Genomic DNA, 247,526 nt, shown 5'->3' with positions numbered 1-247,526 from the left:
GTGCTTTACTGGACTCGCCTGCAGCAGAAAAGAAAAAGGAGGCTCTCATGCGGATCAATGCAATGTGCCTTTTGACTTTGGAGACCTAATCCCAGTGTGATTCTTGGTTCAAGCACAGTGAATACGGTCCTTTGGCTCTGGCAGCTTGGCTAGCAGCACAGCTGTTGGATGTAACTCCTGGCACAGCAGGAGTTACGCTGACAGCGCAGTGCGAGTCCTGCCCACGCAGGACCTGGGGGAACCGGGGTAACTTATTCTGTCTGACACCTTCCTGAACGGAAAACCTAATTCAGCCAACGCTGTGCCGAGAGACCGTGACAGGAAATTTCCTCCTGAATCTTTCAGGGACCGCAGAATTCTGCCTTGCTCCCAGAAATCACACTCGATATTTCTGCAAAGCCCTCTGCAACCCTTACCCCCCCAGAAAAGGATCTGTGCCAACCTCGTGGGCTTTCCCCCGCATCTTTCTAGTGAAAAATTTTGGTCTTTCTCTCTGATCCTGCAGAAGCAAATGGAAGGCCTCCCATCCCAGTTTTCATCTGTAGCGTTCGTGTTTCTATACGAAGTAGGTGTTGTTAACATTCCTATGCAAACAGAGGAACTGGACAGAGGGTCAGTGTCGCCAGTCTGCCCAGGGCAGCAACACGGGCTGGCTCCTTAAACCCTGCACAGAGCTGGCTCTGGGTCTGCGCTGCTCTGGCCTGAAGACTCTGAACAAGAGCATAATGCAAGTCTGGCAGTTCTCTCAAGGATTTGAGTGGTGGCTGCCTTAAGTGGTGAGATTTCTAGTTTGATTTGAGAACCCTACCAGTAAGCCAAGTTCAGAACAACAGGAAACTCGTCCACCCTCCCTCCCCCGCCTCCTTTTTTTCTGTTCCTCTGCTGCAGAAACTTTCTGATGTTCAGATCACAGGCTCTCCGGGGTTAAATGCACCATTAGTCACTGGAAAAAAAAAAAAAAAAGAAGACCCTTTAAAAGCAGATGGTGGGTGATAGGGAACCTGTTTGAGAGTAAATATCTACAACAGCATGTCTGCTTCATCAGATATTAGCATCAAAAGCTGTCTGACAATTTAGCAACAAACAGCAATATTGATTTTCTTCCAAACTGCAGACACAGAAAGCACAGAAAGACAAAGACGGAGAGATGGCTCTTTCATAGGATCCCCATCACGCCTGGGCAAATAACAAGGCAGGACTGCCAGGCAGTGAAGCGCCTGCAACGCCCAGGTCAGCGTGGTACCAGCAGCCTGCAGGTTAGAGGTGACTCAAGGACGCAGGGCATGGTCCAGCTCCTGGCCCCGAGGGTGTGCAGCATGCAGTGATACCTTCCCAGGGATGAAGAAGTGAGGATGCAGCCGGGCTGTTCCCACCACAGCAAGTGGGTGGCAAGTGGATCTTGTAGATGGAGCATGAAGCAGTGAGGTACAGCTTGCTTCCCTTGCTGTTTTCAGAGGATACAAGAATTAATCACTACAAAGCAGTCGAACAGTAATAGCTACCTCTCCACCTGGGCTGCCTGCAGCCCCAGCAGCCATCCTGACTTTTCAGGGCACTTGCAAAGTAGCCATTTTTCCATCCTGGCAATCTGGAAGAATTCTACCAGAGAACTACGATGCAACTCTTTTTTTTTCCTTTGTTCTCTGTCCCATTAACTTCATTTTCCCATGTTGGTAGAAAAGTCTTCTCATGGCCAGCAGTCAGACCTCGGAACCACTTCTTTTATCACAAGTGTTTGGTATATCCAGTCCTCTGGAGAACAGCTTTCTTTTTTTCTGATTTAAATTCACCACAACTATTGGTCTCACATCAATTATGTACACTTCTCCCTTGCCTGTCAGTCTGAAATGCCAGTGAATCTGGTAATTTTTGCTCACAGAAGTGGGAAACTAACAGGGATCTGATCTTTGGCACAGCCTGCAGTGATTGCAAGTACCAAGGCATTAGCAAAACAGCAAGGAAACAGAAACAGGCACTGAAACTCACTGAAGTACAATCTCCTGCTCACAAACAAGTATTCAGAGAGTAACTCGTAACGTAGCGCTTCAGAAAGGGCTGGGGTACATCAGGACAGTGCCCAGGAAGGGCTTCACAAAGCAATATCCAGTCCTGGTCATGGGGACATCCAGAAAGCTCACGATAGGACAAGAAATAAGGAATAACTTGTGCCTAAACTTCCTGGAATAAATGGACACAACTCCATCAACTTCTAGCTCTGCGCACCAGAAGGAGCTAAGCTGGATATCGGCTCTGACCTAGCTAGAGTTTTTTACAGCAACATTACCATATTGTTAAAACACTGTTTTAAGAGCCAGTTTTTGGTTGTTGCCTTCATTTTTTTCACCCTAGAGAAAGCTGGTGGGGTAAACTTCTATTAAATGAATGTGAAAAATTGATGCCTGGGTCTAAGTGCACATTTATAAATATAACATCAAATTCAGTGGCTTACAACAGCGTGTCTCCCAAAGAGCTCTGCCCTCCAAGCACTGCCTACCCTGCTGTAGTAATGGTCTTTCTCTTACCAGCCTCCTGAAATGCTCGAGCAGTCTTCCAAAGGCAGCCTTATGCTGGTGAGATTTAGCTCTGTCATTGTAGCTTGTCTGCAGCATTTACTTCTCCATATCCTGGTGCTGAGCTGATTTGCTCATTATCAGATTGCTTTTTATTAATCACAGCAGTAACAATGGGACAGAGAAGCTGGAATACAGCATAGACAGTGCTTCATTTGTTCCAATTGATTTTCCTATCACATTTTATTACTACTATTTACTTTGTGCGCCTCAGAAAGATTGAACTGCACTGTGCAGTAGGGGTACATATTTGAATTTCTCCTCCTTTTAGCTCTTGCTATTTCTATTATGATAGTCAGAACAGTGGGTTCTTCCAGCAACTAAGCCATGACCTTCTCTGCTATAAAACAGCATATAGAGGTTTTGTGATAATTAGACTCCACCAGCGTGTGAAGTCCTGCATGTGGAGTCCTAGGGAAATCCATGCGAATCATGGATACCGAGCACGTCTGAAAATTAGATTGCCAAGATGGTATTTTACAAATTCTCAGCATTGACCAGAACCACAGCTATAGCTAAAACAGCCACAAGGTATAATTTGAGAGTATGCAGAATATGTGTATGCATTCTACACTTGGGATAGGATGTTCTGGTGGTTTCAGGGTGAGGTTTTGTCTTGCAGTAAAAATAATGGAGATGATGGTGATGATGATGCTTTTTTTTTTTCCTGCTTCTTCCTAGCTATTTTCTAATATCTTAGATCACTTCTCAAGCTGGATCTGGCAAACTTCAGCCAGCATATCTAAAACATCAGAGAAGACCAAAGGATTACTGTCAGAAGGTATTTGGTGGTTTATGGAAGATGATGCTTGAGTCAACAAGAAGACAAAGGATGGCAGGTGCAGTAAGATTCATTCGTTGTTTCCTTTCCATAAATGAGGCTCACAGAGAACCAAAACCAACTTAAAACTTTGCCAGAAAAAAACTATCAAATTCTGTGGTAAAGCTCCTATTTTCAGCACAGCTAGGATTTCACGCTAGAGATTTATAAGCGTTTGAACTATATTTATTCTGAAATTGCCCTATTCAATGAGTACAACAGGAAATCCATGGTTGGCTGCATCTGTAGGTGTGAGATACAGTTGTGTGGGGAGGTGATGAGAATATGTAAGAAAAAAAAATAGCTTTGTTTTGTACAAATTGTTTTACAATTAGCCTAGTTTAGGAGGGAGGAGGAAGCTAGCAGGTGGTAGCATGTGTCATTAATAAAGTTTAAAACAGAAACCACGAATAGTCAGCTGAGCTGAAAGTTTCCGTGGGCTCTTCACTCTTACTGGAAATGTGAGAGTCCCTCAGACAGGAATTTCTTTCTTATCATGTGCTTTATCTTGCTGAGGTGCTGTTTTATAACTTAAGCAGAATGTGTGAGTGTTTGTGTGTGTGTGCGTGCAAGAACGTCTGTGTACACGTGTACCACAGAACAGCACATGTCTATACAGATGTGCAACATTATGCTCTTTGGGAACATGCCACACACCATCAAGTAGGTGTTTTTTCCTCCTAGCTCAACTAGCAGAATGGCTTCTTTTGTTCTACCAGCAGAAGCTTTTGGTTCTTAGAGCAGAAGATGCTGAGCTAGAGTGCCCTGGCCCCCTCCCTGAAGTACACACATACACTTGTCATTTGTCCAACAGCATCTGAGCTGTGTGACTTTGAGCTTGTATGATGGTTTACTATCCTCCTACAGTTGGTGACCTTGAGCTGCATCAAATAATTATTTTCTTTCTTATTTTTCTTTTTTTTTTTTTTTGAGCAGTAGTGGGGGTAATTGAATGATTGTAAAATGGGCCACTAGGCAACTAGAGGTTAAATGAAAACTAAAATAATGTCATCTACTGGAACATTTTTGGTCACATTTAAGGTCACAGTCAGATAAAGGGTTAGGAAATATCAGCCTGAGACTTTAGCATTGCAAATGGGTTTCTGCAAGCACAGCTTGTGAGTGATGGGAGGGGAGAGGAAGAAGGGAGGCGAATATACAGACACTGGTGGTGGATTTAACCTGGACTAAGTTCAGGCACCTCAATAAGATTCACTTGAGCAGTATTGATCAGAGAGGAAACACTAAGTATGTTTGTTAATCTGGCACTATTTCCTTCATGCTGTATTTTTATTGTTATTAGAATCTGTGATTTACTGTGTCCAGCCTGGATCAAATTCAGCAGCTGTATTTCTCAAGATTATTTTTTCACCCTTTCTTACTGAAGTGCATTTATGGAAGAAGTTTTACAGCTTTTCAAAAGAAGCGTGTCTCCCTCCAGTGGTGAAGTGATACAGCTTGGGTTTCCAAAATCAGTTAGGCCATGTGACTGTGCATGAGTGTGCATGAGAATACACTTTTACATGAAATAATCCTGTGACGCACATGAGGAGAACATGAACACTCATCAGTAGCCACCTATTTTATAACGGTTCTTCCAGTAGAACACACAGTTTCTTTGAACAACCCCTGTGGTACACCACATCTCATTTTAATACTCTTTGTTTTAACAAAATAGTTTAATATTGCAAATTCTCACTCAATTTGCATGTTTTGCTGCTTGAATATTAGTAGTTTCTGACTGCTGATTCCACAGTTGTACAATAAAATACTGGGTTGAGCCCCGTCACCCTGCGGCATGAGGTAAAACAATGTTTTAGACGTCGTGTAGAAAAATCTCTTTGGATCAAGCTGTTTTCAGTTCAGAAGAGACATATTCAAGCCCTGGTCACCCCATAACAGAAAGCCATACGATACAAGTGCATTGGGGTGAGGAGATATTGATTTACCTTCTGTAAAATAAATGTAAAGTCAAAGCCTGAGCATTTTTCAGCACCTCTCCAATACTCTGCCTGATCTGTGTGCAAGCCCCAAATCTCATACCTTCCACCATACATCCCACATCTTTTGAACCATCCCTGAATTGCAGATTCATATTATGAGCTGCAAAACTTGTTCGGCCTGTGTAGTGAGCCACAAGTGCTCCCTTACTCATCTAGTTTGTGTTCCTTACTCAAGTTCTTCCTTTTTGACCTCATTCTTCACATTTCCAAATCTGAGATGAACTTCATAAAGCACTTTTCTTAACCTCCCTATGCCTTACTGTGTTCCCCGTTGAAACTGTGCAACATCAAAATAGATATTAAAATAGTGATACTTCAGTAAGGGAAACAGCAAGAAGCATTATATTTAAACCAGTATTTATTGTTAATTATGCTTTTCCTTCTAGTAGTGAATAAGCACTCAGTGCTGAAATTGGAAGACCTGCTCAGAAAGGGTTCTGTGTGATTATTTGATTATAATATGTTAGCAGTGCTTGTAGTTACTGTTCTGCTGATTTCATGCCAAAACAATGGGCTGTGATGGCTTCAGAATCAGCTAAACACTTCACCATCTTCTGAGCATCGTAAATGGATTGGAGAAAACATGTTTGTGCGTTTTCTTTCTGAGCTCTTTCATCATCTGAACTGTGACATAGAATAGTTTTCTTCAATGCTCACTGTATCACAACCGTTTGCTAAAATATGAATATATTTTTGAAGATAAAATATCTTGTCTCTTCAGGAGAATGCATTCTCCTCCTGTTTACTTTGGGTTTCAGGTTGTGCTTTTCCCTGTCACCCACAAATATTCAATTGTGTGTTCCCTCCTCCTTCTCTTCTAGCCAAGGTTATAAATTAAAATTCAATTTCATTAAAATCGTAAGTAATCATTCTCTGCCTCTCATTAGTAATGATTCGGTGCAGGGGGATCCCGGCTGCTCCCACAACTGTAATTCAATTGGACTCACCAGCTCTTGTTCACAAATCGCTTGAGCTGCACTTTCTTCACAAATTTATGGCATCAGCACTGTCCAGAGGTTGAATTACAGCTGCAGGTTTGATCAGGGACTGCATTATTCTGCATCTAATCCCTGCATTCTGACAGCAGCAGGGGGGAGCACTGTTGTTTTACAGGAACGGTGCATTGTTCTTCTGCTTTATGTCAGGGCCTGAATTGCCTTTGGAATCAGGGAACTGTCAGCCCAAAGCTACAAGCGAGCAACAAGATCAGAATGACATGGTATATAAATAACAAACATGGAGACAGTCGAAAGCCAGCGTTCCTTCTTCTGCACTCTCCTAAATTACTGGAATGGTGATTGACCACAGACTGTGCTCTTTCATCATCTGATGCTATCTGAATATGCGAGGCTAGCTGAGCATAATGTTGAAATATCACTCCCAGCTTTTACTCAAAACGAGGAATGTTGATATTCACTCAATGTTGATATCCACTGGTGGCACAAAGTCACCATTAACATTAATTAAATCTTTCAGCCAGAGGCCATGTTCATGCACCCGTTCACACATGAGCCCTTCCTCTCGGGCAGTGTTCTGCAGCCTACGGCATTCTTGGCAAAAAGGGTCCGTCAGCAGATCTGGAACGGCACGCAGCAGGACCTGTGTGTGCCGTTTACCCCGGAGGTAAGACGTCACCCATCAGCTGACAACTTGCCTGCTGCAAGGCGACATAGCCCCAAAGCCGCCTGTACCCGGGGTTTTAAACCTGGTGGAAAGCAGAAGCCCCTGCCTCTTGTAGAGAGGTGGTGCTGTCATGCAGCTCACCTGGCTCGTGACTCTCAGTTTGGAATTGATCTTCTCCAGGACTGCAGAGACACATTTAACATCAGTTTGGAACAAAAAAAAATATATAAAAAATAAAATAAAAATGGTGTATTGCCTTTGAGAGGTTTTCCTGCTTTAATTATCCATATGCAGGTGGTCCTACAACAAAGAACAAGTCCAAAGCTGCCATGTGCCAGTATGTCGTACTCATTTAATTGAGCTTTGCTGTTAAATCAGTAATGGAAATCACTGAGTGTAAGGCAATATGATAGCTTTGCCACTGTTCTGCTTCTTGTGGCTTCTACTAATTTTCTTGTTTGTTTTAATAACAAAATCTGTCATATCCTAGTTTTGCACAAACCCTAAGAGGCAAATTACAAGAGGTGTCAAGCAATTCTTGTTGACTTCAATGAGGGTTATGTTTTTTTAAAAACTACTTCCCGTGGAAACTGAAGGTCCTTTTATTTCTTTATGCAATCTTGCCATTTTTTACGCTTTGTTGTCAGAGAGACTCTGACATGAGACAGGATAAGGGAAACGTCTGCTTTCACATGACAATTCAGAGCAACAGCATTTGGCTCCTGGTTTGCAGCTTGCAGCTGAATCACCTGTTGTGTGCAGTCCCTTGTGGCTGCAGGCTCCCCCAGCAGGATTCTCAGGCACGGTTTCCCAAGTGTGTTCCAATATGTTCTCAGCGTATTTTAGATCCTTCGTTTGCTCATTTTTTATCCCTTTGCAAACTGAAATATATTTTTCCTTTCCTAATTAACTCCCTGCCACCCCACTTGTGGTAAAGCCTGATTTATTTCTCCGTCTCTGCACTGAGAGGACAGGATACTTAATCTCCTCTGGGTGGACGCTGAAACACTGTCTGAATAAAATGCTGATCACTCATCTGGTTAGCTCCTGCCAGCTCTTCTCCGCATTCCTGCCGCCCAGGTTTTGCATCATTTGCTATCACTTCTTTAACATGGCCGAGTCCCTTCCTTCTCCACTTCTGAAGACTAATAATTCCTCGGTTAGCCAACAGCCACATTCTGGTGTGCATGCGAGTGTTTGTCCTTTCATATTGTCTGAAGAACATGAATATTCACAGGCTAAAAAGGATTGTTTGGATAAAAACTTTGAATGAAATCAAGCCAATGGCTGTAATTTATTGCACTTGCTGTTCATTTGGGTCTTTTTTTTGGTTGTTGACAGGGACCTGCTTTTTGTGCTAATGTCTACCTGGTAGCTGCAGAGGAATAAAGAAGCTTTGGGATCCCCTCATTCGGGGAGCAATGAATAAACATGGTGTAGAGACAAACAAGAATAACAGCCCAATGAATTAACATTTTGAAAGCTTCTGTGTTTGATGCCCATCTGCAAAGTAAAGAAGGAATATCAGATATATGTGGATGCATGCATACATGTTTGCAGTGGCAATCTCTTTCAGATGGCAAACACTTAACTCTAAGTGCCAATGTTTTTGCACATCTTGAAAATATTTGTGTAAAAATGGAAAGAGAAAAGTCGCCAGCTGCACCGTGTAGTGGAAAATGATGTGGGCAGAATGCACAACATGTGTTAAGTGAAGGGAGCCAGGTGAATGAGGTGAAGAATCAAGATTTTTCTTCTTCACGCTGAAGCCCTGAGAGACTCATTTAGTGACGTCTCACAGCACACTTTTCAGATGTGCATCCATTCTGCCTTTCCTTTGAAGCTAACCTGGGCTGCGAAACGTAACAGTGAATTCAGCAAGAGGGCTTGGAAGCCTGGCCTGCCAGCCCATTAATGGTCTCAGGCAAATACTGTGGACTCCGTTCTATTTATTTTTCCTAAAGTGTAGGTGTTAAGAAATATGAGGCTGGTAAGCGGGTGACACGGCATCTGCAAGCATCACCTCGGCAATTCTGGTTAGCAGACAGCCTTGGAGTAGGATTGTAAAAATTGCATCATTTGTAACCTTTTCCGCACCAGCCTTTTTAAAAACAACTGTAACCAACAGCTTTCCTTTGGACATGAAGAGAATAACTAAAGCGAACATCTGTTTTCCCTTTAGATGTGGAGCTGCAATAGCAAGCCATGCATAAATTTTATTAAGGCTTGCTAATTTCCTACGAGTTTGGGGAGCTACATGTTACCCATGGAGATATTTGGCTCTGCATCTCCAGATGAAATATAATTTTAAAAACAATGCAGAAAAAAAAAAAAGTGTATATAATTTGGCAGCAAACATGTTAGGTTCTGTTCTCAGGGAGCTCCATTTTCTTTGGCTTTGCTTTTATACTTTTTGAAATTTTTACCTTTTCCTTCCTCTTAATGTTATTCTCTTTGTTTTCCAATGACTTTCTATAACATAGACATCTAAACGAAACAGGCATCTGAATTGGATATACTGCTTAACGTGAGTCTTTTGTACTCAAAATCAGAGCTCCAAACATATTTAGGACCTAAGGCTGGTTTTATGTTGTTTCTTAGATGCCAGACTTCTTGTGCATGCTAGGGATGTATGCTCTAGCCAGCATGTGCTTGTTCTGTCACTTGGGGCTCTAGGAATGTCTCCAGATTTAGAACTCAGAAGCGAGGACTGTTGAGACATAACCTCATGTGGATATAAACCCACTCACATCCCACAGGCCCAGTTTCTGTGCCCTCTGAGGTCACCTTTGAACAGAACCTCACTTTCTGATCTTTCTAAACTCTCAGAACCAAGGTACATCATCCCTGTGCATAACCAAGGGAACTTCACACTAAGAACTTAGAGTCTGCAGGATGCTTAGCACGACATGCCTGGAATTACACAGATCATGCCTTCTTATATGAAATAAGTAGAAAAGTCATGGCACGGGTTAAAAATATGCTTGTCTTCTCTTAATAATTAATTGTTCAGGGATTAATATGAGGTTTTGTGTTTTGAAAGTAAACTAATTCACTCGTTGGCTGGTGTGTAATGAAGGAGAACAGGCTACTGTCAAGCAGGCTGAAAACAGTGAAAATTAACTACAAGAAGTGCCACGACTCACATATTTTATGTATATGAGTAATGTATTCTCTGTGGGACAGAAGATGAAAATATCACACAGAAAAGAAAAACACTGTGGCTACAAATTTAATAAAAGAAGCAAGCATACTTTGCCTCACAGCGTATTTTGGCATTTTTACTGCCTGTTGGTATCTGGGCTGGGCAATTGCGAGAGAATCCATGTTTGCAAACCCACAAGAAGCAAGAATGAAGCCTTCTGCAGTCTGCCTGCCTGCAGAGCTAGCAAAGGGGAAAGAAAATATAATTAAAAATCAGAATACATTGATATCAAATGATTACAATTTGAAAACACTGTTTGGTTCTCCATTCTTCTTCCAGTCATACCATTACAAGGCTGTTCGTGGTTTTCTAGTTCTTTGTCTAGGCCTGTTTGTGATGTCTTGATGTTGATGCTTAGAAGCTCAAGAAGTTTAGGCAAATCTGGGTCAAAAAAACAAATGCATGTACAAAACAACTGTATATTAAAGCAATGTTAAAAGGGACAAGCAAATACTGAGAAACAAATTCCCTTTTAAATGTATTTTTTGAGAGATGCCAAATGACTTCAGTTTTCTTTGACTTGATGGGAGTTGAGACTGCAATCACTTCAAAGAACTGGGACTGCTGAAAAAGAGCAAATTACAATAGAGATCATAAAGACTTGCAGAAAACATCCAGCCAAGGTGTCAGTACCCATAGCAAAACACTACTGTATTAATCCTGGAAGGTTCCCATATACTTAATGAGGTTACTAGAAAATAGTTGATTTATTTGAACTATTTTTGTTTTATTCCTCCACAGGAGAACATTATTCAGTTTTTCTATTTTTTCATGCCGCTATGGGGAATGTGCAGAGAGGTGGCCATTGAAAAAGCCGCATAAAACCTCTGAGAATGCAGTAAGCAGAATATAGCTCTTTTAACATTACAAATCTACCAGCTTAGGTAAGGGCTTGAAGTGCATATAAACTCCTGCACCTCCTCAGATAGGCAGAGTCACGATCTCAACAATGGAGTAGAAGCAAAAGGAGCTTAGATCATAAATCTTTTTCAGATCTACAAGCTTTGCTGTCTGAATGCACAACGAGCAATTCAAGGGCCCCAACATCTTTTAACAAGTCAGGCTAAGCTGGGAGTACTTCTGCCCTGTGGTAACAACAGTTCAATATTTTGACTCAGTTCGCTCATCTAGCACAGTGGTCAGAAAGGACAAGGTGGGTGATTTATCAGCTCAGGTGATTCCATTAGCGCATACTTTATCTTGCTGTTGTCTAAAGATTGCCAGTTTCGTGCCTAAACTCTGAAGTTTAAATTGCATTAGAGCTAGCTCTAACATTGCTGCATGGTGCTGTACTGCAAGCTGGTAGGCATAGCCTCATTGTTGTTTTCTTTGCTTTCTGGTTTCACCGAGCAAAATATTTTTCCTGGCAGTGACCGTGTCTGGTAGTGCTCAGGAAGACAAGAGCCATGTCTCAGGTATGGGCTAACACTCAGTTTTGTAGCAGCACCTCCTTCATACTGTGTCTCCTCCGCTGATGTCGATGATACACTTTCAGAGCACAGAATGTAGTCTTTAAGGTACGGGTCACAGCGGACTGGGTAAAGAATGGGCCATCATCCAGGGGACTCAGGAAGAATTTGGTGTTGGTCAATTATGAGCTTCAAGACACTGGAAGGATAGCTCTGTGTGCTTTCAAGGGCTTAATCCACATATCCCCTCTGTGCTCAAGCCAAGTAGAAACAAGTGACACTTGAAACATAGAAAGAACCAAGCTCAAGCACCTCAGCCCTCCTCATTCCCTGTACTTTGTGCTGACATTCATCAGTGAGGCCATAGCCTCGTATGGACTTTCTGCAAAAATCACAGAAATCACAGGATTTACAACTGGTGTTCAGTATCAGGGCTACTTCCATAACTTCTTGCTCATCTGCCTGAGCTGACCAGATGTCATGCCCAGCTGCAATAAGGTCTGTATGTACAAGCAATCCAACAGCTTCTCCAAGTCCCATACAACTTTTCAGCCTTGATCTTCTTCCGTCTGTTTGCAGGCCCCCGGGGCACAGAATTTCATTCTCCAGTCCTTCCCCAAGAGCTCCCAATTTTCCTGATCATAATTCATATTCATTTTCCTGCTCATTATAAGTCTGTAGCCAACAAGGGAAATGGAAATCATGTTGCCCTCGCTGCCTCTTTCTAGCCTCCTCTCCTCTATTCCATCTTTCAGTCTCCTTTTTTCTCTCCTTACATCCATGGGAGTTGAAGGAGGGAGAAACAGAAGCAGGTGTACAAGTCTTTCTTCATCTCGGCAGAAAGAGAAGAGGAATTATAGGAAGTAACAGAGATGGCGAAAAGGAAAATAGAGTTGAAATAGGAAAAATATGTACCTGAAAAACTGAGAAAGTAAATGAAGAAATAGAAAGCTGAAACATTAGTATAAATTTATTCTGTTTTGTACCAAAAATAAATAAATAAATAAATCATTTCAGTACAAGCCCAAAAGAGGGAGATGAACTAGGAATTCTGAAACATGAAACTGGTAAATAATAAGGAAATGGAGAAAGGGAAGCTGTGGGGACTGAGTACAAACCTCTCTCTTATAAGCTTTTACATGGATGCTTACACCTACTGCTTATGCTCATAACAAAACATCCGCAGAAACATCAGCAGGGATCACCACATGCATTTGTGAGGTTCTGCCCAGTCCCTCAGCAGGGTAACAGAAAGCGTACTGCTGCAGCTCCGTGGTAGTAAACAAAATTGTTTTGTCCTGTTTTTAGAGCAGCTTCTGAATGATTAGATGAGCAACAACAGTGCTGCGGGGGAAAGAGGGAGGGGTGGACCTTTTCCTTTTGACAATTAGATGTGAGCTATTGAAAGCTGCTTTCATGGATGAATGCATAGAGAACTAAGGACATATGGTAACTGATTTGCCTGATGAGGTTATTGTATACCATAATTTCGCTCTCACTTACAGACGAGGCAGGCCTATCACGGGAGTTGCACTTCACAGTTGTTTGAATTCTCTGCCAAATACCTTCAGAAGCTCAGAAGTCTGAAGAGGACCTCAAGCAGGGCGCAGACAAAGCCAGTGGGGCAGGAGTAACGGAGCTAATCAGAAAATACCAGTCTGGGCACTTCACAGTTACATAGGGTCTGATTTTCAGGCAGCTTAGACTCTGTGGATTCCAGCGGGAGTGCTGAGTACTCAGCTGTTCTCAAAATCAGGCCTAAGACCATGGGGGATTTGAGGGCTGGTTTGTTTGCGTCGTCCTGCTCTGACTGGCTTCTTCTGGGGCAATGACGACCTCCAGCGGGGAATCTCGTGAATTACAGCAGTATTTTATACGCGGAATGAGCTGTGCTGTCTCGGACTGCAGTCAGAGAGTAAAATCCTGCGAGAGAAAAGAGCTTTTTTCAAGACATGTTCTGTGCTGTACTGAATGGCTCGTGACTTTGTGTTGTTCTCCTGATTACTGCAATGCCTAAAGGTGTTTTCCAGTTCCCTCTCTTGGTAAGGAGATTTGCTCTTTGGGGAAGTTGACAACAGCACCTCAGTGTGATTAACAGTCAACTGAGTGGTCACTTCCAGGAAGGACTTTGTTTATTTTTGTCTTGTTTTGTTCTAAATCTGTGAGTCCCTGATCTTTTTGGTCGTGTTAAGGCTTCCTGACAGCCTTGGCTTTCTATGAAATCCCTGCCACTTCAGGATTTTCCCTCAGCTGTATTTGTGTCGCGTGCCCCAGTACATGCTTGCATAGGCTTGCCCCAGTGCTTGGTACAGGCCTGGGGCAGGAAAAAACAGCTGAAGCTGGACTGATTAGGTATTTATCACATAAACTATCAGAAGCAGAAACAAAGGAATAAACACAGGAAAGGCCACATCGTCTCGTGGAGCTGGGGAAAGTGCCGGCCACTTATGATTTCGTTGTGTGGGCAGCAGGTACGGGCTGCCAGCTGCCGCTAGGTGACTGCACACTGCCCGCTTTATGAAGTAGTTTATTTCCGCGGGTACCTAACCGGGGGACAGAGGGGTCTTTAAAGTGTCGGGCGTGTGCTTAGGTACTTCAACCCCTGCCTCAGCACAGCGGGAGGAGCCGCGGCCCCGGGGCCTGGCAGCAGCAGAAGCCCCGCCTGAAGGAGGCCGAGGGGCCCCTCACGGCCCGGCCGCCAGTGCTGCAACGTGACGTCACGATTTGACGTCACATTCTGGCATCACGATCTGACGTCACACCCCGTCGCCACGCCCCCTTCGGCCGACCGGCCCTCTCCCCCCAGCCAGGCGCAGGCCACGCCCCCTCCTCCATCACCGCGCTCGGCCCCCCGCCCGTGATTGGCCCTCCCTCGCATTGGCCCGCCTCCCGCCTCGAGGCTCCTCCCCCTCCCCCGCCCTGCCCCTCCCTCCCCCGCCCTCTCCCCCTCGCACCCCCATTCCCTCGCGGCGCTTTTATCCAATCGGAACCGAGAACGCCTTGAGCGACACTTCCCCCGCCCAACGAGGCGCGGCGTTGGCGGGGCGGAGCCCCTCCCTCCGCCGGCCGCCTGAAGGCACCGGGGGCTCTCCGACACCCCCCCCCCTCCCGGCACCCCCTCACCCCTCAGCGGCCGCGGGGCTGAGGCCGGGCCGCGGCGCTCGGGGGGCGGCTGCCCGGGCCCCTGGGCGCCCCCACGGCTCGGAGCGGGCCGGCGGAGCCCCCTCCCCGAGCCTGCGGGCCGCGCCCCGCCGCCACCGCCCCCCTTCCTCCTCCTCCTCCTCCTCCTCGTCGTCGTCGTCGTCTCGGCGGCCTCCGCCCGATGCTGGCCGCGCAGCCGGGGCTCGGCGCGGCGCCGTGAGGCGGCTCCCTCCCCTCCTTCGTCCCCCGCCGCCACCGCCGCCGCCATGTCCGGCGTGGTGCGCACCCTCAGCCGCTGCCTGCTGCCCGCCGAGGCCCCGGGCCGAGGCCCGGAGCAGGCGCGGAGGGAGGGCAAGGAGCGGAGCCGCGACGCGGAGCGGGAGGCGAGGCGGCGGAGCCGGGAGATCGACGCGATGCTGGCCCGCGAGAGGCGGGCGGTGAGGCGCCTCGTCAAGATCCTGCTGCTGGGGGCCGGCGAGAGCGGCAAGTCCACCTTCCTCAAGCAGATGCGGATCATCCACGGCCGCGAGTTCGACCAGAAGGCGCTGCTCGAGTTCCGGGCCACCATCTACGAGAACATCCTCAAGGTGAGGGGCTCGGCGGGGAGCCGGGGCCCGCCGCGCGCCCGGGGGCAGGTGCCTGGCGAGGCGGTGCCCTTTGTGCGCCCGCGGGGAGCGGCTCCGGGCTCGCCCTCCCCGGGCCTCGCCGAAAAGGAGTCGGGGGAAAAGTTTGGCTGCGAACGGGGAGCGGGAGAAGCTTTGCGGGAACGCGGGGGAAAGAGGGGATAGGTGTGGCCTGCCTTCTGGAAAGCGCGTTAGGAGAGCATCCTCCAGGAGCCGGAGGGGCCTCAGGATTTGGAGGAGCGAGGAGGGGTTTGTGTGTTGTGCGCCCCGAGTCTGTGCACCCCGGGGTGAGACGAGAAACGGTCCCCGTGCGTGTGCTGCGGCCAAAAGTGGCTGTGGTTCGTCTTCAGGCCTTGGGGAACGTAGGTCATTAAAGCTGGGTGCTGCGGGATGCTATCGAGCGTAGCTCAGACGTTGAAATAACTTAGTTCTGGTGCCTTTGCAAAAAGGTCGTTGTTTGGCACTTGTGCGGGCTCCTAGTGCTGGCAGTACGTTTCTTTAGTGACTGGGGAACGTAAAGGCTACTGGTAGAGCTTGCAAGTTGAGCCCTTGGTCTTCAGACAGTGAAGGAAAATTATCCCTGACAACTACTGTTTCCTTCTGGGGAACAAGCTTTGATGCCCGGTTCAGGTAGAAGTGGTTGTGTTTCAGAATATCATTGAAGATGCGTGAGTACATTGCTTATGAATATCTCTCTCTTAATCGTCGTAATCTCTCTAAAAGATTAGAGACAGCTACTTTCCTGCTTATGTTTTTCTGTAGGACTGGCTCCATTCTTATATGGACAAGGATTTGTGAGGCTCTGTGATACCTCATAGAAAACTTGAGTGAAGGGAGCTGTGTAAATTAAGGATAACAAGAGTTACTTCTGAATTTTCAGATTTGTTTTGAATTGAAGCTTATATACCCTTAATAAGCACATGCACACACAGTGATTCTTGGTTTTTAAGAATTCCAGTATTCCGTCAAGAACCTTTAACTTCTGTTAGTGAACCAGGACATTGTTGGCTGATTTTCCTTTACTTTTTTAGTCCATTTTTGGAGCATGCTGTTTATTACATGAGCACGTTACATGTGTTACAGGCCCATTAACTGCAAGGAAGTTGAAGTTCAGAAGCTTTTCTTTCATTTAATTTAGGCCCAAAAAAAAGGGTCGTTACAAATTTTTAATTTGTATACCTAGAAGCAAGGATTCTTATCTTAGGGGACGATGCTTATTTTGGCACTGTCAGCGGTATATTTAGTGGTACTACTATTTTAAAGTAGTAACAGAAGCTTTTAAGGAAGAGATTTGTAGAAACAACACCTTGATGAGACTTTAGATTACAGAAGCAATACTAGTTATGGTTAAAATATTGTAATATTTTATGTTTAAAGAAAGTATAGAGCTTTCAGCAGTAGAACTTACTATGCGTAAGACAGGAAAGCGTCTCCGTCATCTTGGGGAAGCTGAGTTACACACTTGAAGCACTTGTCTGCTGGATGGCTTTGGGCAAATCTATGGAATCCGGGTCCTCGAGGTAGCTGGCTGGTGTTCTGATTTCAAGACCAGTAGTTACAGCACTTCATGGAGCGTTGTCAGCTGAGCACCTTTTTTAAGCCTCCCAATCATCAAAGTAAAACATGGAAGTATTATTGAAGGGAGATAACAGGGTTGAATGAACGCCCTTTTGGCCTTGCAGATTGTGATTTGGGAGTGTTAGGGTATGGTACCCTTGTAGGTACAGGTACAGTGTCCGTTGAACTTCTCCTTTTTTGTTTCTCTGGATGACAGATGGCTCTTGTGTAAGAATACAGTTTATATTTCACCCACAGTTTTGGGGAATGGCTCAGGAATAGCTGCTACGGAAAGAGCACGCAGAAGGAAAGAGCAAACAGAGGAAACGAAATGTTTTCTGATGGGAAGGTCTGAGACTGGAGCGGGGAGGAGGCAGTAGATGTTCTGTTTGCTTCTTGCCCATTGGAAAGAAACCTGATAACACCTTGAAATTCTGCTGTAATCATCGGGAAGAAGTCAAGTACCAAGACAGACTTAGGGGACTCTTAAAACAGTGATGTTGTCAGGGAAATTTAGTTTAGTGTAACACTTTCTTGTATTACAGTTCTGTGGAAAACCATAAAATGTTTCAAGTAAACTAATTTTGCTTCTCGGACAATGTAAATTGTCAAGTGAATCTGATTGCTGTTCTTTCTATAGAAGTGTTTAGACTACAAGTTATTTCCCGTGTTTCAGGAAGTTCAGACTCGAATGATCATCCATTAACACTAAGCGGAGCGGAGATCACTGTGTGGCTAACTTACAAGAAAGGGTTTAAGATCAATTTTTATAACGCGATGCGTGGACAACACAAAATGTAAATGATCGTGTAGAATAGCATATAAATCTGTTGGACGTTGTGGAGTACAGCTGCGGCAACCTTACCCCTTGTTCCATTCAGTTCTCAGCGTCGTCAAGTAATGGTTCTGTTAAGCTCCTACAACGCTGAGATCTGAGATAGAAATGCAGTGTAAATCTCTGGGATTAAATGGTCAATTTTCGTTTTCCAACCATGACTAAACTTCTGTCTGAAGGAGAGAGGATTACTAGTCTCTCAGCAGTACTTGATATTTCTAAAGTGCTTATTGCGGTAGTATTTCGGCAGGCTACACAGCTCTTGGAAACTGAAGGAACCGATTGAGCAAACAGAACCCGAAACCTCTCTGGAAATAATGGTGCTAAGTGTGAATTGACGTTAGCGTCAGCTTCGACTTTGAGTTTTCGGCTTTCCTTGCCCTGTTCTCTCTGTTTCTTTCTCTCCACCCGCCCCCCCCTCCACCTTGGGAAACCCTAGTTAGAAACAAACTGCTAAAACAGAGTAAATCCCTGGTACAGGATTTACTTTTCCGTTCAGTACAGGTGATAGTTCAGGGCCTCGCTAGCTTTTTCTGGCGTTTGTGGGGCAGTCTTCAAATACATTAGCTTTGCTTTGGTTTAAGGTAAATAGTCATCGGTTAACTAGGGTTTTGCTTGTTAATCGAGGCTAAGTTTCAAAGTAACTTTTTGGAACTTCTTGGTGATTGAAGTGAAAAGCAGCAGTGTTAATGTCCCGGTATGAGTACACAGGCTTCGCGGCTTCAGCACACCCACCTGGAAGAGGCAGGCGGGTAGGACAGGGCCGTGCTGCAGCGTCAGCTTCAGGACAGCTCTTGGGGGAACAGAGAAACCTGGAAAACCGTTGTGTACCTTAACTCCAAGTCTAAGCAACGTCTGGTGGCGTTACATGAGCGTTTTGACACCTTCTAGCTGTAACTGGAGGGGTGATCTCTTGATACCTTCCAAAATAGAAGGGGTGGCCTTGCTCTGCTCTATTTGCTTCCTTGGATAACAATTAGAGAGCTTAGGGACTTGATGAATCATGGCTCTGATGTTCCTTGTCTAAATGTTTTTTTTTGTTTCAAGTATGAGAATAGCATGCTGCTTGAAGAAACCCAGCTTAGCTGCGTAAGAAAATAATTAATCTACGAGCACCAGAGTGGTGCTTGCAGCAGCATGTTTGGGAGATCTCAATCTGAAGGGAGGAAAAAAAAAATCAGTTTTTAAAAGCCTCAAGTATGATCTGTTGATATTTTTGGTAGCAGTATTTTCTATGTTGAGATTGCAACGGCCAGCTCAAAGTTTCAGTACATCTACGAGCGCTTTCTTGGTGTCTGTGGCCTGAGTTGGGCCGGCCGACTGCAGAGCTGGGAGCCCGGCCTTGCAGAGGGAAGGACTGCTCAGGAAGTGATGTGTAACTGCTTGTGGGCTCTGACGGGGGGGAGGAACAACCAAAGGTCTCAAACATGCACGCTCCCTGAGGATATATCTTCGGGACTTTTGAATGTAGTTACAATACACGTGGGCATAACTGAGAGCATTTCTCCCCAATGGTTTGAGTGTCTGTAAGTAACAACAAAGCTGGCAAGACGCGTAGCCTGTGCTGAAGTCCATTTCAAGAACTTTGGACGTCTGAGCGGGTACCGAAACCCAGACTGCTGCTGCTCCGTTGTTTCAGGTACCCTCTGCCCTGAATGGGCTTCCGTTGTGTTCGTCGGGTCTAAGCAGAAGTAAACTTGTAATGAGTTACCACAAATAATAGCTGGCTGGCAACTTGCTGGTTTCAGTCAAGCACACGTTCTGTGAAGTGGGAAGAGTATTCCCAAATTTAGATGAGCTGCACTGTGGGTGACCAAATCACCTAGTCACTTACAGTGCAAACCTGGTTCTTCTAACAGCCTGCAGACGCAGGGGGACCGAGGTCTTTCCGTTACGTGAGTTCTTGCTACCCGCCGAATTGACTCCAAATTTTTCTGGGTTTCTATTGAAATGAATTTGGTAACCTGTTAGGTGCTAATGACACGCAGTCTGTTGGTTGGAGCCTGTCTACACTTTAGCCGTTTGTCACAGGTCGGCATCCGCCAAATTTCCCCTGGGACGGCTTCCTTTGGGAGGAATGTGAAGGAGAACGCTCGGGAGGAGCTGTGGCTAATCAGGAGCTTTTCTATTAAATCTAACGTACAAGTGCTAAAGCTCCGTGTTAGAACTGGTATTTAAATCTGATTATCTATGCTCTGTGCTTTGACTCTTTGGTGGTTATTTTAATACGAAAAACAATACTCACAAAAACATGAGGGAAGATAAACACGCCAAACTTCTGAGTCGTCTTGGTCTTTTTGTTCCAGTTTCATTTGATCAATGATACACTTGGTAATTTCCACTTGATGTGGATGTTGTCTTAAATCTAGGTTCCCTCGCATCTGGTGGTCTCTTCGTGTTTTAAGGGTGTCTCTTGGTTGGGCTAGGAGAGAGCAATCTCTTCCCCATGGTGCACAGTGGAAGAGGAATAATGGTCAGTAGTAAGTGATAAATATTAATTGTTGCTCCAAAACAGAGCCTACAGTGCTCTTGTGATGTAGTCATTAGTCTCGCAGAACATGAGTTAGTCCCTGGAGACTGGAGACACGTACTTTGATGTTTTCCAGACAAAACTTTAGTCACTTGAGTGACTAAATCTGGGAGCGTGCATTACATTCAGTTGTTTCGGTACAGATATATTTTTATAATCCGCTTGGAAAGAGTATTGGCAAAGAAATCACCAGATTCTGCTACTAGGAGTGTGTACAAGAAAATTTCAGAGCAAAAGCAAACTAGCAGACATTATTTTAAGAAGCTCAATGCAAATCACACAAAGAGGAAAAGCCAAGAGCATAAGCCACGGGCTGCAGGGTTGCCAAATGAGTTTCCTTCACTTGTGTGTGTCTTTGCCTCATTGTGGGGCTGGGGACAACGGATCCTGTCCTGGGGTGGAGACCCCTGGAGCTGCAGGTGCCACTTCAGCCCCACTGAAGGCATGAGCTAGGCACAAGGGTGATAGTCTCAGGAAAAGGAGCAACCCGGTAATGTAACTCTGGGAGCACTAACTTGGAACTTTTTTCAAGGTCCTGCATTAGTCATCACCTCCGAGGTAAATTGTCTCACTACTTGGTGCCTAGCTGCAAGTAAAGCTTGCATCAAGAGGACTTTTTTTTTTTTTCTTCTGCATTTATCGTCATTTTGCTGGATTTACTGGAAGACAAGGACTCTTTTCAGAGCTGCCAGACGAGCAGACATCGCTGCTGCTCCCAGGTCAGAGATTCAGTGGCTAATCCAAATGCTTCTTAATGTTTGCGTTCCCGTGGACTGAGTAAATGACTCCTTCCCTTTGTTCAGGTTTTTATTTGTGTGTTGGGCTGGAAGGTAGGTCACCTTCGCTGCCTACCCTGCTCTCACCTGGGTGGGATTGGGATATGGGAACGCTGATAAAGCACACGCAACTGCTGAGCCTTATGCTGGCCAACTGGTGCTGCTTCCTCCCCTGCCTTGTGTCTGTGATGAGGCTTTTGTTGGTGTTTTGGTTTGTGGGCTCCAAAAAATGACAAAGCCATCAGACAGGAGAGGAGGGTGGAGCCATGCTGCCAGGAGGGATGCCCCTCCTGGTGGTACCTAGTTGTTGGAGGGACTGCTCAGTGATACAGCGCCTCATCCTGAAGGGCGTTGGGTTTTTTGCTGCTGCTTGGATATCGAGTTCCAAGGGCATAGATCAAATAAACACACCGTTAATGCCTTCACGATAGCATGCTGTATGAATCTGATTGTCTTGCAGTTAACTTTGTTAGCAGTAGATCTCCTTCCTCCCAGTGTTCCAGGCGGCATTAAAAAAGTGCCTGTGAGTATATTTGGGAACGCTGACACTTGTGTTGTTCAAACTTGTATTTGAAAATGTCTTCTTTTAGACCGTAAAGAGTTATTTTCTAAAAACACATGCAGGCTACATTTTATCATCTCTGTTTGCCAGTAAGAGCTGCTGCTGCTGAAAAAGCCAGCCCCATCTAGGGCTGCGAGGTTGAGCCTTCTCCTCTCGTGCTGGCACCAGTGGTCCCGAAGCTGTTGCAGTTTTTCGGTCCTGCCTTCCAGTCCAGCTGGCCCCGGCTCACCCAGCCGCGTCGTGTCGTGCCGTTCCCCTGGCACCGGGGCACAGCAGAAATATCTTACCAAGGTGGGAGCGCTCCCTTCGGCGTTAGCTCAGCTCTATATTGGTCTCTGTGAGTTGTGATCCCCAAACATTGCCAGTTTCTTGTCAACAACAATGAGGAAAAACAGGCAGCAGGAAACACGTTTCAATCTCCCTGTTGCCTGCAGTGTTAAAGCCATAGGAAGACGGCACTGCCTGCTAGCTGTGATTTGGAGTCTCCTGATAAAGCACTGGGCGATGATCAGCGTTTCTCCTGTGACAACCATTTCTGTAAGTGACGTAGTTGCTGGGCATCTGGGGCTTTGGTGTGAGGTTGGACAGTGTGAAAAAAAAAAAAAAAGCTTGAAAACAAGCATCTGCTGCAGGATTTTGTGTGTGACAGTTCTGTGCTGTGTCAGCTCATACACAGCTGTAGTTCAATACGGGGATTTGGGGACAACTCCGTGTAGAAGGCTTTTCTGACTATTTTTGTATGTTATGTCTAGACCCTTGACTACAATAGCCAGTTCTCTTGAGTCACTTCACTGTCGCTTTGGGCACGGACCAACCTGCCCTTGCTTACGAGTGCCCTCAAGCCCACAGCTTGTGCTCGCTCAGCCTGTGTGTTGGCCCCTCTGGCAGCAGGTGGGGGGTTCCTAGGGAGCCTTCAAGTGCTGGAACAGGTGAATAACCTAAAACACAGCATTTGTGTTTTAAGAAGTAATAACTACTGAGATAAGATATTCTTAAATCCAGCTGCTTCTCAAATACTGCAATGCTTCTTTTCAAGCATTGGCAAGCATCACTGGCTTCAAGTGAAATTAGCCGGTGATAACTTTTCTAATAATTCCCCCAAAGTAGTTGAATTATTGTGTAAAAATGCAAACCAACCCTGATTTTTTTTCAAACCACTTTCAGAAGTGAAGGAGGCAAAATATATTTTAACCAGTCCTAATAACAAGCATTTGTGGAAATGCTCATAAAACCTTCGTGCTGGTGAGGAGCAAACGTTCTGCTGAGCGCCTGACAGCTGTGCTCCATCAGGCCAAGGATCCAGCGCTTTGTCTCTGTGAAAGGGGAAAAGAATGGGTATGAGAACGGGGCAATGTGATATTTTGGTGTACTCTTCCAGTTGCTGGCAGCCTTGGGTTTCGGAAACTTCCTGAGCCAGGAGTCGCATCTGGAATGTAACTGAGTAGTCCTTCTTGGAGCTCTCTTCTGTCAATTTGTCTTGGTTGCTTTCTGAGTCCATGTGTTCTTTTGGCCAGCATCCTCTGTAACTGTGTTAGTCTCACTCCGGGCTAGGTAGGAGAAAGCCCTTCTTTTAGCTGAACCTAGCAGTGCTGCTGTGCCAGGAGTACTTGTGTACTGGGGGGGGTGGAATAATCTTCTGTATTCCCTTTCTCTAAGTAGTTTGCAATTTCTGTAGATTTCTGATGTGTCATACCTTAGTTATCTTTTCTTTCAAAGCTGTAGGTTTCTATATCTGTTTAGTATCTCCTTCGATGTAAGATAATTCATGACAGATCACAGCACGCTTCTGTTGCACTTTCTTGGTTCCACCCTCTCCGTTCAGGTTATGCGTGTGCTGGGGTTTGTACAGTGACTTGTACATGTTAAAAATCACTAGGAGAGGCGTAGGACAGAGAACTTTGCTATTTCTTACCTGGTGTTTCTGGTGTGCTGCTGTTTTGCCTTTTTTAATGCTTGACAGTATCCTTATCTGTGAATTTGTGTTCTTTGCACCTGTGCTTAGTCTGTGTCCTGCTTTGCAGCACAAAAGCTTTAGATCAGCTGAGCTCTTCAGAAGTTTTTTTCAATATCAAAAGTTTGCCGTTTTTTTCTGTATGCCAGTTTAGAAAATATTACAGAAACAGGCAATATTCATTCTTCTGAATGAACAAGTGAGTTGTTAATTTCTTGAAGAGTAGAAAATGAGAAAAATGTTCGGTGTTGGGAAGCCTTACTGTGAAATGGTTACTGCAGTTAAAGGGTGTTACCTTTGTGACCAGAACTCCGGAGGAAGGGTTGCACATGCAATGAGACTTGGTATTTTTAATTTTTACTGATGAGTCCAAATTGAGTTTTGACAAACATACTTTAATAATGTATTATGCTATTTTAAGATAGATACAAAATCTAGGTATTTTAAGCAAATTCCGTTTTCTAAGCGAAATGTTTACTTCTAGGCATCACCAGCATGTATAAGCAGTCCAGCAGTTTTATCTAGAGAAGAGTGGCTGGCTGGCTGGCTCCCATGAGTGTGTTTTTTTTGAGGAAAGAGGTATGGAAATCTTTCCAGAAAGAGGGAGCCTGTCCTATGGCAGCTTGTGCTGTGGATTACTGGGGCAAGGATTACCCAGGGCTTGTTGTGGCAGCAAAAAAGCAGTGTTACTCTGAAATGAGAGAATAGCCGTATATGAGATCTAATTTTACAGACTTGTTTGTCCTTGTTTTTGTGACATCTGCTTGTAGCATTCCTCATTTTGTGAGGATGCAGAAACACTTGGTTTAGACTTGCTCTACTGGGGCACTTTGCTGAGTCACGTTTTTAACTGCTAAGAGTTGGGGGGAAGAAACCCTGGCCGTTCTTCTTACGTCAAGCTTCTGCTTGTGATGCATTTTAGGTATAAATGTCAAAGCTGGTGTGTTCTGTAAATTCTGATTTTGAGAGGTGCTTTCCTTTGGATATCCACAGCATTCCTCCTACCCCATTTCCTATTTTTGATGCTCTTCACTCAGTGTTTAAGATCATCCTTCTGTGTGTTTCTGTAGGTGTCTGTCAGTGCTGATGGCTCTGCCTCTGGCTGCCAGTTGGTCCCAGCTCTGTCCCTGTACATGACTCGGTGGCAATCGTTCCCCCCGCTAAAACAGTCGGAGGAAGATGCTGAATGCCACATGCACCCCGTTGGGTAACCATGTGGTTTATGCACAGCATAGGGTCTGTGGGATCCAGGTTTAGTTCCTTCTCCTGCCCCAGGGAGATTCAAACCTGCATTGCCAAAGAGCTGCAGCCAGCAGATAAGTGACTATTCTGGGACCAGTGCAGTCTCTACATCCTTGATTGAAATTCTGCTCTGTGGTTTTCTCCAAACAAATGATGAAACTTTCCTTAACAACAGCCTCTCGAGATCCTGCACATCCCCGGTGGGAGCAGTAAAATGCGAAGCGACAGTATGGGGAAAGGCATCGAGTCTCAAGTCCAAATGCTGCTTCATCGTAGTGGGAACTCAGCGATCCTGCCGTCTCTCACTTGAGATGCTTTTAGGGGACTGCGATAGCCGTGAGATGGTGAAGAGTTAAATCCATCTGGATGCTGGAAGATGGAAAAGCTGCGGCTGAGCCGGGCGGTGGCTGCGGGAGCTGGAGCCGGGGCAGGTGAAAGGTCGGAGCCGGCTGAGCCCTGCATGTGGACGGAGCCCCAGTTAACTGTTTCTGTCCGTGAACATGACTTCTGGCACAGAAACAAACGTGGCATTAAGCATCTAGAAATAGCAGTGTGCCATCAGCCCTGCTAACCACAAAGTTTTGGAAAAAATTCCTTGTGAAATTCTCATCTGAGGGCAGGGGGGACTTTGCACCCGGACGGAGCTCAGTGCAAGTGATTGGTTTGCAAAAGCATCTCAAGTCATGAGATGGAGTGCGGGCATCTGCAGTTCAGAGGGAACCTTGCAAGTGGTGCATTTTCCTTCTGGCTGGAGTTTGTTGACACTGTTCAAGTAAAGCAGATCTCAGGACTTGTGCTAATAAAATGATAAACTCTAACTAGGAATGACAGTGGGCTTTTGGTCTGTCCAGCAGAGTTACTAAGTAGTTACTTATGTCTGGAACTTAAACCAGCAGCTTGTAAATACATTCAATTTTAGTCTTTTCATGGTATTGTCAAGATCTGTTCTCTACTTTATAAAAAGAAAGTAACAATCACTAGAGAACCAAATATTTACATTTCTGGGAGACTGCACTTCAGGAACACTTGCACAGTGACAAGCAAGATGCTTCATTTTGTGTTCTTGTTCTGTGACACTCAAACTTAAGTTGCTTCTCACTTCTCTTTCCAATCTTAATTTCCATTGGAGAAGTTACTGTTCGTGTTGTGTGGGGCTGTTAAGGGACTGGAGACATGAAAGGTTCAAGTGTTGACAAAACATACTTGCCATCCTGGTAGCTTAAAGTATACAAAAAAGAAGCGGTCCCATGATGCAGAGGTTCGTGTGCATAGCTGTGGAAACAAAGCTTCAGTTTTAGTTTTTATTTTTGTTTTCATAAACTGTTAAACCAAAAGATCAGCACAGTAAGCAGTTGTTTAGTACAACACGCAGATCTTACTTGTGAATTAGGTAGTGCTTGAGATGCGAAGCCGCCATTAACAGATTTATCCAGTTTTAAAGCGATTCTTACTGTTGAGAAATAAGCATCGCCCATCTGAAGGCAATAAGCACAGGTGTGGTTAGATTCGAGGCCGAAGTTTCAAAGTTATTTAACCTCATGTGTTTGGCCCATTGCCATGAATAAGAAGTTAAGTTTCCGTAAAAATGGCAAAGCGTGCAATTGAGTGGTCTCAGTAATCCTGAGTTAAATTTGAGAACTGGGTCGCCTTCCTTCAATTTTATTATTTTTTTCCCCCCCTCAGAATTGGGATATCAAAATGTATCTGTCATGACTTATCAAATGTGTGGCAAGCTGGAAAAGTTAGCTGGTGCTGATGGAAAACTGCTGCTGCTTTACTCAGCCTGGCAGCTTGAAACCCCTCCAGAGTCTCCAGCTTCCTTGCCGCTAGGCTTTCCTACTGGAAGGAACTGCTTGGATGAAGGTCTCTCAACAGAAGATGCTTATTTACAGTAAATTTTCAATAAGTCTGTCAAGTTGGATAGACGTATTTTCTTGTGTTTTATAGCATCCAAGTAGATTGTGTCAAAACCATGCTTTACAGCAACGTGCTTCTAGGATCTTGCTAGCTTGGTATGGCGCTCTGTTTCTGTAAGTGTTTAAAACCATGTTAGTGAGGATCATAAGTTAGTTCCCAGGCACTTTTTTTGTGCATTCGGTGCTTGCTTTTATTTTTAATCTGTTGGTAATAGCCTTTGTTCTGCTGCTAATATTTTTTCCCACCTGAAGAAATACATTGTGGCTAGGCTGCTTATACCAGCAAGCTCTTTCTATCTTATTTCTGGTGGAGATGTTCCAATAAACAATGTTTGATTCCCTCCTGCGTTCAGGCTCACCAGAGTAAGGTCTTAAAAAAAAAAAAAAAAAAAAAAAAAAAAAAAAAAACACAGCCCTGAATTTCAAGCACCTCTGAGTCCTTGTTCTTTTATACACTTTAATCTCTTTCTCACTGACTTTATCTGACTCTTTCTTTAGGGCTGCAGGGTTCTGGTTGATGCACGGGACAAACTGGGGATCCCTTGGCAGTACACAGAGAATGAGAAGCATGGGATGTTTTTGATGGCTTTTGAAAACAAAGCTGGAATGCCCATAGAGCCTGCCACTTTCCAGCTGTACGTACCTGCACTGGGCGCCCTGTGGAGGGATTCAGGAATCAAGGAAGCCTTCAGCCGTCGGAGCGAGTATCAGCTGGTGAGTACCACAGTTTTTGTGGTGGGAGGGGGGGGAAAAATGTTCCCTGCTGTATAAATATCTCCTCAGTTGAAAGATCACTCGCTACGTGCAAGATTTAGCCATCATATGAGCCGTTTGTAGTTATGCTGTAAATGTGAACACTTCAGCAGAAGGAACAAGTGGTAATTGGAGCCAAACTTGAAAAACTACATGGCAGTAAGAGGGAGTGGAAAAGTGCACGACTGGATAAACTGGAAGAGCAAGAGGAACCAAAAAAGGCAGGAATTGGTTGAACTAAAAATATTTTAGCAGCTCAGTAGTTCTGTTCATAGTAGGTCACTGATGAAGGCACACTTAATTTGTAACTTTCCAGTCCTGCCAGCTTGCACTATATTGATACTGGCAAACTATTCCTGCATGCAGATCTTTTGAAGTGAATGCAACACCCATTCCGGCTGCTGCTATTTGGCTGTTTCTTTTCATCCTGACGTCTGCAAGTGAAATTTGGATAAGCAACTGGAAGATGACAGTGAGCTTTAAAAATGTGCTATCTTCCTTGCTTTCTTGTTACTAGATTTTCATGCTCTAGCACCAGACTAACTGCACTTCTGGTGTGGAATACGTTTCTAGCAGCTGTTCATAATGCACTCTTTTTTCTTTCTCCGTGCGAGTTGGAAATGTTTTTTCTTGTTTTCCACTTCCTTTTTCAGTGAAGCAAGGTACGGATCCATGCAACTTACTATCCCTGTAACTAGTTCTTAGAAGGTGACAGGGGATGATTTCCTAATTTTTCAAATAAATGATTTGTGATTCTAGAATATTGATTATGGTTTAATCTGCAGGTAGAATTCTTAGTTTCAGGTGTTTTGACCACAGACTGAATTTAGCTATGCTTAAAAACAGCTGAAGGTGAAATTCTTCATACCTGGATATGTTATGAATGTTTAATTAGAAGAGTTGGGTTAGAAACCTGAATTGTTATAGACTTAGACTTAAACTCTTACAAAGGAACTGGATATAACTATAGAAAAACCTAGAGAAACTCCCAGTGAAAGTCTGTTTTTTCATGCTACTACTTTACACGGATTTTGTGGTGTTTAATAGGGTAGTTAAACTCATGCTACAGGGCTTAGATAGTCATCTGTCTCTGCTACTAAGATGCCTGTTTGAGTCTTGCTGTTGCGTATCTTTGATATCTGTCTGAAGTATCTTGAGAATAGCTAAAGAATAAATAAAATGACTAGGTAAAATTGTCACAGGATGGTAGTAAAAACTTCATTTCCTTAGGCTAAAAATATTAACAAATTGCATGTTACAGCACTGGGAATGGGGGAAGGATAGATTGTTTCATAATTCCTAGCATCTGTAGAAATAGACTAAGCCTTTGCTGTTCTGCACTGTTCAAATGTGGAATAAAAAGATGGTTCATGCCACAGGGGACTTGCATTTAACATGAGACAACTACTAAGAGAATCCAGTATAATGAGCAGTAATTGCATCAGCAGCCTGTTAAAAATCGTACTTTTCCTGGGAAACGCTGTGATCAAGCAAGGGTTTCGTTTTTAAGGGGAAATGCAGATTGGGATCACGTGGGAGGTTCGTCCCTATGCCAGTTCAAAATAAAATTACATCAGACTGGGGGGGGGTGGAGGGGTGTCCAGTTTGCAGAATAAATAGCGTTCCCTGTCTAGTAGGCCTACCTTTGCATTCTCTTGCGTTGAGAGCAGGATTATCAGGGAATATCTAAAAATGAAAATGCCCCACAAAAACAAAGCATACAGGCATGGAAGTGATCATTTAACGTGCTGTCATCTTCAGCATCACGGTATAATTCTATCGTGTGTCTCTTTGGACAGCATTCAGGTAACCTGCTTAATGCTACTAGTGCGACTGAAACTGCTGCAGCACCCACGCTGCTAACTTGTCGATAATGCAGAGATAGTGTGCTACCAAAAATGCTGTTCATAACCCAGTCCTGTTGGGTTTAAAAAAAAAAAAAAAAAGATGCTTATTGCAGTAAAGTTTGGTAAATGTAATTGTTCTCAAGGGTACAAGTGCCAGTTTTAGATTGCTCCCTAAACAAACTCTTGAGACCTTAATAACTTGAACCTGTTTCTATTCCTTCTAGTTTCAGCAAAAGTCCAATTGCCCAAGTACACGAGGATTAGAAGCGGTACAGTTCCTTTAAAAAATAAATAAAAAGCTGAAAATTACCAAACTTTTTACAGAAAGCAGATAGTTTAAGGAGCTGCCATATTTATGATTGCATATAGTATGTATAAACCCATACCTTAATTTAGTTTAAGCCCTCCCTGGATACCGACTCATGTAAATAAATAGAAGCCAGATTTAGTCGACTCAGAGAAAATCATTCTATTCTGAACTGATTTTAACTAAGGCTAAAGAGAATCTCTGTATCAGCACTCCCTTTCTTATTTAGAGTAAGCTACTGAATGGAATATGCTTGGTTTGAACTGAATTTATTATCCTTATCCTAGTTTTAAAATAAACTCAAGTTTAAAGCTTTAAATTGCTGTAATTCTTCTGGATGTTTCTGGACGATGTTTGCAGTCACGACCTTGCTCAGAACCCGTGTTTTCTTCTCCCATGTCTTACAGTCAACTGAGCACCAGCCTGTTTTATTTTTGTTAATACTTTGCCTTGAGTAGTTCCTCCTCCAGTCAATGCTGCCCTGACTTCTAAGCCAGAGGATTACGTTGGTCTGCTTTTGAACTCTTTTTTCCAGGAAGTTGCGTAACTTTGCTTAAAAATAAAACATGGTTGGTTAACTACAGTTGAAAACTGCGGCGTACAGGTGTCCTCCTATGGTCTGTAACGCTGAGCGTAATGACTGACTCAGCAGGAGAAAACCTGTTGAAAGAAAATGGCTCTGACCAGAACGTCATACAATCTGAAAGCTTCTTCTCTGGGATTGCAGAAGCTGCCTCTGGGCATTTGAGTGTTTTCTGCTTCATATCCAGTGCCCAGAAGTGCTGGCTGTAAATCCCTGTCTGGGTCTTTGAGCTTTTCAGAAATGAGTGGGTGGATTCTACAATAGCAGGGTGCTTTTCTGCTTTTTTTTCCCCTTCACTGTCTTTCTTAAAGCAGACTAACCAATTTCACTTTCTTTTCACAAACACCAGCCTCTCATGCTTCCCCCCTGCCCCAGCCTGTCCCCACCGCCCCAAGTTCCTCTGTTCCTTGTATGCAAGCCAAGTAGTTTGGGGACAAAAGCTTCATTGTATGGTTGGTTACATTGTCATGTCTCTGTCCTCTGTTTTTAACTACTAGAATAGGAATTCCTTTGTAATCAGTATGTGATTCTTTTCTCCCTCGCCTTCATTATCCTACCCCATTTTCTGTCTGTATGTTAGAAAGGAATACATTTATCATGTGTCTGAAAATGTCCTGTAACATTTGTTCTTTTGAGGTTGCCGGTGGTGGTTTGGGCAACTGGGTGTCAGTTCTTCCTTGCCAGCAGGTGGAGACAAATTCTATTTTGAGTGGTTCCCTCATAGGAAGGGGCTTGAGATTACAATTATGTTTTAGCTGAAAGGGAGGGAGTTTCTTCACTTTGAGCCTAACAACAAGTATTTGGGTATACATAGGTGTCCAGGTGCGTGTATTAAAATAAACTGAAAGCTTTCTTACACCCCTAAACAATGCAAGTTCCTTCTAGCAGTAAAATGTGAAGACCGAGGCCAACGTAGGAATCTCTTTGGTCAGTCGGGTTTGGTTTTGTTTTGTTTTTCCCTTCCCAGGACTTCAGTGGGAGAACGTGAGAAGCCATTCACTTTTGTTTTAATGTGTCCAGAACAAGCATAAAAACTGACGGGAGGTCAGCTACTTTTAGGACTGCTTGTGACACTGCGTACTTTCTGTCAGTTTGGATAAAGATGGGCTAAATAGGACTTGTCGTGCAAGAAAGTGATACTTTCGTCATGGTCAAAAATAGCGGCGTGTTGTGTGCGAGCACTTACAGAGCTCATGACAACTATGAGCAGATTTGAAAAGACAATCATCTGCCCTTCTTTGGTTTGTTAAAGTAAAATTGACATTCTTTTAGCAGATTGGTGTTTTTTTAAACACGCATACTGTTTATGTACATCCCAAACACTGGAAGTCAAAGCGGTATCTTTATTTCAATTATTCTTGCTCTCTCCTTTCAAAATACTAATACTTTCTAGCCTGTTACTATATATTTGAAGAGTTCTTGAACTTCTCCTGTTGTACAATGTATCTCTTCAGGGTTGGTAGGACTATTTACTCTGAACTTCAAGGACCGTTTGCCCGTTAAGGTGACTGTGCCCATTTATTCACGTGTTGCCAGACTCATTTCTGACTGGAGTTTACAGATACCCGTCCTTCATGCAGAACAGAGCGCATGGCCTTGCTGTGAAAGACATCTGGTTTAATGCAGTTATCCTTAAAATGCAGGATATATAGATGATCCATCACTATAGTATCGATTTAAATTTAATAATTATTGATGTTCTCTACACTTGTGAAACAATTTCTAACGTTTAGTAGGTCCTTTTAAAAGTCAGCATAAATGGGAAGTAGTGGTTCCTGAGAGGGATGTAAGGGGCTTGCAAATATAGATGAAAACTTACTACTGTGTCCGTAGTTATTTTTAGATCTCTGCTCAGGGAATTGTATGGAACACTTCCAGTAAGACTTCAAATGCTAGGAGCCTCTGAAGCCTTGGATGTGGGAAGACTCTGGAAAATGCTTTAAAGACCCTTTCTTTATTGATTCTCCATTTTCCGGGTGTTTTGGGGTGTGGGTTTTTAGGGGGGGGGGAATATTTATAATGGGGTGTGAGTCACTCCCCTATGAGTTAACTGGGTTTTTTTTTTTCTTCAATCAGATCCTTGAAATAAATGGAGGTAGCTAAATTATGCCTGGCAGAACAGATAGTGTGTTGGAAATGTTGCACAGTGACCAGCCTGCCCCTTGGATTAGTATAGCTGTGTTCAAATTTTGTAAGGATCTGATTGCTTCAAAGCCTTGTAGGCAGCCAGCGGTGTGTTTTGGGCAGTATGGAGTTGATGAACTGGTCTCTCACATTAGTTCTTGATGCAAAGCAGACAAACTGCTCCCTAAATGGCCTACTTTTGGCACAGACATTCTGGGCATTGCAGTAATGCAAGGTGACCAGGAGTTGGGCTGTATACCAGCATACGGGGGTTGTGGGAGCCTTTGGCTGCTTCCATAAGCCAAGCGAACTGAAAGGTTGGGCAGTGAAACAGTACTTGCTTGACATGGGAATTAAGTGACTTCTAAGGTGACATGCTAAATGAAATCTGTGAGAGAGGTCTCTGGTGTGTTCAAATACTTCAGTGGAGATTGCTTGAATCCTTAATTTAAACATTTCCTACTGATCATCTATCTTTAAGATGCAAGGGAAGAGTTCAATGGGCTTTAAAAGTGTTTCTAAACATTTTGTTGTTCTTTCAACATGCATGCTGCAGCACTGAAATGCAGAACTTGCATCTGGTATTGACTTAATGCACTTACTAAGAACTCATTGGGAAATACCAAGCGTTAAATCAGCTTCAACTTGTACAATTGACCGTAATACAAACATAAGCTATTTGTTTTGCAAATCACTGTTACGCTGGCAGGAACCTCATGAAGATCACGTGCAGTTCTGCACCTGGGGAGGAACAACCCCATGCAAAAATATATGCTGAGGGCCACCCAGCTGGAAAGCAACTCTGCAAGGAAGTACCCTGTGGTCCTGGTGGACACCAAGTCGAACGTGAGCCAGAAGTGTGCCCTTGCAGCATTGAAGGCTAACGGTATCCCGGGTGGCATTGGGCAAAGCACTGCCAGCAGGTCAAGGGAAGTGGTTCTTCCCTGTATCCAGCACTGGCAAGGCCACACCTGGAGTGCTGGGTCCAGTTCAGTGCTCCCCAGTATGAAAGATGCTCGGGGCTACTGCAGAGAGTCTGATGAAGGGCTGTGAAGATGATGAAGAGTTTGGAGCACCTCTCCCGTGAGGAAAGAAGGAGAGGAGTGAAGGCTCAGGAGGAGTCTTACCCACGTACTTAAACACCCGAAGGGAGGATGCAGAGATGACAGCCAGGCAACAGTGGTCCTCAGCAACAGGACAAAATCCAGTGGGCACAAACTGAAGCACAGGCAGTTCCATCTGAACGTCTGGAAGCGTTTCTTTGCAGTGAGGGTGACTGAGCGCAGGTTTCCTGGGGAGGTTGTGAGTCTCCCTTCTTAGAGAGACTCGAAAGGCATCTGGGGGCATGGTCCTGGGCACCCTGCTCTAGGTGGCCCGGCTTGAGCAGGGGGATGGACCAGCTGGCCTCCAGAGGTCCCTTCTGACCTCAGTCATTCTGTGGTTCCTTGAGTATAAGCTTACACGGGAGGTTATGAATGTTCCTTATTGTGTAAGGATTTTTTGTTGTTTTTTTTTTCAGAGCCATGAAACTTGCATATTTCGTCAGTGAGACTTACTGGGGCTTGACCAATGTTGGTGAGATGTACAAAGGAAATAGTCGTGCTGTTCAAAGTGTCAGCGTGGGAAATCTTGTTACCCTTTAATGCATGTAATTAGGACTAAGCAATAACTCTTTGCAAGTTACTTGTGAACTTGCAGATATTTCTAGTTTGCAGAATTCCTGTGAAACTAAATTATTGCTGAGGAAGGTCTACAGATTTTTTTTCTACATCTACGTGGAACATAGTCACTCAGACCCAGAAACTCGTAAAATACCAATGGACTGACAGGAGCACAACAAACTAGAATCTCTTGCCGTTATTGAGCCTTGATATTTTTTTAATTCCAGTGTTAGTGCTCAAAGTCAATTACATCGGTATTTAACAATGTTAGGTTAAATTTTTTTTTTGACAAAGCTGATTGTGAAGCTGAGGTTGGTATAGAGGCCGGTTTCAATATAGCTATTGCTCTTAAGGAGTGATAGTGCTCTAAGTTTTCACTTAAATTAGCCACATTTTTGTTGTTATAAAAACAACAGTAAGTTTCTGTTATCTTAGTTATGTTAGAATTCTGAAACAGGTTTAATCTGACATAAGATGTCACAATGACTTAAAGGATCATTAAATCGCTGACTTTATCTCTGCAACTTGCATAATATCCTGTTCTGAATTCATAGCTGGGTCAATTATGGAGATGTTTCCCTTCAGTTAAATATCGAAGCAAGACTTTATGCCTGTAATGTGGTAATTAAATGCCAGAGGTCCAGATTTAAATTCTTGGTTCTAGTTCTGTCCTCTAATCCCAAGAACTCAATTGTTCATGGTTATGTTATGTAGTTTGACTCATCTTTGTACAGCAAAAGAAGTTAATTGCTTGTTTAAGCACAATACTGCAAAGCATTGTGGCTGGCCTCTGTAGTAGGAGGGATTAGCTGTTGGAGTCCCTGGCTTCTAATCCCGTCTCTAAAACCAAACAGGAAAAAAAAATCAGATCAAAGTCTTAAATAAGAACTGTCAAACAGAAGTGGCATTTTGTTAAAGGAGGTGAGAGCTAGTGAGTTGTTATAGCTTGGGCTTTATTAAAATTTGAGAGAACATAAAGCAAAATGCAGCTGGAAGCCTTTGCACAAGATTGTGTGGATATTGTCTAATACTGTATAGTTTGTCAATTTGCATCTACAGGGGTTAAATGCTCACTCTGCTATTATATTTGCACTAATCTAAAAATAAATGTTAAGATGAGATGCTAACAGGCCTGCTGCCACCAGCAGAGCTCCTTGAGCAGCGTGCTGTTGGGCTGTACCAGTGCTAGCGTGTCTGGACAGTCCTGGAGACTCAAATTAAGGACTAAGCTGGAGTAAGAGCCAGAGTTGAGGATGCCTTCATAACGTATTGTCTGTCACCTAAACCAAGGAAAGCTTCACTTGATAATGTCAATTTTGGCATAAGAGGCACTGAGCAAGAGGTGAGAAGAACTTGCATTTAAAGTAGGCTGGAAGGAAAGGTCATAAATAATTTTATACTTTGAATTCTAGGAAAGTCCACTTGTATGGTATCTGTTCTTAATGAGAGAAGCCTTTTTCACAAGTAGAACCACCCACAGGAAGCTGTATGATGGCTAAAGCAGTTATTAGCTGTTTTTTAATAATTTCTGCTATTGGAGAGAAATAACAAGAACCAGAAAGGTCATGAATTGTGACCTTTTCAAAGCAGTGCAAATGGAAAAGCGTTAGAAAATAGCAGTTTATTACATTACCTACCAGAAGTCTCAAGCAAGGATTAAAGCCCTCTGTACTGAATGCTCTGCGGAAAAATAAAAAGATTCCTGCCACTAATTGTCCCCAGCCTTAGGTTATGACAGCATGCAACAGCTGGATGAAATGTAGTTTGCAGGGAACTGGGAGGATAATTTGGAAAGTAACAAGCAGATGATACATAATAAATAAGAATGGATAACAAGAAATTGATACACCTACCATATGGGAACAGAGACAGATGCTGAATAAAATTTAATAGAGAAAGACCTGTGCTACTGACTGTTCGAGTACTCAGCCAATTCCTGGCACTCTACGATTCTTCCATCTTTTTTTTCCCCCTTTTAAAGGCTGAAAACTTAGAGCAAAATCACCTCTGAAGTCTGTAAAATGTGCAGTGTGTTCGTACACCTCATTACTGCACTGCTGTCTGGATACCAAACGGTTGAAATTTTACACTTCGTGTGGTCCTGCTTTTTACTTTTTTAGGTTCTTGGAGGTGGATTAAAAAGCCTTGTGTTTTTATGGCACTGTGTAAGCCTGTCTGTAGGAGCTTTTGCTTTTGGCCCATGGATGCTAGTTAAACTTGACTGTATTTTTGGTGTGGTTAAGGTGAATGAGAGAAACAACTTCATAGATACAGCTCCCTTGTTGAAAATGCTTTACTACAGTTTGTATCTTGCATGATCATTTGCTATTTTTGTGGTCAAAAAGTTTCTCTTTACTCATGTGTATTTGATTAAGGACAAACTTTTGTTTTTACCTCTTACTGCTTGAGCCGAGTTGGGAACTGCCTGGGTGTCCCAAAAGATTTACAGAATAAGTACTGTACTCATCCTTGCCTGTGTGTGGTAGTGGTTATAATTTGATGTCTTACCTTCAGCAATAGCACTGAAACACAAAATCTGATATTCTGAGAGTGGAAAAGTCCTTTTGGCTCCCAATTCTTGAGAGTAAATGCCACCCTGCTTTGGGAAAGAAGCTTTCATTTTATTATGCATAAAATAATTCTAAAAAATACTTCTGTCTGTCTTTGCAGAATTGTTGTTCTAAGTCCTAATTAGTGCTACTCTAAATCTTGTGGGACTGTATTGAATATAAGGATTTGTTCAGAGCAAGTACAGCTGTAATTAATCTTTGCATTCCCATCAAGAAATGCTGGCACATGCTGTGAGAAACAAGGAAGGAAATTTTCAGTTCAGGCTGTCTGAGCCAGTACCCAACTGCAGCTAAAAACCACGGGAGCAATCTTTTTATCCCTTTCTAGTGCCCAGGAAAGATCTGAGCAGAGAAATTCAGCTCAGGGAGCAGACTTGAGCTTTCAATTGTACCCTTTAGTTTCCACCTTCAGAAGGTTTCTAATGGAGCTCAGTAATTCAGGAGACTTCAAAATTGGCAACAAGTGGCTCCGTGGAGGTTCCCAGTAATGAGAATGTATTCCAGAAGTCTGAACGAGTTAGGGGTGTTTAAAGGTGTGCTCTTTATGTGACTAAAAGAGGCTAATAAACAGTTCCCACTGAAATTTGGTGGAAGCTAGAGAGGACTCACATCAAATACAGCAGGATAAAACCATGGCAGTGCATGAGGACAGTGACTTTTCTTCTAGTCACAACAAAATACAAGCATAATACAGCAGCGTATGTTAATATTTAATTGTTGACACTGGAGTCTAAAAACAATTACAGAATGCTGTTTCTGATGGAAGGGTTCCACTTGTCAGATGGGATTCAGTCCTTTAATCTTGAAAATCTAGCTGAAGTGGAGACTGAATTCATGTTCCCATGACACAGGTTTTCAGAGGTTTTGGTGTATTAAAGCTACATACAGTTCTTCAAGATCCAGCAAGAACCAGCGTAGCTCTGTAAAAGAAAAGAGGGAAAGAGGGCTCCTGCTGCTTCTTGTGTGCTCTATTAGTGCTTTTCTGCCCCTACAGCTGGTTTGGGGAGTTGGGGGGCACTGCAAAAGAAGTGGTGAATAGTTTTCTGTACACCCTTCTCCCTGGCTTGGCTCAGTGTGTGCTCAGAAGAGTGGTGATCTGCTTTTTCATACTAATTCTGGACCTCGTTCTCTGCCTAAATTCAGGGCTGAGAGCAAGGGTGACTTCAGTGCCTTTTCAAATGCTCTAAGGTATTCCATTGAGAGGAGAAAAAAAAAAAAGAGGTTAAGGCTTGGATTTTTTGAAGGGGGCACTGAATTTGGTAGAATAAGGGTTATTGAGTGCTTTAAAGCTTTCCTGGTTTCTTGATTCCACATAGCTCACAGTAACAAGTACCAAGCACAGATGAACAAATAAGTGAAACATTGAAAACTAGGAAGTCTCACTGTCATATTTCCTGGGTTCTTATATGTTTGTAAAAAGAAAACAGATTTGAAGTTGTTCTTAGTTCACTGTCAGTGTGACATGTTACGTTTAATAAGCCTATTTATTTTAAAAGATGGGACCTGCTAGAATGCTGAAAGGGAAAATGCAGGTAGGATAATCACGTAGCAATAACTCACCATTTTGTGTTTTCCAAACCTTGATCTTTTTGCAACAACTTCTTGTAAAGAGCAACTTTCTTCAATCTACTGTTCTTCTGTTATCTTCCCCTCTTCCTACTCCCTCCCTCCCAGGCCTGCTGTGCTTTATAACATGGAGTGTTGCGCTCAGCATGTCTGCAAGGCTTGAGCTTAACTTGGGCTGTAGTTCTGTGACAGAGCAGTCATGGTGAGTGATAGGAAATTGTGGCTTAGGGAGTTCTGCCCTGCACTGTGTTCTTGTTTCTGTTGGCATAACTTTTTTTTTTTTTGGAAGCTGTGCTGTAATCTGGGAGGCTGATCTGAGGTAGGGTGCAGCCGTAGGGTTGATTGTTAGAGCAGCTGAGGCAGTGACATGCTGGGGCACTGAGGATGGACCAAGTAGCTGGTGTCGCATGTGAGCACAAGTCACCTTAATGTCAGGCCTGCCAGGGAACGAGGGCAAGGTCTTTCTCTGCTGGCACTTCCTCCAGGCAATTGTTCCTTTCCTTCGTAAAACCTTCCTGATGCCAAAATAAGATGTCAGTTCCACAAGGATGCTGTTTACTTTTTTCAAATGTTTGTGCTCCAGGTTATCAGTGTATCACAAGTGTTTGTGTAACATTCAAAGACGAGGCTCAGTTTCACATGTATTGAACACAGAGAAGGAGGTAAGCAGGGGGAGGGAGGAGACGTAGTATTTGAGTTGTGATTTTTTTTTTTTTTGAGTCTGTGAAATTATAGTTGTGCAGCAGTGGAGGGTTTTCGTACCTTAAGTGACTTAAGGATGCCTCTGAATGTGATATGCTCCAGAAAATCTCTTGGGGTTCCACAGTGCCACAAACTGACCAGCTGCCAATTGAACACCTATGGAAGGAGCAGAGCTGTAGCCTTCTCAAAGCAGGAAGAATAAGTTTGGTTCAATACTCTTCCCCTTTTCTGAACCTGCAGTATCTGGGAAAGCTTTCTATTACAAAGGCAGAAGGCAGCCTGATTTCTTCTCACTAGTTTGCAGCTCTACTTAAAGCAGCTCTGTGGAGTAAACATAATTTGCCCTATTATTGACTTAGTATTTGAGGGAGGGGAAGAAAACTTCTTGGAAACATCATGCAAGATTTTCTGCTTGAGAAAGTGGAAAACATGTTGCTCTGAGAAGTAATTTATTGACACCTTTCAAATGTCTCCTCTGTATACAACACAGATTCCTGCAGTTCAGACTGTGGCAGACTTGTGCTTCACTTGGCTTTACTCCTGAACAAACTGTTGGTGTTTGTCCTTAGAAGGTCTGCTCTTCACCCCACCCCCAAAGCCTCTTAATTTGACTTGCTTTCCATGATACTCACTTAATTCTAGTTGGGGAAACTCAGTAAAATCTCTAGCTGAAACAAATGGTGGTTTATTGATGGAACTCTTTCACATTTAATTCTGTCTCTGATTTGTGTGAATTTAAGACTTTGATCCATCTATTTGCAGTTTGGTCAGAGTACAGTATTGGATTAATAATGATGTTATGTGTGGATTTATTGGGCAGGAGGCGAGAGACTAACTTACTGTGTCCTCTTTTTCTGTCATCATCCTCCTGGTCCAGCACATACGTTCTAGGTTGCAAGGAGTTCAGATGGCTATGCACGTGGCTGGGCAGCTTCCCCATCTGCGCTTCAGTAGGATGCGACCAGGGCTTTAGTCCGGATTTTTTTTCAATAGTCTAGTCTGCTCAGCAGCTTGTAGAAGTTTGTTAAACCTTTTTCAGTTCCCACTGTGGTTTCGTTAATTTGCACATGTAAATCAGGCCTTAAGGATGGAAGGTAAGTTACTTATTCCAAGTCACTTATTTCAATTATTAGTAATTTACTTTAGATTTGTTTTAATATGCTTATAGCACTTGATTTTTATAAGGCAAATGCATTTATACGCTTCAGGGTGAATAAGAATAGAGCTTTCCATTTGATACAGGTCTTCAGTATTACTTTCCATGGAGGAAAAAAGCCCTTAAGTGGTTTCTAAAAGCCTGAACTTCATGATAGTAGCTTTTAATGATTAAGGGCTATGTCAAAGAACTAAGATGTAAGTGCACATGAAAATTGGATGGATTTGTCAACAATACAGCTATTGTTCATGCAGTTACCAATCCCACATCATCTTGTGAGTGCTCACTCAAGGATGTTTGATCCTTTAGTGAGTCAGTACCTGAGTAGCTGTAGATTTCAGCTCAGGTAAGTTCATTCCAATTTTGGCTTAATAAGTGAAATTAATAATGTGAGTTTGTGCAGTTGGATGAAGTCAAAAATGCAGGAAAAGCAATCCTGAATATTTTGAAAGAGAACAAGTTCTGAAATTAAGTAATAAATTTAAGTTACTTGAAATCCTCTTACTAAAATATCAGTGGTGCTGAGGTTTAAGTGCATATTTAGAAGAACATCTCCCACCGTGAAAACCTTCATTTAGGAGGAATATATTTGTAAGAATGGATATATCATGACTGGATGTAAGTAAATACTATGGTGAGGTAACGACTGTAAATCAGATCACAGAGAAAACTTGAGATTGTGAATAGAAACTGAAGTCTGTTTCAGATCATCAGAGGCAGAGAAGTTCACCATCCCTCATCTTCAGGGATCAACATGCGCTGTCGTGACCGGCACTGGAGCAGGAGAGATGGGGTTATAGGGAAGGCAGTCACTTGCTGAATTCCCATCTCACTGTTAAGTGGATGAACTGAGATGCTGAGTGGCTTCTCGGTACTGAGAGAAATTCCACTGATTTGAGCAGTCACTAGCAAAGCAAGCAAGCAAAAAAGGTGAATTTTGTAGCTAGATGTTAGTCAGTCTCTTAGAATTAACAAAAGTCAAGCTGTTACTGAAAAAGGTGAGGTTATTTGTTTCCAGGGTAAATGAAAATTTTTCTGAAAATACAGAAACAGAAAGTGGTTAGAGAGGAATCCCCCGAAGACTTGTAAGTCCTGTGTTCTGTGTAGTTGAGCCTGCTGAGAGCTGAGGTAGTGGACGTGGTATAAAACTTGAAAATAATGTAAGCACAGTGGAGTGTGTTTTTTCTGCACTTTACTGTCTGCACAGTTGCTTTTAAGGGAAACTGTTAAATAGCACACTGAAGTGTAACTAAGACTTAACTTATATTTTACGTTTTTGGTGAAAATCAGACTGAAGTAACTTTCAGATAATGAGCAGCTTTCTCAGTCTTGCAAGATCATCGTTTGAATCTGCACTGTATCTAAAAATGTCCTAGTTGCATACATAAAAAATGAGAAAATATTTTTAAAGCTTTTTTTAAAATAAATGTGTGGGGTAAATGACTCCTTCCAATCCTTATAATTACCTTGACAACAAATTATAGAAAAAATCAGTAAAACATGTCTGAGGTGATGTTTTTACAGCAAGTGGAGCATTAGGGCACCTTGCGACAAATGCTTGGGTGTAGAAATGGTGTAGGAAAGCATCGTTCTGTGCGATACTCAAGGTTATGCCTGTTGTAAATGCATTCAAGTTGCTTAGCTTTCCAGCTGGCTGCCTGCCATGGAAAAGTCCAAGCTCAACATTCTCTCATGGCTGGTGTTAGCTGTTTTTTTCAGCCCACTAGATCTAAGATATTTATTTCCCATCCCTTTATCTGATAAGGTTTGAAAGGGAAACTCACTGGTAAACTTGTGATTTAGTCTTGATCAGATAGTCAGCACTGCTGACTAAATTAATTAGTAAGTTAAGGCTTTTCTGTCAGCGTTTTTTCTAGTTCTGCAGATGTCTTCTGTAAACAAAGCAGGTTCAAGTCTGCATACTGAGCTGCTGAAAACAAAGCATGGGACTAAGGTCACTTAATGGGATTGTGCGTCGCTCCTGGTGGTTTGTAGAAACACCCAGTTCCCTTTAAATTATGCATTTGTTGGAAATACACATTTTTGCATGGCAGCTGCCCACTGAGAATAAATGGGATAATTTGCCAGTGATTGACCAGGAATTTGGATCTATCTGTCCAGCTACAGCTCAGGATTTTCTTTCAGCTGCTTTCAGTTGCCTTCCCTTATGCGTTTCAGCCAACTGTGCTTGGAATGAAAAGTTGAGTTGGCGTGCATTAGTTCAACTTCACGGAGAACCTCCGGTGTTGGAGATGAAAGGGTTCTTGCAGCAAATCTAGACAATGTAGTCGCTTGGACAGTTGGCAGGGAAACAGGAAGGAATCCTTTCATGGGATGCTGGGGACTAGGTCTGTCGTCTGCTTGTGCCAGGGTGAGTGTGTGAGCTGGACACACAGCTGATGTTGGATACAGCAGTCGGGCTTTTATCGTTGTTTAAATATAACTGTGTTTATTCCACATGAATTAGGTATATGTCTCCTTATATCTGTTCCCTGAATCTTGCTAGCTGCTAGGCAGTGAAGGCTACAAAGTGCTAAATCACTAATGTCACAAGTCTGGATAAGGATTTCTCTAGAATTTAAAAAAAAAGAAAAGAAAAAAGCAATAACTTAACTCTATTGTTTTGCACCTGTGCGCCTTAGTTTGTGTCTTAGTTTTGTGGGTGGCCAGTACTATTTCTTTGCTGTCCACACCTGCTTTTCTTCCTGTCAATGCAAGTCTGTGAAGCAGGGATAGCGGTGAAGAGGAGGCGGTAGTAGAAATAAAATCAGAACGACAGGGATTTGTGCTAATGTCTCCTGAAGCTCAGGGTGTGGGATGAGCCTGTCTTAGTCTGAGAGAAAATTCCTTTCGTCCTTGAGGCACTTTTACTAGTGCGCATATTTGAGACAAATGGACATAATTGTTAACATACTATCAAGAGTAATTTATCTCCTCTACATCCTGCTGCGGCAGAAACACCTAGAGTTTTGGGGAAAAAAAGGTTATTTTTTTTCCTTGCCTTTCCAGAAAGAGGTGCTGTACTCAATTGCTGCTAAAAGCAAATGGATGTAGGAGTTGAGGAGTTCTTGTGGTGAAGGGCTCCTGTGAAGGGTGCTTCTAAAACTTCCCTCCCAGGGGCCCACAGTTCTTATCGATGATGTGGGAGCTCAGATTAACCTGGACTTTTGGGGAGGAATGAAGTAAATATTTGATCATGATTTTTTTTTTTCATGGGCTGTAAAGCATACAGCTTGGCCAGAGTGTCATATCTCAGAGCAGGATGAGTTTATAGAAAGCCATCCTGACTTGGACAGACGAGCAGATTTTTGCATTGCCTGTTTGTACTGAGCTGACAAATAAAGAATTTTAAAAATATTTTTAGACTTCTAATATCTGATACTCGCACTGTACGACTGCAGCAGAAAGAAGAGGTAGCTTTTTCTAAAAGCTTGGAACCAAACGGTGCTTTTTTGTAGCTGGTATGTTTGTAGGGTACAGATAGCAGCAACTTGGATAAGCTCTGGAGTCGCTGGATGGGAGCCAGTAGCTCAGGCTGTTGTTAAGGAGGAAGTTAAGCAATGTTAGAGAAACTCGATATTGCTGTTATGTATGGCTTAAATAGCGAGAAGTGGTTAGTCTCTGCCTTGGAATTGGGGATTGATTGAAATATTGCTGTTTGCCTTGCTTCAGTGAGGGTCAGTGCCCTTAAAGGATGTAGATACTATCTATAAAAGGGAATTACGGTAAGAACGGGCATAAACATTTCATCATTGCAGGGCAATTTAGGTTACTCCAACGTCCTTCTGAGTGAGTTCTGAACAAGCACAGGCATGCTTGTCGCCTTGGAAAATAACGCTTTAGAGTTCATCAACTGTTGTTGTAGAGAAGGGAACGGTTTAGGCTGTGGTCAGTCCATGCCCCGTTAATAGTGAGGCTGAACAGAAGGACAGGTTCAGAAGTAACCTGCTGAAAGCGCATGCAGGGCATTTGTTAATGAGCAGGGTTATTTGTTTGTAGTTGCCCCTCCTGAGAATTTTCAAAGGGTTTATAAAGGGTTTGTCTCTTTCCCTTGGACCAAACCAGGCTGTGTAAACTGGAGTTTCATCTGCATGTTCACTTGCAAAGGTTGTATGGGTTACGGTGACAGGATGTTAACCTGCTTGTTATGTCCAGCAGGTGTCTCTAAGGAAAGCACTTCCAGCATCTCTTTTTGCTGGTGAAGTTTTGGGTTTTAATCTCAGTACCAGAGAAGTGGCTGATCTAACAGTCTCTGACATTCTCAAATGCTAGTCTCCTGGTTCTTTTATTCTACCTCTGTGCTAGCAACCTCGGTGTTCCCTTGGGCATCTGCTTTGGATATATTGCTTTTACAGAACAGGCCCCTTACAATCAACAGGTGATTGAAATCCCAAGAAATGTGGAAAAATGAGGTTACAGCATCTGTCTGCGAAACAAAGATATTACCTGCAAATCAGCATTGCGTTTTCTGGGAGTATATGTCTTTGCCAGTACTTTATATAAAGGCCAAATTTGGATGAAATCATGTACCAGTGCTTCAAGACCATCCTATTCACAGCATCACAGAATATCCAGAGTTGGACGAGACCCACAAAGATCATCGACTCCAACTCCTGACTCCACACAAGGCAACCTAAGAGTTAAACCATATAGGCATGTCTTTGAGATCTCCAGGGTTAAAGGCTGGCAGATTTCCAGACTTGCTTCTGGGCTCTCCTGGATTTCCTCTGTGCTGCTGAAACATCTTACACTGTCTAAATGGAGAGCGTGATGCAAACAGCACCGTGCTTTTAGACAGATCCCCATTGCTTCCACCGCACAGGTTCAGATGCAGCTTGCAGTAGTTACTTCAGGATCTGTTTCTCTGTGTCTGTGTATTTGTGGGAGTCCTGTTAGATCTGTATTACATGTTCCTTGAAGTATAACATTTCCTTCCTGTGTGGTTTAATTCATCATCTGAAACAAGCAAAGACTGACAGGTCTACCTTAAATTGTCTGCTCTAAATTTAGCAGCTAGAGACAGAATGATCAGGAAGGGCTAAATTAATATTATGTCAAAAAGGCCTTGGGACAAGGAAAGGAAAAAAGCCAATTTGGAACAGAAGGTCTGCTTTCAAGTCTTTTAGGATTTAAAGGAACTGCTTTTCAGAAGGAGAAGTTTGAGACGAGCCTATATTTTAGGGAACTGGACAATGGGACGTTTCATTATTAATGATCTAACCAATGTTACTTTGAATAACTGGCTGAGGGTTAGCGACAAGTTGATAAATTCTGGCCTTGCAGAACATTTTTTCTTATTTCTGAGCTTCTGTGCGTATTTTAAAGTGATCTGCATATAATCTGTTGTGCATTTATTTTCATGAAATTAAAACTATTTGGGAACTCTGCCCAAGTGTTTTCTACTTGTTTCATGTAACACGACTCATGAGCAGCAAAGGAAGTGATGCCAGTTTTGTTCTAGTATTTCTTTGGGGAGATTTCCTGTGTTATGAATCTAGCCTGAAGGGACAGAGGAGTTGAATTCAATTAGTTATTTTCTATGGTAATTATTTGGAGTTAAGACGATATTCATATAATGCAAAATACATAGAAGTAAATGCAATAGATATTTCTTAATATTGCGACTTTTGTCCCTTAAGATTTTTACTTGCCATGTTCATAGTAATCTAGAATACAAAAAGAGCTTTAGAATGCTATTTCAGGAAGCAAAAATATTTTCATTTTTACCTTTCCCTTTCTCTTCCACCAGTCACTTTTTAAGCAAATTGTACTACTTTTGTAACTTTACCAAACTTGATACTGCAGATAAGGCAGTTTAAAAAAAAAAATAGAAATAAAAAATGAAGTCCAGTGGTGATGCTACATTGTGGAGCTTGTGGACTCGTTACAGGCCTTGTGTTTGTGTTTCTCGATTCCCCCAGTTCCCAGATGTGCAGTGACTCATCCTGCTGAACAATGGGAACGGAGCCTTATTCTTTCACTTGGTCCCAGTTGGCAGAACAGTTACTCAGAGGATATGTGTTGCAGAGGGAGAAGAGATTAGCAGTGGGAGAATGAATCATCCGAACATTTGTGGTAACTCTTGTGTGGTGACCAAGAAGTTAAGAAAGGCTTACAGTCTATGCTCTGGTGTACTAAAAAGGAGTATCTGAATTATGTACATCTCATAACGCAGAGCATACTCGTCCCAGACAGTACTGAGCAAAGATGGAAGACAGCATTTTGACATCTTGATTAATTATCAAGGGGGGGGGGGAAGCTAGCAGATGACCATTATTTATTTTGTTGTTGGTACACATCTCGGGATTTGTTGATAGAACTTTTGAAATGTGAAATGCTCTAATAGATCATAAGTTAAATAATATAAGTATAAATAAGTCTAATAGATCATAAGCACCGACATGCTTCACTAACACACACAATGCCACGTCAGCTGAAATGAAATAATGCCTTTCAGATTTCAAAAATATTGTGTATGAATATTCTTAAATTATTTCTTTTAAAGGTAGTAGTACTCCAACAGTGGAATAAAAGATTTGAGTCTTCCTTGGAAAGCCAGAGGCTAGAAAAACTTTAAACTTGTATGAAGGTGGTTGATCTTCAGGAAGTTTCTTGAGCTGCTACAGTTTTCCTTGACAAGTCAGCCTGTTAGAGCTGTCCTAGACCTAACTTGTGTGATTTTTGTAAAAGATACATCATGGGGTGTGTTTCCTTAGGAATTTAAATACAGTATAAATAGTATAAAGGTTATATTGCTTGATTTCTGTTTTGCTGCCTGCAAGCATAGTTGAAAATAGATTACAGTGCCTGGAAAACTATTCAGCTTCTTCAGTTGAACCATTAAAATAGGTTGAAATAGTCAATCTATATAAAGATGTCTTTAATGTCAGAGTTAATTGCAAGTATTAGCTGCTATATTTGCTGCTGCTTCTAAGGCAAGTTGTGCTGGTGAAGCAGAAATAACTGGCTGCGATGTGGTGGAAAAGGAGGTGCTGAGCCAGCTCTTGAGTGCAGTTGACTGGTTGGGTGACTTTGGAGAATCTCTAAGAACTTGTGCTGAGAAAGCCAGAACAGGTTGCTGTTCTTCAGTGGCCACAAGAGAAAAATAGTTCAACGTGTGAGGGGCTGCTGGTACTTTCTGGTTTCTGTATTAATTTGTACTGAATAGAAAACCTGCCCTGGTGACCTATTCTTAAACTATATGTGTAATTTATATATATACACACTTAACAAATGTATGTATGTAATACCCAAAGCATGTAAGCATACTCTGCATAATATTGATGGCACTCAAAGTTGCATTTACGTACAGCTCAATAGGAAGCTAAATAACTTTAACTTTTAGATCCAATTAACGTTGCTTTCTATTTCCTCTGGATGATGAAAAAAAATGAAAAGCTAAATGATTGTTCAGTTAATACAATTGTTACAATGAAAAATATTAATACAAAACAGTCATAAAACATGGAGTTTACTTATTTCCCTCATTTGAGTAATCTGTATTATTGCTCAAATAAGTTGGTGCTCTCTGCAGTTGTTCTGCTCTGCCAGGCTGATGAACTGAAGTGTCCCCCCATACCACAGCTCCTCAGAAGCAACCAGCTTTCTGTGAATCAGATAAAATGTGTTTAAAAAAAAAAAGTTACCCAAGAAGTCTTTGGAGCTGGAACTGACCCCATGCTGCTATGTTCCTGTGTTAGGGCTTTAATCGGGGAATCATCTTGAGAGTAGGGGGTTCTCAGTGTTTGTGTTTTGTTCAGCTTTTTTTTCTTCTTTTCAGGTTTGTGAGCTTTAATGTTCTGAGCTATTCTTAATTCTGAACCCTCTGGAGCTTTTGGGGGTTTTGTTGTTTTGACTGGAAACAGATATTTTGACTTAAGTACTGAGAATCTTTGAATTCTGTGCTGGAAGACAATATTCAGACTTCTTCGGAGCTGTCAGTCCCATCCTATGTTGAGCATACCTGTTCAACAATCTGACTTGGTTACCCAGCTATCCAAGTATTTTGCAATTACTGCTTAAAATTTCTCAGAATTAATTATTTGGCGTAATTACAACATTACAAAGAGCTTCATAGAAAAATAGCGAAGTCTAGTTTCCTTAAATCACTGAATAAAAAATGTGTCTTTTTCAATAACTAGATTTTCTCTTATAAATGTGCAAAACGTTAAATTGATCTGTGTGTGAGGCAGGAAGTAGGGGAGGCACAAGCCATAAATCAGGTAAATTTGCTTGTGTGTCGCAGCAGTTTACGTGCATACAGCTGTTTCCTGTTCTCAGCGTGGGAGGGTGTATGAGCAAGGCAAGGACTCTTAAAGTGACTGGATAGAAAAAAGGAACTAGTCACATCAGAGACAGCCTGCTTGCCATCTTGTTGCACATCTACAAGCATTGTGCAGGACAAAACACAATAGATAGAGAAGGATTTTTTTTAGCTTCAGTGACCTTTTCCGTTTGGGCTCTCCCATCTCTTAAATATGACTAATGCTGTACAGGAAGACCTTTTTCGTATTCATACAGTCTGTGATATCTCTTCTGATCCCAAAGAGTGCCAAAAAATACAGGAAATTACTTTCACCTTATGAAAATTCATGATTGTAAGGAAGCTCTTAGAGCAATTGTTCTTTACAAACTTGCCCCCGCCCCTGCAAAAGTCGTTTTTTTAATGCCTTAATATTGTATATCTTTTGTGATACATACAGCTTTTTGCAAATATATATGTTTTCCCTCCTTTATGAGAAGACGCTTCCAGTTTTAAATGTCAGGAAATAAGTTGCAGCTCCTTTTTGTCTTTGCCTGATGCTGAAAGTATGTCCTTGTGCAGTACACTGAATCCTCTGATCTCCAGTCTGATTCTTCAAAATAAACTGTTGTGTTGGCATCTGTTTGAAGTTGTACTGGAGGGGAATAATTTTGTTCCTCTGTCTCAGGCCTATGGTATGGAGGAGAATGTTCGGTTTAAGGATTTATATTGCTGTTGGAATCTGTGAGATGATATTTTGAGAATGTTCTTGTTCTAAATTAGTAACGTGGTGAAGGCACCTACTGTCAGTTGTCAGTGCAAAGTAGCACTTGATTCGAGTGTAATAAACAGGCAAGCTTTTTAAAAAAGATAAGAAGTTCACATAAAGATACATTTTCTTTATAAACATTGCGTATTCTTTTCAATATAACTGCCAAGGGGTCTTGTACAAGATCAGCAAATCTGTTATTAAAACCCTTGAGCCTAGAAGGGAAGCCGTCTGTAGAAGAGAATGTCTTTCATGGTTGTGAATTATCATGAATCTTAGGTGGCTTGAATCTTTCACTTTTACTAAAGATATGCCAACCGGTCTAGGATATGCTTTTGTTCACTGTTACGAATTTCAAGCAAAATACATTGGTTTCTAATGAAGGGGTTTATTTTTACTTCCACCCAGTGTCATTTAACTGCCTTGATTGTACAAGGGGAAAAAAACTACTTTAATCCAGAGCAAAGAACTGCCTTTAATAACACTTCCTTTTCATTGTAAAGACTTACTAGATAACTTTGAACACTTTTTCAAAATTCTACACAACTTTTTTTTTCTACTAGTAACAGAACTGTTTAGAATAAATACTAGCTCACCTACACATCAGTAGCAAATTATAGCAGCTCTGCTTCATTATCAGCAGTTTATGTGAGTTAAGCGATGGGGTACTTCTGTTGTTGCAGCTCCTTAAGCATATCAGGATGTAGTCCAAACTTCCATTTGTGATATAGCTATGTTAGACCTCAATGTTGGAAAGTGGAAGTGCAATAGTTCCATTGGATTTTCTATCCTAGAAGTACACTAAGTTTCCATCTCTTTTTTTTTTCCCTAGGGAGAATCAGTGAAATACTTCCTGGATAACCTGGATCGGATCGGCCAGCTGGTAAGACATAACTTCTCTTTCTGTACCAAAAGTGCTCAAGGATGAAAGCCTTGATATGTTATAATTAATGCCATAATAATAATAATAATAAAGCATTAAATAACTTTATCAAAGTCCTTTAGGAATAGTGACCTCTAGCTTTATGAAACTGAAGCTTAGTATTTAATCGATACTTTTTGACAGATGAATATTGTTTACGGAAGCTGTATTTATACACATTTTTTTTGTCAATCCTGTGTAGCCTCTGGATCTCATTGTCTTTTCATGATTATCTGATTGCTGGTACTACCAAAGGTAGAAGAATGAAACCCTACCAAGTAAAAATTTACTACTGTACGATTCAAAATGAGTAATGAAAATATCTGTCAGATTTGGAGAACAAAGAAAAGAGGTGATTTTTCCGAAATAGTAACTGTGATAAGCGTGTGAAGAACAAATTGCTCTACAGTGGTGGGCCGTGCCACATCCTGCAATAGAATGTGTTGCTTTACTCACCGGTCAGGGACTGTGAACCTGGGAGAATTATTTCCATTAAAACTTGCAAGATACCCTTTGTGAGAGCAAAGAACTGAAAAATTCAGTTTCAAAAAACAAAATCCTTGCAGTGGTGTTTTGGAGATCTGCTTTACAGAACGCTACCTAACTGATGATAACACTGTGGCTAAGAATTTCATAGTGGTGAAATAGTCTTCAGCTTGAAAATGTGATGCTTGAAGTACAAGAACAAGAGCGTTGGTCCTAAATTGTTGTTCTCGTACATCTCAGGATCTTCTGTTAGTTGTTTAACAATGTGTTGAGGTAAATGGTCAGCAGTCCATTATTTTAAGTTGAATATTCATTCTTCACTTGATAATTAAAAAATAAAGGGCTCTTGTTTTTTCTCCCATTCTATATTTTGACATTAACAGGCATTTTTGAAGGATTTTTTGACACTCTTCTCCTTTCTTTTACAGAATTATTTCCCCAGCAAACAAGATATTTTGCTGGCTAGAAAAGCCACCAAGGGGATAGTAGAGCATGATTTCATCATTAAAAAAATACCTTTCAAGATGGTGGATGTAGGTGGACAGAGATCTCAGCGTCAGAAGTGGTTCCAGTGCTTTGATGGAATAACTTCAATTTTGTTTATGGTCTCCTCCAGTGAATATGATCAGGTTCTCATGGAAGACAGGCGCACAAATAGACTTGTGGAGTCCATGAATATCTTTGAGACAATAGTCAATAACAAGCTTTTCTTTAACGTTTCTATTATCCTATTCCTCAACAAGATGGATCTTCTTGTAGAGAAGGTAAAGACTGTCAGCATTAAGAAGTATTTCTCGGACTTCAAGGGGGACCCTCACAGGCTAGAAGATGTTCAACGTTATCTGGTGCAGTGCTTTGACAGAAAGAGGAGAAACCGTAGTAAGCCGCTCTTCCATCACTTCACCACTGCCATAGACACTGAAAACATCCGCTTTGTGTTTCATGCTGTGAAGGACACGATCCTTCAAGAGAATCTGAAGGATATTATGTTGCAGTGAAGGAGAGCAGTCCATGTCTTGTTAAAATTTGCTGGAGGGTTAGATCAAAGTTTTTATCCTTTCTTTATGGCCCTTGCATGTGGTGTAGGACCCATGCTACTTACTTGGCTCAGGAATGCTGTAAACTAGCCAGTCCAAACAGAGGAGCTATAGGCCGAAGGAATCAAATGTTGATGATAGCTACTGAATCATTTGGACTAGAAACACTACTGAAACATGGCCCTTGTAGGTTCTGTACCTAGTTTGGAATGCTGAATAACACAACCACCTTCTGCCTTCCTAGAAAACAAAATCTCTGACAAACCATGTATGGAAGACACTATGTTTTAAATGAATATGCTTATTTTTCAGAGACACCAGTCATACAAACTGCCTTTTTTGTAGTTTGGAGGTGCTGAATCGATCAAACTAACCTAAACATAATGAGATTGGTAGCTGTCTTGGAGAATGTTAATGGAAGTTGCGTTCTTAACCCTAGGAATATAACCAGATCTTGTATGCATATTCAGTTTTGCCAAGGGCCTGGAATCCGCTAATTAAGGTGGATGCACAGCTCTTGTCTGAAGGTTTTGCATGAGTATCCTGAAGCAAAAGTCTGAAACTGTATAAGGAAACCCATGTTGGAGTAAATTGGATGGGAAGTTGAGGCCTCGCTGGAGAAGGGTTTATTTTGCACTATGTGTAAAGGGTATTACATCATGGGGAAACTGATTTCCTTGGTGAAGCAGCCTGTGCTAGAGCACCTGACCCTGTCTCTGAACAGTGGGTGCTCGAGTGAGATGTGCTTGGTGGAAATTCAGCACTGTGCTCACACCTGCAGTTTGGCAGTACTTGTGAAGGTTCGATATCTCACATGGCAGAGCTTTATCTATATTCAGAAGTTTGGAACTGATTAAACTCTTACGCAAAGGCTTTGGTAGTACAGCAGCTGCTTGATTAGTTCCCAACAGTTGACTGTATAGGAAGTCCAAACACCCTAGAGATCCCAGTTTTACAGCTGCACTGATGGATTTGGGCAGCAAAACCTTGCTGTAAAATTAGCCCCTAATCTGTGTCTTAATGGGATCTCTAGCCTATAGTAATGCACATGTAGTTCTGAATACAGTCAAGGTTGGAGTTGCCCCTTTTGGGCAACGGTTTGTGCGTAAAATTGCAAGAGGCTATGAATAGCGTTGATATGAACTGTTAATTTCCTAGCTCTCTCAATCTGTGTAACTAACTATCAGGTGCCTTTTTTGTGTACAGACATATCAGGTCTTTTCTATTACAGTGGGGTGCATGGACAAACTTACAACCTGCCTTTTATCTCAGCATTGTAGTGCTATTCTTTAGATAATTCTCAAACGTAGCTTACTGTTTAATTTTTGTCATGGTTTTTATCCAAGAATAAAACCTGAAGGGCTGTTTGTACCCGTACAAAGGCAGCAGATTCTCTGGAGTTCTTAATCCCCACTGAGACTGCAATGGCATGTCAAAACAAGCAACGTTTTACTTCAGCTGGTGATCCCATGGGAAATGTGGTCTAAAAAACATGAAAGGACAACGGAACAGGATTTTAATTTGGATAAAATCTGGAATCTTTCTTCCCCTCTGAAGCTTGCAGATGTTGTATCAGTATTTTTGTGTAGCTTCCTAATGCAGCAGTCTTTTTTTTTGTGCAAGCTTCAGAGTGGAAAAGACGTGGCTATGTCGGCGTTATATAACGCAGTGTTGAGGTAAGAAGCAGTGAAAAGTTACAGACAGGAAAATCCAATTTAAATTTAAGCAAACTTAAACAGGAATTAGCTTCCTTGTAACAAGTCTTATTTTTGCCAGGACCAAGTCTGTCTTTTAAATGTTTATTCATTTTTAGCCTTGAAGGGGAAAAATGTCACATGACTGGTAGTCAGATGGGAGGGCTCTTCAGTTTATTACATTTGAAAAGGTAAATGCTGTAACCTTGGTTGGTGCAAATAAGTTTACTCATCGTATAAGGTTTATTTGTCTAAGCTAGCCCATTTGTTTGACTGAAGATGAAGATTATTCCAACGCTTCTAATTTCTCTTGGAGTTCCTGATAGTGGTTTCCACTTCACACGAGACACTGGGAAAAGAAGAGGCAGTCGTGGGCTGACCCGACTTCTAGGTTGACTTGATTTTATTTCCTAGTTTGCTGTGAATTTTATTCTTTCACTAAATTTTCTAGATGGGCTAATATGATGCTTGTTTTCTCAAATGAGTTAAGCATTCCCTTTCAACTCTAATTTTCTTTCTCAAGAATTACCTCAGTTTTATGTCTGAATCTACTGTAGTTTTACCTGGGAGGCATAGTGTGGAATTTCCTGTTCTGTTTTTCTTTCCATGGCCATCCATGGTTTTGTATCCATAGTCACTGTATGGGTTTAAAACTCTAAACAGAGCTAATAATGCAACATATACTTTAAGTAGCTTGATCTGCACCTGGAAAAGAAACAGCATGAGTTATATCATATGGAGCTGTCAATCTTGCTAGTGATTTTCTGTACGAAGCAGCAGTTTTGCACAATAAATCAGAGTTCTAGGGAACCAGTTTGCTCACCTGTGGCCCATTATTGCCTTTCTTCTTTCTGTTGACAAAATGGGCCTAAGCATGATGCTCTAGACTGCAGATCAAAATCAGTGGTTTGGCTCTGTAGGCTCTTTTCTGTGTAACTTGGGTTTGATAGTGTTGGTTCATACCAGGAACCCAAGATCAGGAGACTCTTCATGCAAAAGTGAAGCCCTTCTCAAACTTGCAAAGGATTTGGACTGTGAGTGAAAAGGATTATTTTTCAGGTGGCAGGTAAACTTCTTTGCTAAATATAGACTCTAGTTCTTGCACAACTGAGGTATTTTGTTTTTGTTTTTCAAGCTAAGTTGTAGTATAATAAAGCCAGAAAATCATGTTATGGTAAATCAGTTAATTACTAAAGCAGAATGTAGGTAGCTTAAGTTGTACAAGCATCTCAGGACAGGCTTGATCAGTTGCGTAGTCCTTTCACAAGAAACAAATAATAAAAAAAAAACTTTATTTGAAGTGACATCCTGGAGAACTTTGCAGGTAAACACAGCTGGAGAGAACATCTTTTTTGTGTTAACTTTATAGGGTTATTGTTCATTTGGCTAGTCAGGAAATAGGTCACAAGCAGGATGATAATCAGATGGAGACCTTGAACAGCTACTTAAAAAAAAAAAAAAAAAATGCTGTCCATTCTCTGATGCTACAGGTCAGTGGCCAGTGACGGGGTGTTGCAAATGGGTTGTCTCTTGCAAGGACAAAGAGAGGAAGTGCTTGCAGCTTGTGCCTGCAGGAGAAACTTACGTAATTGTGCAGTTTAAGTAGAAAAACTAACTAAATGGGAGTATTTCATCAAGCAGTACTTTGTCTTTATTTTTAAGCTAACAAATTGCAGTGCTGTCATTTTCTGAACAATTCTGAGATGGCAATACCAGATGACAGTGAATTGGAACTTAACAGGAAGAGTAGGAATAATTTCTATAAATGACATATTTAATAGGCAGTTATCACTTTAAAGCAATTAAGTAGTTCCTGGTGTTGATTACAGAAATTACTGGCCACTCAGCTTCACACTACAACTCAAAGATGCTTTGAGTTTCATATGAAGAACTGAACTTACTCTGTTTGGTATGGCAGCACAGATTATTTGACGTGATAGTGTTTTTAAAAACTGAATATGTTGCTGCATCAAACCTAGAACTAGTCATGTTACAAGCACGAAGGAGCTCCTAAAGGCATACATTTTGACTTTCTGAGCTAACTAAAGCCTGAACCAAGCAGAGTGGAGAAACGTACACTAATTAAAAAAAAAAAAAAAACTAATGAAATGGTGTAGGAAGAGCTCATCTGTATGTGGCACTACAGACTAAAATTTCATTCCCCTGGGACACTTGAAATAGATTTTGGTATGAAAAACTTTCCATTTGAAATGCTACCCAGGTATTCAGTAGTCCTGGTTAGTGTAAAAAAAAAAAAAAAGAGAAATTAAAAGAATAGACATGGAACCACTGAAGAAACTGGCAGCCTTCCCCAGAAGATCACTTGAGAAAACGTGCCCTTTGCCTCCTTTAGGTGGCTGTATTCTGGATAATAACTTCATGTTTTGCAGCCTCTTCTGTGAATGTACCTTTTCAGTTCTGAAGAACCTATTGTGCAGGATAGAACTCAAGGAGTTCCGTACAAGCTCCCTTTGATTTTCAAGCAGTGTTTGAACACATGATTTTTCTTATCAAATTTTCAGGAGTACTTTTCGGGTTGATGGACAATTTGATGCATGCCGGCTTGAGGCAAAAATGAGATATGCAATAATACCTCCCTACAGTGCAGCTTGTCCTGCAAACCAGACCTCTCATCATGAGACCTCTCTTGGGTTCCTATGGGTTCAGTAGTAGCCTCTCTTCTATAACATTTTTCTAGAATAAAAACACATGGGGTAGTCAGGGATTTAATATAGCACTGCCAACGCTTTACCTCAGTACGCTCTTCATTACTTCTGTAACGCGGGAAGTGGTGGGTAGGGTGTTTCAGCAGCAGCCATAAAACATCTATGCCTACTTTTGTAAACGAGCCTATAGCAGTATTCAGGAATCGTGAAAACCGGCATCGCCTGGGCCACGTTTGGGCTGGATTAATACCGACTCCACGCACTTCTAGATGAGGACTGTCTAGCCTACTGAGGAAGTAATTGGCAAGACAATACAAAACGTAGTGCTTCTTAATATTACCTGTTTTGTAATTAGCAGGGGTGATCTCTGTGCTGTGAAGTGGGCACTTCTTTGTTTTAACACTAATTTATTTACATAGATGGAATTGACCAAAGCCAGGATGTTTGGAGCTGAAACTGCTGTTGTGCTAACCAGGTGATGCTCTCTCTTCGCTCATCTTGGTGCCTGGGCAATTTAGCTTGATTCTTAAAGGTTTTGTCTTCCTAACAGCGTTTGGAAAGCAGTATTGAAGTTTGTCTGTGTGTTGATATGCTTGTCGTCTTACTGGGTGGGGAGTGTGGAGGTATTAGGTCGTCAGTGCTAGCGGTTCTGTGCCTGGCTTGACAAACTGTATCGCAGCCTAGCTCTTGGCATATGCCCAAAGGTCACATCTTCTGTCCGACATGAAATTAATCATGGTCGGAGAGGGGAAAAAAAAAAAGAGCAGCACTGACTTCCAAGGTAGACATTCTGGTAAAAAGCCAAAGCATGTTGGAAGGGAGCAGGAGAGAGGAGCTATTTCCTAAGCAGATCCCAAAAGCTGATGGTGCTTGAAGACTGACTGTGTTGAACAGAAATGCCATCTGCATTGACCCCAAAAGGTTTGAGTGACTCCAGAGAGCTATTGGCTGTGAATTAACAGCAGCAGGCTGGCAAGGCTGGCCCTGCTGCAGCTGCACACCCTTCCACTGTAAATCTCTCTTCATCTGCTCATAACTGGGTGCTAAAACTCAGTTCCTGCTCAAATATGGGATACAGATCTCTGGCCAGGCGGTGCGTCTTACTCCTAACAGCTACTTAACCTTTCTTCAAGATACCAGAGCACGAGAAGCATTTCAGGGGAATGGCTAGATAAGATACTGTTTCCGTTATTGGAATAAAAACTACAGTTGATGGAGAGTAAACTTTTTGCATAAGTAGGACCTAAGGGAGAGATTCTTCTGAGGGAAGGAACAGATTTTTGAATGGCACTGCTGCTCTGCTTGTACCTCCCGTCAGTCTTTTGTGCTGAGCTTACGTGTGGGTGGTTGGGGGCAAAAGCTGGCAGAAGACAGCAGGGAGAAGGGGGACGTGGAAGAGGAATGATCTTTTTGGTAGTTCACAAGACTTGGAAAGCATGCTCGGTGATTATAGGTTTGAAAACGTGTTCAAACTCCCGCTCACACCGAAGCCATTAACAGTCTTTAGGATAATGAGCGTTTTTCTGATGTACAGGTTAAGTTATCTGGGATGTGTAATGAGCTTGAGTTGATGATCCATGTTAAGCAGTATTTCTGGAGACTCCACTTAACAAAATGGCTAGTATTTATTGCTCTTGTGATGAGTTGTCATGTTTATGGAATCAATATGTATGAAAGCAAACTGACAAAACACCAACTTATCTCGTGACACAATCATGTAGCTAGGAAGCCAATTAACGTTATCTTTTTATTCTGCAATTTACTTGCTCTGTGGTGCCTATGCATTGTAATACGCATACTATGCAATATCTTTTTTTTGTTTAAACCAGTTCACTGCATTGGGCAAGAAAGGCCTGAGTTTAGCCTTAATTTTCTAACAATCACAGGAAAGTACTTTAGAAACAGTGACAAATTAAAGAAGGTAAAAAAAAAAAAATGCATAAATTAAAAGCACAGTTCCAGACTGCTCACATAAGTGTCTTTCTAGCACCAAAACAGCATCCACAATAGAAGCAGCTACTTGCTGTAATAGTTTCAATTTATGAAAACTGTGTACTAGATAAAATTATATTGTGATGTGTAAAAAGTGTATTTTATAGCTTTGGTGACTTAGTTTACTGTTTTGTATATATGAATTTTATAAATCTATTAAAACTTGACTTGTTATACTGTTTTTCATGGCTTTTATCTTTCAACAGAGTCTAGAGAATGACTTCTGCTTTGAAAAATTTTCTGCAAAAAGCTGCTTTTTGAATAAATTACAGCACGGGCTGCATGAAACTACAGCTGTCATGCAATAAAACCTTGTTCTCTAATCTTTATGCATCTCCCACCTCTCCGGTTTTGGTCTGAATAATTCTTCCTGAATGTGTCCAGGAATTGAAGGCTGGTGAAACATTAACCTATAAAAAAACTTCCAACTCATTCATCTGTGACATTTCAGTAAATGTTTTAGACATTAGGACTGATGGGAAGGGGAAGGGGAGACACAGCTTGAGTTTGTGTTTATGTATTTTAAGCTCAGCAAGAGAAGACAATTAAGCTTGAGCTGGCAACACCTGCTAGACATTTCTTTTCTGCTGTGTACTATCTGATAATAGCCATAGGAACTATCCTTGCTTCTTTTTCTGGTGCCAGTCCCCTCTTGGACTTCCTTACTTGTGTGCTGTGGTATCTTTGTGCTACGGTGCAGAACCATTGACCTTTGAGGAGTTCTCAGCATCCCTGTTGTACAGGATTGCTGTCGTGGCATCAGCTAAGTCTGCCAGAATTTGAGCTCCAGTTCTTAGGAATGCTGTTAACCTTTCATGCTTGTACTCTGAAAGGTCACAGCTGACAAATTTTGTGGCAAATCTTAATTGTTTCTTGTGTGAACTGTTAATGCCCAATCAATTGCATTGGCAGGTGCACAATTTAAAAGAGTCTATGGAACAATGTTTGTCCTTCCACTAATCACTGGAAATGTTAGGTCCTCAGCTACATCAGGCTTCTGGGAATGGCTGCCTTTTTTCCCCTGGAGGTGCTGAGCACTTTCAGGTGACAATGTGTTTTGCCAGCAGTCAGCATCCCTGAAAATGAGGGCAAGTGAATGGCAGATTCGTTATGAGCTTGTAAGAGGTTCCCAGGTGTGATCTCATACTTCCTAGTTTGAGAGACCCTCAGCAGCAGCGCAGCTCCATGTGACCTCTTGTCGGCTCCATGAAAGCAAATTGTCCCTTTTCTGGGAAGAAATACTCCAGTGAATTACAGCCCTACAAGACAGATGAAGTTTGGGCTGGAAGGTTACCTGAAGGATCATCTAATTCCACGCCCCCGACGTGGTCAGGGACACCTCCCACCAGACCTGGTTGCCCAAAGCACTATCCAGCCTGGCCTTGAGCACTTCCAGGGGTGGGGTATCTACAATTTTTCTGGGCAGCCTGTGCCAGTGCCTCACCACCATCACAGTAAAGAATATCTTCTGAATAGCTCAACTATATCTACCCACTTTTAGCTTAAAACCATTACTTTGTCTCATCACTCGACTCCCCAGTAAGAGCACCTCTCCACCTTTCTTGTAGGCCCCCTTACGTACTTGGTGTTTGAGCATTCATTACAGCTTCTTGAAGGAGAGACTGAGGGAAGAAACTAAATTCCTGTGCTTTCCAGCTCCCATCTTGTGTCTGACTATCCTGTAGACTGGGGAAGAAGTTTTATATAATTACTAACAAAAATTAGCAGATTTCTTTCCATCTTCCTCAAGACTGACTGGCATCCTGTGAAACAGCACGTTGTTAAGGCAAGAAGTTATTAGGAAGAGTATTCAGGAATTTTTACAAGAAGTAGCTTTAAAGCCTTAATTTTGCACAGCAGAAATGAACTTCAGTTGAAAACACCATTACTAGGAGAGGAAGGTGGTCACATCTGCTGCTAAATCACAAAGGGCTGAGCATTACCGATGAGACATCTGCGGAAGGCACTGGCTTCTCCTCTCCCACCTTTGCAGTCTGTTACAAGCAATTTTGCCTGTAACCAGGAAAAAGCCTGGCTTTTTTTTTTACCCCATGGCAGATGCATTGTATCCCCGCTCCCTTCAGTTACAGCAACTTCTTAAGAACAGAATGTTTTGCCAATTTATTCTTGAGAAAAGATTTTTGTCTTTATGAGCTCATAAGGTTATTAAAAGGCTGTGCTTTCTACTCTGTCTGGGATTATGGACCTCAGAAGTTGCTTCAAAATAAGTTGGGCATTGCCTGATGGCAGCAGCAAGGTAACGTGCAGGGTTCATTTCTAGATCATCCCATCAGGCCAGCAAGATGCCCTCTGGTCAGGAGGCAGGGGCCGAAGGCGCTGCCATGCCGGGGCTGTGAGGGAGGCTGTTGCTGATCTTTCTGCTCCCAGTAACCTGCCTCCATTCCTGTCCTGGTGCTCTGCTCCTTTTTCTGCCCGTCTTCCTGCAGGAGGCTCAACAAACTGAGGGGCCGCTTAACATTACACCTAGGTTCTCCTGCCCACCACCTACCCTGTGGTGAAACTGTTCCTGGCCCACAAATCAGCAGCTTATTAGCTGCAAGTTTTGTTGCTGTTCCCACACGGCTCTGCGTAGAAGTATCTCCTCAGAAGCCTGCTTTATTTGATAGTATGAGTGCTGCTTAAAATGCAGGGTATGTAGTGCTGCTGGTTCTGGACAGTTGCTACAGCTCTGTGTGCCGGTGTTGCGAGCCTGACCAGAAGCTCCTGGGCACCCCAACCTCCGGATTCCCAGGGACCAGCAGCACCTGGACCCCTTCCTCGCTTCCACCTGCCGAAGGACGTGGACGTGTAACAGCCATTTCCTTTCAGCCTGGCACCGCGAGGCTGCGTCCGGCCTGCAGGCCCCGCAGAGCTGCCACGCAGGTAGGTGAGCGGCCCTGCTCGTTTCCTTCTTTCTTCTGGATGAGCTGAGGTGATAAGTGGTGATTCTATCACTGGCAGTATCAAAAAATATCTTTTAGTGGTAAGTGACAGCTCTTCAGGAGGCATTTGTGCTCTCACAACAGAGCTAACACAAGTCTATAAACTGAGTGTCACGTGGGGAGTTTCCCATCTGTGACTTCTGCGGCAGTGCAAGTTGGTTTTGTGCCTCCCCTGTTCTGTGTTGCCTTTGGACTTTATGACAGAAAGCCGTCTGTCTCTCTCCCTCAGGCCGTATTGTCATCCTGAGTTTATGGTATCTTTTGGGAAACTTTCGAAAGTTCAGCCTCATGATTCACTACGGAATCAAGTAACAGCAAACAAAAAAAGTAATCTCTTGCTTAAAATAGTAAATCTGTTACAGCAACGCATGAGCAAGCGTGGGGCGGTACGCGGATTTGTAATTCCGGTAGGATTTGGTCGGGGAATTTCTGCTGCAGGGCAGGATGCCGCGGCCGAGAGCCCCTCGGAGGCACCAGGAGGGGGCGGCAGCAGCGGCCCTGCTGCGCCGAGCCAGGGAGCGCGGCCTGGGAGGGAAGGGGAGCTGCCAGGAGCTGCCATCGCCGCTCCTGAAGTCAAACTCCCTTTTTCTCTCTGCCTAAATCACGCTCAAGTGGATTTGCTTGCGTCCTGAATCCGGCTGAATTCATGCAAAATCTTTTGTACTTTCACAAGTAAATCTCGAGCTTGCCTTGGACGTGTTCCTCTGATTCTCTCCCTACCTACCCCAAAAATGCGTTGCAGGGTTTGGGGTCCTGTTGCCTTCAAAGTGCACAGGGCAAGCACTGCGGAAAACCCAAACTATTATCTCCTCTGAGGGAAATATCCTCTCTCACCCCCCAGCTGAACTGGACTTACCTGCTTTCCTGTCCTTTGCAGTTGTTAATTCAAAGATATTTGTAGGTGGGGGAAATCTGAAGCATGGCCGTGGCCCTGTGAGCTGTAGGGAGCGTTATCAGTGCTGCGGGCTGAGTGAGCTGCGGGTGGAGAGGGCCAGCCTTCCCCATGCTGCTATTACAGGGCTCGAAAGCCATCAGCCTCTTGAGCTCCATCTATAAATAGCTGGAGGGGAACAGCGTGCCCCCAGCAGGGGAAGGCAGCTCCCGGGGCCAGCACAGCACCCGTTCCCCTCCGGTGGGTGACTTATGGAGCAGAGAAGAGCAAAAGGAATGGGGGTTTGCCTTCTTGAGGCAGGGAGAGGAATGCATGTGTACTTCCCCCTTTTAAGTTAATAATCAATGCGTGTGTGAATGCTTTCTTCCTGTTTTTTTCCCAAAGGTTTTGTCTCCAGTGCCAATCTGCAGAGGACGTGAGTAGTTCTAGCTCACAGCTCCAAGCCTGGCTTTGAAGTGAAGCAGCTCTGGAGATCCCCCGGAGTGTCCGCCAAAAGACAGCCGTCACACAAACGCTGTTCTTTAGGACGGACGAGCTGCCTGGCAGCTTTCTGCTTCGCTCACCGCCTCCGTGCCCGTCCGCCTCCATCTCTCCCCCCCACCCGCAGCCGTGGTCTGTCGGCAGCGTTTGTGCTCCCGTGCTGGGCTCAGCCTCCAGCCGATGGGGCAGTGAACGGAATAGAGATGAACGTCTGGCGGGGGGAGAGAGGGAGGAATAATAGCCGTGCGTCAGACAGAAATGCTAAGTAGGAGAGCTCTGTGTATGGGAAGAGAGCTGCCCTGGTTAATTTGCATCTGTTTGTTCAGATGGCCCAAGCTTCTGTGTGAATGTGTTTAGTGTTTAGCATAGACCTCTTCCCAGCTGACTTTGAACCAAATGAAATACAGCATGAAAATAAAGTGCCTACATAGGACTTGACAGGAATTTAGAGTCATGCTGGAGCTTAGACCAGCACAGGAAAAACCCTTACCAAAGAACCGATCACGTCAAAATGATATTAGCAATCTCAGAAAAAAGAAACACCTTTTATTCCTGGGGGGAGTTCCTGTTTCCCTCTGACAGCAACAACCCATGGTGAGACAGCTCAGAAGCAGGATAGTAACGCAACCAAAGCCTTGGGAGCAGAGCTGGCCCATCCCAAGGCAGACCCTCGCTAGTTCTCCTCCCACCGCCAGCGATGAGGGGACGATTCCCCTTTGGACAGTTTTCTGGAACTCAGTTTCCTCCGCAAGGAGGAAAATTTGTCTCCGAGAACTTTCCGCAGCCCGGTGCTGTCCCTAGCAAAGGGCAGGTCCTTCTTCATCGCGGGCAGCTGTCCTGTGAACATCTCCCACTTGGCCAGCGCGTCCACAGCCTTGTCCACCTGAGCCAGCTCCTCCTCGGAGACGTTTCTCTCCAGGGCGGCGATGCAGGTCTCCAGCCACAGCTCGTAATCCTTAACGATATCTGTGGCCTTGGCGGGCCCGGCGAGCTGGGGCTGGCTGTGTGCCTCAGCCAGCGAGCCCGACTGCTCGTCCTGCTCCAGCTCCTGCCCGATGGAGAGGGCCTGGCTACACGTGTCCGGCGTGAGCGGCTCCGACAAGGAGGTCACCGCCTCCGAGTCGTTCTCACAGCACATCCCGGAGTCCGAGCTGACCGCGGGGACGTCCTCCGAGGCTGACAGGTCCGCCGACTCTTGCCTCGGCCACGTGGACAGCACGGTCTGCGTCCAGGCGTAGAGCTTCTGTGACGAGAAGGGAAAAGGCGGCATTTTAGAGAACGAGAGAAAACAGGTATGCCTTTCTCAGCGTTTTGGGGTAAACCTAGCTGTCTTAGGATGCTGTGGTGCTCCCTGCCAGGAGCAGGGGCTTTATCTTGTCTTCCTGGAGTCAGTGGCCGTGGCAGAGCCAGCCCCATCAGATGTGGGCAGAATTTGCCCTGTTATTGAAGATAGTCGAGAAAAATAGCACAAATCCTCTCCCGCATTCTGCACATGATTTCCGCTAGAGCTAAACCAGCGCCTCCCTAGAGAAAGCTGTGTCACTACAAAAGCTCCTGAGATAGCGGGGAAGAATTTTGTTTCATCGTGTGGTTGACTCCTGTGGCAATGTGTGTTATATTTCTAAGAATATCTCCTCGTCTCTCGAGCTGAAGTGCACAAGTTGGAAGGCCGGGCTCCAGGAAAGAATTAATGAAAGGAAAATGTCTGAGACAATTTCCTTTTTAAATATTAAACGCTACAATGTGGCATATAGTGGGTTGCTTCTGGCACATTTATTTCTTGTGCTCTCGGGGGATGAATCACCACTCCAGTCATCACTGGATAAAAGGTGATCTCCCTGTCTGCCTTGTTGGCATTTTTTTGTTTGTTTTTCAGCTATTTCACACCCTTGAGGCCTATTTTCTCAGCTTTCCTCTCTGCAGCTCCCAGCTGGTACTTTTGCAAAGCACTGCACTTGCTTTGGAAAAGGCAGGGGTGACAGGTACAGAGCGTTAACTTGGGTTGTGGCCCCAGTGCACCGGTCGCTGTGCTGGGTCCATATACACAGCAGTGAGCCCGGTGCTGTCATGTTTGAGAAGTAAGCACGAAATTTGCAGTGCTACAGAGCTGCCGTCTGTAGGAGCATCCCCCTTCTCCCTTCCCCCTCTCCTCCTCTATTGCTCTCTCTTCAGGCAAGTGACAGAAAAGATAAAGAGCTCAAATTGAGTGGGTGGGAGAAATCGGCCCTGCTTCTCGTTTCAGTCTGCGCATGGAGCCTCAGGGAAGAATTTCATACGAGAATAAAATGGACTCTTTCAGCTAAGTTAGTCTGCCCTGCCCCCTCCCTCTGGGGCAAGTCAAAATGCAAAGGGACAACTTTTCTCCTGCCTCATCCCACCTCCAGCAGCCCTTCCCTCCCTCTGGGCTTAAAAAACAAAGAATGCACCAGAAGCTGCAACAGCAGCCAGACTGGGGAAGGGGATAGCAGAGCTGTTTGGAAGCTGCCAACAGCCCGTGATTTTGTGTCTCTTTCAACTTCCAAGACTCAAAACAGAGAATCTGTGAAAGAATCACAACTGCTACTTAGCACAATTCCCTAGAAGAGGAAAAGAAACTGCTGAGATGAGGACGTTAACAGAGAACATCTGGATTATTATTAATGGAAGGAATAATTGACTCAAAATCACTACCAAAACCCAAAAATCTTTCCTGTCTCTCATCCCTGGGTGACTTATTGCCTCAAAGATGTTCGCATCTTTGTGGGGTTTGTAAGACTGCAGCCTCTTTTTTTTTTTCTTTTTTAATGTTCTCATATATAACTGGAACAGGACACCTTCTTTACAGTCTTAGCTTACCTGCAGGCAGGTGCACGTGAAGTCACTAGGGATGAAATCTGTGCTCTGACACTTCAGGGGACTCCAGTGGTGGCAATGGAAGTTTTTCAAGCCCCCGTGCCATGGCAGTGCCACCATGCCCCATCAGCAGGGCGGTCGCACTGCACCTGCGAGCAGATCTAAGCCATGCTAATGCAGCCCATGGAGAACAAAAAACAGTACTCAAGGGCACGGGTCTCTGCAGTGTTAGCTAGACATAAAACATTATCCTTGCCTTTAGCCAAGCTTCAGTCCTCAAATATTCACGATTTAGCTTTGCTAAACCAGTAGTTGTACCCTAACTAGTGAACTTGCAAATGCTGCAGAAACTGTGGTTAACACCGGGGCGAGGATAAAGCTGTCCTGTGCTGCTAAGCCAGACCCTAAGGGCAGCTCGAGCACTGGTGAGCTGTGTTTTGGTTTGTTTTTCAGCGTGGCCGTTGCGATCACTGCGTTCTGATACAGGCCCTACGTGCAGAACAGCCCGGGATGCTGCAGAAGCAGCAGGTGGAAATGTTGGTTGCGCTGGGGAAGTGCAGTGAGAATTGGGTTGCTTTCAATTTTCAAGACAATTCATCGCGGAATGAGCAGCTGTGATGACAAAATGGAGTATGTTTCTGAGTGCAGCTCAGATAAATAAATTGAAGGGCTCATCCTCCTACATAAGGACTGGTTTCCTGTCCCACGTGCTCTTCTGCCTGTAATCGTGTCTTGGTCGCAGACGTTCGCAGCACTACCTGCTCCTGGGGAGGAATGGCTTTGTGTCTGGCATTTCCTGTATTTATTGTGAACGTCTGGGGCTGCTCTGCGGCAGGTGGGGATTCTTGCTCGTGCTCCAGAGGGAGATGTGACTTCAGACTTGTACTTGGCTGGCCACAACCTCCCAAAATATTCTTTGCAAGTAACTGTCATCTGATCTGATATTGTCTTCAAATGCTCTGTGCTCTCTTCGCAGAGAGTTGCTTAACTACTGGCTTCATCTCTGACGTTCCTATCTCCTCTCTCAAGGCAGCAGCAAAGCCTCTTGCAGAGATTATCACAAGTGTCTCCTACAGGCGTGTGCTGTATCTCGCTGAGCTTCCACTCTCAGGGAAGCAGATGTGATGGTTGGCAAGTGAGGCCTTTCTTCAGCTTTGTGTTTGCTGCTGCCAGGGGATGTTGAGCCAATTACAGTATTTACTGCAGGTGTAAAGGAAAAAGCATTTCTAGGAGAGCTTAATGCAGACAGCAGTTCTCTTCTAGAAAGCAATAGCTGGATGGTGACAGGTCAGGCATTTAAATAAACCAGAGTATGTTCCCCTGGTGTTCTGGGCAATTTGGGCACCTCTCAGGCAGAAGCAAGCACCAGACGGGTCTAACACTGCACAGACACAGGCGAGCAGCAAAACCACGCAAGCGTATTTTCCCCCGCATGCTTTGACATGCTTCTGTGCATCTGATTGCGAGCTGAATGAAACTAGAGGCGTCCCCGTTCTCATTCTGCACGCATCTCGTTACAAATATAACCCACAGACTTTAAAACAGGCAGCCGTGGAAAATCCTGTCTCTGAACATGATGCTTGTCAGACAGGAATAATAAGCAAGGAGAAGATAGGGTACAGAATGAGAATGGCGAGATTATTTATATTCCGCTAGCTGTTTGGCTACCGAATCCAGCTTTTTAGACAACACAGGCAGAAAACCCTTTCTAGAGCCATAGAAGTGTTAGCACTGTTCTTGGTGGTGTCCATATGTGGTGTTGGCAGATCTATGGGCTCAGAAACTCGCCCTGAGAGCAGCGTCTGCATTTAACATGCTGCTATAGTGCATTTAGCACCGTGGTTTGGGGTCAGCAGCCTGGCAGCTGTGCCCCTTACTCCAGGAAGGGCCGGGGGCTCTGCCACTCACCCTGTAGCGCTCGACCAGCTTGAAGCCCACGACGTACTGCAGCTTGCGGAGGCAGATGGGGCAGGGCTCCAGCGGCCGCAGCAGGGCCTCGTCCAGGCTCAGCGCGCCCTGCATGATGCACTGCAGCCAGCGGCACGTCCCCAGGCCCATCAGGTGGCAGATCTCGTGGCAAGTCACCTGTCAGGAAGCCAAAAATCATAGCAGCACACGGTCATTCCTGCTTCCTCGGCTCCCTCCTCTCCCGTCACCGCTCCGGCAGTCTAACCGGCTCGGCGTGGTCATCCTCCAGCCTTGGCTTTTCCAAGGGGAACACAGCTCCCTGCTTCCCAGGTACCCAGCATCCTGATCTGGGGGGGAGGACAAAGGGGGAGATGTGTGTTTTGGAAGCAGCTGTGGGAAGACCCCATAGGTGGTGTTTCAGAGCTGTGCAGCAGTGCTGCTTGAGCTCTCTTCCCCAAGAGCACAGTGGTGGTTTGTGTTTTTGGTTTGTTTTTTTGTTTGTTTTTTTTTTGTTTGTTTTTTTGTTTGTTTTTAAAGGAGAAAATCAGTCCCAGTGGGGTTGGAAAAGAGCAGCACAGTCCATGTGAGAAATCTGTAAGAAATTATTGGCAATAACAGATCCGGGTCCTTCCAAAGCACAAAGTCTGTGCCAAAGCAAAAGCTAAGCTGGAGTCAGCCGGCCAAGCGGGACTGCCTGGGGAACTGGCAGCTGCGGGACGGCCAAGGATGGAAGGTTCTCCCCCTCCCATTGCCACCTCATTCCCTTTGAAATTACTTCAGCAAGAGACCCCAGACTAGAATGTCCTGAGCAAACACAAGGTGAGGCAGAGAGAAATGGCACTGAAGGCGTTGGTGCAGATGCTCGGCGTGGGCCAGCACTGCGAGAAACGCTAGCAGCAGCTCTGGGCACAGGGTGAGGGGTGAGCACTCACGACGATGACGTGCTAGAGACGGATGGGACTTAAGGCATATAACTATATGTGCAAACTTGTCTAATATATTTTTCTCATCTGTCCATGTAAGCAGGTTGGACAAGTGTTAGTGCCTGGTCCTCTTCCCTGACGGATGCCTGTGTCTGAGAAAGATGCACCTGCCCAGCTAAGCACTGGCTGACACAAAACACCATTAGCTAACCAAATTAATCTAGCTAACCAAATTAATCTCCAAATACTTCATCAGCCAACAGGTCCTACTGCCTGCACATCTCCTGGCAAGCAGAAGACTCAGATGTCCCAAGCAGGAGGCTGGGAGCTGGGCAGTTGTGCCAGTGCTGCTGTGCCATAAGTCCTGTCGCCTTGCTACGCAGCTGATGCTGCAGTTTGCTCCAGTGGCAAGGGGAGTAAGAGAGATCTGCGCAGTGCACTGAGATACAAGCTGCTCAGAGCTGTGTAAATGCACGGACCGGTGCAGGAGCAGAGTCTCAGGCTTCACTGGGCTGACAGGTGGATTATGCCCAGGCCTGAAGTATTAAACCCCACACTGCAAGAAATACGGGGTGCAGGAATTTTCCAGTCCTACCTTACAGCACTGGACCATCTCTTGGGCACTGAACGGCAAGGTCCGGTCTCTGCTGTCCTTGCTGACTTGGCCTAACCGTTCCTTCTGCACGAGCGGATTCAAGCTGCTACAGCTACCGTGGGGGAAATCCCCAGAAAATCTGGCAAAGCTGCAGACTCCCACTTCTGCAAAGAGAGGCGCGTGTAAGCTTGTGACTGTCTCTCAGCTTAGGCAGCACGAAAAGAAAGCTGTGATAGCGCAGTCCAGTTTAGCAGTGTGGTAAGACACACTTCCAAGGTCTGCAGCACCTCGGTTACCTTTGCCTGAAATAGTAGCCCTGGATCAGGAGCCCTGAGATCCCAGTTTTAAACTGGGAAAAAACAGTTCCTATCATCAGGGAGTGGAAAAAAAAAAAAAAGGATAAAATTTGGGTATTTTAGTTTCCCAGGGAAGGCTTTTTGGTACAGTGCTGCCTTATTCATGCCCCGTGCTAGGAGATCATCGGACACCAACCCCACCTTGTCCTGGCAGGAATTTGCTGAACGTGAAGCTCCAGGTCTCACATGGGTAAAGGTCCAAGAGAGTGAGTCCAAGGACACACAGAGCATCCATGGGCTTGTTGTTCTTCAGGAAGTTCAGGATCCCATCTGGACAAACACAAGAGAGATGGTCGTTAAAATGAAGCATCCGTGGAAGGCACGCAAGAGCCAGAATTCCTCCTGCTAACGGGAAGGAGCACGTAATCCAAGCTGCAGCGAGGCAGAGCTGCTGGACCCAGTGTCTCGGACGGAGAATCGCAGCTGTGCAGCCCGTCTTCTCAAATCGGAGCACAAGCAGGCTTTTCAAGTGGTGCTGAGCAGAGCGTTAAGGCTAAGCAGACCTGAGGGCAGAGGTGTAGATGAATTCAGCACTGCCCCGTGGAAACAAGCACCTGGAACTACCAGAACTCCCCCAGGGGTGTTTCAGAGCTGTGCTGGAGAAGCCCTATGGCCACAGCACGGGGGCCAGGACAAGCACACGCTGCCCCTGCTACCTGCGAGCAGCTCGCTCCAGATGGGCGTTTGTGCAGCGCGAGTTTGGCAGCTGGCGGACTCGTTTCCCTGGGGAGCTGTGTGACACTTGAACCCCGATTTCCGAACATGAGAGGCTGCTGAATTCCCCACCTGCACCACCCAGGCCATGGATTTACTTTGGCTCTGGACAGGAGATGTGAGAATTCAGCCCATGTGAGATCTACAGTGCCTTCCCCCAGAGCTGATCCGAGCTGGATCTAAACAAAACAGTGCTGAAAAATACAAACAGCAGAGGAAAATGTGATGAAAGTCACTTTGTTTTTTATTCCTGTTTCCAGCCTCAGAGTTCTGGCTTTTCCATGGGAACAGGATTTCTCCCTTTTCACTCCCTTCCTCGTCCCCTCCCTGCGTTGGCAATGAAGGGATATTTCAGGCATTTCCTATTTTCCATGGTGCCAGCATGCCAGGCTGGTGCCAGGACGCTGCCGGGTCCTTACCTGCGTGAAGCTGCACTCTGTCCGAGTCCTGGCTGTGGCGGTAGCAGCAGTGGATGGAAGAGATGGGAATGGAGGGAAGGCACTTGACACGGAGCCCCAGGAAGAAGGACTCAACGCAGCTCTGCAGGGAATCCAGCAGCGACAGCCCGGCGGGCCCTTCGATCAGGTCTGAGAAGAGAAGCCGTGGTGTCAGTGCTCCGGCATCAGGGTGGACCACCAGGTCCGATGGGGTTTTGTGGGGCTGGCCACAGTGACTGGGCACAAGGCAGGCTCGTTGTGAAGTTAATTGCTTACTCTGGGATGTGGCAGCCACTGCCAGGTGGCTGGACACGTATGGAGGAGAGGGGCTCTTTCAGAGGTCACCCTGAGAACTTGTGTTGTCTATCATAGCAAAGCAGATGTGCTCAGGTTATCTTTGAGATAAGCAGCCCAGAGGGATTAGCCTGGGGACAGGGAGCTGTTTGTTTTTTTATTAACTGGCAGGGATGGAGTTCCAGAAATGCTCTTTTATCCAGTATTGTTTTACATATATGTGTATATATGCACGCATATATTCCTAGCAAATCTCACCCAAGGGCACACGCGGTGCTGTGTCTAGAGAAGGGCTAGCGAAGGGCCAGGAACACAAGTCCTGCGAGGAGCAGCTGAGGGAACTAGGATTATTTAGTCTGGAGAACAGGAGGCTCAGGGGAGGCCTTACTGCTCTCTACAGCTAGGGGAGGTTCAGGTTGGAAATGAGGAGACATTTCTTCTCAGGAAGAGCAGTCAGGCATTGGGATGGGTTGCCCAGGGAGGTGGTGGAGTCACTGTCCCTGGGGGTGTTCAAGGAGAGGTTGGACGTGGTGCTTAGGGACACGGGTTAATGGGTGACGTTGGTAGCAGGGTGATGGTTGGACCAGATGATCTTGGAGGGCTTTTCCCACCCTAATGATTTTATGATTCTATGGTATCTACCAGGGAGCCATACTGATGGGTGTCATCACGACTTGTGACTCTGGACTCGGGGCACGGCACAACCTTAGGTACTACCGACTGAACTTCCCATCCACAGGTTAGTCCTTGGAAGAGGCTGATGGGTTAGTAGCATTTGGCACCACCTCCCTCCCAATGTTTTCCAGGAGACACCCACATTACCTATAGGCTGCAGGTAAATGTGCTTCCGACAGAAGCTCTGCTTCCTCTGCAGCATGGCGTGATAGAAGGTTTCAAAGTCCTCGGGGGCATCGGGGTGGCTGAGGAGCCAGTCGAAAGCCGTCCGGATGAGCAGCGTGCAGAAGAGCGTTCTCTGCGGGTTGTAGGCTTCGGAGAGGAACAGCTTCTCCGCCCTGGAGAAAGCTTTGGCATAGAGCTCCTGCAGGGCTGGGTTGGTCGAGATCAGCGCATCCTTCAGAGCCCGGGGCCCGAAGCTGAATTCCTGAGCATGTTTGCACTGCAGCATTGCGGAGAGGCCCGCAGGCTGTGGCACTGCCTGCAGGAGCAGAGGCAACCATCAGCACCAGGGACCTGCGAGACTCCTCCAGCTTTGCTCTCAGAGCTGTTTGCCCCAGGATCCCAGCTGTAAGGCTTGGCTGGGAGCTTGTAAATGCTTAGTGCTGGCCAGGAGCCCTACGCGTTTACGTGAGCGCAGCTGTGACAGGGCGCTCTACATCTGCATGTGTGCCTCTGGTTTATGGACAGCGTACCAGTAGATGGTGCTCAAGAATGCATAGCCCCGTTATTACTACCACATGTCTGGATTAAATCAGATAGTTCGTGGGTTTTTTTTTATTTTTTGGTGCTCCTCATTGTTGAGGTGGTGCTCCTCTTTGCTTAGGGCTCTCAAAGGCCACGGTAGGAAAAGAGAAGAGGTAGGTCTTGGTCTTTTTTATCTATCAGAAGCCTGAACTCCTGACTTACCGGGCACCAATAACAGCAGCTGTTCCTGTTGACAATTTCCCCTAACAGCTTTCAGTCCTGGCTCCTAGGCACTGACCCGGGGCACCTGCCCAAGGAATTTCACTCAGCCCGATCCACAGGTGGGATGTGCTGCGTGAGACTTGTGCAGCTGCTTTGCCTCTCTAGAGAGATCTGTGTGGGCCCCCTGCCATCGAGTCGCCTCACGAACAACTCATGTCACACTGTGTGACATCAAGAATGCTAAACGAGGTAGCGATGTTGAAGTGGATAAATAAAGAGCAAATGAAAGCCTGCAGCAGAAGGAAATCAAGTCACAGCATCTGGGAAATATCCTTTCAAGGGTTTTTTCTAAGGCCAGCAGCAGGAGCCAGGCACCTATTTCCCATTGCAGTCTAGGCATCAATGGAAATTCCAGTGGACATCTCAAAGAGAAGAAAAAGAGGAAACAATGTAGTACCCCTGTGGCTGTTCTACGTCTGGATTTTAATGAAAATGTTTGTGTGCCCAGTAGAACTCAAGTATTTTGCAGCAGTGCTTTGGGCAAAGCTGACAGCTACAGGTAAGTGCTCCACCTGTGTAGAGCAGAATAAAAATACACAGGTATAAATGCACAAAAGCCCAAAGTTTCTAGGAAGAAGTATTATCTTCTATTAGGCAAGTTAATACCAGTTTAGAAGAAACCAGGAGAGCTTTCTGGGTGGATAAGCCCATGTATCAGCTGCTGACCATCACTGTTGTAACAGCATTATGCAATCACATGAGAGAGGAAAAAAGAAGGTGAAATATTTTTATGAGGAACTGGTTAAGTCTGTAATTTAAGTAGCTCTACAGCCCAGCTCTGTCAGGTAAGTGCCAGTCAGTGGCCCCTGAGGACAGCAACACGACAGCGAATTCAATATTTAACTAAGAGCACCAACATGAGCCAAATTCTTTCCTCAATTACGCAGAGATGGCTCTGGTCATTTCACCGTAAGAGAAAAGTGGCAAACCATTAAAATTAATATTGAATTTCTTTACATCTAACCCTTGGGAAGATATTTGTAAGTATAAGCAGTCCTTAAAAAAGACTCTTTTTGTAAGATCTCTTTTGGAGCTAAGGGTATATCGCATAGGCGAGGGCTCAGGTAAGCAGTTTGCTTTTATTTTTGCAAGCTTTGTGTCTCACTAGCATTAAAGCCTAACGGCAGACAGCACAGTGGGATTTGAAGTAGTACAAGGGCCCTAATCCAAGGGAAGTTTACAAATAAAGTCTGCAATGCTTTCTCAGCAACCTCCTCTTATTGCCCTCAAAATGTCCGTGTTGCTTCTGCTGGATTTTTATGAGTAGCAACAAGAATACACGTGAGGTTGTTTTGTACTTTGTCACCAAAATCTCTACACTTCTGATTTGCTTCCAAATTTGAGAGTGTGAAGGGAGATTCTAACTCCACTGAAGTCACCGGGAGTTGCCTGGGGCTTTAGTAGTGCCGAGATTTCACTTGTTCTGTGCAAGCTTTAAATACCAGCATCATTTTTCCGGTCATATGCAGAACTTACAGTAGGAAACTATTCACAATGTTAAAATCTCTGAGGATGTGTGAGCCACCTGGGAGCCTGTTGCTCCCAAGGAAATCAAGCAGAGGCTTTGTGCTTGGTCCAGGTTGCAAGTGGTCTTGTCAAAGATCACTGAGAAGCAGGAGCTGCTTTCATCAGCTCTTCCTGGTGAGCAAACGGGTATGCGGGAGGAGGAATTGCTTAGAGAATGAAGGGAATTTTTTTCTTCTTTTCTTTTCTAAATGGGAAGTAGCAAAGAGTGAATGTATGCAACAACGAATACAATGAGCACACAGTCTTTTAGCATGTGTTCCCTCGGGCTCTCTCATGAAATACAGCGTGTGCCCAAAGATATGGGACATACGTTGTTTCCCAAGGCTTCCTAAAAGGGGATATTCAGCCTGCATGAGACACTCCCGGCTATGAGCATGGGCATTTTGTGAGCACCCAACATGCCTAAGGATGTCCATGATTACGCTTTAATGGTTTGAAAGCTGAAGGGCAGGAATTTGCTAGCAATGTACAGTCTGGAGCAGCGTGTGCCTCCTCCCTCTGGGCACTCTGGTTTTGCTCCCAACAGAACAGCAGCAACACATTGTATTGGCCACATCCAACACCATTACTTCTATTTAACAAGGTTTTCCAAAATAATTCCCTGGAAAAAATCAGCGCTTCAGAAAAAAAATTATGGATATCTTTAGCAGCTTAAAAGAAAAGAAACTGTTTTACAACATTAACTGTAGTAGATAGTATTTGTGCTTGATGTAATGCATGGATATATTGTTTCATTCATTCAAGTAGTGTGAAAGGGCTTTGCAATTTTTAGCTCTTGTGTCAAGGACGCCTTGCATGACACCCTGATGCAGTGCTTCAGGAGGCAATGGCATTTTAGCTTAGGTGGGCATTTTTTCCCCTCAGTTTTTAGGATGCTAAGGTGGTGATGAAGGAGTGGAAGCACCAACACATCCATATGCACTTCAGGTATGGAGGAAGAAGACATTACATCTTTAAGCAAAAAGCAACTAATTTGACCTCTTAGCCAATGACAAACCGTAGGACTTGATTAGCAAGTCCTGAGGAGGAGAAAGCAATTCTTATTATTTAAAAGACCATTAACTTGTAGTTGCACTTGAAGAAATCCTTTAAGCAAAATTATAACAATTTAAAGATCTGCTGCAAGTGGAGGCACACACTGTGTCCACTCATGTATCATTCTCTACTTTTACCATCAGAAAAAAAAAGCATCCTACTGAATTTTATTATTCCTACTTGCAGCCATTTGCTATCATTACATTTTTTCCAGAATTAGGAGAACCCCATTATTGGGTCACAGGGAAGAGCGATGCACATCTACGTAGCAGGAAACATGAGACTACGCCCTGTTGGCACCCTGCAGGGTCCCTAACAGGGCAAGAAGGAGCCAACCTCTGCCAGGAATCCTAAACTAAACCTGGCGCAGTGGGACCACACAGACAGCACGCACAGGCACTGTGCTGCACCATGCCAGCCTTGGTGCAAGATAAAATCGATATCCAGCGATAAACCTGGAGGCTGGCTAGTCCTAGTCCCATCAGCTCACCAGTACATGTGGCTTTTGGTAGCTTGGGCAGGTTTCAGGTCAGATGGGCATATTCCACAAATCCTTTCACTGTGGAATGTGGAGGGTTTTTTTAATGGTGGGTGTTAGCACAAGAAATGCCCCCCAAATCCAGTCTTAACACAGCTGCGCAGTCAATATATTCCCTTTGTTACACTAACCTGTAAATGCTTTTTATGTGCAATTCAGGTTACTCATAAATTATTCCCTTTACAAATCAGGCACCTATAAATTATTCTCTGTAATTGAAAATTACCTATGAATTATTCTTTGTGTAATTCACATATATGTCACTTATTCTCTATTATATTGACATTGCTTTCTTGGATAGGTAAACGTGGGGCTGACAACAACAGCGTAATTCTCAAAAGCCAAGGCAGTACCATACAGTGCGAGTTCATGTGGGATAGTCCAACAAAGCAGAAATGGACTTGTGTGTGGAGAATCTGTGTTGCACAGTCCAGAAAAGGGCCTCCAGTACCAAATGGATTTTTTGGGTATTTTATGAAATTTCATCCTAACATTGTAAAGATTGTATTTTATATTTATTCATTTATAAAAAGAAATATAAATGTTATATATGGATAAAAATTGGTCATTCTAATGCCATTTATTTTCCAATAAATGTAAGTGTAAGTCATTTATATCTCTGCAGGCTGTGCTCATTCTGTTTTTTTCCCCTCTCGGCTCTTGAGTAGTATTTAGAGACAGACTCATTTAACTGGGCTCTTCGGATGTCAGAGGGACATTAGCAGAGTCTGTTAAAACTGATTAATTGCTTAAGTTAGGTGCTGTACTGTAAACAAGCAGTGGTAGTGCAGAAAATTCATAGCCAGTCAGCAGCAGTGTAAAGCCCAGAGCAAGCAGAACAAGCGTTAGCTAATTATCAACACATGCCCTAGTTGCTTAATAGCTCTTTTCTTGAGATTTGCAATTGGTATCTGCTACTGCTACTCTGCGAGCGTTCTCTCCTTCCCCTGTATAACACAGATGACAGCCTGAAAGCAATTTTATCAATTTGTTTGCTGATATGTAATAGAAAGAGATTTTTCTTGAACACTCAGTGGGTTACAAAGTCCAATGCAATGGGATACAGAGAAGACATGGAGGTATGCGAGCTTGTAACCCCGGTGCAAATAAAGTTCTTGGTATTCCAGCTCCTTCCTCAAGGACCTAAACACAGTCCCTTGCACAGAGCACGGCGTTGCATACTGAGTAAGCTCAGCTCCCGAGGTCAGAACAAATCTGTATTGTCGGGTTCAGACCTGAAAAGGGACTGGGGGGGAATTGCGGGATGCTCAGCACTTCTCAGGATCCATCTCCTCTGCTCACAGGGAAAATACACCCTGGGCCTGACTCAGCCCCATACTTGTACCCACAAGGAACTGCAGCATCTTCTGCTCCCTTTGCATTCAATGGCCACGAAACTTTTAATCAGATCTCTGTGTGTTCCCACCCATGAAGTTAGATAAAAACCTGCTGGCCTCGTGTGCTGCCAGCTCCCAGTAATATTTATGTGTCATGTCTCTAGAATATGCTTGTGACTCTGAAACAGATGCTTTGTGTGGTCTCTCTGAAAATGAGTCATTCCTGGAGCTGTGGAAACCTTTAGGGATTCACACGCGCATTTACTGGGAGGAGAGCCTACCTGACATGTAACTGGGATGGATGTGTTATTGCCGCAAGGCTCAGCCCTGGAAGTTCATCCTCACCTGAATCTTCCTCGTGAATTTACTTGGACTGCTGGGCAAGGCAGATGGACAGCCCATATGCGGAGAGGTTTGCAGTATTAAAGACTAGATTTGTAAGGGTCATCGAGTACCTAAGATGGAGACGGATGCTTGCAGAGTATTTACGAACATTTATACATCTGCTTTCCCCTTGATTTTGTTTTATGTTCAAGCCTGCTTTCTTCAGTACACTCTACTTCACATGAATATGTATTAAGGACATGCGTTATCCACAGTTTGTCTCCTATCCTAAGGATCTTATTTATTCTATGCTCATGCATAATGCTACATTTTTTTTAGTACTTTCTATTTAAGGATCTCTAAATGCCACACAAATATTAATGAACTTATCTGTGCTACCCTCCAGAAGGAAAGACAAAAGTACGCACCCTTCCCCCCCCGTCACCCATTTATTCATTTTTGGTGGTCTGTGATTTTCTCTGTTCACTTAATCCGGTTAAACTTTCTGTGATGTTTCTCCCATGCACATGTGTGATGGAGGGCTGGCTACATTCTTCTTCCCTTGCTCTTGCACACAACAAACCTGCATGGTCATCTGGTTACTCCTCGTGCATTTGATAACCAAAGACCCAAAGGCACCCAGAAGCAGAGCACACCACCGATCAGCGCTATACAACGAACCTAACATTGCCGAGATAGCCAGGCTCTAATCATTCACCGCTCTGGGCGCTTTGCTCTTCATCATACTTGTCTAGACAGACTAAATGGTTTCTGCAAGACAACCCCGGTGTTAGCCAGGGAAGAGGCTGCAGAGTTTCCATACAGATGAATGCCCAGACAGGTACGGCTCTGGTTAGATGTTCCCTCCGGCACAGGCGTTATGAAAGTGGTTCTTCACGCACTATAAATGACTGTAATGCCGTCTCTTTTTCCCCAAGAAACCGAGTGCTTTGGGAGGGCAGGAGAAGCTCCTTTTAGAGGGGCACCGAGGTGGTACCTCCTCCAAGGAGCCCCAGAGGTGTCGGGGCTGCGGTGGGCAGACCCCATCCCCGAGGTCTCGGTGTGCCCTAGGGGGGCGGGGGGGGGCAGCTCTGCCAGCCAGGAGGTCGGTGGCTGAGGGGCAGCTCCGGGAAGTGCTGCAGCACCCAGGTCCTGCTCTTGAGACGCCCGAGTCCCCCAAGCCCTGATGCTTTGGAAATGGGGTGGGGGACAGCCGCTGGGGGGGTGCCTGTAGCCGCTCCCCCAGCACCCTGGGAGGACTCCCCGAGCCCAGCCGGGTGGGGTGCACCCAGCTTAGCCCCAAACCCCCCAGGGGGCTGCTCCAAGGACAGCCCCGCACTCCGGGTGGTGCCTTTAGGGCGCCCCCCACCACCTCGGGGCGGGGAGGGGGATACCCTCCGCAGAACCCCCATCACCCGAGGAAGGGTGGGGGACACACACGAGGACCACCCCAAACACACCTCCCAGCCCAGGACATTCCCCAAGCCGGACCCCGACCCCCGGGGGGCGAAGCCCCGAGCCCGCACCCCCCCGGGGGGGGGGGGAGAGGGGGACAGGAGGGGACGAAGTGGGGGCGACGTGAGGGTCCCCGCGCCCCTTCAGCCCCCCGTTACCACCCGTCCCCCCGATTCCCTCCGGCGACGAGGAGGCCCCCGCGCATCCCCCCGCCGCCCCCCCCGGGCCTGCAGGGGGGGCTCAGCACTCACCGCCCGCCGGGCCGGGGCTGCGGAGGCCGGGGAGGTGCGGCAGGGCCGGGGCACCCGCTCGGGGCTGGCGAGGCGGAGCGGAGCCGGGCAGCGGCGGCAGGAGGAGCAGCAGCAGCAGCAGCAGCAGCAGGAGGAGGAGGAGGAGGAGGAGGAAGAAAAAGGGGGAGCAAAAGCCGCGGGAGGGGGGCTTGGAGAGCCGCCCCGCAGCCCCCGCTTCCAAGGGAAGGGGGAGCCCCGGGGGTGGCCCCGCTGTGCTCACCCCTTTTCCCCCCTCCCCCCTCCCAAAAAGGGCCCGTGGCAAGGGTGGCCCCGAGGGGTGCTCGGGGTGCTCAGGGTGCTGGTGGTGGTGGCAGGTCCCTGCCGGGCTTGCTGGAGCCTGGGAGAGCAGCAAAGTCAGCCCTCCTCTGGGAAAGGGTGCTCCTGGAAGGGCCTGGGGGCGAGCAGCGTGACAGTGCCACCAGGAGCGAGAGGCTTTTCGTCTGCCTTCTTAATGAGAGCTGAAGGAAGGAGTGGGTGTCTGGAGACCAGAGCGGTAGTTATGTGGTTACGCCGGAGCCTGATGAGATCTCCGCCATGGGAGTGGCGTTCGCGTTCGCCTTGATGCGCCTCTCAGGACTGGTCCCAGGTTGTCCTTTAATTTGGGAATATTATCTGTTCTTGGGAAAGTTAATTATCCTAGAGGAGTGGATCTCCAGCCCCATTGCTTCATATATTCTAGCTTTCATGTTTTGATTCTTTCGGTGCTTTGATCCTTCGTTTCTGCCATCCCTACAAGGAAGGACAAAGGAACATCCTGGCTGGGACCAGAGCTTGTCCCCGAGTGACTCAAGCTGATGTAAAGAATAAAACTTGTTTACAGGCTCAGGAGCTGCAGTGGTCCTTGCAGCCCCCATGCTGCAAGCACAGCCGAGGGCTTTTCAGGGGGGACCAGCAGAAATTTCCCACTAGCCAAAGTGGCCACAGAAGAGGACAAATTGTTCCGTGCTGTGCTGTGGGGTTAGCAAGAACTGAATAAGAAAAAAAAAACGCGTGCTGCAGACTGCCATCCGTGGGCTCTGCATTGCTCTTAGGGCACTGAGAGCTTTGCTGGTGAAAAACTGCCTTAATTTGCTGCTGTCCTAATCAGGACGAGTGGAGTAGCGGCGGCTTCAGCCTCCTTGTGGGAAACCTCCCCGGGACGCAGCGGGCGGGGAGGGCAGGACCAAGTCCTAAGGCCTTGCAACAGCATCCCCGTCATCTGCCCGCCAAAGCGCAGATGCCCTCTGTGCTGTTTTAATTGGCTAGTGCTTATAATTAGAGTTTATTTGTATTAATTAACTTAAATGATCTATTTGTGAGTTGCTTGTTGCACACCACCAGCCTGCTCAGAGCAATACAACCCCAAGCAGGCGGCTCCTGCCCTGAGGAAGCCAAGAGCTAAACCAGACAAAAACACTCTCCAGACACAGCGCGCCCAGGAACGCCTCTTTTTGCCGTGTTTGTTTTTGCTCAGAAACCTATCACATCTAACCTCAATATTTAATACTTGGCTTAGCTGCCAGCCCACTGACTGGTCAGCACAGGTAAATACGACAAAACGGGATAAATGCTGTTAGTAACGATCCTGTGATGGTGCGCTGATCCTGGGCAGGTACAGGGGGAGGTGGGGAGTCCCTGTGAGAGGGAGATTGAGATCAGGAATAGAGTGATGGGTGGGGAAACAGCCACACGTCCACTCTGAGGCTTTTTAGGAGGTGAGTGGCTTTATTAAGAGAAGATCAGTGTGACAGGAAGGGGAAAAGGGAGGAGGAGGTGGCCAGGAATCGGATGAGAAGTGAGCCAGGAGTTATAGAGGGCGGATGTGGAGTGGATCAGAGGGAAAGAGTTTTAAGGCCGGGAAGGGTTTTAGGAAAGAGTTTTAGGGCCGGAGCAGCACCGGGGTGGTTGCACTCAGCCTTAGCTCAGCTGCGATGAAGGCTGGTGGCAGCGGAGACGTGATGCTCACCACAAGCAGCCTTTATCTGCAGCGAGCAGCAGCCATCGTTATTCTGCACCAAACCCCACTGTTTGTGCCGAGTTGTATTTCCTGGCCAAGCCGTGATGCGTTGCCTCCGAGCAGGGGGGTGTAACACAGCTGCCTGCCTTTGGTAGGTGAGCACAGGGGAGTTCGTGCAGCAGCACATCCCCAGGGGGGATGCAATGAAAACACCCCCAGAACAGTGCCTAGGACTGGAACTTAAGAAACCGCACCGTTCATCTGAAGAAAATTGTATAGCAGAATATAAATATCGCCCCAAGGAGAAGGGCCAGGTATCCAAGAGCTGTTTAAGTGAGGGAGAAGAGATGTGGCCCAGACTCACAGCTGCAAGCTGAAGCCAGACAAATTGAAATGAGAAAATAGGCATTAATTTTTTTCAGAATGAAGCTGATTAGCTGCTGGAACAAATCACTGAGGAAAGTGAAAGTCTCTCCATATGTTAGCGTTTTCCAATCAGGATAAGATGTCTTTCTGCAAGATGGGCTTCTGCCAAGCACATGTTACTGGGTTCGGCACAGCAGGGATGGGATGAAACGTGGTGCTTTCTGCTCTGCTCTGCTCGGAAAGGTGATCTCGTGGTTCGATCTGGTCCTTTAGAAATGACTTGCAGATTGTGTTCCTGGGGAGTGTTCCTAAATCGCTCCTGGGCAGCTGCGGTGGTGCTGCCCTGGGTCCCTGCAGGCAGCTCCTACGTGTCCCCCGGGACCACAGGCGATTCAGCAGCCTGCAGGGACAGTTCCCTGTGCTGCCATGGGGGGTCTTTCCCCCTGTGTTCCCGCCTCCTTCTTCAGCTTTTCTTGCGTTTCAGTTTGATCAGGGCTTCTCGAGAGGCTCTGCTGGTAGGGCTGTGCTCTGAATATCTGGGCAGGTATTTTTCAGATAGCAAATTGCTCGCTGCAGGTGTGAAATACAGTCCTGTTACTGGAGTTTGGGCCGTTCAAAAGTCAGTGTTACTTCTGTATTCTTGTGATCTGCAGGCGGTTCTGAAGAGGCCAGGATTACTTTCATTATCAGTCTGTACCACCACAACAAAGCATGAGTGCACACGAGCAAGCTTTAAGAAAGTTTGGGTATTAGTATCAGTCTAGACAAAGCACCACGGGTTCATCCCCTGTTCGCTCGCTGCTCTTTGACCACAAAGAGCAGACCTAGATTTGGTCAGCCCTGCAGAAGGCTGCGTCACGAGTGGTTACTTTGCTCTTGGTCCAAACGCTGCCACGGCCATTCAAGGAGCTGCTTCACCCTGCGACTGTGCCGTGCACCGGGGGAGAACTGGGGGATGCACAGAAATACCGGTCTAGTCTTCTGTTGCTGCTCTACAGTGAGGTGGTTCTAGCTAGAGAGTCTGAAGCAGGAGAGGAGTTATTAAAGCAGGCATCCTGCTTGAACAGGACAGTCTGAGGGACTGTCAGATGAGGCCACAGGAGCTTTGGCTTCCTCTCTGACATCAGTTGTTTTGGCCCTTTGTGTACATCAGAGGGCATGAAAGGGAGACTCACTCACGACGATACCCTTTAAAAATGTGTTGTATTGTCCTGGTGCTTGGAAAGGCTCCTCCTGTGCCCAGCTGCTGCTCTGGGCACTACCCAAACCATCCTCATCTGAGTGCCAGGACGTGCTCGGGGATGCTGCCTTGTGCCCCATCCATCGCCCTCCCCTAAACAGCCCCAGGGATAAACCTTGTGGAGGTCAATAGTGATGTGAGTATCATGCTTGGGTCATTTTGTTTTGTTTTTAATTCATGATTCCTTTCAAAATTCCCCGTGGAGCAGCTAGGAGCAGCAGCAGTGAAGGATGGTGGAGGAGAAGAAGAGAGCAGCAGGCACCTTCTGGTAGGTGATAGAGTGGAGACATCAGTGTCCCCGAGGCAGTGCTCGTGCTCCATCTGGAATTGTGCCCGACCAGCGAAATTGTCCCTCTCTGCTGTGTCCTGGCACGGTCCGGGCTCCATTGGCAGGCTTGGGGAGCAACATTAATGAAAACAAGTGTTTGGCTGGTGTTACTGTAGTGACACAGACATTAAGAAACAAACACAGAGAGCCCGGCCCCTCTTTGATTAGCGAGCGCAATCTGCTGTTACAAGCTGATGCTGGGGGAAGAGGGAAGGGAAGGGAGGGAAAAGGAGAACAGCTATTAAATGAAGATGAAAACACTGGGCAGAAGATCTGCGGGAGCCATTTATTTGCCAATCTGTTACTGGAGCATGTTTCCACATGTATCCGGGGCACCTTCTAATGCTGTGGGTTTATTCAGATTTAAAACTTGTGTTTGAGACCCTTGAGAAGGGGCTTTCCACCCAGTGAGCTGGGTAATGGCTGCTTCAAATCTGTCTTCGTGCTAATCTCAGGAGAATTTATCTTGCCCCAAGCTCTGCTCATATGCAGGGTTGTTTTCCCTTTTTACTACCAATCTCACATTTGAAATCTCCCTGTGGGAAGTCAGTGTGGATGGTCCATGGTGCCAAGAGAAGGAGCAATTTCAGGTTCCTCAGTCTTCACAGAGGAGGATGCAGATAGGTTTCCATACCAAGGAGAGTGCAACTTTAGAGCAAGAATTTGGTCTGGCGTAGAGTATCTAGGGATTGTACAGACTGATTAACATTTTTTTTAATTTAATTGTATTATTTTTAATTTTTCTGCTGGAAATGTTGAGGATTGCTACCTCTTGGCTTCAGACTAAGGTTTGGGACCCCTGAGGAACGAGGCCGCTGCCTGAACAACCCATCCCCGCCTTTAAACTCAGCCCGGTCTGTGCCTTCCCTGGGATTCAGCAGAGTTCACGTATCGAGGCCAGCAGAAATAGCATCTCGCTTCCTGGTTCCAGAGGGGGTGTTAAGTAGGACATAGTTAAATTTGGGATTATTAGGAAGAGAAGAAGAGCAGATACTTCCTTTGTAATGCTTTTCTTTGATAATAGATCTTCACACAAAGAAGTGTGAAGAGAGCTGCCCTTTGAGGAGGGCTAGAGGATGAGGAGTTTGCAGCAAGGAAACTGTCTCAGATGCAGTGAATTATTGGGCAGAAGTGGATGTTTGGGAGTGCTTCGTTATTCCTTCTGCAGCTGGGGCTGGCACCCAGTCCTGCAGCATTTCAGCCCAAGGAGCACTTTGCTGATAGCGGCAGCTGGTAAAGGGCTGGGAAAATTCCTATGCTGGTATCTTAGGCTAGAGGAATTCGGGGGTTGCTGTGTGATAGTGGTGGTGGAGGGGTTCTCTTTGGTGCTGTCTCCATTTTAAGCTTTGTCATAGTTTTGCCTAAAAGAGAGACACCTGGACATCAAGTTTCACATGGCCAATAATCGCACTGGAGACAGTACACTCTAGAAACCTGTTCACAGATTCCCATGTTTCTATATTGAGAATAAGTCCCGCATTGAGCTGTGTAATTAAAAAGCTGCAGTGAGATGAGATACAAGATGGAGAGGAGAGGTTTTCTTAGAGACACTGGGAAATGGAAGCGCTTTCAAGGGTTTCACTGCAGAGACATCTGGAGAATTCACCAGGACTTTCTCCTTGCTTTGCTTTTCACCTTGTGAATGGTGCTGTGCATCCAGGCGGATGCTGGTACCGGTGTTACTGCTAAACTGAGCCCGGGTGTAAAGGCACAAGGCGGGGGGCAGTCGCAGGGCTGCGGAGCTTTCAGCCTGAGCTCACGTCCGTGTCCTGTCGGGCTGAGCTCTGTGTCCTGGCTGGGACTTGTGCTCATGGGCAGGCTGCTTTGCTCTGGGCTGGGTGCTGATCCGCTTGTGCACAGTGATGCTACGAAGGTGGCTAAAGGCCAAGTGCTGTCATTGGAAGCCAGCTGTGAATTAATGTGCAGCGTGTGATTAATGTGCTTTTTAAACGCGTTCATGTCCTGTCACACTGGCTGTGGCTCTTGTGTCACACTCAGTGTTCTCAGAACACTTATTAGCCTTACAGATCCCCTGATTATTGCTTTCACTTTTATAATTAAGCCACGAAACTCAGCATGGTGCAGCTTATGCGGTATTAATTCATGCCTAGCATATTCTGCCTGTGCCCTAGGATAAGGCTAAACACTGGCAGCTGGGTTGCTCTCTGCACAGTTGCTATTCTGAAATTTTTTAATATGATTATAAAAATAACATTCTGTGTGCATATGGGCAACTTGGGGCTCACCACTGCTGCAAGCAGTAGCAAGATGTGGCGTGACTTCCGCGGGAGCCGGATCTGGCCCCGGCAGTGCTGCGAGATGTATGGGGCTTGGTCCTGCCACAGGCTCTGCCTGATGCTCTCCAGGTCAGCGCTGTCAGCTCCGCTTTGCTGTTTGCTGCTCTCACTTCTCAGGACACATCCATGAAAATGTGAGCCTCACAAGCGAGTTCTGCTTCTCTTCTTGTTCTGGCCTCTGCTCTTACGAGGCTTAAACTGAATCCAGGATTTCTTGTGGAGCTGCAGTTCCACATCTACTTTCTGTCGATGTGTATTTTCCCTCCTGGCTGGTCGCTCCTGCCCACAGTGCAGCGGTTCAGCAGCTTGTGTGGCCATGTGGTGAGCTGATCAGGGAATAAAAATGTCATAAACCATGTCTGTCTCCTTTATTTCTTTTTATTTTTCCTCTCCTGGGACTTAGCTGTAGGAGTGACTGTGCCGGAGGAGTTGGAGCTCAGTGCTACCAGAAGGGAAATCACTGGAGTGACCCAGCAGCTGAGCCCCCAGCGGCTGCCACTCCCAAGGGAGCAGTATGAGTGCAGAACTCATGCAGGCTTTGCAGGGCTGGGTGTTGTGCTGCTATTTGTCTCTGCTGGGGGAGTCTAAACATCCTTGCAGATGAACTGTGTGAAGTGGGAGGTAAGGGACTCCAGCCACTGCCCACCTTGGCCTGGGCTCTAGGTCTGCTGGAAGTCCAACTTCGGATGTGGGGATGAAGGTCAGTAGGTGGCTGTGTGTCAGCTGTGGAAGAGCACACGTGTCCCTCGTCTACTTTGGACAGCATGGAAGCAGTAGGAGCCACAGGATGCCTTCATGAACAGCTGGACACCACACTCTTCATGGGCTGTGGATGCACCTGGAGCTGATAAAAGCTCACTGCAACAGGTATGGTGACTCCCTCCTGTTCTAGCCCCAGAGCAAAAGCCCACGGGTTACAAAATGCATGCCTACTGGCTGTGTTGCACAAGGCGTTCTCTCACATCTAGTCCTCATTTCAGAGGGAATCTCCCCAAATCTTTAGTGAAACCCCTGAGCTTGCCATGCTGTTCCCGCTCTGTGGCATATGCTATTTATACACGTGCTGCTCGTGCTATCAATTATTACTAATCAAGCCATTTATGTAGAGACCCAAGTGCTGATACATTGAATCTCAAAGCTTCTGTTTAAACAGACAGTGCCAAAGCCTGGGAGCAGGACGCAGAGCTGTAGTGCAGAAGCTCTTTGAGCTCAGACGTTTCCATGGAGATGGATCTTTGATCTCATCACAATAAACAAAGGGTGGAGAAGATGCTCCCAAACTAGGGAGGAAGGCCTGGCTGATCCCTGTGGGGCAGAAGTTCCCAGCAGCAGGAATTAAGAGAGGCTGGAGGTCTCTCTGCTTCTCTCCACGATGACACGTCTGTAGTACCACCATGGCTAAGCCCTGCTGCAGCGTGCGAGGAGGACATGCCTCTTGTTTGGCTGGGCTGCACCTTTGGGCTGGTTAATTTAATGCTGCTGAGCACTCAGACCCTCTTCTGCACTGCGATGGGTGCTGTGTGATTTGGAGAGCAGGGGCACAGGGCTTTAATGCTGGCATGGAGCACACCCAGCTGTGGAGAAGCAATCTGAGCAATAAGGAGAATAGCTAGAAGAATCTACAGCTAGCTAGCTGCATTTCTAAGTAAAATGGAGGGAAAAAATCACATTTTTCTCTGGAAGAATGCACAAGACAGAAGTGTTTAATAAGTTATCGGGGAGACAGTGACCAAAGGCAACAGTCAAGTTGGCTTTATCCGCCTGGATGAGCCCTGATCACACTGGCACGAGCTCACGTGTTAGAGCCATAGGCAGGGTCAGAGCTGTTAGACCCGGCATTGGAAATTGAGGCTTCTGGAGCTGGAAGAGAATTCATTAGGAAAGGGCGTAACTTGGCCCAGCAGTCCCTGAGAATGGCTGCTTGAAGCAGCAGTGGCCACAAGCGCCCTGGCCGGGTGTTTCACACCAAAATGTGCTATTCTGGCAGCTGGAGGTGATCCCTCGTGTTTGGCTGTGTGGTTGTGCTGGCACGGAGCACACGCGTGCGTTCGGGCCTGCTGAGCTGCTCACACGTTTGTGCACTTCTCCTCCACTTGGCAGATGTGTGGTGACGTATCCTGGTCACTTCCTATCTGTTCACAGGGGGTTGATGGATTGGTCCCTTTGTTTCTGCTGCCAGCACAGCCTCAGACAGCTTTTGGTTTTGGTGTGTGTTTTATTTTAAAGTCTGTAGTAGTATGTAGGGTGAGCGAGTTGTACACAGCCTGGTTGTAATACTCCTTTCTTTTTTTAAAAATGTTTCTTCCTTGGTTGTATTAAGCTGCCAGTCATGCTAATTATATTCTCTCCTCTTTTGGGATTTGCAATACTCCACGCAGGCAAAATGGTGTTTAGGGACCTAGTACGGCTTCCTCCCACCCCTTTCACTGGAGCAAGTGACCCCTCTGTGCCCTGCCAGATCCCAGGCTCCTCAATAACTCACCCATCACTTTATGTAATTTTCAAGTTCCAATTTAAATATTTGTGAGGACACTTGTTGTTTGCAGCTCTGAAAAAGTTATCTTTTTCAAATGTTACAGAAACACTCAGTGCTAAATGTAGCCCACGGGTTTGCTTTGGAAGCTGACAGGTGTGGCATTGTTTTTTGTGTGTGTTGTTTTTTTTATGTTGTTTTTTTTTTCTTTCAAATGACCCTCATGGAAAATTTTGTCACTTATTTCCTGTTAATCAGAAATGGACTCTACCCAATACAGCCATGATTTTGTCTTGTGCACTATTTCACTGGGGGGAAAAAATGTAAGTTGAAAGAGCATACAATATTAAAGATGTTTTTGAACCAAACTTGCTTTCTCTGGTTTCAGTGTAGGCCTCAGCTTTGTTCTCACAGTGCTCTTTGTCGGAACCCAAACCATACAATATTCTGGTTAAGGTTACCAGAAAGTAATGAAACCAGCATTTTTTCCCTCAGCTCTACAGACAAGATGGAGTTGCTGTGTGGCTGCAGCGGCCTGTCCCATGGCTGTGACAGGCCTTTGTGGATGCTGTCACTTAGCAACAGCTGCCATTTGTTTTCTAACCGCAGCTTTTCCTTGTTGGCACCTAGTGAGAGCTGTAATTGTCAGACCCGTCCCAAAAGGGTGCACCTGAAGGCAACGAGCCCCAGGGCTCACCTGTGCCCCTGCCCCGGCCCATATCAAGGCCTGTGCACACCAGAAGTGCAGGTGAAATGGCTAATGCAGCCTAATAAGGTTTTATTTTGGAGCCAGCATGACTGGGCCATGTCTTGTTTTGAAATGTACAGCCTGGTTCTCTATCTGCCAGCTCTGGTGGTGCAGCTCCTCTGCCCAGGGCCTGTTGGTGGCTGAAATGTCCCAGCCCTGGGCCTGGTTGTGGCTGAAATGTCACCTCCCTGAGCAGCGCTGGGGTGGTAACAGTGAGGGACAGTGAGGCCAGCCCTGGCGTCCCCATGCATAGCAACGTGAGCTGTCTTTTCTGTTCCACCAACCCAGCCTGAAAGCTCAGAGAGTATGAGGTGAATGAAGACAACAGAAGTGTGAAGACCAAGAGACAAGGAAATGGAGGAATCTGAAGGTCTGAAAGTGTATTTACATCCTAAGGGTAATTCCCCCCCTACCTAGCACTAAAAGGGTGTGAAAATGGGTAGTCCACAGCTCGAACTCTTTAGGATTACAGTTGTAATTTACACCTGACCTGGGCTAACTGGGAAAAGTCTCCAAAAGGGGCTGGGACAACCTCTGTCCTGCACGGTACGCTCCTGCCCCTGCGGTCAGCCCCCTGTGGCTGCAGAATGAGCAGGGGAGTGACTTGGTTTGGCTGGGTTTGTTCTGGAGGCAGGCACGTGAAAGGCATTTCCCAGCCCTGTCACCTGGTTGTGGTAAATACATCCTTTACGGCGTGATGCCGCCGAGCTGTCTGCAGAGATTTGGTATTGGTATTACTGATGGTCAGACAGCAGTAATTCCTCCTTTAGTATTGCAGGGGCTCTTGATGTGGGCTGCTTGTTTTCCCTTCCACCCGGGGGTGAGTTATAGGCATATCCAGGGTGTGTTTGCAGAGCCCTGAATGCTTTCATTACAGCAGCAGTGGAACATCACCAGCTTTGTTCCCTCTTTTCTGCACAGGCACGCCACTTGTCTGAAAGACACTTCTCTGTGTGCCGGCTCACAAGGCTATGTGCAAGGTCTGGCCTGTCTGTGGAGAAGCAGGTCTGACGCAGGCTGAGGTCTGGACGTGTTAAGTGGTGCTTTATTTCTCAGCAGAGGACAGAAACCACTGTGCTGAGGGGAAATGACACAGACTACAGGGGTGTTGCTACTGATATATTTTTCCATTGTAAATTGCTGAGAACTTGGGCAGTGAAGCTGGCTGATGAGTTTCCTCTGTAACGCACGGTGGCTTTTAAAAGCCTTGATGAATATGTATTGAAAGGTAGAGCAAGTTTTACTAGATGGACAAAAGAAATGTCTAAGATATGCCTGAGCTGATCTGTAATCACAGATCAGGTATCTAAGCTAAAGCAACAGCCTTAGACACTTATGGCTCATTTTTCACTTACATGATGCAATTAGTATAATTAGGCAAAGAATATTCTTTGAATTTTAAATGTCCAGTGTATTAAAACAGAAAATTAACTACCATTCTTTTGGCAGTTTTTGTAAAGCCATTACTATGTAGGACAGAGCCAAAGATGCTTATTCACCACCATGTCTATTTGAGTCTGAGTAGCTAGAGGATAAATCCTTTTTTCAGTTTTGTTGAAATGTGTTGAAAACAACCCTAGGAATTTCATACCTATGTATAGATCAGGAAACAAAGCTTACATTGCCCCTGTTCAGATAAAGGGCTGAAATGAGCTTTGTCATCTTCATTCACAGCATCAGCCATCAGAGATGTGGATTTTTCTCATCTGTGATGTTCTGTGTTGATACCACTTGTGTTGCTGCTGCCTGCCACCCGCAAGCCACATTAAAATAAATGACAGTCCTGAGTGTTGGTGCCTCTTACGTTAAACGAGGCCCATGCCTGGCACAGCCTTTGCTGAAATCAGCTGTAGCGTGAGGACGGGGAAAACTCTCTCGGTGGTGCCTGCCTCCTGCAGGAACTGTACAGCCACAGCGCTGATGGTGTGAGAGCAGCGGTTTCCACAGAAACTCATCCCAGAAAGGCAGCTTGCAGCTTTCTCTCGTGTCCGTAACTAAAGGCCAGGCAGCCCACCTTCTTCATATCACTGGGGTCCTTGGCATGTGACAGAAACGTAAAGTTTATTCCAGGACCACTGTTTTCATGGTGCGAAGTGGTAAGCAGCAGTGGCACCGGGACTGAAGGGTCAGTATGCATGCTGGGGGGTGATAAGTCCGTTTCTCGAGTGTGAATATGGCCTTGGAAGGTAGACCCTATTCCTCCAGGTGCATCAAGTTCACAGTTATTTGGCAAGGAACAGTGAACAGCGTAAAACCCTAACCCAGCAGAAAGCTGTGTGGTTGGGTTAAGGGTCTTGTGGAGGTGCAAAAAGAGCTCTGGTAGGTAAAAGGTAGGTGATGTAAGTCAGTGGGGTGGAGATTGCACATGTGCTCTTAACAAGGTCCTAGAGAAGGTATTGCTCCCCAGCAAGACGGATGATTTGCACTAGTAGCTGTTGTGTGTTTACCAATTTGGTAGCTAAACTTTCAGCTCACAAATCTCACTGCAATCTTTCTGTAGAAACGCAAGTGTTTTTGTTTTTGTTTTTCTCTTTTACTTTCATCTCCATTAATCTCTCTATTCCCTGGCATTTGTTCCTCATGCTGCTCAGATGTTTACGACTATTTCTCCCACTTATCAGGTGCAGGATGTCAGTACAAGCACCTCAGCAAGACTCTGCCATAGCCAGAGAGGCAGAGAAAACAAAGTAAGGGAATGCAGTGAGTTCAGAAGTGAGGGAAGTACAAAATCAGAATTGAGCCACCTAACAGCTGGAGACGGAGACCTGGTTTTAATGAAACATGAAAGAAGTCTTTAATTCCCCTTCCAAAGATAAGGATCAAATTGTTGCACATCTGATTTTTAGTGGAACAAGCATCCTGTGTTTAAACAGGACTTTGGACCGCAATTAGGAAAGCAGTATAAACTTAACAATGTCACCATCACCCCAGCCTTACAAAAAGGGAAAAAGTTCCATTAAAAGTTAATAGGACTGGGAGTCAAGAGACCTTGGTAATATGCACTGGAGTCTCCCTTCTGTAAGAAGACATTTGTTCAATTTGCTGATGTTTGAGACTCCAAGGAATTATTCAAACTGCGCAATCCAAGAATTCTAGTGCTGAACAGGAGGAAGACATTTACTCAGCAACCTGCTGCCTCCTTTCCTGAAGCATAACTGAACATATCTGATATTGCCAACACGTAACGCTAATTTTGGAATTAGAATCCCTTTACTAGACAGGCTTGCTAAATCTCCACAAACAATTCACACTTCTTTAAAATTAATTGTCTTCTCTGCAACTAACTCTCTCAGATTCTGAGAAAAAATGCAATGGCAGGCAAAGACCTGATTTTTTATTTTCTATCTTCTGTCTCTGACCAGGTATAGGCCCTGCCCAGGTAGAACTGTGTAGCAGAAGCAGAGCTGCTTTCTTCTAGTAACAGCTTCTGTTATAACATCCAAGAGCTGTGTCATACATAAAGGTGTGCACAAAGCAATAGGTAAGTGTACTGACTTCATAAAAAGGCATAGAGTCCATCTTCAACCTCAGCAGCATGAAATTAAAACTACATCTCACCCCATTGTACTGCTGCAGGCGTTATAGTGCAGGATGAAATGGTATGAGAAAGTTATTTCACTGCATCAAATGCTACAGCCTCCATTAGCCTAAAATGAGTGTTGTGTTCCTGTCCCTCCCTAGGCTGAGGGAGAATAAATGAGGCGAACACCTGAGCGCTAGAAAGGAATACAGCAGGGGTTGTCCAACTCCTACTAAAGGTACTGCTTTTTATTCTAGGTTATGGAAGGTTTCTTAGCATAAGGTGAGACATTGGAGTAAATAAAAATATAGTGTTCCCATCTTCCCTGAGCTTTCTTAAAAAAAAAAAAAAAGCTTTTTTTTTTTCCCTTCAGGAAAGTGTTGCCATTTTCCCTACAGCTGCTGTTTTCTAGTTGTTGTTGATTTTGTTTTGTTTTGTTTTGTTTTTTTAACCAAAGCTAACAATGGATCTATTTTATGATGGGAAAATCTGCAGGTGTCAATTTCTCATACTATTTAGAAGCTATCGTAGTTCCTTAAGAATGCAGAATAGGAGCACTTGAAAAATTCAGTGAAATAAACCTGCTTCTGGCTTCAACTAATGTCAGCTTTTTTAGTGTCGTTGCTGAGATTAAACTGGTATGTTAACATTACCTTTCTTTATGAAAGAACATTTGTAATCAGTACATAAGACTCTCTGAATGCTACCTTCTCCACTAGGCCTCAAAACGTAATAGAGAACTTGAGAACGCTTGTTTCTAGAATGGAGATATGGACAAGGTAAAAACTAGAATTTCTTAGAAACGAGTCTTGATCAGGTTTAGCTACTCTGGCTCGAAAAGGAGCACGCAGTAACTTGTTTTCATTCACTGTTTAGTTTTTTAAAAAATGTTTCCTTATGTAGGCAGGGTCTGGTGCTTTCTTAAGATACACGCAACTAAAAAACAGAACAAATGAATTTATTTAGTTTAAAAAAAACAGATCAATTCATTAGAAACTGTACTTTAAATAAAATCATCAGTATTAAAGCAAAGATTTTCTAACCTCTTTAACAGCTAACAAAACCAACCTTTTCTCCATTCAGAGTAATGTTTTTTTATCTCCTTTCAAGAAAGACTTAAGACTGGTAGCAAAAATTCTCCTCCAGAATAGAACTGTTTCAGCACTCTTCCCTCAGAGCAAAACATGTCTTCAGTAACAGTCAGCTTCATTCTCGTCTATGGTCCCCACAGTAGCGAGGATGTCCTCTAAAAGGGACTGAGGGCTTTTCTCTACATGGTCACTACTTTTATTTAGTTCATCGTGTAGTTCTTCTAAGTCTATTGTTCCCAAAGCTAGCATCATGCTCTCTGGATCTTCAAAGTCCACCCCATTACCAGCATCTGTTGGGAAGTTCTGAGCCAGAGAACCCTGCCTTAGAGTCCTTTGCAACCAAGGAATGCCACGTCCGGCAGATAAATCTCCAGCTCCTTGGCAATCTTTCAGCATGCTACTTGGAGAGAGACTAGCTCTTAAGACGAGCAGTATATCACAGGCTTTCTGACCCACTGGCTTGTCATAGTCACACAAAGACCAAAACAAAAACTTGAACAGTTTTGCTCGGCAAAATATCTGCAGCGACTCGTTCTGCTGAATGGAACTAGTGACTGTGGATGAGGCAGGAGCATAGGGGCATTTAGGAAGGCCAACTCGGCAAAGTGCTTGGACACAGAAAACTTCAACCAGTTCCAACCCACCAATTCTGACTTCCCAGTCTAAGTCGCGCTCTACAGTTTGGATCGCTCTAGAGACAAACTGCTCTGTATCTTCCGCTTGACCTGTGCAGCCTTGTTTCAGCCACTTGGTGAAGATGCTGATCACAGCCCTCCGAGGAAAGCTCTCTGGGTCTGTCGACAAGATATCTTGAAGCTTTGCTGTAGTGTCCTAAATGTCAGAAGACAAAGAAAGTAAAAGGAGGGGAGGAACATGCGCCAAAAAAAAAATCTAATATATATAGATCAGAAAAATTCAGTCCTTTTTCACTACTGGTTGTGTAATATGCCTGCAGTAGACTGCAGGTGACTTAGAAAGTAAGTTGTAATACAGCAGTAAACTGATGTGTGGTTCCGCTCAAGTCTGCAGTGAGCTATACAAGTTATCATACCTCTTTATTGTACTGATTCCCTGCGACAGCTGACTCTGGAAGAGAGTAAGTAATGAAGGTCAAGTGTCCCACAGCAGTCACAGCGCTCGCTCGCACGTAGCTCTCTGGATCCTCAAGAAGATTTTCTGTAAGCTTTGGCACCTCTGAAGACAGGAGGGACTCCCTGAACTCATCCTGGTCTGTAAGCAAGACAGCAATCCAAAGCAGCGAGGCTTTATTCTCTCAGAGCATGAAGTTTTCTCCAACACAAACAGTTCTTTGCATCGTACAACGACGCCTGCTGACTGCAGGGACAGCTGCCAGTGAGTTGAGCCACTGCAGAGAGCTCACAGGAGCACAGACACCCTGTGTAAGGCTCCCTGTTTCGCAGCAGCTTGGTGACTTCCAGTCAAGCCCTGCTTAATGCTAGATTTTGGAGAAATCTACCTGCAGTTGTTCTAATGGTGAGGAAAGACTTCCTCCAGGTAAATGGCAACATGGCTTCAGCTTCATCAAACTTACATTTTTGCTTAAAGTTGGATAAAATATCGTCCTCCCTTATTGGTTTTGAGGCATACGGCAAAGAAAAAGAATGCAACCACAGCAGCACCACTGGGAAAGGCTGCAGGGTAGAATGCTAACAGAGCTGAGTGTGCTGGATATTCCCTCTGTGACCTGGGGACAGCAGTGGGAGACAACATCCTCCTCTATTCTAACATCACAGAGCTACTGTAGGAGAATTAATGTTGCCTTAGTGCTACCTGCTGCAGTGCTTGAGCTACTAGTAAAGCCGAGAAGCAGTAGTTAATTCAAAGCATGCAAAATAGACCTAAGCTTTCAGAGCCTCCTATATCACAGCCCCCAGCCTGTTGAGTGGAAACAAACAGATTCCACTGCCGAGCAAACTCAGTAGAAGGAAAGTATTATCTGCCTAGGCACTGTCACCTACTTTGACATATGTCTCAACAGAGATGACGGTCTCAACACCCCTCAGTTTAACTTGCCAAAACTACCATTAAGGAAGACACAGCAATCAGAGTTCTACAGAAGAGTAGGTTAAGTTTATCAATCTTTTTGTCAGGTTTTGATCATGGTCTGAGAGTAAAGGGTTCAACTTTTTTTCTTTCTTTTCCCTGCAGTAACAGGTCAGAGATGCTGCACAAGCCCTACCGACTTTCATATCATTAGAAGAAACGCTCCTCTAATCTGAACAATTAAATTTCTGCACATACCTCTCATGCTTTTAATCAAGGAGGTGAGGAACTCCAGAGAAGAATCTCGTACTTCCCAACAAGGACTGCACAAACGCTTCTGCAGCACCAGGAACACATCTGTGAAAGCCAAGTGACAGGTCTGAATGGACATGAAAGGTGACAAACCTAACCGGAGCAATCTATGTACAACCTCTATATCATTTTATCTGAGGCAATCCTTTTTGTTGATGCTGTGTGCTTCTCCCAGAGTTCTTCAAAGCACTATATGAGCAGATAAACCTAAATTCACCGTAACTGCAAATAAACAAATCCTAAGTGCTTTGAGTGGGAAAGGTAGGTGAGAGCAGATTTCAGATGTACCACTAGCTGCGGTTTGTCCTAACTCGAATAGCTTTGTTACCTTGCAAAATCTTCTCAGTTGGCCACTGACTGTTGAAGCAGGACATTTCTGGCAAGCGTGCCAACCATTTGGACATAGCTTGAAATGATTTCTTCAGTACCTGAAGCAATATAAAGCAGATGTACTACATTGCAGAAGGCAGCATTGTTGCTTTTATGCTAGATAAAATTTGTTTTGGCTCGGGATTACAGAGAAATTCTCAGGGGAAACAAAACATATGCTTTCATACTAAGAAGTAAGCCACAAATAAACAGTGCTTATATAACATTATAACATCTCTAGCAGACTCCTAGATAATGCCTGTTCTCAAACTTAAAAACAAACAAAAAAATTGTTAGTGTCTCCAGCTTTTGATTTGCAGTTGCCATCTGAGTCCTTTGGACAAAGAGCAAGAAAACAAAAACTTACTGCAAAGACTTCAATATTTAAAGGTCGTGTCAAGTTGAGTGCGTTGGTCCTACTCTCAGATGTGAGGTCTCCTGTCCTTTCAGGAACACCGAATTTACTGGTCCATTACTCGCTCTCTAGCATTTTAGCTATTTCCTGCAAGCTGCCCAGAACAAGTCTTCCAGATAGTCTAACAGAAACCGTGCTAAGAAACAACTACTGTCACACTATTTCTTAAGACTCTATCCCACTGGTTAAGCTAATAGAGTTGGCTTTTTCTTTAGTGTTATACTCACAGTAGGGCTGGTGTTTGGACTCTCCAGGTACACCAGAAGGATGTCAAATAGACTTCCTATGACTGTGTCACAGCCTGAAACATTTTAAAAACAAACAAATCCAAACTAAAGAACCAATATTGAGACAAGGGAACAGTTCAACTCCCGTAACACAGAAAGAAAGAAAATTATAATACTGTTTTACTGAATAAAGTACAGTCCTCAAAAGGAGAGATATTCAACTTGTCACAATCGCTAAGCTTCTTTAATTACAGCACTACCTGATCTAACTTATCAACAGAAAGTAAGGTTAGCCAAGACAGTAGGAAGAATGGGGAAAAACAAATGCATTTCAAAGAAATGGAATTAATAGTCTTCATTCAGAAAGATTGGTGAAGGGAAATTGAAAATTCTGTGATTATAGATTAGTCAAGTAACTTCTAAAACTAAAATAAAGAGCTAAGATTAACTCACCTTTCCGTTCAGAAAGCGCTGCCAAGGCATCCAGAGCTGACTTCTGTACTCTGCCGCAACCAATCAAAATTTGGCTTATCTTGCTTCCCAGAGGAGTAGCTGGAATCAGGAGGCCACTACAGAATTGCAATATTGTCACGAAAGAACGTAGCAAAGATGTATAGGGTAAATCCACTGGCAAATGAATCTAATAGGAAGGGGAAAAAAAGGCAGGTTTCCAGCAAATGTTTCAGGCATGCATACAGAGCAGGAGTTTCTAGTCAGGACACAGCAAAATTACAACTTCTAGTGTTCTTAAGGTAACACAATGCTAGTAACTACAAAAAAGTAATCTTCCTCTTTCCCAACGAACTACTGGACAGGCGAAAGGAGATTCTTTTCACTACCCGGGAAAGCGGTTCCATCTGTTTTTCACTGGATCGGTAATTGCAGTAGGTGGGATGTACGGTAACAAAGCTTGTGAAGGTGTATTTAAAGGAAAGTACACTCCCTTTACAAGCTTCAGTGTTCCAGCATTCTCCCATTTGGACTCATGCTACATTTTATTTTTTTATAACATACGGAAGCCCTGCTGCCAACTCCTCTCTATGTTAAGATCTACTGCAAACGTTTGTAACTACTCTCAATCCTAGCTTTCAAGGACCAACTTGACCCCCAGGCTCTTTTCTTCTCCGAACGTTACCAGAGAGAGCAGCTTCTCCAAATGAGCAAGTGTCTGACACAAGAGACTAGCGCAAGATGACTTGGAGGACAGAAGGCTTTCAACAGTGGAGGGATCACTAACAGACTCATCCAGCAAACCTAGAGGACCAAACAAGGGAGAAGCTCAGGTTATTACTGACTACAAATGACAGTGATTTTTAAAGTTGATTTTTCAAGTTACAATTTTCAGGTGATGCAGTGTGAATAACCCTTAAAATGCAACTGTCAGCAGGATGCTGCACTTCACCACAAACACTGCTACTGACCTTGACTCCTATTCTTCCTCCAGTTTTGCCTGCACCAGACATTTAAAATGCTGGCAAGCAGACTAGCCTCTAACTTTTCTATCCCAACTGTACCTGCGTATTCCAGAGGCTGGGAGGCTGCTCTCAAAATACAGTCCATTGGCTGAAGTAGAACAGTCATTGCCTGAATCCTCACATCTTGTGGGCTTCAAGGAGGAAACAGCAGTTACCATAACAAGAATACTACAACTCTTTCCCAAACATCTGTCCCCAAACATTGAGCAGATTAATGTTTTTCACACAGGCTTTTTAAAAAGCCAGCAATGTGACAGCAATAAAAGTGTTATCACAATTCAAGCCGCCTTCCAATCTTCCTTGGCTAACTGAAAGGAGAGCAGAAATGGAATTCATAAGCAGCCTCATCCAGCAATGAAGAGTGGAATCCTGCGTAAGAAGAATGTTTAGACAGAGCCATTTTGTGTCCAAAAAAAAAAAAAATCTTAAGACACAGGTGTTAATTAGCCTTTAAATCAGTATCTGTATGTGCTATATTCGTTTAACATCTGATGTTTTCTTGATGCTTTTTCACTACCTAAAGGGGATTTACAGAGAAGATGCCAGTAGATTTCTTAGAGGTGCACAACTAGACAAGAGGCGATAATCTTAAATTGCGACAGGGTCGATTTCAACTGGATATATAGAAAATACTTTTCAGAGTGAGACTGATTAAGCACTGGAACAAGCTGCCCAGAGAAACTTTGGAAACCTGAACTTAACTGGTGAAGGCCCTGAGCAACCCGATCCATCTTTGAAGTCAGCCCTGCAACGAGTAAGAAGTTGAATTAGATCACCTCTACTGGTTCCTTCTAACATAAGCTTTGCTATGACTGTTGTCAGAGATGACGTCTGCATGAAGCATGCTTCTGCTGGACAGCAATGAAAGTTCTTACACTAGTTTGGTTTTGTGAAAGAGAAAACTGACCAAATACTATTGGATTTGACAGTCGAATTGTATCCATCATGATCAACCTTGGCCTAACTTCCAAAGTTAAAGGAGTCTGGTATTTCTTTCTGAGATGGGCTGGTTGTAGATAAGATGCAAATGTATACATGTGAACGTGACATTGGCTCCTTTCAGTTGTGTTTTTAAAACTACCTTTCTAATTATCAGTGTCTGAAGCTTGTTAGCTACTTGCCTGGTTCTTGCCAACCCATCCTACATATTAAGCAACATAGTGAAAAATGCAGTGCAGGGAAGAAACAGGTCTTAGAAACACAGCAGATATACTGCGAACATCTGCAGAGTGCAAAAATTTCATAGCAACAACACCTACCATTTGTGGAGACTCAGAATTCCTACTGCCAAAGGACCTGCTTGTACTGGGGTCAAGTGTTCCAGAGCAGATGTCACTAGTGCCCAAAAACTGCCTTCAGTGTCACAAAACACAGGAGACCTGCGAAGAAAGAACCGTAAGTAATATGTCCTACTAATACAGATGGTGGAAAACGGGTATTTCTAATCACTGGATCAGAAGATCCTCACCTGGACATGTTTAGCAAAAGATTCGCCAGCATGTGCCGTGTTTGAACAGAGTCTTCTATCAAGAAGGATTCCACTTGCTTTGCTATACGTAACCAAAGTACCTCTGTCCAAGTAGCTCGACAACTGCCAAACAAACTAGTTAACAGCTTTAGTGACTGATTGATATGAGAGGCACAGCCAGATTGAAGAGAATCTTCTATATGCTTTATAATCATTTGGGCACATGCTGGCCAGTCGCAGTCCTTTTCACTGAGAGGTGTAGTTGTTTCAGACTCTACAGAGAGGGTGAGCATGTGCACCAGAAGCTGACTGGCAGCTGAAGCCACAAACAGGCTGGGATCTCCTTGCAGGGTGAAAATTACATCTATGCCTCCTGTGTGAAAACAAAGCAAAAGTCAGTGGAGGAAAAAAAAAAACAAAAACCAGCTGCCTTCTTATTGTGGAGCCTTGCTGCAGTCTGACTGCATATTATTCAAATACAGGTATCACACAGGTTTAAATGTGGCATTTTTTTTTCCTTTTTTTTTGGTTTTGTTTTTTAATATTTTATTTTGTAGTCTCTAATGCCTTTTAAAGTTATCCAGTCCTTAAGTACAAGCAAACAAAAGAAGAAGAAAGTAGAGTTTTTTCAGATCCTCAGGTGTGTTTGTAACTCAGGAACAGAAGAAGACTTCTGTATAACGTTAGCAGTCTTAGGAGAGTCGACAGTGTATTTATGGAAGGAACCTGTACCATCTGCAGACACAGCCAGCAAGGAAAAAAGGGAATTGCAGCAACAGTACCACTTAACCATCATACGGCCAGGACCACATGCTGCACAGTTAACACCAATCCAGTCTTCTAGACCCCTTTATAGAGGGAATCTAAAGTTGTTAGCAGAAGAACTTAAATAGCTGTGTAAGGACACGGGATTGCAACTGTAAGCGTTAAGAAACGGAGTCCCTGATCAGTTTTTCTGCTCTAAAATTACATCTAAATGTACCAAAATATAATTTGGTACAAATTATTAAAAACCTTTTGTATTTTTATTTATAAGCTATTTTTAGCCTGTGTTCCATAAGATTGGCGTCTCTCCCCTCCATAAAGGGCACCATCTTCACTGCTGAAAAAAAGTTAAATACATAACTGATTTAACAAAAACCCCACTCTCTTTCAGTGACTTGAGTATTTTTGATAAATGGCTTTTTATCTTGCGTAAATGTAAACTCCTCTCTCTCAATCAACACCTGAGCAACAGTCTGGAATGGAAGGGACGAAGAGAATTTGGGGGGTTACCAGTCCTGGAAGTACTCACCGCCATTGCAGAGGAAGCGGAGGGCAGGCTGGTGATGCATCATGCTGTGCATGCCCTCCACCCAGCCACTTCGCACAGACGCATCTTCCCACACCGCCCTGTTCAGCGTCCCACCTGAGCCAAAGAGCCTGAACAACAGGTTCTCCTGCTGAGGACAGAGAATTCACACAGTAAACAGCGAGCAAAGGGACTAGAGGGTTGCAGAGAGGTTGCTCTGTCATCCAAGTCACTAATAGAAATACTGTAGTGAAATGTTCTCTTGCTGGAAACAACACTGAAATAGAACATTTTCATATCTTATTCTTAAATGCAACATCCCTGTCTTTTACCGACTAAAAGCTGTAAGTGCTTAATTGTTTGTTTCTTAAGATTCTGGGGAAAAATTACATACACACAAATTCCATTACTCTGCTTTATGTTGCATGTATCTCCTCCCTGAAGAAAGCCTTTCAGGTTCTCAGTTTTGTTCTACAAATGTATTCTGTTGTATAAAATAGGGCTTTAAAAAGTTCCATGTTTTTGCAGGAAATCAAGGATTTCCTTTCAACCGGAAAACTACATCTGTTACTGCAGTTTAAATCTAAAGGATCTGTCCAGGTGTATGTGATATTTTGCAATTAGTGTTAGAGACACTGTTATTCCATGTACCGTTTTGAACTGAAACTGAGGAGTACTACTTATTAACATTGATAGCACTGTTTGGTGCAAGATGGAAGTAAGATGACAGCTGCTTTACGTGGGAACTGAAGGGATAACTTGATTGTAGGTCTTCATAGCAGTATCACTGTTCTTGAGTTGTTCAGTGCATGTGATATTGAAATAGAAACACTATTGGTACATTTCCATGAGTCCTCAGTACAGAAAAAAGCAGACGCGAGGCACCTGACTCACCTGCAAGTGCTGGAAACAATCTTCCGAAGCTGCAAGTAACCCGGCCAACCGCAGAGTGAAGGAGAGGATGCTTGGGCTCGGCTCTGGTAGCGCCAGGACGGAGGTGAAGAACTCCGTCAGACAGGGGTTGTCCCGCACCACGTTCAGGGTAGGCTCTAGAGCAAGCGGGGACAGAAAAGAGCGTCACTGCCAGCGCTTGTGCCACGACCCCACAGCGCTAAGGCTTGGGATGACCGTACCACACAGCCCCCTGACAGGAACTTGGGTTTATTTGGAGCCCGGACCCCGCTACAGGCCTCAGGCACCAGCAGCGGTTCTGGAGGCCAGCAGGGCCCCCGAGGGAGGCTCCCCGGCCCTGAGGCGGGCCCCTGCCGCCCACCCGGCCCCCAGGCGAGCCTCGGCCACCCGCGGACGGCGGGAGGAGCCCGGCGGCCCCTCACCGAGCTCCGTCAGGTCCCGCAACCAGTCGAGCAGCTTCTCCAGGCAGGTGTCGTCGGAGCCGGGCTGCCGCGGGTCGGCCAGGGCGGCGCAGACGCGGGGCAGGAGCTGGGCGCACTCGCGGCTCATGGCGAACCTGCGGCGGGCGCGGGCGACGAACCAGGCCTGCCAGGCCGACATGGCGGCGCGGCCCCGGCCGGCAGGCCCCCGTCGCCAGGGGAGACCGTAACCACGGAGACCGTAACCGTGGAGACGCGCGTTGCCGGCGCCGGCCGTAAAGCGAGCGTCGCGATGGGCGCGGCTGCCGTGCGAAGGCGGCGCGGTGCGCTGAGGGCCGCTGGGGGGCAGTGGCGGCCCGCAGCACGGCCGGGGGCTGCCTGCGAGCTCCCGGGGCCCGGAGGCGGCAGCGACGAAGACGCGGCGAGGGCGAGGGCCCCGTCGGCACCCTGCACAGGCGTGCGTTCGGCCCCGCCGCCCCGTTCTAGCGCAAGGCCGGGCGGAGTGCTGCCGGGCCGCCCCGCGGTTGCCATGGTTACCGCGCACCCGGAAGTGCCGTGAGGGGGAGGCCGCGGCCGCCCCGGTGTCCCCTGAGGCCGCCCCCGGCCATGGCCCGAGGGGCAGGAGAGGCGGCCGCGGAGGGGCAGCTGGTAAGGAGCGGCGGGGGCAGGGGGACGAGGACCAGGAGGAAGAAGAGGAGGAGGAGGAAGAGGGAGGCCGGGGTTCGGCCTGGGCCCGGGCCCGTGGCAAGGCCCGGAGCCCCCTCAGGAGAAGGGCTTCGACCCCGGAGCCTGAGGGGTTTAACGCCCCTTTCCCTCTCCCTCCCCAGCCAGGGGGAGGCTTTGGGGTCCTTTGCGCAGAGCCCCCGTGTTCCCTGTCCGGGATGAGCCTGCTGTGCAGGGGAAGAGGAGCTGTGAAGGCTCCCAAGGGTGTTCTTGTCACGGCACCTTTATATCCTGGTGAACTGGAGTGGTTTCGTCACGGCACCTTTATATCCTGCTGAATGTTCTCTAGAGGCCGAGCGCCTTCTCGTTCTTTATCTGATTCCTCCTGCAATAGGTGCAGTTGTGTGGAGAGATCATGCAGAGCGATTAAAAGGCCTTAAAAATAAAAAAGAATTTCTCAGTGTGCTGCGGGGAACATTGCCTCAGGAAATTAAAAATTAGACAGCATGGCACATGAGATGTGCGCGTGCTTGCTCGCAGCCAGCACCAAATGCCGTTGTATCTGCTCTGTTGTTGTCAGTCCCATCTCCTTTTCTGACAACTGGGGTTCTAAAAAAATACTTCAACCCCCCCAGCCCCTCAATGAGATAGATCAGCATCTTTCCAAAGAATGGTGCTGCAGCTGTAAGCGCCGTGGAGTTGGCAGCTAGTGAAAACGTTCTTTCTGTGAGGGCAGCACACTTTCATATAATTTGAAAGAGAAGTGGAAATTTTCTTTTTGCTATGGATATGCTCACATTTGAGAAGCAGAGAAATCTGTCAGCTCAATACGAGGAAAAATTAAATACTTTTTTTTGATTTATTAGTTGTGTGTTTTTTCTCAGCCACATTACTTCTCTACTCTAGTTTACGAAATGTTCCTTCATACAGCTTAGTAAGGGAGGAATCACACAGAATGTTTGTGTTAGAGCAGATGATGCCACGTTTTGTAAAAGTAGCCACTCATTTCCCATTTGAATTTTGTTGTACTCAAACTCTGTTGCGATAGTAACAGAAAGTAAAGTTTTCTGGACTTGCATTATAACCACTTACTTGGAGAGTAGCAAACATTGCAGTTTGTGTTTATTTCCCAGGGAGATGACAGCCTGTCCGTGATAACCTGTGAATCAGATGCAGAAATGGTGAGTTTTATTAATGGCATTCTGCAGATAAACGCCTTAAAAAGGCCTCAGAGTGTTCTTGCACACACTACACCCATGTGGTGTCTCCTGATCAATAAGAGATCCTTCAGAGAGGAGAAGTAACAATGTCCTTGCGATGCAGTTGGATATGAAAACCTCATCTAATTCCAGATGTAATTTTGGCTTCTAAATTCACCTTCTCTAAATTCTTCTTCTGGGAGCTGCAAGTGATGTTTGGCTTTATTTTGCTGCTTTATCAAGTCATGGGCCTAACTAATCATTTTACAGTGTTTTTGTGGAATTCAGCAAGCCTTTCCTTTAGCTAAATGGTCCTATGGATCAGCCTCTGCTCTGTGATCATCTTGGACTTGTTGTCACTTGTACTTAGTACTGATGGGGAAGGTCTTAATGTCCTGAGCATGAATACACTGTTTTATAGGATAAAACTTCAGTAGTTACCACCTTAGTTTGGTGACTGTTGCTGTGGCCAAACCTGCATGTAATCAATGCTACAGATTTTGCTTTCTACACAGGTTTTGTGTTATTAGAGTAAGTGCTCTTAATATAAAATTGGAGTCGATTTTGCAGTTATATCCTCAAGTGTTTGAAGGGTGGAATATTTTAAATATACATTATATATTTAAATATAAATTATTTATTATATTATTATAATTTTTTTTCCTTCCAGAAGTTAAAGAAGAGAATTTTTCACAAGCCTCCGAAGTCACCAAGTAAGAGTTGCAAAGTCTTTTCTTCTGCTTCCATTGTGCACAACAAGATAGGTTTCTACAGGACACAGGAACTGCAGGATTTGTTTGAAACAACATCTTACGATTCTCCCTAGAATTACTCATTGGTGGGTGCAGGGCACATGTATCTGAGATTTGTGTTCTGTAACTAGTGAAGTTAGATTTTTATAGGCTAAATGTTGAAGTTTATAGCTTAGTTGGAGTTCTTGATTATTTTTATATTATTATTTTTTATATTATTTTTATATATTTTTCTAAGTGATAGGGCTGTGTCTGGGAAGCACCTTGAAGCACAAGGCAGAATTTTTGTGATTTTGAACTTTTTAAGGCAAGAGATATTTTCTTTTGTTTTAGAGTCTCCGTACAGCTCTAGCACACAACTGTATCCTAAAAAAACTGCCATTTGGAGATCTCTGCAGGGAACAGGCAGTGCACGTTTTGAGAATGCAGCTGTAAAAAACCCAAGGCAGATGTGGCTGGGATCACTGAAACAAGGTATCAGTACAGAAATTTTATCTGTATACATGGATAAAATTCACTGTTGGGGACAGCTTAGCATCTGATACTTAAACAATAAATATGTATTTGTTTAGAGGGTACGTAGGAAGTCATTTCAGTATTACTTGGGTGGTTGGAACTGCGTTTGAGTTATCTGATCTTGAGCACTGGAATTTATAGCAGGAATGATTAACAGCATCTGGAGCTTTCTGTGTCGTATTTGCTCAGAAAAAATCCACAAACGCAATTCACAATTATCCCTGACTTTAGCATTTTGTTCCATTTTTGTTGGCAGGAGTGAGCCACCCCCTGAAATCAGATGTTGACGTGGGGCATGCGCGATCTAGTGTTTCTAGTAGCACTCCAGAGTATTTGAAGGAAGCTCTAGGAATGAAGAAGCCAAAACATTCCCGTTCTTCTAGTAATGGTAAACTCTGCGATTGTGTGGTAGATAAAAGATAGTGATGTCATTTCTTTTTCTATGTAAAACCACGCGTTATTTGTTTAAGATCTTAGCTTTAGTAAGGCAAGACCCGTTCAGTTTAACCTGTATTAAAGTACATGTGTCAAAATGTGATCATTGGAATACTTTGGAGATTTGTAAATTGGTTAAGGCGGCTTCCCAGATTTTTGTGAGCAATGAATCACTATTAGCTTTCAGAACTTCTTGCAAATTGCCATGCTTTTTCAGCTGAAAAAGCTGCAAATATAATATGGTTCAATGGGCCAGCTGTAGACAATTTATTGTGACTTTGCAAAGCATAGTTTAGGAACCATTGATAGAAACCATCTGCTTGCCTGAAATTCTATGTAATTGACTCCTTTTTACTTCTTTTCTAGAAAGTGTTTTATCATGTGGTTGTGATATTAAAATCAACTGGTTTTTATGAGAAAAGCAAAATTTAAAACTTTTATCCTGTTCTTCTTCAATGAGAACTGTAAAGTTAGAAATCCTAGTTTTAAATTCCATTTCAAATGATACCTATGCTCTTATTATACCTGTATACATAGGTTCCAGCAACTCTGAAAGGCAATAAACTTTCACACATTAGGCGTCAATAGGAAAAATGTCTTTTGGACATCTTTTAGAAATCTTTTGTAAGTAATTGACTTATTGGGATGGAAAGACTTCAGTCTTCTGTGAAGTGTTTTTCTTGAGAAGCGTATTTTAATCTAGCATGAGAGAAAAGGGAGATAAGAGAAATTTGATGTATAATCTGGCAGAAGGTTCGTGAGGTAACATCTCCATTTTTGTTTATAAAATTAATTCCTTTGATCTCATTTCTTTTTAAAATGGTCTAGTTTCCACTTTGGTGCTGTTCTAAATATTTTCTTTAAATTAGAAGATTTTTATTTAGGAGAAGGTACTTTATTCAGATCTGCTTATTTTATGTGCCTTTTTCTGTAGGCTACATTCCTGGAACTCCTGACTACAAAGAAAAAGAAGATATGTATGATGAAATAATAGAACTTAAAAAGGTACTGTCTCTCTGATGTTTACGTAATAAAAGTTATAGGGCTGCTCCGTCCATCTCTAGATGTCCAGACCTTGTTGGTTCAGAATACTTTGGTTTCTACAACTGAGACATCCACCAAACTTTTTTTTTTGTATTTATAATGCAAGGTCTAAACTAAACTTATGTCTGTTTAAGGCAATTTCATTGTTCTTATGGTGTGATAGATACTTCTGAGTTCTGGAGGTGGAAGCCTTGAAGTATACCCAGTCCTGAACCCCAGCCATGGCCCTAGCTGGACACTAAAAAGGTTCATTGCATTGGTTTCTTTGACTCTCCATGCACACCCCTCCTTCCCCTCCTTTTTTTTTTTCCTCCCCTTCCTGGCTGTTATTCATCACATTTTAACAATTTGTCAGTTGATCTTTGTGCAGTGTATGAAAGATGAGGACAAGTTGAACACTAGGCAAGTTGAACCCTAGGGATACCTGTAAACAAATATCTTGGCTGTTGTAGATCATTTGTGTAAGGTTGCCTTTCCGTTAAAACTTTCTTTTTATCTTTTGCCTGTCATCTCTCTTACATGTCAGCCCTGGCCTTAGCGTGATGGTCTTTTTTTTTTTTTTATCTGCTTTGTCCTGGCCATCATAAGTGGATTGTTATCGGCATCAAAACATTTCCATGTCAAAATTCCATGTGATTTTGTCTCTGAAATGAGCTTAGGATTTTTCTCTCCTCTTTTAGACAATACAAGCTCAGAAAAATGAAGGAGATCGAATGAAAACTAAGCTCCGTCGACTGGAAGAAGAGAATAACAGAAAGGATAAACAGATTGAGCAACTGTTGGATCCTTCCAAGGTGACTATTTCTTGGGGATGGGGAGGTGAAGGGTGGGGAGAGGGATAAAAATAGGCAGAAGAGGGCTGAGTGGTGTGGTCCTCATCTCCTTGTCTCACTGAATTTCAGAAGTCTGTAGTGTGTTGACTCCTAGGAGTGATGAACTTGAATATGAGAGGTGGTTGGTTGGTGCAAAGTGATTTCCATTTTGTGTATCTCAGCTTACCATTCCAGCTCCCTTTAAGGGAAGATAACACCATGCTGTGCAGATAAGCTTATTTTGCAAAGATAATTTTCATTTCTGAAGGTAAAATTGAATTGTTGTCCCTTCAGAGGTCTGCTTTTTGAATATTTTGCCTGAGAGTAGAAGGGAGTTAACCTCTTGCATGGTGACTGTTGCATGCAGTCCCAAGACCTGAACCAGGAAACAAAAATGAGCTTTATTATCAGACCCATGAGGCTGAGAAACATTTAGGATCATAGAATACCTGAATTTCACTAAATTCCTGTAGTATTTTCACCCTGATGGGCAGCTATGCTCCACCATAGCTGTGCTCTCATTCCCTTTCTCAAAGGAAGAGGGCCAGAAAATATGATGAAAAAGGGCTCAAGGGTTGAGATAAAGACAGGGGGATCACTCACCAATTACCATCGTGGGCAAAACAGACTCTACATAGAGAGATTAATATAATTTATTCCCTATTACTAATAGACTAGAGCAGTGAGAAACTAAAAGCAAACTAAGCCTCCTTCTCCACCCCAGGTCCACCCACTTCTACCTCCTTTCCCCAAGCAGTGCAGGGGAACAAGAACTAGGGGGTTACGGTCAGTCCATAACACTTTGTCACCTGCTGCTCCTTCGTGGTCATTTTCTTCCCCTGCTCCAGTGTGGAGTCCCTCCCATGGGATGCTGTCCTCCCCAAACTGATGCTGTGTGGGCTTCCCACAGACTTCAGTTGAAGAACTGCTCCAGTGTGGGTCATGGAATCACAGAATGGCTTGGGTTGGAAGGGACCTTAAAGACTAACTCGTTCCAACCCCCCTGCCATAGGCAGGGACAGCACCTACTAGATCAGATTGCTCAGGGCCGCATCCAGCCTGGTCTTGAACACCTGCAGGGATGGGGCATCCACGACCTCTCTGGTCAACCTGTTTCGGCGGCCCTCTGAGTGAAGAACTTCCTCCTAACCTCTAATCTAAATCTCCCCTCTTGCAGTTAAAAATCGTTCCCCCTTTTCATGTCATTATCTGACTAAGCAAAAAGTTGCTCTCCGTCTTTTTTGTAAGCCTCCGTTAAGTATTGAAAAGCTGCAATAAGGTCACCCTGGAGCCTTCTCTTCTTTAGGCTGAACATCCCCAGCTCTCCCAGCCTTTCTTCCTAGGGGAACATGAAGGGTCCATACCACGGAGTCCATCCTTTAGGAGCAAACTGCTCCAGCATGGTTGGCAGCTCCCACCAGATCACCTGCTCATTTGTGGGCTCCTCTCCATAGGCTGCAACTCCTCTCTCTCAGCTGCCGTTGTTTTTTTTACTTTCTTAAATATGCTCTCATAGAGCTGCAACCAGCATCGCTCATTGGCTCAGCGGTGCAGCAGGTCCCTTTTGGAGCCAGCTGGAGCTGGCTCTTAGCTAATGTGTAGCATCTTCTGGACTCTTCTCACAGAGGCCACCCCTGCAGCCCCCCTGCTGCCAAAATCTGTCCGCATAAACCCAATACAATTCCTTGCGCCTGTTGTTTTCTGTGTTCTCTTCTGCATCTTGAGAGAAGCATCCTAATACAAACTGGTGAGCATAGGGACTTCTAAATTTAAGCTGTTGGACTGTGAAATGACTATGGAGATAAGTAGATTAGAAAATTCCGTGGAAAGAGCTGACAATAGAATAAAGTAGCAAAGTTGGTCATTTGCATTATTTGTCTTCTCTTGCAGTGCTCTGAGCTGGCACGAGCTTTGTCAGAAAAGAAGTCCGACAATGGATGGGTAATAGTTTGCTACCTTTTGCTTTCATTCCTCTTTTTTTCCTCTTGCCAAGTTGAACCACTACTGAATTAAAAAAAAATAGAATGAAGTAAGAAAGAATAAACAGTTAGGGAATCGTGTAACAATTATTTTTATAGTCAGGTAACAAGGATCTGAAATTAACTGATTTGTAGAGAGCTTTCTTTGTCACTTCTTTGAGTCTGTTTGCATCCTGCTAAATTCAAAGCAGCAAATAATGGGCAGAGTTGTTTTTATTTATTCGTTATGTGTAAATATTATAAAACTGGTTATGTTACCATAGATAGAAGTTAGGGATCTAATTTCTTTAGTGTCCTGTTTGAAACAGGGTAACGGACATGCATGTGATTTATTAAGTGCTAAAGTAGGTAGGAATAAGTATGTCTGATTAGGTACAATTTATAAAGAGAGGGTGAGATTATGGAGAAATGCAACTTCTGTGAAGAGACGGATCACTGTAGGACTGATGACTTCTTTGTTCTTTCTGTAGGTGGTTAGTGGATTAAAGCAGAAGGTTCTCAAGCTAGAACAGCAGTGCAAGGAGAAAGACAATGCTATCAAGTATGACTTTGGAGGGGTAGGGGCTTGTATTGGATAAGATAATCAATGGAATCTGAAACCCAATATTTTTCACCCATATTCTTCAGTTTCTTAACACAAATTAGCAAACTCGGAGAACATCGTAGAAATTATAAACCACCCACCCAGAAACTGTAAACCAACAGGTATTGCTGTGGCTTTGCCAGTGTGATTATTTTTTTTCTTCTATTTTTAGCAAATTCCAGTCAGACCTGAAGACCAATAATTTGGAAGAAATGAGGATAGCTATGGAAACCTACTATGAAGAGGTACATCTGACAAGGCTTTTATCATGCATACTAGAAAGGAAGTTTTTCAGTTGTTGAGTTGAAGTATAAATAAAATGTTTTAGATAGGATTCCTGCAGCTTAGCTGCACCTGTCATTAGAATCAGATTTTCACTGGCATTCTTACAGCTCCTTCTATATGTACTGAAAAATCTTTTTTCCTCAATAAGTTGAATGTATTAATCAAGAAGGGGAAATAATGAAACTAATGTACATCTGTGTGTAGTGCGTAGGTGAAAGGCAACATAACAATAGCCTGATTTTCAGTGATGGAATTGTTGCCTCTACTACTACCCAAAAGGTCTTGCTCTGATTTTCACCAAATGACCAAATATGTTTCGTTAATGATGTGTTTCCCACAGCTAGCACATTAATCGAATCTATATTTTGTACTTCACAGGTTCACCGTCTCCAAGTCCTCCTGGCAAAATCTGAAACTATGAGGAAAAAGTATGTTTCATTCTTTTGAAGCAGATATTAGTGTATATATGTTTCATATATCACTAATATACTACTTTGGAAAACAATTACATGGGAACTGTTTATTTTGTCATTTAGATTGCTGGATTTGCTTTTTCATACTGCTTTGGTTAGCCTCACAGCCTTAGCATGTGTCTTAGTCACATTTTTTTCTGTAGATAGATCATTTTGTGGATGTGGGAAAAATGCTAGAGCTATTTAAAAAGTCCACAGAAGCTCTGAAAGTTTATTTGTTAAATAAAATCCATCTTCCCCCATAATTATGCCTATTATGATATGACTGCTGATTAAAACAAACTCAGTAGAATTTTGACATTTTACTGTTGAGTCAGTTCTGGGCCTTGCTCTATAGTGCGTGCTGCACTGAAGTTATTTTGGAGTAAACTTGATTTTCCTGCGGTACAGAGATACAGATCCAAAGCTCAGGGTATCTTTTGTGAGATATCCATGAGTGGCGCTAGTAAGACACTGTCAGAGAAGCTTGTGTTGGTGCTTGTCACCAGTGCGCAGGTGTACAGATGGTGATGAGGGTAAACATGCTGTGAGAAACGGTATACAGAGGAAATAAAAATCAAAGCACAAAGGCAAAAGACCAAGCTACAATAAGAGAGGAGAGCAAGGGAGTGTTAGTTGAGCTGAGAAGAGGGTAACAGTCTTGTGGGGTAGGAAAATGTATTGCAGTAGTGAAGCGCACCACTTCCAAATTTGCTTGTCCTCTTGGCTTTGTTTTAAGCGCAGGCAGCTATCTTAGTTTTGGTTGTCATTATATGGATTGATAGAAACATGAAAGCTCTTTGTGGGTCATTATGTGCACTAGTTGTGTTTTGTTGATTTCTGTTGACTCTTGTGGTTTGAAAACAGGGATTTGGTTTGTCACTTTTTTTTTTTTTAAATTCTTCCTTTGGCTCAGGCATGCAGTGACTAGCCTCTCAAGGCTGTAAGCCTTCACACTTAATTTAGTCACAGGTGAAAATGAATCATCGGGTCTCTTCCTTGTCCTCATTTATTCATAGCTTCAAAAAGCAGTGGTCAGGGCAGTCTCTCTCAATTATATGAGTGTCTGTCTCTACTTGAGAGGCCAAGCACTGAAATAATAGGTGTTGTTGAAGGTCAGGACTCTGGCACATAGAAGGAGTTGTAGGAGTGTGTTTCTTTCATGATGCTTGTCTACATTATTTCTGGCTGAAGTGAATGGCGTTTAGCTCCTCTTTTCAGTATTTTCACTGAACTATGAGTGTTTATACGTGGGGTTGTGGTTCCCAATTGCAGCTAAAGACTAGACAAATTTTGAAACCCTCAGCATTTTCTGCAGTTGTTTCAGTTTGGTTTTGATGAGCCTGAAATAATGGCACCCAGTCATACAGTTATGATTTCTATCATTTCTGTCATTTCCCATTTTTGGTGATTTTTTTTTTTCTACTCCCTGCTTGGGACAGTTTTATGAATAGTCATCCATGATACCTGACCAGCTTTATTTATTTGTTTCCCTGTTCCTCTGCACTGCTCAAGGGGAGGAGGTAGGAGAGGGTGAATGGGGGATAATTTCCAAAAGGTAAATTAGGTATCTTTTCACTTAGATAGCCTAATGGTAGACTGTCTTCCCCATCATCTTATAATTATTTCAGTGAATAAGTGATGTAAGGTTCCTTCATAAACTGTTCTGTGAATGTCATTGGCATTTGTCCAAAAGTAAGTCCATCCTTTGTTTTCAGAAGTAAGTTTTCAAGATTTTTCTCGTAGTGATAAGGAACAATTATTTCATCTCACTAGAAATCTGTTTTGTGATCAAACTTTGCAACTTTGAACATCTGGAAGCTGAGTTTTCTTCCTCCTTTTATTAGAAAAATAAATAGGTAAAATCGCTGATATTTTAAGCATTCTTAACACAGGAAAGCAGAATTTCCCTTTTCTGGTGACTCTCATTCCAACTACATCAATGTAAGCTATATCCTCCAAATCCATTTCAAATTTCTCACTGATTGAAATGTACCTTAAAGAAATTTCTGAGGGGTTCACAGTCTCAGGACCAGTTTCTTTCATATTAAAGCATTTATAGGTACACTTCTGTGTAAAATACATTTATATGTTGGATTTGAGTTATTTTTCCTGTGTATAGCCTGCTCTCCCAATCTCAATCTGCTTGTTGAGTCGGAAAAAAAAAAAAAGGCAATTCAGTACACGCAGGTTAGCTTTCTGTGCTGAACAGCTTTTTGGAGAAGTCTCTCCATTAGCTGTAGATAAGTGTTTTTTGATCTTTTGGTCCATAGATCACTGGTAAAGCATTATATGATTAGTTAACAAAACATTTACAAGAATAAATAAATACAATTCACACAAGAATTGTGAAAGTGAGCAAGACAGTCTTTCACTATTGTTTTAGGAAAAAGCGTTCAACTCTTCAAATCAAGAAAGTTGTGAAATGCTGTCAGGGAGTGAGGTGAAACAGCTGACTTGGACAGTAAGGCTGTTCCATTCCTTCTGATGCTGCTTTTTTGTTCTCTGCTTTTAAGTTAACTTTCTGTTCTTGACTCTTTTCAAGTACAGAGGGCAGAGATACCCAAAAACGACTAAAGGCATTGAACGCTGCTGTCCTGAGATTGTCCCGGAACATCAAGGAATTACAGAATGAGAATCGGAGTCTGAAAGAAGATCTAGATCACATAGTGAGCACTTCTCTTGCATCCAATATAACAAAAAGTAGGTGCTAAAAGTTGGTGAATGAGGGGCAAGGGATTTAGGTACATTTGAAAAATGTGTTTGAGAGAGAGGGCAAGACACAGCAATGTTAGAAATAAGGGAGACAAGACAAAGATGGAGATTTGTGATAGGCAGAAGTTGGAATGAGAAATTTCTTACAATAGTCTCTCCCTTACTTGTGGGGATGCTGCTCCAGCAAGACATCCCTTTATTATTATTCCTGAGAAGTTCTGGACTGGAATCACTTAAGATTAAGTTTTTGCTGGAAAACTATTTATATCTGTTGGAAGTGGATGAACATGAATGGTTTATATTGTTTTTTGAGCTAACTGGTATAGGAAGTCAGATATTTCAAGACTGTTTTAATCTTTTCATTACTGCATCTTTAAAGTTGAGGCTCAGTGATCTTTAGGTGGTCTTTTTGTATGGACAGAAGTTAAAAAAAAACAAAAAAATATGTTAATTCACTGATACAGTTTCCTGTTTAAAGCTTCATTTTTGTGTTTAGATTACAGTGAATGGAGCAAGCAGAGGCTGATGAGGCGGATTGTGGAACTAGAAAAGGTGAGTTATCATAGTCGCATGGCTGTCTTACCTATCTCCAAGCAGAAAATACAAAACCCCTGGCTTGTACTCATGGCATGTATCAGCATTGTGTATTGTAGCACGCACGTGTGATCTGATGTCTGCACCATGTCCCCTTCTTCCCTTTTTTTCTTTTATCAGACTTGAATGTAAATGCATGTTTTAGGATTAAGTTCTGTTTGATCTTTTCTCATGGCCTAAGTGAAATTGTTTTATGCTAAATTTAATTTTCCTCTTCTATTTGCATTTGTGGTATTTTTTTGTGTATGTAAATTTATCATTTTCAGAAACTAGGTGCCATGGAGAACACCCAGGTATCACCAGCAGATAGCGAGTCATCACAGTTACTTGCTGTGTCATCTTCACCTTCTACAGACCTGGATCATCCAGCCTCTCAACAGGTAGACCACGTTAAAGAATGCCATCACCTCCGAGGGCTAGTGAAGAAACTGAAGAGTGATAGGAGAGCACTTCAAAATCTCCTACTTAGTAAAGAGTAAGTACAGCACTCTCTGAGATGTTGTCACTTTTGTAGGTAAGAATTATTCATATTATCTTACGGAACAACGCAATCAATTCTTCACATTTTCAGCAAAAAGACAGATTGTTAAGGATCTCCTTAGCTTTTGTCAGAAGCGTCTTCTAGTCCTCTTGGTGTTGCAAAATTAAGTAATAGAGGGGGGAAAAGAGTAAGCAAGATGATGGAAAATGAGAAATTCTGCACGTTTCTAAAACATTTTTCACACTATATCATTTTGCCAGACACAAGTAAAAGCCTTTGAAGGGTTATATGCTGCTTTAGGCAGCACTTCTTGCACGTATTTTGCTGTAAAAATTTCCCTTTTTTTGTGACATAAACTTTTTTTTTTTTACTGATCTGCTGCTTTCTCCATTTAAGCCTGCCTTCTGCCTTGTGATGCCATGTGTCTGCTTTTCTCTCCAGTAAGCAACTGATTTGCGATTTAAAGTGTTTAGACTAGTTTGGTGTGTCAGTGCGTAAGGGCAGGCAGGTTAATCTGATCATGAGCAGAGATGTGCACAGAGCTATGTGTTGCTAATAAGATGCTCTGCCTCCCATGTCAACTCGTCTTTGAACAAAAATGCATAGTGAGAGCACGCAAAGAGGCTTTCTGGTTCTGAAAAATGTGTTTGCATTTTGCTTTATTTAAAAGGATAAATGTTTAGTTACTTTCTAAATTTCATGTTATTTATAAGTTTAAACAAGAAATAGTTACATGGTTCATGTAAAATAAGACTTTTTTAAAGAATTATTCAGATTTTCTTGTACCTGTATAGATTAGATATCAAGCAGTTGCTGCAGGCAAAGGCTGAAGTGGAGTTGGAGCTGCAGAAGTGGCAGAATAAGAAAGAAGAAAAAAGTATGGAAGAACAGACTTCAAGGTATCGTATTCTGTATTAGTAGATCCTTTCAGAACCAAAAAAAAAAAAAGAATAATTCTCTTTTGAAGTGGCTCAAAATTCATAGATCAGATCAACTGCAGGAAGCTGGGAATTTATTTAATGAAAAATGTTTTGGAGGGATGGAGTATGTTACCGGGGAGGAATACTACGGAGTTATTTTAGAGGAAGTAGAAGTCTGAGATGTATAGTAGAAAGAAGAATTAGATTATAATAAAAATGAATGGGAAAAGAAGTGCTATGCTGTGCTTGAGACATTTCTTTTTACAAGAAAAAAAAAACCTGTTGTATCTTTACCTTACCTTAGCCTCTGCTTCTGGACCACTGCCAATATGTCATTCTATGTAGTTCATTTATTTTGTATTACTGTTGGTAATAATCCTGTGCAGAGCGGGAGACAGGAAAGTGATTGCATTATCACTTTGTAAGACAGGACTTTGCTACAGTTTCATATTTATCAGTCATCAATTCAGATCTAGAGGCATTATTAATAGTATCAAGGGTACCATTGTAACCTTGGGCCGCTTTCTTTTCAATTTTAACTTAGGACTGTGCTATCACAACTTGAAAATTGATGCTTGGTGTCTGTAACCGTGAGAATATGTATCATGTTATCCTGAGAACCGTTTCCCACTTTGGCCTTTAAAAAAAAAAGAAAAAAAAGCACAAAGTAACCCAATTTTATGAAATAGGTTTAGCATATTCAAAGCAGGAAAAACAGAAAATTTCTAGCTACAAATATCTTTGCTTTTCCAACCATAGTGAGGAAATCCAGATCCTTACACAGAAAGTTGGGAAATCTGAGGCAACACTGGAGGAAGAGAAGAGTGAAATGGCAGAAGACACAATGGAAAAGCTTAATAAGGTACAGAAAAGTGATGGGTTTTTTTCCTTGCATCTAATACCTTGCAAATGGAGCTGATAGTCTAAATAGCTGCTAGATGTGTCTTTTCAGAGAAGCGTCTTGTTACAGAGACTCTGAATGATGGTTAATTTCCGGAGTTTATAGTTAAGTTGTTTCAATAATCGCCACTGCTACTTAGCGTTTTTTTTGGAGCTACCTTAGTAACTACCTACCTGCCCTACCATCACTTTTTTTCTTATTCACTGGAATATTACAAAAAAGCTTATACTTAAGTATTTTTTGCCTTCCTTCCTAAGAAGAGAAAAAAAATTATACTTGTGATATTAATTTATATCTTCATGTAACACCTAAGCCCATTAGCTAATATCAATCAGATACCGTAGAGGGAGGGAGGTCTTGTAAGGTTTGAAAGTTAAAGTTGGACAGACAGGTAAGTGCGCTCGCTGGCAGGCTGACAAAAGACAACAACAACAACAAAGACCCTTTGCAGTGCTTTTACTCTGACCAGATGATCAATTAGGGCCCATGTGCTGTCCAATCAAAAAATATTCTTTAGCCCTTCTGTTTGCATGGAAGTTGAGCATTCTTTCATGGGAAGGTTTACCAGATATAGAGTACTAATCATGATGAAAACCAAGTTGTTTTGTTTTTTGGTTCCCCTGCTGATGGGGCACCGCACTTAAGTAAACAATTAAAGAAGATGCCAATACAATAAAATAAACTCTTGTCCCTTTTGAAATGAAGTTTTTCTAGAGTTGAGATATTCATAATTGGATTCAATTCTGGATTTTCTGGTATCTAATAACTGTATTTGTGCAGCCCTTAATCCTTCTGGCCAGTCTTAAATAGGTCTGTGTACTCAATTGCTTTTTTTTTTCCATGAAATATACGTGAACTTGATATCTTTGCAGTCTTCTGTCCCTTTGCCAAATGTTGTTGTAGCTGGTCAATGGAGATGAGTGGGCTCTGACAGAAACGCTTTCAGATGCAGGGTGGTCATGTTAATCTCATTTCACTAAAAACTAGCTGAGAAGTATTACTGGGGATTTTGGTTGTTTGTACTTTAAAATTAATATACCCTGAAATTACAGGTAATATGAAAGTATAAATAAAAATGTCCATAAGCTTAAGAGGGTACTATTTTTGATATACTGCGCAATTTGTAGGAATTTGGGTTAGATTTTTTGTGTTACAGGCTGATAGATGCTAGATGATGTTTTGAATACCAAGTAACATGTTTTTAAAAACAGCCAGTGAACAGCCCCTTTTTTTCCTCTGCAGGCTATGTATATTCTTGGCCAGTAACCATCTATTTATTGAAATGTTCCCATTATTTGTAATTATCACTAAGTTCCTACCAATTTTTCATTTTAATAGTAGGTTGTCATTTTTAATATAACATGATCCATTTGCTAAGCTTAAGCCTGTAACTCAGTATTTTAAAGGTTATAAATAAATCCTTCTTACAGAATCAAGAAGCTTTTTTCAGACTGTAAAATCTCTTGTTCCTCTACTTAGAATTTTACACCAACATATTAGATTAGTCTTTTAAAATTGCAGTTATAACTTCTGTTTGGCAAGTGAAGTAGAATGATTAGTATGGGTATGATATTTAGGAATCAAAAAGATCAGTTGGCTGGAGGTGGAATGTGCAACCACACCTCAGGAGAAATAACCAGAACAAAATCTTGTTTTGTTCTTGCTTTCTCTCTTTTTTCCTCTAATTAACTAATTTCTTCAAGACAGAAGAGTAGAGTTATATCAATTTACACAAGCTTTCTGTCTTGTCAGTGTCACGTGATGGCCAACACAACATATCAGCAAGCTTAAAAAGATGATTGTGGGGTCTCAGCTGTCAGGAAGAGATATGAGAGAGCTCCTAGGTTTATTAATATTAGTGTTCTCTGGAGAAAAATTGTAAAATTAGGTACTCTGACATTTGTTCTCAGTCTGTCAATAACAGATGCACAAAAAAAAAAAGTTTCTTATCAACAAAGCATTGGTTTCCACTGTGAGAGTTCTTACTGCTATAGTCATGCATAGAAAGGTCGAAGTACGTGTAAATGAAAACCTTCATGTTCCTGTGCTCAGCTAACTGCTAAAATGGGGACAAGAATGTGTTTTATGTTAAGTCATCCCGATGATGAACTTGAACATGAGCAGTATTCAGAGCTAAGATTTTCCTCTGACTTTCTTCTACCCTGTAGGCAGGTTGAATGTTTAAAAACTCAGGTTACAGCTGACTTGAGAAAAATCGACACCGATTTCCCCTCTCAGAATTCTAACTCATCTTTAGTGTACTAAGCTAAAGGTTCTTCTTCTCAGTCCTCACCAGTCTGCACGGTTAAAGGCGAAGAAGATCATAGGAAGGAACAAGCAGCCAAATGCATTCAGAGGTGGTGGAAGTTGTACCAAAACAAGGTGAGAGTGCCCTATCGGGAAGCAATGAGGACTCCCACTTCTGCATTTTACTCTTGTTTCAGAATCTAGAGTAACCTGCTGCTGGGCTCCAGTAACTACAGCAGTGCTTCCCAGTCAGATTCCTTACTGCCATCTTCTCTACCACCACTTTTTTTCAAGTCCTCCCTGCTGCTGCTTTTGCCTTTTCTCCCTAGAACCCCGTTTCTGCTGTGAGGACCATTTCTAAATGGGGGAGTCTGGGTGAGAAACTGAAGGGAGCAATAGCAGTGCTCCCTTGGTAGCGTTGACTCCTTGGATCCTTTTCTCATGGAGTTCCTGCCTGCTGCATCTTGGCAACAGTGTTAGCACTGGAGCAGAGCCCAAGCTAATAAGCACAACGTATTGCTGATGTGTCCAGCATCTCTAACGTGCCTCAGAGAAGACTTTCTGGGAACTAACGCCTGTAGTACCAATGCAAGCTTTCATGATAACTGTTTGACCACCTTCTTCCTGAATGTTCTTGTGAAGGATAGACTTAGGGCTTTGCACCTGTACTTGGGAGAGTTGGCTAACTTTCTAACTGAGACTACAGGTAAACGATACGATAGCTAAAGCTAGAGTAAGGGGTATGAGTCCTAAAGGTATTGATTTTTTTTCTTATTATTTCAATTGTTTGTTAAAGTATTATTGGAATGTTGTTTAAGCTATTGAAACTACTTGTTAAATCAAATTAAAAAAACAACAACAAACAAAACCACAAACACAGAAACCAGGTATTAGGCACCTTCATGTCTGTTTTTGAGTGACCAGAATAGCATTTCAGAACTGAAACATTCTTTGTACTTAAAAAAAGAAATTGTTCCCCCTTGTCATGTCATTATCTGACTAAGCAAAAAGTTGCTCTCCATCTTTTTTATAAGCCCCCTTTAAGTATTGGAAAGCCGCAACAAGGTCACCCCACAGCCTTCTCTTCTTTAGGCTGAACATGCCCAGCTCTCCCAGCCTTTCTTCCCAGAAGAATATGAAGGGTCCATATCATGGAGTCCATCCTTTAGGGGCAAACTGCTCCAGCACAGGTTTCCCATGAGCAGCACCCTTATAGTAAAGCATTTCTTCTGAATATCGAATCTAAATCTACCCTCTTTTAGTTTAAACCTATTACCTCTTGTCCTATCACTACAGTCCCTGGTAAACCGCCGCTCTCCAGCTTTCTTACAGGCCTCCTTTAGGTACTGGAAGGCTGCTGTAAGGTATCCTCAGAGCCTTTTCTTTTCCAGGCTGAACAGCCCTCTCACCTGACTCCAAAAAGCTATTTTCAAAGATGAAAAAACTTGTTTTTCTCAAGCTTACATTCTGAGTTTTCAGGGTGGGAGGTAGGACACATATTTTCTTTGTGTGTTTGTTGGGAAAAATTTGGAAAATACTTGTTAGATAAAATGTATTCATTTCTGATGTTAACTTAGGCATTTTCCATTTCAGAAAGAAGAAATTGCTCTGGATGAGGTGAGTATTTTTGTGATACCAAACAAAACAGTGAATCACATTTAACTTGTATAAAAGCATAAGCAAATAACTTTTTTTTTATTTTTAAAGAGGTTTTATTGTGAGGTGAGCTGTGGTACTGAGACTATCTTTGTTTTTCAGGCTGGCAGTGTTCACCTTTTGATCTCAAGTTTTCTATATGTTTTTCATTTTCACTTTTAAGAGTCATCAGAAAGATTTGAAGTAGGAATTTGAAGCCTTTCCTAAGGAGAAATGTTGCGGAGTGTTCTGAAAAAATTGACTTTGTGACAATTTAGTCACTTTTTGATCAATGTTTTGCATAAACATTGCACGTTTTGATTAAACTGTTTTTTAAATTGCATAACATAGTATCTTTAGACATGTTTTTTCCAGAAAATTAAGAAGTCATACTTTCAGAAGTTAGAACAAATTTTATGTGATACAAATATGCTGTGTTACATCTAGATGCTTTTTGTTGATTAGAATGTAGTAAAATCTCTGAGTAAAAATTCTCTATCAAAATCTCCTACTTGTACGTTCAGCATAATCACTGCAGTGGTCTGCTGGGCTTGGCTTGATTTCTGGTCATACCAGAGCATCCCAGAGCCTGCTGAGGAGCCAGAGTGTAATATGGGAATGGGATAATGTTTCTCTATCTGTGAAATACAGGCTATTACCGGTGGCCAGAAATTAATTGTATTTAATGGGATCAATCATGAACACCTCTTAGACTGAATTTAAACCCAGAAGATGCATGTCTGTGGGTGTTTTTATCCCTCGCGCTGGGGATGCGGTGGACTGTGGCAGAGTGTCTGTGAAGTAGATGGGTGGGATCCCTTAAAACTAAGAAAATGTCAAGACATCAGTATCCATTGCACAGGGAAAAGTTATTTTGCTCGTGTGCCTCTTCCCTCTGGACTTCTGTTTTAATTTGTAGGTGCCATCTTCCAAGGGAGCTAATGTTTCTTTCTTTCTTTCAATGCTAGGCGGTTGTTGTGCTTCAGGCAGCTTTCAGAGGACATTTAGCTCGACAGAAACTGTTACTGAGTAGTGGGATGCATGATGCAAAACCTCACAACAGGCATAGCCTTGGAAAAATGGTAATTGTTATCCAGTAATTCCGTTATTTTTAGTTTTCTGTGTGAGGTACTATACTTCCACGCTTAATTCTCCATGTCACACAGTATAGTTATTTTAATGCTCTGGTGAGCAGCACCATTGTAATTCCAGAAGGATAACAAATGAATTCCCTAGCTTTACTTTGTCTTCTTTAGTTCACAGAAGTAGAGCTGTAATTTCACTGCATTATGGACTGTACCTAAGTGTCCTGTGGTTTTTGTTGTTGTTTTGAGTTTTCTGGTTCTTCCATCAGCTAGTAACATAACCTTTAACTTGTTCATTTGGAATGTAATTGAAAACTGCACTTATATTCGTGTTCACTGAGTCATTGTAGTAATAGGCAAGCCTTTGTCACTGAAACTCGGAAATAAGGATTTAGAGATCATTTGATTGGCTTAAAAAGAAATCTTGAATGTGGCTCACTCTGCTGAAGACTTGCAGTATCTTAGTCATGTCAGACGTGCTCCAGATAGCTCAGCACCGTATGTGAAAAAATTTCCTTATCGACTGAACTTTTTTTCTTCTGTAAATCATTTGCCAAATTATATGAACGTCCTTTTGGCCTTTAGCAGGCTAAAATTAATTTGGAATTTTCCATACAGATTGTCCATGTGGTCGCACTTTAAATGCAATTTTATATAAATAAATAGGCCAAGTGCGATAGGACTGAATACTTTTGCTTGATGCAAGCAGAAAGCATATCCATCATGAAGGTTGCCTTACCTTGTTTGACTTTAGGTGGTTTTCTTCCTGGGAAATAAATGAACTTTCCTTGCAGGTATCTAGTCTCATTAATTGAATGCAGATGTTTCAAAGCTTGTATGATAGTCAGGTTTGCATTGCTGCTTATAGAACCATAAAGCCTGCAGACCAAAAGACAGAAATGTTTGTTCCACTGCAATTTTCAAAATCAGAAGTTGTCAAAGCTTCTGTCTATTTCTAAAAGGTCAGTTCTCTTTGATCTGATTACTCTGCAGAACTCCTGTATGTCTCATGTGTCAAACTCTTTGAGCTCGTCTTCTGACTGGGAGGAGAAAGAGGAGACTGTGACATTCATCCAGTCCATTTTCAGGGCTCACTTAGCACGTGCAGTACTGCTTGAGGAGAGGTAAGTGACAAATAGATTTTTTTATTTATTTTTTTTTGCAATATGTAGAAGCAAAACTGTGCTTGTTAGAGGAGAGGAGTAATTTTTGAATGGGATTTTAGTGTGGGTTCCTTGGCAGAGAAAGAGAACAAGGCCATTGTTCAAACACACAAAAGAACTTTCTCATGAGTAAAATGCTGTGGGTATGCAACTAAAGAGGTTTCTTGCTGCAGCAGTAATCTTCCTATATCTTGTTGCATGTTCTTTGCTATAGAGATGAGGGAAAGCAGAGGAAAATAATTACTCTTTGGAGGAAAAAAAAAATTATATGCAGTTGCTATCAAACTCAGTGCTGCTACATTAGCTTAATTTAAGTGAGTCTGAAGCTCTGACATGTAAAAGTTAAGGATTATGTGGAATAGGAACAGGGAAGAGCTAGGATACAATCTTGCATTCAGTCTACTGGCTTAACTCAGGAAGAACATGGCAATTTGCTTACTACTTAGGTTTGTCCTGACTGCCTTGAAAAATACTTTGTTTCTCTTCAGGGTTTACTGCACCAGAAATTTTTAATATTAGTTCCTATGGTTACAATGCGAGTTACATAGTTTTCACCTCACGTGTGACCAAGTTCACTTCCTCAAGTGATAAGCTTTTACCTCTTTGGTGCTACTAACACAAGAAACTTTTCTGTGTGCATTCTGAAGACAGACTGCAATTCCTGTTCTGTACTATAGGCTATGCAATGTGTATTTTTGCAGACCCTCTGTGTCCAGTGCAACAAGTGAGAAAGCAGATTTTGCTGTCTATGTTACAGAGAAGAAGCCAGTCTCAGCAGCACTCCAGAGAACTCCTTCAGTCATCATGTCACCTCTTCTTGGTAATCTCATTTTCTTCTGTGTTCAAAAGTATGTGGGGTTCGAGTGAGTGCAGACATAATTTTACAGAGCATCTGCACATAAACACGCATTTACATGCATACTTGCACTCTGTGCATTTACTCTTTTAATTTGATAACATGTTCCTTGTATGGGCATATTTTCAAATGAAAGATTAAATCTTTGACAACGTCAGTACCAGCTTCCTCACAGTGCTTTGCCTGCTTGTCAAAACTGCAGATTGGATGATCTCTTTCTGTGGTGAATAGTAATTATTTAAGGAACATGATGTTCCTCTGTATTGCCTTTCTACTTCCTCTTCAATCCCCCACCCCCTGTAGCTGTAGTATGGTACTTTCCTTTCCTTTTGGGCCTCAAGCCATAGGCAAGTTGAAGGAGTTTTCACCTTGCTGACTTAGTTTCTGAAGGAGACAGACATCTGGTAAAAATAAACCATTCTAGTCAGTCATCTGTATTTAGTCATGTTTTTCAGCAGTCTTTAGTTGCTGCATTAAGGGGAAAATTGAAGTTGTAGATAGCCTTGCCAGCTAGCACTACTGTGGTATAAACTGGGAAAATGTCTTTGTCTTTTATGGCTGATATGCAGTTTTTCCTTCTTGAATTTTGCTTGCTGCTTCTGCGAAGATGGAGTTAAAGCCAAAGAGGCTTCTAAGAGGATATTAGAAGTACTGAGCAGGAAAAGCAAAACAATGATGTAGATAATACAGTCTTAGACATGCAGCTTCAAAGGAGTTAAAAACAAGCTGAAGAAAGCTAGTTCTATCCTGAACAGGATATTTTAGATTTTATGGACCAGTTGGAGAGAAAAGAGCAACTTTGAGGGTGACCTGAAAAACATTAGCTTGTTGTTGTCAGTGAAAAGCTGACAGTCCCTGCAGACTTGTGCAGAAACAGAGCATGCCATAAGCAGCTCAGGCTGTTTCTCTAAGATATGAGATGGGGAGTAAGCCAGATTTACAAGGGCTGTGAATACAGAGATTACCCTTCAGTGAAGGAGAATGTTTGTAAGAAAGTTTATTGTATTCCGTATTCAGAAGCAGGTTCTACTACTTTGTGAAGGAGTCAGTAATACTTGCTTCTGAAGATGTTACAGAGTGACTTTTAGTGATGTCTAGTAACAGTATCCAGAAAAGAATCCTGGCAGCATCCTGTTTTGTCTGGGCTCTACTGCAGTAGTCTTTATTGGTACACTCAGTCTAAACCCAGAGTAAACCAATTGTGAAATCCTACCCAAAGAGAAAGAATCATTTAAAAAAAAAAAAAAAAGCTTTGTACCTCTGAAGAAGTATTTCTAAGACCTAGAGAAAGTGGTGTAAGATGAAGCTAGTCTGGTTAGTGCAGTAGTCTGACCGTTAGAATAGTACGGATAGAGCACTGTCACTACCTACCTCTGAAGTCTCCAAAGCAAACTTTATTTTATTGTCATCACCACCTACAATAAATGAGTGAAGTAGTTCTGGAAGAACTGATGCAGAGAATTTCACTTGACTAGAAAGTCATGTTTCTTTTCTTCTGTAGGTTGAGGTCAATGTAACAGTCTCCTGCGTTCCTTGTTTTCATTCACAGACTCTGTCTGTCACCCTTTTTCTATTTCTGGGCTTGTTGTGCTTTCTTTATTCCACATTACAGTTGCCGTGTATGCCTCTTCCATATCAGCAGGTTTTTTCTTTGTCAGGAACCTCTCATTTCATTATGAGGCCCGTGGCATGTTTGTTCTCCCCAAGTAAGATTCTCTGTGTGCCCTCTGTTTTCTTTTCTATTCCAGTGTCAAACTCTCAGTGTATGGCCTCGTGTGTTTACTTTTTGTACTACAGGTCATCTTGATTTATTTTCCTTTTGTCTGGGAGATTTGTCTTTTTCAGAGAACTGATATTTGAAGCTGAAAAATAGGTAGAGTTGAGGAGAAGATACTGTGCTAGAAGGTATTCATAGTTGTAATCATTAAGTTCACAAATCTCTTGAAGAGGGGATAGAAGCTGCTGTTCCTGCTCATCAGATGTAAGGGGCCTCATGTATCTGACTTCTCCCTCTGATTTTCCAATTTTTACTGGAATCATTAGGATTCTGTTTATGCCATAAACATTTCTTCAAATTGGAATTGAGTTGCATAGAACCAATAGAACTTACTGTCTTAAGGTAGTACAGCATGTGAATAATATTTGTAGTATTTTATAGATATGAGAATGAAAGACATTGTCACTCACAGCTTTCATCTTATTTCTCACTGTTTTCCCTTTTCTCTATCTATATTTGACTGAAGTTTTCATTATGACCTTTCTGCTTAGCTTAAGCTTGCTTGGGTCAACTTTTCCTTTTCTGGCCTTCTAATAAATATTTATTTTCATGACCTGAGATGGTTTCAGTATCAAATTGCTTCACTTTGTGACGTGTAACCACTTGCAAAGATTTAAAGACAATAAGACAAATCATGTGTGGTCAGGATGTCAACTTACCACTTGGTATGCGTGTTCTTTCATTAAAGAGGAAAGGGTAATATTTGCAAGCGGAAGAAGATAGATGAGAGCTATTCATAACTGTAAGCAATTCTGGAAACTTGATGGTTCAGAGAACATTACGCTTCCCACAAGGGCTTGTTTTTATCAGCGTTGTTTATTGATGCCCTTGTTTCCTTTTGCAATTATTTCAGCCAGGTCTTCTGAGAAGCAATCGCAGCCCACTCTCTCTCTGTCTGTGGATGAAGCTCACTCAGATGATTCAGATGATATTGTCATCATTTCTCCATTGTTACGGATGAAGAAAAACTCCACCCACTTTTGTAATGGGCCCCAATGATCTTGAATTATTTGATTCACAAACAAAAATATTTCCAAGAAGGTAAAGCATATCAAAGATGAAAAGGAGGAGTATTAGCCTACAGTTGTCATTATTTCAGATGTAAATGAATAATTGTTTGATATGTCTGACTACATGGCTAAAAGTTGCTGACTGACCGTTATGCTTATCCTTCTGGTACAGAGAGTTTGAATTTTAAAAAAGACTAAAACAAAGCAATGTTTTGTCTCACAGATTCAATTATCAATTTTAAATGAAAGCAGTAAAGACTTAAAATATTTCATGTCAAACAAAGTCTTGTTTCAGGTTGGCTGAAATACTTTGTTTAATCAGAAAGCGAAAAATAACTTGGCTCCAATTTTCAGCTTGTGCATGTGAAGGGGAACAGCTTGTATTTGCTACAAGGTCCTCTCTATTTAAAATTTTTATAGTGTCATATTGTAATGTGTTTTTTTTTTGCTTTTTACACTAAACATTTAAAGTCTATGCAGACCAATAAAGTCATTCTAGGAAATAACTTCTGTGTCATAGGGCTACTCTAGGCCTACTGTAGCTGCATGGTTTCCTTATTTATTGCTTTTTCCAAATGTGTTTGCTATAATATGTATAGCACTGTTTTGTATTTGAAATGTCTAATCACGTAATCACTTTTTTTATATTTGTCAGAGAAGGGTGTAATAGCAGGAGTGTTCTGTGAAGGATGCCCTTGTGACTGCTTTTTCTGCTTACGTATCAGTGAGTGGAGTGGAGTATGCAGGGTCATCGCTAGTAAGTGCAAACATTTGATGTAGAAGATACGTTGATTTATGTTCTGTTTTAGCTTACATCACTTGACTGAAACTTTGACTAGCTAGATTGCTCATACACTGAGCATTAAGGGATGTTAAGTGTAATTTTGCTCTGCTGTTGTTGATCTCTCTTCTCAGCAGTACTTTTGTGTTGCATGCATATCAGCAGTATATGCTGCAAGTGCACTGTGAGACCAGTCGCAGGCTGGGAGAGGGGTCACAAGAGACAGCCATCTTCTGTCATCAGGTAGAGCTATGAGGCTTACTGCTGGAAAGCATGGGCACTACCCGCTCCGGTCTGAGGGACGTGGATTGGGATGAGCGACGTATTCAGACCCATGTAGCCTGAACAGAAGCAGTAGGTTGGCTTATAATAGATAACAAGACTACATCCAGAAATAACACTAATTGACAATATCTTTAGCAGGCTCCATGAAAGGACCAATGACATAATGGACTGTGGACAGTATGGTCAGAGGAGTCTTTACAAATCTTTTACACAAACTGTACCTCTTCTTGCTGGGAGGAGGAGCTTTTAGTCCAGACTATTGTTCCAACACCCTTCAAAGGCATGAAAATGCCTTTTTATGAAAGGTGAACTGGGTAAATTATGTGATATTTACTGGAAGTAGAATTTCATTTTGCAAACAGCAAAGTTTTTGTAGAGACCCTAATGGTTCTTTGTCATCAAGGAGTAATAAAGTCACCTGTAAACAGAAAGCATGCTTTTAAATAGAAGATTTTTATCACCTTTTCCCTCTTCTTTTTTTAAATTAAAAATCAGTCACCGCTGTTTTGCAGAATACTAATAAGCTAGAGCTGTCTCAGTTCTCTGATTTCAATGAAGCTCTATCTGAGCTTATCATAGTTCATGCCAATACTTGCAGCCAAAGGAAACTGGATGGCTGCAGCACAATGCAGCTGATTTCATTTAATCCCATCAGTGGAAATGCTGCCTTTGCTTTTTCCAAAGGCAATTTTGGGAGCTCTCCATACCCAAAGCAGTCTGAAGAATGTCATTTATACTTGTGTTGGGTAAATTTTTCCTGCTGGTAGTTTGGTCACATGACTGTCATCTGCAGCAAGGATAAATATATATAAAATAAAAGGGATAAAATCCTCTTGGTAGAAGCTTAGACTGTTTCCCTCTTTTTCTGAAAGTCAGGTTATAAAAAAGTAATTTTGCTAAATAGAAGCAGAGCTGTATTGAGTTGCTTATGTATAATATTTCAGGTCTGTAACTGTGACTCTGTCATGGATACCTCCAGAGAGAGTAACTAGAGCTGAGAACTCTGACACATCAAGGAGAGAGTATGTAGTGTATGTCAGGACTGAGACTGATATAAAATACCTACCTAACTGTTACCCTTTAGGGAAATACTTGGACAGCAAATATGATGAAGATGACATTTACTTTACTGTACCATAACAAAGAACAAATATGAAAGTATCAGGAAGTAGATACGGAGTAGAAAGACTTGTGTTTTAACTGGGCGTACGACTAGCAGTAGAGTAGCTGAGTTCTAGGATAAAGGAGAGAGAGTTGCTTGGTGTGACCCAAAGTCGTAGACAAACAGAAGGGTGAAAAGGAGCAAACACCTTCTGAGGTTAATGAAAATGTCTCTAGAGCTTCCTAAATTCAATTCTATCTGATAACCATTAAAAATAAATAAATCTGATACCTAATTGGGCAGGCTTCAAACACATAACTTTGTTTGAAAGATAACTATATGCTCACAGGATATAGAAAGTTTGGTTTAGTACACTAGAAAGAGAAACCTCTGCAGCATTAATAGCCTTTAATGTTTTTTCATTATATGCTGTAATGGAAAGTGTTGAAAGGAGTATTAATTGACACTGTAGGTTTCATTCTGTGGCTGAATGCCAGCCCTTGTAAATCTGGGAAGAGGTGTGGAGCAATGAAGGAAGAAAAAGTTAATTTCAGAGGAAATGGCATTTTTCTTTTCTTTAACTCAACAGAAAGCTGAGGACAGTAAAAATCTGCGTGGCTGAAACCAGCCAAGGTAGGCCCTATAAAAACACTCAGCTTCATTTAAAAAAAAAAAAAAAAAAAAAAAGTTTTCTGTACAAAGTACTGGTAACCTTGTGGGGGCATCAAGGTCCTGAATTAAAATTAAATTCCACTGTAAGTTACCTATTAGTGCACTTTCCATCCTGCTGATACACAAGTTCTGTGTGGGTTAATGCTGCCTACTTAAAACCTTTTGCAGTTTACCTACTGTTTAGTTAGGAATCATGTGTGAATATAGAGATCTGACTTTCATGGGATGTGATCTCTCTTGATCTTTTTCTGTCCTTAAGTGCCTATGCCTGTAAATTTTTATTGCACCATCAAGACCTGAAAAATATAATGTTTCCTACATAGTTATACAAATAATCCCTACACAGGCAACTTTTTATACAGTTGTAATGGAGAAGTATCAAACTTGGCATATATGAGAAAGCCATTGATTTTTATGATTGTTTTAATAATTAGAACTGTGCAAATCTTGTACGTAAGTTACTTTGGGATCTTTTTAAAGTTGAAATATTTGCAGTGTGTTTTCTCCTGACTGTTGAACTTTCAAATTAAGTTCAAGCTTGTAAATTAATTGTTCGTGCATTCCTGCTGCAGTTGCTGTGTTTGTATTGCTACTCCGGCCTCTGCTGCTTGCTCCTGTTGTTTTCACTTTGCACCTAGGCTGACCTTTTACCTCAGGCCGTTTTTGCTGAGGCAGTCCTGAGTAGTCCAGTCTCCTCCATTCTGCAAGACAAGTAATGAGGCTAGTAAAAAGTTAACTCTTAAACACGTAGGGTGTGAATTTCTTCTTAATACATGTTCAAAGTCTTCTCATCAGTAGGATGAACAATGCTCTTGACCAAAGCCTAGTGCAACTGCCAGCAGTGATGGGCTTTTGCTTTCAGTCTTGGTTTCTGGTGTTTGATTCAAGAGAGGAAATCTGTCATGTGTTCCTAAAACTAAAAGCCATACCATTGCCTCAAATATGTGTGGCTTTGTGCAGAGTACAGCAAGTTTCATTTATGTCTGTTCATTTGTTTTGCTGCTTGCTCGTTGGTTGTAACAGTCATAGCGACCAGTTACTAAACCAGTGAAATGGGGGTAATAAAGTAATAATAAAAAAAAATATTGTGATGACTGTTCCAATTTATCTGCCAGGAGGAGTGGAGGGGGAACAGATGTGCATAAGGCGCATTGGCTGTTGCTTATATGTGGCCTTTAGCATTCATTCTGTCCTCACTGTGCTTGAAGGAATAGCCTTGAACAGCAAGTGTTGCTATGTTCTTGTTAACTATACTCCGTTGTATTCCACTGATTAAGTTGTACCCTGCTCCTCTTGCCCTTTCCACTGTCTGGCTGTCCTAATGACTTTTTTAAAATCTGAGAGCATATGTGTTCTGCATCTGTTCTGATCTCCAGGAAAGTGTTCATGTTGTTCCCCTCGCTGGGGCTCTGTATAAACAAAACTTCCTCCCTCAAGATGTTGCTCAGATTGTAACAGCTCCCCTACTATTTGGTAGATTTTTTCACCAGCGTGCCTCAAAAGACACTTCACACTGGGTATCACGTAAGCCCCTTTAGGGCTTCTATTCTTGGTAGTATGAACAGATGTGTCATAAAATCTTGATGCCCAAAATGATCTGAAAAGAACCAGGAGGGACATCATGCCTGTTGTAAGGGGCTGTCTTATCTTTCTCGCTATCAGCCAGATCATATCACACCTGAGTCTTGCTCTTCTGCCCCACCTCGGTTTATCCGTTCTGCAGAATGATTTTCTGTTTCAGTAGTGCACTGGAGCTTGCACATCTTTCCTGTAATATAAATTTAGCAATAATATGCTGTAAGATCTGCCATTTGATTACAGTGCAGCTGCTAAAAAAAAAAAAAAGCTATGCTTAAATGGCCTCTAGTTGTCTGCATAGAAAATGAGAATAGCATTAAATAAACTGGAGGATTGACCATGAATGCTTGCAATTGAAGTTGTAACGTCCTGTACAAACATTAGTTTAGCATTGTCGTTATCTAGCAATGATCCTTATTTATATCTCACACAAATTATGGCAGAGCCTATATATCTAACCTGGAAATATTTCCTAAACAGGCTCTCTGTAACTTACATGAAGTTGTCAGTTTCTTCCTCCTCTTGGCAGATGCTTAATAGCCAGGTATAGCATTTCTATGCTAGTAAACCTTCATTATTATACAAAATGTACTAGAATGTTATGAAGAAATATCTTAAATAATTAAACAGAAACTGACTGACAAAACAAAGTGCAATTTGAGCTGTGTTATTCTTTTTTTTTATATTCACTTGCTTGCTGATTTGCTGAACTTACCAAACTGCACTGGGTCTCACTGTGATTAGAGAGAATTTGCCAAGTTCCTTTGTAATTGTTTCTTTGCAATTAACTAAATAATAGAATGTTCTGTGTGTAGCTCTCTGGGGAAAGGAAAGGAGCGGGCAGGTGCAATAGGATTTCCACATCTTCCACCCATTTCCCTCAATCTCACGAAGTATAAAAAGGCCAGTAGAACATGAGAGAAAGGGAGTATTGCCTCAGGACTGGAAATGACAGAATTAACCTTTTCATACGATTTCTTTGAGTTTGCTTAAAGCTTTTTATGTTGGCTCTGGTTGTGGCTATTCTTTGTTTAAACCCAAAAGTCCCTAGGAGGACTTCAGAGGAAAGTAATGAAGATCCAAATGTACATTCCCGTCTCCACTCTGGGGAAATACCTCAAGCTGGGAGGAGAACTCAGCTGGGAAGAGCGAAGGCTGTGGACTGAGCTGTCGAGGGGGCAGTGAAATCTGAGGGGGGCTGCAGAGCAGCCCTGGCTTTATTTCCTTTGACTTTCTGTAGAAAAATACAGAGGAAGCCCTTGGAAGGAGAGGAAGGGTAATGTTGATCGAGGCACAGTCTAGCTCAGTGGGAAGGAGGCATGACTTGATGTAAGGGCAGAGCTTACGGAGCAGCAGAGGCAAGCAGGGCTGAGGTGTTGTTTAACAGTGGCAGCTGAGTGCTCAGACACGTTTGTCTCGCTGACCTCCCTCTGACTGCCTGTAATTTAGCCCCTGGTCTCGAGAGGGTAACTCATCCATCTGCTGGCACTTGAAATTCAAACTTCTTTTTTTTTTTTAAACTGCATTGTTGGTTAAAACCTTTCATAACACATATTAGGTCTGACAGTCAGGGGAAGACTCCTCGCTTCACGGTATATTAAAATCTGAATTATTTCATCTCATAGTGAATAAAAAGAGCCAGGGGTATGGGATTACTGTTACAAAACGTGCTCTCATTGCACAAGTAGGAGTGTCTGAAGTCAGAGGGAAGCTTCTGAAGCATGAAAAAAGATATATTTGCTAGTAATGTTTTCTCAGACTGCCTGATGGTCTCAAGGGGAGAGGGGTCAGCAGTGGTTGCCTTAATTTTGGAGGGTTTAGCTATTCTTTTTATGTTCATTTTCTTTAATTTTGAACACCTCTCATCTGCATATTTTGTCCAGTGATTCTTTAGCAAAGCCACTGTCAAAGCAAGTTAGCGAATGCTAATGTGGCTCTTAGGGTTACTTTTCAGCAGGATTGCCATCTAGCAAGCTGACATTTGCAGTTTGCTTTGGTTGATTGTAGAACTGCTTTCTATGCAAGGGTGATTTAGTGTTAGCTTTTATTCCTGGGATATCACAGCAGTGGCTTGTTTGTTCATTTTGCTTTGGCAAAACAGAGCACCTATTTGTGTGGGGAGGGGAAAAGGCTGCTGTAATCTAAACATGAAAGCCTCGATAGCTGTTTTGTTGTCATGTAGTCGAGAATTACCTGAATAAGATTGAGTGAGAGATGCTAGGCATCTAAGAAATGCAAACACTGCTTCCTGATGTGGTACAATAGGCTGAAGCGCCCTTTCTACCATGAAAGTATGGCTAGAGCTAGATCCTGTGGATTGCCTCATTCCTACTTTGCTGAACTTGTTTTCTTCTTCTTTTTCTTATTTTCCCATATCATTATAAATAATTGTGGGGGAGAAATTAAAACTGTTGATGCCTCTGTTTCTCTCTAATCCCAAATCCTCATTCTACTATAATTTAATCCAGTTGTCTCTGCAGCAAATGACCGTGAGAGAGGCATGCACACGAGCGCTGCAAAGCCTGGTCCCTTTCCCATTTACCCCCGCCCCTGTATGGCGCCTCAGACTGCTGTGCTGATGGGCTGGTGCTTACACCCCCATTTAATAGTATCCAGCTTTTCCTGTGATTTGTTCCAAAACATTTTGTTCCGTTTGATTTATATCAGTGCTGTCAACTGAGATCTCCGTGTTGAGTGGCTGCTGCATCTGCTTTTATTCCATGTCCATCATATTGCTGACAAAGGTACTTGGACTTGCAGCCTGGTGGGGTTTTTCTATCCAGAGGCCTGTGGCAGCGTAACATCTGTAGGACAGATTCCAGCCTTGAGTGTTTTAGTGCCGAATTGCATAAACTCTGTGGCGTAAGTGGTTTACGCGGAGAGAGCTCTTGCTCGGAGTGAGGTCTCTCAGCTCCTTGTCTTGGGGCTGTTTGAACTGGAGGTGAAATATGTTAGATCATTGGGCTTTAAAGTAATTCCTTCCTCATCCTTGTTGGCACGGTGAAAAAGGAGGAGGGAAAAAAAGGGAACAAAATAAAATTGGCTGCTGATCTCCTGTCCTTCTGCAAAGAAGTGAGAACTCTTCTTGCAGAAGGTTGGAGGGAGTTGAGGTCTTCTATCTCATACCCTTGTATATCTTGTACTTGTGCACATACTGCGTGGCTGTGAACTCTGACGTGCGTCTTAGTGCTATTTGTGAACGATAAGATTTCGTTTTAGCTATGTTGATAAAACTCATGAAAATCTTGTCCTAGTCAAAAACTATTAAAGTTGATGTTATATTTCAGAACATCAGCAGAAATATGTTTATTTTATCCTTATGTATTAAATAGCCCCTTTTAGCTTTTTGCTGTCCTTATTTATAAAATGCATCTGTGAGAACAGTGTAAAGTATAAACTCCTAGCTGCATCTAGGGAATGTAATAAAATTGTACTTGCAAAAGAGGCATCTCTGTAATCTCTACTGACCTGCCAGCAGTTAGAAGAAAAAAAGCAGTTATTATTATCCTTTTTTTTTAATCGTTTATTTCTTATAAATGGGATGCACAGCACTCCAGTATTTTGTATTTTTTCCTGGATCATAACAGTTTCTAGTTCTAATAGAGATAATTTAGATGAGGGTTCCTCAAACATTGATCTGTGAGATATTTGCTTGAAGTCTGTTAGGAGGCTTTTTCTGCGTTTCAAATCCAAGTTGCATTAAGTGATATTTAAAATACATTGTTTTCAGCTTTTCAAATCAGCAGGTGAAGTGCGCTGCCTCAGAGCTGTGACGGGGAGATTGTGGTTCATATAACCGTATGGAGAGAGCTGGACTGCAGCACGTACTTACAGCAAGAATGAAAATACTGGATCATTTCCTTTTAAAAGAAAACAAATATTTTTATACCTTTCGGTCATAATAGGAACAATGCAATCTTTGTAACAAAGCAACTGAATTTGTGATTGCTGCTGCTTACTGTTATTTTTTTGTTGTTTTACAAAGCTTTCCTCAGGTTATCCGGAGTGTTTATTTACTTACTAGTTCCCGACACCTCCCCCCAAGAGGGTGTGCACGTATTTTTTAACTTTAATACTGCAAATAGTTTTGTGCTATTCGGAAAATATACGCAAATACTTTCTCGTGTGGTTGGTGTGTAGTCCTTGGGAAAGCCATAATGGCCGAAGGGCTCTGGGGAGAGCACAACGTCGGCTCCCTTGCGTTGTGCACAACTCTGTTGTGTTGTGCAGGAAGCCACTGTTATCGCTTACATACCTGGGTGTTGAATTCACGGCTGATTTATGTGGTCATCCAGCCCCACTGCTACCTCCAGTCCCATGGAAGCTAACGAAGCAACGTAATTGGCTTTGGGTCAGGGGCTGGAAGAGGCCAAGCCTTTGTCTGAAGAGAGAATGGTGAAAATTAAAAGAGGCCGAGTGCCTAACGGCTGCGTGGATTGGGCACGTTTGGAACTGTCGCGAAGAGCTTTTAGCCACGTCTATACCTCAAAAAATTTGCCCTGATTTGGGGGGAAAAGCACAAGCACATGAAGCGAGCAGCGGGGGCCCCGCGCTCCCCTCAGCGCCCCTCAGGCCTCCGGGGTCTGGGGGCTCCGTGAGGGGCTGCGGGCAGAGCCGGGCTTCCCCGGGCGCTGCTGGGGGGGGAGGGGGGCTCCCCCTTTCCTCAGCCGGCCTCGGGGCTCCCGGTCTCGGCGTTTTGGGGGCGTTTTGGGGGGGGTCCTGGGCCGGGAACGGGGCGGAGCGCGGCGGTGCCAATGGGAGCGGGCGGGCGGCGCCAGGCGCGGAGGCGGCGGAGCCTCCTCGGCGAACAAAGAGGGAGCGAGCCCGGAGCCGGCCATGAGGGGCCGCCGGCCGGCGGGGAGCGGGTGAAGAGAGGGGCTCCATGGCCGGCGGGTCGGGGTGAGGAGAGGTCGGCGAGGGGAGGCTGAGGCTGAGGCGAGGCGAGGCATGGCGGGCGTCAGCTACTCGCCGCCCTGGTGGGTGAGCCTGCTGCACCGCCTGCCGCACCTCAGCCTGCGCTGGGAGCTCACCTCCGCCGATTTTCGCCCGCACGACGCCGAGTACCAGCAGGTGAGGGTCCCCTCGGGGGGCTGGGGGTGTTGGGGGGCCGGGAGGAGGAGGAGGAGGAGGAAGGAGGGGGCGCCGTGCTGGCGGTGGGCTGCGGGCTGCGCGCCTGGGGGCTGCTTCCCCTTTACCCCGCCGGGTCGGGGCAGCTCCTGGCGGCCTCGCTCGGAGCCCAAATTCCTCTGGGAGAGGTAAAAACGAGCCGAAAGGGGAGGCAGGGGAGCCCCGCAGGCAGCCCTGGCCCGGGGGGGGCCCGGTGGAAAGCAGCTGCCTGAAAGGGGGAGAGCCACGGGGAGATCCAGTGCACAGCGCGATGCTCGGAGAGCGCTCGGGTGCTGCTGCTTTTATTTTTTTTTTATTTTTTATTTTTTTTGTGCTGTGTGCCGTGCTTGGTTGGCTAGCCACGTAATTAAAACGATTACGGAGGGAATCTGTGTGCTCCAACAGCTGTGTGCTCTGCCGTCGTCTTGGAGCAGAGCTGCAGTGGCTCTGCTGCCTCGCTGTGCCACGGGCTCTGGGTTTGGGAACACCATTTTGCTTTTCGGAACACGCTTGCGGTGTCCTGTGTGTGCAGCCTCCTATGCACACGCCAGGGGAAAGGCTGGGGTGGCTAAACAGCTCTTGTTCATCCCAAAAGTGTAGGGGGTTGGCAGTACTGTACAAAGCAGTATGCTTTGGCTTTTTGTTGTAAAGAGAAGAACAGTTCTGTGGGCTGAAGCTAGAGCGAAACGTGAGGGAGGTGTTTGAAGAGCTATTGGTAGATGCTAAGAAGCCTCTTTAAACCAATAAACAAGACAGACTTTTGACCCAACTCAAGTATTTGGGGCTTCAATGTATTAATTCGCTTTAGTTCCCATGGCTTAGCAGAGTTCAAGATGGCCACACACAGCTGTAACACAGCACAGCAGCTTAGCTGGATTTCCGTGACCTCAGAGGGTAGCTGCCTTTTCAACAGGGGACACGAGATGCTGAAGAGCAGAAGTTCAGAGTTCATGGAAGGATGTTCCTGGGAGCGCATTGTCACGAAGTGAGCGCTCGCTGACCTTTGAATGGACAGCCGATGCACTGGTTTTCACTCAAATTGCTTAAAAAGGTTTCTCACAGCAATCTGGGGTTGTGTTCATTTCTCAGGTAATCTTTCTACTGTAATCACATTCAGGCTTCTGCTGCTCCCCTCCTCTGTGTTTGCTTCCCCTTCCTTGATGACATTAAAGACTTCTCGCACAGCAGTGGATGGCCTCTTAAGTCTTAACATCAGCTCGAAAGAAAATGTCTTATCAAATCCCAAACCGACCGTCTGGATTACTGAAGCGCCTGTCTTCAAGAGAGTGATTTGAATAGCAGCTTTACTGATTTCAGCGTCGGTGAGGGATAGCAAATAGGCTCCAGTAATGCAGGCGGTGTTATCTGTGTTGTTGGTTATATAACGAAGCTGCTGTGGTTCTGCAAGTTGGCCCTGGAGTTTGTAGCCACATAGATTAATTCTAATGCAGTGAAACTTATTCCAGGAGTGGGAACTGTAATGCTAGATATTCTCTCATGCTTTAAATTGTTCTGAATTCTAATTTTTTCCATTAGCTTTGTTATGAATTTGCAGCTCTTGCTGTGTTTGCAGCCTATGCTGGCACAGTTTCCCTGTTTCTTTAGGCACATTTCATGTTTAGGAGGCAAAATTATACAAAGTCCTGAAAATAACAGTCAATTTTTTGATTTAAATCCTGTTTATTGTTCTTTTCTTTGGAAGTCTCGTGAGGTGGCACAAATTGTGCGTGTATTTGTTTTCTGTTCCATTCGTGGTTGATGCCCTCGTTCTGTAGTATAAACTGTTAAACTGCACGCTGGATTTGAGGTCAATGGGGGATGCTATCTGGGAGCGTATGGGAATGGGAAAGGACAGAGCGTCCCTAGCTGCAGTAAGGAAGGATTGCCTTTCCTAAAGTGAAAATACCTTCAAGTTTCCATGACTTCAAGACATAGGATAGTTAGGCTGTTGTCATAAAGAGGCAGACAGTAGGGCACAGCGTCCGTTCTCGCTCTGATTTGTTATAAGGAAGGGAGCAACATGTGCCTTCTGATTCTTCACCGGTTCTCTGGAAAAGAGAATAAAACGTGAAAAATAAAACGTGAGATACAACGGCTTGGATTTGAATGCTGTAATGTCACTTGTTGAAGTGCCACGTGCTCCTGCAGGTGAGGAGCCTGCTGATATAACAGCCTTTCCACCTCTACCTATTGAGGATTACTGTAATGCGCAAGCCGCTATTCCACTGAAGCAGCAGACAAGCCATTGTCCCCTGAAACCCCTCTGGAGCACGTGTAGCTCTCAGATAAGCGCATAGTGCCTGCCTTTCAAGTCCAGGTCTTTGTTGCGTCTTCTGGGACCCTGGATGGTGGGGCGCATCTGTAAGGACGTAGATCTAACAGCCAGTTGTACTGCTTTGTCCCACCGACTGTGTGCACTGGGGGCTTCCTCCTTTTGTCTGAGAGCTTGAGATATGCCTGGGGTGATGCTGTGCCAAGGGCTGAGATCAGTGCAGCTGCAGGCTTTGGCCACGTACCTTCTTCACCTGAGTCAGTCTCCGAAATGCTCTCTCTTGGTATTATTTACTTATCTTCTCCCGCTGCGTATCATGTTGCATTAGGCTAGAACACCGTGTGCAAGTGTGAAGGAGCAGAACAGATCCTCCCATCAGGACTAGGTTGTTTAAAAATGTATGTGCGTGTCCTTCAGATGCTCCGCTTCAGTCACGACAGTCTGCAGACGTCAGTACAGCTCGCTGTTTCGTTCTGGGGAGAAGGAAGCTTCAGCCTAGCCTGAGCTGGGGTTGTGATCGCTCTCCAGGGGCTGGCGTACTGGCGAGTCCCTCAGAGCTGCCTCCAAGTCCTGGTTTCCACGTTCTACTTAAGGACATGCTCCATGGAGCCATCCCTGTAGAGGATCTTATCAGACCAGTTCTTTGCCCCATCTTTCCATGAATCATTGGGACTGAAGATATCTTGATATGAACAGTTTTGTTCTGGCTGTATTCTCATCTGAGTCATACTGCAGTGCTCTGCAAAGCCTTTTCATTGTGTAGTGAGTCACAAACTCTGGAGTGAAGGGAATGTAAAAATGGAGCAAAGCCTGTGTTCCTCCTGACAGCATGATGGTAATACCAGTTCTGGTTTCTGTGCCTTTTGCTGCTGAACAGACAATGATGATTGCAACGCTATTGTCCACTTTCTGATTAACTGAATTGGAAAGTTAAGATGGTCCTGAGACTGCTGGCGTCACTCAATCTACTTAGTAGAATAAATTCTTCTACCTGTGATTTATTTAGTTGCGTGGCACTGAATTCACTTTAATTCTGAGGGTAGAGTTGGTTAAGAGCCTTGAGGTAGCGTGGAGGTCACGGGCTGGAAAGAAGTAGAAAAGCTGAATAGCTTTTTAATATGGTACAACAATAGGTAATGGGATATCTGATTGAGACAGGGTGTCTTTGGTACCAACAGAAAAGGAACCTAAAACACTTCATTGTTAGCTCTTAAGTCTCGCTGGGTGCTGAGAAGTGTATTAAACAGTGAAGATGAAAACAGGCTGCAAAAAAGCTAAGCTACGGAGTACCTTGACTTGAATTTCTGCTTTTTTTTTTTTTTTAATTGCTGCAAAATGGCAAAGTTGACTTGAATCTGTGTAAACACGAGTTGTGTGAAACAGGCTAGAATAAAGCAAAATGCTCCAGTACATCTTTGAAATTCTTCCCTTGTATCACACCAGTGCTTTTTCTGCTAAAACTGCAAATGCACAGACAGTAGGTGCAATGGCAACTGTATGTGCTGGGAAAAAAAGACGAGCTGATTGATTCCTACCAATTAAGATGCAGAGCCACACTAAAGGAAGCAGAGATAAGAAGAGGGGTATGCTCTGGTCCTTGGTTTTGAGATGGTCTCTCTAGTGTTGTCACCCAGGAGTTTCTTTTCATACATCTGTCAGTGCTTTTGTGTTGTAATATTGTTTTTCTCCTAATATATGTGTGCCGAGGGGAATCCAGCAGTGAAAGGTGCTGTGTAAGCCCAACGATGCTTCCTTTTTTTTGGCTCGCAGGCTCTAATCCGAGGCATGTGTGTTTGAACCTGTAGGCAAAGGTTCAGCGTAGAATTAATTCTGTCAGGTACTTGCTGGCGCTGCGAGGCTCTTTCCCTGCACATAACAGCTAATGTCATCTTTGGAAGCATTTCTTGGCTGGAGAAACACGATGAGGCCTAAACTGCCAAAAAACTTGGATTAGAGAGATTGTTTTAGAACTTCCTCTACTGTACTGGCGTCTTATTTCAATTTTGAAACCAAGAGTCTTTCTCTAAATTGGAAACATGTGTATTAGTCAAGTTGGATGACGTGTTCTTGTCTCGTTGGCTCGAAGTCAGGGGGTAATGTGCCTTTCTTAAAGGGGGTTAGACTGAAGCTTTCTTTCAAGAACAGATGGACCACTTCCAAGGCCTGATCAGCTCTCCTGCTGTAGCATTAGTTTGTTCGTATTTCCAGAAAGGTTAGGTGACCCTGGTTAGTAGAATCCAGCGTTTTCTAATTAAATTGAAGTTGCTTTTAGGTTTTTAAGAACTGATGGTAAATCCCCGCTTCCCTTTTCTCATCAGTCTTGGTTGCACAAGTAACTGTGTAATAATACCTCGCATCAGCAAATCGGTGCTGGAGCCCGAATCCGCTGCTCTGTTTGATCTGGAAGATCATCTACTGGGGAACTGCAGCGTAATGAATAACCAAAAAATGTACAGCGAAGACAATTTTTGATGGTTGATTTACCAAAGCAAGACAGAGAAGGGTTTCTGTATACCATCCATCGAGTCGTGCAGCAGCATGTGGTATACAGACAAGAAAAAAGTCAACCTCTGCCAGCTTTCTGTCTGCAGCCTTACTTTTTTTTGCTGACCTGTGCTGTGCTGCTACGTTTCAGATGGTCTCCTGAGAGCTGACAGTTTCTGGAAAGCCTGGCTGTATGTTACCGTACTCTAGTCAGAAGAGCGACTGCTCTGAACGGATGGTTTTAGCAAACCAAAGTACGCACAGAGGGGTAAAAAGTGACTTGGAGAAACGTAAAGTGCATTGTAGGGCAAGGAGATGCGTGTGTGCAAAGACGTGAACTACGCTCACTTTGGGTACAATCCTAAAGGTATTAATCCCGTGCAGAGAAGATGCTTTTTCCAGGCCTGCGTGTGGCTTGGAATAGAACCAGGTGGTGGACAGCCACTGGCATCGTGGTGCTTCTGCTGAAACCAGTTGTCCTCTTGAAAATCCTCTCTTTTTCTACAAGCGTACAACAGCTACGTCTCCTGATTGGGTTTTAAGCACTACCAAAGTAAGTCTTGGAGGATGCATCCACCTCCTTTGAGTGCTGCCAATGTATTGCACTTACCTGTATGCACGCAGGTGCTTATTGGTTAGAAGCAGAGGTTCAAGAACCTGGGGTTTTGCTTTTGCTTTGGAAAAGCAGTGTAAACAGGAACTGAAAATGTAGATGAGGTTCTCTGATGTTGTTTGCCACCAGAATGATATGGCCGCTTAGGAAGCTCATCTTGGTATCTAGCTACAAAGCCTGCTCACTGGTGTTCTGGAGAAAAGGACCAAGCAAAATCAGTTGTCTTGCTTCATCTTTCCCTTTTTTTCATTGATTCTTAATACCTTTTTGAGGGAGGAGAATCCATGCTTTTCAAGTTAACAAAAAGCCTTTGTTTAAATGTTCATCTGATAAAATGAGCAGTGCTTTGAGCAGGCATTGGTGCGGAGTTTATTGCTTCTTATTTTTCATTATTAGAGAAAGTGAGAAGTTCTCGCCCAGAATATATCTCATTAGGCATGACTGACAACTAAGGGTGGGAAGTCAGGTGCTTTCCTCTGACTTAATCCCAAGGCTTTGGATGTGGGCTAAGGGAGCTGTGCACAACTCTTCTTCAGATCTGTCCTGCTTGTATTTTGGGATTAGATGTATTTTTGAACACGTAAACAAAAATCTGTCTTTTGAGAATGAAACTCAAAAGATTGGGGCCTTTGTCACGTCAGGTTTCTTGACATAGCGACTTTTAGACATTTGGAGGGATAGGCATCCTCAAATCCCCTGGCATATCTTTCCCCCTCTTTTCTGCCTTTTTCTTCAGGACAAGGCTAAATTTACACCTCTTTCCCTGCAGTTCCCACCCACCTGCACACATGCTGGTGGAAAGGGTGAAACCCAGAATCGACGCTCTATGCTTTGGGTGTTGATGCGGTAAGACGGTGTCGTGGCAGAGCACGTGTGGTCAGCTCGTTGTGAATCTCCTGCAGGACACCTCTGTACCTCTGATCAGAGCCCTGAAGACTTAAGCCACGTTGGTTAACGCTTCTCCTGAAGTCATTCTTCTATGAGCAAGCACTGAGTAAGATGGTGCTCACTCTCCGTTTCTGGGACGTGGAGGGCTGTCACCTCATTCGTAGCTAAGCTCTTGATGGCTGTCACTTCTCTGGTTTCTGTTTTCTCTTTTAGTAGTAAGCTTTCTACCGGTTACGTTGAGATTTCCCATTCCCCTTGAGTGGGTAGGAGAACTTGGCTTGTTTTCAGCTGAATGTAGTTCCCATAGCTGGGGGAAGGGACGTGATGTCTGGGAATTTCTTTGCTCTGAGATTCAGACAGCACTCGAGTAACTTTGGAATACATCAGGATTGCCTTCTGGACTGAACTTTCTAAACTAATTCCCGCTTTTGAGACTTGAATAGGACTCAAAATACTCGGACATATTGACATGCTGGAGAGTTGTCTCAAATAATTAAACAAAAACCAATAACCCTGCTTCCCTCTCAGCAAGGCTGTCTGCACTTTCTAGTATGTCATCCTACTAGTTCTTTGTTTTGGAAGACGATGATTAACAAGACAGGTGAACTAACATCGAGGAAGATCAAGGTCACGCAAGACTTTCAGTCCTGGGGACACACTCGGATGACAGTCTAAAAAAAGAAAAAAGTCATCTCTGTTAGAAATCTTGCCTTTTTCTACTCTTCAGGGAGAAGCTGAGATAATTCATTGTATTACAGTAGTGGAAAAACAAGGAGTTGGTTGCATTTATCCCCAAACTAGCAATAACCTTTGCAGCACGGTGAAGGGGTCTGCAGGTATCTCGTGAATTGTCATAGCAAGGGCAGCGTCATGCTGGTGCCTTTTCCTTTTTTATTGGATAAACGGGGAAAGAGCAAAACTCAGCACACTTTAATGCTGCAAAGTCTTTAATTTCAAATTGTCTCTTTTTTTTTTTTTTCTTTAGATTTCTGAGTAATGAGCCTCTTGTAGTTTTTCAGTCTGATCCCATAATTGTGAGCGTTAGGATTTGGTAAGCCACAAATGTACGTGCTCTTGTAAAGTAGTCATTTGTGTGCTATTCCCTTGCCAAAAGGGGAAAAAAAAAAAAAAAGCTAGCCTGTGATGAATGGACACAACAGTTGGTGTAACTCAGTCACCATAACTTGTATTGATGCCTTTCTCCAAGCACTTGGAGATTCTGGTAACATTTAGAATAACTTGCTTTCGTGTGATTATCGGGTTGTTAGCTTTAGCAGGTGTAGTGGGGGCCAGACTTCAAGTTATCATTTGAACAACTAAATGCCTTTTTTTGTCAATAGGAAGAGCAGCATTGAAGCCAGTCGGGAGACGGAGCTGCCCCCCTCGCCCCCTTCCCTCTAACTGGAGCTGCACCCTCAGGTTGCGATCTCCGATCTCCTTGGGTCGTGCGAAAGGCTTTTTCTGGCTGATGCGCCTCAGAATGGTGCCCCACGTGTATCGCCATGAAAGTCCTTTGCCGTGTGAAGTTAGGGATGAAAGATACTGCTAATCAGTGCTAACAATGCCAGGCTTATTCCTGGAGAAAGCGAACCTGGAATGCGGGGAATGGATGTTTCACAAACGTGTAACACATTCAGATGTGTTGTTATGCCAGAGTTGGTGCCTGTGCACGGGCACCCTTTTCAGGCTATAAAGCGCCGCTGTTCATGCGGAGAATTTAAACAAGCCTCCTATTCAATGCTGAAATTCAAAATAACTCCAAAATCCAAATGGAGGCACTTCACTCGCATAATAGTGTCTGTTACAAGAGGACTCAGTGTGGCAGATGATGTAATGCCCCTTCAGATAAGGCCCAAGCTGGGGGAGAGGAAGAGGGAGCCTGTTACAAATATTGGTAATGGCAGCAAAACTGTCCATAGGGTGTTAATTAGCAAACCTGAATAATCCCAAAGTTGGTTGGGTTATAACTGTACGTGTGAAACAAAAATGACCCATTGCTTGCTGCTATCTGTTTTCTCTGATAATTATAATTGCTTTAGTGTTGAATGGCAGATTTCTGAGTAACGTGGCAGGCAGAGCGTGACCGCACCGTACTTCGTGCTCTTTCCTTGGGGTAAAATCCCTACAGTGCAGCAGATCTCTTGAGTTCCTGTGGGGCTCGGCCACAGCTGATGACCTGGGGTAGTTTGGACACAGGCTGCAGCTGCTGGGATTTCTTCATTCTGCGAAGGAGGTGCTTCCTGTCTCATTGCTGAACTTGTAATGCTTTCTTCCCTCTGTGCTTGTGTTGAGCTGTCCCGTACTTATTTCCTTAATTTTAGGAACAGCCCCTGTGTCGCTGCCTCCCTGGAGGCGCCTCTGCGCTCTTGGGGCGCAGGCAGAGGGGCGGAATGGGGCCGCTGTCTCGTGCAGCCCCCACCTCCCCTCCCCTGTTTTACAGTATTCACTCCAGGAAATGCTGAGAAAGTTGAGAGTAATGGAATTCATGAAATTCAAGCTGTGCTTCAATGGAAACGTGTTTTCAATTTCTGCCTCCTTGGGAGCCTGGGACTGAACTGCAATTGTTAAGGCCGGGGGGGCTGGGGCCGGGATGAATGGGAGCGGCGGAGTCGGTGCTCCACGGTCTCTTGTGCAGGATCTGGCTGCTCCTCTGCATTCAGAGGCTGGTGTGTGCTTCGTGACCGCTTCAGGAAGCGTTTTTGCATTCAGCTGTCCAAAAGGCCCGGGTGTTTTCCTGCTGGGTAGGCTCTGGCTGCCGGCATCTGAATGGCAGCGACGTGCTGGAGTGGGACGTGGTGGGGAAGCGCCGGCCAGGGTCGGGCTTTTCCCCCTTCTGCTCTTGTCCTTTGAGTGTCTTGCTGCTGATTAAGGGTGAAAATTATAATGTTGACTTGAAAGCCTTTGGTAAAACTCATTAATTCGTTCCTTCTTTAATCAGACACCTAGCCGTGGGCTTGTAATTACCAGAGCCTAGGAACGTTTGCAGTTGCAACAAGCTATGCTGCATCAATTGCAGGAGTTGTGCATTTTTGGTCAATGTGTACTGGGTGAGCTCTTGGTTTGGTTTTCAGTAGGGACCATGGACGGGTGTAGTGATAGGGGAGATGGCTGGGAGTGTTTGGTGGCTGACCTGGCCAAATCGTGCCTCATGGTGCTGAGCAGAGTGTATATTTCCTGGGGAGTGCAACCGGGTAACTTTGAAGCAACGACAGGAGGGGGAATCAAATCAAAACTGATGCAAACATTTCTTAAAACTCTAGCTCCTTTTCGGAGTCGGACTTTTGCGATAAGAACGTAACTCACAGTTGCTGGCTTTGCAAACAATGCTCCTCTTGCTGTTTGGAAGCCAGGGAACGGCTGAGTGTTCTACAACAAAAAGCACCAGGTACTTTTTTTTCAGGTCTTCTGGGGGAAAAAACGATAGTAAACTTCCATTATTTTGTCATCTCTTCTTCTTTTTAAAAAGAACAAGGAAGGTAACTTCCAGAACTAAGCTGTGTGAGTGACCCCGGCAACACATGACTAGGGTCTTATTGGAGAAGTTTTTGTTGCTTCTGGTATTTTTGTAATACTTGTGCGCTTTTCTTTTTTTTTTTTAAGAGAAGGAGAACAGGAGGGAAGGCTAACAGGACTTCAGAGAAGGACTTGTTATTTCTACCGTGTTCCAACTGTACGTGTCGTTAGGATCACTGCGAGTGCAATGGCAGACCCTGCAAACGCGATCTCCCTTTAGCTTTGGACTGACAGGCTGTCAAGTGCAAGCAATACTGAAAGGCACAGACCTAGCACAAGGCTGGGGATAGAGATAGCTGGCTGTCACTGTGCGTAGACAGGGACAGTTAAAAAGATAGGATTCTTTTTTCTTAGGATTTGAAGTTAAGTAAGGTTAGACTGAACGCCTTGGACTTCAGTAGGTGGCAGTTATTGCACAGGACTAGATGAGAGGTACTCCTGTTCGGAGTGACAAGTATTAATGTTCATGTTCCCTTAAGAGGGAAACTGCTTCAATTTTAGTAGGTGGCAGGAAAAAACGGATCATCTGTGTTTTGGGTCTGTTTTTGTCTGGATGTAGAGGAAAGCACACACGGCACATCCAGTGAGGACGGAACGATTTGCTTGACACTTCTCCTGTAGCTGAACAGAAGTCGTTGTTTTTGATGAGCAGGCTGTTTTAAAAATGCTGCATCACACTGTCTGTGTGCCTTTTGCAATTTCAAAATGTGACATGGGTTTTCTGCTCGTCCTGCTGTCCTGTCCCTGGCGGGGTACGAGGCCGAGCAGCGCGTGGAGCTTGGTGGGACAGGGCCTCACCCTCAGGCTCACCGAGCGTTGGCCGTGTGTGTGTGGTACAGCTCTTACAGGTCACACAGCAGATGTTCAGTAGACAAAGTAGTGGAAGCAACAAATTTGTGAGGTTAAAATAGCCTTCGAGTAAGTATAAATGGGTGAAAACCTGGCAGAATCCTTGGTTGCCCTCAGACCGTGTTCTGGGGCAGGCTCCCTGTGCTCACCGACTTGTCAGCGGCTCTCCTGGTTACCGCGGGGCCTTCGTCAGCCTTTTCAGCTTGACCTGCTGCAAGTTCAAATCACTTCAAACACCGGCTCTCCCCAAGCGTTATAAACGCTTTAATATTAAAGGGTAAACTAAAGGTGATGAGTATAAAATATGCCCAGTCCTTGTTGAGGAAATGCTCCACGTGGCCGGGCGGTACTCAAGGCCGTGCTGCCGGTGCTGTGTTAGCAGGCAGCTCCTGGAGAGGCAGCGTGAGTGTCAGTAGTGCTGGGGGCGTTCTGCTGAGGTGTAAATAACAAGGCTGGACAGTTTACTCTAGCTCTGCTGTTTTTATTAGCGCAGCTTAGCTGTAGCCTCAGGCGGTGTGGAGGTTCTGGGAGAAGGAGGAAGGGACAGGCTGTGAACTGGCCTCCTCTCCTAGCCCGTGACGCTGAGAAGCAAGGTATGGGGATCTCTTTACCCTAATCCCCACTGCAGCGTTAATTCTTCCTGTCCCTGTACTTCTATCTTAAGCCTGAAATTCCTACCAAGGCAGGTGCTTGCTGGGTCACATGCATGTCTTGCTCCATTGTCCTTCCATCCTTTTTGGTGTTTGTGTGGATTTTGTTGGCATCTTTCAAAATTCAGTTGGCTGCTACTGTATTTTGTTGCTGTTAATTTTTTTTTCTTTCCTTAAGCAACTGTTGATCTGTGAGAATGCTGCTCGTCTTATTACTGTCCCTGAATACACTTAATAGCTATTCGCTAGCTGTTGTCTTCTGTCTGTGACTGACCCACCTCTTAATGTGTTCCCCGTGCTGAGGACGACTACAGATCTAAGATTGTTTGGTGGCTAGAGCTGAATGCTCTTCTGCTGCTGTCAGCAAAGCTTTAGGCTGGGAGGAGGTGTGCTCCTTGTACCACAGCAGTGGCGTATCCAGCAGGTGAAATGTAGTTCTGCAGGTATAACCCATGGGCAGGACTTTCAGCATTTAATTATTACGTTTGGTTGGTTTGTGCTGGCTTTGCTAAGAGTAATCTTGATTACCTGATGCAATAAATTACAGGTTCCTAGGAAAGAAACAGTTTCAAAGATAGTCCTTGAACACAGAACCAGGTTCAAGTTCAAACCAAGCATGTCTGTATTTCTTTCCTTTCCAAAGTGAAATTTGCTGCTGGATGTCTGATTTAGTGAGTGCTGAGCTTTCTTTCTCACAGCTGTGCCTTCAGACCGAAACCACTGACAGTTTGGTTCAACGTAGTTCATTACTTCCTATCCACAAACGTGTACACCGCCACAGCTCTGATGTTAAAACTAGTCCTGCAGGACTTCCAGTGCTGGGGCTGTTCTCTGCGAGCCTTTGACTTGCTGTTGCCTTCTGACAAGTCACCGGTCGCTTCTGGGAAAACCGATCCTGAGCATTTTGTGCAGCTTCCCTCAGGCCTTGGTCAATGCAGAGCCAGCCTCCCATGTGTGATGAACTTAAGCTAACTGCAAAAGGGCTGAGGGCATTAGAGCTTCTGCAAATGACAGTGTAATTAATCTTCAGCTTTATTCTCAGCATGGAATATTTTTTTTTCCTGTTAGAACCTGACACACATGAAATGAAACTGCAGCATTGCTCTGATGTTGCAGTAAGAAAGTATTAAATGGCCCAACCTTTGACATTACCTGCAAGCTATTTACTATTATTTGACTATCTTCTTTTAGTCAACGCATTAACTACCCTGCTGTAAGGTTCTTGTCTTGGTTCAGCCATGTTTTGGATGATGAGATGGGTCTTCGGGTTCTCCTGCAGTGTTTTTGAAATGGGTTATGGATTGCCTGGTCTAGGTGAGTGCCCTGATGGCTGAAGCCATGCTGTGAGCCTACAAGCATTCAGACACACAAGTACCAGCAGCTGGAGAACAGTGCTAGCTGCTGGGTGTAAGCATCGATGCTGTATTCAGGGTGCTTGCTCCCTGTACAGCCCTGCCTTTAAAGATCTAAGCTCCTCCAGCCCCACTGAGTGGTGTCTTTGTAGGCGGGAAAATTTGATTCTCAGCAGCTTGCAAGGAATGGGGTCTTTGGGCTGCTTGTGCTGCACTCCTAGCCGTCAAGCAGTTAACTTCCAGCCAGCACCCAGATAACCCCCTCTCCTTGTGCCCTGGCAAATAGGGCCCCCGGTGGAGTTACGCATTCAGGGCACGTTCCCCATCCCGCCCTGCTGGCTTGGGCTGGGTTAGTCATGCGTTTCACTCAGCGTGTCAGATCTGAGGCTGGCTGTCTCTCTCCTGCTCTGAGTCCTTGCTCTGTAAAAGACGGTAATCAACAAAAGGGCGGTTAAAGATGCGGAGCTTGCTTATAGGGTCTGGTCACTTCTTTCACTGTGATCTTGGGACTAAGGAGATAGCATTCTGAGTACAAAGGGGTTTGAGTCCTGGGAAAGTGGCTGCGGCTGTACTGTTCAACTGTGGGGCACTCACTGAAATTAGTGAGTGACAGTGACGTGTGAATGAAACATCTGGTTATTAGGAGAAAGCTAAATGAAGACCTGATGCGAAGGCATTCCTCATGGCCCAGATTTACTTCTGGGAGCTACTGTTAAAGCTCCTAGTCGCTATGTGGGGATTGCATCGTGTTTGTAAGTGTATGGAATAAACTGCTCGGGTTCCTTCACTTGCATGTGTTCCACCTTCAGGTATAATCTTGTGACAATTTTAATCACTTCCATAGCAACCAGCCTGTCGTAAGCAGGATTACGGAGCCCGGTAAGGATGGAGGGCACAAGGAATTTAGGAAGGAAGTGTCCGCTCGTGTAAGTATCCATGCTGACGTGGAGTGAGGAGGGGTGGGCGCAGGACGTGCATGCGGGGAGGGGGCACACGTGTGTGGCGTGAGCCGTGTCCTTGAACTGACGTGCCAAGATCTTAAGAAGGTGAACCTGTGGGGTTAGCAGGTAAACCCCACACAGAGCTAGTCAGTGATCTCAAGGCACAAATTTGCAGACTGCCTTTTCTCAGCTGATGTGATTAAAACCTTGAAGGCACCAGGGACACGTTAGAGCCAGCTCTTTTCTTTTCATGCCTTCCTTCTTTCTGCTCCCCTGTCAAGAGCACCCTAGGCCCACCAATCTGGATAGGGTAAGGTTGGTGTGTTACAAAACACTGACTGCATTATTTCCACCAGTTCTATCCAGAGAGGCAAATTAAAATGCTTTTTCAAAACACACTCGGCTTACTTCTCCATTTAGTAAGAACTTGAGTTGGCAATTTTATTGTTGAAGCTGATGGGAAGAACCAGCAAAACCAAAAGCTTCCCTCTTAGCTCCTCCTGCAGTGAAGGCTAATGGTGTCTTGTGAGGTCTTTCTATAGGCCTTTAAGGGGAAAGGGAACTACTTTACTTGGACACGGTTATTGCCAGAGGTACCGTGGTGGGTTTTATGCTGCATGGAGTTAAGTGAGAACAGTTACCAAATGCTTTGTCAGAGTGTCTGAGCAGATGCCCCAGTCTATTTTGTTTGCAGTTTATGCGCCGCTTGCTTGCATTCAATAAAAATCTCCATGAAGATGCAAGAGTCCTTGCAGGTATTTGTTTTGTTGCTTCAGGGAATCTTATCTCGGAGCTGCTCAAAACTTTCTAGAGACTTGCTCTCACTTCTTGCAGTGTTTGGGTGATGTAACGAATGGTTCGATTGCCTCAGAAAGTCAAAAGTGCTGCTTGGCTCTTTCCCAGAGGCTTTAACACCTGCTAAGAGGGTGAAGGATTCCAGGCAACTGCTGCCAGCCTGTTAGGGCTTTGAAAAGTCTCTTGTCAAAGATCCAGTTTCCTTCATAGCTTGGGAGTCGGATAATATTCCCCACTAATCTAATGCAGTCGGTCTGAGCAGATCTAGCTCTGTGTTGCTGCCCAAACTATTTTTCTTGTTGCCGGTGTTTTTAGTGAGCTGATCCAACTTTGTGGCACGCAATCGTGATCACAGGTGTTGACAGGGAAGAGGTGAGAGGGCTTAGGAGGCCATGACTGTCATCTTTTTAGCTTCAGAGAGTCTTCAATAACCGTATTTTGACTGGTCCACAGTTCACGGATTTGGCGTAAAATACCTGGCTGTGAAGAGCAGAAAGAAGAACTGTGTCTAGGGAAGTATGGATCTTAAGTATGAGATATTTGAAGCGCAAGCTGAATGTCTGGTGTAACCTAGCTTAAAAATGGGTACAGAGCTATCCAACTGCACAAAGATGCACCTGGCTCCCTTCTGTGGCGTGCTGTGTGCCCGAGTTCCTGAATAGCCTGGAGGATTTTTGTGAACAAGCTGGTGAATCCCACGTTGTGAAAAAGTCCCAGATAGGCAAATTTCTGATCTTCTCAGGTAAGGATACCTGGTGCTTCAGAAGAGCTCTTTTCAAATGGGAAGTAAACTATGGAGAGAAATGTAGGTAAAACACCGAAGGGTTTTATGAAGCTAAGGAAAGTGATTCATCAGTCAGAAGATAGCTGGCCAAAAGTCCATCCAGCTGCAGCAGTGAACTGGAAGACACCAAGTTAAAAATAAACAAGAGAGGAAATGGCTGGCAGACAGCAAATAAGGAACCAAGCCCCAATTCCTGGTGCAGATCTGATGAAAATACATTTCAGAAACAACAACAGCCAGAGAAGCTGATATAATGTATTTTCATGCTCAGCACTGGGGAACCTATAAATTCAGAATGCTGATAGGGTAGCAGCACTAAAAGCTATTTTTAAAATATTTTTTGTTTGTTTTAAGTGGAAGTGGCCAGTGTTAGAGACAACATACTGAAATCATTGAAGCGCCACAAGGTGTGTGTTGGAAGGCTAGCCAAGCCAAAGTCAGAGGAACCACAAGGATGGTCCATAGCAGGAATCGCCCACTGCTTTGTTGCCAAAAGGCTGTGTGACCTGGATGTTGTACGGGAGGCTGGATTAGTCCTTTCCACGAGCTGTGGGGCCAGGGATCTATCCTGACTTTGTGTTGCTTTGCACTGCTGCAGTGAGTGATTGTGTAATAGTCAATGGACGAGGCAGCTGGCTGCTGTGGAATACCTGAAAGGGATTTTTTTTTTTTCCTGCATCCTTCCTCATGTTTCTGCTTTTAATTTCAGGAGGCTGTATTTCTAACTTCAGATGTGAGCTTAAAAACAAAACAGCAATGCAAAGAGTGCGTGCCCTTGAGTTTTCCTTCTGAAAGACACTGTGATCCGAAATGTCACCTCGCTGCCAGTCGTTAGTTATGAAGAGCGTCGAGGAAAAGAGCCCGGGTTGTGGTCAGAAGTTCAAGTCCCTCGTGTGACCTCTCCCCTGGGTGATGGGGACCTGCCATGGGGGGAGCGCTGCCGCCTGGCTGTTCAGCTGGCACTGCTGAGCCCTGCGTGTGGGTGCTGTGCTGGGGGAGCCCTCACAGGGGCTATTTTGGGTGAAGGAACCTTTCCCTGGAGGCTTGTTGGGTGACAGTGCAACACCTTGGTCTTGACATGTCAAGCTCTTTGGCTCTAGTGCTTCTGGCTTGATGTGCTTCTTTATGTATAGAAAGAATTCATTTTGAAGGCTGGTTATAAATCTAAAGGTAGCATTGGGAGACAAGGAAATATGACTTAATGGTATACTCAGCTAGAGACAGAACAAAACAACAAAAAAAAATAGCTCGGGATTATGCTGCGAGGGGGGAAGTCTCAGTCAAGTTAGGACATGAAAGCAAATGTACTTCCTTCTATCTCTTTATAATTTTGTCCAAAATGAGTAGTGTTGCTGCTGCTATCTGAAGGAGAGCTTCAGTATGTTTCACATTTTCAAGGTCAGAGCTGCTGACTTTGGTGAGACTGTGTTGGTGGGAGGATGCGATGCTTTCAAAAAGCGAAACTTGCAGCGGTGAGATGAGCAGCCGTTCTGGAGAGATGGGGGAAGCTGCCTGTCTCGAAAGCAAGTGTCCAAAGAAGCTTAAATTTCCCAATGAAATGCAACGTGAATAACTACAAAGGATAAGTTGATCACAAGTGGAGAAACAATTTGCAGTCAGCGCCTTTAAAAAGGCACAAGCTTTGCTTTGAGCCGCTGGGGATGGCTTTTACTTCCAGATGTGCATTGGCATGCACCTCTGCATCAGTAGCAGTATGCAGATCATGCATTGAATGATCCTACAGGAGCAGTGCTGGCAGATGAAGGCACATCAGGATGACAGCGTGCCCCCCTGGCTACCAGCAGGTGCTGAGGTGTGACAGTAACACTCGTGGCTCTGTCAGCGTGGAGGCACGGGGCACGGTGGCACATGCAGAAGACGTTGGATCGACAAAGCTCCAAGCAGCTAAAGCTTCAGCAGGGCATGCAGCGTTTGTATTTCTTCCTCTAAAACCGACCCAAATAGCGCCTACCTCTCAGCAGAGCGCTTTGCGCTGATTTCTTCCCCAGATGTAGCTGCTGTGCAAACAAACACTGAAGGACTTCATTTTTGACAATGGCCCTCTCTGTCAAAGGCGCTTCAGCGCTCGCGAGTTAGTGGATTAGCATAGCAGGGGCGGTTTGAAGCAGTGCCGATAAGCGCGGAGTGTTTCCTGCTGAAATTATGACAGAGTGACTTAGAATTCTGCTGCCTTGCACATTTTTCAATCCCTGACTTAATAGGAAAGTTTTGGCTGCCTTAAGTGTCACCACATCCTCTCTTGCATCTGTAAATTGCAGGAGGATTTTCTGGTGTCCGAGCCTGCAGCGCACACAGGCTGGGGTTGGTGCTAGAAGAGGTCGCACTTTGTTCTGGGAACTGTACACCATTACAAAATGCTTCCTCCTTTGTGCTAGATTTTGGAAAACTATTCTTTCTAATAACCCAGAAAACAAAGGTGTTCTCAAATTCCACATGTGTGGTGTGGTTTGTTTTCTTCTCATTGTTCAGGAGCTTAGGTATGCTCAGAGGGTCCAAGAGAAAGTTTATTGTTGCCATTTTCTTTACAAAAGCTTGTTTTTTTTTTAACAGTAAAGCTGCCTTTAATTTGTAGAAGTCAGCACAAACAAATCGACTTTAGTTTTGCCTGGTTTTACGCTCAAAACCCAGGAGATACCATAGTTATACCCAGTCTCAATTCTGCTGCACGGTTTGCGCTTACTCTCTGAATGTTTGAAGAGTGACTCTATTTCCCCGTGATGCATCAGACCTCTCTTTTTTTTTTTTTAAACATCCTGCTTCTAAGAAGCAGGCGATGACTGATTCCGAAATGGGTGCTGTAAATCATGCTCGTGTAACAAGCGGAGGTATTGTGCTGTGCGCAGGTCTCTGTGCCACAAAAAACAAGCATGGAGCGTGCTGGTGCTGGCGGTTCCTAAACTACACGGTAGTCAAATGTTGTACGTACCGAATTATTTGTCGTTGAAATTGCAAGTCAAACAAAGGGTGAATAAGTCAGTAGAGACGTGCAAAGAGCGTTGAGGTGAATGCTGTGTAGGAGGACACAGGCTGCAGAGCTGCGCGGCGCTTACTGGAGGGTGCGGTTTGTGGGGCGCAGGGGTCTGGCTCGTGTTCTCTGCCATTATCTGCGGCTGTGTGCTCCAAGTCTCCGTCTTAGCTTTCTCTGTGGAAGTGCTCTGCACAAAATTCAGCATTTGGAATCCTAAAACTGATGTGACTCTCCCATCCCAAACAAAGCGTGCAGCTTCAGACCCTTTAATCATTGCTGTTTGAAGTGGAAGCTTGCGGCTTCTGAGGTCATGGTTACGCAGTCACCAGCAAAGGGAAGGCAGAAGGGCACGTCCGGGACGGTTGTAGGCACGCTTTGCACCCTGCAGTTGCTCAGTGATTAAATCAAGGAACTGACCTGGCTGAGAACAGGTTTCAACACCCGCGCAGAGGCAGGTCCGGGGGAAGTTACACTATAACTAGCCCTGATGCTAACCAAGGCTGTCTGCAAACTTGAGGCCAGGGTGTCTGAGCAGCTGGCCACGGAACTGGACTGAGCACCTGATCCAGGTGTAAAACACAGTTTTCTTCTTGTTGTTTGGTTATTGTAACCCTGCTCTGGCTCACCATGCACCCACACAGGAGGCTGGGTCTGGACATGGGTTGAAATGAGGGACTATATCCCTTTCGCAAGCAAACCCCCAGTGTTTTAGTGTTGTGTTGTGTAATACATAGCTTTGGTCTGTCACCATGAAAACACACCTGCGAAGCAGATAAACCAGAGGCAGGAGTGAAGTGCCTGTGTACCGTAGTGCTTCATCACCCAGAGAATTGGGGGTAAGGTGTGGGTAGAAAGGTTCTGGGTGCACAAAGCTGGGCGTTCAGTCTCTCTTTTGGGATGTCGAAGCAATAAACATAATCAGGAGCCAAATAAAAAGTTCTTGGCTGACTTCTGTCTTCATGTGACCCTATAGCTTTTTCTAAACCATAGTCCTTTTAGGTTTTTTTCCCCTTTTAACCATCATGGGGAAAAAAAAGACATGCTTCCGGCTTTGGCTTATAGATTAGCTGTTTCCTGCTCTTTATGGCTTCTTTCTGGTTTGGAGGCAGAAGCAATGTGGGGCTTGGAGAGTTGATAGAACAAACCACTATACCGCTAGTGACAAGAGGTTTGTGATAACATTTTATTTCTGGTTATTCTATGGCTGCAGAATTGTAACTGAGCAGGGGGATATTGCTGTTAAGTGAACCAACACATCCTCTTCCGAGCTTGTTCTTTCCTTTTTTCTCACTGAAGACCATACCCTCCATCACTTTAACAATCTTGAGCTGTTCCGGCTGCCATTTGAGCACATGATTGATTTTTGATTTCTTTCCCTTTCTACAGCAGTGGATTGTGTGTGACTTGATTGTGATTTGATGCTGCCATCGGCGCGCGCACACCTCCTTACCAACAGAGCGTATTGCAGCTTCAGGAATGACACATGAAATCCCACAGAGCCGTGTTCTGTTGACACCAAAGTCTGAGGTGGTGGTGTAATAGCATGCTACAGCTGGCCAAGCAGTAATACAAATGACTATCTTCACTAGATCTGCGGAGTTCAGCTGTGTAATGTAGCTGCCGTCCCCACCTTCCCCGCGAGTTTCTCTGCTGCAAGGCTGCGTTTTGAAGCCCTTTGCTAAGTTGCACCTCTTTTAAAGAGTAATGAGGTTGAAAGCAAGATACAGGGCTGTGTGACTAGTTACAGCCCATCCATTTATCAGTGAAATTGTTTTCCAGTGCTGCATACAGAGAGAAACTGTCAAGCCTGATAAATATGCTTGAGCTTCTTCACTTCTTCATTCTCCCTAGAGCCGAGTTTCCAGAAAGAAATATTGATATGTAAAGTATTGGAGATGCTCGCCAGGGACCAACCTGGAGTGGAGACATGGCAGGAATATTTTATTTGGAAGCTGGCTGGGTACACAGTCAAAACAACAAACAGTTTCTTTTGTTTTATGAAGATTTTACTTTTTCTTTTATTAGGAAAGGAACTGAACTCTTCATACACTGAAGTGTCTGGGAGGGGACATCCTTTCAAATGTTTGGCACGTTGCAGATAACGGCACCCTTCCTTTAATCAGTAACCTTTTTTGAATGTTTTTTTTAATGCGGAGCAGAGCCAGCGAGTCTGGGGTTCTGGGCATCTTATGTCTGTGCTCTGGTTGAAACAGCTCTTCCTGCCGAAATTAAAATCGGAAACGAGCTGAGCTACACATGCTGAACAAGAGGAAGACGGGGAGTGGCTTGGTGGCAGGAAGCTTGCTAGTTCTGTTTATCTGTTCAGTAGTTTGGAAATAACTACTTTGGAAATGCCAGGAATTTGGCTAGTGGGAGCGTTTGCTGTCCTGCTGTCTATGCAGGTTCGATGCTGGGAAGAAGTGGTGCTCTCCTTGTAAGCTTTTAGTTCTAGTAAAACTCGTGACTAATACGGAAACACACACACACACTTTCATAGAGAGGTGTGCCTTGACTCTGCGTCAGAGCTGTTGGTCTGAACGGAGATTTCTGCATGCTTGGTGGATGGGAGTCAGACGCCAGCCAATGCATGGGATACAGCTGGATGTGCTTTAAACTCAGTCCCCCTGTTTTGCCCCATGGTATTTAAAGGTTATGCTGTTATTTCCGGGGTCCATGGACGAAACTTTAACTTTAGAACCCCAAACTCCTTGAATAGTTTGTTTTTACAATATCAGCATCCAGGTCAGTATTTGAGTTTGAATCATCTTAAAGATCACAAGGTAAACGCGGTAGTGTGAAGTGAAATCTGAATGGGCTTTTCCCCCTTATGTATCGTTGTGGAAGTAAATTCTTCTTCTGAAGGAGGAAACTTTTGCTTCTGAAGGACAGACAGAAGTGTTAAACGTGTCTTAAACATGAATGATGAGCCCTTCCTAAATGTAAATGCTTTATATTGTCAGTCTATGGGCGTTTGCTGTTTACTTTGGGATGATCAGTAACTTCAGGCTAGCAATAGTTCTCGGGGTAGGTTATGTTTTCCAGAGGGAAATTTGAGCTCGAGGAATCGTTATGTTAATGGGATTCCTTGGGTAGCAGCTTCTTCCTACACCTAGGAGAGCCATTGTGCCTGGAGAAATCACTAGGGATATGAGCAACAAGGAGAGGAGGCTAAGCCTAACTTGTCTAGAGATCAAATGCTCCACCGGAGCGAGTATTAAAATAGCCTGGGGAGCTAAGAGGGTCTTCGGTGCCTACAGCGATGAGCTACATGAAATAAAGCTGCCTGAGTCCTGGGACATCAGAGGCTGGTTTTGAGCGGGCCTCCTGTTAAAGGACTTGAAAAGACAGCTCTTACGAGGCAGCTTGTCCGACTTGATTAGATTTTATCCGTAGCTTGATTGAATTTGTGGACAAGATTATGAAAAGCACCACGACTGTCAGTGAGGTGAGAAGTCTTTTGAGGGAAAATTCTCTAGTGTCCCCGAGGACAGTGCTTTTAAGTTCGCTTATGGATATGAGGATTCCTTGATTTAGTTTTAGGTTTTTAATGTGACGTTCTTGCTGTTGTGCCATCAGCATGGCTTGTCTAACACATGGTTCGCATGGTGCTATTTCCTGAACTTGGTGTTTGCTTGAGCCTGTCCTGAAAGTGGAGGGTTTTTTTGTGGTCTTAGTCCCTGGGACCATGGGAAAAGCTTTGATCCTCAAGCAAAGCAGCAAAAATAGACTTGCTTGTTAGGGTGGAGTTGCGTTTGCTGTGCTTCGTTGCTCTAGCAGGTCAGATTAGACAGATAGTGACCTCTGGATAGCTTGCTTAAATAACACATCTCGATATTTGTGTAGTGGATATCAGTCAGGCTTTCATTTGAGGATGTGGGGATTTTATAGCCTTTTGTAAGAGGAGAGAAAAATGAAGGAAAACCTTGACATCTTTTTCTCTCTTTTACCCAGGATGGAGTAAATGATAAGCTTTTAGAAGCAGCTGTGCCTCCCACTCCAGTTTTTGCTGGCTCTGTTTTGGTGAAAGAGTGGCATTGCCTACAGCCGGGGGAACCGCACCAGCGGTGTGCAGGGACTGCAGGAGGGCAAGCCGACAGCACTGCACTGAATCGCCACAACCCACTCTTGCTGGTGTTCTTGTCTGTCGGCTGGTGGTACATGTCCAGCAGTGATGCTGGAGAAAGGTCAGAATAATCTCTGACACGCTTACACACAGCTGCGGCTGTTAATGTGGCAAGTAGTCAGCACTGGGGAGATCCCACTCATTGAAATTATGCTCCCTACCTCTTTTTTGTAGGGGTAAAAGCAAGCTGATGCAGAAATAACAGTAATTTCCAAGCCTGAGAACTGTGCTCATGTAAATGACTACAAACCATTTTGGATACTGCACTGAATAATGAAGAAATCCAATCTTCAGCTGTCTGCTTATCAAATGTTTCCCCACCTACTTTTGTTGTATTTACCTCGGGGGAATTAACAAAAGAAGTGACAGATTTTTTTCATGTGAATTTGTACCCTTAGTCCGTAAAAACTTTAAAAATGCTTTTGTACTAGGTGTGCTGGCAGTGTCTGCCATTTCTCGCTGTCAAGAACTTGTGTGGGGAAGGCGCTGTATTTCCTGGAGCTTTTTTCCTTCTCTGGTGGTGACAGTGGTGCATCTCAGGGACTCCTGAGGTTTGTGGCAGCCAGACTACTGAAAAAAATACATCTGTTGTTCTAAAACACCTTCTCCCTGCCCCAAAGTCCTTTCTTCCGCAGCTGTACGCTTGTAGCCTACCTGGGATCTAAGATCGGGTGACTAATATGGGCCTCTGCAGTATAATCATTAACCTGTAACGCTCTCCATAGGTTCAGTGTGCTGCCCGAAGACCTTGCTGTGATCTTTGGTTTTGTTTTCAGTGGCTGCCTTGGGAATGTAAGGACAGAGACCTTTGGCTTGCTTTCTTTCAAAAGTAGTGGAAGTTAGGCTACTGGTTTTGCTGTTCAAATTTTGGTGGTCTTCCTCCCGTTCTTCCTCTCTCCAAGCTGAGAGCTTCACAGGGTGAGCAGAGGCTGCTGCAGAGGTGGACCTGACCTGCCCGGCAGCGGCTGATCGGAAGAGGAGCTGAGCTCCTCCTGCCTGTGCTGGGAAGGGAGGCAGAGTAGGGCAGGGTGTCCACGTGGCTTTAACCCTCTCCGAGTGCTTCTGGGACGTGGTGGTTTGGGGACCGGGCTGAAGGAATTACAGACCGCTCTCCACAGCTGGTTGTGCAAGAGCCTGCAAGCCGTTTGCCTCATCTTTGAGTTTTTTGTCCAATTGCTGCACTTTTTTTTTCTTTTTTGTTTTACGAAGAGGTTAATTTCTATTTGCTCACATCTAATGTTGGTTTGGTTTAGGCAGTTGTGCTAGAGGAAAGCTGTAGCGAGCTCACCCGCAGTGAGCTGTCACACTCAGGAGCTAGAACTAGTTTTCCTCCTCCGCATCTGTATTGTATTTCACGATCTGCTTTGTGGCTGTGGCGGTGGTAAGCCCAACGGCTGCATCAATTACTTTTCCACATGATGCCAGCTTCTGTACTCTCTCCTGCTTGTCCTTCTGCGAGAAGCATTGATTTTTATTTTTTTGTAAATGTCGCTGTGGTCTTGGGCCTTGGAGTTAGAGCCCTTTTCGCAGAAAAGCCAAGGCAATAGAGTTCCCTGTTGTGACCGTTTTCTCCCTCACTTTCCTAAGTTAATGGAGTGAAACATCTACAAGAGCAGCGCCGATGCTGTGTGGTGCTGCTTCTGAGGAGCGCTAATGCCTTCTGGGTGCCAGCACTTCTCTGACTGTCAGACACGAGCACAACTGCACGCATCTCACCCATCCCCTCCATCCCGACCCCGTGTCTGCGGTACCTTCTTCCTGCTCGCCGGGGACAACCAGAACCACAGAGCGAGGCAGAACGTGAGCTTGTCCCACCTTGGCTTTGTAGAAATAACCCGGAGCAGCCGCTCTGCGTTGGCCCCGTGATCCGTGTCCCCAGGTCCTGCCTGCTCGGGCCGCCTCTCCCTGCTTGACCTCAGCCGGGGGAGCGCGATCGATCGGGCGACGAGGCGCAGAGCCCAAGTGATCGCGGTGCTCGTCACGCCTTGCTGTGGGCCTGCAGAGGAGGGGTTGAGCAGGGAGCTCTCATGCGTGCTGGCAGCCTCCTACCTCGGGCTCGTTGCTGTGCAGCTCTGGCGGGCGGCAGCCAATGGTAACCGCGAGCATCCGCGCGGCCCGGCTCACCAAATAGCTCCTGCAGCGCCTTGGTTTCGGTCTGAAGCATTCGACTGCTCCATCGTGGCTTATTTTTCCCTTTCCCTCTGCCTCTCCTCTGCTTTCCACCCCCCTCCGCTGCCTCGTTTTGTTGTTTTGATGAATAACGTTCACGCTGTTGAGTCTCTTGTTCGGTCTCGGATTGAACTTGCTGCGTTTATCACGCCCACGGAGCGCCTGCCTGCGCCTTGCAGCGCGTGGGGGCTGAGCTGTCACCTCCTGGTGCTTCGTGACCATGGCAGGTGGGGTAGGTCATGCAGCTGGAGGCAAACCTGGGCCACGAAGGCTCGTGCTTTGCCTGGCTTGCTAAACAAGCTGAAAATAACCCTAAAATGGGGTCACCAGCCACTTTGCACGCACAGGCTCTCCACCAATTATGCGTGCCAGCGTGCGTGCTGTATGGCTGCATAACCGTTTGGGGCCCCGGTGCAGGAGGGATGCCGACCGACTGCTGCGTGCCTGAAGGAAGGTCACGGAGCTGGTGAGAGCCTGACCTTGCCCTTGGCCCCTTCAGCGTGGAGAGGAGAAGGCAAGGAGGATCCGGATCCATGAGCAGCCTTCCCCTACCTGAAGCAGGAGCTTGGAGAAGACAGCATCAGGTGGTTCTCGGAGGTGCACAGCAAAAGGATGGGGAGCTCTAACCATAAGTTACAACGGGAAGCAGCACCTGGGTGTAATTGCTCATGAATATTTTTTTCCGTAGTGCTGGAGCAGGGTCTGAGGGAAGCTTTGGAAACTCTAGCCCTCGAGACACTTGAAACTTGCCTGGACATGGCTCAGAGCAGCCTCATCAAACTATGAAATTAGCCCTACTTTTAGCAGCAGGTTGGACTACAGTGACCTCCAGAGGTCTCTTCCAGCCTGTTATTTTCTACCACTTTAAGGGACCTGTGAAATTGAGGTTTCTCTCTGAAATCTTGTAGCAGTGACATGTTGACTTAGTGGAGTGAATGCTGTAAAACTGGAGCTGTAAATGTGCACATTTAACATTTATGGGAATTAATCTTTCAGGACTCTGTGGCGCCTGTTTTCAAGTTCCTGAGAAAGGAGACCAGACAGCTATGAGTGCTGCTTTCCCCTGCTCCCTGGGGTGCTCAGTTGAGGCTGAGTGGTGCTTCTGTTTTCCAGTTATCCCCCAGTCCTCATTAGTGTGATCTCTGTTTATAAAATGTTCTTTCCATTCATATACTTTCCATATAATCCTTCTGAAATGTATTGACTCATGGCAAGAGAAATATGTAAAGAAAGTCCTCCTTATTTTATCTTTAACTAATAAAGTCCAGTGGTGTGCAGGCGGGTTACAGTCTAACTGTAATGAAAAGCTAATCACCACCCTTCTCCGCTCCCTGGGATCCCAGGAGGTTACTGGAGCAGCACACTGCCCCAGTTTCTCATCCTCGTGTGTGCGGTGTCCGAATTCTTTCTTGATTTGGTGTTTTCAGGGTGGCTTTTGATAAGCTGGTTTGATGTTGGTTGGCTGCTACGTGTAGGGCCAGCATCTGACATATGACTTTAGAAGGGGAAAGCAACTTAAGTAGCTTAATAGGATTTAGCTCTGTCTACGCTGTCCTGCCAGAGCATGTTATAAACCACTTTAGTGGGATTCCTTCTTTAAATATAACCATGACATCAGCATCGGCAGAACCTCCATAAGAGCTCTGGGAACTCTCTTGTAAAATCAATCTCAAAATGCACTTGAGAAGAATTAATGAATGAATGAACACCCGTGCAGGACTCAAGGTCTGGGAGGAATCCTATCCGTGAGCGGGGTGGAAGAGTATCTGAAGGAGGGCTGTGCGCATTAGTTTACCTTTTAAAGTGCTTTGGTTTCTAGTGTAAATGATGTATCTGTCTTGGGAAAGTAGAGCAGCTAGCAAGCAATCCTGTTAGGACAAGGTGGTGCAAATATGTGCTTCTTTTAACTGATATAACTACCAGTACAGCAAAATAACTCGCTGTCCTTATATATTCCCAAAACTTTTTGGTAAGGGAGGTTAAGTGAGGCATATTTGTCCCTAAATACCTGATATAAAGCCAGAACTGTAACTTTTTTTTTAATTTTTTTTTAGGCCAATGGCCGTTGACATCGTTTGGCTTTGCAGGCAGACAAGCCTCAGCTTTGCTGAGTCGAAATGAGACCATCTCACCTCTTCTCCCAACCCACCTGGGAAACAGAGGAACCGTGAGAAGAGCTGCTCAGACCTGGAGCTGCAAAGGGGGGTGCCGTCTGATTCTTGCTGTGGCACCGCATTGCACTTGTATCTGCGGAGATTTTCAATCTGTATGCACTCTTACCGTTACCTCTTGCCCTACTCCTGTGAACGGCATTCGAGATGTGAATTTAAAAAGCGTGTGGTCCCCTCCCTACAGCATGCTGAATGGGCAGCAGGGGCAGAGGGGCGAAGCTGGGCTTGCTGACCCCTTGCCAGGACGCCGCTCTGGAGGGAGCGCCGTCTGATTTCCCCCTGCTCGCTCAGAGGACCATCTGCAGCTCCGCTCTGTTAATGGCGAGAGCTGTAAAGAAAGCATCTCTATTCAAACTGCATTTCCCTTCAGCATAGCTGCCGGAGGCCCTAATCCCTTCTCGGCGCTTGGCGAGGAGCCTGCGTGGGGCCTTTCTTAGCTCTGCAGCTTCCCTCGCGCAGGCCGCGGTGCCGAGAGGAGAGGTGGTTAATGACGCTCCCAGTCTTGTCAGTGGTGCAGAAACACAGGCTCCAGCTGTGACTGCGGTGGGTCTTGGCTGGCTTGGAGAGGGGTTTTTTTTGATCAGCTTCCTCTGTTAGTCTCTCGATGGTAGTTTTTTCCTGGGTTTGAAGGTTCCCCATAGTGAATATCGGTTGTCTTCCTCCCTGAGGTGTCCTTCTGAGAGCTTTTTTTTCTCCTTTAATGAAAGAGGGGAAAAATAACCAACAACAAACCACCCAGCCCCCCCCCCAAAAAAAACACAAAATAAAACTGAGGAAGATGTGGGGTGGAAATGCTTCCTGCACATGAATGAGCCTCTCTTTGGGAAGGGAAATGCACAGCTTCAAGTTGAAGGAAGAGATTTTTTTTAAAACAAACAAACAACTGTAATAGACTGCAAAGAGGAGGTTTGGGAGTGAATTTAGGGGGAGAAGCGTGGCAGCTGTTTGTCACTGCCACTCTGACAGTTAATGGCATGCTTGCATTGTTTGTGCAAGAAGGGCAGCTCAGGTCCACATCAATAGATGGGTCAGAGGTCTGGGTTCCTCCTGCCCCAGCGTGCGGGAGGAAATCGCTGGCCCTATGGGATGTTGCCCCTTGCCAGTCCTTCGTGGCCTCTCCACATGACTGACATCCTGCATTAAAGCTGGCTTCAAATAGAAATTATTTTAAGGAAGATGTCACGTGGACAGCTAGCAATAGCACAACGGGTTGTGACTTTTTAAAGATTTAGGGCAGTTTGCCCTTGATTTTGCTCTTTGTTCCTTCCCAGAGGTCAGCCAGCAGGGCAGCTGTACCAGTGTCATTTGCTAATGTAATCAGGAGTGCTATTTTTTTCACCTTGTAGCTGGCTTATTTTGCGTTATGAACTACAGTAAGTTTTTGCTGTGCAAATAGCCATTTGACCTGCTTTAGTTGTACAGAAAAATGCCCGTAAAGCTGAATGGGGCAAATATAAATGGAAATGCAGTGCCCCCTTTTTTTTTGTCATTATTTTTTGTTGCTGCTGTTGTTCCAAACTTCTTGCTTTAGATTCTGACGGTTGGCTTCAGGCTTCAAACTGATCACAAGCTGGACGTGGATCTCCAGGTCAAAGACACCTGAACAACATTGGTGGAGCCCATTCACATCACTTCTGTGCAAGTGCAGGAACCCAGTCATAACAACTTGCCTTCCTGTTCATTCAGTGCTAACAGAAGCATGCTGTGAAGCCACTTGAGGTAGATTGGTTATCTTGACCAGGAAAGTATCCCTTTTCTTCTTAATTAATTTTTTTTTTTGACTGAAGTGCTCCCAAATGCCGAAGTGTGTGCTAGAGCTTGTTAGTTACACTAGAAAATAGTTCAACTGGTGGCTTAATCCTTTTGCCTGATAGCTGCTCTTTAGGAAAGGACCTTTTCACGGTGCCAATGATATGAAGCAAGCTGTAGAAATGTTAGTAGGCACGTTAAGTTGCTTTTCAAGTCTAACATTAGTAACAGTTTGACGCTGGGGTTCCCATTCCAATTTGGAATCGCTCTCATTATTCTGCATCACTTCATGGTTCAATGCAGGATTTTCTGGGTAAGATGTCATTCTGTAAATGATACAAGAACGCAACCCCACTGGCCCAGCAGTGATCACGTTTTCTATTTCTAAGTATTTTCATATCTCTTGGATTTCTACTTGCTTTCTATATTCCTGTGGTACAGTCAGAACACTTTTTACAATCCTTCTGATTGTAAGGAGTTCTGGTTCCTTGTTTCCAGTTATAGTTGTTTTTTGTGTTTTTTTTTAAAGTGTTTAGTGTCCTTTGCAGATCAGTTACGAGTCTTTCCACAAAGCCACTGCTCTACCCTGAAAAATCTCCTTAAAATGTGCTCATTTGGTAGGTCCGAATAGACATTGAGTACATTATTTGCACGCAGTGCTTGGGAACAAAGGTAAAGCTGCTGCTTTTCTGTTGGTCCTGGGGTGCCTTTTCTCCCCAAAGCAAATGAGCTTCCTTACGTGCCTGTGTCTGATCGGTGAGCTTTACCGGATCCTGGTTCCAGTCCCACCAAAATTATATGGAGGTGGAAGGCTGCAGTGGTGTCACTACAGGGATGAGGCACTGCGCAGGGTCTAGTAGTGGAAAAATATAAAAAGAAGCCTGCCTGACTTTCCAGAATCACTTCAGTCCAAGTAGGGTTGTTAAAAATATCTTCTGTTAAAATGAACTTCTTTCATATGGAAATTTTGGAGGCAAATTTGGAAACTCAGTGTGTTTTTTTTATCTCGTGGGGTAGACGGGAAATGGCCATACTCGATCTGTTTTTCCCTGCTTTGATATGTCTGCAAATCATGAGATGCACAGAGAAGATGCCAGCAGGATCTGAAAGGAAGAGTGCTTGTGTGCCTGTGCACGCTCTGGTTGCAACTGGATGCATATGCTGTTAAGAAACTTGAGCGAGTACCTTCTTTGTCTAGCAAAACCTCTTAACTAATGCATGTGATGTGATATTGAATTACGGAAGGTGATCCATCGAGTCCAAAATAATGTAAAATAATGACCGAATCAGCCACATTATCTTCAGCTGTCATGCTTGTGGAAACTCCTGTCCCTGATGATGGGATGGGCTCACCCTGATGATGGCTTGCTGTCCCTTTGGGCAAAGTTTCCACAACTGGGATAAGATTTTTGTTTTCCATTCCACTTGGGGGTGGCTCTTCACATTTCCGCTCTTCCCCAGTGCTTTGTTTCCTCTTCCAAACAGAAGTGGTGTGGGAAAGCCTCTCAAAGCAGACTGGAGGCTGGCTGTTAATGGGGTACGGCATGGTCGGTGCAGCTGGCAGTAACCTCCCTGCCGGGCCTCTCCTGCTCTGCACGTCTGAGCCGAGCACTGAGCCCAGTCTTTAAACTCTGTAGTGGCTCTCTTCTGGTTTGGGTGGCTGTTCGAAGAGGAGGCGATTAGGCAGGACAAGTAACACTGCTGTGATCCTAAGTATCTAAACTGCTGCCGTGTCATTCCCTGCTTCGTCCTGGAAAATACAGGCTTTAGGTCCTACAGAGGAACAGGAGAGAAGGAGGGGGGTGCATGTGGTCATCTCTGCTGAAACATCCTATCTTTCTGTATACAGGACTTCTGCAACTTACAGGAGCACTGTGAATACTTGGGTTTCAAACCATATCTAATAAGAAACAGTTAAAGAGTAGCTAAAAAGAGCTGGTAGCTCGCAGTAAAACACAGCCTCCTTACAGATGGAGGCATGAAAGAAAATCCTTGAGGTTGGCGTCCGCTCCAGCATATGCACAGTCAGCGTAGATAGGTAAAAAATGTGGTGTTCCAACACTTTGCTAGATAGTGAGTAAGGGTAGGTTTAATAGGATAGGCTTAATAGTGAGTAAGGATGAGATTTTTTTTCCCCCTAAATGAAGTGCATTGTCTGAGAGCCCACATTGTAGGAGGGGGGAGGGAAGAGGAGGGAAATTGGATTAAGTCACTGGGCTGCAGGCCTGAGCATTTCCTGCCTTTTTTTTTTCCTTTTTTTTTTTTTCTTTTTTAATATACCAGTGCTGCCGAGATCACGTGCTGAGCTGTGCAAGCCTCCCCTGGTCCCTGGCTGCGTGCAACAGGCAGCTTGGCAGCACCGCACCTCGCCTTCGGGGAGATCCAGGCCAGCAAGAGCAGAGCTGGGGCTGGGGACTTGGCTTGGCAGAGGAATTTGTGTAGCGCCTGGGCTCGGGCCAGGTAACGCAGGCACTGCTTGCTTATCCCCGAGTTGTAGGAGCATTAAATTCGTGCTGCCTTTGTAGCGCGGAGTTTCTTTCCATTATCCAGTTTGCTGGAAAATTACCTTGTGAGGAGATTGGGTTTTAAGGCTTTTATGGGTGATACAGCTTTCTAAGCAGGGAAATAAAGCTGCTTCTAAAAGGCCGAGTAGAGGGACCGCCGTTGGTCAGGAACGCGTGAATTAATCTGTTGTGGGAAGGGAAGGGCTGGAGAAATTGTGCAGGTCTGGCATGGGAGAGCTGAGCGAGCACGCGAGCTGTGTGGGAGACCCATGCAATTCTTCTGGCGCTCCTCTTAGCGCCCTTCGCCTTAATATTCCAAATATTTATTTGATCTTTGTCTTTAAACGAAGCTGGCTAATAGATTTAACGTTATCTGACCGGGAACGTTAGGAAGGAGTGAACCTCAAAAGCCAGAGGCCCGTTCCCGAGGGGATTCCTTACACATTTTGCTGGTCTGGAATTTGGAGCAAAGACCTGCATGAACACTGATGCGCCCATGTTTTTTTTAGAGCCCTGCAAGGGAATTTGCAGAATCCCCAGAAAGGAAATCCTCCTTTTCAGCGAGAATGCTCATTTGACAAGCTGCCAGTTCTGAGCTAAGCCTCATTTAATAAAGATTTAGTCTGTGGGGACCTGTCAATGGAAACTGAATTTGGTGAGTGTCTCATTCTTTTCATCGCTGTAACGCATAGAGTTTTTCAGCCAGCATTATGGAGGAATGAGGGATAAGAACATCCAATTTAGAGGACCCCCTTACCTCTGGGAATGTTTCCTTGCTGTGTAAGATGGAGATTGCTGAGTTGGTAACAGCTGAGGGAATAAAAGGATTGTTATTTGACTTCAGCCCAATAGGATGCCGGTGTTCACCGCTGATTAGCGTGGCTTAGATCTGCATTTGTGGCAGGAAAAAAAAACACAACCCAATTGTTAAGCAAATCCTTTCTACTGGGTGCTTTCCGTCTCCCTTTGGTTTGTGATAGGAGGTGCTCTGATGAATTCTAGCACCTGTCCCCACGCAACCTATGGAAGCTGAGGTGCGTAGATGTACCTGCACTATAAATTGTTAAAGCACAGTCTCAAACAAACTCTGGCAATGATTGTATTTCGTGCTTGTTATTGCAATAAACCAACTATCAGCAAGGTTACGTCTTTCTGGCCTCTGCGTTGGTGGCTTCTGTGAATTGTAACAAATATAGGGGCAGTGTTGAAAGTGTTTAATATGAAGTAAGGGGTCAGAATGTTAACGTGGAGGAAATGATGATAATTTCTAATCAAACTAGCCTTGTTCTCAGTCGTTGCATGTACAAGGGCACTTGAGAAATTAATCTGAATTAACTGGAGGAATAAATTCAAAGCAGATTAGTTAAACCACTTTAAATGCACTAAAGTGAATTAAACTGCACTGAATTAAGACCATTCTAGTTAAACTACATTAAACCCCTGTGTGAACACTCATTTGTAATTAAAGTGACTTTAGTTCACAGCTCTAATTCCAATTAACTCTGGAATGCCCTTGCCCGTGTAGATTACCTCTCAGCATTAAGGAAGCTAGCTTGTGTATTTAACCAACCTGGTTAACCTGATTTGGGCTATCTAGTCGTGTTAGATGTTTCAACTGTAGATCTGTTTTATTCCAGTGTCTGGTGTCTTGTCCTTAGGTGATTAAATAAAAATAAAATAAAAATGCATGACGTAATCCTTGGCATTTCCCTTTTTTTTCCAGCAAGGAAAGCCAGTAGCCAAAAAAGCCAAAGGCAAAGCGTTGGCCTATATTGCTGCTCCAGTGTGGACTTGCTCTTACCGCGTGTATCTGTAATCTGCCGCGCTTCCTTGCAGCGTGCTTTCCCTGGGAGATGTCTCCAGAAGGAGATGAGGCGGTGGAACCTGTCCTCCGTTTCCATGGTGCTCTTCCCCGCTGCTGCGGGATCCTGAGCGAAGGAGAATACATCTCAGTGCCGTGGGAAAAGGCTCTTCCACAGCACGTTTCCTGCGCAGCCTTGCTTCTCTGCTGTGCTGAACGCAGCGATTGGCCTGGGAAGGCCTGTCCCCCAGGCGGAGGAGATATGGATGGTTTAGTGCTGAGATCAGTCGTGGTTTCCACATCCTTCCCCCCCCGGCCCCGCAATTACATTTGCCAATACGTGGCTGGCTGTGTTCCCTAGAAAGCCTGCGTCCTTCTGTGGAGGCTGTGGGATGAATGACATCCTGAGACGTTCAGTGTCTCGACAAACGCCACATACAGCACTCTTCACCAGAAGGGAGATGAAACGAAAATCGAGCCTCTGAACTCTCAGCACGATCAAAGCGAGCTGATGAGGGGTCAGAATGTGCTGCTTCTGTTGCCAGCATTGCACAGAGATCAGTTTGGTAGGACGTAATTATTTATCATCTGTGAGTACATAAGCTTCTCAGATGTTCTGAGGTCTGCAAAAAAGGTGTAGAAAGTAGTGTGGGCATGACACTATCCCACAGCAGTTTCTTTTCTTGCTAAGAAGACTTCCGTCCTTGATGGAATAAATAGAGATGAGTGCTGCTTTGGCAGCAGCCCAGTTTGCTTCATTTGTTCTTCTGGGCGAACGTTTTTCTCTTCCCACACTCCTTTAACCTCTTCTCTCTGTTCTATTATCGCAATCTTAAGTCACTGCATGGAAATCCAGAAGGAACATTAGTTGCAGATTGAGTGGAAAGCTTTCTCTTGGCAAACGCTAACTTTAAGGTAAAACTATAAACAGCTCTCAATCTGGCAATGATTAAGACAGCTGTGTTGCTGAGATGCTCAAAAGCTATAGCTGGTGGATTTTATATTTTGTCCTGTGGGTTGGAATTACAAAGTTTAAGATGAAATAATTTTCAAATTACTGATGGAAGATTAAAAGCAAATCTACATGCTTTTCGGGAACCACCTGAAGACTTTCAGCTTTCCTCTCAAGTTTCTTCTTGAGGTTTTAGAGGACTTTATGACTAGTAGTAAAATAGCAATGCTATCCAGAAATAGCTGTCATCTATTTCATGTGAAGAGTTGCTCACTGTGCCGGACTGCTGTTAGTATGGTTCAGGCCAAAAAAACGTGGTAATTGGAAACTGGATAGGCTGAAATTGGTAAAAACTTGTACTTAATATGGATTATTTGGAGTCTGTGTGTATTCAGGATTAAGTTTCTAAGCCCGTGCTGCTGCCAGGGCTTCTTGTGCCAAGTAGCCTTTGTGGCAGAGGGGAGGTGGTGGTGGGAGGACGAGGCCCTAAGCCAACACTGCTCTGTCCAGTCAAGGGGCAAACCAGCAGGCTTCAGGCAATGCTGAACCTTGACACTTGTGTGCAACCCAGTGTTTACCTCCTGCATTGCAATGCTTCGTTTTTATTTATTTTTTTGAGGTTTTCGTTAACGAAATGTGCCTAAATATATCTTGTATATCTCCTTTCTCATCTCGTGTAGATCACTACTGCTCTTCTTGACTACTTTTGTGATTGCAGTTCCTTACATGAAGGCAATTCCTGCTGGGGGACGATGGAGTGGAGTGTACGTCCCTTAAGTGCAGTTTCAGCAGCAGAAATTAGCCTTCCAGGACCACAGAGATCAGAGAGATATTCACGGAGCTAATGATGTAGATCACAGCTGGGAACTTGGGGTCTAAGAGAGCTGAAACCTGCTGTTCGGTGTGGGATTTTTCATCCAGTAGGCAAGTCTGTGTATCGGCTGAGTCAATACTGGAGACTTGGAGGCTGTGAATCGTGCTGTGCTGAAGGCTGATCTGCATCCATGTCCTTGGGTGTTACACCAGCACCCAAGGTACCCTCATACCATGTGAAAACTCCTGCCTCTGTAGAGCTTAACCAGCCCCAGGGGTTTTAGTGGGGGATGTTTTTGCCGTGACCTGTATTTCTTACAGCGATGGTGCCTCTCTCTGCATGGGAACCTAGATGTTTTCTGCCCCTTTTTGTCCTCTTATTCCCATTGAGAGGGTGAATGCCATGAATCCTGGCAACCCAGGCAGAGCTGAGAAAAGCCATTAACGCTGCAGCAGGCTGTTGAGCACAGTGCATGCACAAGACCAAGTGTATTCAGGTTTCACGGTGCCTTTCCAAGCTAGCAGTGCTGCTCATGGTTACTTCCCTGTGCATTGCTATTAACTTTTATTTTGAAAGAGCTGCTGAACACTGCAACTTAGTCTCCTGCCAGTCTGGCTGATACCACTTGGATTTACACTCATTTTCAGGGACTGCTCTGTCTCCACTTCTGCCATTAGTGTCAGCACAGTGGTAAAATGTTGCTCCTCGAAGTTGTCTCCATTTTCCTGTAAGGGCAGTTCATGCATCATTCGCTATAAAGGTTCTGGTAGTTCAGCAAATGTTCGAAGACGAATTGATGCTCTTTTGTGGCAAAAGGCCCAGTGCGTAATTTTGCATTTACTTGGGATAACGTGGCCTTGGATAACCGAGTCCCAGATTTAGTGTTGCAGGATAAAGTCTCTGAGGGTTTATCCAGCCTCAACCCCCTTTTTAAAATACTGTTATTTAATCCCGACAAGCAGGCACAGGCATATCTTTGGTTGCGACCAGGCTTTCACTGCCAGCCAGGCTCTGGGTCCTAAACTGACTCATCAGTCAGGAAGATTAATAACCGCTCTGCTGGATGATTTCACTTGTTGTCATGGCACATATCCATTAATGGAAAACAAATATTCTCTGCAAAATGAAACACAGATCTGGGTGTACTGGCCAGCCAACCCCTTTTGGCTAAAGGCTTACATTTAAGCATATATTAAAGCGTCCCTTCAAAGTGAGAACTCCAAGTCGCTTGGTGCATGGCAGTTTGTGTGTGTGTGCTCTTTTTTGTTTGCTTGTTCCTTTTCAGATGGGCTGTTCCTCTCCACCTGGAACTGCAGAGTGATTTTTTTGCTAGTAAAGTCTCTGGGACGACTTTTCGGTGGGTTCTTCTTTCCAGAGGCAATGCCTGTTAGCGAGCGAGGAGGGCCGAGGGTGCGAGCGAAGCAGCGCAGGCAAGCGGCGCAGGCAAGCTTTGCGTTACAGCAGCCTGAAGCATTTAAAAAATAACCAATATCCCCAAGGAGCTTTGGTAGGCTGAATGTGTTGGTTAAATTAGTACTGAGGGCTTGTACATGGCAGGCCTTCAGAAGTGGGAGAAGTTGGGTCTCCGAATGCAGCTTCCCTCTCGAAGGCCTCTTTGCGCTCAGGAACTCGAGCGGTGCACACACCATCTGGCGTAATCATGGGAAAGGGGGAGAGTGCTTTTTCCCTTCCAGCCCCACTCTCTTAAAAATCCCCAAGTTTGGTTTCTACAAGGGGACGGAGTTTCAGCTGTTGAGTTTGGGGAAGGTGCACCTGTAAGCTCCCCGCATCCCCAGCATGCTCGGTGAGCTCTGGGTCTCTCTTTAGGCCGCGAAGGCACCCAGCACGCAGCGACGTGGAATATCTGTCATGCAGCAAGAGAGCCCTAACTGGTGTGAATCTCATTATGTACAGCTGATGGGCACTACAGCCCATAAATACTGCCGTTTGCTGGGCTGGGAAGTACGTTCAAGTGTTGTGTGGCTTATATAGCTTGCCAGAATTCAAACACAGCTGGGAGTACCTATGGAGCAAGCTGGGGGAGAAGGAAGGGAAAAAAAACCCTCTGAAGAGGAACTTGCTGCCAGATTCCCTTGGAAATATTCAAGAATTTTGTTGAGAATCTTGCTGCAACTGCAGCATTCTGTGTTTCACGTCTTTGACCAGGAGGCAGTTGTTGCTTCAATCAGAAGGAAGCCTATAAATATTTTAAAGGAATTTCTGCATGAGGAGAAAAAGAGAGACTGATTTAAAAAGCTTAAACCTTAGTGTTATGTTTGCCGATACAGGTCTATGCCTGCCTTCCCAATATTGGGGCAGCAATAGGTAACTTAGGTCCTTTGCAGATATTTACGCCGTTTTTACTACATTGGCATTTGTCACTGCTACCCAAGGGTTTGCCCAAAAACACTTCTGGATAAAATAACATCCTTCTGCTTCATTCATTCACTTGAGAAAGAGTGGCTGGATTTAGTGTTAGAATTCATTTTATTTTTTTCTTATTTAACAAAAATGTTTTGCATTTTTGGGATTCAGCCAGGATTTTCTGAATAAAAATAAATTGGAATGGAGTTAAACACTTTCTGCTTTCCTTTCCTCCCAGGGAACATCTGAATAGAAATAGGTGCAACAATACCGAAGCTTGTGACTACTTCAAGCTGGTGTGTCTGTAGCATCTGCATTAGTTTTGCTGTATCTGTATGTGTGGATGGTATGTGGAGGGTTTAGCATGTATTCTAGGTCTACCTAGAATAGAAGCATTGCATGGAGATTTTTTTTTTTTTTAAATTCAATATCACACATGTATAATAAATTCCACCCCCTTTCAAACCTACTCATGCACTTGGATGTCTAATGAATAAGCCTGCATATTTATTCATGAGGATTAAAGAACTGTACAGATAGAGGCAGCTGGCTGAACTATTCATTTATTTTCTCTTTAAATCTGCTGACCTCTGATCTGGAGGAAAGAGGGAGCCCTCCCTGATTCACTTGGGCTGCTTGCAGATGGGGTAGACAAAATGGCTTGGCTCTCTGCAGCTCAGAGTCAGAAGATGGTTTCATCGAGCAGAGAGGCAGGGCAGGGAGAAAGCACTGCTCGGAGCCTCCTGTCTGTGGCTTTTTAAAACAAAACCCCAAAAAAACATATCAAACCACCAGTTTTCAGGTTTGGCCTTCAGCACTGTCTCAGGGCCGAGTCCTCAGACCTCTGGGCCCTGGCTGACGGCCTGCACTGTGGGTGCTCGGTGGTCCCACGCTGACGACTGGTTTTCTTTTCCTCAGGCCCTGCTGCTGTTGGGTGGCGTGGCGCTCTCCTGCCTGGCTCTGGACCTGCTCTTCCTCTTGTTCTACTCCTTCTGGCTGTGCTGTCGCCACCGAAAGAGCGAAGAACACCTCAACGCAGACTGCTGCTGTACAGCATGGTGTGTCATCATCGCGACCCTGGTGTGCAGGTAAGGGTGAGCACCTCGCTGCACAGGGCGTCGTGTCCCGTTTTCATGCTTGGGGTGCTGTGCCTGTAGTTAGTAAATGCTGGCAATAATCCCTCTTTCCGCTTGGTAGGTGTATGTTTTAAATGTCTGTAATGCATTTTCTTCCTCTCTGCCACTTGCTGAACTGCCTAATGGTTTGAGCGATGTGAAAAGGAATAGCTAATGGGCTGCTCTTTGATGCTTCGCGAGTGGTAAATCAAGGACGCTGCGTCCTTGGGAGCTTAACACTTAAATAGGAGGGATACAGAGTTCAGTTATTTGATGGGTCTAGATGGGGATTTCTTAGAGTCTTCGAGGCTGGTGTCTGAAAAGAATGACTATGGTTGAGAGTAGATTATGAAGAAAGAGGCACAAATCCTTCTTTTGGGTCTGGAAGTACTGTTGTTTGGACGTGGACGTTCAGATTTTGTAGCCTGTATTAGGCACTGCTACATTTTGTTGTATGTACTAATGTACAGAGCTCTCTCCAAGGGTTGCTAGTAATGCTGCTAGTGTCAGCAATGTTTCATGTTACGGCTGAACAATAGACACTCTTGGAGATGTTCCTGGAAAACCAGCAAATTTAAGTAGTTGGTGAAGAACATGAGCAGAAGAAGTTAAAATGAATGAGTTTACATTTTGCATTCTGGGTTTTTTTTTGTTTGTTTGTTTGTTTTTTTGGTCAACACAGACAAGGATCCCATTTGCTAGAAAGATAACAATGGGGCATCTGAAAGCAGGAACGTATTTGCAGACCCCTGGAAAGAACTTCGGGCTTAGTCTGTTTTGACTTGAGCAGAATGAGTTCTCTGGGATCTGTGGACATTTACACTGAGCACTGAGTTTTCCTGCCAATTCCAAGCATTATTCCAAGCAATTCTCTTACCTGAGGGTCTAAGTGGTCTGAGTTGCCCCTCCACAGTTCTGAGAGCAGTTCCGTGTTCAGAAAGGAGGTAACAACGAGACAATTGTATTTTGTTGCATCTCGTGGCTCGCTTTTTCTGTTAACCTACTGATAGACCATGTCCTAGATACACCACCCGTTTGGAGGCATACGTGTTCCTTGAAGGCCAAGCTTAGCTGTTCAGGGGCTAGACTGTGCTATTAATGGACTTCTCCATTAGAAAGCAAATGGTATTTGCTCTTTCGAGGCACATACTTGAGAGACTAGAAAACCCCTGGAGTACTGGAACAAACACCACAGAGCAGACATTACTATGTTGTGGGTTTAGCAAGCTGGGGATGGATTTGCCTGTGAAAGCCAGGGCTCAGTGGTTTGGAGGAGAGCTAGTGTGTTTAAAAAATACTGCTGTCGTTGCAGGGAGCTCTTCCATGCTTTGCTGATTGCAAGTAAGTGCCTGGAACGGAAAGGCAAACTAGAGAACAACTCAAAAAAGAAATCTCAACCTCAGACACCTTTCTTTTTAGTGATCTCAGGAGCTTCAGCTGCATCCATTCCAATCCACTGAAAATGCTGTGGTCCTAACCCTTTCTTACAGAAACTCTAACTGATGCTATTTATAGTAGTGTTGCTGCTACAGGCTCTTGTTAGCTATTGTTATGCAGCATTTGTGTCCAAGACAGCTGCTGCAGAGTGTGGTAGTTCTGTTTGCTTTTAATTGTAGGCAGGGTGAGGAGGAGGCTTTCTGCATATCTCCCCAAGTGTGCATGAGACAATTTAAAGTTGGAAGGTCAGCATTTAAATTCTGGTAGGCTTGATGCAACTCCCAGTCATGTCCACAAGTTGGAAAACGGCTTAGGCTTGCTCAAAATCTGAACGATTGGTTTACATCCTTGGTGTACTATTTGTTTCTGCAAGTATTAAATGCAGGAGTATCCTTAAAATTAAGATTCTCCTGGAATCTGCAGTGATGCTGCCTGAATATTTGTTCTGACCTTTTTTTAAAGTTCCCCTCTGAAGGTGGCGCTTGCAGCGGTAGCAGGATGGTACCATCCCTGGTAGCTGCAGCTGCTGTCCAAGTGCTGCTGCTCTCTGCGAAGCCGAGGTCTGTTTTCTGCCCCTCTGACAGCAGCTGGATGCGACAGCACACTCAAAGCGGTGCCTTTTGGCACTCTGTGCTCGGCATCTGGCTGGGAATACAGATACGGCTTCCGACAAGCAAGGAATCCAATCTGCGCTAGCAGGAAGTCCCAATTAGGTACCAGCAGTTAAAGATCAGTCAACTGGAGATGTCCTGTCCTAGCTGTGCGTGACATGCAGCAGAAGTGCCAGACCGGCAGATGCTGTTAGGTTCCAGCGAGAGGGAACAAAGCTCCACTGAATGTCTGCCTGGGTCAGCAGGCTGACCTGGGAGGCAGTTCGCACCAAGGGGAACAAAGGTGGCTTGGATGCTCAGGCAGTGAGAGGAGCCAGAGACTGCGCTGTTCTGTCCAAGTGCCATGAAGTGGGCTGTTGTCTTCCTAGCTGAGAACTACTTTACTCTGGTTGAGCCCAGCCATGCCTAGTACACGCTTATCTAGGTAGTGGTTAAACCCAGAGGGCAGTTTGTGAATCCTGCTCAGTTCTGGATCACTGTGGATCGCTGTTACCTATTTTCCTTCTGAGCAAAAGGAAGAATGCTGAGCCAGCAGAAAGGCAGAGCTGGTTAATAGGAATTCTCTAGCAAAATATCTCTCTAATGAGTCCTCCCGGTTGCTTTAATCACAAAGCTGCAGGAAGGACTTGCCTAGATTATTCCTTGAAAACCTAGTTCATTGCTAGTCCTTACTAAGTTTGATTGGTTTGTGTGTATGGAGAGTTGTCGTCTCATATAAATCCACTCATCCTCAGATCCCTGTAGGTCATGCTAACGCTCCCGCAAGGGACCTCAGCTCCGAAGGTGGGTAGGAAGCTTCATGGAGAGGATACCTGAAAGAAATGGGTGCAATTAAATGGTGAAAACTTGCTTTCTCAAGTGCTAATAGCGCTTTCCCTTGGTGCTAAAGTGCAAGGTGGTAATTAGACAGACAAATTAACATTCCTCCTGAGAACATGAAGTCTAAAAAGGGCTCTCCTTATGAAGTTCCTGTAATTAAAGATGACTTGGTGTAGTTAGATTATTCATTTCTAAAGATGTGATGTGAATGGCTAGTGCTCATCTTTTCAGACTAGTGATTGGATGCCCACAGGGGTTTTCACTGTGTGTGTGTTATGACTGGAAGATCTCTCCATCAGCAGGCATGAGTATGTTCTCCGTATCAGATTAATGCTCCGCTGTGCACATACACCTTGTGTAATCCAGAAAACGTTTTGTGCAGGCTGCACTACAAGGAAATGTGGAATTACACCTGATTTCTTTTTCTCTCTCTTTATCATAGAATGTCCTAAGCCCATCCACCTCTTGCATGCAAATAATAGGGAGGCTGTGTCCTTGGGGAAATTCAGCCGTGAGCTTTTCAGGAAAAGAGAGAGGGAAATGGGTGTTTTTTTCTCCAGACGTGAATTTCTTGAGCCTTGTTGAAAAGTGATACTGAAGTGTACATACGCAACATGCAGTAATTAAAATCATAGGGTTGTCTCTGTATGAATATGTAGAAGTCGCAGCATGCTGCTGGTCTGTCTCTTGTCATATAACTGTCTGAAGAGCTGGTGTAGCACATAGTCTCTCCCTAGTGTGCATCCGTGGGTATGCATTAGTAATGACAGTGTTAATCTCAGGAGTGTACTGTTTTCTTCTTTTAACATATATGGGTATCCTAAAACTTACCAAAATGACTGAGTAGCCAAGTGGCTTTTTTAATGCTGTATTGAGCAGCAGGAGAAATTTCTTAAATGTCCCTTAAGAGCTGAGTAGATAGATTTTAAGATTATTCTTATTTAAAAATACCAGCGAGAAGGAAGGCAGGGGAGAGGTAGTGCTAGTGGAAGGGGCAGGAGAGTGACAAAAGTAGGTCTGGGAGGAAGAACCGAGGCTGGGGTGGTGTGGACTGAGGAGCTGAGGCGTGTGCGTGCTGGGGAGGGGAGTGCGGCAGAAGGAAGAATAGCACAAGTGGAGATGAGTTTCCCACAGAAGTGTTGAAAATGCGTTGGAGTATCTTCCAGAGGGTGCTAGGGTGGGAAAAAAGCTGTGTCATTCAGGAATGCTGTTCTTGTATCCATGCTGCATGACAGAACTGCAGGCTTCCCCATTGGGCGATGGTTTTGTCATCATGGACTGGGAGATGTCTGCTCTGTCTGAGGCTATGGAGCCTTCCAGGGTCTGTGCAAGAAACCAGGAGGTCGGTCCTGACCTCAGGGACTTACACTGTTGGGTTAGGATGAGTTGATCTATTTTTACTTTAAAAGAGGGAGCTCAAATAAAAGGGAACCCCTGGTTCTTTTTAATCAAATAAAAGGTAGTTAAAAACTGGTTCAAATCTTTAAATCTGCTTTAAACAACAGCAACTTATACCGGTGTGTGTAGGCAGGGATTTGAAACAACTGTTGGATTTAGATAGGCCAAATGCAAGCAGAAAGCAACAGCAACACTTCTCTCTTCCCCCGCCGGCGGTTCCCCCCCGCCTGCTCTTCGGCTCGGCTCCCCCCTCGGTCGCAGCGTGGATCCAGGCAGCTGCAACCAGCCCGTGCCTCTGGCCTGCAGGGATGGATGGCTTCCCTCCCTCTAGCATGATAGGAAGGGGAACTACCACAAAACGGCACGGCTTGCTCCTAGGAGAAGGAATGGCTCCGTGTAAGTAGCTCTTGCTAGCACAGCTTACGAATGCAGAGCTGGCATTTGCTGCGCAGTAATGGAATAATTAACGTACTGTCTGTAGGTTCCGGTGGATGTATGCGATGCACATCTAGAGGAATTTGTTGCTTGAATTAAATGGCTTTTATCCTAATTCGTGTTGCTCCAGGAAGAGGCAGATGCCCAGCCCATCCCCGAGCAGCCAGGACCCCTCCCGTCCCCCAGCCAGCCACCCCACATTAATTGCCCAGCATGACGCCAGATGGGATGGAACACCCCTTTGGCCAGTGGGGGTCAGCTGTCCTGGGTCTGTCTCCTCCCAGCTGGAGAGGGACTCTACCAGGGAGTGTAGCCATGGAACAAGGAATAATGGCTTTGAACAAACGGAGGGGAGATTTAGATTAAATGTTCTCAATGCTCGCAAGGCGAGTGGCAGGCCTCCTTGGTGTGCGAGGACAGCGATGCAGTCTGGCAAAGCACCGAGAAGGAATGCACCCGACCAGAAGGAGATGTGTTGTGGGTGGAGGGATAGCGCCGGTGGCACGAGAGACACCAGTGCCCAAGGGACCTCTGGCGCCCAGCCCACAGACACGTATAGGCGGTACCACTGGCACCGCAATGACACGGGGAACAGGCCACCCCCTCAAAGATACAGCGACAGGAGGCCTGGGCCTTCCCATAGGCGCAACGGTGATGTGGGGCAAAGGCAGGAACATCAGGCAGACAGCCGTGGGGAGCAGAAACGTGCCCATAGTCCAGAACACAGTGCGGGACCCAGCCACGAATGTAAACCAGACAGCAGCGTTGAACGCATGCATGAAAATCAACCTGGCAGTGGCATGGGACCTGGGGGTGGAACTGGACGACCCCCTCGTTCGGCACCCTGGCCTGAAAACATTCCGGACAGAAGGCATCCCGTTTGGGCAGTCCCGGGCAAGGACTGGCTTGTCCTTCTGCCAAACACCGTGGAGCCCATGGAGCTGGATCCACCAGATATGGAGGAACCAATGGAAGTGGATCCACCTCGGCCAGAACAGACCAGAGACTACTGCGGCATGTCTTTGCTACCTGCCATCCGAGCACACCAACAGCGTCACAGGAGGGCCCGGCCAGCTCCCTACTTGTTGTCGCTCAGGCTCCATCCCAGGCGTTAGCTTGGAGCCACCAAACACCATGGACATCTCGCAGGCTTACCTGCAAGATGTCCTGGCAATAAACAGCTCTGTTGCCGATTCTCAGGGGTTTTGTGAGTGCTTCTTTTTTTGGGTGGAATGGGCTAAAGTTGTGCCAGGGGAGGTTTAAGTTGGATATTAGGAAAAGCTTGTTTACTGAAAGGGTTGTTAGGTATTGGCATGGGCGGCCCAGGGAAGTGGTTGAGTCACCATCCCTGGAGGTCTTTAAAAGACGTTTAGATGTAGAGCTTAGTGATATGGTTTAGTGGAGGACTTGTTCGTGTTAGGTCAGAGGTTGGACTGGGTGATCTTGGAGGCCTCTTCCAACCTAGGTGATTCTGTGATTGTGTGTGAGTAGTGACAGTACCTACCTAGGTGGTTATGGGCGGCTGGAGGTGGTGACACGGTGTTGGGCAGGACGCCTGTGAGGATGGATGGCTGCTGGGGTGGTTCTGCCTCTGATGCGGTAGAGAGGTTTGAGTCAGTTGCCTGTAGTTGGCAGCACTTGATAAATGGCTCTCTGATGTAAAGTGGCTAAGGTACTAGCAGCATTGTGTCTTTAAGGAAAAAACGACTGCTGCCACTTCACGCAGAGTGCTGTTTCTGAGCCTTTTCCACCAAAAAAAAAAAAAGTGCTACTGTGGTGGGAATACTGAGAACCAAGCAGCAGGTTTTGGGCACTCACCAAGCCTTTGCTGAAAGAATAGCATTCTAGTAGCTGTAATGGGATGAATAAACATCACTCGCCAATTAGAGGGTTCAAATCTGCATATTCAAAGCCTGGAATGTCCTGGAATTTATTTGGTGTTGACAGTATAAACAACTGCTAAAGTTTGCTGCTGCTCTGGATAATGAAATGGTTTGTCTGAATTTGTTTGCTCTGATAAGACAAGGGGAAATTCAAGCCAGAGGTTTGTAATTGCAGTGATGGGATGCTGAGTGGTCTTATCCTGGGAATAGCTCAGGATCTGTAATCTCGCTAGTGCTCAGGGATGGGAAGTGCTGGTTTTTGTGTTTGTTTCTGTTTTGTTAATCCTCACCACCACCACCTGCACCCTAGGCATGCATTATCAAGCTCTGATTATAGCTGCAACCAGGGAGGAATGCAGAGGGCTTTTCTCTCTTCCATTATCAGCATTGTTGCCATTGTGAAAACATTTGAGGAATGGTGTTCATGAAGAAAGAGACCAAATTCTTGTATTAACACTAAATATTAGGAATTACATACGTGCCACCTCTCCTTGTGTATGATGTAGTTGCTGCCATCACAGGGAGACTCTTCAGCTAAGGCTTAAGGGCCAAGCCCTGTATAATTTCAGGAGATTTTATTGTTGGAAAAAGCATGGGGCTGACAGATTTTCATACTGGCTCTGCTTCCAGTGTGTGATCTTTACTTCTATTCCTTGCACATGTGAAGAAAAAGCAGAAGTGCAGCCAGGTGAACTATATTGTTCTGCTCACTGGTTTTGGGGTGCGTGAGACATGGGAAGCGAAGGAGGGATGCTGTGTTCCTGCAGGACAGGAGTGACAGCTTAAACAGTCATTTGGACTGCAGACTGGCGTATATGCCAGAGCAAATCTAGGCACGTGTCTGTTATCCAGACAAAGCCCACCCTGGCCTGCTTAGGTTCATTCCCCAGCTGGGTGATGGCGGTGAAGAACGCTGAATGTCCTTTTGTGACCCTTCCTGTTAAACTAAGACCCTGCATTTCCATGTTCTGGAAGCTGTTGGTTGCCTTGCTTCCTTCGTCTTTCATACCTCCTTCAAACCACCTCTGTGAGTGTGTACTATAGCCCAAGCACAAAGTTACTGTGAGGAAACTGTTTCATCCAGAAAATTCTTAACTTAAAATTAAAAAGAAAGCAAAACTCCTTTCCCCATCCTCTTCCCACACCACCACCACCTTCCTTCCCAGTACCACAACCTTGGTGTCTTGAGAACCATCCCAGAAAAGATTCTGGATGCTCTGAAGGTAAACGTGACATGAAAATGGGAAATGTGTATCTTAGTAATGTTTGTTTCCTCTGAGTTCAGTTGTATAAACCCTTCACAGGTTCTTTCTTCCTCTGTTATTAGTAAAAATGGGCTTGGGAAGAGGAATGGTGAGTTCCTGCGGTAATGCCTTAATAGAAGGGGTATTGCTGACTTGCTTCAGATAATCTCCTGGTTGTAACCCATTTACAGGATCTTCCTCCTGTAAGTGAGGCTTAAGCTAATATGGTTTACTTCATAATCGGGGCAGACTGATATGTGTGGACAGTTATGGCAAATCAACTGATAGGTGGTAATTTGCCAAGCAGCTGGAGTTGAATTGTGTCTGCAAGCTTGAAAATCACTTGCTTAAAAATAAATAAGCTTTTTGTCCTAGCAAGTTATTAAGCTTTGCTTCCAAATAGTCTAAATCAGTACAACTCAAATGCTTCTAATGGAAGATAAATCAAGATAGATGATGTTCATGCATATTTCAGAGTGTAGATAGAGAAGACATGGAAATAGATCCAGAAGACACCACCATAGACAAGTAGTCAATGCAAGCTCTCTGCATCCTTTTCTTAAAAATGTAATGAAATGATCTGTATTTCATGTCCAGAGAAGGCATGGGGCTCCTGGCAGAGCAATGGTAGCACCCATTTCCTCTTGCAGGAGCAAGGTTGGCTGTCTGGATTTCTGCTTGCCCGTGGCTGGGTCTGAACTCTCTAATGGTTCTCTAACAGATTTTCATTCATAAATGAAACGCACACATTAAGAAGGGATGGTTCATTATATGGATGCTATACAGACAATTGTTGGCTGCGTGGGAAATGCAGGAGAACGTTTACAGATTAACTTTTCTGGTGGTTGCTGGGGAGCATGATTACCCCAGCTGCTCTTTGTGGAGACATGCAGCTTCCCTTTCTGTGGAAGCTGCTGATGTGACCACGAAGGGCCTTGTAGAGGTAAGCAGTACATTATATCGCTACCCTTTAGCTTTAACTGTACCCTTTTTTGCTTTTTTTTTTTTTTTTTTCCTCTGCAGTGCTGGCATTGCTGTTGGCTTCTATGGGAATGGAGAGACTAGTGACGGTATTCACCGGCTGACCTACTCGCTACGCCATGCAAACCGCACTGTGGCAGGTGTCCAGGACCGGGTAAGCACTAGGGGAGGCACCCTCACAAATGGGGAATGAGGGAATGAGCAGACTTCCTCAGCACCTCTTCTCCTGAATGTGTCTGTGCCTGTATCTCTGCCTTTTTTTTGTTGTTGTTAGTCTCCAAGCTTAGAGATGTGCTAAAATTTCCGTTAATGGAGTGATGCTTTCTTCAGCTCTTCTAAAAATATCAGAGCAAACACAGCTTGTTAAATGAAGTCTTCTCTTTGCGATTGTGCTTGATTTAAACACGGCTTCTGATCAGCTCTATTCCACGGACATGGAGGCAGGCCAAAGCAGATGAGTCTGTTAGTAGAATGTATCATTTTAGCACAATTGGTTGTTGCTGTACTACCTCAAATTTCATGGTACCTTTCTGCAACCCTGATGGCTACAGGTACTAATATCAGGGCATCATAACCTTCCACAAATGTCCCTCCACTAGACTTAATTGTAGACATTTTTAACCTGTTTTAGAACTAAGGTGAACAAATCTTAAGGGAAAAAAATTTGCCTTCCCAGCACTAGTGGCTGTGTTCTGGGTTTGTGCTGTTCTGTTCTCTATTTTGATATGGAAAATGGCTTTTAAACCATGTTAAAGCAAGGGTACAGGAGGTGGTTAAAAAAGGGATGGCTATTGTGATTTAAGATTTCCTGCTTATCAGCAGAGCCCGTTTAACACATAAAGTGCATGGTAAAGGCTCAGCTGAGATACCATCACAGGACAACTTGCAAACAATCAACTTTATAGATGCTTGTAGGTTGCTTTTGAAGGGTAAGCAGTCTGAGCCTCTTAAGACAGAAAAGTAGTAATCTGGAAGCTGTCCATAACTCACTAGTAAGAATGAATCCTCTTTTACTTCTGTGACTTCCTAAACTTTTTTTTTCTTTGCCACACTATAGGTGTTAGATACCGCAGTGGCCCTGAATCAAACAGTGGAGCCAAACTTACTCGTCCTGGAGGAGATGTTCGCAAAGCAGACGGACTACCTGCACATTATCCAGAAGCTGCAAGGTCTCTTGGATGATCTGGTCAGGCAAACAACCGAGATCCCCTTTTGGAAGAACGAAGAGCTGTCTCTGGAGGAGCTGGCAATTCAAATTGACCTCTATGACTGGTACAGGTGAGTGGTATGCTGTAGTACAATGGTTGTAGCATTTGTTTTGGCCTATTTTGCAATAATTAAGTGCGTGTTCTGGGTGGCTGAGCCAAATGCCGTGTATGTTACTACAGGTGCTCTTGGCCCAGTCCACTGATTTCATTTCTTAGAGCAAAAATGCATTCAGTTTAAATGAAAATGCATGGTAACAGCTTTTTTCTTAATTTTCAGTTGGTTAATTAACAGCTGAAGGGAAACTTATTTTCCACGTACAAAAGCTTGTGTTCTAACACTGGGGGAGTGGTTGTATGGTGCATTAACTAAATAGAGTAGGAAACTGAACTTGTTCCTTGTGGTAACACCATGCACTAACTTTCCTTTTTATTCAAGTTATTGAATAAAAGATCACACCAAGTGTATTCCACGAAAGAACACCTCTGTCCACACATATGGATTAACTGAAGCACATTCTGACAAACGTCTAGTTCAAGAAAGTGCAATGCTTCTTTGCCTGATGGTGTCTAGTTGCATATAACTTGTACAGTAGCACAAGATTAGCAGTCTCATTTCTCAACAACTGTGTATGCTGAGCATGTTGTTTGAATGTTTTTGCATGCCTGGACTCCAGACCCAGCAAATAGCCAGTGCTTTCTGCAGATAAATCATTAGCAGTGACCCTTACTCCAGGAAAAGAGAGGATAATTTTTTTTCTCCATTAGTCACTTTAACTGCTTAATCTATTGTTTGTATACACCAGTTTTGCTTTGCCAACTGTGTTTTTATTTGCTGCAGGTGGCTGGGTTACCTGGGCCTGCTCCTGTTCCATGTTCTAATATGTTTGCTGGTGCTCTTTGGACTCATTAGAAACTCCAGGGCCATTCTTTTGGGGTAAGTCCTGACCCAGGTACAGTGCAGAAGGAAGGCCAGCTGAGTGCAAGTGCCTGATAGCTTAAACTTCTAGACTATTGTCTGTTGATTTCAAGGGCTTTTGAGGCTGAATGGTTTATATCTGTCTCTTAACGTACAGTGTCTTTGTAGAGCATTGCTCTGTAGATTGGATTAGGGCTACATACGAGAGAGGTTCACAGGAAGAAGCTATAAAACTCAGTGGTACTCTTGTCCCTTGCTTTCGCATCAGAAACAAGTAACTCCTCTGGATAGTCTGCCTTTTGCTGGGTAGCACTGGTTGCCTCTCTTTGCCTGGGAGTCAGCTGGTAGATAGTAATGTGGACATCCTCCCTTGAATTTACAGGTTTTAAAAATTTCCCTGTAATTCTCTACAGTGGTGAAGGCATTTGTTAATGGATGATAAGCTTTGCATGTGTTTACACAGCCTGGTAGCATGCCTTTTGTGTCACGATCTGCTCTTGTTTACCTTTGGCTGTCACACCTGAAGACACTTTAAACTGAGAACACACAATGATTTGTACAGCTATGAGGAGGAGTCTTGTTGCCATGGTACTGCAATATTAATGCATCTTTGGTTCTACAAAGCTCTGCAAATGCTGCCATGCTGAGGCCCCATTACAAGAAAAAAATATATTTCTCTATGTTGAAGCTTGGTTTAATTTGGCATATTTGGCAAAGATACTGGTTTCGTAAACATAATGACAGTTTGACAACTGACATAGCCAAGAGTTTATCCTGGTACACGGTGATACCATTAATACTTGGAATGCGTATTCAGATTTGTTATTTGCCAGATGACTTCATACCTGGCAGGTTATACAGACAAAAGTCCAAGTGTATGCACAGATGGTAAACCCAGAGTTTAAATTAGAATCTCATTCCATGTTAGCCAGAAGTTCATATTAAGGCATTCCCCAAAGGGAGCACATGGCATAGAGAAGCAAGTGTGTCACAGCCAAGCAAGATGGTGAAATGCCAGTTTTCGATCTTTCAGCCAAGCAATCAGTTACTGACCCAGTCATCTTCATTTAAAGTAAAACAACAACTGTGTCACACTGAACAGATCACCACGCTCAGCTGAAGGCACCAAGCGGTGTTGTCCTTATGTCGTAAAAGCACAGAATCCTGCTGATCCATGACTGATAATTTTTGTGTCCCTTTGTAAAAAGCATAATAAGATATTTAGCCACTTTATTCCAGAGTGCTGCACAGGGCTCAGTCTGGTGAGGCTCCACAAGGCGAATCCCCATTCTGTGAATAGATCTGTGGTCCCTCAGAAATACGTTGTTAAACTGAGGAATAGAGCTTTTTTAAAATAAAAATAAAAATCAGACCTACAAATATATTTTTGTAAAGCTCTAGTCTTCAGTGAGACAAATGTAACAGAAAAGAGATGCCCCTTCCTCATGGAGGTGCTCGCACTAGGTTTGAGTAAAGAATATCTTGATTATGATTTATTTTTTTTTGTGGAGGGAAGGTGGGAGGAACCTGCTTGTATTACAAAGCCTGAAGTAAAAAGCATGCCTGAGAAAGCGAGCCAGTACCCCTTTACTCTGAAGATAGGGATGCATAAAATGATACAGCTTATTAGTCTGCATTCCCATACCTGAGGGAGTTGAGGAGCACTTTTGCCTAAATGTCTCTAGCACTCATACTGACAGCAAAGGTGAAGAGCTAATGTGCTGGTTGGGGAAGTGCAAAAGCTTTTCCCACTGGTGTGTGCTAGCTGGGTATCAATGAGACGACCGCTCCATCATCTCACTGCTTTGTGTGTCTGTCTTGGCCTGATAGCAGACATTTCCTACTATTTCTGCCACTAATGAGGTCCGGCTGCCAGAACGAAACTTAAGTCTGTGCAGAGATGTGCTCACATGGCATCTGTGTAAGGTATCTAACTATTGCTCTGAGCTGTTTGCCTACAGATGCCTGGCTCTCTCCTTGGGCTATGTGAGGTGCTCAGGTGGTGTTCAGATGCTTAGAGCTGGAGACCAAAGTCAGGTGTCCTAACAGGCAAAGTATTCTGTCCAACTGTCTGTAGCCAATGCATTGCTTACACCAGACAGCCTCATTTATTCTAGAAACAGAAGGATTTTGCCCGATTTTGTTGTTTGTATATATACATACATATATAGGGGGGTAGGGTATTTTTCTCTGAATATCTTCTGGGTTTCGAAAGTAATGTCCAGAGTGAGACTATTTCAAGTGATAGGATTGTAGCCATTTGTCTGCCAGTCTGCCTTCCCCTGGACCACCCCTGTGCCTTTATGCCTTTGGCTTCCCCATTAGAAGCAGACTAAAGGCTTCTCTTTGGGCATCTTTTTCCTTCCCTGCAGCCCCAGGCCAGGAAACATGGGAACCAACAACTGGACGTAAACTTTCCTGGCTGCTGCTGTCTGCAGCATATAAAATGAGATGATTTGTGTGAAGATGCAGTATTTGTTAATTTCTTGGTTTTGGTAATTGCTTTGGACTGCACATAATACATCCTGTAAAAGATCTGGATGCTTGAAATCAGAGCTCCTACATCTGCCATCTGTCTGTCTCCTACAGGGTGTGTTTGCTTGGGGTGTTTGCCCTGATTGTCAGCTGGGGATCCTTGGGTCTGGAGTTGGCTGTCGCAGTGGTAAGTGGCTCTTGTCCAAGTCCCATTCACCCTTTGCTGCAGAGTTATCAAACACAAGATTAAGTAGCTATTGATGCATATTATGGTGTGCCTGTTTTACTGTGTCTCTTGTTCTGAGTAGCTGTCCCAGTAATTTGCATCTATGAGAGGTACAGAGCTACTCCATGGTGGGGTGCACTGGCTTGTACTCCAGCACTGCTGCGGCTGTGTAAAGCTGTGCTAGAGGGGATGGCAATGAGAGACTTCAGTGTCTGAAAAATCCCTATAGTGGAGGGTTCCCTGATGTTAACCTGGCTCAACTGCTCTTTGATATTAGTGTTCTTTGAAATTCCTTTTCCCTTTTGTCTTGTCTCTATCTAGGGTTCCAGTGATTTCTGTATTAACCCTGATGCTTACGTCTCCAAAGTGGTTGAAGATAATGCAGTGCTTAGTGCTGGTAAGTGCCGGGTCTGGCTTTGGCACAGGGGACTGTGGCTCCAGCTGTCACGTAGGAGCGTGACAGTGTCTGAGAATTTGTGGCTATGTTTGGAACCCAGCAACCTGCGTACGGTGGGAAAAGCAGATGTGTGTGGAACTCTGAAAAACCAGTGTTCTTCCCCAAAAAAAAGCATTTATACCCCAGTCAGAAGTCCATACGTACATTTTATTTATTTATTTTTGTCAAAAAAGCATATAGAATCCTTATTTCATCTTGGCCCTAAGATGGAAATAACTGATATGGTGGAACAACAGAAGTCCCTGGATTGTTTTCTTTAAATGTAACAACCTTGGTCTTGTTTCTCCTCCTTTAAGTGGCAGAACTGTAGCAGTATGAGTGTGCAGTTTGAGTTGTCATTTTTAAAACTTGCTCTTGGGTCTGTATCCCAGCATCTAGAATATTTATTTTTTGTATTTGTTATTAACAAATATATATCAATTTGTCTCTTAATGGTGGTTATAAATAGGAGTCTTTTGAAAGCTAATTTAAAGGGTAAATGAACGGAAACAGCAGGAAAGAGAAGTATGAATTTCCCTTTCCATTATAAATGCAGTATTTTGATTGCTTTGTTTACCCTGTTCCATTTCAAGCAATATGCCTACATCACTGTGGCATTCAGCTGAAGCGCTGATGGATTTTGTGTTTGTCACTCCTAATTTAGACTGAAGTGGTTGGTTGAGATGAGGGGTGCCTCCAATTTGGACCTCAGGGGCAAAACAGATATTCAGAACTGTGGCTTAGCAAAAATATGGCTGGATGCTTGCCAGCAGAGATAAGTGCTAAAAAGGAAAGGTATTTTTCAGGGCTGAGTCTGCTGCTTAGCTAATAAAGTGAGCTTCTCTTTTCTCCCACCCTCTTTCCCCCTGATAATCCCTCTGTACATTTCTGTGATGATAAATCACAAATAAGCCATGATACTGATTTGTAAAAGGAGCCACATGTGTCTTTGCTGGTTCTTATTTGCTGGTATCTGAGAATTTTTGCCATGTGTACCGAAGATCTAGTGTTATTGCTGTGCGCTTAGCCAATCGCTGCCTCTCGCTGCGTAACTGATAGGGAATTAGGTATGTAGCGATGGCTGAGGATGCAGGGATTGGAAGCAATAAGAAATATTTATGTCTGGAGGCAGAATGTAGTATAAAAGAGTACATGCCAGTTGATATTACCACAGTGCAGCTTATTCTTGGAGAGCCTTATTTATTGATTTCCTGGAGGGAAGAGGAGAGAGCCTGGCAGCTCGCAACAGATGGGTCTTAGTAACAAAGAAATGCAATAAGGGAAGAGAATGAGTGTTTAACACTGCACAAGATGAAAATCCTCCCTTGGTTGTGAGGGTGACGGCGATGTGGCTTCAGGTGCCAGCTAGCCTCCGTGTTGTTCGAGGAGCTGAACAGGCTAGGGAGGCCAAGGGGAAATATGTGACACTAATGCCAGCCGTGTACTGTATTAACTTGGTAACCCAAATCAGAACATTTGGGAACAATTTGGTTGACCCTGAGCAGCTGAAGGAACACCCTTCCGTGCAACTTTTCCGTTTCACTTGTTCTTGTCGGCTCCTGCAGGTTTTTGCTCCTCAGTATCATACATGCACGCGGAGGCTGCCGGTGGCTGGGCCTGGCACTCCCCTCCCTCCTCCTGCTTCCCCCGGCAGGGACAGTCAGCTCCCCGGCGTGAAATAAGGCTCTGTTCTGGCAGCTCCGCCAGCTCCAACAGTTGCTGAGGCTCCATAAATAACAGTGAATGGGGCTGAGTGAGACGCTGAAGAGGAGGAAGAGCAGGTGTTGTCACAGGCCTGAGCTGGAAGGCCGGCCTCCTCCGTGGGCTGCTGGTGTGTCAGCTCCCTGCTGTTCAGCAGCCGTTCTGCGTTCACAAGCACCTTTCCTTCTCTACAGAAGGAAATCAGCCTTGCTTCTGAGCCTGCCATCGCACTAGGCAGCTGGTGGGGAGGTGATCAAACATTCTGCCTTCCCATGTGAATTTCCACTGCTCTGCTGTAGTTTATGGTCAGGAAGCGATGGAAATAAGCCTTGGCTCCCCACGTCGGGAGCGTCCTGTGCACCTGAGCAGGAAGGAAGACCACGATATCAGCACTGTGGTGTGGAACTATTCAACGAGGCTTTAGTCCCAATAGCAGTTCTTAAAAACCATCTTTATAAGTCTGAAAAAATTGTTGGTATCCCTTAATACGCTTGGCTGTGAACTGTGGCAGTTGCTTTGTGATGAGTTGAGCCGTGTCTGTGACGGGGCAGGCTTGAGGAGGCAGGGCAGGCGGCTGGGAGCCAGACCCAGGGCTGTCCTCCTGGGGGAAGCTGCTTGAAGGCTCCCGGATCTAGTGCGCGGGCTCTTCACACACTCTGCTTTGCTGCAGGATAGACAGATGAGGCAGGAGCGCTTTAAGATTGTTCCAGCTAGTTTCACCAGAGCGCATCCTGCTGTGAATTTTTCAGTTCAGAAAACAGATCGCTGAGAGACGGTGCGAGTTGAAGGAGGGGCTCACAGTCCGTGGAAGAAGAATGTAGAAATCACATTTACCTTGGAAATCACTTGAGCTGAAATTGGACTGAAAGCAGTCTTTTTTTTTTTTTTTTTTTTTTTATTCTTTTCTAGGTGTCTGCTTTTGACCAGTGCTGGGGTATAAGATACTGGGCTGGGGGCTGTCATCTGCTTTTAAGGACGTTTAAGAACCAACAAGCAATCTTAAATGTAAAACAACCAGAAGCTTTATAGTGCTGGGTCAACTTTTCCCTTTAATCACTGCTTTTAGTTGTTGTTTTTAGATATGACGGGTTGTAATATTCCCAGCCCTATGCTCTGGCATTCAGACTAGCACCGAGTGGCCCAGGTTTGCTTATTTGCAATGCTTTTTTGCTGTTGTTTATAGTATTTTTCCCAGAAAAAAATAACAGCATTGGATACTGGGCAACTAGTATGTTAATATTTCTGTTTATGTATTAATTGCTGTTTGCCAATCTAAATAGAATTAATGGAGCTGAGAATAATCTGATTAAATGCATCATTATTGTTGTAATGTTTTTAGCTGGCAAGTAGATGTCCTTGTTTTGTAGAGAAAATGTGCTGCGTTTAAAAAAAAAGGGGGGGGGGGGCGTGCTGGGATTGGGCAGAAAGCCTTAATACAGGTTTTGTGGAGGAGAGGCTTAAATCATTTTGCAGAAGAGCATGATATATATGTGCCTAACTCACCCTGTATTCATTAATTGAGATAAAGCCAATGGAGTTGAACAGTGGCTGTATAATCAGCTCCTGCTGCTAGTAAAAAGGCTTGGTGCAGCCAAGATGTTTATTTTCAAAGCAGGAGGCCATCTTCTAGTCTCATTCGTTTTCATTGATATTATGTTATTATCAGATGACTTATTGAATAAAATTAAATAAAAAGACAATCTGTCTAAACAACAGGAAGAGCTTTCTCCAGATTCTCTTACTGGAAAGCTGCATTGAGAAGAGACATTCACTTCATCTGAAAGAACTGCTGACCACAAGGGATGGATAATGGAGCCTTTTACCTCCAGTCCAGCCAAGTTTCTCAGGCTGGATGCTGCAACTTAGCTGCTCAGATATAAACTGCAAGCCTTCTTGTTACACATAGCCTCCTAATTGGCCTCACTGATTCACTCTCATCTTAGAAGCCCAGAGCTGAATGAACCAGAGGACTGACACCACCACCACCGTCCTTTCCTGTCTGAGAAGTAAGGCCAGGACAAAACCTCATGTGGGGATTGTGGTGGCTGCACTGTTATTACTTGGCCTGAATGGGCGCTGCAGGACAGAGCTTGTCCAAAGAGGCGCTCTCGAGATTTGTGTTGAGCTGTTGTCGGTGTTGAGGAGCTGTGTTTTCCTGCGTTGTTTTGTTGGGCTCCTGACGAGCAGAAAACTTTGCATGGAGAGCAGTTGGGATGGCTATGAGCTCTTAACTGAAAACTCATGATCAAGTCAGCCTGCTTTCACCAATACCAGTGGTGTATATAAGAGAAATATAGCTGGTATGCAGATACATCCCTTTGCCTTAGGAAAACAAAACTTCTAGTGGGTAAGAAAACATGGCCAGAAGAATATGCTTCCTCTTTGACATCACAGGCCTTATAGCTCAACCTCCTCTGATGACTGAACACACAGGCAGTCTCATCTGGGTATATCTGTGAAAAGCAAGCTGGCTAAAGAATGCTTGAGTAGAAATGAAGAATAGCTGGGAAAAACTACTCAAGGTGCAGATTTCATTTTGTAAACTAGGATTTTTTTTCCTGATCGCTCTTTACCCTGCAGATCTTCTTGCTGCCTTTTGGCAAGTGCATAATGCCATTTTCACGTTTCTGCTGAGCTTTGAAATGAATAGTAAGTCTCCATGGTTGCAGAAGCAATGAGTGGATTCTAGCAGCTAAAGCTGTCTTTAGTAGGCAATTCGACTTTCCTTTCTAGGAAAAACAGACTTTACAAAAATAAAGCATTTAGGATAGTTCCCTTCCGTGCCTTCTGCTCCCACACTGCCTGTGCACTGAGAGAGTGGGTCAGGAGGACTGCTGCTAGCAACAGCAGGCACAGGCAGCTGCCACTGTGACCCTACCTAACCCTTCTCCTGTGGACTGCATCTCCTAAAGGCTGGCTTCAAAAATCAGATCCGGCCTTCAGGAATTTTCCTTGAGAGGAAAATGCAACAGGAAGATAATTACAGGGGAGAAACAAAATTGCCTGGAGCTGTTAGCAGAGCACAAATAATGGGTTAGCATAGCTGTTCTCTGGTCAGAAATGTGAGACTTGCTGTTGTACAGGACGGCCTCCATAGGGATTAAAAGTGGTGAAGGTGCCTCCTGTTCTGTCCTTTCTTCCCAGCCTGGCGGTGTGGAGGCAGCGGTCACGCTCCTCTTCATTTACAGGCTTCACAGGACAGGATAACTTCAAGGCAGCTTCAGTGCCTATTGTATGTGTAGCATTAGTTTTAAAGCACCGCAGCTATCAACGCACTGTGTTCAGTGCAGGGGAGAGCTGCTCCTGCTGCTGGCTTTGCCATTTCAGAAAACACATTTTACGTACAGAATGTCACACTAGTCGGCTGCAATGCTGGTACTGCTGCCGTGAAGCCTTGTTGATATTGCCTTCCAGGGTGAGCAAGGCAAGCACTCATTTCACCGTTCTGCTTTTTACTTCGCATGTAACCAGCAGTCTTTGATTCTGGGCTCACAAGTTGCAAACTCTGATGGTATCGGGAACTCTCATCTGTAATCTGCCCACCAGGGATGATCCAGAAGGGCCTGAAGAAACATTTCTGGAGCCATATATTAGCAGTATGTCATGCAACTTGGTGCATTTGTAAAGGTGATGTAAAATTGATACCACTGTGGGAGTTTATGCGAAACTTTCAGTGTTTGTTGGCTTAAATTAAATAGGTGACAAGATCAGAGCTGTATGTAACGTTCTTGCTGTGCTTTTCTCTCAACACAGGGGCACAGTAATCCATTTTTTCCTTAGCCATCCCATAGGTTGGGGTGACTTATGAGCCCGGGGGAGCAGTCCTTTCCTTGGCACAGTAGTTGTGCACAAAGTTTGTGTGGTCTGTTCAAAGTGAGGCCCACGAAGCAGTTCTCGCTGCCCTCCTGTCTGCCCAGGTTTTGCTGATTGCTGTTTAGAGGAGGCAGAAGTCATCCCAGAGAAAGAGACGGTGGGGGGAAGATGGAGCATCTGGCAGGAGCTGCCCCAAAGTAGGCTAATGAATTATAAATCACAGCTGTCAGGTTGCATCGCAGCGTGCAGGAGCTGACGGTCTGCGTTGCACCACTCGGTCTCCGGTGCGCTGGCTTGCCGAAAGGTGCATTCAATATTTATGGGAAGTGCGGCAGAATCGGGATACAGTCAGGTCTGCTTCCTGCACAGCTCCCCTTGCTTTTGGTTGTGCGTTTTGCTGATTTCTGAGTTGGGACTGATTAGAATACCTTTGCAACATAGAATACGCTTTACCGAGAGTCACAGATAGAAGATTAAAGGGAATGGAAAAAAGGGTATGAGGAGAAGGGGGGAGGCAGTGTATGTGTTTTAGAGCTTTTGTTATCTTCACTGAGCAAACTTCACCCTTGATTTTTCTGAGCTGACGTGCTCCCATTCATCTGAAGAACTGTAAATGTTTGAGAATTAATCTAACGGTATTGGGACAATCGACTCTTTGACAGAACTTCCCTCTATAGCACTACTGAGAATGGCAGGGGAAAGCCTGATGCTTGTAATTTGTGCATGCTGACTTTCTTCAGGCAGTTGGTGTAGTGTTATGGAGGGCTCGTGAAGAGGGCACCAGTCTGGTTTCGTACACACCTGAACAAGGAGAAATGAAACTGTCTTCAAGCCTGGAAATAGGAGATTTAACAGTCCTACTTATCTGTATTCATAAACATGAGTACTCAGTGAGGATACTGTGACTACTGATAGAGCTACTGTTAAAACGCACCTTTAGGACGTTACCAGCAAGTGATCTGAGGGCCCTTGAACGGATAACTTGTTGCTGGTATCCTAACACATGGTAGGAGCTTCCTTTCCTGACCAAGTCTGTGGTATTGATTTAATATGTAATATACCTTCTTAGCACAAGTCAAAAGAAAGATGCAAAGGAAATTATATGCACTCTTTTAATTCTAACTAGAGCCTTCTAATTAAAATCTAATTACATGCAAGTGACATCCATCAGAAGACAGACTATGTTTACTTTTTCTTCCCTAATGCAAGTCAGAAAGGCAAGAACTTGTTCTTCCTTTTCTTTTCCCAGCACATTCCATTACGTTGCTTGCTTGCTAGATGATAATGTTTTTAGGAAATATTACTGAAAGTTATTTTCTTGAATTAGGAGGGCTTTCTAACATTCTTCTGTGGAACACTGCCTAAAACTAGTCTTTTTGGAGTATGATACAAGAATTCCCAGTTGTGAAGACTCTTTTTTTTTTTTGTTTGTTTTAAACACATGAGCTTGTATATTTAGGAAGTGGTACATTTCAGCATGGTGTGGTAGCGCAGGGATGTGTGTCTGCACCTCCTTTGGCCCAACATTGTGCTTTCACAGGTATTTTTGTTAGCAGCCTGTATTTATATCAGCACTGCTACCTCTCCTGTGCCAATTTTTCTGTGGCTGCTTAGTGACCTAGCTGGTGAACAGAACTGGCTGAAAGTTGAGTTGTCTCTTTGCTATATTCCCTAGGCAGCACTCTACCTTTGGTTGCTGTCAGTGACCGTAGAATGTTATTCCGACACTCAGAAGTTACAGAAATTAACCATCCCACTGGATTTCTCCTAGACTAAGGTCTGGTAGTGTGGTTATACTGTGAATAGTGCTGACTTTGGAATAAAACTTTTTTGATGGTTCCCCTGACTATGCAAGTGGGGCAGCCATGTGCTGCTTTATTGTTGAGAGCGAAACAAAAAAGTAGCGGTTTTAATTGCGGGGAGGGAAACCAAGAGAAAACAAATCTTTCTTCTATCCCCAAATGCAGCCTACATCCCTTTTCCTAGTGCCATCCATGCCCTGTAATCCTACACAGAGAGAGGGAAGTGATTCCATTTATATTGCATTTTCATTTTGTATATTGCTTTCAGAACTCAACACCTCCCTTGTGGCAGTTGTAAACTATTGTAAAGCTGAAACAACATACCTAGTATGACTTTCTCCTCTTTTGTCTTTGCAGATACCCTCCGCTATTACATTACCTGTAGTGCTGGATACCCCAACCCTTTCCAGCAGGTGAGTGGAAGCGCCCTCCCTCCCTCCCTTCATCCCTTCTCAGCATGGTGCTCCTCGCAGGGCATGGGTTAAACGCTTCTGATGCCAGCATGCAGCAAATTGCAAGGTGTTAGCTGCAGGAAACACTCCACCTGTTGGTAAAGCTTTGGTAGCTACTTTCCAGTTGCGCAGGTGATTTAGTGAGCAGTTTTTTTCCACCTTCATCACTGCCTGTATAGCTTCAGGTCCACGGTGCCCTCTTACAGAGGCCTGTATGTGTTGTGGTGAGGAGCATGGCTTTGTTCATGGTATCTCTGTTTACGTGGTGCACTTCTAAGAGAAGCAACATGGAGACAGAGCACCCATAATTATTGCCAGGGTGGGAAACTACAGACTTCCTGCTTTGAATCTCTTCTTACAGGCTCCTTTAGATTAAACACTGGCAACACTCCACTCCCAAACTGCAGCCACTTCAGTGGGTGGGGGAGTGATTCTCGCATATGCCTTCTTAAATCCCTTGGATGCTGGGGGGTTTGTATCCTGAAGTACAAACGTGAGTCATTATTCTTTTGTGTGGGGGCTGAGGAACAGCACCTGGGCCCATCCCAAACTTTGTCTTGTGTATCAGAGGCCAGAAAGAACCCACACCACCCACTGTTCAGCAGACACCAGCTGCTTCACAGTTTATATTTAGGATTTTTTAAATCCTGTCTTCCTCTGTTTTCAGGGGTGGGGGAAGACCACTTCAGTCTGTGCACTGTTGCCATCAGTTGCATTTCTGGTTGTTCAGTGTAGTCTCTGACATGCTATAGCATGTGAAATTCCCATGGATGCTTTAATGGGGTGTGAAGGCTGCACCCCAATGTAAACAACTTTCAGTATTAACTTTTTCTCAGCCATCTGGTTTAGCAGAAAAATCCAGCTGTGTGCTGTGGTGAGAACATGAGTGCTTTGTGTCTTGTTTTTTTCTCCTTCCTGTCTGTCCTGGCACTGGCCACAGCTCTGCGTGTGTGTTTTGTGCTTGTCCTTCCTACAGATGGGTAAAAGTAGAACTTAACCCTATTGGAACTGAACCCATGTCAGCTGAGACATCCTTAACTTACACCATTCATACAGGTGCTTTAGTATTTGGGAGCAAGATGTAAGTCTTAATTCCCAGGAGTTCTTTTGGTCCATGTGGCCTAAGTTGCTGAAACACTGCATGTTTTGTGTTGAGCAGAAGCTGTCAGGAAGTCACAAGGCTCTGGTGGAAATGCAAGATGATGTTATGGAACTCGTGAGGTCAGCAAGCAGAGAGCACCCCACCTCCAAGGTAACTCTCCTCAACTATGCTCTCCCTCTGCTTCCCTTCCATGAATACAAAGCCCAAGATCAGCTTCTGTAGAGCTCTTTCCTTGCAATAATTACTGGCTTGTTGCTTACAGGAGTATCTTATGCGCATCCAGGAGGTTTTAAATTCAACAGAGATCAACTTGCAGCAACTGACAGCTTTAGTAGACTGTCGGAGTCTGCATTTGGTGAGTACTCGGTAACTGGGCCTGCCCTAAGAAAGCACAAAGAGGGATGTAGAGCCTGTAGCATACTGATTATTTCGGAGTTTCGAATCTCCGGTGTACCAAAGCAGTTTATAACAGCTTTACTGATTGACTCCAGCAGAAAGGAAAATGGGATTTTGGAGCAAGTTAGCTTTCTATTTTCGTGTTTAAAGATCAGGGTAGGAAACTGGATAATATGCCTTTGTACATCTACAAGCTGCAGCCATAAGGTTTCAGGAACTGCCAACTTGTTTCCATAGCTCATAGCTTATTGCCTTTCCCATGAAATGCCTTATAGCTGCAGTAAAGCATGATTGAACTGTTGCCCTAGCTGCATGTCTGAAGGTAGAGAAATAGATAGTCCATGCTTGTGTTCACAGGCAAAGGGACTGAGTGAAGGACCTGAGAGAGGCTTATTGAAAAATGTGGTGTTTTAAGTTTGGGTGGATAAGTTTGTCTTGGCTTTTTTTCTTTTTTTCTTTTAATTTCTTACTGTGTGGGGCTGAAAATACTGACATGTCTATATCTGATTTGGGCTTTGTGAGGGGAAATAAAGGTTAGATAAATTATGAAAAACACTTGAGGACTCTGAAATTAAAACAGAAATATGCTCTGCGAAAGGGACTATGAACTTTTAAATTGTTTCAGAGAACACAGTCCAGGGGAAGGACTTTTGAATTAGAACTCAATGTTAACTCTCTAGTGATCAGGAAACTGTTCATTTTTCTCTCCAGGATTACGTCCAGGCTTTGACGGGCTTTTGCTATGACGGAGTGGAAGGCCTCATCTACCTGGTTCTCTTCTCCTTTGTCACAGCCCTCATGTTCAGTTCCATTGTGTGCAGTGTCCCACACACTTGGCAGCAAAAGAGGTATAGAGAGGGTTTAGATCCTGTAGTGTTGTAGAGCTCTTTCCTAATGAAGACTGGCTATTGGATTTGTGCCCATGAGCATCTGGAGCCCTTTCCCATATGATCCCAGGAGTGTGAGGCCTTTTAAGCACAGGTCCAACAGAAAAAAAATCTGCTGGCTTTGCTCTGGTTGTGGTTAATATTTACATCTGAACCTTATTGCACTGGAACACTATGTGTGCAGAGTATTCAGTACGCTGCAGGACTTATGAGTCAAGTCAGAGATGAATGTTGATAGCTGTAGAGAAAGGTAATGCTTGAACTGTGTGCCATCTCTTACAGTACCTATTCTCTTGTGTTGCTTTGAGTCATTTGTTCTAGTATGGGGAAGAGAACTGGAATGAGAAGCAGTCCACACATACCTTTCTTGTCTTTGCTAACACTGGGGCAACTGACTTGCACAGCTAATAGAAACTGGGAACAGTCTTGTTTGCAATAGCACGGGCAGATGAGATGCTTGCACACTGGCAGCACTCATGCAACAGCAGAGTTGTTTGGCACTAATATTAATGATGGCAAGCAGGCTGATCAGGAAGTCTTGAACAAACCTTCCCAGGGTCTCATTGACTCACTGCAGCTCCACATGCAGCTACTAAAATAGCTTTGATTTTTCTGTTCTTGTAGAAAAGCAGTAGGCTGTGCAGCAAATTCTCTTCTGTGGTCCCGAAACATGATTTTTGTGGTCTAAGCCTGAGCGCAAGGTTCAAAGTAAAATGGAACATCCTGAACAATAGGAGGAAGCCAGAGCCCACAGGCCTGCAGTGCCTACAGAGAAAGCCTTCGGAAATGCGTCAGAATAGCGCATAAGAAAATGGCTGGTTTCCTTACCTCTTCCACATGCAGCTGTAGAGGCATTTTCAGGAGGAGAATGGTAGTCTGCCTGTTCAAAGAAGAAAAGTTTATGCAGTGTTATCTCTTGTGCTGCCTTCCGTGTGAGCTGCTGCCCATATTGCGATCCCCAGCAGGCTCAGGCTGCTGCTGTGAACTGAAAGATTCCCTCTTGCTTTCTCTGGAGCACCATTTCTTCCTCTAGCTCCCTCGGGGAGGTGATGGATGTCATACTTTATTGCCTGTAAGAGAATGTGCAGGCTGCAATTCCCTGTGTAAATCTTCAGTGCCACCTTGTGGTACAGAAACTGCAAGCGATACTTGGGATGCTACAGCTATGGCCATGTTGTCTCCTGCAAGCAGCAAAGCATTTCATATGGAATGTTTTACTAGCTTTTTCCAGCATCACTAAAATGTATTTCAAATCTTGGAGCTTCATCCCCTAATTAGGGAGATAAAATAATAGCATATTATACATAGGAGGGACAGGAGAATAATATGGGGGGGGGGGGGGAAGGAACCAGCTGACAAACAGCTCTGCTCTGTATTAAAATTGATTTAAATTCCTGGCCTTTTTGAGAGAAGAAAGGCTATAGAAGCAAATGTTGCAACTTACTACATGTAGAGATTTGTGGGGTTTTGTTAGAAGCTGAAGTAGTCACTGTGTAACCATAGCGGAAGTTCAGAGCAGTCTCCAGAGGCTTATCCTTAAAAGCCCTGTGGATATCGCTACAAGGAATGGAAGGACACAGACTGCAGCTTTGAAGGTTGTTTTGAGTGTTGCATGCCACTGTATCTTCACTTCCTCTTTTACATATATTTTTTTCCTGTATTTGCTGTGTATTTTGGGATGCGTGTCCATCCTTCGGCTATATGACTGGGCAGTTGCAGAGCTGTGCTGTCTGCCAAGCCCTGAGAGAAGACCATAGGGAGAGTGTAGGGGATCGTGCAGCCGAAAAGTCCAGATGGTATCTGTGGGAGGTCTGAGTCACAGTGGTGTAGGCTGTGTTTGACACTGCCGCCCTGAGGCATCCCAAATGGGTATAAATGTGGAGGTGTGGAAGATGGTTGGGAGGTTCCTAGGATTACCATGGTTTCCTGCAAACCCCACATGTGGGGTAATTGTAGGGTTCTAGGAGGAACTTTTTTTCCTTCTTGCAGAAGCTCAGATGATGATGGGGAAGAAGAATCAGCTGCTCAGGGGAGCAGACAGACACACGATAATCTTTACAGAGTGCACATGCCCAGCCTCTATAGCTGTGGGAGTAGTTATGGCAGTGAGACCAGCATTCCAGCAGCAGCACACACAGTCAGCAATGCTCCCGTCACAGAGTACATGTGAGTATCCTGACAAAAAGGCCATATTGCAACTTGCCCGAGCTGCTTCACTCGGATTTTGTCGTTGCTAAGCGCTGCGAGGCTGGTGCTTTCAGCCAGGCATTGGAGGTGGTAAGGGATTCTGTCTGAAATGTCAAAAGGCATGTTTCCCGATTAGCATCTGCTGGGAGAATGGGATTGCTTAAAAGTACTGCAGTAGAAAGGGGTTTATTAGGCAGCATACTCAAAAACATGAATCACTTTGTACTGTGGGATTTAGACATCTGCCTACAGAAAAAAATAAAAAATAGTAGTATTGTCCAGGCTCCTTATTGCACAATCTGATCCCCAGAAGACCTGACTCTTCAGATAGAGCAGTTTTGCGAGAAGATTTTAAGCCTCCTGAGACACTGAGAGCCATAACAAAACCTGCAGGCTCTTTCCTTCCCAGTGATTGCAGTCAGCTCTGACATTTGTTGCAGTCTGGAGCTACCTAGTTCAGGTGGGACCTTCAGAGCTTTCTCCACAAGTGCTGAACTCTGATCACGCTTTGACTCCCTTCAGGGCCCGTCTCTTTTGGGCTGCCACATCGTTTTCTTCCCCTTAGACTTTGTCCTTATTTTATCTCCATTTCTACAGCATGGCAGTTCTGACTCTGCAGAGAGGCAGATTTTTCACACGAACCTATTTTTAAATCATTCGACATGATTCAGTGTGGGCTGTTCCGAGTGTAAAGATAGTGCTTAATCTGAGGAAAATAACGCTAGTTTTGTGTCCTTAACTGAAAAAGGGGATCCACTTGGCCTGTAAGAAAAGCTTTGAGGGAGACAAGACTGATTTGATAGAGTAGTTCTGGGGGGATGTATGCTCTGTCCCATGTCACTGTCAGAGACCTTCCCCAGAGAAGTGTGGCACGTACCCCCATTACCATGTGTGTCTTCCTTTCCTAGGAGCCAGAATGCAAATTTCCAGAACCCCCGTTGTGAGAATACCCCGCTCATTGGCCGGGAGTCCCCACCTCCCTCAGTAAGTCTCTCTTTACTGCTCCTCTCTGCTTCAGCGACTTTGGGGAATACACATTTACCACTCCTGTATACTCTCAAGGGAGCTGGTTGTGTAGCCAAGCACAGGATCTGGCCCATAAATGGCAGCAATTTGAATAGACAAGCCGTGTCTCACCTGCCATGGAGAATAAAACAACTCTGCTACTTTTGACATTGCACATAAAAATAATAAAACTAAATCTGTTAACACTGGTAATCCTATGGGCCCAGTCCTGCCACCACTGAAATGCATGAGTGTCTTGGTGGGTGACTTCAGCAGGATGATTCACTTGCATGCAGTATTCTTGCTATCTGTGGCACTGGTTCCTCAAGTTTACAAAGAAATTTGTTAAAGCAGTAAATTCAGAGTTATTGCTGAACCTCTCTCCTTAATCTGCCCTAAAGAGACAGTAGGATGAAATTTGTATTTTTTTGTTGCTGTTGAGATTTTTTTTTTTAATCTTTGTTTCACAACTCTTTTACTTTCTTTAGAATCTGTTTTTGTATTTAATTTCCTATGGAGGGAAAAAGAAAAAACACTTTCATGGAAGGTTTTGATATTTGGAGTGGCCTGGTAGCCATTTCAGTATGCTGGATAAAACATGGGCATGCCTTCATGTATGTGTAAGAACTAGATGAATCTTGCCCTCATTCACTGGATCCTGTGAACCTTATGCCAGAACCTGGAGAACATGCCATCGCAGTGCTCGTTAACTTGGTGGTGTGATTACAGAGGATGAGTAGTAGCATGTTTAATAATCCGCCAGTCTTCAGGTATAGGTAAAGAAAATACACTCAGTGGCGCATGATTCAAATTCATGGGGAGGATGGAGTAGGAACTGTGGTGGGAAGGGGGACATCACATTCATGTTTTCACTTCAAAATGACCAGTTCATCTCACCGTAGAGAAAGAGGAAAACTGGAAGGTTGAGCCTTATCTTGGTACTTGGTCAGGTTTCTTGCAACCTTCTTAAAAATACAGATTTTTTTTTCCAATCCCTGGTATTGTGAAACACGACCTCTGGTAGCTTTATCTGCTCTCAGCAATGCGACAGTCCTCGGGAGGAGCTGGCGTGCCGCACACAGTACGGTATGGCAAGAGCTTGCTTTACCACTGGCATTTCCTGCCTCTAGACCTGCCAAGGCATATGTTTGTTCAGTGTCTGTAGGCCACGGTCGTGCCTCCCCTTCCCCTACAGCTCTCATGCTTCTGAAAAAACATGCTCCTTTCCACAGGGGCTGCAGTTACGCAAGACATTCCCTGGTTCTTCGGTAGCTGTTTGCATTAATACCCTGAAGGGGGATCCGAGTCCTGGTGCCTTTAGGCTGGCTTCTAAGAGGTTTATTTTTTGAGATTTACAAGATTTATCTTTTTTTTCCAGCGGAACTTGACTTGACAGCCACCAATATGGTCTGTAGGGAAGTGTAGGAGCTGGAGGAGGAGGGGAGAGTGCATCGCTGCTCCTGTAGAAAAAGGGAGCTTCTGCCTAGGTGAAGCAAGGAATAGGCTGTAAAATAAATGTCTTTTCTGGAGGGATGTACTGATAGTAGATGGGCAGTGGAGAGAAGGCAAATACTGTCTGCTATCCTGGTGTACAGACAGGCAGCAGGGGACAGGGGGATTTTCTGTTTTATTGTTATTTGGTTGGTTTTTTTGTGGTTTTTTTTGCCCTTTTTTTTTTTTTTGGTTTGGTTTTCTATTCACAGCTCTCCATAGTAGGTGACTGAGACTGTATGGAAGCAGAAGAACTTGCAGGACCTGTTTGTAGCAAATTATCTGTTAGAAAGAGAGTGATAAAAACAGAATATTAATGTGCATATCCCTGCCTCTTTCTGGGAGGAGGAGGGGGTTTATCATCTCAACAGGGTACGTCCAATGTGTGGACAAGGCTGATATATTCCATTTAGCTTCTTTCTGAGAACAGATGGTGAAAACTAAGATGTGATGATCCTGCTGCATTGTTTGTCCGTTACTTTTCCTGGCTTTTTGTTTGTTTGTTTGTTTTTCCCTCCTCTCATTCCTTCTGTTTTCTCCTTCTTGCCACAGGGCTATCCCCTTAGGGTTGTAGAGACCACCTTGTCACCGACACACACCACAGCGTTTCACTTGCTTGCACTGTGTTTTTCATGCACGTTGAGGCTGCACTCTCTTTTTCTCTCTTTCTTGCGTCATCACAGTTGTATTTGGCTGCCATGGACAGTAGCAGCCATATGAGCTGGCAGCTTAAGCCCTCGGACAGTGCACGGACATACTGGTAACAGCGCCCGCAAATGGAACAGGTACTGGAAAAAAAGGTCCTTCTTGCTCAACCCCTTCTCCACTCCCAACCACTCCTGTCATCCCTGCACTGTTTATCCCAGGCCAGTGCCTTTTATTTCTTCACATTCCTTTCCTCTGCACCTCCCACCCCATTCCCTCCTGCCAAGGGTTAAAGTTAAGTAGTTGTGCTCTGGTGCAGACTGAAGGAGCATTATTAACCTTGGAAAGGCTTCTGGTGCACGATGTGATGGTTGGAGAGGCCCGTGCCTCCTAAAGGCTAACTCACGGCTGCTTTAAATCAGAGCCCACGCTGGAGAACAGCTTAAACACTTAGTACTGAGCACTGCTTAAATGTACAAATAACATTGCACTTCAAATGCAGAACAAAAGTTCTCCCATCCCAAGAAGCCATTTTCTAGCAAGAACCAATCTAGCAGCTTTTCAGTCAGGACAGGGTGTCTTATTTCAACTTTTTGGCGTCCCCTGAGCCCTGCTGCTGTTCTCTTTGTATTGACTGGTCATAGCAGCATGTGCCCACAACCAGAGATACTTATCTGCCACATGCTTTAAGTTCCTCAGTAGGATTTTTAATCTGTTGAAAGATCCTAGCTGGTAATGGTGGCCCGTCCTAAAGAGTTGTTTCAATGCCTGTTAGATCTGTGTGCAGCTCCTCCTTTTATCCTCGCATTTAAAGTCAGAAAGGAGTAAGTTTAAAAAAAAATAATCCTGAAGGGTCCAGATACGAGCACTAAGATCTATTTCATTCTGTTTCCAAACCTTTTACTGTTTTGTTTGATCTGTGTGTGTCCAAATCATTCCATCCATCTCCCATCGGCTCTGAACAGGGCCCTCTTAGCATCATTTCACCGTCTGAATTCCCAGCGTGCTGCTGTTGTGGGTGTTCTCCGAGGTAGCCAGTGTGTCCTCCCTCACGGTGGTCCATGAGAAAGCCACGTGTAGACAGAGAAAGGCAGCTAGACTGCCTTAGGCCTTGTAGTTTTTAGCCTGGTTGAATACATGGTATAATTACAACACCCATGCAACTCACTTGGTGTAAAGGACAGCGTTGCTCCATCAAGGGAGCCACAGCCAAAACCGGAAGGTGTTGGTTCCAGCTGGAACAAAGGCCTGCTGCTTTTGGCCCATGCAGCCAAAGGCCCGAATCTTACAGTCTGTTCCCAGAAAGACACGTCCATAAAGCTGCTGTTCCTCCATTTCTGCTGTTCTTGTTGGGACTTAGCCTCGCATTGGGTTCCTTTCTGTCACACTGCTGCTTGGTCTGCCTTCTTGCTGCCTCGTGCCATTTGTCTGCCTGCCTTGTGATGTGCTGGGAGGTGTGCTGGCTGAACTGGGTGTCTTGGTGCCTTCTCCCATGGTGCATGAACACAAACTTGTCTTGAAGCATGGTGCTAGCACCCTTGAAAGGGTCACGACTTTCTTCAATCTGAAGTCTTGTAAAGACTGCTCTTGGGCTTGTGGTGTCTTTTCTGCTTTCTGATTCCTGCAGGTGGTATCGTAGCAAAGCTAGAAAACTGCTTATGGGTCTATCCCATAAAATATTGTCTGGGGGGGGAAAATTCTAGTCTTCATTCTGGATTTGAGATACCCTCTGGGCTGGAACATGACCTCATTTCAGTCTTGACTGTCTTCTGTTTACCTAAGGTCACACCCAGAGTTTAATGTGGCTGTCTGCAGGGCTAAGAAAAAGCCATTGCATTCTTTCCAAGACTTTAAAAACAAACAAAACAAACAGAAGCTCTGTTCTTTTGACTTGGAAAACTTAAGTCCCTTTGAATTCAGAACCCACTGGCTGGAATTAGCTGTTTCCCTCCATGTTGTACCTCCCATACATAATGATACCAAAGCCTGTGTGTTTACTGTGCTGTAGCTATTTGAGAGGTGGATCAGCTTTTAAGAACTTGACTCCAGAAGCTTTGGTCTTCATTGGCTTACCTGAACAGCTCTGGCAGGAAATCAAAGTCAGGGTAGCCAAAAAGAGATGTATGTGTTTTTTTAACCACAAACAGTAAATGGTTTTTACTTGGAGTCATGGTTTCACGTGGTAAGTGATCTTCCAGCATAGCTCAGTTAGCAGTGAAGTATTCATGATCTGCACAGTTCACAGGGCTTGGTAGAATTCATGATCTCTAAAATTAACTGATTATTCTCCTTAATTTTTATTAGTTTTTGCAACCAGTGATTCCTTTGTATGCAGGCTACATGCGTTAAGCACCTAACTTTTATGTGCTGGCAAATTATGCCTATCAAAGTTTTTATGCCCTCAGCAAGGCTAGATGTAAAGAAGAGACGCTTTCTTTTAAGAAATGCAAAAATAAACTTGCGTGCAATCAGCTGTGTTTGTCCTAGCTGACTGGTAAGTGACTGAGAGGTGTGTTGTGTGGAATAACACGAGACACCTGGAGAAATGGCAACAAGAAGGCTGTTAGGTGCCCTGCTCAGGGGAGCTAACAGCGTGGTGAAGGTCCTGTCATCCGTGATGGGTTCAGAAAGGTGTGAGAGGGCATATAGGCACCTGGGCGCTGAGAGTACTGGAAGAATCGATGCATTGTGCATGTTCTTTAACCTTCTATGAAAGCTCCTCTTTAAAAGAAACTAAATGCAACTGCGTACCTTATGGCTGTGTCAGGCACTGTATCCAGGTTACCTCTGAGCAGGGACCAAGACCTCCTGAGCTCTGAATTGTTGTGCTCAGGCTTAGAAGTCTTTCTTTAGATTTTTTTTTTTAAGGGAACTGAAGTCTGAAGTTATTTTAACCGTGGATAATACATTTTGGTTTCATATACATGTGACTGGCAAGTTTGTGCTGATACATCTTCATCTATTGGCCTGTCTAGATGTAGGGATCTGTGTATTCCACAACATCTTTCCTTTGCTTCCCAGCGGAGGACTGAAGGACTTGGGCGAGAGACTGCCAACAGCATATGGAGCAAAACATTCATACAGTGAACCTAACACAGTGACAAAAGATTCAATGCACGCTTGTAGAGCTGTGCTGCTCATGAGGGGTGTGCAGAAGTGTTAGCTCTCTGCTTCCAGTTTTCAACCATACTTTTCACGGTCATTAAATATATACTTTAACAGAAGGAGTAACTGGTTCAAACTGTAATGGGAAAAGGTTCAAAGGTGCAAAAATCCTGCGTTAAGGAGAGAACATCAGCCCTAACTCTGACTATTGAGTCTTGATTTGTTCCTTGAGGTGGATTGCAGGTAGGTTTGAATGTAAAATGCTCTCTGCTTGACTGTCCAAATCTCATGATCCTGATTACTTTGTTTCAGTGTCTCTTAAACAACTGTGGTGTTTTTTTCTTGGAGGAGGGAGGAGTGAATTCTTTTCAACTTCTCCCTCCGCAATGATTGTACTCTGTACATCCTTGAAATGCAGTTCATCAATTGGCCTTCCTTGATTTGTAATGTTCTAAAGAAAGTTGATGCTGCAAGTTGTGTGCTGAATCTTTATGATTTGTCTAGCAAGATGCACAATGACCTTCCATGATCCTTGATTTTTTTTCTAAGTACTTCTTAAAAAACCTTATCAACTGCAAGTTCTGTGTTCATACTCATCTCCTATGACACTTCACGTATAGAATACAAATGGAAAATGAGCAATCAAATGCCCTCTAAGACCCTCTTTTTAGCATGACGCTTGGCTGGTAATTTCAGCAGTATGCTATCTGAAATGTGTCCTACTTATCCTGTGAGAAAGCTCTTTGACTTCTAAGCCTCTTTGAGCCTGTTGGGTTAGTCCCATATGTTTTAATAATGCCCTAAGCTTCATTTCTGAAACAGTAATCATACTTCATAAACTGTATAGAATATACAGTTCAACTGGCTCAGCTTGGTATTTTCTACTTTTTCTTTCTCAGTGGCAAAAAAAAATACATCTTAAAAAGAGAAAGAACATACGTACCCTTTGTCTTCTAAATATAGATGCCATTTCTGGGCCAGAGTTTTATATTAAGATCCATTTTCTGCCGAAAGTTTTCCAATTATGGAAGACACTAAAAGTTGAGTGTGCAAATAAGCCTCAGGTGTCTTCATCTTGTGCTGATGGGGTCAGCCCTGCTAAAGGAGCAGTCTCTCTCTTCTATTGTGCAGAGGTTCAGCCCGGTTTGGTCTGTGAAGGAAAACTGATTAAAATACCGTTAACTCTCTGAAAACCCCTTTGAATATCTGAGCTTTTGAGAGCCTAAGGATGCCTCATAATGTTCTTTCCCAGCGTGCAAGATAAATCCTACCTCCTGGTGGGGAACTGCCTTTCAGTTGTCTCTTTGCCAGCTTAACTGGCTATTTCATGTGGTACAATTTTAAAGGTGATAAAAAGTCAGTATGCTGAAAAGCACTCTTGGGAAGTAAGATGTGGATATTATAGAATTATTCAAGCTCTTACTGGTATAAAAAGAGGAAAAAAATACCTGTCGTCATTGCTTGGTTGTTAGTATCATGGTAGCAGAGTCCCAGAAGCAGTAGCCATGATGAAGGCGTGGAACACATTGGCATAAAAAGACAAAGACTTTTGTTCTTACTGCGGTGTGTGATTTGCATGCTTTTCAGCTCAGTAGTCAAAACTGAATGGCATAGGTTCCCCTTGTAGTTTCTGGGAGCTGTTTTGGATTACCTTGCTTGGAATAAAAAAAGAAGAAAACAACCCCCAAACCAAAGGCACCTCTCATCTTTGTGAATTTCTTTTCTCACCCCCAGGCTGGAGTCTTGTCTACCACTGCGTGGTACGCAGGCTGGATCCCAAGCCATTGGTGGATGATTAACCATCTGATAACTGTTAGCTAATATCATCTTGTGGGATGGCAGCCTGTTGCCGGTCTGGCGGGGTCTCTTCTCTCTCAGGCATAAATTGTTCACAAAGATTCATTCTTCCACGCTTTTCTTTCGAACTGTCCATCTGCGATGCATGCAGTCTTCTTATGCCCTCGTTGCAGTAAAATGCAATGTACTTTATTTCCGTTTCCTTTTCAACCTCCTGTTTCTGTCAACGTGACTAATTGAGGACGAAGGTATGTGGTGGGTTTTTACATCTGCATCATTTCCATTTCCCTCTGTTCTCCCAAGTGAAATATGGCATAATTTGACTCGATGACTGTTGGATTTCCTTCTCCATTGAGAGCTTGGTTAAATCATTAGCCCATCTGCACCGACCTGGCCATCAACCTTGCAACAGGCTTGACAGTATGTTACTCAGACTTGGCTACTCAATGATTTGTGAAATTTTCCTTGTCAGACCAAGCCAGCAGCTCCTTGATATGCAGTAAATACAGACCATTTTATGCTGGGAGGCGGTCGTAGTCTGTCGTTCCATGCTTACATTAGTCATTATGACTGACTTTTCTGTTCTGTTGTTTGTGTTTTGTTTTTTTTTTCTTGTCTTCCTCCAGTACACCTCCAGCATGAGAGCCAAATACCTCGCCACCAACCAACCTCGTCCAGATGCTGGCAGCGTGCATTAAAATGAAAAAGCTAAAGCAAAAAAAAAAAAAAAAGGCAAAAAACAAAAACAAAACAACAAGAAAACCCACATGTGCAGTCAGACAAAACAATGTGCCAACTGCTGTGCCCCTGTGCTGTCCTCGTAGAACAATCCTGCTGTTCTGCCCAAAATCCAGTGCAGCTCCTGTTTCTCCAGCCCAGACCACCCCTCCAACCTGGTACCTGCCCACTGGAGTGGAAGCCCCTTTTGAATTTAAGCCTTCACTTTGCTGTACCTGATGTGCAAGAGAGAGCAAGCACGTACAGGCAAGCAACCAAGAGATTACCATCCTGTCCTGGATTCCAGCTGCCTGGGGCCAGCTTTAACAGAGTAGCCCGATAGAAAATGTTGGTGAATATATTCTGCCCCCATTTTTTCCCCTTCTGTTCCTCAGAGGAATGCGGTGAAAGATGGTGGTAGATCTCTTCTTACTTCTGCAGTGGGATCAGTGGAGCTGCTTGGTCTGTCAAACACTGAAGAGGCAGAGTTTTGGTGTCTGTGACTAGCGACCAACGAGGGGAAGCTGAGCCAATGCACAATACAGCATCTGGGGGGGAGTCCTCTGGTCCAGCGCCCTGTGTGAGGGAGGAGGGAAACCCCTGCCTCTTGGTGTCACTGTATATCCACTGTAATCTGTGAGCCTGTGGCTCTTTTCTAGAGAAAACCACTCCACTAGCATGGTAACGAAAAAAAAAAATCAATTAAGAAAGTGCTGTTTTCTTTCCCACTCTATCTAGCCTGTGAATTCTCCAGGAGGAGCAGGGGGTCACAGCACCACCTAAGTACCCGGTCCATTGCTCTGAACCTGACCTCTCTGCTCCACCAGGGAAGCCCAGGTACTTGCAGATGGCGTTCTCGGTGCTGCTTTTATGAGGCCAACACACAGAACAAACAGGAGCCAGCCACCACCCACTTGGTGCCAAACTTTTCCAGGAAAAGACTTGTAAGACTTTATGGTTGGTTTTTTTAGGTTGGTTTTTTTGGTTGTTTTTTTTTTTTTTTTTTTTTTTTTTTTGCACTGAAGAGTTTCAGCTCTCTGATATTAGGTCTTATGGGACAGTCAGCTTGCAAAAGCAAGAGGGACTGCAAGCACCAATGGATTTATAGCAAATGCAAACTCCCTGCAGGAGTGACCTGTGAACTCTGGTGGACTTTATTTTTCTTTTTTTATTCATTTTCTTTTTTAATCACAGTTTACAGCACAGGGTTGCTGAACTGGCACTGAAGGAAGTTTTATGGAGCCTCAGTCCTAACAAACTCACAAAATCCTCAGTATATCTTCTGTGCTCCGGAATCAGAAACACAAATGCCATCATTTGGGCATTTGGAGAATGTTGTGACTGTCAGAACATATTTTTTTCTATTTGTTTTTGTTTTTCAAGGCACATTGCTAACCACTATCTGACCATATTCAGGCACATGTAGGCATTTTTCTAGGCATGAGCTAGAACAAGGCTTGCAAAGGGGCAGCTGGGTGCCTGCAAAGGGCAACATCCTCCATTGGTGCTGTACTTTCCACTGACGAGCAGTGCTCCAAAGGACACTGACCACTTACTACTGGAAGAGCAGGCTGCCTCTTGGGCAGCTAGTAGTACTGTAGAGTACTGGCCTTTCAGTAGGGAAACTATGATGTTCCTTCTGTTGGTGTTTTTTGTTTTTGTTTTTTAACCTCTGAGCAGCAGCGTGGCTGCTGAGCATGATATTAAATAACTGGCAGAAGAAATAAAGTGGGAAATATCCCTCAAACTGGAGTTGAGCCATTGGCAGAGGCAGTTAATCTTCACGTCGGTGACGTTCAGGCTTGGTGTCCATTTACCCCACGTTTGCTGTACGGGGCACAAAATCTACCAATCTGCCTTTACTCAAGTCAGTTGCCTTCTTGCAGTGAGGTAAGGATTGCTCCTCGCAATGATGGTGTTTGCTCTCAAAGGGTACCAGCTCTGTGGAAAGCAAGCTTTGAGCTCCTCTTAAGAAGATAAACCACTAACAGAACAAAAAGCTGTAGGCCAGCTTGTACCATTCAAAGGAGTGAGGGAGAAAGGGAAGACAAGGCACCGCGCAGCCAGGAAGAGAAGGTTTGGGAGAAAACTTCACACTTCACCGTAAATCTGTGGAAGCAGGATTTTCTTGCTCAGGACTGAGTAGGCCTTTCAGACGCATTTGAGGGGCTTCACACTGAAACATACCTCGGTGTTATCAAATTACAAGGGCAGGGAAACATAGCCGCAGCTTGTATGGAGGGATTTCTGTGGCTCATGAGCACCAGGTTTTCCGCCTTGTCTTAAAGCCTACCAGAAGACCCCGGGCGTGCAAGCACGTGGCATGGTTAGCTTGCAGGGCCCAAAGTATGCAACTGCTATCCAGGGGGGACTGAACCTTCCCCTCGCTTTGAAGAAAGAAGCAAGAGCCATATAATGCTTACTAAGAACAAATCGTTCTACTGTCATCTGTCCCTGCAAGGATGTGCCCAGATTGCTGCTTCGGCTGTCATTTGTAGGGGGGTTGCCCTAAAATCTGTGGCCTGATCCTGCTCATTGAAGGCAAGCATTTTGAAGGCTGGAGGGTGTGGGGAACCCTGTGAGGACAGGTGCTTCTGTATACTGGCATTGCTGTATACAGAAAGCATCCTGAATATGGATGTGATTGCATTTTGGGAGGGGTTGGATCCAAATTGCCACAGTGGCGTTGCCTGTGCCAGGAGGGGCATGGGGAGCCTATGCCTCCTGTTTGCAGCACCTAATGCAGCAGGCACCTTGTCCTGCTTCCTTCCAAGGCTTGGCGTAGTCACTCGTAACACCCAGAACAGCTTCTGACAACGTTTGGGGCTTGCAGCAAGGCACAGATGTGGAGATATGTGCTCTGTGACTTCAAAATATAACTGGAAAGAATGTTATGGAGATGACGTTTTGCTCTCTGGAGGCCAGCATAACATGACTGCAGTGTGAGCTGTGTACTTTTGTCCAGCCAGCACTTCCTTTACTTGACATGGATATTGCACTTTTGTAAAGCATCCTGGAACTCTGCTGCCCCGCTGCATGCTGTGCAGAGCGCTGGATAGGAAACACAGACAAACGTTTTGGTTTTGTTTTATTATTGTTGTTAGTACTTTTTATTTTTCCTTTTTTTTTTTTTTACTGGAACCTTGAGCGACAGTGTGGCATTTCTGCAGGCTGGTCTGAGTGGATCTGCTGAAGAACAGATGGCCTTTGCCTATTCTTATGGCTGCGACGTAATCAGTCTCATCCATATGGTCACACTTTGTCTGAGGAGTGGACTTTGGAAAAGCCAAGATCTCCCAGACTCTGTGCCTCCCTCTCGGGTGAACAGCAGGTGCTATCTGGCGAAGACTCATCTGTTCTGGATGGCATTCATGGTTGAGGGAGTCCAAACTCTTCGAGCTGTAGGGGGGAAAGCTGTGGAGACCTCTCTCTCTTCCATTGTGTGTCTTTGTTCTTAATGTGACAAAGCGCCGAGGCTGTATCGCTTGGCGTGTCCCAGCTGACCTTATCAGGACATGAATCATGTTACTGGTCGCTAACAAAAGGGTCCAGGAGTCAGGGGAGCTGAGATTGGCCTCTGGACACCTCACTGACTGCAACAGGGAAGGCGGCTTGTCCGGTCGAAGGTGACTGCATCGGTGAAGACACTTCATGTTACTTTTTCAGAAGCACAAATGTGGTCATTGGCTTGTCTGGTTGGCTTGGTTTATTTCCACTGCATCATCATGTGTGAATGACTTTTTCTTTTGGAACTGAGAACTCTTCCAAGCACACGAACATCTCCACAATGTGAAATGTAAATAGCATGTTGGACTCTTGCGTCCAGTGTTCAAGACTGCATTGTAATTGTAAAGGAAATCAAATCAAGACTTGGCTGTGAATTTCTTGTGCTGTCTTGGGAATATAACTGTAGTGTTTGTATCCTGTATGTACTATTAAACTGAGTTCATTTTATGTGCTGATAAAAGGGTTCAAGCTAAGATTTTTAGCGTACATCCATGTACCCAAATGTGAAGGATGGAGTGCTCCCTTCCCCTCCTGTCCTTTTTAAGTTTTCTCCATTTGATAGGTGTTAATTTTCCGTGTACAGTCATCTCAGCCAAGATGCAAGGATGTTCATTTGAGTGCTTTGAGGAGGACACAGTACATGGGGATTTCAGCGATCCCAAGTCAGGATTTCCATAGCAGTTCCCTAAAAATATGTAGTGTTCACATGAAAAGCTTGGCCTTTCTGAGAGTAAACAGCTTCTGGAGGGGCTGCTTAGCCATCGCTCGTGAGAGCTCTTGGTACTGCGGGGTGATAGCAGGCAGGAGTGCATGGATACCCGTGTGAGCAAGGTACAGATACCCGTGTGGATAAACCCACGTTAACTTCTGGTCCCACCTTCCAGCAGCAGCTGAAATTGCGTGCTGAGCCCTTTGAAGAAGAGAGCACTGTCTTGGCTTGTTGCTTAGAGCCACCTCACCTGATTGAGGTGTAGATTAGGTGGGTGAGTTTCTCCTTAGGTAGAGAGGGGTCTTTGAAGTACTTCCTACATAGGGACCAAGCCAGGGTCTTCCCCTGGCAAACAGCTCTGTTAGTAACTCACTGAACACCTCTGGGTGGGAGGGGAGAAGCCCTCCAGGCAGATACTAAGGAGTAGATCTAACGCCTTGAGAGAGGGGACCCGACCAGACTTAATCCGTACCTTTGGCCAGGTGGCTTCTTTCATCACCAACTACGCTCGTTTTCCAGAAGTGATCTGTGTGCGTGCGATGGATGGCTTCTCTAGTCCTTCCAGGAGGCCCAGCACAAGCGTGGGATGCTTTGGTAGCAGTTCCTAGATGGCTAACAAGCGGTCCGTGCTTTTGGGGGGAACAGTGGGATCTCCTGCCGAGCCATGATGGTGAGTGTGTTGCCCAGCTGGGAGAGAGAAGGGTTGGGTCACCAGTGGCCCCGAGCTGCCGGGTGCTCACCCAGCCCCTGTGGCTGCGTGCGTGAACAAAGTGGAACATAAATTGATGTACAACCAGAAAGTTCAAAATATTCCTTTCCTAAAGAGGATAACTGTAGCATGAAGCTCTAGGTGCTCTGCGTATTTGATACCACATTGCTCCTCACTATGCAATTCCAAACTCCTTCCTTCCTCTTCCTCCTCTAATCTCCCACGAAGACTTCTCCAGTGGCCTCTGTGCAGGAGGGCACTGGGCTCCCAGAAAAGCTTCATTTCTTTCATCGTCCTCTGCGCTGGGGCCGGGTGCCCAGCTGCCACGTCGTGTGCCTCAGGTCCCTTGTTAACGGGAGGCCCCATGAGTTTCATTCACATCATTCAGAGGGAAGTTTTTTGTTTTTTTTTTTTCTTGGACACTGTGCACAGAAACCTAATGGTGATCATGTACCTGGCCTTTTTGTAACTTCTCTGTTTCGTTTTTTTCTTCTTAACCATAATGGTTGTATATCATACCACTTTATATACATATATAATATATAAATATATATAATTTTTTTTTTAAACTTTGAACCTGCTAGTTTCTTTGAAGAGTTCCTGCACTTACCCAAAATGTTTTTAAATTGTGAGGGTTAAAGAGGATTGAGCCCATTTTTGTATCTTTACTTTTAATTCTGTAGTTCTATTGATTGTAATGTAGCTATTTTTTACTGTAATTTTTTGGTTTGCAAATACTAAAAAAAAAAAAAAAAAGAACTAAATGTAATTTCTGTGGTTTCTATTCAGCTTGGGTTTCATGTTTTAAAAATAAACAATATAAAACCACTGTTCCTATTTATTGATTCACATTCTTTCCCTAGTTCGTAAACCTGCCTGAATTTTTATTACCTCTCATACATAGTGGTACATCCGTGGGCTAAGGACAGGAGGGAATAGGGCCATGAATTCTCATAGCTGTTAGGGAACGGAAAGAACGGGAGCGTGAGTGTCCTTTACTACAGAAATCGAAGCGTTAGTGTCAGTCCTGCTAATGTTTATGTGACATTAAGTCTGTGCAGGTGTATTGGCAGGGCTGCTTCCTCTGGTCGCAGCTCTCGGCCTAATCTGGTTGCTGTTGGAAATCAGACTTTCTGATTCAATTTGAAGTCTGGACTGTTGCAGTTGAACCAGCCAGCTTCAAAACCAGCCATCTGAAGAAAAAGGAGCTGTGCAGGCGTTCCTTCTGGGGGAAAGTTGCACTAATCCTGCTTCAGAAATGAGGTGTTTTCACCCGTTGTCCTGCACGGGCTGCAGCAGGGTGCCTGGGGGGGATGAGTTTTGGTGTGGGGAGGATGCTGACCACTGCACGCAGCCGGGTGTCTATCAGGGACCTGCAGGCACCACGGCATGGTGGCACCCACCAGGCTGCTGCGGCGATCCCTCCCTGTGCTGCTTCAGTTACACCAGCACCAGGGCTTCGTTTTCAGGAGCAGGAGTACGGCCGTGGCCAAGCCGGACAGCGATATGCAGGGGAGGGATGGTGGCAGCTGCCCTGCTGCAGGGGCATCGATCTTGGGAAGGCCGCAAAATGTCCGTGCGGGCCTTCGGGAAGGTCGAACTAAAAACCTCCGCCCGTCCGCAGTGTCTCTCTTGATGTTTTCTGCCTGAGTCAGTCGAACCAAGGGACTCGTCTCCCTCCCAGATTACCTGGTGCTGCTGTCAGGACCAGGCCAACACCCCTGGATGTCACCGCCATGTGGCACCGCTGGTCTGAGGGCTGCTGAGAGGGGACAGCTGCCCTCAGCCCTGTGGCCAAGCTGCAGGTCCTGGGCACCCTTCTCTTTGCTGGCGTTCTGCCCTGCTCCGCTCCCCCAGATTTTATGCGGACCTGTCCTACTCCCTTGGTGGGCCTGACTGGTGTGAGCGCGGGTTTCATTCTGTTAATTCTGTATTTGGTTAAGCACCGTGTGTATTTAGACTGAAACCCACTCCCGTGGTCACAAACCCATCAGTAAGGTGCAGAAACACTGATGGTTTTTTTGCTGCCCCTTTCACCCTCGTGTGAATCTCAACAGAAACCAGTTTTCCTCCCCTCACAAATAATTGACAGACCAGCCTCCCACCTTGTTTTTCCCCCTAACGGAGGGACCTGTACGTTCCACCTTCGCCCCCTGCCCTGAGCTGATTAAACCCACTCTGAGGCGCAGGGGGCTTGGAGCAGCCAAGGGAAGCCGATGGCGTGAAGGAGAATAAAGCCCCCACCAGAGTCAGCACGTAAATATTTTACCAGGTTGACAGACTCCCACCAGGGATGGGAACATGCGAGGCCACCGGCCCGGTGACCTTTCCCAGTGCTTTCCAGCCGGCCGTGCCCACAGCCTCAGGTTTCGCTCAGCCTCCTACACGGGTCCCTTCTCCCCCAGGAGCCGGGGTGAAATATGTGTTTGAATAAACCTCGCCTTCAGATCAGCCTTCAGTAGTGGGCCCTTAGATCTCCGACCTCTAAGATAAGGGAGGGAGGGGTGCCCCGGGGAGACGCTTTCAAATATCTGTGTTACTGGCGTGTGCTGAGCTGTGCCGACAGGAGCGGTGCCTCCAGGAGGTGGTGGTGCTTGGCGGCTGTTCTGTGCTGGAAAGCCAGCACGCTGGTGGCTGCTGGTGTGCCCGCTGGGACCTGTTACATACCTCTGTCCCCGGTCAGCGGCTGGGTGGTGACTCCTGCTGCCCGTGGCGGTGTGCATGCCGAGACCGAGGCTGGATTTGCCCAATTTCTTCCATTAACCGCACCTGAGAGCTGGGTCCGTGGCTCTCCTTCTCTTGCATCCCTCCAGAGCTGCGATTCCTCACATTTCCCAGCCCAGGGAAAGCCAGTGGGCAGCCAAAATTGCATCTTGTCCTCTGCAACCCTCTCTGAAGCACCCCTGGTCCTGAGGAATGACCCCGTCACCCCTTCATGAATGCTCCCGGGAGCTCAGCAGCCTGCCCTTGCAGGACAGAGGATGCAGGGACCCGAGCTGGGAGCCCACTGGGCCTGAACAGCTGAGAGCAAAGCCTAAATGGGGAGAAACAGATCTGTCTGACCGCATGGGGATGCTGAAGTCCTGTTCTTGGCAGTCAGGCGGGTTTGAAGCGGAGGCAGCCGCAGGAGGAGCGAGGGGGGAGGCAGCAGCCCCGGGGCTCTGCAGGGCTCCTCTGCAGCTCCATGGGGGCACACACGGCGGAGCAGAGGCCGTGACCTCCCGGCACATTTACCGGCAGCCTCCTGCCTGCTGGGGTGGCCGGGCAGGGGAGGAAGAGAGCCTGGATGCGGCCACCTCGGGCCACGGGTCCAGCCACTGCGACAGAGCAGCCGGGCATGCTGCTGTGCCATCGCATGCGGCATGGGGAGAGGGGACGGGTGGTGGCAGGAGCAGAAGGACTTTCTTGTCCATGCCTCATGTCTCTATTTCTGTATGCAGAATCACACCATGGTTTATCTTGGAGCTGCAGTCGGGAAGGGTCCTGCCTTAAAGCAGCTTGGGGCAGGCTGTTTCTCACAGCGAGCCCTGTGAAAATCCCCGCTCAGCCCTCAGGACAGGCTGTTAATCCCTCCTGGGTCCGTGCAGGGGCTTTAGGAGGTGTTGCAGATGCTGGTGATGAGAAGCTTTTCTCCCACCCACCCCCCCTTCCTCTTCCCACCAGCTGAACACCACGGGATGGGATGGGATGGATGCTCTTACCCCATAAATCACCAGGCACGCAGATGAGCTGCTCCAAACGCAGCTGCGTGGGGCTGCTGCAGGGATGGGCTGCTCCAGCCCCTGCTCCCCAAGGGGCTTATAAATCACTCTGTGCGCCCCAAAATGCCCAGAGCCTGCTGGGAGGGGGGGGCTCCCTGCGCCGATGTGTGCTCAGGACCCTGCAGGATACGACCGTGCCGACCACGGAGGGGACTGGGGAGAGTTAGTGCCCGTGTTGGCCATGGCGCACCCATGTTCATGTCCTTTATGTCTTGGCTCTCGAGAAAAGTGCAGGGCAGTCCCTAGGATGTGGCCAAGGATCATCTGAAGTGTCACGGTGGTTTTAGTCCCCTGCACCCACTGGGGACAAGCACAAACCCAGCACGGTCCCCCCAGTGAAGCCATCGCAGTGTGGGGAGGATGGAGGGGGGACACATCCACTGAGGACGAGGCCGGAGGGGTCAGCAGCAGGGCCGTATAGCAGTCCCACAGCTTTGGCTGGCAGCACCGTGGGAAGTGCTTCCAGCTGTGTTTAAGATGCTCGCTTCGTCTCCCGCTCGCCGCCTCCTTGCCAAGCAGCCAAAGGAGCAGAGGCAGCCCCGCTGCGCGGCTGGGGAACCAGAAGCAGCAAGGATCTGGGAGCCCCGGGGGCGGGGGGCAGGAGGGGACTTGGTTTGGACAGGGACACGGCTGGTCTTAGAAGGCAGGAGGAGAAAAACACACTGTGGAAGGCTCAGCAATTCAACTTCAAGGGATGGATGCAGTAGGAAGGTGAGCAAGCTTTAGGGGCAGGTGGGAGATGGCCGGGAGCTGCTTTGGGGGCTGGCTGCCCTCGGCTTTCCAGCCCGTCCCACCGACTGCAGATGCCAGCGAGGGATTTTACGGGACATCCTCCTGTCCCATCCATGGGCTCAGCCATCCTGGTGCTGGGACACACAGCTCCCAAACACAGGTCAATAGATGACAGCGAGGTGGATTGGATAGCCAGATGGCCGTGTGCGTTGTTTGGGTTCTGTGATTTGGCCGCTTTTACGCTCGTTTCCCACAAATGTTCCCCATTTGCTGGCCAGAGAGGCTGGAAGTGGAGCTTGGAGAGGATTCACACAAGGCTCTCCATCTCCCGTCATCCCCTCCCATCCCGATTCACAAATATTTCTCGCCGGGGCTGCTGCCAGTACTGGTGCTCATCCCATCGCAGCGCAAACACGAGTCCCCAGCGAAAAGCCTCTGCACCACGGCGCTCCCGCGCTGCGAGCCGGCTGGGAAAGCAGCAACTCACACAGCATCCAGCACACTGAGTGACCCGAATGCAAGCTTTATTATTAAAAAAAAAAAAAGGGAGGTGAGAGAGCAGCAAAAATGACTAATGCAGAGCCTCACTCTCCGCCCTCCATGCTGCAATCCTCCCTGGGGGGGCTGGGGAAGCCTTCGGCACAGTGCTGGAGCATCTCTGGGGCATGGCGGTGTCACAGAGAGGTCCCCACATGGTGACATGTCCCCACCGAGCCAGGCTCGTCCTCTCCCTCTGTCCCAACAGTTTTGCTCCAAAAGGTACCGCGAGTTATTGGGAGCAGCCCCAGCTGCAGCGATCGTAAACAGGACGTCCCACACCAGCGCCGGGGGCGCAGATGAAAGCGGGCTGGCCTGTTGAGCCCGCCAAGTATGTGAGAGCAGCAGGGCTTGCTTTTGTTTTCCTTTTGTTTATTAATGCCTGTATTTATTTACTTTTCAGCCCGCGAGTAAGGAGGCTGGGAGCCTGGTGTGGGATGAACTGGCGGGCTTGTGTTCTGCCTCGGCTGCTCCCGAAGGCTTGCTGGGGTGCTTTTATTATTTTATTTTATTTTATTTTATTTTATTTTATTTTATTTTATTTTATTTTATTTTATTTTATTTTATTTTATTTTATTTTATTTTATTTTATATTTTATTTTATTTCATTTTATTATTTTATTTTATTTTATGTTTTAACACCCCCCCCCACCCTCCAGACACAGTGCAGCACCCAGCCTTCCCCCCTGCCAAGGGGGGTCCCCACTCCCTACAGCCCCATCCCAGCACCAGGCTGCAGCCTCCAACTCCCCTTGGCCTCCCCCCTAGGAGGATGATGACGATGATGATGGTGAACACAGGATTTGGGCTGGTTTTGCCAGAAACGTGCCCTTGGCACCCACTCTGCTTGGATGACCCAGGGAGGGCAAGGCTGCGGAAGGGGTGAGGGCGCCTGGGGCTCCTCCAGCCCGACCCCGCGCTGCCGGGAAGTGCCCGCGGCCCCATGAGCAATAGGAAAACGCGCGGGCGAGCGGCGGGTGGCACGGCTTCCTGCGCCTGACGCAGTTTCCCTTCTGTGACCCCGTGCCGGGAGGGGTGCAGGGGGGTGAAGCGGGGACAGGGGACCGAGAGGTGCCAAACCCTGCACCCTCTGCACGGCCAGGGCCAGGCGGTTTCGCAGGGCTCGCTTTCCACCACCCCCTCTTTGTCCAGGGCATTTTTGGTCTCTCCCTTTTTTGGGGGGGTGCCAGTTTAGGGCGATGCTCGGTTCCCTTCTGCATGCAGCAGCCCCAGAGGGGGCTGCTGGGGGGGGGGGGCTTTTGGTTCATTTTGGGGCTGCCTGAAGGGTGTGTGTGTGTGTGTGTGTGTGTCAGGGGGAGGGGGTTGTTGCTTTAGCACATGCTGACTTCCTGCTAGGATGTATTTTTAGCAAGGCCAACCCATGATAACCGAGAAATTCAAGCGAAACTGTAAAGTAAGTGTGTGCCTTGAAAAAAAAAAAAAAAAAAAGGTAATAAAAGATGCTGGGTAAAGAGGAAGGCGGGGGGGGGCTGGGGAAGGAGATGACTGTGGCAGATGAAAGCTGCTCTGGTTGCACAAACAGCGCTGGGTTTAGGAAGCAGGGGGGCAGACCTGCCGCTGGTGCCACAGCACACGCAGGCTGGGTGTCGGTGGTTCCTGGTGTCGGAGGGAAGGGGCTCGGGCCCCCCGCAGCCCCCGGCCTTCCCACGCACACGCCTGCCGGCCGGCTGTTAACACCCCCCTGCTAACAACCGGCTCTCACCTCGCCCCCAGCTCCGCTCCCACCCCAGAGCCTGGGAAAACCCATTCCCGAGGTGCTAAGCCCTGATGGAGCCTTTTGGGGAAGGGAAGGAGGAGATGATCCCCCCCCCTCCGTGGGATGCAAAGGGGCCGGTACCCGTGAGAACAGAGGGGGATACAGGGGCAAAGCCTCTCCGTGCATCCCCGAGAGCTTCGTTAGGGACAGAAACAAGCGCAGCCCATCCGTAAAGAGACACCGGAGCCCAGGACCAGGTGACTGTGGTCAGCAAAAAGCTGCTTTATTGGTGACGGCTCCCACGGGGGCCCCGTGGCAGCGATCGGGTTCAAGTCCCTGAGAACACGCTGTCCATGCTGGTTCCCCAACCCACACCTATTGCTTTTAAACACATCCTAGTTACAAAAAGCACAGAGTGACGTTCCAGATACTGGAACATATAAATTAAGGTAAGTGATAGTTACAAGACATCGCAATTTTTTTTTTTTCTTTCTTAAACAGATTATCAGAAGGTTGGTTTTTTTTTTTCTGATCCACAGAAAACGTATAAAAAGCATTTTAAAATCTACATAATTCTTAATGTTGCTGATTTTGGTTTTTTTTTGTCTTTTTTTTTTTTATATATAAAAAAGGCACAGTAAAAAAATACTGGCACAATAACATATTTACAACGCACCCATTATGGGCTATCTTCACTCAGCTTCAGGTTGGAAACATTCGGCTCCAGCTCTGCCCGCTTCTCCCCGGGGAGTGCGGGCTGGCAGTGGCCGCGGGGGGATGCAGGACCCCTGTCCCTGCCCGCACTGCCCAGCGCTGGGCTAAATCCATCCCTGGCTCACGGCAAATTTTGCTCTGGCAGCGTTTCCCAAACCATTTTTGCTCCTGGTGTGCCTGGAGGAGTGGGACACCGCCCTTTGGTCCCCCAGTGCTGGCCTTGCTGCAGGATGCACCCCATGTAGGAGCAGGAGCAGAGCCAGGGGAAGAGCCTGCGATGGCGTGGGGGGACATCTGCTCTTTTGGGGTGCCCGTTGCCCACCAGCCACAGGCAGAGAGCAATGGGTGGGCTGGGAAACGCTGCCGGCCTGTGGTGGGTGCCCATCCAGCCAAGCACCTCTCGGGCACTGCAGCCGCCCCGGCAGCACCCACTGGAGGATGCGTGGTGGGGGGACACCCACATGGCCCTCAAGGACAGACCCTGAAGTGCTACTTTGCAAAGGCGCAGGGTGCCCGTGCTCAGCCTGCCTGCACCCGCAGCCACCCCGCTGTCGGGCAGGGAGGTGGCACCGGAGGGAGACACCTCAGCGCTGTGCAAACACAGCTCTGGAAAAGCCCTCCTCCCGCCCCCCGTATTTATAGAAAGCCTTTAAATTAGTCTCTATAAATAGTGCATAGATTTACGCCGCTGAAAACATTTCAGCGGATGTAGGGAGCTCTGGGGAATGGAGCGAATGCTGGTGGTGCTGGGCTTGCCAAGCCACCCGTCTGCCCCACGGTCTCCCTCTGTGGTAGCTGATGAGCACCCAGCAGTTTTGCAGCACTGCAGTGTGTCCCAGCATTTGCCGTGGCCAGGTTAAAAAAATAAAGACTTTGCCTGTGAGGAGCCAGAGCCTCAATGCTGAGATTTTGGGGGCTGGGAGAAAGGATGGGGACAGGTTAGGGGTCTGCGGGAGCAAGGAGGGGTTAGAGCTGAGGGTGGGGAGGCACACACCAAAAAAAAAAACCACCTTAACATCTGGAAGGAAAGAAAGAAAAGCAAGCCAGGGTGAGGCAGAGCTGCGCAGCACCGGCTGCCGCTCCCCACGCATGGCGCGGGGCTGGCTGGCGGGCGGGGGGCTCGACCCAGGCGAGGCAGCCCCCCCGTGCCCCGGGGTTAAGTGCTCAGGACCCGTCCGTGCCCGCCGTCCCGGAGCGGGCAGCGGGGGCGCGCGGCCGGGCAGGCAGGGCAGGGGACAAGGGGCCGCACAGCAGCCTTCAGTACACACACACTGTGCAATACCACAGCAACGACGGCCGGCCGGAGGGCCGACACGGCCGCACGCACACACGCGAGGTCCCGCACGCCCGTCGGATACCGGGGAGACTCGGGACGAGGTTGGGAGGGGACACGCATCTCCCTAGTACACCACGTTGGCGGGGCACCACGGCGTGTCGGGGTACAGCAGGCAGTGCACGGAGCGGAACCTGCGGAGGAGAAGAGCGGTGCTGAGCACAAGGTGGTGGTGGCCACGTGGTGGCACGGCCCTGAGGGGGGTCCCTGCCGGCGGGGTGCGGGATGGGACCCCCCCATCTCACCTGGATGGGTCCTCCTCGACGGAGAAGGCTCCCTTCATGTGGATGGAGTTGCGTTTGTTTTCGAACATGCCGTAGCTTAGTGTCACCTAGGGGAGAAAGCACAGGAGGGTCAAGCAGCCGACGTGGCCACGAGGATCGATCGGGGGGCTGCAAAATTCACCCTGCTTCTCACAGCCTCCTGGGACAGGCTGATGGGGCTTGCGCATCTATCATGTCTCGGCTGAGATGCCCAATTTTTAGGTGGCTCAAGGTAAAGGTGACCCCTCCTTGCACTGCAAAGGGATCCCACCAACGAGCCTCAGCTGAAAATCTCATTGTAGGGCACTTCATTTGGGGATTTCAGCCTTTAGCTCCAGGGCCCAACCCTGCAGACCCTGCTCCCAGGCTCCCAAAATCCCATTGCGTGCCTACACCACAAAGGATAAAACCATACGAAGGTACCAACCATCCCAACCCCTCCATCCAGCCCAGGGCCCTCGGGGCAGGGTTACCTGTTTGTGGATCTCCGTCTTGGGCACCTGGTGGAGGTTCTCCAGATGCGAGTGGAAGAGGTTGCTCCGGATGAGCTTGACGCCCAGCACGGACTCGATGATGTAGCCGATGGTGCAGTCGTCGGGCAGGCGGATCTTCTCCGCCGTGCTCATGAAGTGGCCCCCGCTGTGGGGAGACAAAGAGGAGCTGCAGCGGAGCGAGGCCCAGGGGGATGTGGGCACCCCGCGGGGCCTGCACTTGGCTGCTGGGCACCCGGCCCGGCTCTAATTAAAAGACAATTAGGGGTATTGAGGTCCTTTCTAGCTCGTTTCCAAGCCCCTGCAGAAGCCCCCATCAAGGCAAAGCGAGCCAGGTGGTGGGACATGTTCAAACATCCCCAAAGGTGCTGTCAACTCTTCCGTGCCCCGCTGGGACCGTGACGGGTCCCGCTGGGGGAGCAACGCCAGCGCTCTTACCTGGCCCACGGGCTCATCTTCAGCGCCAGCCCCCGGCTGATGCAAAACCCTGCTCCTCCCGTGGCAAACCAGAAATGCACAGGGTGCTGCGAGAGAGGGGAAGCAAAGGCAGTGAGACCTCCTCGGGCTGGCCCAGACCCCGGCCCGCATTAAACCAGCCCCAACCTCCCCCCCCTCCAGCACCACAGGAGCTTCCCGCGGGGCGCTGCTGCCACGGCGGTCCCCCCGTCATGTCCCCCCCTCACCATCTTGTTCTCGCTGATCCTCTCCGTGGCCTGGATGGGCCGGTCCAGGCTGGGCTTCCCGATGTAGATGTCCTGCGTGTGGGGGTAGCTGGAGAGCAGCTTCACCAGCGTCCGCACGTTCACGTAGTTGTCGTCGTCCACGTGGCAGAACCACCTGCAGCGGCGGCAGCAACCGCGTCACGCTGGGCCGGGGCAGCTCCCCGCCTTACCAGGGCCGCCCAGGCCCTGTGGTGAATTACAGCCCCGAAAGGCAAACCCCGTCCCCAAGCACCGCTTACTTTCTCCCGGACTCGATGAACTTGTCGTACTCCACGGCCATCTTGCAGGACAGGGCCTGGCGGCTGTGGGCGGCCGAGCAGTTGGTGTTGATGACGTTTCCTGAGGGAAGAATTGGGGTTAAAACGCCGGTGCTGGGGCATCACGCTCCCCCCAGACGAGGACGCTTCACCCCAGGTATGATGGGGGGACGAAACCCCACGGGCTTCATGCTCGGTGGTGCCTGTGCCATATTGTTTTGGGCAAAAAGCAAACTTTGGCTCTTAGGTGCACGTGAGATGAAATGGGGTTGTATCCCAGTATCCCAGGGCTCCCACCCTACATGTAATGCCACCCGACATCACCCCGCCTGTGCCCCTAGCACCCTGGGAGCAAGGAGGATGGATGGAAGGGGCAGGAGGGAATGGGGCTGGCTTCTCCACCCAGGATGCGACAGCCAAAGCCCTTGCTCTGTTCCCACTGCCTTTTCCCACAGCGGCCACCTGTTATTTGCTTGCCCAGCTCAAAGGGAATCGCTTCCCGGCCTGAAAAGGAGTCATTTGCATGGGGAGAATAGGCTGAGCTGACCCCGACCCCGGGCAGCGGCTGCCAGATAAACGTCCCCACGAAACCCCGGGGTCTAAACTCCAATGTTTTTGACTGTTTTTTGATCATTTTTTGACTGTTTTTTGGCGTTCCCCAGGGCACGCAACACAACAGCCATGCTCCCTGGTTGGGGGAACACCCCAGCACAGCCCCAGGCACCCGCCACACTCAGCCAGGTCACACACACACAAAGGGCCAAGGGCCACAAACTCACGTGCTTGCTTCTTCAGCTCTTCATCCTCCCCGTCTGTGAAGATGAAGGTCTGAAAGAGAAGATGAGACACCTTTGAGGACCGTGGGGCCGAGGCCACATGGCTCTGGACACGTCCCAGCAACCCAGGGCAGAGCGAGGGATCAGCCCCCATGGGGCACCGTCGGTGACTTCTCCCTCCTGGCTAAAACCCAAAGCAGCACCAGGGTGCTGAGCAGCCCTATAACATTCTTGCCCTTGGATTGAGGGGCCTCTATTTACACAGCTCCTTCCTAGAGCCTGGAGCATCCCCATCCTCTTGCCCTTCCCACGGGGGCAGCAGCGGCGTGGAGCAGCCCGCTGGCACCCATATAGGATTTCGGGAGAGGCAAGGGCTGACCCGGCACGAGGTGGACACACGGAGAGGAGCGGGGAGCGGGTGCAGCTCCGGAGCTCCCTCCTTCCAAGCAGGGACTTCAGACTCCAGCTGGAGGGACCAGCACGTGCAGCAGGGATGCCAAAGCATCCCTGGGCCCTCCCCAGGCAGGTGTGTTTGCCCACGGCACCAGGTGCCAACCGTGTCCCCACCTGTGTCAACAGCACGCTGCGGTCCCCGGCCGCTTGCACAACACCCCTGGGGTGGAGGAGCCGGCACCCACGGGTGCCTCCGGCCAGCTCCAAGGAGGGGACCGTCCCCCGCCACCTGAGCTGCCCGCCCGGCTGCACTCCTCTATTTACACAGCTAATTCCTGGCATATGTCGCCCGGGGAAGGGGGGGGCCGGGGGCCGCTGTTCGGCCTGGATTTGGGGAAGGGCGAGAAGCAGGAGCAGAGAATAGGGGGTGGGAAAGGCACCGCGATCAATCAGCGCGCAGCAAACAAAGCTGGGGGAGAGAAACCACAACCAGCTGCCAAGCGCTATTAAAAACCAGACGTGCACAAAAGGGCAAAGGAGGAAAGACAAAAGGGCTGGGGGGGGGGGAGGCAGGAGGCGGCGGGGGGGGGGCACGGGGCCCGAGCGCTGGGGCTGAAGAATTACAGGCGAGCTGGAAATTCGGTGCCACCCCGCGGGCAGCCGGCCCCAGCAGCGCGCTGGGGTTTTGTGGTTTGTTTGAGGAGGGATCGGGGCCACGACAATAGCGGGTGCGCAGGGCTGACTTTACTCAGTGGAGGAGAGTTAAGCGGGCAGCAGCAGTCATTAGCATACAGCTGCGCTGGTTAACCCGGCGCCGGCTTTGCTCAGGGCCCGGGCGAGCAGCGAGGGCGGCGGGGAGAGCAGAGACTTGCTGGAGGGATGAACAGGAGGGTGCGTTCCTGGGGACAGGGCTACAAGTGACCTTTCGGGCTTGGAAAGGGGAAAAGAAAAAAAAAAGTGTGGTGGAGAAGGTGGAAAGGCAGTTCTCACAAATGCACGGCCAAGCGCCTGCTGTGCGTGCCTGGTTTTGGGGTGGACAAGGGTCAGCCCCTAAATGGGTCGGTAAGGGTTAGAAGATGTGGGACCTGCTGATGAGGAGGGGACGGCTGTGGGATGGGGACCTCGGTCCATCAGCTGCAGGGCCGAGGGCGTCCTTGGCACCCCAGGATTGTCAGGAGGAGCTGCCCAGGGATGGTGGAGATGATCACACCACAAGCACTGCCTCACCCACCCCAAGGCGCGTGGGGCCTGCTACGTCCCCATCCACCTCCAGCCGTGCCTCTGCTCAGGCGAGACAGAAAACGTTTGAAAATGTTTGCTTGATTAGATCAGAAGCGCCGTCCAGCAACTGTGCCTTCAGCCGCTCCAAAAATAACCCCACAGCCCATCCTCCGGCCCAGCCGCTATAAATAGGCCACGGGACAATTGTTTATTGCCGGCCCCCACCGAAAGCCCTCATCCTACCGAGCCATCTTCCCCCCACCTCTCCCTGGGCACACCCCCGCAGTTTTCCCAGGGCAGGTGGGAGCAGGTGGCACCTTGGGGACACCATGGACCAAGCAGAGGGGCACCCAGCCCTGCACGTCACCCTGCAGGTTCCCCACCTCCCGCTGCCAGAGCCCAGCCAGGTATTTCAAATCAAAACCAAAATATATATATTTTAAAAATTTATTTATCTGCCTTTCTTCTACAGGAGCCGTGCCCTTCGTGCACAGCCCTCTGGCCCCGGGCAGGATCAGGCACTTGGAGGTGTCAGGGAACTGGGGAGGAAAGGAGCCAGGAAAGGAGAGGGGCAAGAAGGCACCGTGTCCAGGGGATGGGGGAAAGCCGTGGCTCAGCCTTCCCCTGGGACCAACCATCCTACAGCCAGGGATGGGGCTGGGCTCTGCAAGTATAGCCCAGGGATGGGGAAAAGGACACAGGCAGGACCCCGCCGGTGGCTTTGCTGGTCCCTGCTCAGCTGTGACCAGGCAAAACACGGCCAGAGCTGCAGCTCCAAGGGCTGGCTGTGAGGGGCAGCACCCCAAGCAGGCTTCGTGCTGTCACATCCCCTCGCACCCTCACCCAGCACAGCCCGCAGCAGCCACAGCCTTGACGCGGGGACCCATTTGCAGCAGGATGGGACACCGCAGCCACAAGCTGTCCCCTACAGCCAGCCCCAACAGCGGCATCACCAGCCCATCTCCCACACAGAGGGCCCCCAGCCCTTGCGCTTACCCCTCCCCATCTCCCCCATCGCCAGCTATGTCACCGATGGGGTCCGAGACCTCCTGCCACCCCACACAGTTAATTTCCCTGCAGGGCAGAGGAGAGGAAGGGCCCGCTCCCGGCACGCTGGCGGCCGCCCTGCCTGCCCAGACCCCTGCCCCGGGAGGCGCAGGAAGCCTCATTGTTCTCCAAAGTGCAACTTCAAGAAACACAGGATGCCAAATCCCCGCCGAACAATAGCTGCCCCCCCTGAACGCAGCCCCGCACAATGTGGCCAGGCAGCACAGAGGCACCCCGGGGTCCCCATGGCCAGGGGATGGTGGCAGCCCCCATTCTGCCTGCGCGGGGATGGGAGCCCCCCAGCCGCCTCTGGTCCCCTGGGGAGGGCCGTTTCTTTATTATTTTTTTTTCACCCTCCCCTCCATTTCTCCTTTCGCAGTGACTCATTTCCCCTCCTCTGAGCGAGCTCGTGGGTTGCTCTGAGCTTGGTGCTGTGCAAAGCATCCCGTGGGCCGGGCCAGACGTGGGGGCAGCCTGCCTTCTTCCTCTTATGCCACGTTTCAAAGCGGTCCAGGGGGGCTGCCAGGGCTGACGCACACCCAGCAGACATCACACCTGCCCCCCCCTTCCCCTGCCAAAAACGGGAACCTCGGCCAGGAGAGCCCCGCAACCCCACAGCTCACAAATCCAGCGCCTTCCCCATCACATCTCACTTCCCCATGCTGGAAGGGGATGGAGCACCCCAGCACCCCCCCCGCAGCACCCGGGGGGGCTGGCAGCCCCTTTCACCCGAAGAAAAAGAGGGAAGCAGCCGCTCGCTCAGCACGAGGGCCCTGGGGCGAGGCGGTGAAGGGGTGCTGGGTTTGAAGCCCCCGCCGGGATGGGGTGCGTTGGAGGAGCAGCCCCTCGGGGAGGTGTGGGCGCTGCCAGAGCAGGTCTCTGCCCAGCTTTCTGTCCCCTCCAGCAGATGTTTGCTGCAAACAGCCCCGCTCCAGCCCGCGGTGGTTGGGAGGGAAAGTCCCCACCTCGCCTCGGCAGGCAGGGAGCAGCACAGCGGCCGTGTCCCTGTCCCCATGGCTTTCCCCGGGATGGGGTCCGGGCTGGCACAGCCCCGCAGAGCCAGGGAAGGGGCTCACAAGGCTCTGGCGAGAAGCCGAGGGCCTTTCCTCCCCCTGGCTCCTTGCAGCAAGAGGAAGAATCCTCCACTGTAATTTTAAATGCTATAATTTTTTAATAACCTCCGTGCAAACAATGAGCTCATTGTGCAGCCGGGGTCCCCCGCCCTCCCGCCCGGCGCTCCACGCACGCCGCTTGCCTGTGCCGAGGCCGGCAGCATCGTTAGGGGCAGGCAATTAACAGGCAGGCAATTAACGGCCCTGACAGCGCCCTGTCCCTGCTCACCCCCCCCACAACCACCCTGCCTCCCAGGCTGCCCAGGGAGGGATGCTCACACGTGAGCCAAGTTGAGCAGTGCTCAGCACACCCCAGGGCACGGCCAAGGGATGGAAGGGACCCAAGGGACAGGAGGCACAAACAGCCTCCCCCACCCCAGCTCCCCAGGGGGCACCCAAGCAGGACGCGTGCCCATTTCCCCCCCCCCCGAGGACACGAACTCTGGCCAAGGTGCTAAAGAAATTTTGGGAGCCGCCAGGCCAGCGGAGGAGCGTGCTCTCCGGAAGGCAAATGCAGGCGCCTGGAGCAGGAATTTTTCAAAGCCTGCAATTATCATGCCAAGTGGAGGGGGGGGGGAAAATGAGCAGCTCCCACGCAGGCGGGATGACAGCCCAGCACAGCCCAGCACAGCCTGCAGGCACCGCAGCATGCGCCGAGCACCCGCTGCCCTCGGTGCCCCAGGGACCTGGACGTTTCTCGTGCAATTCTGCCACTGCAAAGCACCCGACTGAGCAGGAAACCCGTGGGTTTGGGTGGTTTGGACTAGCTTGGCATCCAGGACTCGTGCATAATGGCCACTTTCCTCCTCCCCCCTCTATTCTTTCAAGTGTAAAGTTTCCCCCAGGCTGCACTCCAACGGCCTAAGGATACAAATGCCGAGACAGCTGGAAAAGCTCCCCAAAGCGAGGAGGGGAAAACCCCACAACTCTTCCCCAGTGCCGCCTGTCTGGCCTTGCTGGTTCAAGGCAGGGAGCAGGCTCTGAAGGCAGCCGAGATCTGCCCTCTGTGCAGAGAGAAAAGCAGGAAGGAGAAGGGGGTGCCCGGTGCATGAGCCCATTGCAGCGGGGTGGAAGGGACAGACCACAGGAAGCAGGGGCTATTGTAGGCAGAACAAAGAGTGGGGAGGAAGAACACAATAGCTATTCCCCCTATCTGCCAGGGTGCAGGCTGGAGCTACCTGCCAGATTTAACCCCTTCTTGCCAGAGCTCGCATCACCCCTCCATGGAGCCTGGCTAACCGAGAGCCACGAGAGAGACTTTGGGAGGAGGAAAGGGGGGAAGGAGGCACTGCGCCAGGCAAGGGGATTCTCAGCCCTCGGGCAGGGGCTTCCCCCACACACCCCTGTGCTGAAAGTGAGAGGGCCGGGATGAGATGGGCCTGACTCAGACCAAGAGAGCCGTTGGGGCGCAGGCAGCCCCACCGCAACCCAGGGCACCAGCGGGGAGGTGATGCACGAACCGCGTAGGACGGGGCAGGGATGGAGAGGAGCCACACGGCACCAACACCAAAAAACCACCACCAGACAGCTTGGCCCCAAGCACGAAGCAGCCCAGGGTGCCCTAAAGTTTCCCCAAAGCAGAGGCAGGGTCAGTGGGGGAAGGCTGGAGCCGACGGCAGCAGCGCACGGGCTCGTCCCCTCCGTCCCCGCGGGAGTTTGCGCCGCCTCCAGCTCGCTCCGCAGCTCCTTGTCCTCAAGTGCTGCACAAGGGCCGTCACTCAGCGGCTTGGCTTGTCAGTCGGGCACCTCGCCGGGCTGCGGCCCCCCTGGCTTCATGGCCCTCATCTCTAGGCAACCTGACCTGGACACGGCCGGCTCCGGCTCCCCCGTTCCCATGGAAAGTGCCACACAAGAGGCTGCGAAGCCTTTTCTCTGCGCCGGGAGAAAAGGGGCTTTGTTAGCTTGCCCAGGGGGACAGCGTGAGAGCCGAGGCTCGGGTCTCTGGGAATCCAAACGGACAAACGAAGCAAAACAAAACAAAAAAAAAACAGAAGAAAGCCGGGGCTCGCAGGAGGGAGGGGAGGGGGGAAGAGCAGCCATTCCCAGGATCATCTGTAGGTGCTCAAAGAGCGTTTCCCCCACCACCACCGCTCTCCACCCCCTCACAGTGACAGCGGAGCATAAAAGAGGCTTCCATTAAATAACCGTACCAGGGAGAGACGGCAGAGCCACTGCCAAGTCCCGGCGACCTGAGCAAAAAGAGGGACAAGATCCACAGAAGAAAAAAATAGTAAAAACGAAAAAGAAAAGTCAGCGCGCTTGGAGTAACGTGCAGGAACCGAGTGTGCCCACAAGGTCCAAGGGAACTGAGCGAAGGAAGGAGGCACGGGCAGGTCGAGCCCCCTTCTTCCCTCCCAGCCACTCCAGGCTTCCGAAAACCACCGAGGAACAATTCCAGGCCAGGAGGAAACACGTGAAGACAGTAGGACGGGAGGGTTAGGACGAGGCGTAACTTACTCGGGAAGCTGACTAAGGCTAGAAAGAGTGCCTTAAGAGCAGATGGCACGGCACATTTCCTAAGAAAGCCCCCCCCCTTTTTTTTTTTAATCTCTTTCTGAGCTTGAAGGACACAGCAGGGCTGCCAGGACGGGGTGTCACCAAGCTCAGGGCTGGCACCGGCTGCAACTGCCCCAGCACAGGCGAGCCGGAGCAGACCAGTGGGAGCCCCCAGTGCTGCCCAGATCCTGCCGAGGGGACCGGGAGCCTGGGCACGGCTCTCTGAGGCCTGTGTCCCCTGGGCAGCCCAGTGCCTGCACCCCCGGGACCCCCCAGGGCAACCTAGGAGGGCGCCGGGGCTGTACCCAGCACCGTGCCTCAGTTTCCCCACTGGAAACCCTTCGAGGCAGCCGGGCAGAGCCGAGGGCTGAGTTTTTGTGCACCACACTTCACGGGGAGCCCGGGGCAGGGGTGGCCGAGCCCTCTCCATCACTCCCACACCCATCACTCACCCTCCCCAAAACCACCCGAATCTCCCCCAAAACACCCCCGGCGCTCGGTGCCACCGGGCGGGCGGGCGGAGGAGGTGACACCCGCCTTGTCCCCAGCCCTGCCCCGCCGGTCGCGACCTTACCATGTCGCGATTGCGGGAGATCCAGGTGTCGAGCAGCAGCTCCAGGCGCGCCTTGTGGAACTTTTTGGTGGTCTTGACGGCGATGAAGACGTCGCGGGGCGAAATGTCCTCGGCGGGCGGCCGGGGGGGGCTCGGGGGGGCGGCGGGCACCTCCCGGCGGGCTCGGCTCAGCCTCCCGAAATAATCGCCGAAGCTGCGGAGGCCGCCGGAGCCCTGCGCCGCCTGCCCCGCCGCCCCCAGGCTCTGCAGCGCCCGCTGCGCCCCGCCGGCCTCTCCCCTCGCCAGCCCCGGCCTCCCCGGAGGCTCCACCATGAGCACCAGGAGGCAGGTGAACATGGAGCCCACGAGGGACAGCAGCAGCTTCCTGCCGCAGCTCTTCAGCATCCTCCTCCACCTCCTCCTCCACCGCCGCCTCCACCTCCTCCTCCCTGCCGCCCCGCTCCGCCACCGGCCGCGCTCCGCCCGCGCCGCCGCCGCCGTCCCCGCCGCGCGCCGCCGCCGCCGCTTTTAAACCGCCCCCGGCCCACCCGGGGCGGGCCCGGCTCGGTACCGCCCCCACGCGTGGCCGTGGGGCGTGGGCAGCCCCTGCTCCTGCCCCTGTCCCTGCACGCCCCTTGCGAGCCCCCTGCGCCCCCCCTTCGAGCCCCCTGTGCGCCCTCTGCGCACCCCATGCGCGCCCCCTGTGCGCCCTCTGCGCGCCCCATGCGCGCCCCTTGCGACCCCCATGCACGCCCCCTGCGAGCCCCCTGCGAGCCCCCTCATCGGGGGTCGCCTGTGCCACAGCCACGTCCCCCGTGTCCCCCCCCCCCGGGGGGCTCAGGGGGCTGCCCGCTGCTCCCGGCCCCCCATCGGGGTACCCCGGTGCCCGTACGCCATCAGCCCTCGGCCGACCCGCGCCCCTCACGCTTCCACCAGGCTGCTGGGGAAATTGGGGATGGGGAGGCGAGGGTCGGATCCTGCCCTGCTTGGGCAGAGCTGGAGGAAGTGGCAAGGGTGGCGGACCCCGTCCCGGCTGGTATGGAGCTGGTGCCGGTGGGCAGCCCCCGCAGCGCAGGCTGAAAATAAATCCTGTGGGGGTGTCCCCAGTGACTGCTAGCCATGGTAACGACGCCTTGCGAAACGAGACGCTGTTTTCCCCACCAGGCGGTGGGAAAAGTGGGAGCTGCGAGGGAAAACCGATTGGGAAGTGCTCCTGGATGTGCCACCAACCTGCTATTTTACTGACGCCAAATGCCAGGGTTTCTTTCCCCCCTTATCCCCGTCTCGCCAGGCAGGGAGCTCTCGGGGTTTTCTCTCCCACCACATGCTGTGTCTGCTACAGGGAGGCGGATTTGGGTTTGGGCCTGGGCTGCTCGGTAATGCCATAATCAGGGGCTGCTGCATTTTTGGGCAGGGCCCTTGTCCAACTTGCATTTTTCCTGCTGTCACGTGCTCCATTCATCTCTGGCACAGCATAAACAATGCTCATAATACCAGGCAGGACGAAGCAGGGAGGCAGCTTCCTCGGGCAAGCCCCAGCGTCTGCCTTCTGCTGGGTTTGGGATCTACATAACCCCGCTCAGCCCTCCAACCCTGGCCCCGGGCTGCGAGTGCTGGGGGAGGCTGTGGACGTGGGTTTGGTTTTGCATGGCACTGCCCACGTCTGGGGAGGGACCTGTCCTGCCAAAGAAACCTCCAATAATAAAAGAAAAAAAATAAAATAAAGCAGTTAGACCATACAAACACAGGAACCAAATCCCACAGTCACCACTTCCCGCTATTGCTGCAGAGCCCGGCCTTCAAGCCTCGGCTTTCTTTTCCTCGGGCGCCTTTTGTCTCCAACCCGATGGCACAGAAACCGTGGCTCGAGAGGCAGCTGAAAAGCCCGACCGGCAAAACTCCGAGTGAAGAAAGAGCGCCTTTCTCCGCGAGCCAAAAGGGGAGGAAACACACTTGTCCCCCGACCAGCTGCTCTCCCGCTCCTGCAGCCTCGGAGGTGGCCGGGGACACGTGCCGCGGCCAGATGTTGGGGTCCCGGCCGGCGCCGCGGGGCCGGTGACAATGCGGGCTCTGTGTGCCCCGAGCGACGCGGTGGGGTCTGGAAGCCACCGTGCCACCGGCACACGGGTCCCCTGGGGCCACACTAACCCTGTTCCCGAGGCCAGCTTGCCGTGGTGGTGGAGGAAACCTTTCTTTCATCGGCATTGTCCCGCCGGAACGCGGCTCCCCGGGGATCGGCCTTGTCCCCGCAGGCTTCCTCTCGAGGCGCCTGGCCTTCTGGCTCAGCCCTCGCCTGCCACACAGATGTCTCCGGCCAGGCATCGTGCTGCTCGGGGAAAGGGGACGGCGTGATGGGGTGAGCCGTCCCCACGCCTGCCCCCGCTGGGTGGCACCTGCAGGGCTGGGAGCTGGAGGTCGCTGCGGGGAGGATGCTCTCTGGAGTGTCCCATGCCCAGTTTGTCAGCATTCAGCCCCTCTTCTGGGCACCAAGAGCCTCGCCCTAACTGGGGTGGCACCATGGCCAGGAGAATTTGGGTGTCCTATAAACACAAGGGTCGGGGGAGAAGGAAGGTGTAATGTCTGCTCTGCAGGAGGGACGCCAGGGCTGGCCCAGGAGGGGCATCTTGTGTCCTCCCCCGAAATGATCCTGCTTTGGATGCACCCCATAACCTATCCACTGAGATGCCATGGGGGGAGCCTGGCCATGGCTGCAGGGGGGCTGTGGGGTTTCTGCAGCCTTCCCTAAACCAGACCCCCATCCAAACCTCAGGGATATGCCCTTTGCTCATCTCCCCCTATCCCAAAGCCAAGCCTAGCAGTCGAACAGCAGGCAGAGGCACCACCCCAGCTCCTTCCCACTGCAAATTACCCTCACCAAAACCCCATACTGGTTTCCAATGGAGCTGGCTGCACTCACCCCACACCGACCCAGGGCAGGGACTGGCGTGGGGCACCTCCCATTCAGCCACACCGTGGGATTAGGTCGCTCTAAATTGGTTTAAACCTTCCACATTGCCCCCTCCACAGCCTGACCCCGGTGCTCTATAGGTGGTCCCTAAGAGGCTCACAGCTTCTCAGGGCTGCTGAAACGGGTAAATAAATTCCCTGTAATAAAGCGTTTGGGTCATCGGGGAGAAACGCCATGCCGGGGCTGTGGATTGCAGGACAATTTCCATGCCTCGTCGGACAGGGGTTAAAAGCTGTGCCAAACACAGGCTTCAACGGGATCGCGGTGCTGTGTGTATTTCGTGGGGTTTGGCCCTGTGTGTTAGGGTATGCGATGGAGGAGGGTGGCTGGGGAGCCATGGTGCTGCTGCAAACACCATCCTCCTCGCCCCCCCGTATTTTTTTTCTTTCTGGGATTTTGTGACAGCACAAAAGGAACTTTGCATCAATTACTGGTAGGAAGCCGGCAGCGCCCCGCGGCAGACTTCTGCGCTCCCCGTCCTGGGCTTGGTTAACTTCCCATTGTGCGAGCGAGGGAACAGGGCAGCGCTATTAAGCCCCAGTGCGAGGCTCAGATTTTTTTTCATGGCCTGGCATTTTCTACCCCCCCGGGACCACAAAACCTCCCTGCCCTTGTAGCACGGGGCCTGGCGGTGCCATCGGGGTGGCTGCACAGAGCCCAGCACCCAGACGTGCTGCGGGTGCTGTGAGTGCCCGCCTGATGCCGAGCCGTCCCCGTCCCCCTCGGTGGCTGTCCCCAGCTCCAGCTCCCACACCGGGACCTGGCGCAAACCCCACCATCCCTCCCCGACCCCAAAACCCTCCGTGGGGCTGCGGGTCCCCTCGGAGCAGGGCGGGGGGACGGGGCGATTTGTGCAGGGCGCGCTGGGATCCCACGGGGGCCGGGGGGCTATAGAAATGCAAAGCGTTATTATTTCCCTGGGCTGAAGCAGAGGCCTGAGAAAGGTTGAGCGAGAGAGGCAGCGAGCGGGGAACAGCGGGGGATTTAGCTCCTGAAAGGGAGCCGGGGAAAAAAGCGGGCGAAGAGCCTCATTGTGCGCCGGGCAGGGGGGGTCACGAGCGAGTTAAACTGGTTAATGTATTGGAGCGGCTTCCTCCGAGCCGCTGGGAGAAAGCAAAGCGCTGCAACAAAAGGCCGGGGGAGCATTCTTGTGGGGAAAGTGGGCTCTCTTTAAAAGGATTTGATTTCTTTTCTGTCAGTTGAATGGAATTTGGTGGTGACTCCTTCAGGTCTAAGAATTTCGGGCTTTGGTGGTGGCGGGAGGGGATGGTCCCGTTCCCCCCCCCCCCCTCCTTTCACTCGTCCCCATCCCGCATTCTTCTCCCACCGGGGCCATTTCCAAGCCCGCTGCCCCCTGGATCACGGCCCCCATTGCTGGGGGGAGAGGGGCTGGGGGGACACCAGCGGCCCCGTGGCCACGCTGCCCCTGAGAGAAAGGCAGGGGCACAGGGCGGCCTGCGCGGCCTGGTTTCTCATGGTCACTGTTCAGCCGCAGAGGGGGGGGGATGCTGGAGGAAAGGGGGGGTCCTGCGATGGTTGGTGCCCCTCTTGGGGCTCCATGGGCAGGCCGGGGCGTGGGGGGAGCTTTCCTTTGGGGAGAGAATTGTAAAAACAAAGGTATAAACAGGAGGGGAAGGGAGTCAGCACAGATGGACGGATGGACAGAGGGAGGCCCCAGCTGATGCCAGCGTGGTGCCTCGGTTTCCCACAAGGTGCCTGTCCCCGGGGCAGGCAGGGCCACAGCACGAGGTGAAAATGGGATTTGCTGTGCTGCGTGCAGGGGACGGGCATTGTCCCCCTGTTCCCCCAGGCATTGTTCCCCAGAGGAGCTGGGCAGCTCCTGGCCCTTCAGCTCTGGCCTCTCATCCTTCCTAGCCCCTAGTTTTGTCACATTCCTCTCCCGAGCTCTGAAAATGAGCTGGGAGCTGGTGTCAGGTTTGCAGATTGCCCCAAGGAAGAGGCAGGAGCCAGGTTTTATATAGGCACCTGCCTTAATAACTCCCTAAATCTCCATGTGTGATGGACAGGGCACCAGCCTCCCCCTTGATGCTCACAGCCACCGACCGCCCCACATCTCCCAAATTTGCTGGCACACAGGGAGTCAGAATCACTCTGGCTCCCTGCCCCAAGCACCCCCATCCCCACAGCTCCCCGGGGAGATCGGGGCAGCCCCAGAGCAGCGATAGCTCCCGCAGCCGCCCGCGTGCATCCACGGCAGCTCAGATATGTGTCACCCCTGCTCGGTACGCTCCTGCCAAGGCTATTCCCAAACGCTGCCTGCCCCCAGGGAGCTTGGCTTCTCTCTGGGCCATCACAGCTTCTTGGCTTCTCCCTCATCCCTGGGGTCTCCCGCTGCCAAGCCCTTTGCCAAAGGCGCACGGGGCAGCATTCATTCACCCACCACTTTCCCTGGCTTGCCTTGGTGGTCTCCGAAAGCCCCTTCCCCACGGCACCCCTGGGAAATCTCTTGCTCCTTTCCCACTCCCCCCGTGAAGGGGATTAAAAGCAGCAGTTCATTTTTCATGTGATGTTAGTTTAAATTGGAATTTCGCTGCTCTGGCTTCGGCCGGTTTCCGGGAGCCGAAGCCGAGAGGGTGGTATTAGCGCCGGGCGAGGCAGGGAGGAGGAGGAGGGAGGTGGGAGGTGGATGGGGGGAAGCTGGGGGACGCGCGGGGGTGAGGACGGGATTAAAACATCCCATTAGAATTTCTGTTTTTGGAAAGCTCACAAAAATGTTGACATGTAGCATGACTAACATAGTGCAAATGTCAGCCCGGCTCTGCGAACGGGGGCCCTCGCTCTCCTCCCAACACACTGGCCCCCTTTTAAGGCAAAAACATACAATGAAAGGCACAATGGCTGGATTCCAGCGAGCAGCGCTAATTGTTCCTCCCTCACGTCGGGCTAATTGCTGCGCTGAAACCATTCGTGCCTGGCCTGGATCCCACGTGTTTTTACCATTTAATTGGGAGCTGGGACTGGGAATCGGGATGAGATAAAGGCAGGCAGAAGCTGAGCCAGCCTGGGTGCCCCAAGCCAGGGTGGGACATGCCGTGTGCCCCCCGACCGAGCAGCCCAGCCCCATGCGAGCTCCGTGCAGGGCTCAGGCTCTGCAGAGGAGAGCTGGGATGCTTGGGGACCTGGTGAGCCCAGCATGATGGAGAAACGTCTCCAGCAGCAAACACGTGCAAGAAACGCCTTTGTCCAGCTGCTTGGGGACTTCTCCAAGGGTGATGCACACAATAGGGTGTGCACAGCTCGTCACCCGGTGCCGTAATTAGAAGGTTTGTCCCCCTGCAGACAGTGTGTGCAAAGCTTGGTCAGGGCCTGGAAAGGAGAACAATAGGAGGGCAGGAAATGCCTTTTAGTGGCTGCCTATTGTCTTCCACCTTCTGGGGGAACTGGAAGTTTAACTATAGTCTTCCTCTCTCAGGTATTCCTGTAGGGTTTCATCCTCGGAGGATGCGCCTGGACCACAGCATCGTCCTGGTGCTGGGCTCTATTGTGCTGAGGAATGTGCATGTGGTTTTCCCTTTAACAGCCCGTCTGAGACCCAGAAACACTGCAGGGTCCCAGCACAGCCCCTCTGGGGCGGAAGGACTTGCTTGTGTCTCCCCCAAGCATCTCTGCCACCTCTCACCCCACACTGTCAACAGGGGTGGGGGCACAGGGCTTAATGTTAGCACTTCTTTGCCTTTCTCCACATCCATCTTACAAAATATCACTTGTTCCACAGCATCCTCTGGGAAGCCTTCATTCAGGCTGTGCAGCTTCATATGTAGAGGAAGCTGCTTTGTGTATGTTTAGGAGCCACTTATACTGACACCGAAGTGCAGCATCTTTGAGGGTAGCCCTGGTGGAGCTCCTGCAGGCATCGATCCCCCGTGAATGCAAACAGCACTATTTGCAGTACGATTTGCAAGTTTAACTGCTCAGTGGCCTTCAGGTCAGAACAGCTCTTGGCCTTACAAGCGATGCCCAATGGCTCTGGGGACTCAGCACAATCGTTTCAGATTGGTGTGACGAGCTTGGAGATGAGGGACGTGCTTGGGCTCTGCAGCCCTCCCAACCCAAGGCTCTCAGCGTTCAGGTCTCTCAGAAATAGAGATCAACCATGAAGAGATGTGGAAACCACTCAAGACAGGGAACCCAAAATGTCCAAGGTTCCCCAGGAAATCTGCAGGTATCTGTCTCAGCACAGCGAGGGTGATCTTCTCTTTGTGTTTCCATGAAAGCTCTTGAGCGCACACCCACAGCCTGAGGACAAGGATGTTACCAACACCGGAATTTACAGCAGCCATTTGTTCATAAGAAAGGCTCCAGGTGGAAAGGACCGATACTTGAAAAGGAGAGAAAGAATTCTTCACAGATGCGAGTGGGATACTTGTAAGTCAATATTTGCTCCTGCAATATTGGCATACGCAGAAACGGTTTCCCAACATGAACACATTTCAGCCCAGCTGCTCCAGGATAGCCTTGTTCAGAAGCACTCAGATCCACCTCTTAAGCTTCATTAAAAATGCACTTTTTATAGCCTCTGGGGAGCTGAGAGCCTTTTATGACAAGTCCTTCTATCCCTTGAAATCCACCCATGCCACAGGATGGCCTTGTGGTAGCTAACCAAGAACAGATGATCCCTTTGGGAAGGGAGTATTTTAAGCCCCAACACATAGACAGGCCAGAACAAAACCATGTGGCAGTAAGAAGAGAGTTCAGAACATTTCTTCCCAGCTCAGTCAGTCCCAGAAAACCCCCGAGATGCTATTCAGTCCAGGGCCAGCCCCTGCTTCACAAATGCTTCCAGCTCCTGCCCTGGGCCAACCTCACACCTGGATGCCCAGCGTCGGTCACTCACTGGGGGATTTGAGCGGGCCCCTTGAAGTTACTCCCCCATATGTGTGAGCCCAGTGGGAAGAACACAAGCAGGGGATGTGGAAAGGTGCTTATGACACCCAGAGCCTTGCTTCAGACCTGGATTTATTTGCACAAAATATACGGCTGGGAAACCATAGTGGAAAAAAATATACGGCTGCACACCCCCGTCACCTGGGGGAAAGTGAGGCCAGTGACCATCATCAAAACCTGGTAGTAAAACACGAGGAAACTCCTTAGTGCCGTTCCCCGAGGCTCAGAAAGGTTCACATCAGGAAGGGTGGAGGCAATGCATTTTGTACTCTTGGACGGGACGAGGCGTCCTCGCCAAAGCGATCGCTCCTCTCGCTGCTGCAGGGCAGCCTCTGTCCTGTCCCTGTGCGCGTCCCCTTTATTCTCCGACCTCAAAGGGCCTCATCTGAAGAAGACAAGGACATTGCTTTGGGGTTTACCTCAGGCACTGTCCAAACAGAAAATTAACTGCCATCCCTATTTGGGAACAGCATCCTGGTGTGGGTTATCATGTCTGGTGGACAAGAGACTTTAGCCAAGAATAGTTCTCCTGCGTTTTACAGAATAATACAGCTTTTATTCTGGAGGAAGCGTGGAGCCCATGTGCTGAGCAGGGAGCAGCCCGAGGGCTGGCGGTGGACAAGCTGTCATTTCCCCCAAGCTCAAACTGGGTCAAATGCAAAAGAGGAAAGCCCAGGGAAGAGCAAGACCTGCTTTTCCTTGTTTCCCAGCTAGATCCCAGCCTCTGGGAGGTGTGATGCTGCCACAGGCAGGTTTTCCTCAGGACTGTGCTCCTGCTGCATCCCCAGGGATATGAATCAAAAAGGCGTGGGGAAAGAGAGGCTCAGTGCCCGAGGTGCTCTCCATCATGCTCTCCCCTTGCACTGTGTGCCCGTCCTGTCTCTTTTTGGTTTAAGCTCCTGACATCTCAATCCCCAGGTCTGACCGAGTGCGTGGCTGTTAGCTCTGCCCACCCTAATCCACTCACGGAGCTCCTCTGCAAGCTCTCAGGAGCAACGGAGGCGGCTTCTCCTTGTTCACATCGAGGCAATTCATGAGCTGGTTTCACATTTGTTTTTCTTTCAAACTTGAGGCTTTGCAGATATTAAAATATAATCCAGGAAGAATTTGCCTTGTGAGGGAACAGTGTGGGATCACCGAGGGGAGAGAGGTCATGGGGGAGCGCGGGGAGGTGGGGGAGCAAAGGGATTTTCATTTCCCCACTGCGTCCCATTGGGATCGAGGCCTTTACCTCCCTGCAAGCAACCATGGCCAGCATGGGACTGGTTAGAGGCTTCAGGAGACTCCAGGCTCCGCCAAGCAGGGAATTACTGCTTGCAACAAGGATTTTAGACATTGACCATGGTGAGGACAGGAGCAAAGCTCTCTGCAGGTGTTAAGAACTGGAGAAGGTGGCTGGGACCATGGAGAAATGGGCAGCAAGGAGAGGGGAAAACATTTCTCCTGGTATTGAGTAGTTGCTTTGGGTTAGAAACAAAACAAACAAGCAAACAAAAAGAAAACAATCAAACAAACAAGCAAAACAAAGAAAAAAATGTATGCTTTGTGTTATAGGTAAACAGAGGAACTGGCCAGGCAGGACAGGAAGGCAGGGCCCCGTCAGAGCCCTGCGCCGTGCGGGGAGATAAACAAGAATTCAAGAAATGAGAAGAGAGTCTTAAGGTGATTGCTCAACGTGTGAGGAAATGCGGGGCAAAAGTCAGATATCAGGGAGAGGAAGCTGGAAAAGGGCAGGCTGATCCGAGCAATGAGGTCAGCGCTGCAAAAATAGTGCGGGGAAGCTTCCTGGAGGCAGCGAGCTGGGGGAGCACATGCGGCCCTGCTGCTTCTGCCTCACATGCACAGGTGGCAAGGGATTACCAGCCCGAAATGGGGCTCAGATCTTTCATCTCCAGTGATTTCAGTCCACGGAGAACCCCTCAGCTAAACCCCCTGCTGTGCAGCACCTGCAGCTGCTCTTTATTTCCAAGAGAGCGCTCCCAGGCTGACGCAGCACCACTGGGGACATCCCATTGAGTTGCCCTAGCTGAGGATCTCACCCCAAATCATGTGGAAGGCGCTGCCATGTCCTCTCAAAACAGCTATTTTTCTTGAGCGAGTGTCAGAACTGGCCCCAGCTCGCTTCAGAGCCGGCACGAGACAGACAGCCTGCCCTCCCGGCGTGGCTCTGCTCTCCTGCTCCATTTTGTGCTGAGCTCATCCATTCTGGAGCACCAGAATATTTGGGCTCCCAATGTGCCAGGGGTCTTGAGGCTTATTTTGAGTTCATCTCAGTGTGGCGGGTTTGGTGGAGTCTGTCTTTCTGCTCTGGGCACAGGCAGTGGGATGTTCATACCAATCTTGCTCTGAGACTAACCGAGTCCATAAATCTCTGGGCAAAGCCAAGAGCCTTGTGTTTTGTTGCTCCATGCTGACCCTTCGGCCCTTTGAACCCCCAGTGCCCTCACAAGCATGGAAACCTCAATCGATGTCCTATCAAAAGGAGCAGAATAAATCTCCTTATCTGATGGGACAAGGTCACACTCCCTGTGTGGCCATTTGGCAACAGACGGGGCTGCTCCTGAGTTGTCTTCTCTGTGCAGGAAGTCTTCCATCAGCTCTTGCAACATGTGAGCCTCAATTCATCTCCAAAATGCAGCTTCAGCACTTGGCCCTGCTGCGGCTCCTTCAGGGGGGGTCACTCCTCTCACTGGAGGATTTCCCTTTATGGCCCACCCTACCAATCCATCCTGCTCCACCACCAAAGGGGACAACATGAAATTTTGCCTCCAGCCTTGTCCCCAGGATCCCATTACTGCACAGGACTGTTGGATCCCTCCGTGCCTTCTCTGCTCCGCAGGCCGATGAGGGGAGGACAGGTGTCCCTTCCCTGCACACGTTTCAGTCCAGAACCACCAAACCCAGCTTTTACTTCTCCAGCTTATTTGAAATATATATTTCAGTCACTGATAGAAAGGGGGATCCTTTGAGGAGGAGGCAATGAATTACGGTCCCTTGTGCCTGGTTGGATTTGTTTCTCTAGGTCATTTGCCTTCTGTTCCTGCTGCTCTGCCTCTTTCCATCATCCCAGTGATTCATTACAAGGTTGCGCCAAAGCCTGACAAAATCAGTGGGAAAACTGCCTCTAACATCAATGAGTTCTGGGTCAGACCTTGAGCCTGAACTAGCAGAAAATCCCATTTTCCTGCCCCATTGCCCCAGTGTGCTGGCCCAGGCGTGGACCCACCAGCCCCTCCATCAGGCACAGGGTGACAGGGCCAAGGGCAGCCGTGCCAACAGGAACACGTGTTTTTAGCCAGTTTTCCCCTCCATCCTCAGGTGGGAAAGAGGACAGTGGCAGTGACAGTGACAGTGATTATCTGCTTATCCAGAAAGCCTTCGATAGAGCCGGGCTCCTGCCTGCTCTGCCCAAGCTCCATGTGCACGTGGGATGACCATCTCCCCATCCAAAGGAGACACGGAGAGCCAGCCACCTTCCCGCTGGCACACCCAGCTGGACACACGCTCCCTTCGAGGGACAAAGGGACACGCTGCGAGAGGAAGAAACCATGTGTGGCCTCCAGGAAGGAGGGGGCTGAACAGGACTTGACTTCACCGCCAGCAGGGAGGGCAGATAAGGATGGAAAACCAGATTACATCCAGCTCACACCATTCAGTCCGTGGGGAAGAGGCTGCAGCAGCTGTGCATAAAGGGGCTGCTCGCGAGGCCACCAAACACATCCAAGAGCAAGGCCCCTTTTCTGCCCATCACCCTATAGCCATGACCCAGTTTCCCCGTGGCATTTCTCAACCGCGGGCTTTTTCCTTTTTGCCTCCTCGCTCACCATACCCCTCCCTCCCCTGCAGCACCGGCATTTGATATTTGCTCTCAGGCCGGGAGGGACAGAGGAGGCTTTTCCTTGTGTTGCCCCCGCATTGTTCCCCGCTGGTATTTGGGAACAAGTGTGACATTCAGGGGAGCCGCAGCGGACAAAGCCTGCCTGGAGGTAATCGTACCGCAGGCGGCCGTATCGGGTATCCGCGGACGCAGGGCATCCGAGAGCTTTTGACTGTGGCTTTTTTAGGAAGAGCTTTCTCAGCCCGGTATCTCTCAGATTAGGTTTTGTCCCCAGAGGAGCCTGTTGTCTCTCCTTTGTCGCGCAGCTGTGGGAACCCGCGGCAAGGCTTGGGCCGGGAGCTTTAGGACAATGCCGAAAGGCACCGGCGCTCCCGACCGGCCCGCCGGGCGGCTCGTCCCGTGGTCCGGAGGGACCTGGTGCCGACAGCTGCTCGCCGGCGCTTTCTCTTCTGTACTCAGATGTCCGTAAAAGAGCAGGTATGGATGGAAGCCCTGCGCCCTTGGCAAGCGTTCCCTCAGCGTGAGCATGGAGATGGAGAGGGTGAGACACACACACGCTGAGGGACGGACGGTGATCACCATATATAAGTCTGGATGAGGAGGAGGATGCATCCCCTCATCCCTGGCTCTGACAGCAGTAAGAACCCTAAAAACTCAGTGAGAAATGGGGAAATGCAGGGGAAGGCACAGGGCTGCGTCATTTCTCCCCCATGCCCTTTGGCACTGCCAGGCACAGAGCGCCCACAGCCCCTCACGAAGCGGGGGGGACACCTGCCTGCTGGCTATGCAGGAAGGACATCAGTCCTCAGGCTGTGCTGCAGCACCAGCTCGTGTGCCAGGTGTCCCTTTTGGGGACGTCCAGCCTCTTCCAGCATTGGCAGGACCTGGCTGCTGCACGACCCTGCCTGTCCTGGCAGAGAGGACATCGGGAGCACTGACAAGTCGAAGGAGCCTGCAGCGCCTCTCCTTCCCAAAGAAATCAGCAGCCCTCCTGGCCCCGATCCCATTAAACCACCTGATTTACTGCAGATGCTAACTGTGCTGAGCCCGTGTGAAGCCACTTGTGGCTCCTCGCTGCTGAGGAGCTGCGTAACCCCGGTGAAGCCTCGCTGATAGAAAGCAGCCTGCGACCCATCCCTTATCTCCAGCCTTCTCGCGCTGACTGATCGGTTCCTCTCCCCTCTCTTTTCTGAGTCTCCGCTCTGGATTCATGCAGACTTTTCATCACTTTTGAAATCCTGGCCCAATAAAACATTAAAGCACTTGAGCATGAATGGGACTGTTTACTTGCTTAAACCTAAACACGGGATGTAGTTGGATCAAGACCTTTCTCTTCCTGCCCAGGGCTTCCTCTGAATGCCTCAGTGTCCTGGCTCCTCTCCTCGGCATCATCTGTGGTTTCTCTCTGCTGCAGCACACTGTCACGGAGAATTTGCAGTTTCCCATTTGTGACACGCTGGTTTTGCCTAAGGTGACAAACGACCTCCTCCCTTCGCGATAAACCGATTTACTCATCCCAGGCCGCCTCTGCGGCTTCGTCACGGCCTGCCCTAGGAGAGGAGGCTTTCGTTTCTGCTCAGCATCTGTGCTGCAGCTGCTTGCCGTCGACTTTCCCCTGTCGTCTTTAGCACCCTGCTACCCGCTTCCTATCGCACTCGGGCTCGTTGCGTTTCCTTTTATTATTCTCAGTTCTCTCAACCAAGAAGGCTCCCTGATATGGGTTCTGGGAAGAGCAATGCTCCGCCCGGGTGCCCTCGGTGGGTTGGTGTGGGCCAGCACGCCGAGTTTGGTGAGGAATCATGACCGTGAGCATTTTGGGGACAACAGGGCAGGCAGGTGGGGGACACCAGGGGGATCTGTGCCATCCAGGACGGCTCTCCGGGAAGGGGCCACGACGTGCAGGCGTGCCTCCGTCTGGGAAGGGATGTTGTTGGCTGAGCAGAGAGGTCTGTGCCGCAGCTGGGGAGCGCGACGGCGAGGCTGGCGCGAGGCCGGCCTCCCCCCGAGGCCGCCTGTTGCGGCTTGTGCGAGCGTGCAGCCCGTCGGACGTGGCCCTGGCCAAGGTGTCTGGGAGCGGGTCCAGGCTTCTGCGAGCCGGGCCGGCTGCCGAACACACACATCCTCCGCGCGAGGAAAAAGATGTCCTAGCGGGGACACGCAGCGCGCGATGGGCAGGTCCCTGGATGGAGCCGCTTCCCTCCAGAACATCTGGAAAACTGCTCCCGTCCTCCCGTAAACAGGCTTCCAGAGGAAGATCCGTACGAGCGTTGTCCTCCCTTTGGGACGTGGTGGAGCCAAGGTAGGAAAATCCAGTGGGATGGGAGGATATAGGCTCTCCGAGAATAACTTACAGCTGTCCTGGAAGCTGGGAGACCTGGAGGGCTGAGGAACGTGCTGGTAACGCTGCAGATGTCATCAGCTCGCTTTATTCCTGGCAAACGAATGGGGGAAGATGGTTTCCATGGGATGATGGGGATAACGGAGGCCCATCTGAAGGCCCAGGCGAGCTCAGCCATTTCTCCCACCTCCGTGGGCACAGGCAGGTCTTCAGGCCAGGCTCAGGAGAAATCCTTGAGGAGCAGGCAAAGCCTATCCTCCTTCCCCTGCACAGAGGAGGCCTCAGAACTCCCCGGCAATGCAACGCCTCTAAAAATCACTGTAAAATAAAAATTACTGTAAAATAAAAATCACCGTATAATCAAAATAACTGTATAATATGAGGATGGGTCACTGCTTTAAGAGTCTGGCAAGAAGACAAAAGAAGAGGTGTCATGGTATGAAGTCCCCTAAGGAAGGGCAAAACTGATCCCAGAGAAGGACCTCACACCCTCCACCCCGGTGCAGAAATTTGGAAGAGGAAGGGGCTGCTTCAGAGCCCCTGCTCCAGAGCAGGGAGAGGCAGTGAGAAAGCGCTGCAGTGCTCGGAGAGCGCAGGGAGGTTTTGCTTGAATCTCTGGTAACAATAATTATGTCACAGCTGCTCAGGAGACAGCCCAGAGCTATTTTGCTGGAGATTGCAATCCCAGATATGGATAAATCAGGAAGCTCGAGTCTCTCTGCAGAGAGGGGTTAGCAAGGGGGTTATTCTCCAGCGTGGATGGAGGTGGAGGCCGGCATGCCCCAGCTGGAGGTGACATGGGAAGAGAGAGGCACCTTGGCTCCCCCCGGCCCCCTGTTATCAGGGGACTCGGGACGGGGCAGAAGCACAAGGCAGCTGATTGCAAAGTGCTCCATGCTCCAAAGATAAATGTCACACCTGGTGCCATGGAGAGAAAACCAAGCAGAGGCACAATTCATGCCAGGGTGAGTGTGATGCTGAGGTCCTGCTCCAGGACCGTGCTCCAGCCTTGCCCAGCAGCCCCAGGCACGGAAACCTCCAGCGCAGCACGAGGAAACTCCTCTTAGGAAATCCAGGAGCCTGCTGAGTTCAGCTCTGCTTACAGCACTGAACCATCACATCATAAATCTTTTTTTTGCAGCATCCTTGGCAAGAGTGCTCTCCACCCAATGCCTTGCTCAGCCCCGTGGTGAGTGTGGCAGCTGTTTTTGGGGTGGACCTCCCCGGTATGGGTAAAAGCAGCCCCACAGCAGCCTCCAGGGCATGCTTGGACCTTGTGAGCCCAGCACTGGTGCTCTGGGTGAAGGGGGTCAGCCCTGAGCTCTGGAGGCTTTAAAAAATCACCTACAGGAGCTTGTTTAGGCTGAGAACTTCTGAGCAATCCCAGGGACCTCGCCTGTCCCTCTCCCCCTCCCCGTGGGACTCAGCGCTGCCTCCTGCGAAATCTCAGAGTGACAAAAGGCTCCTTGGGCTCAGCATCAGCCCCAGCCCCACCGCCCAGGCTGGGGACAGAGGACAGGACCATCTGCTCCGGGGCAAATGAGCCCCGTGGCCAGATGCTCTGCTTCTGTAAAAGCCTTGGAGCCGGTTCATGGGAACAGCTTCGCTCTCCCCCGCTCCCTCCTCCCGCTCCCATTAACCTCTTTACTGCCGCTGATGCGTTCGCGGCAATAGACGAAGGAGGAGGAGGAGGTGGCGGCGTGCTGGGAGCTGGCCTGACACCGTGGTGTGAAGTTTGCCATCCTGCCTTCCCCGCGCCGCGGCCGCAGGCCCAGGGAGCCTCTGCCCGGCGGGGGGCTACGGGCAGCACGGGAGCGGGCGCGGAGGTGCCGCAGGGGTGGCGGGAGGAGGTGGCAGGATTGACGCTGGCTTTGGGAAATTGCCCCGCGGGGGTTCCTGTCCCAGCCCATTCCCACGGGCTGCCCCAGCACCAGTCCCCGGGGTCTTTCCCAAGGTTTGCCTTGATGATGGAGTGAGCCCGCACCAGCAGGATTGCCTGTCAGCTGCAAAACCCCTCCGCAGCAGGGAATAACCATCCAGAGACACACCCTAACCTTCTACACTCACCAGCCTTAGCTTTTGGGTGTCCTCACCTCCACCATCGGGCACAGCTTCTTTTCTTCCCAGCCCTGGCATCCACCAGCACCAGCCCTGATGGTCCCCATCGCTGGGGGAGCGGTGCTGTGGCTGCTAAGGAGGGGAACCAGCGCACAGCAACTTGCATCAAGCAACATGGTTTGAGAGAGACGGGGACCCAGAACTCCCCATCGTGTCCCTAGTTGTGAAGAAGCCACATAACCTCTCTATTGCCCCTATTCAGTGGCAGAAAATGCCCCCATGTAGCACCCGGTTCTGGGGACCTGGAGCGCAGGGACACACCACCCGCGCGCTGCTCAGCGCTGCAAAGCCCACGGGGCAGCAGGGTGGCAGGTTGGACCCCGGCTGGACCCAAACCTCCCCCACACACAGGCAATGCGGCCTCCA

The 247,526-nt window shown here is 46.4% G+C and overlaps 6 protein-coding genes and 3 long non-coding RNA genes across 23 annotated transcripts; 5 read left to right on the top strand and 4 right to left on the bottom strand.

Moving 5' to 3' along the window:
* The first annotated feature begins 14,678 nt into the window (after positions 1 to 14,678).
* Positions 14,679 to 58,021, top strand: GNA12 (G protein subunit alpha 12). 2 transcript variants are annotated; one of them, XM_080556425.1, is made up of 4 exons: positions 14,679 to 15,358; positions 27,262 to 27,477; positions 49,876 to 49,926; positions 50,880 to 58,021. In XM_080556425.1, the coding sequence occupies exons 1-4, from the start codon at positions 15,038 to 15,040 to the stop codon at positions 51,447 to 51,449; spliced, it is 1,158 nt and encodes a 385-aa protein (XP_080412551.1). In that variant the 5' UTR covers positions 14,679 to 15,037; the 3' UTR covers positions 51,450 to 58,021. The 2 variants fall into 2 exon arrangements, with proteins under 2 accessions (XP_080412551.1, XP_080412552.1); XM_080556426.1 differs by lacking the exon at positions 27,262 to 27,477 and having other exon boundaries at positions 14,906 to 15,358.
* AMZ1 (archaelysin family metallopeptidase 1) lies at positions 57,829 to 78,447 on the bottom strand. Its single transcript, XM_080556424.1, has 7 exons — positions 78,325 to 78,447; positions 71,036 to 71,369; positions 69,902 to 70,069; positions 68,910 to 69,038; positions 68,413 to 68,576; positions 66,895 to 67,071; positions 57,829 to 63,397 (listed from the first exon to the last, which is right to left on the bottom strand). The coding sequence occupies exons 2-7, from the start codon at positions 71,337 to 71,339 to the stop codon at positions 62,828 to 62,830; spliced, it is 1,512 nt and encodes a 503-aa protein (XP_080412550.1). The 5' UTR covers positions 71,340 to 71,369; positions 78,325 to 78,447; the 3' UTR covers positions 57,829 to 62,827.
* On the top strand, positions 71,350 to 75,567 carry LOC308178200. Its single transcript, XR_013939630.1, has 2 exons — positions 71,350 to 72,356; positions 74,249 to 75,567. It is a non-coding gene; the product is annotated as an uncharacterized lncRNA (long non-coding RNA).
* Positions 78,448 to 80,889: 2,442 nt separating the features above from the next.
* On the top strand, positions 80,890 to 92,430 carry LOC308178201. 5 transcript variants are annotated; one of them, XR_013939634.1, is made up of 4 exons: positions 87,648 to 87,751; positions 88,040 to 88,121; positions 88,673 to 89,847; positions 90,373 to 92,430. It is a non-coding gene; the product is annotated as an uncharacterized lncRNA (long non-coding RNA). The 5 variants fall into 5 exon arrangements; XR_013939631.1 differs by lacking the exons at positions 87,648 to 87,751; positions 88,673 to 89,847 and adding an exon at positions 80,890 to 80,908; XR_013939633.1 differs by lacking the exon at positions 88,673 to 89,847.
* BRAT1 (BRCA1 associated ATM activator 1) lies at positions 92,214 to 101,490 on the bottom strand. Of its 2 annotated transcripts, none has more exons than XM_080556414.1 (13): positions 101,258 to 101,490; positions 100,818 to 100,972; positions 99,927 to 100,074; positions 98,633 to 99,005; positions 98,424 to 98,543; positions 97,204 to 97,295; positions 96,825 to 96,943; positions 96,143 to 96,329; positions 95,690 to 95,763; positions 95,007 to 95,106; positions 94,625 to 94,723; positions 93,414 to 93,592; positions 92,214 to 93,193 (listed from the first exon to the last, which is right to left on the bottom strand). In XM_080556414.1, exons 1-13 carry the CDS (start codon positions 101,433 to 101,435, stop codon positions 92,462 to 92,464), a joined length of 2,556 nt encoding a protein of 851 aa, XP_080412540.1. In that variant the 5' UTR covers positions 101,436 to 101,490; the 3' UTR covers positions 92,214 to 92,461. The 2 variants fall into 2 exon arrangements, with proteins under 2 accessions (XP_080412540.1, XP_080412541.1); XM_080556415.1 differs by having other exon boundaries at positions 99,927 to 100,071; positions 101,258 to 101,489.
* A 101-nt stretch (positions 101,491 to 101,591) lies between these two features.
* IQCE (IQ motif containing E) lies at positions 101,592 to 133,902 on the top strand. Of its 7 annotated transcripts, XR_013939628.1 has the most exons (24): positions 101,592 to 101,902; positions 103,051 to 103,098; positions 103,787 to 103,829; positions 104,202 to 104,342; positions 104,641 to 104,772; positions 105,754 to 105,824; positions 106,544 to 106,657; positions 108,566 to 108,616; positions 109,125 to 109,195; positions 109,410 to 109,482; positions 109,901 to 109,950; positions 112,520 to 112,677; positions 113,186 to 113,241; positions 113,550 to 113,758; positions 114,559 to 114,663; positions 115,444 to 115,546; positions 117,872 to 117,967; positions 119,426 to 119,449; positions 120,436 to 120,549; positions 121,546 to 121,676; positions 122,417 to 122,535; positions 125,202 to 125,389; positions 126,014 to 126,115; positions 133,507 to 133,902. XR_013939628.1 is itself a non-coding variant. In XM_080556418.1 (23 exons), exons 1-22 carry the CDS (start codon positions 101,861 to 101,863, stop codon positions 125,345 to 125,347), a joined length of 2,097 nt encoding a protein of 698 aa, XP_080412544.1. In that variant the 5' UTR covers positions 101,592 to 101,860; the 3' UTR covers positions 125,348 to 125,389; positions 133,507 to 133,902. The 7 variants fall into 7 exon arrangements, 5 of the variants coding, with proteins under 5 accessions (XP_080412544.1, XP_080412543.1, XP_080412545.1 ...); XR_013939629.1 differs by having other exon boundaries at positions 125,202 to 126,115; XM_080556418.1 differs by lacking the exon at positions 126,014 to 126,115.
* A 634-nt stretch (positions 133,903 to 134,536) lies between these two features.
* Positions 134,537 to 213,697, top strand: TTYH3 (tweety family member 3). Of its 3 annotated transcripts, XM_080556421.1 has the most exons (15): positions 134,537 to 134,846; positions 172,578 to 172,747; positions 181,625 to 181,736; positions 182,640 to 182,860; positions 183,629 to 183,724; positions 186,296 to 186,368; positions 186,729 to 186,804; positions 194,517 to 194,572; positions 195,771 to 195,863; positions 195,976 to 196,068; positions 196,821 to 196,957; positions 198,986 to 199,162; positions 200,092 to 200,167; positions 202,363 to 202,464; positions 207,853 to 213,697. In XM_080556421.1, the coding sequence occupies exons 1-14, from the start codon at positions 134,724 to 134,726 to the stop codon at positions 202,441 to 202,443; spliced, it is 1,584 nt and encodes a 527-aa protein (XP_080412547.1). In that variant the 5' UTR covers positions 134,537 to 134,723; the 3' UTR covers positions 202,444 to 202,464; positions 207,853 to 213,697. The 3 variants fall into 3 exon arrangements, with proteins under 3 accessions (XP_080412547.1, XP_080412548.1, XP_080412549.1); XM_080556422.1 differs by lacking the exon at positions 202,363 to 202,464; XM_080556423.1 differs by lacking the exons at positions 198,986 to 199,162; positions 200,092 to 200,167; positions 202,363 to 202,464 and having other exon boundaries at positions 134,538 to 134,846.
* Positions 213,698 to 219,875: 6,178 nt separating this feature from the next.
* Positions 219,876 to 231,512, bottom strand: LFNG (LFNG O-fucosylpeptide 3-beta-N-acetylglucosaminyltransferase). Its single transcript, XM_080556427.1, has 8 exons — positions 231,015 to 231,512; positions 224,175 to 224,223; positions 223,378 to 223,477; positions 223,100 to 223,253; positions 222,855 to 222,940; positions 222,399 to 222,564; positions 221,908 to 221,993; positions 219,876 to 221,796 (listed from the first exon to the last, which is right to left on the bottom strand). Exons 1-8 carry the CDS (start codon positions 231,396 to 231,398, stop codon positions 221,730 to 221,732), a joined length of 1,092 nt encoding a protein of 363 aa, XP_080412553.1. The 5' UTR covers positions 231,399 to 231,512; the 3' UTR covers positions 219,876 to 221,729.
* LOC308178203 lies at positions 227,716 to 231,008 on the bottom strand. The gene is made up of 2 exons (XR_013939636.1): positions 230,095 to 231,008; positions 227,716 to 229,816 (listed from the first exon to the last, which is right to left on the bottom strand). It is a non-coding gene; the product is annotated as an uncharacterized lncRNA (long non-coding RNA).
* Positions 231,513 to 247,526: the final 16,014 nt, after the last annotated feature.

Source organism: Anser brachyrhynchus, assembly GCF_964034855.1.
Source record: "Anser brachyrhynchus genome assembly, chromosome: 15".
NCBI classification, from domain to species: Eukaryota; Metazoa; Chordata; class Aves; order Anseriformes; family Anatidae; genus Anser; species Anser brachyrhynchus.
The sequence above is the reverse complement of the archived record's forward strand: the minus strand, read 5'-3'. Positions and strand labels throughout refer to the sequence as shown.

Bases quoted from the DNA above. Each gene is read 5' to 3' on its own strand.
- GNA12 (XM_080556425.1), top strand. From the start codon at position 15,038: ATGTCCGGCGTGGTGCGCACCCTCAGCCGCTGCCTGCTGCCCGCCGAG. The intron at 15,359-27,261 runs GTGAGGGGCTCG...CTCTTTCTTTAG, and splicing joins TCTACGAGAACATCCTCAAG to GGCTGCAGGGTTCTGGTTGA. The intron at 27,478-49,875 runs GTGAGTACCACA...TTTTTTCCCTAG, and splicing joins GTCGGAGCGAGTATCAGCTG to GGAGAATCAGTGAAATACTT.
- AMZ1 (XM_080556424.1), bottom strand. From the start codon at position 71,339: ATGCTGCAGTGCAAACATGCTCAGGAATTCAGCTTCGGGCCCCGGGCT. The intron at 70,070-71,035 runs GTAATGTGGGTG...TTCTCTTCTCAG, and splicing joins CATTTACCTGCAGCCTATAG to ACCTGATCGAAGGGCCCGCC. The intron at 67,072-68,412 runs GTAGGACTGGAA...GCTTCCTGACAG, and splicing joins AGATGGTCCAGTGCTGTAAG to GTGACTTGCCACGAGATCTG.
- BRAT1 (XM_080556414.1), bottom strand. From the start codon at position 101,435: ATGTCGGCCTGGCAGGCCTGGTTCGTCGCCCGCGCCCGCCGCAGGTTC. The intron at 96,944-97,203 runs GTACAGTTGGGA...TTGGTCCTCTAG, and splicing joins CCAGCCTCTGGAATACGCAG to GTTTGCTGGATGAGTCTGTT. The intron at 95,764-96,142 runs GTGAGTTAATCT...AAAATGTTTCAG, and splicing joins AGCGCTTTCTGAACGGAAAG to GCTGTGACACAGTCATAGGA.
- IQCE (XM_080556418.1), top strand. From the start codon at position 101,861: ATGGCCCGAGGGGCAGGAGAGGCGGCCGCGGAGGGGCAGCTG. The intron at 113,242-113,549 runs GTGAGTTATCAT...TATCATTTTCAG, and splicing joins GGATTGTGGAACTAGAAAAG to AAACTAGGTGCCATGGAGAA. The intron at 120,550-121,545 runs GTAATTGTTATC...ATTACTCTGCAG, and splicing joins GGCATAGCCTTGGAAAAATG to AACTCCTGTATGTCTCATGT.
- TTYH3 (XM_080556421.1), top strand. From the start codon at position 134,724: ATGGCGGGCGTCAGCTACTCGCCGCCCTGGTGGGTGAGCCTGCTGCAC. The intron at 181,737-182,639 runs GTAAGCACTAGG...GCCACACTATAG, and splicing joins TGGCAGGTGTCCAGGACCGG to GTGTTAGATACCGCAGTGGC. The intron at 194,573-195,770 runs GTGAGTGGAAGC...TGTGTTGAGCAG, and splicing joins ACCCCAACCCTTTCCAGCAG to AAGCTGTCAGGAAGTCACAA.
- LFNG (XM_080556427.1), bottom strand. From the start codon at position 231,398: ATGCTGAAGAGCTGCGGCAGGAAGCTGCTGCTGTCCCTCGTGGGCTCC. The intron at 223,478-224,174 runs GTGAGTTTGTGG...TTCTTCCCTCAG, and splicing joins AGAGCTGAAGAAGCAAGCAC to GAAACGTCATCAACACCAAC. The intron at 222,565-222,854 runs GTAAGAGCGCTG...GTCTCCCCACAG, and splicing joins AAGATGAGCCCGTGGGCCAG to CGGGGGCCACTTCATGAGCA.